Source organism: Rhinopithecus roxellana, chromosome 11 (genome assembly GCF_007565055.1).
Source record: "Rhinopithecus roxellana isolate Shanxi Qingling chromosome 11, ASM756505v1, whole genome shotgun sequence".
Lineage (NCBI taxonomy): Eukaryota > Metazoa > Chordata > Mammalia > Primates > Cercopithecidae > Rhinopithecus > Rhinopithecus roxellana.
In genome coordinates this window covers 135,741,475-136,029,206 of record NC_044559.1, presented here as the reverse complement: position 1 = coordinate 136,029,206, position 287,732 = coordinate 135,741,475, and the positions used below count along the sequence as shown (strand labels likewise).

The following is a 287,732-nucleotide window of genomic DNA, read 5'->3' as shown; positions in this document are numbered from 1 at the left end:
GCAGAACTGAAACCCTGAACCCATTCAACATTAATGCCCCCATTCCTCCTTCCCCTCCAGCCCCTGGTAACCACCATTCTGCTTTCTATCTCTGTGAATTTGGCTACTCTAGTTACCTCATATAAAAGGAATCATACAGTATTTTTCTATTTGTGGCTGGCTTATTCCACTAAGCATAATGTCCTCCAGGTTCATCCATATTTTAACATGTGTCAGAATTTCCTTCCTTTTTAAGGCTGGATAGGATTCCATTGTATGGATAGACCACATTTTGTTTATCCATTTATGTTTGTTGGGTGGTTGGGTTCCTTCCACCTTTTGGCTGCTGTGAGTAATGCTGCTATGAACATGGGTGTACACAGATCTGTTTGAGTCCCCACTTCCAATTATTTTACTTCTATAGATTCAGAAGTGGCATGGCTGGACCATATGGTAATTCGATGTTTAATTTTTTTAAGGAACCTCCATCCTGTTTTCCAAAGTGGCTGTACCATTTTATATTCCACAGGGCTTTCTTTTTTTTTAGACACAAGGTCTTGCTCTGCCACCTAGGCTGAAGTGCAGTGGTGTGATACTAGCTCACTGCAGCCTTGAACTCCTGGGCTCAAGCAATCTTCCTGCCTTGGCCTCCCAACACTGCAGTTATGTACCATCACCCCCAGCTCTGTAGGGCTTTCTCTTAAGGAGCAGCTGTGTTGTGAATGTCAGATGTCCTTGCTACCCATTGTCACACTGACTTTGAGGTAGTGTCATTATCCCCCCTTTACAGAAAAGGACACTGAGCCCCAGAGTCTAAGGCGGGCAGCTGTTGGTCTGTCTGTTCAGCCTCCATTCTCCCTACCCCTGGTTACAGCTTCTCAATTTTCCATTGGGAGCCACTCCTCTACTCACAATGTACACCGAGTCACTGGGGGCTGCCCCCACTCCTTGGCTCCAGGGGCAAACCAGACATTCCATTTTCCTTGGACATGGTGCTTGGTTCAGTAGGAGTTTCATGACACAAACCTGGCCAACCAGAGCCTATGATCACCTTCTGGAAATTTGCCAAGACTTTGGGGAAGTGGAGTTAGCTTTCAACTGGGATTGCTAAGCAGATGGAATGTGAACCTTCAGCTGCTGGTAACCACTTCTGCCACCCCTTAGGATAACTGAAACCGAGCAAGAAGCCAACCTAGAGACATGGAACCAAGTGGTGAAGAGATAGACTCCAAACAACGTCACCTGAGCACCTGGATTTACCGGTGAAGGTACTAGGTATGCTCCTGGACTTTTCAATTACACGAGCCAGTAGCTTTCCTTCTTAGCTTAAGCAACTGAGTTGAAGTTCTCTCTCTTGCAGGATTTTTTTTTTTTTTTGACAGAGTCTCACTTTATCACCCAAGCTGGAGTGCCATGGCACAATCTCAGCTTACTGCAACCTTAGCTGACTGCAACCCCCATCTCCCAGGCTCAAGCAATTCTCCTTCCTCAGCCTCCCAAATAGCTGGGATTACAGGAACCCACCACCACACATGGCTAATTTTTGTAATTTTAGTAGAGGTGGGGTTTCGCCATGTTAGCCAGGCTGGTCTCCAACTCCTGACCTCAGGTGGTCACCCACCTTGGCCTCCCAAAGTGCTGGGATTGCAGGTGTGAGCCACCCCGCCCGGCCTCTTGCAGGATTCTTGAAGGGAATCCTGCCTAGTTCAGGGAGTTTAAGAAACTTGCTCAAGATCAGCCAGGAAATGGTGGTGCCAAAAACTCAAATCCCTAACGGAGTTTCCAACTTAGATCTGGATCCCGGCTCAGGATCAAGACTAACCGTTGTTGGACTGTCCTCCAGAACTCTAGGATTGGCATCCCGAGACGGGAGCTAGATCTTGGCTGAAGCACTGTAGGAACCAGTGCACTCACAAAGCACAGAACTCATGAGCTGAACCTATTCAGAAATTGGCAGGTTACTACCCAAGGGCCAAATCCAGCCCACCTGCTGTTTTTGTACAGTCCACAAGCTAAGAATTCTTTTTACATTTTTAAATGGTTGGAAAAAATCAAAAGAAGAATATTCTGTGGCATATGCAAATTATATGAAATTCAAGTTTCAGTGTCCATAAATACTGTTTCATTGGAATGCATTCATATTCATTCATTTGCATGTTGTCTATTGCTGCTTTGTGCTTCAAGAGCAGAGTTGCGTAGTCATCGAAGAGACTGCCTATTTAGTATCTGGCCTATATAGAAAAAGTTTTCCCATTGCTGCCAAGCCCTGAGCTTCCCTCCTTAGCTTTCTGTGGCTCTTTTCCCAAGCTACTCATTTGGTCCTTTCCTGCTTCCCCTTCCTCCAGTCCTGGTTCTTAAAGAGGCAGGACCTCTGTGAAATCAGCGAATGCACGGGAAACTCCCAGCACAGAGCCTGGTGCACTGTTAGTGCTCAGTCATTGAAAGGTGTTGGGAAGGAACCTGAGTCAGCTGTGCAGCACATATGTGCAACCTCTGCATCCTGTCTCTGCTGCTCACTCCCTGTGTGACCTTGGGCTAGTTGCTTCCTGTGAAATAGGAATAAGAATAGTCCCTACCTCATAGGGCCCTGGTGAAGATCAAATTAGTCATTGCATGTAAAGTGCTTCCAAGAGTGCTGGGCACACAGTAAACATTTGATAAGATCCTAATTGTAATTGTTTTTCTCATTGGCTTAATCTCCATGGAGGATCTTGGGATCTGCCTACCATTGAACCGGGCCCATGTTTGGCCCAGGGCCCCCGAGAAAGCCAAGGCTATGCAGGGAGCAGAGAGCTGGCCTCCTGATTCAGACCTTGGCAGGTTGGGGCTTCATGACACCCCTAGCAGGAGGCAGCCAGGGGCTGAGATGGGGGCTTAAAAGCAGGAGATCCTGGGCTTGGCCCTCCCAGCAAAGGGATGTGTGTGTCTATCTGTAGCTGGATGAGACACTCATTTTAGGGAAAAAAAGGGCAAATAGGTCCACCCAAAATGGCTAAAGGCAGCCCCATCTGTGGTGGGCAGTTTCCATGGCTGAGAAGAGCACGGAGCCACTGCGGCTGCCTTGGCCTCCGCCTCGAGGGCAGGAACCAGCTGAGCCCTCATTGCACTTTGCTCTGCCCACTCCTGTCCTGGAAGCTCCTCTTCTGGTGAACCAGGGCCCGGGACAAGCAGCCCAGAGAAGCCGGAGCCCTGAGCCGGTACGGCAGGCTCTAGTGGGGGAAGTGGGCGGAAGAGTGATGGAGTTGGGTGATCAGGAAAGAGCTTCCAGTTCTCAGCTCCAGGCTGTCCCCTCTTGTCCCCGTTCACTGGGTCTCTTAGGCTCCAAGCCTGGGCTGAGTGGAAATAGGCAGAACTGAAGGGTCCTGGGGCTTCTGCCCAGGCTCAAGGCTGCTCAGACGTTCTGGAAGTCCTGTGGGAGGGGCACCTCCGTAGACCAGCTGCCTCCTGCCAGGCCTCAGCTTTGTCAAGGCCTCAGTGAGGGGTGAGCTGAGTGGCTGGGCTTGGCTGTCCTCCTATCCCTCACCTGGCCCAGCCCCGGCATAGCCCCGGCCCCCTTCCCAGCCACTCACTGCAGTATGTTCCCAGCCAGAGCCCAGTTCTGCAGCTCCCGGGTGGGTATGAGCATCCACTCCTTCACCAGGAGGGCAGTACAGGCAAGAGGTACTTCCCAGGCCATTTCAGCACCTGTCCATTTTTAGGAGACACACTTATAGACAGAGGCACTCACTCCCGACCCATGCAGAGAAGCACATGCCCCTTAGTTGCCACACACCCAGGGCCACTCGGACACACGTGCCTCCCCTCACATGCACACGTCCTGCTGACACCACCTGACCTAACTGTGTCCGAAGCTCTCGGCTCACTCCTGGGCTTGTCTGAAGGCCAGAGCAGGCTGACGTCAGCCTTCCGGAGTGACTGTGAGAAGCAGGGCCAGGGGACATCACACAGAGGCCACCAGAAGGTCAACAGATTCTTACACATCATTTGGGCCAGTGGCTCCTGCCTCTTGAGGTACGCCTTAGGGGCCTTTGTGAAAAATTCTCAGATTCAGTTCCCACCGCAGACTTGGTAAATCACAATCTCTGTGATGATGGCGACTGAGGTGGGGGACTGGGAAATAACAGACTCTCTAGGGGTTCTGACGCTGGATACACTTTGCAACCTGATCTAGTCCAACCCCCTTACTGTTCCAATTCAGGAACTGAGGCTGAGAGAGGGACAGTGGCCCGTCCAAAGTCACACAGCAGTTGCCTAGGCCAGCCAGGACTAGAACCCAGGCCTCTTCACTGCCCAACCCCAGGCTTCAGGTCTGCAGAGATCCCCATGTCCTTCCCTGCTCCCACCAGCCCTGAGTGTCCCCCTGGCCTTCCTCCCAGTAAGGTCAGCTGGCTTTCATGTTCTGCAGTGTCCAGCAGGGCCAGGGCCAGGGCTAGCCTGCAGCCAGCAATCCTCTGGAACAGAGGCTGGGTGACTGTCTTCAGCCCCCTTCCTCTGCAGAGGGCCCCTGCTCAGGAGGCCTGCTTTAGAGAAGGTGAAGGCTGGGCTCCCTGCAATCACAGATGTTTGCCCCAACATGCTGAGCCCCCCACCCTACTCCTGGGGGAGGCCGGAAAAGCAAGTCCTCACGCTGCCCAAACATCTGGACTGTGCAGAGAGCCAAGATGCGCCATGCAGATGTTTTCAAAGCTGATGCCGGGTGTCAGCGGAGAATAGACATCTGGGTGGAGGGCCGGGGCTTGTGCTGGAGGGCAAGGTAGATTGCGTCCAGTGATGCAGAGCGGTGTTGGCACAAAGCTGGGGGTGGGAGCGTGGCCCAGTGACTTCACTCCCCCACCTGGTTGGCCCCTTTAAGTGGGAGTCAGATCCCCAGGGCGGCAGCCAGGTGATGTTAACATAATAGCTACCACTTGTTGAGTACTCACCACATGCCAGGTACTGTTCTGCATTTTGCATGTATTATCTCATTTAACCCTAGAAACATCCCTGTGGGGCAGGTACCATTACTGTCCCCCTTCTCCAGGCCACTGAAGCACAGGGAGGTCATATCACTGGCCCAGGCTCACCCAGCAAGCCAGTGGCAGTGCCAGGCTCACACAGAAGCCCATGCAGGTCACCTCTGAACAGCCCTGCTCCATCCCATGAGTGACCCCCCAGTGGTTTCTGGGACCAATCCCAACGTGCCCTGCTTTCAAATGATATTACATTTGCATATGGGGGCATTTTGCATAGAGAAAATGGGTTTCTGGGGAGCGTCCCTTTTCCTGTGTTTGGAACTTGGGGAAAGGATCCCCTAGGAAGCCAAGCCAGGCCCTCCTCCCGGGCTGGTGGGCAGCTGCTGCCAAGTCTCCCAGGGCTTCTGACACCAGAGGCTGCTTCCTGAAGGAAAAGTGAGCTCCCTGTGGCTGAGGCCAGCTGTGGCCAGCAGGGCTATTTATTTTTCTGTTCCTAAGCCTTTAAGTCATCTGTTTACATAGGCAGTAGAAGGAGTTGGGCTTAGTGTCTCTGCCTGGTGCCCTCCCTCCCTCCCTCCATCCTGGGCCTTGCAGGCTGAGCCAGGGACCCCCAGAGCCAGTGGTGATAGTGGTGGGGGGTGTGGTGGGGAAGCTCCGGGGCCTGGAACTACAGGGCCATTGGGAGACTCTGCACTCAGGGCTCTGGCTAAGATGATGACCAGGCCTAGCCACTGCCTCCCCGGCTTCCCACCCTTTCTCCCCAGATCCCGTGGAAGTCCTCAGAGCCTGGGCCCTCACTTTCTGTGCCTGCTCACCCACGGCAGGCATCCAGGCTCTGAGCTCTCCATTTCCCTCAGCCCAGCTGGCTCTCCAGAGCAGCCAGACATCAGCCATCCAGCCCATGAGAACACCCACCAGCCAGCCCCCACCTTGCCAGGAATGGGAGTGGGGAACATTCCCCGGCTCTGAGTCCCCGGAGGAGCAGGCCCTGGCCCACCCCCTCCACAGGCATGTCTTGAGGCCTAGAGCAGCCATGTTCTGGGGCAGGGCCGCAGACACAGGGGAAGAAGACAAGGTTTCCATCCTGAGAGGAGCAGGGGAGAGGGACGCATGTGCGTAACCCCAGGACCCCTCACACAGGTGTCGGTAGAACCTTGATAGAAATGCCTAGAGGCCCTGAGGGAGGTGGTTTCTCTGAGCGGGTAACATTGAGTGACTCTACATGGGTGGGTGACTTCTCCGTTGGAGAAAGGGAGCTTCAGTGCATGCAGGAGGAAGGAGGCCCCCAAACTCGTGGTGCAGCTGAGGGAGAGCCAGCACAGTATGCAGGAGGCCACTGGGGTGTGTGGCCAGAGAGGTGGGCAGGGCCAGCGCACCTGGGGCCTGAATGTCCCCAGACAGAGGCCACTGGGAGCAACGGAGTGCTTGGGACAACGGAGTGACAGCATTGCAATGCTGGTTAAGAAGGAAATCCACAGCAGCAAGGGGAGGGGCAGAAAGACCCCCCAGGAGGACTGAGAGTGAGACAAAGTGAGACAGGCCAAGGCAGACAGGAGAGCAGACTGCAGAGATGTTCATGATGAGACTTCTCTCCCTCCAGAGGGGACATAGGGAAGGGATACGGACGGAGAGAGAACCAGGGCCCTCCTCTCTCTGTACCCCACCTGTGCCCGTCTGCTCATTCAGGCCATGGGCATGGTTCTGACGCTTGAGGAATCAGAGCCCAAGCCCAGGTCAGCTGGGCAGCAATGACCTTCTCATTCTGGTTAGCAACTATGAACTAAACACCTGCTCTGTGCCAGGCCTGGGGTTGGCAGGGAGAGGGCAGTGGAGGGGAGGGATAGAGGGCCTGTTGGGGTGGGGGGAATAAGGAGCTGAATGAAATTGTGTCCCCACCCACAGAAAGGCAGGACTAGGGCAGCCAGCCTTGGCCTGAGGCAGCCGTGCCAGGGTGACTGGGGACAGAGGAACTTGGGGTTTGGCCCTCAGCTATGTGCTGGATTTACAAGTAGAGATGAGGTGGGCAGCATTCCAGGGAGGAACAAGCTGAACAAAGGCCCAGAGGTAGAGTTCAGAGTGTGACAGGCACAGACAGATGCCACAGCCCCGCTCCTTCCCGAGGCTGGCCCTGGACCTCAAAGTCATCTTCTGGCCTGGGGCGGTGGTCATGGAGGATCCAGGATATCTAGATTCAAGTGCTCTCCCTGCCATCTGGGCTGCCTCCTTCCCATGGACCTGGGACCTGCCCTCCCAGACTCTCTTCCTTCTTGTTTTCTTTTGTCCCGTCCTCCTCATCCCTCCCACACTGTGGCTGGGAGCTCATTCCAAGCCTTGCCTTTCCACGATACTTGTTCCCTCAGGGACACCTGAGGGATGAGCAGGACTTAGCTAGGAGAAGAAGAACAGAGCATTTTGGCAGGAGAAACAGCATGATCAAAGCCCTGGGGTGGGCAAGAGCTTGGCGAGTTGGAGGAATTGAAAGGCAGTGTGGCTGGGGTGTAGTTGGAGACAGAGACAGATCTCCAGGCTCTGCCACAGTTCATTTCCAGAACATTCAACCTCTCCACCAACAAAATGTCAAGAAAAAGCAGCTCTGTTTCCAGAGAGGTAAACTGAGGCACTGAATGTGGTTGAGGGAAGGTGTCTCCCCTCATGCCTGGGGCTCATCTCTTCTTCTGGGCACTGTGTTTTTCGGAGGAGTGGACTCTCAACTGAGGCTCAGAGAGAATCTAATGCCTGATGATCTGAGGTAGAAGAGTTTTATCCCAAAACCATCACCACCCAACCCTCCACCCCATCTATGGAAAAATTGTCTTCCATGAAACTGATCCCTGGTGCCAAAAGGTTGGGGACCACTGCTTTAGAGCACAGTGGGTAGCAGGGGTGTGACCTTTTCTGGAAGAAAGGGTCCAGGATCCCCTGGGTGCCCTGCCCTGGGGACTGAGGTCTGGCTTCCAGGGATATCAGCTGTCCTTTCAAGGGACCTGGTCACTAGTCAGGCCTATTGGCTTTCTCAGGAAGCCTGAGGGTTATGGAACATTCCCACTCTGTGAGGTCCTGCAGGGCAGCTCTTTGCAGAGGAAACAGAGCAGCCCCCAGCTTTCTGGCCAATCCCCCTCTTCCTAGGACCCCCTAAGAAGCAGAGAGGGAGGACAGCCCCTGGGATGCCCAGGAGCAGGAGAGGGAGCTGCAGGGAGGGGCCAATGGCAACCTTTGAACCCTACCCTCTGTTGGAAACTGCCCAGTAGGGACTCCAGACATTTGGCTTCCAGGGCCAGATTTAGTTCTGACTCACTGGGCGACTTTAGACAGCTCACGTAATCTCTCTGTGCCTGAGTTTCTTCTCAAGAAAATTGCAAGAAAAAGTCTTGTTTTTCTCTTCCTTCATCTTCCCAGTCAAAGGGAAGGTGAAATAAATGATGGGTGTTCCTGTTATCCTTTGTTATTATGCAAACGATTGGGTGCTACAAAGAGTGCAGGACAGACAGATAAATCCAAAATCCTTGGATCTGCCTTTGAGACCAGATACGACTGCATGAGTGCATGCAGCACGCACACTCACACACACACGCAGGCATGCACCAACACATGCACACACACACAGAGAGGCATGCACCAACACACACACACATGCACACACAGAGGCATGCATGAACATGCACACACACACACACAGGCATGTACCAACACACACACAAGCAGACACAAAGGCATATACCAACACATGCAGACACACACAGGCATGCATGAACATGCACACACACAAAGGCATGCACCAACACATACACAGAGGCATGCATGAACATGCACACACACACACAGAGGCATGCACCAACACATGCACACACACACAGAGGCATGCACCAACACACACACACATGCACACACAGAGGCATGTATGAACATACACACAAACACAAAGGCATGCACCAACACATAAGTGCACACAGAGCATACACCAACACGTGCACACACACACACAGAGGCATGCACAAGCACACACATGCATGCACACACAGAGGCATGCATGAACATGCACATGCACACAGAGGCATGCACCAACACACACCCACACACAAGCATGCATGAACATGCACACATACACACACAGAGGCATGCATCAGCACACACACACGCAAGCTCACACAGAGGCGTGCATGAACACACGCACTCACCCAGAAGGATGCATGAACATGTGCACACGCAGAGGCATGCACAAACACACACACAGGCATTCATGAACATGCACACACAGAGAGACATGCAACAACACACGCACACACACAGATGCATGCATGAACATGTACACACACACAGGCATGCACAAACACACACGCAGGCATGCATGAACATGTACACACACAGAGGCATGCACAAACACACACGCAGGTATGCATGAACATGCACACACACAGAGGCATGCACAAGCACACACACACAGAGGCATGCATGAACATGTACACACACAGAGGCATGCACAAACACACACGCAGGCATGCATGAACATGCACACACACAGAGGCATGCACAAGCACACACACACAGAGGCATGCATGAACATGTACACACACAGAGGCATGCACAAACACACACACAGGAATGCATGAACATGTACACACAGAGGCATGCACAAACACACACACAGGAATGCATGAACATGTACACACACAGAGGCATGCACAAACACACACGCAGGCATGCATGAACATACACACACACAGAGGCATGCGCCAACACACGCACATCATGCACACACAGAGGCACGCATGAACACACACACACACACAGTCTGCTTTTCCTTCCACTCCAATTTTGCCAATTCAGTTAGATTTCGATACTGAGACCCAAGAAGAGGCTCCAGGTGCTAAGTCACAGCACTGGGTACATCTGTGCAGAGGCAGTGTATGACTGTTGCATCAGCCATGGAGGTGGCTGAATTTGTGGTAGTAATGGAGATAAAATTGAGGCTTTGTGGTTCCAGTAATCATCTCAATTTCACTTTTTTTAGACACGACTAATATCTTCTTCCAACCCACTCCTCCTAACCAAAGAAGCCCATCCATAAGTTTAGAGCCAAGGTCAAGGAGGCCTGGAGAGGTGAATTCACTTGTCCAGGGTTTCACAGTTGGTTTTAGGGAGGGGACAATGCGTCCAGGGCCCTTCCCCCACTTGGCTGCCCTGTGACACACACACACCTCTCTGTTGAGAAGCCCTGGAGGTGGCTCATTATGACTCAGGGTGTGTCTGAGACCAAGCTGGGAGCAGAAAAGAGGCCAAGACCAGGAGCTGGAAATGGCTGGAAGCAGAGTGGGACTTGAGAGTGAGCAACTGGCCCCTAACTGGGTGACTGTGCACTTGACAGCTCCTGGCAGGGCGGGGGCAAGCCAGCAGAGCAGCTGTGGCCTGAGAGCTGGCCTTAGACCCGACCTGGCCCTGGGAGGCAGACTGGCATGCCCCTGGCTTCCTCTCCAGCAGCCAGCCCTTTCCACAAAGGGCACTCTTAGCTGGACAGCTGATGACCAGGTCTTCGCAGGGTGAGAGAGCCCAGTGATTAGGCCATCCAAGTACCCTCTCATCTCCCTCTGCAGACAATCCACAGTGGCCTGTGGCCCCACACCTGTTCCCTGGTATGCCTGCAGGGGCCTGGGCAGGGCCTTCTCTCTTCCTTAGCCTCTCCTAAGGTAGGAAGAGTCCCCTCCACTAAGCACCATCATTCTCTTTCTGTCTCCCCGCCACATTGCCCCTTGATTTGAAGTAGACATTGGGAATGGAGACACTGTTCCTGATGCAGAGAAGGGCCTGAGGAAATACTCTCTGCCTGAAATACCTAAATTCATTCTTGCATTTCTATTGCTTTCAAGGATCTGCAGGGGCAGGACTCGATAACAGCAAAGCTGCCCATGGCTGTCCCTGGGACTCCCCTTTAAAACAAAGACCGGTTGCTCTGGAGACAAGCACAGGTAAGTGGCTGGGTAATGAGAAGTGGTTGGCCAGTCTGTCTCCATAATATTAACAAGGTCATCACAACAATAACTCATTCATACACCACTTACCCTTTGCAAAACACTCTTCTTAGCACCTCTCACATATTAATACATTTAATCCTCGTAACCCAATAAGGTAGGTATTATCATATTGTTCCCATTTGATGGATGAGGAAAACAAGGCACAGAGATGTTAAGAGCTTTGCCTGAAGTCACACAGCCAGGGATTTGGGTACCAGTAGGCTGGCTCCACAGCCCTTCCTCTTAAGCACTTACGCAGCCTGCCTCTGGACTCAGGAGGTTCAACAGCCTCATTGTGAACCTGTTGAATCCTTATTTGGCTCCACAAACTCTTCCTGGATGGTACAAAAGCCCATGCCAGGCTGGGCACTGTGGGTCACACCTGTAATCCCAGCACTTTGGGAGGCCAAGGAGGGAGGATCACTTGAGCCCAGTCTAGGAGTTCAAGACCAGCCTAGCTAACAGAGCAAGACCCTGTGTCCTACAAAAAAATATAAAAACTTAGCTGGACATGGTGTTGTGTGCCCATAATCCTAGCTACTAGGGAGGCAGAGGCAGGAAGATTGCTCGAGGCAGGAAGATCGCACCCGGGAGTTCCAGGCTGCAGTGAACTGACAGTGCCACTGCTCTCCAGCCTGGGTGACAGAGAAGGCCCTGTCTTAAAAATAAAAATAAATAAAAAGTTTTTAAAAGCCCATGCCAGCATCGATTCACATCAGAACTCTTTTGTAAAAGTTCTATATAGTGGCTCCTTTTAGGCTTTTGCTGGCCTCCCCTGCTGCACCCCTGCTCCCCAGCCCTCCCTCTCCCAGGCCCCAGCCCTGCGTCCCCCACTGGAGCCATGGCACCCGCAGCCAGCCTGGCTCTGTGGGGCTCACAATTATGCCCTCCCTGTGGAAAGCCACCCGCTGATTCCTCCCCCTACTCTGAGTCCTCCCCCTGCTCTGCATCCTCCCCAAACAGCTGAGCCTGTGCAATGTGAGGAGGGGAGAGGATTTGCCAGAGGTTTCTGGAAAGTCTCCAGAGGTCATTCTGGCCTGGCTCAAGTAGGCTGGGTCCTGACCACCGCTCTGAATAGCTACTGTCCTGCCCTGGGTCCACTCCCTCAGCACAGAGCAGACTAATTGGTAGGTGGGGAGCAGTGGAGGCCTAGAGGCTGGTCTGCCCCTGAAGGAGGCAACTGAGGAGTCAGGCATTTGACTCAGCAACTGCCAGGTATCCAATGCCAAAGAGATGGAGTGGAGCATGGAGACTCTCTGGCCCAACCCTCTCGCTCAACAGTTGGTCACCAGCCACACCCCCAACCTGCCAGCCTCCTATCCCTCCCATCCCACCACCAACTCACCCAGCCAATACCCAGCCCACCCAGCACTCAGTGTGCTCCCCAACCCCCAGCCTGACCCAGTACACTTACCCCACTCGTCTACAACCTCCTGGCCTACCCCGCATCAACAACCTTCCTGGCGATCTCTGGTCTGCACCCACACCCCTGTCAGCACTCTACTCCTGTCTAGCCTCCAGCCTACCCACCCACTGGCTGGCCAGCCCACTCAGCACCCAGGGACCTCCCCACCATGAGTTCAGCCCCTAACTGCCCCGGGTCCCTGACTACTCACCTGCGACATCAGCCAAGTGCCAGCCCGCCCACCCTATGCCCAGCCTGCCCACATCCCCACTTCATAAACCAGAGGCGCTCTTTTCAGATCCGACTCCATCCAAGCTCCAAGAAAGGCAGGTTTGCCAGTTCTTCCAGGACTGTCCAAGAATTATTTCAGAAGCTTCAGACTTGGATGGAGATATTTTCTCCTTAGGTCAGGGAAGAGCAGAGCAGATGGGGTGGGGGCACCTGAGAGAGCGTGCCTCTGTGCCCCTGGTGGCTCCAGAGCTGCCCCTCTGGGACAACACGAGGTAGCCTCCTGAACCTGCTAACCCCTTCTACCGCAAAACTCTTGGAAAAACAGGAAGTTTCCAAAACTAGGAGCCAGGCTGAAGGGGTCCCCAGCAGATGAAGTTCGAGATGCCCCAGCAAGATAGGCAGCACTTCCTATCACAGCTCTGAACACGCCAGAAAAAGGAAGGCAGAGGGGAGCGATGGAAAGGTGCTGGGCAAGATCAGGAGGCCTGGAGGCCTCTTCTGGGCCCGCTCTTGGGTGAGCCTGGGCCCTGGGCTGTGAAAGTCCAGGTTTCTGGGTTTAGATACTCACTGTGTGGTTTTGGGCAAGTCACCAGGCCTCTCTGAGGCTCTTAATACAAGAGTGTTGACTGAGAGGATCTCTAACCTTCCCAGGCATAGCTCTGCTGCTGGCCCTGGACTGGGGAGTCCTTGCCAGGAGCTCGGCCAGGCTCCTGGTCCTCTCTGCCTTGGGAGTTCTGGTTCCAACCACAGGGTTCCCGCTTCACCCACTGACCAAGCCCCGCCTGTACCTGGTTCCTGCATGATCCTCTGTGGCTGAGCAGGCAGGGAGGCCTCCCCGTGAACTTCCAGAGCTGAGGACGCAATCAGCAACATCACCACAGCCAGATTCTGTAGCCCAGGGAGGGCAAATAGGCTTTATTTCATGTGTCTGCATCCACTGACTGCCAGTAGCTGCCTGGGGCATAGTTCTGAGAAGATCCTGGGCTCAGTGAGAAAGTGTCAAGGTCAACTAGTGATGTCTGCATAGGCACCTGAATAGCGAAAGGGGCGTGAACGCCAGGAACTTGGGAGCCCTGAGGAAGGGCCAGGCTGGCCTCTGGGTTTCTTTCCTAGTGTTATCCCCAAGCCTACAATTCAGTCTTATTTGAATGCGTCTTCTCTCAGTTGTACTACAGGAAATTAAAGGAGAGCAGTGAGTCTACTCCTAGATCAGATGCCAGTTAGGAGACAGCGCGATCTTCTCCAAAAGATGCAAAGATGCTGTGGAATGTGGCCTTTTGTGGACCCTTTTTGTGTTTTTACACTTTAAAAAATTTATGTTTGTGTGTGTGTGTGTGTGTGTGTGAGAAAATGAAAGCTCCATGAGGGCAGTCTTGTTGTTTTCAACTGAATGAATTGCTTGCCATGGAGAACCTGGGTGTGTTACTCATCCTTCATTCACTCCTCCCTTCCTGCCTCATTCACTCACTCCAAAGTCATTCACCCATTCATTCATTCATTCATTCATTCGCTCTTTCATGCAGCAAACATTCACAGGGGCCCCATCTCACCCCCACTGCCAGGGGAGTCTCTGTTCATCCTTCTCAACAAGGCCAGGGAGGATCTTGTGCTAGGAAAGTCTGGAGATATGATGAAAGGAGCCATCTCTGTAGGGCCAAGGCCCATCAGGGACTCACTGTGTGGGTGTAGCCTTTTCGTTTCCTCACCTGCACATGGCCAGCAGACAGCATGAGAAGGAAAAGGGAGGCAATGTCAAAGCACAGGGCAAGCAGGACACTTCCTGGCCTTGATAACATGAGTGCTGCTTCCCACCCAGAACCAAGCTGGGAGCAGAGGAGTCAGGCTGAGGCTTCAAGGAAACCTGGCCAGCATCCAGGGGCTGCAGCCGAGCTGGCCCCAGCTCAAGTCTCCAGGTGAAGAATGCATCCCGAGGACTTGGCCTGGCGGGGCACCTCCCGCATTGTTGCAGTGGGGTCCATATATGTGTGAGTGAGCATGTGCAGGTGCCTATGAGGGATTTGTGTGTTTACATGTGTGTGCATGTGTGTGCTTATCTGAATGCCTATTCACACTGCATAGTATTCCCCAGCAGCATGGGCAGGCAGGGTGCGGGGGTTTCCAGCTGGCAGACCTTTCCTTAAAAGGAAACATTTGCCCTGCCCTTCCCACTGCTCCCCTACATCACAGTCTCCTCCTACACCCTGCAGTCCACCTCCATTTTTGGAGGCCCATTTAGTACAGTAGCAAGGACTGAAACTTCCTGGATTTGAGTGACTGGCCACATGGCCTCAGGCAAGTGAGTTTCCCCATAGGCAAAATGGGGGTCTTGGGTTATTCTGGGGACAAGGAAGCACAGTGCATGTAAAGCACACCACTCAGCGCCTGCCCCGTTCTTCCTGCCCTGGTGTTATGCTAAACAACAGGGTCTCCACTCGGCCAGATGGGGAGGGGAAGGGGAGGAGAAGAGACCCATTTCCCAAAAATATTGACTTCGACCTTGAACTCAAGCAGCTGGTCAGAGCTGGTGGCCTCTTTCTGGGATTGTTTATGTAGTTTTCCTTGTAAACACAAAGAATGGAAAACAAACCCCAAAATATTTAAAAATAAATAAATAAATAAGGAATCGTTTGTGGATGGCATAGACAGGACCTGGGGCAGATGGGGGCAGCCATTGAGGCATTACCCTGGGATTAAATGCTTGAGTGCCCTGGGGCCTGAGCCCAAGACTCTCTGTCCCCACCTCCTCCCTTTCCGGTTACACATCCCTGTTGTTCCCACCTTCTGGGAGAGGCCTGAATCCTGCAGCACTGTCATCTGGCCACTTCTGTGAAGAGAGCAAAGGGCCTCTGCCGGGAATCAGCCCAGCTTTGTCCACCTCTGTGTGACCTTGGGCGAGTCACTTTCCCTCCGTGGGCCTCAGTTTCCAAGGATCTGTAAGGCCCCTTTAAGCAAGCATCGACCTCCTTGATTCCCTTTGAGCTCAGAGCATGGTTATGACAGCACTTTGACTAGAGTAAAGAATCCCATCAAGAGATGCTCATTAGCACGATATTGGGGGATGGAAATAGCTCTGCCCTTGGCTGCTGGGAAGGATTCTTATTAGAAATCTTTGAACTTTCTGTTTTGGGATTGTTTGGGCCAGATCTGGGCCTGGATGCAATCTGAAATATTTGTTGGTGATCTGTGCAAGGAGAGGATCTGGCTCCTTCCTGCCTAGGGGACAGGGGTGCGTCCCAGAACTGTCTCTCCCCCTACAAATGCACCCACCTCCACGCCACACACACACCCAGGAGAATGACGTTACTTTCTCTAGTCCCTCTGAATGCTGAGCTCAGGGGCTGGGAAGGTCACTCTGAGGTCTCTGGTCTCACTCTGGCCCAGGGCAGAGCCAACATGGAATCCCAGTACCCACCCCTGAAAGGGGAGGGCACTATTACCCTCTCTCCCAGCCAGATTCTTTCATAGCCTAGGCCACCTGCATCTTTGGTTTTCAAAGGCATGTTTCAAATGAATGATAGAGGCTTTGAGTCATGGCTCTGAGATGGAAGTACAGGGGTGGGGAGAGTGTGGGCTTTGACAAGACAGCAGAGGGTGGGTAGTTAGGAGACCTGGATTCACCATGGTCCTTGGACAGGTTGCACTCCTCACTTCTAGGTCTCAGCATTCTCACTGTTCTTTGTTCTTTTATATATAATGCATAGTTACTGAGCAACTATTTTGTACCAGGTGTCATGCCAGACATCGTGGGTACATTAGTGAACAAAACTCAACCTGTGCCCTTGAAGAGGTACAGGGATAAGCACTCCATTGCACCTGTATTATCCCTCCCCACTCCTGCCTCCATTGCAGACATCACCAATCAACCACAGCATGCTTTAACACTGGAGCCCAGACATAACCTCAGGATCTCTTTGAACTAAGCACTCCAGTGTTTCCAACTACTACCAGGTGGGGACTAGCCCCTGCTATACCTTCCTCACAGGGTTGCACAGAGAATAAAAACAAGATTGTAGCTGGGTGAGGGAAACGTGCTCTAAAATCAGGTCCAAGTGCAGAGTTTTTCCCTAAGCCCTATAAGCATGGAGAGCAGCTGATAGGGCAGGAGGGTGCTTCCTTCTTCAAATATCCTTGAGAATTAAGCCAAAGGGCCAGGAGCAGTTTATATGCAAAGACCATGTCTGTCCCCATTGTCCAACACACAGACTGGCACCCACTCTCTATTCCATAAATCCTTGTTAGATAAATGAATGCATCTTCACGTCCCTGCCCAAGTGGGCAGTCACCTACCAGGGCAGGCAGCCGTGTTTGCTTGCTCCTTTCTGGAATAAGTCAGCCCAGCCTACAAACAGACAACTCTTCAGAAGGCAGATCCAAGGCCCCTGGTGCAGATAACTGCAGTCAAATACACCCCACCCCCACCCCAGGCCTCGTTCAAGCTTTTCTTCTTTCTTGGTCTTAATAAGGTGGAGCATGTGTGTTTGGCACCTTCTCCCTTCTCACTTACTTGCTAGATAACCAGGGATTCAGGCTGACTGTGGAAATCTCTGGAGTGTCTGGGACCTGAGGCTGCTCCCACAATGTGATAACACCTGTACATTAATGGAGGGAAAGGAGGCTGGGGAGGGAGGTTGCTCGCCAGCCCCGACTGGGTAGGCTCCACTGGCCTGCTTCTTTCCAAGGCAGACAGGTGAGGACAGAGGAGGTGGCTTCCCCTCAGGGGAAATGGAGTCTGGGCTTGGTGGGGCCTCTGCTCTGTGTGTTTGTGAACTGGAATCTCATATACGAATCTAGCTCTGCAGACTTTAAAGCCCTCTCCCATCCTGTAGCTGATGTGAACCATATAGGGCCCCATGAGAAAAGCCATGAGACATTGTTACTGCTGCTCTGCCTGTGGGGAAGCTGGCCCAGAGAGGGGAAGTGACTCACCTTGGGTCACACAGCCTTTCAAGACCAGCTGCACATTCATCATGTCTGCCATCTGCAGAGAAACCTGGAGATGCCATTGGCCTGAAGTCCATAGAAGGCTGCCCTATAGGAGCATTAGGGCACTCTGCACAAGTGTCTAGGCTCTGGAGGCAGGGCTGCCTGGACCCAAATCTTGCTCCTACCACCCTCAAGTTGTAGGAGCTTAGACACATGGCTTAATCCATGAGACTCATCGAGACCATCCTGGCTAACACGGTGAAACCCCGTCTCTACTAAAAAATACAAAAAACTAGCCGGGCGAGGTGGCGGGTGCCTGTAGTCCCAGCTACTCGGGAGGCTGAGGCAGGAGAATGGCATAAACCCGGGAGGCGGAGCTTCAGTGAGCTGAGATCCGGCCACTGCACTCCAGCCTGGACAAAGAGCGAGACTCCGTCACAAAAAAAAAAAAAAAAAAAAAAAAAGCAGGGAAAACATTACCCACTTCACGAGGGTTTTGGAAAATTATATCTTTCTTTATCTTTCTTTCTATAAACATGTATTGAGATTTATTGTGTGCCAGTGAGTTACAAAGATGAACTTGTCACCACCTCTGCCCTTGAGCTTAAAGTCTACATATAGATCAACAAATAATAAAATATACTGTGGCTGGGGCCGTGATTCCACACACAGATCTGGAGATACTGAGGAAAGAGAGACTAACTGGGGTTGGGCACACTTTGGTACAGAGATGACCACTCCATCGACCTGTATTATCCCTCCCCACTCCTGCCGCCATGGCAGACATCACTAATCAGCCACAGTACACTTTAACACTGAACCCAACCATAACCTCAGGATCTCAAGGGGACTGAGGTACTGAAGGGTGAGTAGGAGCTTGCCAGGTAGACACAGTGGGTTGGAAGGATATTTGGGGAAGAGGAAACAGCCTTGAAAAGACATGGAGATGTGGAGAAACATGGCATGTCTTGACAATGGGGGAAGGTTTGGTGTGGCTGGTACATAAGCTTCACCACAGAGATGAGGCTGAAGGAGTTGTCAGGCTGGAGTGCGAGGGACACAGCAGAGGCAGACAGTGGGAGGATTTCCTACAGCAGAGGGCTGGGAGGCTTCCAACCTGGCCCTCTTCTGAGGCCGAGAGTCAGGCCAGAAGCTACTACAGAGATTTCAGCATCCTTGGGACATCAAGGAAGGGAGGGGGTCAGAGGAAGGACTAAGAACTAGGGTTTGATCCAGCAGCAGACACCAGGCTACTGATGACCCTCGGTGTTAGGGTGACCTAGAAAACTCCCACTGCACAGAAGCAGCATGATGGGCTCAGGAGTAGCAGTTCACCCTGCATGATCTTGTTCCAAGGCTTCCATTTCCATACATCCGGCCAAGGGAAGGTGGCCTCCTGGGTGGTGAAGATCAGAAACCTTACTTTCCAGAGGGGAAGCCTAGAAATTGAGAAAGCTCAGTGAGCCCTCCAATGGCACAGGGCAGATCTGAGGCCGAGGGCAGACGGCATGGAGGGTTTCCAGGGCTGTCAATGCTGGAGCCTTGGCCCTCATCTTGTCAGGGAGGACTAAGAACAGGGCTAAGGAGAAAAAGCCGTTGAGGGGGCCTAATAGGCAGCAATGGGTGGCAGCACCCAAAGTAGAAGGTATTGGCCACCCAGAGAACAAGTTTTGGGGCTTTTGTTTGCAAAGCCTCGGCTCTAAATGGGTCATTGTGCTGATTGCCTTGTGGGGTGGGAAGCGGGGTGGGACTGGAGGAGAACAGAGCAAAAGGTGGGAGCAATTGTTGAGGAACAGATCTGCAGAAAGCCCCTCCTTCACCCCCAGGCTGGGAAGAGAAGGGTGTTTGTGGAAACTGAGGCTGTGAAGACCAAAGCCCACTCTCATGCAGGGCCTCTGAGAGACCCCTAAAATCTCTCAGGGGCCCTGCCTGGGAGTGTGTTTTCTTCCTCTTCCTGGGGAGGCAGGAAGAGTGCACATTAGGAACTAATGCCCCGAGAGCTGCCGCCAGCGACCCCTGGAAACAAATGAAGCAGCCACTTTCAATGGGTCATGGGAGTTGGATAATGAGGACACTTTCCAGATCCTTGTGATCCTAGAGAGACAGGAGCCCCTTAAAACATGAGCTTTGATGCCTTTTCCTCCTTCCCTGGGGAACCCAAGGTCATCTCTGGAAATAATGACTCTTTTTTAATGCCTGTCTTAGTCCATTTGAGCTGTTATAACAAAATACCACAGACTGGGTAATTTATAAACGACAGAAATGTATGGCTTACAGTTGTAGAGGGCTGGGAAGTCTGAGATCAAGCTACCAGTAGATTCAGTGTCTGGTGAGAGGTGTGCTCTCTGCTTCCAAGATGGGGTGGGGGTGCGATGCAGGGGCGGAGGAGAGCAGGTATGGGGTCAGCACACTCACATCAGTCCCTTATCTACCAGGCAGTCAAGCTGGTGTCTTCATGGGCAGAAGTAAGTTGTAAAAGTGGCTCAAAACTTCAGCGAGCATACTTTGGGTTTTAAATCAACTGCTATGTCTTGAGGCAACCTCCTGGTGGGTGAGAGTGTGGCTCTGGAGCTTCTAAGCACATGGTTAGATGAACTTGCCCTGTAGGGAGTGTCTGGTGAAGAGGAGGTAAAAGGCTGTCATTGCATTTCTAAAGGGCAGAGTAAGAAGTGGGGGAAAGGAGGAAAGAAAAAAAAGAAGAGAGACGAAAAAATAATTAAACCATCTCTTAGAAAAATGGGAGTACTTGGTTATGTTATAACTGAACACTGGGGAGGCAGCAAAACATCACAGAAAGAGAATTAAAGTTGATGTTTCATGATCTGGCTGTGAGTCTTTGCTCTGCTATTTATGTGCTCTGTGTCCTGGGCCACACCTAGAGTAAGCAGGAATCACTGCCGCAGGGCTAGGATTGGAAGACAAGTAACGTGCTGAGAAAAGAGCCTCGAAACACACACAGAAAAAGGACCAGATCCATAATAGATGTGGAATCATAAGTCAATAAGTGAAGGGCAAATGACGCAATAGAAAAGCAGGCAAATGCTCTGAGCAGACAACATGAAGAAACACAAATGATCAACATGTACACAAAAGTAAGCTCTCCCTCATTAGTAACCAGGGAAATTTAAATGCAATAGTAATTTTCATCAGACTGGCAAAAGGGCAAACTTAATTTTGGTCAAAGAAAAGTAGACATGGGTGTGGGGTAGGGACCCACACACCTGTGAGTGGAAGTATAAACAGTCACTTTCTATGGCAATTTTGCTGTAATCTATTAAACCTGAAAATGGGCATAGCCCATGACCCAACAATCACACTTCTTGGAACCTATTCTAGGTACCTACCCTGAAGAAACACTAGCACGTGTATGGGGTTTTCATTACAATATTCATAGTAAAATAAAAAAGGAAAGCAAAATATTCCCAGGAGGAAATAGCTAGCTGAAATGTGACCTATTCCACAATGGAACACAATTCACTAGTTAAAAGACGATCCCTTTGTATGTACATAGATAGATCTCAAAATCACTGTTGAGAGGGAAAAAATACAGTCATTCCCCACTTCTCTGCAGTTTTACTTTCTGCAGTTTCAGCTACTCATGGTCAATTACAGTGTGAAAATAGGTGAGTACAGTACAAAAAGATATTTTGAGAAAGAGAGGGAATACATTCACATAACTTTTACTGTAGTATGCTGTCATAATTGTTCTATTATATTACAATTTTATTGTTAGCAATCTCTTACTGTGTCTAATTTATACATTAAACTTTATCATAGGCATGTATGTATAGGAAAAAACATAGTATATCTAGGATTTGACATGGTTTCAGGCATCCACTGGGGGTCTTGGAGGGGATCCCCATGGATAAGGGGTGACTACTGTATAAACAGATATAATATAATCCCAAGTCAAGATTCCTTTGTACTTTAAGTAACCAAACAGCCAACCTACTATGGCATACACGAAGAGGCATTTATTTTTCTCAAATAACATAGAGTTCGGAAGTAGCAATGGCTAAATTTGGGTAAGCGGCTCTCTAACACATCTGTGATTCTCTAGCTTTTCTCTTTTGCTCGTTGCTACATGGTCATGAAATGGCTACTGCAACTTCAGACATCACATTTGCATTCAATGCAGGAAGAAGGGGAAAGTGAAAAAGTTTTCTCTTCTTTTTTTCTTTTTGTTTTTTTTTTAGGCGGAGTCTCGCTGTGTTGCCCAGGCTGGAGTGCAGTGGTGTGATCTCATCTCACCGTAACCTCTGCCTCCCAAGTTCAAGTGATTCTCCTGCCTCAGCATCCCGAGAAGCTGGGACTACAGGCGCACTCCACCACACCCGGCTAATTTTTTGTATTTTTAGTAGAGACGGAGTTTCACCATGTTAGACAAGATGGTCTTGATCTCCTGACCTTGTGATCCGCCTGCATTGGCCTACCAAAGTGCTGGGAATACAGGTGTGAGCCACCGCCCCCGGCACAGGATTTTCTCTTTACAAAGCTTTAGCTCTTGGGTAAGGGAAGCCCTTCCCAGATAATTCTCCTTACATCTCATTAGCAAGAGCTGGGTCATCTGCCAACCTTTGGACCATTCTGTTAAAGCAGAGAGATGATCAAAATTCATTTAGATCAGTCGTGATTCATTCTCTAGAAATTAGAAGAGGGATTTACTCTTCCCTATAGCAAGAGAGTTCTGCCCACTACTTGAATATCAGTTTCTGTTAGCACAGAAGAAAGGGCTGCCCCAGCTGTCGGGTGGGTAAGGGATGGTGTTTACTGCAGATACAATTTATGTGGAAAAGAAAACACACCCATGTGTACAACATTACCTTTTTTTTTTTTTTTTTATCAAGTACATACAGAGGTTATCACAGAAGGAGGCAGTGGCAGTAAAGCGGTGGGAGTGGGGAATGGGCTTGGGTGTGGTGCTCAAAGGGCCTTTGGTTTTATCAGAGATTCTTTCATTTTTAAAAGGGAGACTGTATTCATGTGTCACTTGGGTAACTAAAAGTCAGTTTCTAAAAGTCCTGTCAAAGACTGGCTTTGGCATCCCCAGATTTGGCCCAATCCCAACAGAGCCCAACACTACAGAAGCAAAGACTTGGTACTCCAAAAAGTTCAACTGGGGAGGGGAGCCTGGAGAGGAGGGAGGAAATTGCCTGAGTGACTCTGGGCTCTATGAAAACAAGTTGGGAGCCAATCATGTAAGGCTGAGCAGCCCTTTCAGCAGGACTGTCTTTGACAGACAGAAAGTCAGCCCACTAGTATTTCCTTGCAAATTCTCAGGCCTCCCTCCGGGCTCTTCCCTTGTCCTTCAAACAGAAACTGCAGTCTCTGATTAAACCACCTGTCAACTACCCACAAATGCAGCTGGTGTCCTTAAAACTGCTTACAAGGCACTCAGGGATGCAAGTGGTGGCCGGGATTGATGGGGCGCTGGCTGGACAGGCTCAGCGGAGCCATGAAAGAGCTCCCAGGGGCACTTGGCGTCACTGGGGCCACCTGGATGTGGGAGATCCATGCCAGACAGAGCACAGCGCAGTCTGCTCATTGCCATAATCCAGCGTTGTGCTTCCTATTACCCCATCTTACAGGTCAGGAAACAGAGGTTCAGGGAAGGAGGTTGCCCAAGTGCACACAGCACGGAGGCTCTCAGAGTAGCTGCCAGCCAATAGGGCAGCGCCTCCTGGGAAAGCTGGAAAGGGAAATGGGTGAAGAACCAGAGGGCAGTGGAGTTCTTGGGTATCAGCTCCTCCAAAGCCCACTTCTGTCACTTCCTCCTATGACCACAGCACCTCACTGCTATCCCAAGCCAAAGGTCCTGCCAGAAAGATTTAACATCTAAGAAGGTCCTTGGAAATCAATGAATCTGGTGTGGATTTCCAGGAATGGATGGCTAAAAAACAGCTTTAAAAAATGAAATTAATAAACTAGAAAATATCAGAATGTACTGCTTATAATCAGCGTCCATATTACTTTGTGAAATTTGTGTATCTATGTTTGTGCCCAGACAGTGGCAAAAGTGTTTCTCACTGTGAATTGCAGCCCCCTCCCCATCGAAAAAGGAAAGTCACTGATTTGGTCTGTGTGCGTCATTTCGCAGATGGGAAGACTGAGGCCTAGGCATGTGTATGGCTTGCACAGGGCCATGCAATCCTTTGGGGACAAAGCCCCAGGCACCTAAGGCCGGAAGTGGCTTCAAGTTGCTTCCCTGGTTATTGGGCTCCAGGCCTCACAGGTCCCCTGAAGGGTGCAGGGGTTACAGAAGCTCTTCTTGCCCCATTTCCATGTGCGAGCTGCTTATTTATCCAGCTCTGCTCCTGGATCCCCAGTTAGGTGAGTCCTGTTCATTTGCAGCTCTTGCTAAACACTCTTGCTATGGTGAGCACCTGGCTGAAGTCCTCACTGTTCTGTGAGGCCTGCAGCTCCCTCTCCTTACCCCATTCCACATACTTGGCTCACCCTGAAGCAACTCTGTTTCTTTCTTGGTCTTCTCAGAGTGGTTGGGTGTGGTCTGGCGCTGGCTGGTAAAGCCCTTGGCTAACAGGAACCGGGCCCTGTGTTTCCAGTGGGAGGGCATCTGCTGAGGCTGGCTCAGGACCCAATAACCTGAGTTCTACGCCTACTGTGCCTCCACCACACTCCATGACATTAAACAAGTCACAACATCTCTAAAGCCTCTGTTTCCCTTTCTGTAAAATAACTTAATATACCCCACCCAGCACCCCTCACTGCAAGGAGCAGATGAAATCAGCTGTGATGTAAAAGTCTACTGTCTTGAACATCAGCTGTTTTCACCTGACCAGCATCCGTTCTTTCCCCTTCTCCTTTTCTGCTCATGGTCCCCGGTTTTCCTTTGGGGAACCACTTCTCTCAAAGTCATTCCCTGAGGTGGCTGTGGCTGGCCCCCCACTCCTCCACTCCCCAGAGTCACACACTCGGCCTATGCTTGGCAAATCAGCACGCTCTACCCTTCTGACCTGAGGAGCACACGAAACAAATCAGACAGACAAGACTGAGTCACGGGACTGCTGCCAGCACTGCTGCTGGGGCTGCTGAGTTGATGAACGAGCTTGGAGCCTCAGAAGCCATCATTTGAAGAGCAGACTTGATGCAAGTGGAGTGCAGGAGACGAGGGAGTGGGAGACTCTTGACCTTGCCTGGGCCTCTCCATCTAGATGGACCTAAAGCAAATCCTACTCCCAGCCTTTTCAGCCTCTCAAAGCCAGTGAATTCTCCTTTTGGTATCAGCCAGTTGGGAATGAGTTTCTTTCATTGGCAGTTGGGAATCCTGACTCATTTAGTGGCCAAAACATAAAATGTGCTAAATAAAAAAAAAAGGAGAATTTCTCCCTTTTGGGCCTCTTTGGCCCCTCCTGGTCTGCAGACAGCCTCCCTCCCTTTCTGGTCGGGCGTCGGGGGATCAGGGGACACCCTCCATGCTGTGCACCTCCTTAGACCCTCTGCATTCACTGGTTGGAGAAGGGCCAGTGCACCTCTCCCATGAACCCATGCCAGGCAGACTGGAAGGGAAGAAGGTCATCAGCCGGCCATCATTGGTTTGGACATTGATTTCCTAAGTGTAGGACTCCAACCTACTCAGTTCTGCCCCATCCTACTGTCGGTGATCCATTCTTTCTGTAGGAAGCCCACCAGTCCTACAGTCCACTTTGACCATCTCAACCATGCGGCATCCACACGCTGCCTCAGAAATTCCTCACACTCACCAAGTTGCCCAAGTCTGTGTCTGCTCTGGTCCTGCCCCCTCCTCTCTGCTTCTTTCCCCTCCTCCCTGACCTCCTCCCACCTCCTTCTGTGGGGTCTGTCCCTCCTTGCTTTCTGCCTGGCCCCATCTAGGCAGCCTCTGCTCTGGCTTTCAAAGGCCTGTCAGTGCATTCTGCGTGGCATCCTTGCCAGTGCAGGCAAGGAGAGCTTTGTGTTCCACTCTGACTGCTGGGACTGCCTGTTGGTGGGGACACCCTCTCCCATACCCTCCTGACAGGTGATGGCAATTAGTCATCCTGATCTTTCACACTGGATTCAACTACTGTCCCTGGTGTGGACTGTGCTCCAGACTAGAGGGTGATATCCTAAACACCTCCCCTCCTGCGGGACAGGCGGACATCTTCAAGACTCCTTCTGAGATGGGCACAGGTTATGATCTCACCATCTGTGGCCAGCATCAGCTTGAGACACAGTCATGTGTAGGGTTGCCAAACTGTTGTCCATCTGAAATTAAAATTGAACTGGCGTCCTGTTATTTTTTGTTTTGACTAAATCTGGCAACCCTGGTCAGGAGGCTAAAGCTGGTGAGGTTGCAGTCAGTTGTAGAGGAGGACTCTCACCCACAAACCTTAGAATAGGTACCCATGGAGTTTTTATACCTGCAACACTTTTAAAAAGAGGATAGAAAGATGGATATTCTGGAGGACAAATTATTGTCTATTTAGAGGTGGATGAGCTTCCAGGACTCTCCCAGCCCTGAGTCCCATAGCTCCAGGCTCTCACATCTGTGTTTTGGGAATATGGCTGTGTTTAAAATACCGTGAACTCTGAGGTCTGCCGTAGGCCTTTTTTCTCTCAGGAGTCAAGCTCAGGATTTCACGGCTGTCTGCGAGAGCTACAGAAAGCAACTGGCAGTGACCCTAAATGCCAAAGGGCCTGGAGGTTGAATGAGGTGGAGGGAAGATCGCAACAGACTTTGGCAGGGAGGGAAATCAACTTTAAGATAAGTTTCTGCATATTGAATCCTAATTTTTCATTCACTTTAATTGTTAAACTAGAGACAGGTTCCTCTGGAGGGGAAATTTTGACTCCCAAAATGTAAGATGTAATGAAATGACTTAAAAAAAAAAAAAAAAAAAAAAAAAAAAAAAGCTAAATCGCGTATTTTAAGAGAATATATTTTCCAGCATGATAATGGTAATATTCAAAATATATTTCCAAGCATAAACACAAAGTGATTACAAGTGCGTTTGGCCCATAGTTCCAAAACATCCAGTGACATCTTAATTGAGCAGAACACTAAGCTCGTAAACCTCTTTTTCTCAATTTCCTACAGCAACAGACATCGCTGCGTTTCTTGGCTGTGTGGGTTGCATTTCAGAACACGCTGGGAGTGGCTGCCTCCATAGGTGTGATCCAAGATTCTCTAAGCAAAGTCAGGTGGAGGTGTCACGTTAGCAGTCAGGCAGCGGGTCCACAGGCAGCACAGGTGACAGGGCAGGGGAGCAGCTCTGCAGACAGAGCTCATAATGGGATATGTGGCTGCAGGGAGGAAGGGAGAGAGGGGCTCAAAGAATATCCTATAGAAGGTAGATCTCTAGGTTTTGTGTTCAGAACCAGTTTCTAGATGAACAATAACACAAAAGCACATTTCTGTTCATTGTGTTTCTACATTTGGGGTACATCTATAAACAGGAAGACCAGAGCAGGAAGTTGTGGGCATGGAAAAGAACTTCGCAGCACCTAGCAGTCCAGGCTCCAAGAGGAAAAGAGAACTCCTTCGTGACTTACTATCGTGTGAGGAAAATCTGTGCATAGAGTCAGCCTAGTCTAGGAGCCAAAGGAAGGCAGAGAGAGCGAAGACAGGCAGCTTTGGCCATGGTTTTGATATTTGCAAGTTTGGACCACAGTATGTCTCTCTGTTTCTCTTTCCCGCCCTCCCTGGCTCCATCACCCCCAGTCTCCCCCATCTGTTCCACTTCACCTTCCTCAGTTTCCAGCAGTCAGAGAACGGGGGTATATCCTGGGCCATACCATCCCTTGGCTCTGTCTGTGTGGTGTGTGTGGTGGGTGCATTGGGGGTGGGTTTGTGGCTCATGACGATGAAAATTGTTCTTCCCAGTTTGGAATGCTGGCCTCATGTGTGGGATGCTAAGATTTATCTGAAAACAGTATACTGTGAAGAGTTCTGGGGTTTTGACTTAGTGGGAGAGAAGGGTTCGGGTGGGGAATTGGAAGAGGTTTTTAGGCCTTTCTTCTTGCTGTGAAGAAAAGATCAATGAGCAAATGACACACCCACCTCAGCAGAAAGACAGAAATAGAAGGATCTGGTTTATGGCCAAACTCACAACTGAGTATATAGATGACGAGTGAAGGGTCAATTCGGAAGAATTCTGGGAGGGAGGAGGAGGGAGATTCTGAGAGAGCTGGAAGCTTCTGGAGAAAGGAGGGAGTCTGAGATTCTGGATGAGGAGCATGACGGAGACAAGACTGTTTCAGACAGCAGGCAAAATTTTGAAAGAGTGATTCCAGGATTCAGGGAGGATGGACACAGGCTTTGGGAGAAAGGCAGTGCCATCGGAATGGTGGGGGAGAAGTGCTGCAGAAGGCTCATGTTACCGGAAGAAGCAAAGCCTCCCTCCGATCCAGGACACAATGGCACTGCAGCCACGCAAGGCGGAGTTAGCCTGGTCTCCATGCCTTGTGGCATAGACCAGTTCTTCATTCATTCATTCTTTCCTTTACTCATCAGAGTGCTCACTGTGTGCTGAGCCTTATGCTTCCTGCCCTCAGGAAGCTCCCAGGCTGGTGGGAGAGCCCAGCTTCAGTGAAAACTTCCCACAGTACAGAGTGAGGCAGTCTAGATGAACCAATCATCGTTCGAGAGCTGGCAAGAGAACCCAGGGTAGGCCCAGCCCTTGGAAAGTGAAGGACTGCCCAGTTAGTCTGTGGACTCCTTCCAGGCTTGGGTGAGCTGGCCTGGACTCTTAACTTACCCTGTATGGCCCACCTAAAGATTCAAGGTGGGTCTTCTTGCCCACTCCAGGGGTCCCATCCTAGACACCAGGGCCCTTTTGTCCCTAGTTACCCAGGACTCCCCATCCCAGCGTTGTTTGTTCACAGTAGCATGTGCGCTCTGGGACTTCCCCTCTTCAGATCTTCCCTCACTCTGCACAGTCCTTCAGGTTTTTTCTGATTCACTAGAAACTCACCTGAAACACTCACTCCTCTTGAAGGCCGATAGTGGATGAAACCTTCACACCTGACCACTCTCAATCATCTTTGTTGTCATTGTCATCATCATCATGATGTGTTTTGCTTTATAAAACTTCTTGGCCAGGAGCAATGGCTCACACCTGTAATCCCAGCACTTTGGGAGGCCGAGAAGGGTGAATCATTTGAGGCCAGGAGTTCGAGACCAACCTGGCCAACATGGCGAAATCCCATCTCTACTAAAAACACGAAAATTAGCTGGGCGTGGTGGTGCGCACCCATAATCTCGGTTACTAGGGAGGCTGAGGCAGGAGAAACCAGGAGGCAGAGGTTGCAGTGAGCCGAGATCATGCCACTGCATTCCAGCTTGGGCGGCAGAGCAAGATTCTGTCTCAAAAAAACAAAAACAAAAACAAAAAAACTTAATAACTTTAGTTTCAAACAACCCAGTGAAGCAGATAAGCAGAGAATGTTGCTTCTATCTACAGGAGGGAAAAACTGAGGCTCAGAGAGGTTAAAAGACGTGCCAACAGTCACACAACTGGAGTGGAAAAGGCAGAGTTTGAACCTGCATCCAAAGCCCTTTCTGATTCAAGATACAGGTGGTATGGCAGAACAGTGGGGAAAGTATAACGTTTTCTCTAAATGGTGCAGGAATAACTAAGATCCATGAGTAAAATGTAATTTCTGCCTTACACAGTAAACAAAACTACTCTAAGTGGCTTAAAAAGTTAAATGTCAAAAATAAAAATTTGCGTTTTTCAATAAAAATATAAGTGAATATCTTTCTGATCTTGAAGAGTATGGAAGGATTTTTAAAAATAAGGCCTTAAAAGTACTAATATTAAGATAAAAGAAAGATTAAGTCAAGCACATTAAAACTAACACTGTTCATCAAAAGACAGGCAACTGGATATCTACATGCAAAAAAATAATGTTGAACCCCAAACTCACACCAGATGCAGAAATTGACTCAATGAATCCAAAACCTAAAGAACCAAAACTATAAGCTCCTAGAGGAAAACATAGGTGTTAATCTTTGTGACCTTGGATTAGACAATGGTGTCTTAGATGTGACTCCAAAAGCGTAAGCAATAAGAGAAAGAAACCAGATACATTGGACTGCATCAAAGTTAAAAAATTTGTGCTTCACAGAACATCGTCAAGAAAATTAAAAGACAACCCATAGTATGGAAGAAATTATTTGTAAATCATACATCTGATAAAGATAAATGACTGTATTGTATAATATAATATATATAGATATTGTATAGTCTAGATTGTATCTAGACTATAAAATAACCATTACAACTCAAAAATTAAAAAAAAACCCAAAAAGATCTGAGCACTTCTCAAAAAAAAAAAAGCTACACAAACAGCCAACAAGTACATAAAAAGATTCTCAACATTGTTAGCCCTCAAGGAAATGCAAATCAAAATCACAATAAGTTACCCCTTCATACCCACCAGGATGGCTATCATCAAAAAGACAGAAAATAATGAGTATTAGCCAGGATGTGGAGAAATTGGAACCCACCCATACACTTCTGGTGGTTATGTGAAATGATGAGGCCATTTTTGAAAACAGTTTGGAAAACACTCAAATTGTTAAACACAGAGTTAATACATGATCCTGCAATTCCACTCTTGGGGATATACCAAAGAGAAATGAAAACATAGGTTCACACAAAACTTGTACAAAAATATATAAAGCAACATTATTTATCACAGCCCAAAAGTGGAAACAACCCAAATACCTATCAATTGATGAATGGATAAACAAAATGTGGCATACTATACAATACATTATTTGGCAATGGAGAAGAATGAAGCGTTAATATCTGCTACAACACAGATGAACTTTGAAGACATCATGCTATGTGAAAGAAGCCAGTTGTGAAAGACCACATACTGTATAATGTGATGTATATAAAAGATCCAGAATTGGCAAATGTATAGAAACACAAAGTAGGTTAGGGACTGCCAGGACTAGGAAGCAAGGACAGGTGGGTAGTGGGTTGGGGGCAATAGGGTATAGAGTTTCTTTTTGGGGTGATGAAAATATTTTAAAGTTAATCATGGTGATGGTTTCATAACTCTGTGAATATACTAAATACTGTTGAATTATACACTTTAAATTAGTGAATGGTGTGATATGTAAATTATAGCTCAATTTTAACTTTTTAGTTTCAAAAAACAACTAAAAAAAGTAAGAAGACAGATTATAAACCAGAGGGAACCCTTTCCAGTGGGGGGAAACATCAGATCCCATGACGTTGAGTGGGGATGTGTCTTTCAGCAGATGACTTTAGAGGACTTCTGAACCACACCATTGGGTGGTACCTAGGCCTGGCCTTCTCCTCTTAGGCCATTGGCAAGCTGCACCATGTTGAAAAAGTTTGGGGTTCATGGTATGCCCAACACCTTGGACTCATTTGTCCTCTCTTAGCAAAGGAGAGTCATTTCTAGGAAAGTGGAAAACCTTGATCAAATCAGCACAGAACAGGCCACTTCAGGTAGAGGTGAGAATCCAGCCGAAGGAGGCATTCAACTATAGGCAGAGTAATACTAATGGCTTGTTGGGTTGGCTTAGCTGATGCTTCAGAATCCTTCTCCTGAGCTTGGGTCCTAAGAATACGATTACATGTTGCTCTGAGGCATGTCTTGCTGACACTGGACTGATTCCACTCTCAACACCCAATAACCTGCCCACATACACATACTCCATCCTACCCCGAGAGAGAAGAGCTGGGTCATATGATGGGGCTTGGAAGTCAAAAGCAGGATGACAAGGGAGAGCAAACCCCTCACCAGGCTCTTCCGGGTCTAGCTGTGCCTTCCAAAACCTGTTGTGGTAACGTGTAACCCCTGTATCCAGCAGTGGACAGGTTAAGTCAGCCCTGCAAATACATCCAACAGGCTAGCAGCCAGAGACCAGGGCACCAGCTCACACTGTCCTAGGAGCCCTGGAGAGTAAAGATGGGCATTCTTCCCCCAGAGGAGAAAGGCTGGGCAAAGGGCATTGCTGTCCCTCTCCCAGACTCATGCCCACTGTGTCCCTCTTCTCTGCCTCTCTCATCCTAGTTACCCTGACATAGGCCTGTCTGGAGCAAAAGCCCACACCCTAGCTTGCAACTGCTGGGCCAAGCAGGCAACTTGGGCATTCTGTGACCAACTCTCTGGATGCTTTCTAAAGGTATGCCCTCTATCTATCTGTCTGTCTGTCTATCTGTCTATCTATCTATCTATCTATCTATCTATCTATCTATCTATCTATCTTCATCTATCTTCATCTATCTATTATGTATCTATCATCTGTATTTCTATTACCTATCATTTATCTATCAACAATCTATCTATAATCTATCATCTATTTTTCTATTATTTATCACTAGTATCTACTAATATCTACCTATCTATCTTATAAAGCTGGCCCAAGCAGGGGGAAAGATTCACCATGACAAAATAACATAAAGTAAAACCTGAGTATTCCTTCTCTGTTGAATTGGGCTTATTTCCTTCTAGGCTGTTCACTTAGTATATGCAGACACATCTAATATCTATCTATACATCTACTTTCTTTTAAAGATGGTGTCACTTTTTCAGAGAGTCATTTGTTCTTTGCTTGCATTCACTGAATGGTCAGTAGCCACTGCTCTGTGGGATGGTGAAACCCAGGCCTGCAGACTTAACCTGGGGAGTGAGGGAGAAGAGGCAGTCCTGGGGAACAGGCCCAGACTTTACACATTCTGTTGCTCACAAGGTTTGCTTCGCTTCCCCTGTCTGGTCTCAAGGATACTCACCTCAGGGTGAGGGGAATACCAAGTTAATTTCCAGAATCTCTTCCAGCTTTGGCTTCTCTGAAGTAGCTACTATTATACAATTTATACATTAGAGTAAACTTACTGTAAATTAGCCATTTAACTCCCACATGCCTATGAGTGGGTGCTGGTCCACTCCCATTTTGAAGATAGGAAACTCAGGCACAGTGAATTGGTTGACTTCAAAGTCATACAGCAGTGCAAGACACCATCAGGACTGGAACTTGGGTCACAGTGGCCCATGCATGTAGCCACCACACCGCCATCAGCTCCTGATCACCAGAGCACAAGTCAGTGGCCCTGGGTAGGCACAGGCCAGGATGCAGAAGACAGGCTGTGCTTGGGCTGGTAAGAACCTCAGCCAGGGTCACCAGCTCCTAGTCTACACAGTAAAGCAAGCCAGACAGGTCCTCCCAGAGAGAGCCGGGCCTGACCCCGAGGGTCTGTGTAGCTAGTGGGCAGCCCAACAGCTACACTCCCTGTGCTGAGAAGAGGGCAGGCACAGGGCTCAGGCTCAGCTGCCCTCTAGAGCAGCATCAGTGATTTTAATTCATTCAATACAGCGTCTGAGCCTCCTGGAGTTTCCCAGTGGGAGTGGAGGTCTGCCTGAGCCAGGCTGCCCAGCCTCTAGAAAGAGACCCAAAGACAACCCTCCTGTGGCTCAGAGGCTCAGACGAGGGTTCATTCCAGGAAGGAGTCTGTCTACCCAGGAGACTCCAGGTCAGGACCCAGCTGCCTCTGCTGAAAAAGCACCCCTCCCCGGAGACAGCCATCCCACACAGACCAGCGTGGCCTAGTGAACTCACCGTGGATCCATGTCCTCAATTATTTACTTACACCCCCGCCACCCCAGTTATCCATATCATCTGGCTGGCCTGAGACCAAGTCGCTTTCCTCCTGGTCTTGTCTGCGGTGACAGGACAGGGAGAGGACATGCCGTAGCTCCAGGCACATCCACAGTGGGACTGGAAAGCCTCAGCCCGGGCTTTCTGTCTTCATCTTGCTTCTCCACCACCACCAGCATCCCTGTCTGCCTGCAATTGAACCCAGATGCCAGGAAATATCTTGGTTGTATGGCTGAAGTGAAAACACATGGGTAGGGTGAAAACCCTTCTCTGTTACAGCTTCATTACTGTCATCCCCGGAAACTTGCAGATGCAGAGCGAGACTTCTGAGCCCAGTGTCTGGCACTGTGTGTGCAGGAAGTACAGCCTGGACCCGCCATGGGCAGTATGCACATGGCCTGCTCGCTGCTGGCACACAGCCGAGTTCAACTAGATTGCGGGAGAGCAGGGGAGGGACAGAAACTCCTCCAGCCTCTGATCCCTATTTTTCATGGCCATTCAAAAAAACTCAGGATCCCAGATCCCAGTCCTGGCCCTGACACTCACTGGCTGTGTGACTTCAGGTAAGTCACATCACTTCTCTGAGCCTCATCTGTAAAGTGGCAATAAAATGCCTTCTTCTCGGAGTTGCTGCAGTGTAGCAAAGGTACTTTTGGGAGGTGAAAACCAGTCTGAGGGTATACAGGAGTTACAAAGCAGAGCCACAGTCCCTAGACCACAATGCCAAAACCCCAAAACCTCCGAGAACCAAAGATTTTGGAGCTCATTTGGCAGCAAAACCTGAGCTGAACTGACATGAAGCTATTTATTGCATGTATTTATCCCCCTTGGTGTAAATATTCATGTTTTGCTGCAAAAATATTACAATGTTTGATGAGACCTTGGTAGGGGAGGGATGTGTTTCTCTATAGCACATCTCAGTTTCTAAAGTTCTGAAAGCTGAAACACATCCAGCCACAGAACAGGGTTTAAATAGGGAGCTGATAACCTGTTCTTAGAAATGAAGGGGAAATTTATTTGTTGTTTTAGGAGGTTAAAAAAAAAGTAGAACGAATAGAGTTGGGCCGGATTTGAGGCCTTTTTTAGAAGCCACCACCCTGTCCTGCTCACATGTCAGCTGGGATCAACTCAGGAATAATTAATAGTGACATTTATCAAGCACTGACTGTGCATCAGATGTTGTGATGACGTTTCATAATTGTTGTCTGTTGTAAGCTCACAACAGCCCTGGGAGGTGTTTCTGTGATTTTTATTTTGAGACAGAGTCTTACTCTGTCATTCAGGCTGGAGTGCACTGGCACGATCTCGGCCCATTGCAACCTCCACCTCCCAGGTTCAAGGGATTCTCGTGCCTCAGCCTCCTGAGTAGCTGGGATTACAGGCATGCCCCATTACGCCTGGCTAATTTTTGTACATTTTTTATAGAAACAGGGTTTCCCCATGTTGCCCAGGCTGGTCTTGGACTCCTGAGCTTGAGCGATCCACCCACCTCAGCCTCCCAAAGTGCTGGGATTACAGGCATGAGCCACTGTGTCTGGCCTCTATGATCTTCTTGTTCTACGGATGGGGAAATGGAAGCTCAGGAAGGAAAGTGACTTGCTTATGCCTGCGAAGCTGCTAAGAGGCAGATTCAAACCTTGTCTGACTCCGGGGGACTCCAAGCTTGTAAAACAGTGGAGCAAGAAAGGTGATCTCTTTGGGACAGGGGGAGGACACCCCATCCAGGTCACAGTGGAGGGTTCCCCTGTTAAGCCCAGACTTCCACCACCTTCCGTCATGTCTGCCCCTCTCTCTCCTCCTACAGGGACCACCACCCTCAATTGTGCCTGAGACCTACCTCGTTTTCCCCTCTGTGGGATTATATGCGCCCAGATTCCCCTTGGTCCCACCCTGTTGGCTACAATTTTGAACGAGCTCATCCACAAAACAGGCCTCTTAACTTCGCAGGACTCTTGCACAGACCACACAAGGTCATGGATATCAGTGGGCCTGTTAGGCATGGGGTGCCACGGACCACTGCAGGGGGATTAGGCAGCTGCCCTGGGGAAGCAACCTCCACCTCCCAGGCACCAGAGGGGTCTCCCAAGGGCTCAGGCTGACCCCCGGACCATTTCCTCCGCTAAATCCATGCTTGTGACCTCCTGCCTCCTCTCCACTGACAGCCACCTGAACCCAGGTTGGCTTTGTTTTTTAATTACACAAGTGAATCATGAACACATTCTCATTAGAAAAAAAATACACAAGTACACAGAGTGAACAGTGAAAATTCAACTTTACCTCTGCCCTTTCAAGCCTATTCTCTCCCTGGGGTAACTACTATTTACAACTGAGTGTGTATCATCGCAGTCCATTTTCTTGGCGTTTATTTACGCACATATATCATTTGGATTTGTTTTGGGCGTTTTATATACACACCTCACATAGTGTTCTGCAGCTGGCTGTTTTCTGCTTACCATATGTCTTGGAGATCTTCCCTCATCAGTTCATATAAGTCTGCCTCATTCATTTTAATGGCTGCCTCCTAGCCTCCTGCAGATGCATGGGGGCTTATATCACCATTTCCCTACTGGTGAACACACAGCTCATCCATAAGTGAACATTTGGGTGTGCCTGTCATCATGGCCATAGGTTGTCTGCAATGAACATCCCTTATGTGGACTGAGTGCCCACTGTTGATTACTTTCTGGAAGAGGAACGGCTGCATCAAAGAGTGTGACATTTTTCAATTGTGGCTAGCTTTGCCAAATTGCTCTTTAAAAGGCTGAATTAACTTAGGTCTCACTAATTGCACATCAGAGTTTGGGGCAGCAGTTCTGCCAGTTGACTGGGTCCAGAGCTTCCTGGCAGGTGACTGAGATGGCTGGGACCCACTCTCCCTTGGAGAAGTCAGCTGGGGCTCTGGAATGAGCAGGCCCCTCTGCAGCAGTGTGTTGGGTGGGGGTGAGTGTTGCTTGTGTATGGATCATAGAAGTGGCAATCAATACAGTGATTAGACAGAGTGGGTAAAAGCAGAGGATTTGGAGCCAAACAGATTTGTGTTTGCATCCTGGCTGCATCACCCATGAACGATCTCCAACAAATGTGACTTCTGTGGATCATTTTATCTAAAAAAGTGGAGCAGCAATGACCACATCAGATTTATTGTAAGGCACAGAGCTATTGTAAGGCTTAACCGTGATAATATACGAAGAGCACTTAGTATAGTCCCTGCATATAGTAAATGGGAGTAAATGGAAACTGATGTTTTTATTATGACTATCATTGTAACTATTGTGACTACAACGGTGATGACTGTTAATATCCTGATTTTTAATATCCTGATGATTGTTAATTCCAGAAACACAAGCCCCTTTCCTCTTGGTGGGGGGTCCTCTCATCCCCCACCCATGTGAGTCCCTGAGCCCTGTGCAAGCCTGGGCACCCTGTCAGTTGGTTAGTGGCTGTCTCAGTGCCTGCTGTGTGCAGAGGTCAGAGCCCACAGGGCATGGGTGATGGTACCCAGGAGGCAGGACGAGCTGTTCTGGCTTCCAGGCTAGAAGGGTAGATAGGACACAACCAGATAAACACCACTAAACAGAGGTGGGGAGTCTTACAAACAGAGGCTCGTGCCAATGCAGCTTCTCTGAGATAAACACATCAGAGCCAGCTCACTAGGTGGGAATGGAGGGAGTGGGTGGGTGCAGAGTGAGTGGGCTGAAGGTGGAGGCAGGAGAGAGTGAAGCCAGACAGGAAGGCAAAATGAAGGGCGTAAGTGAGGTGGGGTTGGGGGGCAGCTTAGAAGGTGGCCTGTGCTCTTGGCAGCAACTGTGGAGGAGAGGAAGGGGCCCTGGACCAGCTGGCCATCAGAGTCCTCCGTTCAATTCCCAGCTCTGCCTCTTGCCAGCTGTTGGGGAAATCCTGCTTCTTTTCTGGGTCTTGGTTTGAGCATCTGTAAAACAGGCCATGCAGGGGCTGGTTCAACTTGAGTGCTCGATTCAGAGTCCCTTTCTGCTCTGAGCACTCTCATGTTGAATTTGAGTCACTGTGGCCATCACCCTCACCCCTCCCAAGTACCAGCACTTAACAGTCTACACACTATATTCCTGTCTGTTTCCTCATGCAGTCTGCCCGACAGCCTTGTGTGCAGGTGGAGTTGAGATTCGAGTCTCGTTTTACAGATGAGAGACCTGGAGCTCATAGAGGTCACAGGAAGTCAGAGATGACTTCCTGGAGGCTGGAACTGAGCAGAGGGGTAGCATCTTGCCCTGCCAGGTGCTGTCCCAGCAACTACCAAGCTGAGGACCAAGTTGCAGACAGTGAGATAGACTGAACCACATATACCACCCATGGTTGCTGCTGAGCCTTGGCCACACGCTCCATGCCAGGCTCTTTGCCCACGTGGTCTTCTCTAGTCCTCACAGCAACTCTGAGGCAGGTATGGTTGTAAGGTCCACTGTACAGATGAGGCGGTAAGGCTCAGAGAGGCTGAGTAATTGCCCCAAATCACCAAGCCAGTGAGCAGCACAGCTGCCTTCCGAAGAGTCCCAAAGATTTACCCTTCCTTTACTCCCGCCTGGAGGGGGAGCTCATGCCCTCACTAACCCCTGAGAGACCCACTCATCATCTATTTCATTCCAACTCATCTTCAAGGCCCAGCTCCCTTGCCACCTCCAAGAAGCCCTCCCTGACCACTCTGGCGACTCCCAGGCATTCACCCTTCTCTTTTCCCTACACTCACTTATAGGACCTTCCTGTTTGGATCTCCCTGGTGATCTTAATCACAAGGCATTCGGGAGGAAGGGAATTCTCCTCTGTGGCCGGGGCTTGTCTTTCCAATGTGGGTTTACCTCTTTCTAAATAACTATTTTTCAATGCAATGGCAAAAGAAAAGTGTGTTTATTATAAAAATAAAAAGTGGGCCAGCTGCGGTGGCTCACGCCTGTAATCACAACACTTTGGGAGGCTGAGGTGGGCAGATCACCTGAGATTAGGAGTTCAAGACCATCCTGGCCAACATGGTGAAACCCCATCTCTACTAAAAATACAAAAATTAGCTGGGCGTAGTGGTGCATGCCTGTAATCCCAGCTACTCAGGAGGCTGAGGCAGGAGAATCGCTTGAACCCGGCAGGTGGAGTTTGTAGTGAACCGAGATTGAGCCACTGCACTCCAGTCTGGGCCACAGAACAAGACTCCATCTCAAAAATAAATAAATAAATAAAAAATATAAAGTGTACAGAACCACTAGGCTAATGGTTTTCCTTTCTTTAACTCCACCATGTAAGGTAGGACCAGTCATTCCGCAAACCTGAAGTGCTGTCTTAGAGTGGGCTCCCCAAGAAGCCGACTATGAGATGATAATTTGAGTGCAAGTCATGTATTCGTGAGGTTTATTTGGAATTGTTCACTGATAGTTGAGTGGGGAAGTGAGACGGGGAATGGAAGTTGCCCAAAAAAGAGTGTGTTTCCAACAGGTGACCACTGTAGGCAACCGGGGCTCAGTCTTACTGGGAGTTCTGGGAGGCAGCACAGAACACATACGTATGAGGAAAACAGTTTTTCCTTCTATATTCTCAGCACCTGCAATGCCAAATATCTGGAGTTTTTTTCCCATACCAACCAGTTCTCCAACTTTCGGTATACCAACTGAGTCTCACAATTCGATTATGGCACTAGCTACCCAGAGTTAGTGCAGAGCCCATGGGTTAAGGGTTCAGTCCCACAAGATTTCCCCCCACTTCAGATGCCAACTGCAAGGTGGTCCTCAGGTAACCCATACTTCTGTCCCACTTGGCTCCAAATCGGATTCCTGTGATCCACTCGTTGGGTTCCGTAATTTGCTATCGTGGCTCCCAGAGCCATCGTGGCTCACAGAAAGTGGTCAGGGAAACGTATTTACAGTTTATTATAAAGGATATAATAACAGCTACAGATGAACAGCCAAATAAAGGGATCCGTAGGGTGAGTTCCGAAAGAGTCCTGAGCACAGGAGCTTCTGTGCCCATGGATTTGGGGAGCACCACCCCCCGGCACATGGATGTGTTCAGTGTCCTGGAAGCTCTCCAAACCCTGTACTTTAGGGATTTTTATGTAGGCTTTATCACATAGGCATGATATTTGAACTCAATCTCCAGCCTCTCTCCCCTCCCAGGAGGAGGGAAGGTGGGGATGAAAGTTCCAAGATTCTAATCATAGCGGCGTCTTTCTGGTGACCACCCCCGATCCTGAAGTTATGCAGGAGCCCATCAAGAATGGCCTCATTGGAACAAAAATGCTTCTAGCCCCAGGAAATTCTGAAGGATTTAGGAGCTCTGAATCAGGAACTGACACAGATTACAACATTAGAATAAAACATTTTATTAGAATATTAGAATAAATACAGAATAAATACTAGAATATTATTAGAATAAAAGATGCTCCTAGATTATTAGAATAAACAATGTTCCTAGCACCCCATCATTTAAGAAATTACAAAGGTTTTAGGAGCTCTGTCCAGAAGCTGGAATGAAGCCCAAAATATATATTTCTTATTATTTCACAATTTCATAGCATGCCTCATGGTTACCTTCCCCAAGGGACAACAGACCTGGAGTGTTTATCCGCCAATTCCCAACAGTCATGGGTTGAGGGCTACTTCCATGGGGGAACTGATTCCCTGGCACTTCTGGGCTGCCACATGGGCAGGGCAGGCTCCAGCAGTCACAGAGAACCCTGAGGCAAAGAGACAAGGTGCTGGAAGTTCTGGGGAGCTGGACACCAGCAGCATCTGCCACAGGTACCTGTGTGTACCAGGCTCATGGAGACACAGCAGTGAGAAAAGTCGACCAGGTGTCCATACACAGGGATCTTGTAGCCTAATGGGGCAAACAGATATTTATGAAACATGATGCAAGCATATAATAACAGATATCATTATAAATGAGCTGAAGGAAACGTTTGTGGGTCTGGCGACAGATGGCCAGGATTGGACTCCCAAGTCTACCACCAGTTTAGAACAAGTTACTTAGGCTCTCTAGGGCTCAGTTTCCTCAACTGTAAAGTGGGAATTATAAATGTAGCAACACCTTAGGGTTGTTTTGAGTTCATTTAAATTAATACACATAAAACTCTCAGCACAAAGGGTCACAGAGGACACTCAATGATTGCTAGCTGGTGTTATGATGGTCATCATTGATGTCATTAGACTTCAAAGAGCAGTTTGGCCAAGTCTCGGGCTGCAGGGGCTTCTATCAGCTTCTCATGGGGCCCCAGTGCCACAGAGCAAAAAGAGAGTGCTGGTCGGGCACGGTGGCTCATGCCTGTAACCCCAGCATGTTGGGAGGCTAAGGCTGGTGGATCAGCTGAGGTCAGAAGTTCGAGACCAGCCTGACCAACATGGTGAAACCCAATCTCTACTAAAAATACAAAATTAGCCAAACGTGGCAGTGCACACCTGTAATCCCAGCTACTTGGGAGACTGAGGCAGGAGAATCACTTGAACCTGGAAGGTGGAAGTTGCAGTGAGCTGAGATCACACCATTGCATCCCAGCCTGGGCAACAAGAGCGAAACTCCATCTCAAAAAAAAAAAAAAAAAAAAGGAGACTACTGAGGCCAGTAGGAGAATGGCTCTGTCATGGCACCCTGATGGCCCTCCACATATCCACACAGGCAAAGGCTTCGACTTCAGTTAACCTAAGATCAACAAGAGCCATCATTTATCTGGTACGTTGTGCTGGGATTTGATTGAGGCTTTACTTATTTAATTGTCACAATAACCCTATGAGGTAGGTGTTTGTTTCAGAGGTTAAGTAACGTGCACAGAGAGGTTAAGTAAGTTGCTTAAGGTCTCACAGTTCATAAAGGCAGAGCTTGGAGGGAGCACCTAGGACTAAATGCTCAGCTGCTGATGGGAGGAAAGGGTGGGGAGAGGCATTCTCAGACAGGAGTCCGGTTCGTTGTGGCCTGGGCTGGTCCTGCGTGGGTCTCGAGGTCTGCCTGGTGTGGGTGGAGAGAAGTATGCTCCGTGTCCTGGCCCTAAGCTGGGCCCTTTCTATCGCTCACAGGAAGGGAGGAAGAGCCAGGGCCTAAGCCCGCTTGGCCACCCAGCCCTGCTCCTTGCTAACCCGGCTGACCCTAGAACCCAAGCCGAGAAAACAAGGAGCTGCCCTCCCCTGGCCTCATCTGCCGGCAGTCCCTGCTTGTGGTCACTGGTGGTCTCTGGTGGCTGGGCTTGCTGCCGGCAGGCAGCTCACACAGCTGCTGTGCACAGCAGCCAGACTCCCCCAGCAGCTCCCCAGGGCTAAGAGAACGTTCCAGGACAGCTTGGAGTCATTAGGCACTCTGCTTACTGCTCGTGGTGAAAGGCCGGCTTCAGATCCAGGGCCTCTTCTGCTGCCCACCTTTCTCTCAATCCCTGGAATAGCTGGCGAGCCCCCACAGCCCTGTGGGGAAGGGAGCAGGGATGATGATGATGTTCAGCTGTCCAACATTGCTCCCATCCCTAGCTTTGTTCCACTCTGCTCCCCCATGGCTTCTGCTCCCACTGTCCAGCTTAAGCCACTTTGGCCCTTGGAAGACAATGAAAGGAAAGCTGGGCTCCAGTGTTGAGTCTGCTGTGTGACTTTGGGCAGGTCACATAACCTCTCTGGGTGTCTGTCTATTTTGCTTAGCGGGAACTTCTGGTCCCTGCTTTCCCTCCTCCTTTGTGGAGATGAGGAAAGCGTGTGAAAAACATTGACATGGGAAAACAGATGCTTGCAGAGGCTGGAACACATGTTATCTGAGGGTTCAGGCCTTGGTCACCTCAGAGAACGCTGAAGCACACGGATGAATGGGTGTTCAGGAGCATCCACCTTATTTTAAAAGGGGGAAACTGAGGCCCAGTCAGTAACTGAGAAATCTGGGGTTGGAAGCTGGCCTTCTTTCCACTGCCCCATCTTGTCATTTGATTAAAGTGATGAGGAGCATTTGCTTAGAAGGCATTGTGTGCTGGACAGTGTCTGCGAGCTTGCCATGGACTACGTCCACTAATTTTTATAATAAGAGGAGGGGATTAGTGGCATCCAGGCAGGAGTAGGACTGCAATGGTGGGCTGTGTTTACCTAAGTAGCAGTGTTTTCTAGGCCCAGGAAACCTAAGAGAAATCTGTCTGCTTTGCAGATATAGATGGAAAAGATTATCTTTCAGGACGTTGCTGTCCAGTTGGATGAGAGACAATATAGGGATGCTTTCTGGGACCCAAGGAGCACGTATGCCGTCTGGGCCCAGTGTGGCTGTGATGGGGCATGAAGGAGTGGGTGCTTCTTCCACACTCTCTTCTCAGCTTGTGCTGGGAGAGAGGGTAGCACAGGGCAAGGTGGCAAAGTCTCCAGTTAGTGCCAGGCACAAACTTTCCCAGGGGAGGAGGCATTGATAGAAAGCAGGGAGAATAAACCCAGGGAAATCACCAACTCCATTTTCAATCCCAGCTCCACCATTCACTAGCTGTGCAACTCTGGACACATGACATAACATCTCTAAGCCTCAGTTTCCCTACCTGTAAAACAACCCCTCGCTAGGATTTGCAATAACTCGTGGGAAGCGTTGGACACTCAGCGAGCTGGGAGCTACCATGGAGCCACTGAGGCAAGGACATTGAAGTGGGTGTGGTCAGCTCAGTCTGGGGAAGGAAAAGTGAGCTATGCTGAGGACGGCTGGGAAGGGGCAGGTAGCAGGTAGCAGGGCTCTTCCAGTCTCTCCCACACCCTCGTGGTGGGAGCTGGCCACTGCTCAGACACCTCTTGGCCAGGGGCTCCTGAGCCTAGTTCAGCCAGACAAGCTCTGGCAGAGACCCCACTTTCTCCTCCAAACAATGTCATTCTCCCAGCCAAGGGCAGCAAGTGGTGGGCCAGGAAACTGACAGCACCAGGTAGGCTTCCTGGCTCCCTTGCCCTGTCCAGCCCAGCAGCCCTTCATGTTAGGGTACATCCCCAAGTCTGGTCTGGCTGCCAAAAGTCTGTCAAGCAGAAACAGAGTTACACCACCACCGCCTCTCACGTCCTCAGCCTCTGGCTGGTCAGACTCTCAGGAGGGGCCTGGCAGCTCAGGTGGCTCTGCACCTTCTGTCATTGAGCTAACGGACCCTAAGGAAGGCAGAACTGAGTCACTCTCCTCTTCTTCAGGCAAAGGCCGGGGGCTGAGGGCTCTGGCCTAGGGATGCCTAGCTCATCTCTGAGGCTCTGAGACATAGATCCCCTCTCAGCATGGTCCTGTGAGCGTGTGCATGGGCGTGTGCACGTGGACATGTATGTGTGTGCATGTGAATGTGTGTGCGAGTGCGCACATGCGTGTGTGTGAATGTGCATGTGTGTGCGTGTGAATGTGTGCGCGAGTGCGCACAAGCGTGTGTGTGAATGCACATGTGTGTGCGTGTGAATGTGTGTGCGAGTGCGCACATGCGTGTGTGTGAATGTGCATGTGTGTGCATGTGAATGTGTGTGCGAGTGCGCACATGCGTGTGTGTGAATGTGCATGTGTGTGCGTGTGAATGTGCACACAAGGATGTGGGTGTGTACACGTGAGTGCATATGGTGCAAGTGTGGGCAGGGAATCTGGAGACTGGAGCTTCCAGGGCTGCTGGTGACTGCAGCAGCCGAGTGTGGTGAGTAAGTTAACCTCCTCTCACTCTCCTGGCATCCACTGAGTCCCAGAGCTGGGCACTGCCATGGGTGCCTCGGCAACCATGTGCATGAGAAAGCCCCTATCTCTCCCTCTTGGGGTCACGTTCTGGTGAGGGGAGGCAGGAAAACACAAATAAACAAACAACACGGTGTCAGAGAATAATGCAGACTGAGAAGAAAATGGAATGGGGGCTGTGGTGGGCATCCTGTCCTTTTTTTCTTCCTCCTCTTCTCTGGTTTTGGGAGTGCAGGAGGGAATGAAAAGTGAGGTGTGACAGCAAGGAGGTGACGAAATGCTTAGGCATGGTGGGTGAGGGCTGTGTGAAGACCCACATGCTGACATTCCTGGGCTTGTCAGCTTGTCCTCCGAGACGCCCCCCTGGGATGAAGGACAGGAAGCCCAGGTCTTGCCCCTGGGGTCTGGTGGCCCTCGCTCCCACCAGGCAGAGCTGCCATCCTTGGCTCGTCCGGAAGCCAAAGGCATCCCCACTCTTCCATTTCCAAGTCTGGTAGTTTGCTGCTGGGGAGAAAAATGAAGAAGAAAAAAGGGGGAAAATCCCATTTCAATTCTTTAGTCAAAGCACAAGTTTCTCTTCTCCCTTTCTTCCCTTCCTCTCTCCGTCCCTTTTTTTTTTTCTTTTATTTTCTTTCTTTCCCTCAAGAGTAGAAAGAACCAGGGAATATAAACAAAAAGGCTCTTAGAATGAATCAGGCCATCTTGTTCCGAAACCCCAGGAAACCCCTAGAAGCTGGGATCTGAGCAAAGGGACGAATGGAGCTGCAAGGCCAGTGGAGGTGGGAACTGGGCTGAGTCAGGGAAGGTCTGTGGGTTCCGCGGAGCCCCCGAAACAGCTACCTCTTGGGGTCCAGATGTACTACCAGAAGGAGGGTCCAAGAGAGGCCAGAGGGGAGGACCAAGGCCGCCTGGAGCTCACTGCGTTCCTGCCAGGGTGAGTCACTGCCAGGACGCCCTGCTGTGCCAATTTGCGGCAATAGCCTTGGTGTCCCAGGACTCTTGGGCCCCCTCCAGATAGGTCCCTCCAACCCACAAAGAGCTCTCCTTTGCACATCGATGCCCAAAGGACTGTCATAATCACTCAGCCCATTTATGGCTTTGTTTTCTTCCAAAATGTAGCCCCCTGCAAGGAAAAAGCCCCAGCCATATCGGTCACTTACTCTTTGATATAAATGAGTCATCCAGCCCTTTTCCAGTGGCAGGTTTGGATGAGAAGAAGAAACAGAGCATGAGGACGCTGCATTTCACAGAGCCAGGGTCTCACTTTCATGGAGGTTGGGGGTTGTGTGAGGGGGACGATCCAGAAAAGGCAGAGGAGGAGCTGGACACAGCATCCTCAGACTCAGGTTGGGCCAACACCACCCTAATGAAACCAAGGCTTTGCAAGACCAACATAAACCAGAGCTCAGCAAGCTTATTTTTTCATGAAGAGTGAATTCTGTGAAAGACAGAGCTAAGTCTTATCAAGCACTGACTATAGGTACCAGGTACCTCCCAAGTGCTGTTCCTGCAGTAACGGAATTCTCACAACACCCAGAGAGAGAATGGACACTCAGAACCAGCTGGAGCAAGAGGCAGCACTGGGAGAGGGACCCGCAACTGCCGCTTCCAGAGAGCTTGCCTTTCCCACCACACTCCGCAGCCTCTGGAGCCAGGTTGTTTGCAGCACAGGTGGGCTGATTCCAGGGCCTTATGACCCTGCAAGGCTGGAGGTTGTAAGGCTTAGAGATGGGAAATGACCTGACCAAGATCGCACAGCAAAATACCATGTGGGCACCCCACAGCCTCACTGCTGCCCAGATTGGTATAGCAAGCGTGCCCTTGTCTGGGTCACCAATGACTTGCTATTGAATGAATGAATGAACCAACGAACAAAGAAATGGGAACAGAGGCTCAGGGAGGCTCCATGTCTTACCCAAGGGTATATGTTCGGGATTCTCAGGGCAAGCCTCCTCAGAACCGGCTGTCCCAGTCCTGCCCAGCCTCTACACAGCACTTGGCTTCTTCTCCTAGCAATTCTTCTATTTTGTCCCATTTGAATTCACAGCCTCCAGAGTGACAGCGGCCTTGACTTCCTGTTCCTGATGGGCAGGAAAGGTCATGCACCTCATTAGCGGTGGTGAGGTTGATACTGTGTCTCCATCTCTAGCCAATCATACCAAACAGTGATTGGTCTCTGTGACCCTGTCCCTGCCATGCCTGGACCGTGAAATCAAAGGGGTTTTCTTGACCCTAAAAGACAGCCAAGCCCGATTCAGGAAGAGTGGCTTGAACATCCACCCATTTCTCCATGCCATGCCTCCCCTTTCCAAGCTGCATTTTAGCGTTGTGCACCCAGACCTTCGGACTTCATGGTCAGCTCATTAAGGGATCATGGGTGCAAACGGCCTGTTGACCTCAAGGGAGAAAGTAGAGGGTTTTCGAGGAAAGGGGTGCTGGTGAGAAGATCTCCTCCCACACTTGTGCCTCATCTTCAGTGAGTTGGATGCCCAGAGGCACTTCCTCTCCAGGGTGTCAGGCGCCTCCCTGTTTCCTGAGCTATGGCAGCTCAGAGGTGCAAAGCAAAGGTTTCCAGCCTAGAGAGCGCAACACTGCACCTTTGCCAGCCATAGCCCGTAGCTGCTTATTCCCTCTCATCAAAGTGCAATCAACAAGCACTCACTGGACACCTACTGCATGTCAGGCACTGTGCTGGGCCCCCTAGATCCAAAGCTGGGTAAGGCACCAGACTGCCCTGGGTCAGTCTTAGGTTCCCAGCCAGGCTGTCAGCATGTCATCCTGATGGCAGGGACCACCTTCCATCTCTCCTAGCATCATGCACTGGGGCTGGACTGGCCTCTTGTGGGAGGCCAGTATAGAGAGGATGATGGGTTAGATTGCATTTATCTCCATTGTTGAAGGGATTTCTTTCAGACATCTTGAGTTCTTCCAGCCTAAAGCCTGGAGGTTTTTTTTGATTGTGGAAGTGTACAGGGAGTGGAGTCTTGGAAGGAGCATGGGATCTTGGAAGGAAGAGACCAGAGAAAGAGCTTTCTCACTAGAGGCACAACAGAGAGGTTAGGAGGGCAGGCTGTGGAGTCAGACAGCCTTATCTGAAACCGTGGCTTCTCATCAAGTTGTGTGGCCATAAGTGAGTTACTGAGCCTTGCTGAGGCTTAGTCTTCTCATTTGTAAAATGTGGATAATAAGAATACCTCCCTTATAGAATTGCTGTGAGCCTGAACAGAGCTGATATGTGCAAGGGCTTAGTTCAGTACCTGGCACATATTGAGGGCTGGATAAATAGGAGCTATTATTTTCCCACTGGAATGGAGGAAATATTCCAGCTCCAATACCATCACTGGATATCAGACCTTGAGGCACCCTCTAAAGCAGTTATTCCATTATGGCCATTCTACAAAATGGAAGACTGATGCCAAGATATGGGAAGCAGTCTGCCAATGGTCACATGGGTTGGTAATGAAATGCAACATCAGGGCCAAAATCCCAGTCTGCTGACTCCCCAATTGGTGGCTTTTTCACTCTCTTTTGCCCAGAGTTTCTGGTAGAGTGGACTCAAAGAACCCCTTAAATCCACATCCCAGGCCCCTCTTCTTCTCCAGCTCCCAGCAGACTGGGGAGATTGATGGGCTGTGCCCCCCAGCCATAACAGTCTCAGAAGTTGATTACACTCGGAGCCAAGGAAGTCTGGAATGTGCAGAGGTGTCTCTCCAGGCCCTGCAGCCGGGAGTGACATCAGCAAGGCACAAACATCAAGGAGCAGCAGCTGCCTGCCTGGAGCTCTAGTCCTGTCCTCTCCCAGCCTCCCTCTGGTCCATCCCCATGGCTGTCTGTGCTGGGATCCTGGGAGATGGGGGGAAGCCAGACATTGATGGTAACAGGTGAGGCAGTCATTGTGCCTCCGGCACCTGAGCACAAGCTTCCCTCCTAAGATGAGACTGCGGAAGCTGGCCCGAAGCCTGGGCTCTGGACTGGGGGTCCCATCACGGGGCATTTGGCACCCAAGGGAAATGTGGGTACAGACAAAACATCCCCTCTTACATCTGGAGTCTTGTCTCTGGCTGAACATTTTTCCTGCTCCTTCTCCCTTGCCACCACCTCACATTTGTCAAAATTCCAGCTTAATGACATGAAATTCACACATATGGCCAAGGAGGAAGCAGAGGGAGACATGGTTATCATCAGCCTGGCCCATAGGATGTGGAGAGTCAGCTTACTGTCTTGAGGAGCCACTAGCCCTGAGTGCTGGTGTAGGCTCTGCACAGATCCCCCATGTGGCCTGGGACAAGTCAAAGCTCCACTCTGGGACTGTCTCTGCAGCCAACATTCCTTTAGTGGCTCTTCCAGGGCTGATACTCTAGTATTCTTTAATGACGCCTGCCAGGAAGCCTCAACTGATAACTAAATACTAAGTCTTCAACCCATACTGTGTACCTACTAACTGCTTTACCCTGGTCTTCTGGCAAGATAGGTATATCAGCTAGCTAGTGCCTCAATAATACTGCATAACAAATGATCCCAAACTCAGTGGCTTAACACAACAATCAGTTATTCTCAAGTAGGTTGGCTGTGGCTCTGCTAATCCAAGCTGGGCTTGGCAAAGGGGCTATGCCTCAGGCTGCTTCTTGTTGCAGGTCTCTGGGTCAGCTGGGGATGTTTTGCTCCCAGAGACACTGTACTTCTCATCCTCCCAGGACAAGGAGATAGCTAGGACATGCTCCTCTCATGGCAGCTATAGAAGCAGAAGAGAAAAGCAGGAACATAGGAAGCTTCCCAAGGAGCCAGTAAATTTTCACTTCTGCCCAGAGTCAAGAAGCAGACACACAGGCTCCACCATGATGATGCCGTGGCGAGGCCTGGCTAGTGAGGCCAGTGAAGATCAGTGCCAATCATCTAACCTACTGCATGAAAATGATTCAGCCTCTTTGATAATGGAAGTTAGATTGTCCTTTCCTTTTTTCTTTCTTTGTCGCACTGGAAGAGATGTAATACAAATACTGTCCCCTCACTTCCTCATCTGAGGATTCGAGAGTTGAGTATTAGATCCTCCCTATCCTCAAGCAAAAGAAATGTGTTTTTCAATTTCTGGGAAGGTCGTCAGGTGAAAGAAGTGAAGAGAGGGTTTAAGATAGGGAGGGATTTCCCCAGAGTCTAAGATCAGAGGTTGGGGAAAGTTTGGAACCCAACTGTGGGAAAGTTGCCCGAGAAGAGTCAAGTGAGCTGACTTGGCAGGAGGCTTCATTGAGAAATAATGTTTGAGGGTCCAGGAGCCACATGGGCTCTGAGACACCACCTGACAACCTCAGAGCAAGAAATTCCCGTCACTCGGGCGCAGGCCAACAATGGTTGACACATGACTTTGCTTGAGTTCCTTATGAACTGATCATCAGTCCAGAGAGAAACAACCCCAGGCCACTGGGCTTTGCTGAGCTCACGGCTGATGAAAATTCCATCACCTATCCTCTAAGGTACCCAGGAGCAGGCCTGCCCCATCACCGGTGGGGTTAGGATCAGCGTACAAATGGTGTCCCATATACCATATGCTAGAAGTTTTCTCCTCACCATCTGATTCAAGCTGGGAAACATCTGTCCCCAAGGAGTCTCCCAGTCCCCCACCTACAGGGGCAATCCAAGAAGGCTAAGGCACGGCCCTTGCCTGCTCAGAGTCCTCCGCCCAGATGGGAAACCTAGCCTATGTTCAGGAAGTGTCAAAAAGCCACATCAGAAGAAATGTCTCCTTAGAGCTACCGAAGACCTTCACAAGGCATAAGTGATCACCAGGGCACTGGAGAACCAGCATTGACGGAAGCATAGGAATGTGAGGATGGAGAAACGGCTGCGCATGGAGCTCCTTCAGGTTATTTGTTCAACACCTACCACAGGCCAGGCTCTGTAACAGCATCTGGAGCCAGTGCTGAATGAGATTTGGTTTCTGCTTCCCAGATACCCACCATCTTAAAAGAGAGATCCAGGGAGGCTTCACGGGAGGAAAGGGATTTCACCTACATTTGAAAGAACAGGAAAAATTAGGGTAGACAGAGGGAGAGGTGGATGCTTTCCAAGCAGAGGAAAGCAATCCCTGGAAGGAGAGAGGGACTTCCTTCCACAGGAAATTCGGCTTGCAAGAGTTCCACAGGAAAGAGTGATGGGTGGTTAAAAGGAGTGCTCCTCTAATGGTGATGTTTTGATAAGTATGGCAACTAGAGGAGAAGGGCCTATCAGATACCAACCATGCCGCCCACATCCATAGTCACCCCCTTGCGTGGTTCTGGTCCCTGCTGATGGTCATGGCCTGGACACATGTTTCAGCGGCTTCTCAGGTCCATGTCATGTTCTTTTCACATTTTTTCCTCCTAAAGCCACGGTTTCTGCTTCTGGAAATATAATTCCCCTTCTGAGAGAAGTGCTATGGAAACCTCACCACAAATATACTCCCTTCCCTGATGGTACTAATTGAAGGAAAGGGCTGGTGGAAAAATGATTTTACGGAAACACAGTTTTTGTTATTTTAAAGTTAATCCACTTACTCGAGTGAACTAGCCACGAGGCCCTCCACAGCAATGGTCTGTAGGGGACCTGCTAGAAGAGATTGATTGCGGATTCATTCAGTCATTCAACATTTTACTGGGCAGCCACTATGGGCCGGAGGCTGGGGGTACAAGGTTAAGTCAGTCTCAGTGTCTGCCCTTAAGAAGCTCAGTCTGAGGGGGCGAGAGACACATTCCCATGAGTATCAAGCAGAGTGGTCACTACAGCAAGAGCCTTGTGCATGGAGTATTACCAGAGCACAAAAGAGGAGAACTGAACAAGGTTGGAGGGTGGGATCACCAGGGAAGGCTTCCAGGAGGAGGAAAAGGGGAATTCATGCTTTTGGAGGAATAATAGATGCTTGCAGGAAAAAAGCTGGGGGATAGGATGGAGCCGGCAGAGAGGTAACTTGTGCAAAAGTCATAATACGCAGAAAGGCCCAAAGGGGAGAAAAAGCAGGATGAATCAAGAAAACACTCCCAAATTGGAGTTGCTGGGATGTAACATGAAGACAGGTAGTGGCAAATGTTGGGTCTGGAACAGTCAGCAGAAGCCAGACCCTGGAGGCCTGCAAGCCTTGGTAAGAGTTTGGACTTCATCATGTAAACATGAAAGGTTCTAAGCAGAGGAGCGATATAGATGATTTTGTGTTTTAGAAAGGGTACTGGTGCAGAAGTGGCATGAAGTATGCATGGAAGCTGGGAGATCAGCTGGGAATAGGAGGGAGAAATATCAGGAGCCTGTCCTAGGGAAGTGGTCTGGGGAATGGAGAGAAAGAAATGTATGTAAGAAACACTTAGGGAGCTAAAATAGTAGGTCTTGGTGGTTTTCGGATACAAGGAGAGGAGAAAGAGGGAGAATTTTAGGATGACAGCCAGACTTACAGCATGAGTGGAAGGTGCTACCCTTGACTGAGATGAAGAATTCTGGATGAAGGAAGTTTAGGAGGGGAAAACTAGGATCCTTTTTGGGTGTGGGGTTGGAGGAACTGTGGGTGGGACTTCCAGTGGCAATGACCAGCCAGCAGGTGAATATCTGAACTCACCCCTGTGGAGGAAGATGCAGGCTGGAGTTAAGACCTGAGAGGCATGAGCTTTAGGAAGCACAGAAGGGGATGGACCCACCTATGTGTTCATCAAGGTGCTGTAGGCTGCAAGGAACAGAACACACTCAAAAGTTGCTCAAACAATACGAGCATTTATTTATTTATTTCATTTGAATACATTTGGAAGTAATGTTTAATCCACTAATTTTTATCCATTTGGAAGTAGCTTCTTCATCATCTCAATATGATATTGGAGACCCAGATCTTTACCTATTTCAGCTCTGCCATCTCAGTTCATCCATAAGCATATGGCTTGTGATAACATAGAAGGCAGATGACATACCCAAAGGATGTGTAGCCCCAGGGGAAGAGGTTAGGAAACAATTTGTTCACAGATGAAATGCCTGTCTTTGGCTGTGTTTAGCAGGATACAAGAAAGGAATAGGCTCAGAAAAGAAATGGCTGGTTAAGAAGCAGAATTGAAAAGGGAATTAAATGTCCACTAGTTAGTGCTTGTGGGGTTGGAAGAGGCAACTGCTTCTTAGCACTAAGGCTGATTTAAATTTATCCTGTGTGGACTTCTGCTGTGGACAATGATGGAATAACAGATACTGGGACTAGCAGTCACCCACCATAAACAAGTAGAACACTGGATAAAATATATGAAACAGCTGTTTCCAGACATTGACTAACCCTCAGAATGGGGCTGTGTTCCCTGGGAGAAAGTAAACAAATAAGATGAACTCCGAGATCAACCTGACTTTTTGCCTAGGGGCACTTAGCAGACCATGGCTCTAGGACGAGGAAGGAGAGCAGAGCACAGAAGCCTCACTGTTTTGAGGAGACAGAGATCACAATTCCAAGAATTGTGCAGCGGGAATTTGCAGAGCAGAATACTGAAGAGACATATGCAGAGAAAGAGCTTCAGAAACTGCACAGGAGGCACTTTGAGTCTTTGGCTAAAAATTAGGTGTGCATGCATAGGATGAGATTCCATGAGGTTGGATAAAGAACAAATATTGGAGAAAGAGTACTTATTTGGGAGTTGTAAGCTGAACAATGTTCTGTGCTCAGAGTTGGGAGATGTTCAAGTTCAGGCCAATCAGAGTGGAGAGACCTCAGAATATTTCATGGAAAACTCAGAAAGACTGCACTGTAGGAGTAAAGCTAAACTAACAAGCCTCCATCCTAGAGTGAAGGCTATCCTAGACCCATCCTATGTTTAAAGATAAGTCTTGAAAGGACTAAACCAATCTTCAAATAAGTTGTGGAATAAAACTCAACACTCTTTAAAGAAAGATAACAGGCCAGGCGTGGTGGCTCAAGCCTGTAATCCAAGCACTTTGGGAGGCCAAGGTGGGCAGATCACTTGAAGTCAGGAGTTCAAGACCAGCCTGGCCAACATGGAAAACCCTGTCTCTACTAAAAACACAAAACGTATCCGGGCTTGGTGGCACATGCCTGTAATCCCAGCTACTCAGGAGGCTGAGGCAGGAGAATCGCTTGAACCTAGGAGGCAGAGGTTCCAGTGAGTCAAGATCACGCCACTGCACTCCAGCTTAGGTGACAGACCAAGACCCTCTCTCAAAAAAATATATCTTTGAAAAAATAATGGCCATTTTCCAAATTTGATGAAAATTATAAACTCATAGATCCAAGACACTCAATGAATTTTAATCAGGATAAACACAAAGAAAACTATACCAAGGCACATCAAATCAAAATGTTAAAAACAAATGATGGAGCACAATGCTTGAAATGCAGCCAGAGAAAAATCTTAGCCTGGTGGCAAGGATCAGATTGATGATATCATTGTCATATCCATTATTGAAAATTGTGAATGGACCAAGAGATGAATCTTTTTTTTAGACATGCTGACTCAGGCAAAGAGAATGGAGGAAATGTGCTCACACTTAAGTCTGATAGGTTTAAGTTATTTACAATAAAGTACCCCAAAACTTATTGGCTTAAAGAAAGCAGAGTTCCCAGCACTTTGGGAGGCCAAGGTGGGCGGATCACCAGGTCAGGAGATCGAGATCATCCTGGCTAACACAGTGAAACCCCGTCTCTACTAAAAATACAAAAAATTAGCCAGGCGTGGTGGCAGGTGTCTGTAGTCCCAGCTGCTCAGGATGCTTGAGGCAGGAGAATGGCGTGAACCCGGGAGGCGGAGCTTGCAGTGAGCCAAGATCACACCACTATGCTCCAACCTGGGCAACAGAGCAAGATTCTGTCTCAAAAAAAAAAAAAAAAGAAAGAAAGAAAGAAAGAAAGAAAGAAAGAAAGAAAGGAAAAAAGAAACTAGAGGTCAATGCGTACAAGAGAGAGGTTCAGAAAAATTTAAAATGTATGTTTAAAATTAAAACTATGGATGAGGCTACTGGTATATGCATTTGTCCAGAATCAGATAAGAAGACTGTTACATTTTAAAGTTAGTTATGTTGCACCTCCCCCTCCCCTCAAAAAATCAGGCTCTTAGACTTAAACTTTGTTCAAGATTTAACTCTTGGGCTTGCAAACTTCTACAGTTTGAGAAAACTACTCAGCCCCCAAGAAGGGCATATTTTCCATGCTTACCTTATCCTAGGAGGATAATGGGGGGAAAATGTACTCTCCAGAATAGCAAATTGTGTAGCTCCAAAATCACACCTGCATGATAACACTCAAAAGCTGGAAGGCAGAAGGAGAGTCTTTCACTCATCTCCCTCTTTTTATCAGAGAGAGAAACCTTTTTCAAAACACCCAGGCGCGCTGCTGGGCCTGCAGGTCTCTGTCGAGCCTCTGTTCCACAGGATGGGGTTTGTTAAAGTTGTTAAGAATAAGGCCTACTTTAAGAGGTACCAAGTGAAATTTAGAAGATGATGACAGGGTAAAACTGATTACTATGCTCAGAAACACTGGTGATACAGGATAAAAATAAACATGACCCACCCAAATACAGGATGATAGTCTGTGTAACAAACAGAGATATCATTTGTCAGATTGCTTACTCCCATCTAGAAGGGGATATGATAGCCTGCACAGCATATACACATGAACTGCCAAAATATGGCGCGAAGATTGGCCTGACAAATGATGCTGCAACGTATTGTACTGGCCTGCTGCTGGCCCACAGTCTTCTCAGTCAGTTTGGCATGGGTAAGATCTGTGAACGCCAAGTGGAGGTGACTGCAGATGAATACAATGTGGAAGGCATTGATGGTCAGCCAGGTGCCTTTACCTGCTATTTGGATGCAGGCCTTGCTAGAAGTACCACTGGCAATGAAGTTTTGGGGGCCCTGAAGAGAGGTGTGGATGGAGGCTTGTCTGTCGCTCACAGTACCAAATGATTCCCTGGTTATGATTCTGAAAGCAAGGAATTTAATGCAGAAGTACACCAGAAGCATATCATGGGCCAGAATGTTGGAGATTACTCTTGCTACTTAATGGAGGAAGATGAAGATGCTCACAAGGAATAGTTCTCTCAATACATAAAGAACAGCGTAACCCCAGACATCATGGAGGAGATGTATAAGAAAGTTCATGCTGCTATGTATAAGAAAGTTCATACGAGAGAATCCAGCCTAGGAGAAGAAGCCCAAGAAAGAAGTTAAAAAGAAGAGGTGGTACTACGCCAACATATCCCTTGCTCAGAAGAAAGATCAGGTAGCTCAAAAGAAGACAAGCTTTTTCAGAGTTCACGAGTAGACTGCTGAGAGCTAACCCAATTTTCTATGAGAATTTTTCAGATAAAGACAATAAACTTGTTGACAGCAACAACAACAATAACAACAACAAATCAATAACACCTGGCAGGCTACTCCTCAGGTCCCATTGGCGGAAATTAGATCGTGTAACAACATTTCACCAACATTCATGGAACTTCATGTATAGGGTCAAGAAAAGGCAGTCTTACTAGCTCCTAGTAACAAGTTGCCCCAAAACGTTAGTAGTTTAAAGCAACAAGCATTTATTTTGTCACCATTTCTGAGGTTTAGGTATCTGGGCACAGCTTAGCTGGATGATTCTGACTCAAGCTCTCTTGTGAGGCTGCTGTCAAGCTGATGGACAGGGCTGCAGTCATCTCAACTGGGGGAGACTCCACTTCCAAGAGGGCTCACTCATATGGCTGCTAATTGGAGTCCTTCATTCCTCACTGGCTATTGGCTAGAAGACTCAGTTCCATGCCAAGTGGGCCTCTCGAGACACTTGAAAGTCTGAGTGTTCTCAATATACAGCAGCTGACTTCTCCCAGAGTAAGTGATCCATGAGACAGAACGAGAGAAAGACCAAGTGGAAACTGCACTGTCTTTTATAAGCTAATCTTGGACATGACATACCATCACTTCAGTCAGATTCTATTGGTCACATTGTCCAACTGGTACAATGGGGGAGGTGACTATGTAAGGTGAACTCCATGAGGTGGGCATCTTTGGGGACCATCTTGGAAGTTGGCTACCACAGAGCTCTTGAAGGAGACAGAGAAGACAGCGAGAGACCTCAGGTGAGCCTAAAGAGCCTGCTATCACAGGCCATGGAGAGGAGAGTTCCAGAAGAGAAGCATTTTTAAAATTAACAGTGAGAACCAGCAGCTAAGCATTGAGAAATACTCATTGGATTTGTCAATCAGGGTCATTACATTCAGAGCAGTTATGAGCAACTCCAGTTGACCATTTTGCTGTGGACTGAGGTTTGAGTAAATGCTGGGCAAGTGGAGAACTGCAGGTGTAGACTACAGGCAACCATTGAACAACATGGGTTTGAACTGCATGAGTCCACTTATAAGCAGATTTTCTTCCACCTCTGCCACCCTTTAGAAAGCAAGACCCATGCTTTTCCTTCCTCCTCCACCCACTCCTCCCCAGCCTACTCATAGTGAAGATGGTAAGGATGAAGACGTTTATGATGATCCTCTTCCACTTAATGAATAGTAAATATGTTTTCTCATTTTTATGATTTTCTTAACATTTTCTTCTCTCTAGCTTACTTTGTTGTAAAGATACAGTATATAATAAATATGACATACAAAATATGTGTTCATCAACAATTTATGTTTTAGGTAGAGCTTCTGGGCAATAGTAGCCTATTAGTGGTTAAATTTAGGGGAAGTCAAAAGTTATACGCATATTTTTGACTGCACAGCAGGTAAGCACTCCTAGGCACCACATGGTTCAAGGGTCAACAATACTTTTTAAAGAGGGCTGGATGAGAAGGGGAGAAGGGATATTTGGATAAAAACTAGAGGAAGACAGGGGAAGATTTCATTTTTTGGATGTGAGAGCTTGAGTATATTTTTAGGTAGAGGGGAAGCAGCCAGTGGACTGGGAGAGTCCAGTCTTGAAAGATCCAGGAGAGGGAAGGATGACTGATTAGGTAGCCTCTTGGAGGAGGCAGGAGAATTGGAGGTCAAAGACACAGGTGGGCTGGTTGGCTTTGAACAGAGAGACACCTCATCCTCTGAGGCTGCAGGGAAGGAGGCAGGATGAGTCTGGTTGGGGCAAGACCTGATGGTGAGGATGCCTAGGAATTGAGAATTCATACCTGATGACCTCAATTTTCTTGGAAAGAGGAGGAGGTAAGGTTGTAGTGAGTTGAGAGTGAACAATGATGTCAATTACCATGGTGATTGCTTACATATGAAGGAAGGTTCAGAAACAGTCTGTTCTCATAAGCAGGGCAAGCCCTTCCCTTGTGATCTCATGTATACTTTCTATCTCTCAGCAAACTCATTTTTCACAACCAGTGATGTCTTTAGACAGCACCTGTCTGAGTTATCACAGGTATGGGTTAGCGGAATGGAAATGAATGAGGTGGAGGTATCAGAACTCAGTGGGTGTGAAGAATCATGACATCTTAGCAAGGCAGAGACCTCTGAGTTCTCATGAGATGTTCCATCCAAGGGTCTGTCTCACCATCAGTAGTTCATCCATCCTCTGCATCATCATCCCCCGACAGTGAACTTGCTACCTTTAAGGAAGTCTTTCCATTTCCAAACATTTTCAAATCCTTAAGCTTTTCCTTCAGTAGTGAAGTCTCACTCTCTGATTTCCTAAGGTCCTACAAGGAATTCCTAGAGCAAGTCCTACCTGGAAGCCCTTCAGAGATCTTAGTCTCTTCTCTATAATAAATGTTCCATTTTTCCCACCCTCCCTTATCTCACAGGATTTCCTGACCCCTCACCAGACTGCCTTCTCCCCCAGATTTCCTCCAGGGCAATATTGGTCCCCAAGATTTAGCCATGACCTGGCTTACCTGCCTTCCTCCGAGCTCCCCAAAGTGCTTGCCTGGCAATTCGCAGCCACCCAGTGTTCATGTATAATTGATGGAAACTTATTTGAAATTCTTCCTGTCCTAGGATGGTTTGATCAGACTGGTGGTCTTGAAGGTCTTCTCATCATTCTCTGTCCAGACGTCAGGTTCCCTTGGCATCTTTGCTGTCAACAGCCTACCCAAGTGAGGGGTTCATTTCAGACCATGTGCTCAAATGCATTTCTGTGCCCAGACCCCTTCCTAAGTGTAAGTCAAATAGGTGATCAAAGACTGTATTTGGGCGTGCAGAAAGAGGCTCCAGATTCTCATTTTGGATCTGTCTGTGACTGGTAGCAGGACTTCACAGGTCTTGTCTGAGTTTCAGGGGAAACTTGACAGAAGTTAGTGCTTGAAAATATTAACCAATGTTTTTCCCCTCTGGTATTTCTCCTTTACACACTTTGCCCCTTTCCTTCTCATCATCACCCAAATTCTGTCCTGTGCTCATTGTCTCAGAGAAGAGGTGTGACCCCAGAAAGCAGAGCAAGGAGTCTCTTGACTTTGAGTTGGAAAGTCTTGGGCCAGTGAGGCAGAAGAAAATCCCCATACCAGCAAAATTTGGAAGAAAACATGAGCGAGGCAATGCTTCCATCTCTCAGATTTGTAAAGGAGCCCCCATCTTGGGGGTGGAGTGGGAAGTTGAGAGAGGTCAGGAGCCACAAGAGTATAGATAATAGTGGTTTCCAGAAGAGGGTCCCAGAGAGAACTGGAGGACCTGAGAGGAGACGAGACCTGGGTCCCATTATCCAGAGAGCACAGGGAGGTGGTAAGACCCCAGGCAAGAGAAATAGTTTCATGGACTGTTCCAGCAGCAAAGTCCTAGTCAGCCTGCAGAGCTTTCCCAAACACTAGCATGGACCTGAAGAACAGAATGACCCCATTGCTCATAAGAGCAGTGTGGGACTAGACAAGAAGAGCAGATCAGCAAGGGCCCGCAAAGGGACAACCTGCAAAGGGACAACCTGCAGGGACCAATGAACAAGGACAGACACAGTGATGGGCATCACAAATGACATTGAAGACCAGGTGCCTGGATGCCACTTGAGCCTCCAGAAAGTTAGATGCCACCATGGAAAAGGAGAGAGACTCCATATTGACAGTGACTATGTTCCTACCATGGTGGCAGAATAAGGCCTTGAAATCTAAATTGAGTGGCAAGAATAGAGACAGTCCTGCTTCTTCACTCGTGAGTTGGTGAACTGGAATTCATAACTGCACTATGTTGTTCCCATCATTCCACCCCCCTCACCCTTGCACAATGAGCACCTTGGCTGGCGGGAAAGCAGGTAGAGACCTCACAAATTTAGAGGGTATGTGGGTCACAGCCAAGGAATGAGAAGAGAAACAGAAGCCAGGAGTCAGCCTTGGCAGAGTGGGTTGGAGGACAGAGGCTAGTGAGAGTGCCTGGCCTTCCACAGTGGTGGAAGTTCTGTTCACACTGTCTCCAGAAACTGAGGGTAAGAGGCTTAGGCTGGGGCCATCTGAGCAGGGAGGAGAGAAAGCTCAGAGGTCAGGGGTGCTGGGATGGAAAGACAGGGGACACGTGGGAGTCAAGCCTCTTTATCCTCTGGATAAAGGAATTGACTTTATCTAGGACTTGAAATAAAGAGTTAATTGAAAATTGATTTGGAGACACAAAGTAGATCTTTCTGTATTTCAGTGATGACTGAGTTGAGAGGCTCTGGGAATGTCTGAAGTACCCCATTTTTCAGTCCCTCAAGCTCCCTTCTCCCTGGCCACGTTGAGATGCCTCACCTCTCAGACTCATACATGGAGAGTGAACTCTCTGCCCTATCACGCTATGCTGCATATAATCCCCTATCCTTTGCTTCCCACTCCACCCTATTCCAGATCCCTCCTGGCTCCCCAGTACCTTTCACCATCAAATGAATTGTTTTTGCAGAATTGCCCCTGAGCAGCCTTATCCATACCTGGACCTGCTGTAGATGATGAGATTGTGGACTTTGAGTTGATGCTATAATGGGATGGGGCTTTTGAGGAGCTTAGGAAGGGGTGAGTGTATTTTGCACGTAGGAGGATCTTGCATCATTGCAGCTAGAGGGAGCACTGTGGTAGTTAGCCTCCAGTGATCTTCATGTTCTGATATTCATGCCTTTGGTAGTCCCCTCCCACATTAAATCAGGACTGACCTCTGTGACCAATGGAACGCAGCAGAAGTGAGAGTGTGTGGTATCCAAGGGCAGACCATAAAAGATATTGCAGCCTCCATCTTGGTCTCTTGGATACCTTGCATTGGGGGTAGACAGCAGCCATGTCTTGAGGATACTCAAGAAGCCTTAGAGCCCACATGGAGAGGAACTGAGTCCTGCCGTGAAACACCATTGAGCCACCTTAGAAGTGGATCCTCAAGCCCCAGTCAAGCCTTTAGATACATATAGCCTGGACTGACATCTGACTGCAGCCTCACATGAGACCCAAGCTAGAACTTCAGCCAAGTCACAAATAATTTCTGATGCATAGAAACTGTAAAAGATCATGAATGATTATTTTTTGTTTTAAATCACAAAGTGTTGGGGGATTTGTTACACAGTATTTGATCACTAATTCATCACCATTCACTATCAGAGCTTCCAATGTTTTTATCCTTCCTAAATAAAGAACAGAGAAGTTGTGTGGTGGTCCCAGGTCACACAGCAGAGCTACCAGCTTCAATACAATATTCAACTTCTATGTTCTTATATAGAGTTCCTATATCTGCTTCACCTCTTTACCTACCTCTCTCCTTTTTAGACCATACCTTCACTTAGCCCATGCCCCTATGTCCCCACCATCATCACCTCTTTTGGAAACAGGTTTATTTCACCCCTCTTCTCAAATCCTTTGTGCTCAAAACCTAACCACCTACAATGTGGAGATGGCAACGATCACAGCTTGTGTCTAATGTCATCCAACATGGCCAATTTGTGACAGGTAGACTTAGTAGCTGCAATATTTGCCAGCAGGTTTTCACATACCAGGCTGGTTCAGAAACCACCATGATGCTTCAAGATACATAATTCTTTTTTTAATAGACTTTATTTTTTATTTATTTATTTTTTAATTGTATTGCTGTACTTTAAGTTCTAGGGTACATGTGCACAACGTGCAGGCTTGTTACACATGTATACATGTGCCATGTTGGTGTGCTACACCCATTAACTCGTCATTTATGTTAGGTATTCCTCCTAATGCTATCCCTCCCCCCACCCCCCACCCCACGACAGGCCCCAGTGTGTGATGTTCCCTACCCTGTGTCCAAGTGTTCTCATTGCTCAGTTCCCACCTGTGAGTGAGAATATGCGGTGTTTGGTTTCCTGTCCTTGCAATATTTTGCTCAGAATGATGGTTTCCAGCTTCATCCATGTCCCTACAAAGGACATGAACTCATCCTCTTTTATGGCTGCATAGTATTCCATGGTATATACGTGCCACATTTTCTTAATCCAGTCTATCATTGATGGACATTTGGGTTGGTTCCAAGTCTTTGCTATTGTGAATAGTGCCGCAATAAACATACATGTGCATGTATCTTTATAGTAGAGGGAATCTTCCCTAACTCATTTTATGAGGCCAGCATCATCCTGATACCAAAGCCTGGCAGAGACACAACAACAAAAAAAGAATTTTAGACCAATATCCCTGATGAACATCGATGCAAAAATCCTCAATAAAATACTGGCAAACCGAATCCAGCAGCACATCAAAAAGCTTATCCACCACGATCAAGTTGACTTCACCCCTGGGATGCAAGGCTGGTTCAACATATGCAAATCAATAAATGTAATCCATCATATAAACAGAATCAAAGACGAAAACCACATGATTATCTCAATAGATGCAGAAAAGGCCTTTGACAAAATTCAACAGCCCTTCATACTAAAAACTCTCAATAAACTAGGTATTGATCTCAAATATAATAAGAGCTATTTATGACAAACCCACAGCCAATATCATACTGAATGGGCAAAACTGGAAGCATTCCCTTTGAAAACTGGCACAAGACAGGGATGTCCTCTCTCACCACTTCTATTCAACATAGTGTTGGAAGTTCTGGCCAGGGCAATCAGGCAGGAGAAAGAAATAGAGTATTCAATCAGGAAAAGAGGAAGTCAAATTGTCCCTGTTTGCAGATGACATGATTATATACTTAGAAAACCCCATCATCTCAGCCAAAAATCTCCTTAAGCTGATAGGCAACTTCAGCAAAGTCTCAGGATACAAAATCAATGTGCAAAAATCACAAGCATTCCTATACACCAATAACAGACAAGCAGAGATCCAAATCATGAGTGAACTCCCATTCACAATTGCTTCAAAGAGAACAAAATACCTAGGAATCCAACTTACAATGGATGTGAAGGACCTCTTCAAGGAGAACTACAAACCACTGATCAATGAAATAAAAGAGGACACAAGCAAATGGAAGAACATTCCATGCTCATGGATAGCAAGAATCAATATCATTAAAATGGCCATACTGCCCAAGGCCATTTCTAGATTTAATGCCATTCTCATCAAGCTACCAATGAGTTTCTTCACAGAATTGGAAAAAAACTACTTTAAAGTTCACATGGAACCAAAAAAGAACCCGTATTGCCAAGACAATCCTAAGCCAAAAGAACAAAGCTGGAGACATCACGCTACCTGACTTCAAACTATACTACAAGGCTACAGTAATCAAAACAGCATGGTACTGGTATCAGAACAGAGATATAGACCAATGGAACAGAACAGAGCCCTCAGAAATAATACCACACATCGACAACCATCTGATCTTTGACAAACCTGACAAAAACAAGAAATGGGGAAAGGATTCCCTGTTTAATAAATGGTGCTGGGAAAACTGGCTAGCCATATGTAGAAAGCTGAAACTGGATCCCTTCCTTACATCTTATATAAAAATTAATTCGAGATGGATTAAAGACTTAAATTTTAGACCTAAAATCATAAAAACCCCAGAAGAAAACCTAGGCAATACCTTTCAGGACATAGGCATGGGCAAGGACTTCATGACTAACACACCAAAAGCAAAGGTAACAAAAGCCAAAATAGACTAATGGGATCTAATTAAACTAAAGAGCTTCTGCACAGCAAAAGAAACTACCATCAGAGTGAATAAGCAACCTACAGAATGGGAGAAAATTTTCGCAATCTATCCCTCTGACAAAGGGATAATATCCAGAATCTACAAAGAACTTAAACAAATTTACAAGAAAAAATCAAACAACCCCATCAACAAGTGGGCAAAGGATATGAACAGATACTTCTCAAAAGAAGACATTTATGCAGCCAACAGGCACATGAAAAAATGCTCATCATCACTGGCCATCAGAGAAATGCAAATCAAAACCATAATGAGATGCTATCTCACACCAGTTAAAATGGTGATCATTAAAAAGTCAGGAAACAACAGGTGCTGGAGAGGATGTGGAGAAATAAGAACACTTTTACACTGTTGGTGGGAGTGTAAACTAGTTCAACCATTGTGGAAAATAGTGTGGCGATTCCTCAAGGATCTAGAACTAGAAATACCATTTGACCCAGCAATCCCATTACTGGGTATATACCCAGAGGATTGTAAATCATGCTACTATAAAGATATGTAATTCTTGGCTTCACTTTGAGCTTGTCAGATTGGCTCAAAGAAAGAAGAGTCCTAACCAAAAACACAAGAACTTAATTAGAGAGAAGGGCCATAATGTGACCCACGAAGGCTCAGTTTCAACCCTTCACCCCCTGAGTATGATGTTTTCACAGTCCCCTTTGAGTTTTAGAGGCAGAAACCCAGTGGTGGAAACATGGCCAGAGGAAGACGGAAGAAGGGATAAACATGTGGCCTTGGATCATTCTGTGTCTCAGCTCCCATTGCCCCTCAGCCCAGAAATCTCGCATCCTCTCCCCAGAGTGAAACTCTCACCCTTGAAGGGTAAGCCCCAAAGCCACCCCTCACCATGAATCCTGCCAACCCTACCTCCCCACATACCCCCTTCCCCAAAATTCTGAAAACACAGGGCTCCAACCCCAATTCCCACTTGTCCTTACTTCTCTCCACCTTGTGTAATAGTTCATTTCTTTCACATCCTACCTCCCCCGACTCTGAGCTCCTTGAGAAACAGGAGCTGCATCTAATTCACACCATTGCTCACGGAGGGCCTGATCAAACCTGGGCCTGACTGAAGATGTTCAGAAGTATCTGCTGAATTGGGCACAAAGCTACACAGTGGAACAGTTGACATGTGGTCCTTGAGTTATGGGATTAATTTGAATTCTGTAGGAAGAACTTCTCTGTTGGGTTAAACTTGGCTGGCTGGGGCAGCCAGCAAATTGGGGCAGGCAGGCAGGCAGAGCAAATAGTATGTGGAATGAAAAATACGTAGCAAAGCCCTTTGGTTTATTTAGCCATTTGAGGAAGGACCTGAGTGGGAATGTGCAGCAGAGCCGTGCCTTCTCCTGGGAAACATTCCCAACAGCCAGGCCCAGTTTCCCCAGGGAGTAACCCATGCATAGCTCCCTGCTGATGCTCTCATAAGCGGGGACCTTGCCTGCCATTCTCTTCTGCCTCCCTTTGGAGCACCTCCTTCTCCAGCATTTCACAGTAATGACCATGTTCCTACCTAGGTGGAAGAGATCACCTGACCGTATGACTTTGACCCATTATGGACAACTGGTTTTTTCTTCTTAACAGTCCCCATGTTTCAGCACCCCCAAGCAGAAGCATTTGGCAGGGAAACAGCTTTCTTGCTGAAAGCCTGAGCTTGGCACAAAACACATCAGGAGTTTTTAGGTCAGGCAAGGTGGGGGTGGAGGTAAGTCAACTGCCCATCCTATTGTTAGGACTCTCTGGGTTGCCAGTGGCTGAAAACCCAACTCATCAGGCTTGAGCCAAAAGAGAATTCATTGAACCATACTCCCAAAAAGCCCAACATAGCTCTAGCTTGAGGTGCAACTTGTTCCAGGATTTCAAATTGTCACTAGGGAGCAGTCTTGGTCCATTTCTCAGCCCTACTGTCTTCCAGTTGTCTTCATTTTCAGGCTTCAAGTTGGGGTAAGATGGCTGTCAGCAGCTCCAGGCAATACCTCCCAAGGTCAAATTCAGCAAGCCAGGCTGAAGTCCTAGGTGGTACAGGCATATAGTTTCAGATACTTGAGAGAGTTATGTGGGAGAATCACTTGAACCTAGGAGTTTGTCAAACCTGGGCAACACAGTGAGACCCCATCTCTAAAAACAAAATAAAACAAAAAATCCAATTCAGCAACTAGTTTGGGGCAGGCTTTCTATTACTTGCAACCCAAAGCATTCTAACTGATTCACTCAGTATACTAGTGAGCTGCTTCCAAATCTAGGCAGCCCGTGAAAATAGCTGTATAGAGAGATGCCTGCCCCAGGTGTGACAGATAGAAGGTGGAGGGCTACTCCCCACAGAGTTCCTGGGAGGAGCCACAGGTGTGGAGAGGCAGACTTTCCTTTTGAGATCCAGTGCTCCTGAGCATTTGAGAAGATGCTCAACATACAGCACTCTTTTAAGGTCCTGTGGCAAGAGGGTTAGACTTCCTCAGGTGGGCAGCTGTGTGCCTGCATCCCCAGGTGCCCTGTGGATGAAGTGTCTGGGCTCTGATGGGGAAAGTGGGAAAGGGAAGAGCTTAGATGCAGCTGGTAAAATGCCTCATTTCTAAGTTTCCTGGTTTCTGTGGCCACCTATGTGATGGCAAGTAGTCAGGTGTGTGCACGTGGGTCTGAGAGCCCAGGCAGGGACAGGCGCCTTTTTGTCAAGAGTCAGCTTCTGCTCCTGCTGCCTCCTGCAGGGCCAGCTTGAATCTCAGTATAGTGGGTGCTGGAATGTACCACCCAGAGTCCCTCTGGGGTAGGGTGACAGCTGCTGATGGTTCATACATAGTTTAAGGGATCAGCTGACAAGACCACGCTCCCCCCTGGGTTAGCCTGCACCTTAGGACTCGTGCTGGGGTGTAGACACAGATAGCCAGTGTTTACACAGAGAGCCAGAGTTGGGCTCAATCCAGGCCAACTCTGAAGGGCATCCCAGCTACAAGCTCCCCTCAGGGTTGGCTGAGACCTCTCTTGCTACCGCACTACAATTAACCTTCATCCTCTGCCCAGGCCTTCCCATGTTCCCCAGTATATCCCCTGCATGCAAATCTCTGTCCCAGGGTCCACCTCCTCAAGAGCCCAAGCCATGGCACCAGGTGAGGCAGGTGGTGTGTGTGAAGCCTGATATGACAGACTGGATCCCAATCACTTCTTTTCCTGCACTGATGGGAATAGTGCTAAAGAAGGAGTTGAGAAGCATAGACCCTCTTGTTTAAGTTTTTTGGGATTTGTTTTGTTTTGTTTTTTTGTTTTTGAGACGGAGTCTCACTCTGTTGCCCAGAGTGCAATGGCATGACCTCGGCTCACTGCAACCTCCGCCTCCCTGGTTCAAGCAATTCTCCTGCCTCAGCTTCCTGAGTAGCTGGGACTACAGATGCCTGCCACCACACCCAGCTAATTTTTGTATTTTTAATAGAGACGGGGTTTCACCATGCTGGCCAGGCTGGTCTCGAACTCCCGACCTCAGACGATCCGCCTGCCTTGTCCTCCCACAGTGCTGGGATTACAGGTGCGAGCCCCCATGCTGGGCTTGTTTATGTTTTTATTAAAATTAAAAGAACTTTCTATTATTAGAGAAACAATGTATGCTCACTGAAAAAAAAAAAAAAAAAAAACTGGAAAATTCCAAAAAGCCAAGTAAATTAATCATGTAATTAAAAGACCCACATCCTTCCATGCAACACAATGATGACTTTGTGCATTTGAATTTAAAACTATGTATGGAGTCCTTCCTACATTCTAGGCCATTCAGGCTCCCAACAACCCCACGAGGTAGACCTCATTATTCCCATTTTGCCAATGAGACTTGAGACACTCAGACCCGTGGAGTTACAAGAGGGCAAACAGCAAGCGGACAGAGCTTCCGACTGCAAGTTCAGAGCTTTCCCCATCGCACCCCAGACCACCAAGTTGATGTCAGTGTTTCTGAGCGTGTTCTTCAATGGGGAAGAGGGTGGCAGATATGGAAGAAAGTTCCTAGGCCAAAAAATGGGACCCTCCCTCTCGTCCCGGTTCTGCCATTTACTTGCTGGTTGATCTTAAACAGGTATTTTCTCCTGAATGGGGCCTCTTTGTAGGGAGGCTGTGGAGTCTATGCACAATGTGTTGGGCACTACGGAAATGGATAGGGTTAGCAAGTGCAGTGGCTCTGGTTGCCTGAAGAGGGCACCACTGAAAAGAAAAAGCCCTAAAATCGGGGAGTTGGGACACCCCCCCTCCAACAGAAGACAATATTCCCATAGTGGATCCCCCATGGGCCTCCCAGGGGCACTGGGGAAGGGATCTCCAGGGGCTGCAGGAGCCTCCAACAAAGCCAGAACCGTGACAGGGTGGAGCCCCAGACCTGGAACCGGGTGCGTCTGTGTAAAAGGCTTAATTTATCTTTTGTAATTCTCTTTGGCCAAGGGAGACGACAGGGCAATGTTTTACTTTCTTTCCTTTTTTTTTTTAAAGAAAACTTTCCATTGTGGAAATGGCATGTGTTTATTTTTAAAAATCCAGCCACAGGGATATATAACCTCTGGGGAGGGAGACGGCTCAAGGGCCAAGACTGACACCTCCTGCTGTGAAAGTTGGGTCTGGGTTTCTTTTACCATTTGATGCTTCCCTCCTAGGCCTCTTTCCTTTAAGCAGAACAGAAATCTTGCTCGTGGATGTGAAGGAGAATGATCAAGAGGAGAGGTGAATTCTGGATAATTAAAATATTACTACAATAATGGTGACTGACATTTATCAGGCACTTACCCTCCACCAGGCACTGGGCTAGGAGCTTTGCAAATTGAATATTGTGCGAAGTATTCATAATAGCCCAAGGAAATAGCTTTCATTGTCTCTATTTTACAGGTGAGAAAATCCAGTCTCAGAGAAGTAGTTACCAGTCCATGCTGGTAAAGCAAGAATTACGCACAGGCTTGACTGACTGCAAAGTCACAACTATAATCTTCTATTGTGGCAGAATCTTGGACCTCTGTGGTCACTACTGTCAGCACGAGCCCACTGTGTGGGAGGACAGACCAAACCCCAAGGAAGAGGCAGAGGCCTTTCTTCTCTCCACACGGGGGATGCTAGGACCAGTCCGCCCCCTAGCTTCTTTGGTGGGATGCACAGAAGTTTACTTCCTCCCTCTTGGCCGCAGGCCTTCCTATGGTAAATGCTCTCTTGGGTAGCAGGGGATAAAAGGAGGCCCCTGAGCAAGGGGTTGGATCAAAAGCCTTGCTGTGAGGGTGGGGGAGGCAGTTTCCCCTAACTGTGGTGACTTGGAGGTGGGATCCAGGGCCCAGGCCACTTTGCTTCCCACCTTCCCTTCCTAACAGTGTAACCTTGGGTGAGTTACATAACTTCTCTGTATCTGGGTTTTCTCATCTGTTAAATGGAGAAATAGAAATACCTACTCTTGTGGAGATTTCATCTTGCGAGATGATGTGTATAATAAAGCACTTAGAACAGTCCACAGTAATGCTTAACAAAAATTAGTTATTATTATTCTCCAAAATGACTCATTTTCACCAAGTAGACCATGGTGAACAAATGTTCACAGATATACACAGCTGAAGTATAAATGGTCAGACATAAGACACAGTGCTTTTTTATGGTCGTTCTTCTACTGACCAAAAATGCAGCCCCTATCCCCAAGTTCATCTTGCTTGTTGTTTGAACCTGGCTACTCCTCTTGACTAGAGGCACTTGGAATTCTCAAAAGGACCCGATGGGGTTAGGGACCCCAAGTCTCTCTGTTCCAGAAGGTTTCAGTATAATTCTGAAGCTCTATGGGAGACCACCTGTGGTCCTTCTACCCCTCCAGGTCCAGGTTTAGCTAGGAGCTACCCAGCTTAAAAAAGAATGGCACCTGCCATTTTGGAAGACTTTGTTCTCTCTCTCTGCACCCCCAACACCCTGCCCTTTCTAGATGGTCCTTTCTTGGGTTGTTTGGGCCTGTGTTTCTAGGCTGGCAAGGCCTTGGCATCTTCATGATCCTCACTACCAATCACACCACCAACGTGACATCATCACCAATGTCATCCATCAATGCCGCCATCTAATCTAAACCATGATTACCATCACTTCTTTTAGCAGCAACACCATCCCATCCCACAACCACCTCCATCACTGATATTGTCTTCACCATTTTCATCTTCCTTTCAGCCATTGTCACTGTCAGGATCTCTCTCACATGATCATCTTTGCACTTTCAAGATCACCTATGCTCAGGGCCAGACAGAACCCTTTGGTAGTAAGTGACAGAAATTCAAGTTGACTGACTTAAGAAAAGAGATGGAAAGGATTGTGGTTCACATATCTAAACTAGAAAGGGTGAGACTGTATGAGGGATGTGTGCCCAAGGGACTCAAATACCAACAGAAAGCTTTCATTTTCTCCATCTCTCAACTACACTTCTCTCCAGAGTCCATATTATTCTCTTCTGCAGACAAACTCCTGTCTACGTGAGCTTCATGGATTTATACGCAGCTGCATAGTGACTCAAAAGCAAATGAATTTCTATCTCCCAAGCTCTGATTGAAAAATCCTAATGGAAGCCCCTGATTGGTTTCACTTAGTCATCCTTTGGGCCAATCATAGTGGCTAGAAATGTGTGGTTCTGTGATTGACCCTGCTTGGTCGTGTGCCTAGTAAAAACATGGTAACTGGGGGAAACTTGGTGAACAGGTGAGTACTCTACTTTATGTTAACATACATCCCATTCATCACCATCACCAGCACCACCAGTACCACCTCCATTACCACCATCACCACCCTCACTGCCACTGCCATCACCACCATCACTATTATCACCACTATCACCATCACCACCACCACCACCAGCACCATTATCTCCACTATTGCCATCACTGCTATCAACACCATCACCACTACCACCATTACCATCATCATCACTATCACCACCACCACTACTGTCACCACCATCTCCACCACCATCACCACCACTACCACCATCACCACCACCATTATCTCCACTACTGCCATCACCACCACCATTACCACTGCTATCATTACTATCATCACTATCACCACCACCACCACCATCACTGGCATCACTGCCGCCACCACCCTCCATCACTGCCACTGCCATCACCATCACCACCACCCGCCATCGCCACCACCCGCCATCACCACCACCACTGCATCACCACCACTACCACCACCACCATTATCACCACTACTGCCATCACCATCACCACCACTATCACCACCATCATCACCACCACTATCACCACCACCACCGCCACCATCGCCACCATCATCACTCTTTTTCTGGGAACTATAATGTGTCCAGCCTTGAGCTTCACATGTGAACTACATCAAATTTGAGTTTGATGAAATCTCCAGCTCTGCAGGAATTTGCTGTCTCTGGAAACAATAAAGTTGACTGGTTCAAGGAGCTAGACTTCTAGTCCTTGGCCACAGGATGGGAGCAAAGAGAGAAGCTGTAGGGACAGCATCTGACACCTCTTCAGCACTGGCCCTAAGCCCTGAACAGACCCAGAGTCCTTGGAAGCTAACAAGGCTGTGCTGTGATGGCCAGGCCACTTGGCAAATAGCTGCCTGTGCCCAGCCAGGAGCTGGAGTCATTCCTTCATACTCACAAAGTTCCCACCCCAGCCCACTGCCTTGTGCTCTACCAGAGCCCTCAGCACATCTGCCCTGTTCCCTCGGGGGCTGGGACTTGCTTTTGGCTCTATGCCCCCTACTCCTGCTCCACCTCTGAGCAAACATCTGTTTCCAGACATTGTCCTAGAGCCTAATAAAGTCTCGGAAAGGCCCAAGTTAATATATCCACAGACCTGCCTATCAGCGGCTAGCTAATGTCAGGAACGGAGCACTCGAGGAAAGCAAGACCCTTCATTTCCTGATGGGGGTGAAGTGTGCAGGAAAGATAAACAGGGTTTCCCTCCCCATTTCAGAAATGACCTTAACAAAGCAACAGTTTTTAAGAAAAAGAGAAAAGAGAAAAACGGCCTTTGTAATGAGGTTTACAGGAACAAATGTTTCAGGTGGTTCTGCCTTCACAGCTACTGTGGGGGAAAGAGCACGACCAAGCAGCTCTTTCAACTCAAGAGCTCAGTCATGAGTGCAAAGCCTCCTGTGGATTCATTGGCCATTGGCCACAGTCCAGACACTGGGCTGAGCCCGAACCTGGGGGCTATGGGTTGCCTGGCAGGGAAAAGACCTGCCCTGAGTGGCAGGTTTGGCTCTGCCACTAGTATGCTGGGTGACCTTGGATCACATTCTGCCTCTCTGTATTCAGTTTCTGCAGATGCCACATACTAGTGGAGCCTTGGAGGATTGACAAGGGTCCTTCTGGGCGAGGGGTGGGGGTACCCCACACTTCAAACCAGAAGAGTAGCCCCTAAGATGAGATCTGACTACTGAGTTCCGTGGTCAAGACCAAGAGTTCCACAGTGGTGGGGGTGGGCAGAGGGTTGGGGGACAGGAAAGAGAGCAGAGACACAATGCTATAACTTGCATACTTCACCACCACCACTACCGTCACCGCCATCTCCACCACCATCACCACCACCATTACCACTACTATCATTACTATCATCACTATCACCACCACCACCACCACCATCATCAGTACCATCACCGCCACCACCACCCGCCATCACTGTCACTGCCATCACCATCACCACCACCCAAATAATCCTCTAGACAGATAGGAGGTAAGTGAGGATCTGGATCAGTAAACTAATTGGGCTCTCAATTATCCATCGGTCATCAACCAGAAACATCTGTCTCTTAAACCACAGTTGCCCACCGTTCCGACAGCTCTTCCTGCCTGTCAAGGAGAGCTCAAGTCCTGGGTTCCTTCTCTGAGCACATAATTGGGGCGCCCTTCCACTAACTCTGAGGCCAGATTTTGAGCCCTTGTTTCCATGGACTGACAGCCCTGAGGGTCTGTGTTTTACTCTCACTCCTTAACTGATTGTTCTTTCTCCAAAAAGCTGCAAATGGGGCCCTAATGGCTGCATTTGCATGTGGTTTCTGATGCCTGGTTGCAGCACCACCATCACCATCATCTCTTCTGTATTCTGCACTTGGTTAGGGTCTTGCACACATGATCTCATTTGAGTCTTCCAGCATTCCCCTAAGTAAGAATTCATCTTCCCCTGCCTGGGCAGGAGGCTGACTTCCAGAGAGGTTAAGACATTTACCAAAAGGCACGCAATTTGTAGATAAAGAAGCAAAGCTTCTGGTGCTTTGTTTCAACTGAACCTGAGTCAGCAAAATGGTTTCATCTCAAGTACTAATCTCAATAGATTGATAATAGCTTTCTGCTTTGAGGAGCATAAGGGATTGTGTGTGTGTGTGTATGTGTGTGTGTGTGTGTGTGTGTATGGTGGGAGTGGTGTTCTGTAGTTGATTAGTGATGTCTGCCAGTGGTGTGGGAATGGAAGTATTGGCATGTGTGTGAAACACAACTAGACCATACCACTTAAGAAGAATGGAAGGGCAGGTGTTTGGGGCTATTGGGGTTCAGGAGGTCACATGATACATCCCAGGCAAAGATGGACCACATAACCTTGGAACTTCTGCTCTATTCTCCCAGTCCCTTTCTCTATCTGGATGCTGCCATGCTCCAAGGACTGGCTCAGAATTCACCTCTTTCAGGAAGCCTTCCTGAACCTTCACTCCAAATCTAAGTCTCCACCTGCTTCCCTTCTCTGAGTCCCAAGGCACTAATCATCTGCCTGCTTGCTTGGCCTTCAGCTCATGGTGCCTGGCACTGCAGTTCTTTCTTCTGCACACATAAGTCCCCACAGATGCCCCTCAGGACTGAGTTCTGTGAGTACCTAACTCTGGGTTTTGCTCCCACTAGGAGGCTCAATAATAAATGCAGACTAATTTATATAAATGACCTAGACCGTGCAAATGGGCAAGCAGTAACCTTCCTCTGCACTGCCAGAACACAGGGCTTGAGAGGAGGCAAGAACCCCTTTTTGGTTTTTGTTGTACATGCCCAGTCTCTACAGTTATTATTATTATTATTATTATTATTTTTTTTTTTTTTTTTTTTTTTTTTTTTTTTTTTTTGAGACGGAGTCTCGCTCTGTCGCCCGGGCTGGAGTGCAGTGGCCGGATCTCAGCTCACTGCAAGCAAGCTCCGCCTCCCGGGTTTACGCCATTCTCCTGCCTCAGCCTCCCGAGTAGCTGGGACTACAGGCGCCCGCCACCTCACCCGGCTAGTTTTTTGTATTTTTTAGTAGAGACGGGGTTTCACCATGTTAGCCAGGATGGTCTCGATCTTCTGACCTCGTGATCCGCCCGTCTCGGCCTCCCAAAGCGCTGGGATTACAGGCTTGAGCCACCGCACCCGGCCTCTACAGTTATTATAATGGCAAGGTTGGCTCCCATGAACCTAGTCCTGACTCAGCACTTTGCATCCACTATTGCATCCAATCCTCACAATGACTCTAGGAGATAGGAATTCTTCTTCTTATAGTTCATACTTTAAAAAACAGACGCGGCCGGGCGCGGTGGCTCAAGCCTGTAATCCCAGCACTTTGGGAGGCTGAGACGGGCGGATCACAAGGTCAGGAGATCGAGACCATCCTGGCTAACATGGTGAAACCCCGTCTCTACTAAAAAATACAAAAAAACTAGCCGGGCGAGGTGGCGGGCGCCTGTAGTCCCAGCTACTCGGGAGGCTGAGGCAGGAGAATGGCGTGAACCCGGGAGGCGGAGCTTGCAGTGAGCCAGGATCCGGCCACTACACTCCAGCCTGGGTGACAGAGCGAGACTCCGTCTCAAAAAAAAAAAAATAAAAATAAAAATAAAAAAATAAAAAAATAAAAAAATAAAAAACAGACGCATAGAGGTTACATAATTTGCAAGGTCACATAGGTAGTACACAGTGGAGCCAGAACCTGAAACTACCTGAAATAGCCTTCAAGTGAATAGAAAATTAGTTTCAGAGTCATGTACACCTGACCTTGGAATAAGGCCAGGTAGGTGCCAGGTAGGAGACTTCTGCTGAATTATTTTCAAACCATCTAGGTCCAGAGGGATATGGGCTGCTTAGTACCTCCAGCTGCTCCTGGAAGAAGTCAACAAAAGACAGTGGGTCCGGGCAGCATCTGGGCACTAGGGTTGACAGCTGGGCATGGGGTTTGCTAACCACAGCATTCCCCAAATCCTACTTTTCAGAGTCAAATAATCCTCTAGACAGATCCAGTAGCCCACCCCACCAGGCATTCATTCTTGCTCAGGTAAACACTTACATCTGTGGACCTTACATCCTGGTATTCATGACATTGATTAGTTTCTTCCCACATGACTCTGGGCTTGGCCAGGTGACTTGTTTTGGCCAATGAGACATTAGCAATTGTCACACAAGCAGAGGCATGATAAGCGGTCTTGGAACTCTCCTCATGAAAGCCAGCCCTCATGCTGGCTCAGGATAGACTATAGCCATACTGCCTAGAGCAGAACCTTTTAGCTGAGCCCTGTCAATACACATAATCATAAGAAATAATAAATCATTGTTTAAGCCACTAAGTTTTGGAGCAGTTCATTATGCAGCTATAGATGACTGACATACTGTTGCTAGTTATGGCTACCATCATTCTTAGACATGGTTGGAGTCCTGACCATGCTGGCTCAGGATAGACTATAGCTGTACTACCTAAAGCAGAAGAACCTTTTAGCTGAGCCCTGTCAATACACAGAATCATAAGAAATAATAAATCATTGTTTAAACCATTAAGTTTTGGAGCAGTTTGTTATGCAGCTGTAGATGGCTGACATACTGTCCCTACTTATGGCTATCATCATTCCTAGACATGGTTGGAGTGCTGACCATTCAGAAGCACCTACTTGCTCTTGTATATACATCTCGACCAAAGCAGATTACACACATAGAGCTCAGCACACATCCCTTTCGGCCAACGCACACAAACACTCATACACACACACAGGGAATGGCTTGGAGCTAACTCATGTGTACCTTGAGGCAGCCCTGGTCACCCACAGTATTTGCACTCCCCTACACATGCCTGCTTGCCTGTGCGTGCAGAAATGTGCACTATCTTCTGTGTCACAAAATACAACAGCAGAAATGGCATGCACCACAAAATCTTACATTGATGGCAGATGGGGGTCACACACACATACACATGTGCACATGGTCTTTCACGGCCTGAAACCATAAGCACCCAAAGGTGCAGAATACAGGAGAGTGAAGAGGCCCTCAGTCCTTTCCCTCTGCACTCCACATTTCAGCCTTGGCGAACGACTTGGCTTCCCCAAAGCACTATGCACTTTTTCACCTCCAGGCCTTTGCACAGGCAGGTCCCCCTGTTTGGCATGCCTTCCCTACACCCCATTCACCTGGCCACTCTACTCACCCTTCAGGTATTATGTCCCAAGCCTAGTAGGGGATACTTTTCTACGCTCCCACTATTTCCTGCATGGTAGTGCTTATCAGGGTTGGCCTTCACCACCAGCCTTGTTTCATTTATGACTATGTCTCCAACACCAGCACAAAGCCTGGCACCAGACAGCACTCCATAAATATTTGTTGAATGAATGGATTTTTGAGCTGGGAAGGCCCTTAGCCATTCCACTTCTTCTTTCCTCCCTCATCCATCAATCTCTACATGTTATATAAGAAGAAGTAGATGCACAGCTTAGGTAACAGAGCTAGGAGAGAGCCAGAGCTAGAATCCATCCATTCATTCCATCCTTTGCTCACTCTTTCCTTCACTCCACCATTCCTTGGGCATCTACCCTGTGCTGAGTGCTGAAGATATGGGGATGAGTACAGTCATCCCTGCCCTCTGGGAACTCACAGTTCAGGAGGAGACAGATGCAAGCCACAGTTAGAAGTGGCTCAAGCTACAGAAGACAGACTCAGAATAACAGCGGCTCAAATGAACTCAGCTATTTCTCATTTATGTGAAAGTCTAGGCTTGTTTGGCAACTTGACTCCATGAAGCCACCAGGGGCCCAGGTACCCTTCTATCTTGTTGCTTGATGCAGGAGTCAGAAGCAGAGCTAGAAAACTGAGTGTCATGCCAGGGATCATAAATCCTGGGAGAGAAGTAAGAAACAGAAAGTCTGGAGCTCCTTGGGGAGGCTCTGGCAGGTCCCCATCCACACCTCCATGGTTTTGCCTGTTCTGACTACAGTATGGGAAAGTTGGGCTTGTTTTAAGACCTAGGCTTGGGCTGGGCACAGTGGCTTACGCCTGTAATCCCAACACTTTGGGAGGCCGAGGTAGGTGGATCAAAAGCTCAAGACCAGCCTGACCAACAGGGTGAAACCCCATCTCTACTAAAAATGCAAAAATTAGCCGGGCATGGTCGCACATGCTTGTAATTCCAGCTACTCGGGAGGCTGAGGAAGGAGAATCGCTTGAATCCAGGAGGTAGAGGCTTCAGTGAGCCGAGACTGTACCACTGCACTCCAGCCTGGGTGACAGAGCAAGACTCATCTCAAAACAAACAAACAAAAAACAAAAACAAAAAAACCTTAGGCTTGGGGCAGACAACAGAAGCAGAGAGGTCAGAGAGGACGAACAGATTCGAAAAAAAGGGAAGGAGGTGGAATCTCCAGGACTAGTCCCAACTCAAGTGAGTGAGGGAAGAGAGAGTGGGGAGAAAGCAAACATCCCGACTGAGCACAGGGTGATGCCATACATGGCACGGAGGGAACAAAGGGTAGGGAGGGTGTGGGGAAGCTGAGTGTGAGGTGGAAGGGAGGGGCACTCCAAGAGCCATCATGAGCAAGCTGTGCGTGGGACATGAACTGTGTGTTTGAGTGGGAGAGTTGTCCGCAGAGAGATAGAAACTGGAGCCTAAGATGGACAAGTTCTCCCAGGGTGAGCGCTTGGTCCAGGTTCTTCCCTAGATGGACCTCCCAATCCCTCGGGAAGCTTTTAGAAGCAGACAGGAACCTGGACTTCTTTGCCATCTCCTCCTAACAACCACAAAGAGATTCTGACTCAGAAAGGTAGCCTGAGGCCCTATATGTAACTGGGCTCTTATACATGCAAGAAAAGAAACCCAACTCAAACTGGCTGAAGCAGAAAGGACTCTTGTCACCAGGCTTCTGGCACAATTTGATTGAAGGGATTCGATGATGTCTTCAGGACTCAGTCGCTCTCCACCTCTGTTTGCCTCTGTGTTGGCTTCATCCTCATTTATCAACAGCTGCAGCAGCTCCAGCTCATCCCTTTAGAAAGCCCTTCCAAGGAAATAGCTGTCGTTCCCAGTCACTCCAGTCCAACTCTCACTGGCCTGAACTGGGCCACATGTCCTCTCTAACCTAATCACAGTAGCCAGGGGAGATGAGAGAGGCTAACTGGTGAGGTTAGTTCCTATTCATATGCCAGGTATGGAGTTAACCCCACCAGAGCCATATGTCCTGGGGAGAAGGTTCCCCAAAGGAAACTGAGGCACAGTTACTAGGAAAAGGGGGACTAGGCTCAGGGCAAATAAAATGATGAGTGTTGGCTCCCCTGTGGCCTCTACAGGGGACCTGGGGCAGGTCTGGCCATGGAAGCTTTCCATGGGGAAGAAATGGGAGAGGCAGGTCAACAGCCATGGGCAGAACAGTCAAGCAGAGGACAGAGGCCTGCGGCCTTCTGGAGGAGGGCTGACCTTCGCTTTTGCCATGGGGAGCAGAAGAGGAATCTTTGGGGAAGCCTGAAAAGCTGGCGGGAGAGGCAGTGGGAGACAGCACAGCTGGGCCTCAGAGATGCCACGGTGGCAGTTTTGGTTTCAGGAAGGAGTTTGATGCTGTCAAAGCCACAGTGGAGGAAAAGAAATGGGGTTTGCTCAATAAAAATGGGCTGGGAGCAAATGGTAGGATTTTAAGGTGTAGAAAACAGAAGAGAGAAGGGTGGCCTTCTTGGCAGAGGGTCTAGCAGGAACAAAAAAGTGGAAAAAGACAGAAAAGACTTGAAGAACACTGCAGGTTGTATGCCTGGGGCATTTTTTCTCCATTTTTGTCTAGGCATGTGACCAAAACCACAGTTCAAAATCAAAGTCTTTGGGTTAGCATTGGAGGCCCTCTCTCTTCTGACTGCAAACAAGAAAATCTATTTCCTGGGTGTTTTTCCTGAGGCACCTGAATCCCCGCCTTTCTCCTGGGAGCCCTGAAGCACCGTTTATGGTCTTTACATGTTTTGTGGATTTTTGCTATTTTGCCTTTTGTGGCGGTTTTATGTGAACATGACTTGTCTTCCTTAACCAACTGTTTTTAAAGCTCCTGGAAGGCACTCTTTTCACCTCAGTGTCCCCAGGTCCTGGCTCCCACCTGTGAAGAAAGAAGGGTTCAAGATAAGCCACATGAGGCTGTAACTTGTGCCTGGGGTAGACAATGCTCTACCTGAAGGAAAAATATCCCAGGGTAAGAATTCTAAGCAGTGTAGGAAGAAGAAAAGAAGAAGAGGGATACCTGGGGATCAGGCCCCTCAACACAGGCTAACTCCTGCTGCTCACAAGCTGCTACTCTCAGCTATCAGTTGGGGAAAAAATGGAGGTTAACCGTGATCCATTTGCTTTCTCTGGGATGGAAACTTCTTCCTGTTTCACAACTGGGAGCCCAGAGCTAGCTGTGTCTGAGATGGCCCTAGCAGCCACGAGTTCCAAAGAAGGAGGCTGATGCCCCTTATTGAGTGCCTGCAGTGTGCTGGCACAGTGTTCACTGCTTTACATGCATTACCTCATTCAGTCCTTCCAGACGGGTAGATACTTTTATTAACAGCCCATCTAATAAATGAGAAAACTGAGCCTCAGAGATGTTCAGCAACTTCCACATTGACAAAAGGGAGATTTACACCCGGGTTTCTCTGACTCCAGAGTCCCCCTGGAAGCTCCAGGGTTTGCAATGCTGGGGTCAGGTCAGGCTAGCGCGGCACCCTCCTCCTTCAGTTCCCAATCGCAAGGATGCTCCAGCTCCAAACTGTTTAGGTTTCACTGCCTGAGCATTCCTGAGGGCCTCCAAAGTCCTGAAAGGGAAATGATCAGTTTGCAGGATATGGAGGGAATGAAACTAACTCCTAACCTCAGTTCCTCCATTCAGACTAGCCTGGGAGGGAAGCGGGGGAAGTCCAAAGTCCCTGAATTTCCGGGCCTGTACCTCCCAGTGCAGAAACTCTCCAGCGCCCCCTGGTGTTCCTCAATACCATCGAGTTCTCCCAAGGATTCCTCTGTAGAGTGGACTGGGACATGCCCATCACAGGGACGGAGAAAACAGAGTGCCGTTGCTCCCTGAAGCCGTCAGGGAAATCCTAGCACTGGAACTGGAACCCAGAGCTTCTGGCCACCGGCTCTTTCAGCAGCATCACCTTCTACTCCTGTTGTCCTCCATAGTGGCTGACTGGCCCAGCAGTCAATGTTACCTTTATTATATATGATCTAAGTACTTACTATATTATAAGTCCAATACACACTATTAAGTGTGCCACACTCTATTAGAAGCGCAGTGATACTGTATTATATATCAAGTTCCATCAGATCAATATAGAAATGGGAAGTTTCTACTGGCATGCCTTGTTATTTTGAAATGGAATCCCAGCACTACTGCTGCCCCCATCTCCACTGCATATTTGAAAGCCCAGTCCTCTCTCCTCTGCCCGCTGTTCCGGCAAGATAGGCTTTCTCCCAAAAACTCAGCCCCACCACGTCATTCACAGGAATGTCAACAGGCACAACGAGATAAAGTCTCTTGGGATACAAATGCTACTTAATGTGGGGGGTGGAGGAGGTGACAAGAGAAGAGAGAAAACTACCAAATGCCCTTCAGGCCACCAGTTTTTCTCTAATGGAGTATAGGAAATGACAGCAGGAGAGAGCCTGGTTAGCCCTAAGCCTCCCGCAGGGATGGAGCCAGAGTTTATGTAGGAATTGCTCACCTTTGATGACTGCGATGATTGGGGCAGGCTGGTCTCACCACAAAGTGATAGACGGCAGGGGTCTCAGATTAATGGCAGGCAAGAAGGGGAGATGTCAGGACTGGTAGGCAGCCCCACTGAGCCACCTCTTAGATACCTGGAATAAGCTCTTCTGCTCAGTTTTCAGTTTCTCATACTACCTCAGGTCTTGGTCCTGAAAGAAAGAAAGGGGTGTCGGCTCTGCTTCCCCCTGGAGGGCTGACTTTTCACCCCAGAGTAAAGATGTGGTTGGCCGCCAGGCACTGGAGGAGCTGCAGATCTCAGGAGGTACAGAGCCCCCAGGGAGTTGGTTGTGGGGGAGAAGGAAGGGGTAAGAGGTTGGGGGCTTGGGGGTAGAGGAGCGGTGGCTGAAGGGATCGGGTAGTCCTGATCAGGACTTGGAGATCCACCCACAAGCTCTGACAATAACTCAGCCAGGTTCCTGGAGGGTCTCAAGGGCTGGGAAAGGTGGAGTGGTGCCTGCCCCACTGCCTCCGTGGAAGGCCAAACGAGCCCTCGGTGTGAATCCGGAGAATGAGAGAGAAGTGCAGCCCCAGCTCCACTCCACACCCCCTTCCTGCCTATAAATAACCCCAAGTGTCACTTCAAAGAGGACTGGGAGCGCGGAAGAGGGGCTCCCGGGCCGGCGGGCTGGGGCCGCCGGACCTGCTCACCACGCCCCCCACCCCGGGCGAGTTTGCATAAATAAACAAATTCAAGCCGTCGGCCCCGCGGGAGGTGGAGGAGGAGTGAGGAGGAGGAGGAAGGAGGGGGGCGGGAGAGATTAGTTTGGGAAGTAGCACGGATTGCTCATCCGATCCGTGCAGCCGCAGGGAGTGTGTCAAGTTACAGAGGCGCCGGAATCGGCCCCAGCGCTCCTCGCCAGCCGCCACTACCCACCTCTGCCCATGGGGCCCTCCATGTGCGCCCCTTCGCCCGGGGACTGAAACTGGCTGGCCCGGGAGGCACGAGGCGCCCAGGAGGACTGACAGCGCGGCACCAACTGCTCTGCAGACTCTTGAAGGGAAAGACTGGGCGGAGAGAAGGAGAGCCGGTCAGATTGCCCTAACTTTCCTGGACTTCGAACGTTCTTCGAAATAACTTTTTTTCTCACCTAGGTGTACCCCAATTACCGCTGGTTGTGCTTTTTCGGCCCTTCTCCTCCTACTGCTAATTTTTCCGTCCTCTTTGCCGGGAACAACAGAAAGGGACGTTTTCCAGCGATACAAGCCCTTTCCCCCTTGCCCCGCAGTTTGGATACAGCCTTTTGGCAGCAGCTGTCGCCTTTATTTATTCTATTTATTTATTTATTGGTTCTCAAGACGTGAGAGGATGGTAGCGGAGAGCACCCACAAAGCGGCAGCCACCGGTGCCTGCGGCCCTGGGGAGTTGGGCGCGCCCGGGACGGTGGCTCTGGCGGCGGCGCGGGCGGAGCGCGGCGCACGGCTGCCGAGTCCGGGGTCGTGCGGGCTGCTGGCGCTGGCCCTCTGCTCGCTGGCGCTCAGCCTGCTCGCCCACTTTCGGACGGCCGAGCTGCAGGCCCGGGTGCTGCGCCTGGAAGCGGAGCGCGGGGAGCAGCAAATGGAGACGGCTATTTTGGGACGAGTCAACCAACTGCTGGACGAGGTCTGTGCTCTTTGTTGCTGGCTTTTATCCCTCCCCGCGGCGCCCCCTCGCGCAGCCTCCAGACGGTTCAGCCGGTGTCCGCGGGCGCTCGCTGTCTGCTAGCCCCGGGTTCGTGCGAGTTGCTTGCGGGAGGGGTCAGGGACACGGACAGACGCTGCCCTGCCAGGGATTCGGAGGACCTGGTGGGCAAGAGCATGACCCCGCGACTCCCGCCCCCGGCAAGCTCTCCCGGCGTCCAGCGCTGGGAGCGTCCTGGGCGCGCCGCGCCGGGCAGGTGGAGGAAGGCTGGGAGCGCGGAGGCGCGCGGAGGCTGGCAAGCTCCACTCCTCCCTTTCGGGACCTGGCGAGGTGGTGTGACAGCCGCCCCTCGCCCACGCAGCGGGAAGCGCGCCCAGAGGCCCAGGCTGAGGCTTACTGAGCCCCATGGCCCTCCCCCTCCACCCCTTAAGGACCCGGGGGCGCGGGAAAAGGGGACAGTTCTTGCAGGGGGTGGTGCCCTGGTCTCTGCTCACTGGCCCAGGTCGCTACAATCCAAGTGTGGGTCGCCTGACTCTGCTGTCCTTGGCCGCAAATTAGTCCACACCTTCTTGTTCCTAAATCAGGTTTCTTATTTTTCTGGAAAAAGGATGCTTTCTCCCATTCTCCAAATTTTCTTGATTCAAGTAGATTAAACGCTACTAGTATGTCAGGTAGCTATGGCAATTTTGGGAATACAGAAAAGGGCTGTCCCTTCCCCAGGAAGGAGGGACATGCAGCCTCTTCGTGCCACCAGAGGGAAGGCTGGGCCTTGACAGGGTGAGGCCTGATGATCTGTGGGAATCTGGACAGCACAGGGGATCCAGGGCCCAGATGGAGAGGAGGACAGGCAGGTGGGGGCCGCAGCAGTCTGGGAAGAGGTCCTGGAACAGGTCCTGGCCGTGGAAGGTCCTGACCGTGGAAGGTTTCCATGGGGAAGAAATGGGAGAGGATCTCTTACTTAGCTGGAGTGTGCAGCAGTAAAGACCACGGTGGTAGAGTCCAGCAACCCTGGGTTTTTATCTCCACTCTGCCACTTGGAAGCTTGGGACAAACGCTCCACCTCCTCTGAACATGCAAAACAGTGCTGATGTAGCAAACACTGGAGCACAGCTCTACCTGTGGTGGGTGGGGTGCTGTGAGCATTTTGGCAAGAGGTACCTATTCCCTAAAGCCAGGCTCCTCTCAGCTGCCTCTGCCAGGCTCTCCCCTGCTGGAGCAGTTCTCCAGGGTGGCCAAGGGGAAGGAGATTGCAGAGCCGGAGCAGAGAGGGCGGTCACAGGGCAAGCTTACTGGTGCTAGTGGTACACCCATGACTGCTGCTGTCAGCTCATTCCCACGCCCTGCCAGTGGCTCCAGGGAATCCGGAGAGCTCTATCGGGCCGCCCATGGTCCCCTGGGCCTGGGGTGGAGGTGGGGTATCTCTGGGCTCAGGCAGTGTGAGCCCATACTGGCTGGGTGGTGAAGAGGGTGTCAGGGCAGTGAGAGTTCCTCCAGGTATCTTGGGGGTCCTGGCTGCTGAGGGATAAAGTGTGTGATTTTCAGGGTTTAGCGCAGCCCCTCTGTCCATGCTTTCCCCTTCCCAGACCTTCCTGCTGGCCTGACCATGCCCTGGCCTTTCCCAGCTCCTTGCTTCAGCTGCTTCAGACTTAGCCATGCCAAGTCGTATACTCTAGGGGCCTTGGGGCTATATGTTGGATACTATTGAATCCAACATGCTTACTCCTTTCCTCCAAGCTGCAGCTCTGTATTTACCCTACTGAATGTAATCTTTTCAACTACTAGATATCAAAGTTATCCCAGAGAACATCTGAACTGAACCTCATTTTTCAGATGGGGAAATTCAGCCCAGAGTCACATGGTGAGGTCCAGGACTAGAACCTCAGCCTCCTGGCCCTGTATACAATGTTCTTTGCACTGTATCCTGCCATCTTTTTTTTTTTTTTGGTCTATTCTCATTCATTCATTCAGAAAATGTTTATTGAGAGCCTGCTGTGGATCAGGTATTGTGGGAGACACTTTTGCCCTCTTAAACGTACAGGGAAGTAGTGCACAAAGAAGAAAGTGGGTAGTGACCATGTTGTGTACAAAGAAAAAAAAAGCTACAATAGTGAAAGAAAAGAGGGGCCTGGGGAATGCATTACATACAGCATTGTCTGATGGTGGTGGCAGTCATGGCAGCCTTCCTTAGGGAAGTGATTTTCAAATGAAGAACTGAAGGATGAATAGGAGTTTGCCAGGCAAAAGCGGGTGAGTGTGAAGCCTTGTTCTAAGGGGACAAAGGGAACAGTCTTTGAGGCTGGAGGCCAGAGGGAATTGGGAGAAGTGTGGGAAGTCCAGGACCCCGGAGGACTGGGAGGGTGAGGAAGTAGGAGATGTGGCTGGAGAGAGACGGGCAGCTCAGGTCAAGAGGGGCCTTAGAGAAAGTTAGATCTAAATAAGAGTAACAGGGAGACATTGAAGGGTTTTGAGGAAGGCAGTTATGCCCCTAGAGTGAGTGCTTACGGCTGACAAACCAGTAAGGCTAAACAGGAGGCTGCTGCAGGCCAGAGGGGACAATGAATGGGGGTGAAAGTAGGATCAGAGAGGGGTGACTGGAAATGGTGGCTGAGGTCAATAGGGGAAGATGCTGGAGCTAGGGGAAGGGAACTGTGCCACAGGTGGATGGTGTGAGTGGCCTTGTCTGTGGGTGCCTTCTCTGTGCTCCTGGAGGGACGTCTAGTGTTGGCTGTCAATACAGAGACTGCTATTCATATGCAACTCATTATATTTAAACAAACTAAAATTAAATAAAATGTAAACTTTAGCTTGTCTGTTGCAACAGCCTGGTTTCAAGTGTTCAGTGGACACTGCAGCTAGAGACTATGGAGCTGGACAGTAGAGAGAAAGAATATGCACATCCTCGCAGAAAGTTCTATTGGCCAGCGCTGTGCTATGAGCAGCTTCCAGGCCTGCAAAGCAACTTGAGGGGACCGTCCTGGGCCTTTCCCTGTGTAGGTGTGTTCTCCCAGGTCTGAGCAAAGGGCAGAGGAGAGGAATGGGTAAGGCAGAGAATTGGGACAGGTAGAAACCTGCCACGGGAGAGGAAAATTCAGAGACAAGAGAGGGGAAATGATTTTCTTACAAAATAATTCTCCAAAATGGAGGTGCAGAAGGTGCCTGTCCTCATGGGGCACACAGGCATCTGGTGAGTTTGGGGGCCAAGACCAGGATTCTAGCTGGGCTTTGCCAGTCGTGTGGCCTTAGGCAAACCATGCTACACTCCTGCACTTCGGGTTCATCTTCCATAAAATCTGGGCCCTGCCTCCCTCCTGGGATTGGGGACAGATCGGAGACTTCACTGAAAGGTGCCATCACCAAAGGCCATGCACAAGACCAGATGAGTGCTCAGGGAGGGCTCTTAGGGACCTGGGGCAGGCAAGCCTTGGAGCAGGCAGGACTGGGCCACTTCCTAAAGAATGGGAGAAGGACACTGGGGAGGGCAAACCTGGTGAGGCACACGGCCTGTGCAATGAACTGGGGATGGGACGCCAGGGCACACGCATGTCACCCATGCCAATGGGAAAAGCAGGTGATGTGGCAAAGACTGTGTCTATGAGGCAGAAGGAAGAGGGAGCTGCAGGGAGGGCCAGCCAAGGGGACCCAGGAGGACAGGAGGCCTAAGAGGGGAGCCAGAGGCAGATCCGAGGGGACCAGCCCACGACGGGGGTTGTGCAGAGCCGGGATTGGAGGATGGCGGGAGCCGGCTCTGTGGGGAACCAAGAGTGTGCTTTCCAGAGCTCAGGCCCCAACTCTTCCCCCATCAGTGCCTCTCTCCTGGTCTGGGACCGTTAATGAGCAGTCCAGCTGCCTGTTATTTGATTTGCTTGCTGTGAGAAAGAAGCTGGAATGTCCCAAATGGACAAAATCAGATGACACCTAGGACTGGGCAGCCGTGTGCAGTGAATGAGAAAGGAGTGGAATTTAAAAGAGCCAAGTGCTGGGCTGGGTGCGGTGGCTCATGTCTGTAATTCTAGCACTTTGGGAGGCCAAAGTGAGTGGATCACCTGAGGTCAGGAGTTCGAGACCAGACTGCCAACATGGTGAAACCCCATCTCTACTAAAAAATACAAAAATTAGCTGGACATGATGGTGGGCACCTATAATCCCAGTTACTCAGGAGGCTGAGGCAGGAGAATCGCTTGAACTGGGAGGCGGAGGTTGCAGTCAGCCGAGATAGCACCACTGCACTCCAGCCTGAGCAACAGAGCAAGACTCCATCTCAAAAAAAAAAAAAAAAGAGCCAAATCCATTTTCTAGGCCCAAGGGGAAGCAGAGGAGGGTCTCAGCAGCCACTTGTAAGGTGAGTTTTGAGAGATGCCAGTTAGACTCTCCACCCCCAATGATAACATCATAAACTGTACTAGAAATGTCTCATAGTTACAGGGTACATACAGGGGCCAATGCTATGCGTGTTACCATTATATCTCTTTCAATCCTCGCAACTTCCCTAAGGGACTGACATTCACAGCACCCCGTTTTACAGATGAGAAGACTGATGTCACTGTACCTCCCTCCCACTATCTGTGATTCATTCCTTTGAATGTTAAGGAATCTCCTGGGAGAGGAAGTGGTTAAAACTTCCAGGCTAAAATGTTGAGGAACCCCAGGCAGACTCCTTCATCCCTAAAAATAACAACAATTATAATAATGTGTTTCACGTTTATATGGTGTATGATTTTGGTGCAAAAGTAATTTCAGTTTTTGCCGTTGAAAGTAATGGCAAAAAGATATAGGGGACAGATATAGGGGAGAGATCAAAGCAGCAGCTGAAAGATTAGGGCTCTGGATGGGTTCCTTTAGGACTAAAATGCTGGGATGAGAATGGGAAGAAACTCTTAAAGGGGAAGTGCTTGTGTGCTAGGGTGGGTAACCTGTGCAGTGTCCTGTGCTGACCACAGCTGCCTGGACCTCAGTATATGGACAGACTCTGGATCCAGGTTTCCTCAAATGCAGCCAGCACAAGATGGTACCATAGGAGTCAGGGGTGGGATCCAGCGCCCAGCAGGCGTCTCTCCTCCACCACACCTTCCCCTTTCCAGACAATTAACTAGGTCAGCAGTGGCCCATACATGGCTTGAGTGTGCACTTCTCCCCATCCCAGGGCTCTCAGCAGACATTATTAATCAATTGCTGCACACTTTCCCATGGAGCTTACATGCAACCTCAGAATCCTTTTCAACAGTGTTCCAGGAAGCTGCTACTTACTAGTGAGGTTAGTGTTCAAGATGAAGAAGCTATTTCGTAAGTCTAGATTTTGTTTTTTTAATAACAGGTGCTTGCTATAAAGGCAGGGAGAGTTATTAGAGCTCTGCATTGTGTCTCCAAAGGCCTTCGAACTAGCAGATAACTCTGAACAGACTGAGGACCTCAGGAGGCAGCCAACCCTCATAGGAAGGTGGTGGGGAAAACCAAAAGCATCTCAAACACCATTCCATCTGCCCTAAGCACAGTTTTACGGTTTGGTAACTCCCAGAAAGATGCCTTTTCCCCTTCTTCTTAATCACTCTAGACTTGCCCCACTGCCCTCTGGAAAGCCTCCTCGAACCACTCTAACCCAACATGTGCTCTCTCCTTGCTCCCACTTCCTGTGGCTCTTCCTTGGTTGTGCCAGACATTTAGCTCAGAGAAGGAAAACAGACATAGCATGTGATGTTGGCTTTCCTTATCCCAAACCATAGAAGGTGCTACTCATCACTCAACACCCTCTTTCCCCTTCAGCCTAGGTAGGCCTCAGAATCCTTCTCAGCACAGTCCTCCAGTGGCACAGGGAACGGCAACTCAGGCTGCCACTCCCGTCCATTAGAGTCAATGCACAAGAGGAAATCCATTTGCCATTCATGGCTCAACCCAACCACATTGTACAACGGTCTCTCCACGTGACCACACAGGACCGGACGACAGCAATAGAGGCATGCAGTCTTGAGTCCCTTATTAAGTCTAGCCCAGGACTTTGCACATAGTAGGCAGCTCTCACAAATTAGCTGTTGACGTCAGGTCCCCCTGCTAGAGGCTGGGGAAGGTTTCTTAGTCAGCTTTCCTCGCAATGTCTCCGGCCCTGGACCCAGCTGTAGGCTCAGCATTTGCTCCAGGGGTGTTTCTCAGCAACCAGCAGAGGATGAGATGATTGACTTCTGTGTGTCCAGGCTGCAAGATGCATCCTGGCTGGGAGAGCAGAAAAGGCTCAGTGATATGTTCCCCACTGGGCAGAGAAGCTGGGAGCACCTACCCCCTCCCATCCTCTACTCTCAAGGTCAGGAGCTTCATTTTCACCTGCCCCAGCTGCCTGCCAAGGTTTTTCTTTACAGAGTCGGGGGGTGGCAAAATGGTGAAGCAGACAACACCATGGCATTTGAACCCCTGCCACTAACTGTGTGACCTGAACCTCAGTACCCTGATCTGAAAAATGGAGATGATGACATCCTCCTTCCAGGGTTGTTGTAGGATTAAATGAAATCATTTGGCTAATGGCAACTGTAACCATTGCCACCTCTCTCATCATTGGAGGAGATAATATGGGGCTGCATGCACCTTGTCCACAACTTTTATTAGTGGTTGATATTTATTGAGTTTACACTGTGTATTGAGCTTACACTTACACTGTGTACCAGGGACTATTCAAAAACCTTTACATCTATTGATTCACTAAATCCTCACAATAATCCTATGAAGTGGTTACTATTGTTACTATTCCCTTCTTACAGAAGAAAGAATGGAGGTACAGAGAAGTTAAGCAACTTTCCTGTGGTCACACAGTACGTGAGTAGCAGAGCTAGGCCTTGAAATCCGGCAGTGTGGCCCAGAGCTGGCATCCTCAGCCACTAGGATATACTTGTCTGTATGAGGTGTCATACCTCTCTAACTCTGCTGAGGCCAGTCAAAGCAGCCAGGGGCTGGGAATCTGTTCAGTTTGGTTTGGCTCCCAGAGGCAGTGTTTACTGAACTGCCTTGGCGTCAGGGCTGCACCACCATCTTTGTTGTAGGAAAGACATTGTGAGTGTTGCTAATTACATCAGGCCTTGGTGATGAGCACCCTGAGGGAAGCCCTTGTCCAGCATTGGCCTCTGGAATACTTGGGTTTCTCAGGATGGATGGGTTTGTTCTTGTCTCTCAGACTCTGAACTGGCCACTAGGAAGTTTAGCAGCAAATCTGGGGTTCAACCAGTGGCAAAGGCTTTTGTATGAGCCTTGATCCCAGATCCTATTTGATCACTCTGCCTTTGCTTTTCTTCTCCCTTACTGTACAGTGTCTGTCTGTCTGTTTGTATCAGCTGCCTGAAGTCTCCCTTTTAGAGCCAGAGAGGGGTAAAAGTTCTGAAGTAACTAAACATTTTGAAGTTACTCTCCCCTGCTTCTCCTCTGATCTAGATGTCCTCAAAGGCTTGCACTTGTACCGGTGATGCTGGTTGCATTAGAATCGCCTGGGGAGCTTTCAAAACACGCCAGGCCAATTGTTCCCAATACCTGCTACAGATGTCCGTGGATAGGGCCTGGCCGTAAGTGTCTAACGAGCCCCATGGGTGATCGTGTTCTGCGGCTGGGCCTGGCAGGCCCTGAGAATGAGAGAGAGAGAGAGAGATGGTCTATGTGGCCCAGTGCTTGGAGCTCCCTGTGCAGTGAAACCCAGATCCCCTTACCTGGGTCCCAAGCAGTGCTCGAGGGGCTGAGGGGCAGTGATGAGGCTCACGGTGAGATGTCAACAAAAGTCTCCTTGTGCACTGGGAGGTTTGAAGAAGGGCAAGCAGCAGGCTTTTCACTGTTGTTTTCCAAAAACAAAATCAACTGAGGTTTGCCCTCCAGGAAGCCTCAGAAATCCTTCTTCCACCTCTTTGGGTTGGGTTCTGCCCCTCCCAGAAACAGTCTATTGAGCCCTCAGTCAGAGGAAGTCAGCAGGCTTCTCCAAGGGAAACTGAGGCCTGGGTCTGGGGAGGCTAGGGTGGATGGGGTCACCAGCTGTGCTGGGTGTTGTCTGGGCTACTGGGAGGCCCCAGCAGCAGCCCCTGCTGACACTCCCGCTCTCCCATCCACCGCCCTGCGTGTGGGGCCTCCTTGCAGAGATGCTGCCTGTGGCAGAAGGGGTGGGCCTGCTGGCAGAGGATGCTCCCCTGGTCCTTCAAAGAGCAAGGGCCAGTCGAACACAAAGGGGCGGAACTGCCTGCCAGAGAGCCTGGGCACGGCCTTTGAGGGGACACTGGGCCCCTGTCTCCCTGCCTGGCAGCTATTGTGGGTTTGCCTGAAACACCACATGGCTGCGGTCCATGTAGGCTGGGCCTCTGCCTCCTTGGCCCTTTCCCATCCTCACTCCCACCCCAGCCTTGCCTGCCTCCTCAAGTCTTGGTCATTCTCCTTTGAGCATTTGTCCAGGCATTTCCCTCTGCCCACACTCTCCTTCCTCCTGCCCACCCTACCCTCCCTTCAGGCACTTTGGTTTTTTATCTGTTCTTTGGGTTGCAGCAGAAGAACCTTGCTGCCCCTAAAGGCTGTTGTGGGGCCTGAGCTTCTGCCATAGAGGGACTTTGCACCTGTGGCCCTCTGTCAGGCTGCAGGTGCTCTGTGAAGGCACCTCTTTAGCACCAGGTCGTGCTCTGATAAGGTAGCCTGTAGGGCAGGTCAGAAAGGTTGACCTCTTGGGACAAGGATGCAGAAAGGGGGCTGGGTTAAAGGGGTATTTGCCAGGGCTCTTCCAGGAATAGCTTCATCCACCTCCCCCTGAACTGGCATTTGAGGTTTCCTGGAGTTGGGGGAAGCTCTGTGACATGGGAGGTCAGAGGGTGCTCCTGACACCTCCAGGCCTCAGCCAACTCCATAGAATCAGGAAGGGCCTTCATAAGTCAGGTGCTGCTCTAGGAATTTCCTACAGCAGCCTTGGTCCTCAAGCTTACACCTCAGTGATGGGGAGCTCACTAACTTATGTGGCTGACTGTTCCATGGTAGGAGATCTCTGCCTCTTAATATCATCAGAGCCCCAGCCAATCTCTACACCCACCAACTTGCAACTCCAGCATGTCTTAAAAGCACCTCAAACTCTACGTGTCTAAACTGAGCAGGAAATCCACCCCTCACTAGCATCCCTTCATATGTGAGCACACTGGCCTCCAGCCACACCCACCCCAGCCCTCCTGTCCACACCTTCTCAGCTTCTGCAGTCCTGTTCGCTCCTCTCCATCCCTGCCTGCCCTCCCCAGCCCGACCCCCTAACTCATCTGCTCACCCATGCTGTCCTGACTCTCTTATCCACACAGCAGCCAGAGGGGACCTTTTAGAAAACTAAATGCAATCATGCCATCTCCCTGATTGAACTCTTCAGTAACTCCCTGTTGCTCTCAGGCTGGAGAACACATTGCTAAATGCGACCCATGCAGCCTTCAGGTATAGCCCTTATTACCCTCTCCAGCCTCATGGCTCACCTGCCCTTGCTTCTGGAGTCCAGCTACATGGTGGAGCACAGGAACCAGGTTGCTGGGTTCAAGATCAGCTCTGCCAATTACTGACTATGCGACCTTGGGCAAGTTATTCAAGCTCTCTGTGCCTTAGGTTACACCTCTGTAAAATAAGGGTTATGATAATAAGAGTACTTTTATGAGGGTTGTTTTTAGGATTAAAAAAAGTTAAGACATAAAGTGCTTTGAGTAGTGACTGGTACTCCAGTAATAGATCATCCTATCTCCTTGAAAGAGCCAAGTTTCACCTCTCACAGGCCTAGAGTCAAGGTATGGGCTCTGAGCCAGGCTTCTGGGTTCAAATTCTGCCTCTGTCCTTTCAGGCTGCGTGCTGTCTTGCAGGTTACTTGGCCCCTCTCTGTCTTAGTTTCCTTGCTCATGAAATGGGTTGCAATGAGTGTTGGGTGAATAACATTAAGCTGGTGCAAAAGTAATTGCTTTTAATTGCTATTAAAAGTAATGGCAAAAACTGCGATTACTTTTGCACCTACCTAATACATGCAAGATGCTTGCCTGGCTCCTAAGAAGTGCATTACTGGGTTAGCTTTCAGCCACTCCCATGTGCCTGGGCCCCTCACCTGGTGAGTTACTGCTCAGCTTCAGATCTTGGCTCATGTCTCACTTTTCTGCCATGAGCCAAACTAGTCCATGCTCCAGCTGGCTCTCAGCTCCTTGCCCCTTTTGGCCACAGGTCTCATGACAGCGGCTGCTCCACATTGATGTGTGTGGTTTGTAGGCTCTTCTGTTCCCCTCCCTAGAGGATAAATTTCATGGGAGCAGCCTCAGTGTCTGCTTTGCATAGCAAGGTTCCCAACATTAACCCCTAGCACATTGTGGATAGTCAATACCCACTTGTGAAAGGCAGGAAAGGAAGAAAGAGGTCCCCAACATTCATCCCAGGACTCTTACTCTCTGCCCTTTCCTTCTTTATGGTTGGGGGCCCCTGCCTCATCCTGCACCAGGCCCAGAGATGACCCCTGGACCCCTGAGATCCTTGAGGTCCTGGGCCCCTTGCCATTCTGCCCCCCACGCACACCATCAGTTCCGGGGCCCGGCTCCTTGACTCCCTGTGGCAGCAGCAGGGTCTTGGGTTAGCTAGAAGGAAGGACTTCCTCATATGAAGGCTGCAAAGCTCACATGGGGTATGTGCCTCCCATCCCTGACTTTTTTTCTGAACCGTAGAACCTGGGGCCACTTCTGTCTGTGGTTCTGGTGAGACAGGGAGGCAGAGGGAGGCAGAGGCAGCATGTGCTATCCGGAGGACCTGCAGGCCCCTGTTTCATGACCCGAGTCTGTGATCAGGCGCCAAGTCTGCTGCATGAAGAGAACTGTTGAGGTAGGGACAAGACAGCTCCTAAGGCACCCCTGTGGCACCCCCTCGCTGTCCCCAGCACACAGGCCCCTGCCACAGCCCTGGCAAGTTCAGTTTTGGTGGTTGTGGGTTGGATGTCTTGATTTCCTCCGCTTTGATTTCACCCTGCCAAGCTGCCTGTGCCCTGGGGCACGTGGCTACATGTGGGCCTGTCCCTTTAACCCCTTCTGTGGAGACATCCCTCTCCTGCAGTCCCTGGGATGTAGCCCATGGAGCCAGCACTGAGCAGCCAGGTCCTGCCTCTATACCTCCTCACGGGAATGCCCTCGCTACCCCATGCCCATTTATCCCAATTCTGCCAAAGCCCACTTCCTCCTGGGACCACAAGGATGAGTCCTAGAGGGCTGACCTAAAAGTAAGTAATTTGATTCGAGTGTGGATCGAGACATCTGACCTGGGCCCCTGACATCCGAGGGCCAGCTCAGTCTGCAACGGGGCAGCCAGCCCAGCAGCAGTTATGCTGCAGGATGATCAAAAGGCCTCTAGCAGATGGGATCAAGCCCCCGCCCTGTGCCAGGCATTATAATCAGAGTGCTGGCACAGGGGCCAGAGCTTTGCCTGCTGTGGTCATTTCAGTGGGCACCTCCTCTTCCTTCAACTCCTAGTTCTCAGGGTCAAAAAGGCAGGGCTGCAGGTCAGACCCTCCTCACTCACCATTCCTTTCCGGAAGAGGGGCTCTGAGTTTCCCAGGAGGAGGAGGGATGTGGCAAGTGCAGGAAACTTGACCAGTTGTCACAGTGGTGCACGCCATGGGGCCAGGGCAGCAGAGATCAGGCCAGCCTCATTACAGCAGGTGGGAGGAGGCAGGCCCGGCACTGGCTCAAGAGAGAAGTGGCCTTCACCTGGCCACCAAGCAAAACAAGCTAGTAAAACAGGTGCTCCCCCTCCTCACATCTGGATACTTCTGCTTGTTTTCTAGCCTCATCCCATTTTATCCTGCCAGCTGTCTTGTGTAGTCTAGCAGATCACTTAGATTATCCCCATTTTATGGATGAGAAAATCAAGGTCCAGAGGGGTTATAGATTTTGCCTGATACACAGTTAGTAAGAGAATTGGGACTAGGCCCCAAGGCTCTGGCACTCCCAAGCATAGTCAAGCTGATATGATAAGAGTTCAACACCGCCAAGCTCTGCCTACAATAGATGCGTCACTGGAGTTTGGGCACCATCTGTGCCAACCCAAAAGAGAGTCCCACTCCAGCCTCCAAGGGAATAGGGGGCATGCACTAATAATATCAAAAATCAATCATTAAATGATATTTTCCTCCTAAAGTGCTTAGCACAGTGGCTGATACATGGAGTTCAATGTGCATAGCTGTTATAATTAATATTAACTCTTGTTTAATAATTCAACCCAAAATTGATCAACGCTCCATGGTTTCCAGGCACTTGCCTCTGCGTTGTCTCATTCAGTCTCCATATCAGCACTCAGGAGGCTGGCAGGGGGTGGTGGGTCATATCCCTATTTTGTAGATTCCCCTGAAGGGAGGTGCCAGGCTCAAGGTCACAGCTGCAGGTCTCACCTGGCTTCTCCCTCTGGGCTGTGTCTATGCCACAGCTTGGACCACCCCACATATTGCAGAGGCCCAGGTTGGGCAGGGACCCTTTAAGATCCCTGAGGCTGAGATGCAGGGAGGGAGTGTCCCCTAAACCCAAGGCCAGGCTGGAGCCACATTCTCTGGGGGGAGTGAGTAGGCGCCTGACATTTTCCCTTTGATACTGATACAGGCATTTTAATAGCTGCAACCGATCAGGCGGGTGATGTTTCAGCTCTGGCCACATAGGGCATTCCAGGAGGCCCTAGCTGCCAACAGGGGCAAAGCAGGAAGGTTTCTCTACCCAGTGTAGCTAGGGGTCCACCCTAGGCCCTCATCTTGGGGGCGTCTCACCATGGGTCTCAAAGTCAGATGTCAATGGGGGCCAGGCTGGTGGCCTAAGTAGGTGAAGCTGGCTTCGGAGAGAGAGTACTTTGGTGGCCTAGATGGCACATATCCATCTGAAAGGGGCAACCACCACGCAGCACCACCTGATTGTACATGCTCAGTGTTGCCAGGCCTCCCATCGTGCAAGAGAGACCAGAGATCAGAACTGGATGTGAAATCTCCTGATGTGTGAACAACCAATATTTATTGAGCACCTACTATGTGCCAAGCCCTGTTTTAGGTGCAGTGAATAGAACAGAACAAAGTATCCAGGTCCTTGTTGAACTTACATTCTAGTGGTACAAAGAGATAATAAGTAAGATAAATAAGCAAAAACAAAAAACAAAAAACAAATCCTAAGGAGGAAATAAAACAAGGGGGTGTGCTGGGGAAGGAAGAATTTTTGGGGATGGGGTGCAGGAGGCAAGGAAGGCCTAACAGCATGCCAGGTAGGTAGCTGGGAAGAGAGGTAGCTGGGAAGAGAATACCCAGGCAGAGAGCCCAGTAAGTGTGAAGGCCCTAAGGTAGAAGAAAGCCCAGCATGTTTGAGAGCTTCAGAGGCCTGTGAGATCACCCTGGCTGCCGTGTTGAGAAAGGTCTGCAGGGGCACTGGCAGAAGTCGAGCATTCGTTAGAATGCTATCACAGTAATTAGGCCAGAGATGAAGAGCTTTGCACTAGGTGGTAGTCATGGAGTTGGTGAGAAGGGGTCAGATCTCACATGTGTCTGGCAGGTAAAGAACTGGAATTGCTAACAGAATGGGTGTAGGGTGAGAGAAATAGACATCAATGATAATTGTGAGGTTTTGAGCAACTGGTGGGATGGGGAAGTTGATGGTAGGGGCAGGTCCAGGGAGGAGTTGGGAGAGTCTATGAGAAGCTCAGTTTTGCCAGGCTAATTCTGAGATGCCTATGAATGGCCATATCAAGCCGGCAGCCAGATAGATGCATCTGAAGCTTTGGAGAAAGGAATAAGTTGGAGGGCATCATCCTGCATAGATGACTTTGAAGCCATCAGACTGGATGAGGTACCCTAGGGAGCCAGTGTCTAGAGAAAGAAGTGAGACCCTGGATGTGGACCCTGTGATCTCCAACATTTAGACATCAAGTAGGTAAGAAGGAATCAGCACGAGACTGAGAGGGCACAGCCAGGGTGGTAGAAGGGAAATGGGGAGAGTGCATGTCTTGGGAGCCAAGGGCAGGAGGTGCCCTAAGGAGGAGGAGGGGTGAGCAAAGGCTGCCGCCTGACTGAGAGGAGGCAAGAGGACTGTCCACCAGATTTGGCAACCCGGAGGTCATTGGCAACCTGCAGGAGAGTTCTTAAGGGACGGTAGAGGAAGAGCCAGGTAGGAGTTGTCCAGGAGAGATGTAGGAGGCAACAAAGGTTGTCATCCAGGAGTTTGTCTAGGGAAAGAGCTAACCAGAGTCAAAAGAGGATTATTCTTCTCTTTTCCTTTTTTATGCTGGGAAGAACAGCAGCATATTTGCATAACGATTCCGTGAGAATGGGCTAACTACAGCTAAATCCAGCTTGCAACTTGTTTTTATAAATATATATTTTTTATGGGAGCACAGCCACACTGATTTGTTTCCAAACTGTGGCTGCTTTGGCCTGCGATGGAAGAATGGAGTAGGTGTGGCAGAGATCATGTGGCTCACACAGCCTCAAATATTTACATTTGCCAGTCCCTGATGTAAAGGATCCAATCTAGAGGAAGGGATTGATGAAGCAGGAAGGCAGGGAACTTGCTGGTGACAGGAGGGGTTGGCCCTTGTGGAAGCACAGATGGGGAACTCAGGAGGAGAGAAGGGTGCTGGCAGGCGCAGATGCAGATGGATGGCACGTGTAGTGGTGGCTGCCTCTGGAAGTCCTCTGCTGCTTGCTTTTCTTCTCAAGGTCTTCAGTTGACAATGAAGTTGGGGGAGGGGGCGTTGGTGGTCTGGGGAGAGGAAGTTTGAAAATTCCTAGGACAGTGCAATGGTGAAGCATTGAGGGAACCACAGAATGATTGCTGGGCTTCCTTTGAGATCTAGATCACAAATTTAAAGTAAGATCAGTCAGTGAGGTTGTGTGTTTCTCCCGCTTTACCCTGCTGCCTGTGTGCAGGGGTGGGGTAGGAGGAGACGTTGGATCTAGCCAGGCTTGTGGCTTAGTGAAGGGGGAGGGTGTCGAGGCAGTGGAGGGTGCAGACAGGGAGTGGTGATAATCACTGTCCGCAGAATTTGAGCCGGGCGCGGAGGGAAGTGACACATGGTGGTGATGGACAGTAAAAAGCTGGTAGGACGCACAGGTTGAAGGCCCTGTGGGATTCGAGGGTCCCTGGGACTACGGTGTTAGGTCCTTGGAAAATGGAGATCTGTGGGCAGAGTGTTGAAGCCTAGACTGTGGCTGGGTCGTAATACTATTGAGATTTAATACTCTTTCAAAATAAACTCTGGGCAGGCCAAGGAAACACACCCCGAACTGACCTGGTTTTCTAGCTGTGCCTGTGGTAGCTTTGCCTGCTCAGATGTCTCCATCTCTCCAATCAAGGCTCCTGACTTCTGGGTCCACCCTTCCCACCTGCCTTCTCTCCCAAACTCCAGAGCTGCCTGTGCCTACCCCCGCTGGGCTCCACAAACTCGCCATCTTCCCACAACCTGCTCTTGCTGCTGTTATGTCCCAGGGGTGGCATGTTGGCTGCCCAAGGCAGGGCCTGGCTCCCACCACCACTCCAAGTCCATCCTGTGCCTAGTTCCTTCTTCCTCCCACGTCTCTTCATTGGGTGATGACCACGACATCCTCCAGAGAGGACCTCAGCCCCAGTGGTCTCACTGGTCTATACTCAACAGGCTGCTGGAGTGACCTTTATATCACCCAAATTTGACCACATGACCTCCTTGCTTAAAACCTTCGAATGGTTCCTCCATGCTAGAATCCTTACCTGAGCACATGAGACCTGGTTATTAGTCAGGGTTCTCCAGAGAAACAGAAGCAATAGGCTATATATAGATGCACAGAAAATGAGTTATCAGAAGAGACTGGCTCACATGATTATGGAGATGAGAAGTCCCTCAATCTGCCATCTGCAAGAAAGAGGCCCAGGAAAGCCAGTGGTGTAGCTCCACTTAAACCTGAAGGCCTGAGAGCCAGGAGAGCCAATGGTGTAAATTCCAGTCCAAGCCTCAAGGGCCAAGAACCAGTTGTGGTGCAGGGGGAGTCGATGTTCAAGGGCAGGAGAAGATGGACGGTCCAGCTCAAGCAGAGAGAACAGTCTTCCTCCCTCTACCTTGTTCTATTCAGGCCCTCAACAGATTAGATAATGCCCACCCACTATGGTGAGGACACTCTTCTTTCCTGAGTCTACTAATTCCAGTGCTAATCAACATACCTAGAAAGAATGTTTTCCCAGCTATCTGGGCATCCTTAGCCCAGGCAAGTTAACAGGTAAAATTAACCCTCACAGCCCCCACTCCCTACTCAACACCCAGGCCCTCCAAAGTCTACAGTCACCTGGACACATCTGAGCATGCTTCTCCCACACCAAGCTCAGCTGTTTGCTGATGGACTGTGTCTCATTCTGTATTTTACTCAGTCTCACCATTAGTAGGCACTCAATAAATATAGGAGCTATTGAACAAAAGCATTGAACTTGAAGTTAGAGGACCCGGAATTTAAGCCCTCTGTGGTTTACTTGTTCAAGGCAATTGCACTTCCCTTTCTGGGTCTTAGTTTCCTGGATTATACAATGGGGCTGACTTCTGGCCTGCCTGTTGCACGGGTAGTGATGAGGGTCAGGTGAAGTCTCAGGAAATGTGAAAGTCACATAGAGGTCTGCCTTAGGTTGGGTTCCCAAGGGAACAGTCTCCAAAGTGGAGGTCTATGAGTAGATGACTTACTTATTTGACTTATTGGTGTCAACATAGGAGGGGGAGTGAGGGAAGCAGAGTTGGGCAGAGGAGGGGCTGAACTGTGATACAGTCATGACAGAAGCCCCAGCTGGTCCTGTGGGAGCTCCATAGCTGGGGTGGCCCTAGAGTCAGTCCACATTGAGGTGGAGGGGCCAGGTCTGCGTTCCTTCCATTTATCAGTAATTAAATATGGATTGCCTTTAGGGGATGGTATGACCCTGATCAAGGCTGCTTCCTTGAGCTAAGAGCAGCTCCCAGAAAGAGGCTCAGCCATCAGCAGCCGACACTCCCAGCACTGGTCTAATCCTGGGAGACTGGACGGCCCACTGCAGCACCCACAAGCTGTGGTGCTTTATGGCTGTCAACAAGCCCAGAACCAGTGGCAGGGATCCGTGTTACACATTCAAAATCTCTGCCCCTGCCTTAATGACCTGCCTTCCTACCCCCCACATTCCTATCCCCTGTCCTCACTCAGATCACTCCAGCCACACTTCCCCCCTTCCTGTTCCTCAGATGCTCCATGCACAATCCTGTCTCTGGGCCTTCGCCTCTGCTGTTCCCTCTGCCTGGAACACACTTCCTCCAGATACCAAAGGATTCATTTTCTTACTTCCTCCAGATACCGCATGACTCATTTTCTTACTTTCCTCTGGGTCTCTGCTCAAAGTCCCCTCGAAGAGAGACCTTCCCTGATCCCCTGGTATGAAAAGACCACCTTCCATCACTCTCTGTCCCCTTGCCTTACTTTGTTTTTCTCCCAGCATTTATCACTGCCTGATACATATTTTATGTTTCTCTATTGATTTTTTCTTCCACGAGAAGTTATGCCTCTCTAGGGGTTTGCCCCATGGGGATGGAGCAGGGGTGCCACCCACTCATGCCACAAGCTCTATCTCCAGCCCAACCCTGTGATGGCAGCTTGCTCAGTGCTGCTGCTGAGTGGGTGACAACTCTGATGGTTACAACCTTTAGCCAAAATGCTGCCGACTCCTCTGGTCTTGGCTTGTCAGTGATTGACTGGTTTTGTCCTTGAGCAGACCTGTGTCATGCACCTTCTGGATGCCAGGCCCCCAGGTGATTAGTGGGGAGGGATGTGGAGGCGGATTCATACAGTCCCTTACAGGAAAGCAGCATTCATGAGCCAGGCTCAGAGCTGGGCACCAGAGGGGCTATGAGCAGGCTTTGTCCTGGGGGCTCATTTGTTGGCCCCGCGGCTGCTCTTTGCCCACCTATAGCTTGGCTTCAACATCCATCCACCTAATTGTTACTCGGCCTCCCCTTTCTAAGTGAGGGTCCCCACTTTGGGGTGTTTCCCTTCTTCTGGTTGCCTTGATCTTGACCTCCTTCTGCTCTCAGAGCCCCCCCCCCCCCTCCATCTGTCACTGTGTTCCCTGCCCAGGCATTTGCACTCACCTTCCTCCAGCAGGTGGAGCGGGCTTTGTGCCAGGAGGCCAGAGTTCACACCTCAGATCCACTACATCCTGACTGTGTGACCCTCAGCAAATCACTCCGCTTGCTCTGAATCCTTGTGAAACTTTCTGACCTTCCCTCTCCACCCCCAAACCAGAGGTAATATCACCCTTATGACACATCTCATATTACTTTCTTCACCTCTCTTGTGGGCCACACTGAGTGGCAAAATTGCACAGTAGTGAGGAAGCAAATAGCTCTGGCTGTCATCCTAACTGGTCAACATTGTCAGGGTGGGGACTACAGCACATCACGTGCAGTCAGTCCTGGCCAGCCAGAGTACAGGCTTCATGTGGCCAGATCTCTCAGTTAGTTTTTCAAGAGAAATTACAAATGCAGATTTGCACATGAAACCACTCACTTCAAAATATTGGCAACAAATTCAATAATAATAATGATTTAAAGCTCACTGTGGGAACCAAACAAAATACACTGAAAGTCCTATTTGACCCTAGGGCTACCAGCTTCCGATGGCTTCATGAGCATCAGAGTGTGGGTTTGAACCTCAGCTCTGTTCCTTACTTCAACCTTGACCTTGGCCAGGTGCAGTCTCCTTTCTGTGCTTCAAGTCCCTCACCTGTGAAATGAATATGGTAATAGCTAACATTCATTGAGAACTTCCTGGGTATCAGGTGCCATTCTTTCTATGCATTAATCTTTCTAACTTTACTGTAATCCAATGAAGTGAGGACTCTTATTAGCCCAGAGTCTGAGAACTGTGGTTAGTCCAGTCAGCCTGGCTCTAGAGGTGTCCCTGTTAACTGCTAGTCTGGCCAACTTTGTTGCAAGGATCAAGTAACAGTCCTTACGAGACCCTTGTTACATTGCCCTGTGCAGCATAAGACTGCAGAGTTGACACACAGGGGCATCCTGCATGCATGGTCATTACGCATGCTCCTCTCCATTTGCCACCATGAACATGGCAACTCCTTGAGGGTTGGGATATTCTACCTCTTTGATGCTCCCACCTCTTTGGAGCCTTCCAGGTTGCCTCAGTAATTTGAAGGGAAGTGAGGAAGATATTTGGCGGAGGGGTGCAGAGAGCCTTGCCATCCCACTACTCCTGTACCCCTGCCCAGCCTGCAAATGTTAGCTTTGTAAGGGACACCAGAAGAACAGAAGGCACTGTCCCTGCCCAGGGGTCCATCAGGAGCCCAGTCCAAGGCAGGAAACTATTAGCAGAGAGCTGAGAAAAGCATGTCATTGTACACATGAGCGTGAGGTGCAGGAAGATGCAACTGGTTTATAGGGTCCTGTGTTTGGGGTTAATTTCTTTAAGAGTGCTCCAAAGACATCAGACATTGTGATTACCAGGATGGGCTTTCTTGTCTCCTTCTTATTACCCAGATGCCTGGTGGCCAGTGGAAGGCCATTAACTGCCTGTCTTTGATCCAGGAAGAGTTCTGCCAGCTCCCCTTCCCCACTTCCTGCCCTCCTTGTCAGCCCACAGCCGCTTTCCAGGGCTTGGTGTCTACGAGCTCCTGGTGACTCCTCTTGTCTGTCTCCTTGTACAGAAATGGAAGCTCCACTCAAGGAGGCGCCGGGAGGCCCCAAAGACATCTCCAGGATGTAACTGCCCGCCAGGTAAGCAGCCCTGCAAACAGGTGACAGTGGGTGTTCCTAGGACTGAGACCAGAGGTTCTTCCTGGTGGCCATGCTCTAGCCACACCTCACTCAGGCCATCACTTTTCATTTGAAAGACAGGAGTGACAATATCTGTGGCTGCCTTCCATCTACTCACTGATTGGCCTGCCTGCCCCACATCCATCAGTCCACCCACCATTCATTTGTTCATAGAGTCTTTTATGGGCCTGATACTCTTTGAACCAGGTTGTGGGGAAGTCAGATAAGATGATGGGCATGGCTGTTTTGAAAGTTATGAAGTGCTATGCACGTCAAAGGGACCATCAGCCCCCCAAGGGGAGGCACCTTGCTTGCTGTATTCATCATTGTGTCCCCAGCTTCCCAAGTATACAAAAATGTTTGTTACCTGAATGAATGACCCCATAATTGTAAGATCTTATTTTCTATAGCTAGCTGGATTAGGGCAATGCATGTTCACTATATGGCCTTTAGGCTACGTGCAACACACACGTGCTTACATGCAAGGAATGAAGGCACAAGCCAAAGGTTGCAAGGCAAGGCTGTGTAATACAGTGAACTGGTCTAATCTAGAACAAAAATCTGCTTTTGCCACTTACTAGCTCTGTGTGGACAGACCCCTGACCTGCCTATTCTAGCGCTTTCCTCTGTATCCTTGGGCCTGCTCCTCAACTGTGTCTATTCATCTGTGTAACAGCTATGTACTAAGGACCTGCTGGGCACCATGCAGTGTGTTGGGTTCAAGTGCATTGTCCACCGTGAATGCAAATGATAAGTTACAGCTTATGAGAACTTTTCTAGGTGCCTGTTACTTTTCTAGGTGCCTGTTATTGTTAAGCCATGAGAATGACAGATGAGGAAGTTTGACTGTTTCCTTGAGGAACTAGAATGGGCTGTACCTCTTTGGGGGTGGGGAAGGAAGGCCTAAAGAAGAGTTGGGGAAGACAAGGTATCACATTTAAGTAATGGCAGAGAGTTTTGGTCTGCTACCGGCCTCTCCCAGCTCAGCGTGTGGCCTCCTGGATACCCATGGTGGCAGGTGGCATTTGCAGGGTGCTCACTAGGCTCTCTGGCAGGCCTTCCTCTGGCCCCAGAAGCCGAGGGGCTCAAGTAACCCTCATCAAGGTCCCCAAGCCAGGGAAGAGAGGCCGACAGATGTTAAGTATATGGGAAACGAGGGACTGCATTTGCTGGAGAGTGAATGGGCTGTGGTGGGAGTCACAGTTACAGGATGCTGCCCTGGGAGACAAGGAGACTGTGAAAAGATTCAGCTGGACCCGGTGAGAAGAGGGTCATCTGGGTTAATTAAAAGGGTGTCCAGAAGCCCTGGGAAGCTGCCTCCCTCCCTCTGGGCCCTGAAGATTGGGCCCGGGGGTCTGGGAAAGTTTTCCGGAGAGGAATGCCAAGATTAATGAGATGGGGTGGAGGTGAGGGTTGGGTGATGGGGCCTGGGCAGAGAGACCATTTGCATCAGGGCTGTGGGGCAGCCCATGTTTCCAAGGATCGTGTCTGTTGCTCTTATAACTCTTGGGCAATGACAACCGATTTTTGCTCAGCATACAGAATGCTGGTTAAGGGCAGGATATTTGGAGTCACAGAAGATGTAGGTTTGAATTCCATTTCCATCATGGACCAACCTTATGACCTTCAGAGAGTTATTTAACCTCCTTGTGCCTCAGTTGCCTTGTCTGAAAACAGGGACAATGGACACCGGCGAGGTAGAGATTCTTCGAGATAATCCTGGAAACTGCTTAGCATCTTCTCTGATTCCTAGTAAGCACGATTATTGTTATTTTCTCAACTGCCTCTCACACTTCAAAGATGCAGAGAAATCCTTATCAAATGCCATGTCCTAGTGTTGGGGGCACATTTGTGACTAGGCAGAGGCTTGCCTTTCTCCCTTCCCTGCCTCACTGGGGAAAGCACATCAGTTATCTGGTGACCTTCAAGTGTCCTGTCCATCATCAGAGTGGGTGGCTCTCAACAGGTTTCAATATTGTGCTTCAGAAAGTCGGGCTCAGGTAGTCCTGGGAGGCTGGGAGCTGGGGAGGAATGTGGCAGGAGGGGGAAGGTCTTGGAAGAGCGCTTCTCTTCTCCCTGCCTGCTGGGAGTCTGTGCGGAACCCATGGGTCCTGGGCAGTGAGGAGAAGACCATGAAGCAGCTCAGAGGGTTGGGGGAGGAGGAAACGCCATGGGGAGAAGAAAGGGCTTGACACTGGTCCTCAGCAGGGACTGAGTTGGCCAGGCATGGAGGGAGAGTGAGCAGGGGCTCCTGGGAGGGATACCTCTGCATGTAGAGAATTTCTCAGAAGGCAGTTTGACCCAAAGCATACATCAGAGCCAGTGGGCAACACCTGAAGAATTGAAAGAGAAGGCCCCAAACTCAGGCAAAATCAGAGGGAACTAAGATGCTCTTCCAGCCTTTTGTAACTGAGGAAGGGAAGGACTGGAATGGCCACACGGAAGCATCTCACGTCATGGAATCACAGCGAAATCTCCCAGGATGGGCTGGGTCCTGCTGGGTCCCCTGCCCTGCCTCTCTCTGACCTGAGGCTTCTCATGCCTTGGTATGGTAACCTTCTCAACACTAAACCCAACCTATTATAAATAACAGCAGTTACTGCCGCTGTGTCCCACTTGAGCACCTACTATGTGCCAGGCACAGGACTGAGCACTTCATGTGCATCGGTAACCCTCCTCAAAATACTAAAAATAGGTAGAAGGTAGTTCAGTTCTGACACTGGAATGTTTGAACATCCTCAAATTTGCAAAGAGAACATCACTGTCGTTCTTGCCCTTACATCATGCATTTCTGATTATTTCCTGATGGTCGGAGTTTATAAACCACTTTAAGGCTCCTGATCCTCGCAGAAGGACTCATACAATTGTCAGGTGCCACATACAAATTCAAAGCTTGATTCACCTGTGTTTTGCCAGCACCTAATACTGTACCCCTTACATAATAGATGCTCTGTGAATGTTCAATAAATGAGCATCAGTAGTCATTGCTGTTGACTGGCTGCTTCCTGGTGTTCTCCCTCTGCCATCAGATTGGTTTCAGATACCTTATCCCCCACCCCACCCCAAATCTTGCCTGATGCTGAATTCACTGCTATCGGGACAAAACAAACACACTCTTCCTGGCCACTGTGGTTGCTGAGATGGAAGCCTGGGTCCTCAAACCGGTGCCTGCCCTCTGTGGCCAGCTAGGCCAAGCCAGAGTCCTGCGGTGGGTGTGTTCTTCCTTGTGGCAGCCTTGGGCCCCTGGGCGGCACCCAGAAGGCCTGGGACACATAATCATGGGCAGAAAACCTGCCTCTTTCCCTTTCTATCTGACCTTGCCAGCATCCTCCTGGGATCCTCCCTGTCCCAAAATAACCATCTACTGGCTAAGATCTGGCTGCATCCTGCTTCTGGGCTGCATGCGCTCTTTGCCAAGGGAGTGATGGGCTTGCAGGCCTGAGAGGGATGCCAAAGGTCAACCCTCAGTTAGGAGGGTCATGGCTGCTAGAAGTTCAGAGGAATAGGTGTGGGCCATTTGCAAAGCATATGACCTGGTGGGACAGAAGAAGGGTCTTGGGAATAGATATACATACCGTGAGACTTCCTAGGCCACTTGAGAAAAATACAAAGACCAAGGAAACTTTCCCATTCTCTGTCCCTTTTCTTATTAACAAACGAGGAGCAGGACATTATAGGTCTAGCCAGCAAGGAAGCAGCTACTTCAGGCCCGCCGCGCTGGGGCTGGGTGGGGCTGGCCTATGTCAAGTCCAGGGTGGGGCAGGCAGTGTGAAGGATGACAGGTTTTTGCACCCAGAGGGAAGAATGGCTGGCTCAGCTGCTAAAGGAAATCACTTCGCTGTCTGAGCCTCATCTCCAAGGGAAAGGCTAGGCCAGAGTCATACCCTGAATGCCAGGCCAAAGGGCTTGGACTGCAGCAGTGGTGGCATGGGGGTGACGTGGTCAGGCTTGTGCACTAGCACCATGACCAGCACTGCAGAGAGGATGGATGAAAGCAGAGAAGTCGCCTTCAGCCAGCCTAATGGGAGAGGCCACAGCTGCCTTCCAGGTCAGTGTGCTGGTGAGGGGTGCATGAAGTGCCCAGGAGCCAAAGGAGCTGGGGGCTCTGGGAAAACTTCACTGAGGGGTGGCCTTGGAGGTTGTTCATAAGGATCAAATAAGCAAGTGGGAAGGCATATCGTTAGGGCATCATAGACTCCCTATGGCGTCTGCATAGACATCATAACAAGAGACCCCCAAATACAAGGACTTAGACAAGGCGGAAGTGGAGGTCTTCCTTCCCTAGCAGGCCAGGGCTGAGAGTTGGCTCTGCTGTGTTGATCTTGTGGCATCCTCCTCTGGCAGATGCTTCGGTTCTCGCCACCCCATGACCAGCACGAAAGGGAAAGAGGACAAGTGGAGTATGTGCTCAAACCCTCAAGAGCCAAACTTGAAAAAGAGACACAGATCACTTCTGCTTCCATCCCATTGGCCAGAACTTAGTCATGTGGTTACCCCTGGGTTCAAGGGAGGCCAGGCACTATTTTTTGTGGGTGGCAATATGCCCAGATAGAACTTTATTATGATGGTGGGTGGGAGAACAGATATCGAAGAACAACTAGCATACTGCGCAGAGGACATTCCAGACTGGCTGAGGGATTGTCATGGACAAAAACTCTGAGGAGCGAGAAAAAGGCAGTAAGTTTGGGGATGACAGGCAGTTGAAGAAATCTGGAGCACAGAGCAGTAAGGAGAAATGAGGGTGGGAGGAGATGTCAAGACTGCAAAGGGCCAGGCTGAGGCTGCCCAGTTCCCTCTGTCCAGTAGGAGGCAAATGATTTTATCCAGAGGGTGATTGATTGGTAATGACTGCCTGATTGATTGGGGGGCTGTGCTGAGTCAACTTCTGAGGCTGTATCCAGGTTCAGCAGAAAATGTGGTAATCGCTTATTGATGTCTGCTCTGTATGCCAGAGTGGTGGGGAGCAGTGCCTCTGCCCTGGCTGTGCTGTCTTCACAGGAGATGATGTGGATGATGTGGCATCAGAGAAGGTTTGGGAAGCAGGGGTGTCACCTGATCCAATTTGTATTCTAGAACAATAACTAGCAATGATGTGGAGGCTGGCCTGGAGGGGAGAGCAGCCCCTTCCAGCAAGGAAAGTCTGCAATGCTATGCATAGGACTTTATTTTCTCACGAGCTGCTATTTACATTCAGGCTGTAATGGCCTCTCCAGCCTCGGTTGTTTTTCCATAGCTGGTGAGAGCTGATGCCCACACATCCTGAACCCTACTCTCTGGCTAGCCTTGCCCTATTTTCCCTGGCACCAGACTTTGCCCCCAACAGCCTCATGACATTTACATGGGCAGGACCTGTAGCCAGAGCTTTGGTCACAAACCAGGCTCCTCTTACCTCCCCTGTGCTGCAGCAGAGCAGACCCATAGCCCCCCTTCTTTGTCGTCCTTCTTATTTCAGACTTGGCTTATTTCAGATCTCAGGGATCTGCAGACCAAAGTGGCCTTTGTTTCCATCAATGAAGAAAAGATTCAAGAGTTGATGGTTATTTTAGGGAGAATATTTAAACTAAAGATATATTGTTTCAGGTAGCTCTAAAATCCTACTTTACATGCAAATAATTGATGGACTACTTTGGGGTCATTCTTGCTATTTCTTAAAGCAGATCCCCTGGGGCTAGCCTCCTAAGAGCCCCTACTGTTTGATTGCTGTTATCGTCAATATTCAGACTCCCCCTTGTTCTGCTGCAGCCAGAGGGGTGTGCTTTCCCCTGCGATGTTAGCCTCAGTCCTCCCCACCCCCATCTCTTCCTCCTGATTTTGCAGCCCCACCGCATGTCCCATCTGGCCTCCCAGACACCCAGGTGCAAACCCACAATAGCAACATCAGTGCCCCCTTCACCTTCATCCACTGCACTCCATCAGCCAGGTTCTGTCAACTCCACTACTTTGCTCAAAAACCATCCATGGCTCCCCAGTGCTCATACCCTCCATCCCAAAGATAAGCCCACTTTGGCTCTCTAGCCTGATCTCTAACCAGTCTTCCGCTGTCCTCCTTTTCTTTCAGTAAAACTGGGCTGCTCCCCTGCCGGACCCTACAGTGTCCCACTTGCACACATCAACTCATGCTATTCTGGTATCTTTGTTCTCAGTTTCTACCTGGTGAACTCTTGACTCCTCCATGTAAGCTACATCATCCCTGCAGCTCCTTCCATCCTCTCCTCCCCACTTGGCCTTGGCCACGAGTTCTGCTATTTGATGGGCATGTTAACATAATGCCTGGTGTACGCTCGACGTACAATCCAGGCAAAACCGCCTACTGGGACAAGTAATTTGTCCTAAAATGAGAAGTGCAAACAGACCAAGATGTATACACCTGCAGAGGTTTCTCCCTGGCTGCTAGCATTAACCATTTGCTTTAGACGGTGTAGGTGCTGGAGAGCAGCCTGCAATATGAGTCTCTTACACAGTGAGAGTGGCTTTTGTGGGTTTCCAGCCAGGGAGAGTCTTCCCACCTACAAATCACACTGGGCAGCTTCCTTGCATCTCTTCCTGGATCCTCAAAGGGCCCACAATGAAAGCCAGCACTTTGCCCCCACCTGGCCCTTTCCAACATTCCCGACCTCTCCCAGCATCTAAGCCATGACCTGGGCATCAGGCTGAACACCACCGTTTCCCTCACACCCTGTCAATCACCAAGTCTCACTCATCCCACTCTGTCAATTTCCTCCATCTCCACCGTCATCACCCTGTTCAGGCTGCTGCCACCTCTCACCTTATTTGTCGCTCTGGCCCCCAACTGACCTCCTCCAAATGCTTCTTTACACAGAAGCCAGAATGGTATTTTTAACATTGATACATAACTCCAGTTAACCAAAGCACTTCAATACTTGCCATCACTCTTAGGATAAAGCCATAAATCTCTAACACAGCTTATTACCCACCCTGACCCCCCTCACCGTGATCCCTTCTGCATTCCCAGCAGGCCCCCTGGCAGCACTGGTGCTGCTGGTTGTCTGACCACATTTGGAGTGACAGACTATGGCTGAAGGGAGCCATGGCCAAGCCAGACAGAACGTTATGCTTTAGAAATCAGCTAATCCATAAAGCTTAGACTCTTGGCTCCAAGTGAAGGCCCTTCCTTCGCCGTTGTAGCCCTGTTTCAGGCAACTGGCCTGCTCCACAAGGAAGGTTGGCTGTCTCCTTGGAGAGAGCTCTGGGTTTAAGAAGCACCCCCCACCCTCCACAGCCATAGCTCTCTATGCCCCTCATGGGGTAGAGGGTCAGGTAACTGGCATGGGTGAGGCCAAAATGACCACAGCTGCTGGGAGGCCAGGTGCTGCGCGGCTGCTAAAATGCTCCACCATCTGCCCCTGGAAGAGCCTTTTCTCTCAAGGCCCTCTGGCTCTGCGTTTCAGAAATGCCTGGGGAATTCTCCGAAGTTCATTTCTTCCCCATTTCCTCCCAAAAGCACTTCCAGATCCCCAGCCCTCCTGGACGCTGCTGATAATGTGTTTCTCCTAGATCCGCTCTGATAATGCCTGGGGTGGTCGGCTGAGATTTGTAGGGAAATAAAAATAAGGAAATGGAGGGTTCCGGAAAGGCCAGAAGAGCCCTGGACTGGGAATCAGTCCCAGACCTTGAGGGACTCTGAGAAGATTGCTCTCCTCTCTCTGGGCTTTGGTTTCCTCGCTGACAGGAAAAGGTGAATGACTGAAAAATCATTTGGCAGTATCTGGTAAAGATTCGCGTCCAATAAAGCAGCTCCCTTCCTAGGCACTTCTGAGAGACACGCTCATCTGTGCATAAAAGAAGAAGAGATGCTCGCTGCAACACTATTTGTAGTAAGAAAAAAGGAAAAGAGAAGAAAACCCTAAATATTTGTCAGCAGGAGTGTGCAGAGATATGTTGTGTAGTATTAAATTGCAGTACTTTCATCAATGAAAATTCACACACAGTAAACAGGATACACGAGACCTTGAGATCCAGCAATTCCATGGCTGGATCTCTTCCTCTGAAGGGAAAAAAAAGCAAATGACAAGAGAGTATTTACAATATAAGTCATTTATCTAAAGTTAAAAACATAAAGACAACACAATACAATCTTCAATCACTACATGCATATATAGTGCACATAGTAAACATGTAAAGAAATGCATGGAAATGGTAAACATCAAATTCAGCAGGGAGGAGGGATTGGGTAGAGATTGGGGGGCTTAGGGAGGTTCAGCTACATGGGTAGCTATTAGGCTGGGTGGTGGGTGCACCAGGTTCAGTATACATTTTTTGTAATAACTTTATTGAGATGTAATTCACATATACAATTGGTCGATTTAAAGTGTACATTATGAAGGTTTTTCGTACATTCACAGAGTTGTGCAACCATCGCCACAATCAGTTCTAGGACATTTTATCGTCCCCAAAAAGAAACCCCATTCCTTTTAGCAGCCATCCTTCATTTTTGCCCGCCCTCCCACCCCCAGCCCCATGCAAGCATTAATCTACTTTCCATCTTTATGGATTTTGCATAATGTTTTCAAGGTTTATCCATTTTGTAGCATGTATCAGTACTTCATTCCTTTTTATTGCCAAATAATACATTATATTGCTTTTAAACCTCTCTCAATGTCTGAAATATTTCAAGATAAAACATCTTTAAATCGTAGAGTTAATGAACGGATATTGTTGAATTAGGGGATGTTGAAGGAATCCTTCATTCCTGCCTCTGTACCTAATTGGCAGTCTTCACCAGCAAGGATGTATCATTGCTTTGCTGCCTAAATCCCATGTGTGTGCGCCCTTGGCCACCTGTGGGTTGGCAGCAATGGTTCCAACCCTGCCAGGACCCAGATTCAGGGGGTCAAGCCCTGCTCAGCTGGATTCCAACACCTGACCCCCTCTGTGGTGCTCTGAAACACCCTTGTTCTTCCTCTGCCTGTGGTCAGTGTCAGTTCCTCTGAGATGTCTCCCTTGAATCTCCCAGATACAGCTGGGGGCCCTTTTTCTCAGTTCCTAGAGCTAGAAAACTAACTCACCATGGTGGCTATTTGGTCCCCTGGTGAGAGAGCAGCAGCCAGGCTTACAGCCCTGCAAGCTCCTTAAGTTTCTGAGCATCAGGCCTCACCCCAGTAAAATGAAGATGTTGGTGCTTGCCTGATAGACTGGAGGTGGTAGGGAGATAAGTTATGTATGAAATTTTTCAGGGATGGTGAAGGATTTGCTTTTATGCCTCTGACCTGCTCATTGGACAGGAAGATTGTCCTGGGCACGAGCTGTGCTGTCTGCAGGAAGGAACAATGGACTGGCTTCAGGAGTTGCAATACCCACTGCCCTGGGAGAGGCAGGCTAACCCGGCAGTTACAGGTGTGGGCTCTGAACTCCAAGTAAATCCCAGTAGTCCCAGTTCCACTCCTTATTAGTCATGGTACTGTGGATGGGTTACTCTTTTGACCTCATGTAAAATGGGAATGACAGCACCTACCTTATTGGGCTGATGGGCTCAATGTGGGGCCCGACACACACTTGGCTGGAAATGATTGCTAGTTGCCATGATGATGGTGATGATGACATGAGTGGAAAAGGGCTTTGGGTGACATGGAGCTGTAAGGAGAGATCATAGCCTTTGCCCAGTTGCATTCAGTCACGTGAGGTCCCGAAGGCAATGCTATGCTTGCCACTGAATGCAAGGAGGTAATGTGGCATGGTTGCTCAAAGCGTTGGCTTACTCCTACTTCCCTGTCTGCCCTGTGGAAGGCTAGGCCCTTCCAACACTACGAAAAATGCTGGATGTCCCATTTATGAGACACTGTGCTAAGGCACAGCAAGAGATGGGTGAAAGGTATACCCGCCCTTAAGGATGTGATGTGGGATTTGTCGCAAGGTTAGAGGCCTTAGTTGGAATCCCAGCTCTGTCTAGCTCTCCAACACTGCAAAAGCCACCTACCCTCTTGGAGTTTTCACTTGTTCAACTCTTACATGTAAATAAGGATCTTACAGGGTTATTGTGAAAGTTCTTTGTCAACCATGGAGATGCAAATAGAGGATATTGGGCCAACCTTGTGGCACAATGGTAGTACGTCTGACTCCAGAGGGAGGATATTGTGGGAGGGGAGTTGGACTGGTAAACAATCCAGTTATTTTGTGGAAGGTAGACCTTGTTGAGTGCTGCGGGATATAAACAAAGGGCTGTGGACAGTGCAAGGGAAGGGTGAATTACAAGTGCAGGTGACCATTGATTCTTTGGAGAGGACACTGGAACTTGCTGGTGATACTTAGTGTTGGAGGGCCTTGGAACCCACAGTTTATGAAGAAGGAGTCGCCCTCCTTCGCCCCACTCCATCCAACCACCATGTGGAGCAGGAGCTTCTGGAGAGCAGAACATGCCTTAAAGGCTGTGTTTGTGCTCCCTCTCCAGACAGAGTTGGGCATCCTCTCTCCGCATCGTGAGAGGGAATGGGCTACATTTGTAGCAGCTGTAGTTGGGGTGGAAGTGATTCTGGATTTTGCAGGAACTCTATTGTCCAAGGAACTCTCCAGGGAGAGTCAATAGGAGAACATGGGGCAACGGCAAGTGCCTCGAAGGTAGACCACAGCACGCACTGCCTGGTCACCTCTCCCTGTCTGTCAGGCTGCCTGTCTCAGAGAGGCCAGCAGAGGAGACCTGGGGAAGAAAGACACCATCCCATTCCAGCTCCCGGGGGCGTCACTCACTCCTGCGATGATTCCACGTGTTTGTATCACATCCTCACCCATCAGAAGCCTTTCCCTTAGCACCTGCCCTGTGCGGGTGGAAACTGAGGCCAGAGGAGTTAAGTGAAGAAGGACTGCCCTTCTGGGCAGTTACAATAACTGGAAGTTACAATAACTAGATTGTGCACCCCCATGTCCCTGCTCCTCACCTCAGCCCAGGCCAGGAATCAGCAAACCAGACTTCTGGACTGGCTCTGTGCTCTTTACGGCTCCAGGATAAACATGGGCTACATCAACAAGCAGCCCGGCTCCACCTGTGGGTAGATGACTACTCCAGGCCCTGTGTTCAGTGCCGTGGGTTGCAAGATGATCAGGCACAGTTCCTCAGTCCAGGGCTGGGCAAGTGCTAAACGGAAGCATAGGCATCTCATTTGGAAAATGCAAGACAAGAAGTGACTACTCCTGAAGGGAGGAATCAGAAAAGGCTGCATGGAAGAAGTGGCATTTGAAGGAATCCCTGAATGGCAAGTAAGGTTTCAGTAAATGAGAATGTACATAAGGACATTTTAAAACAATGAAACAGCACAATAAAGAATAGAGACCTGAACAACTGTGTGTTTTGCACACACACCTCCGCACCCCACACCCCACTCTGGGAAATGAGGAATCATCTGGAGTAGTTGTAGTAAGCTCACGTGGAGGGATGGAGTAGGAGATATGGCTGGAAAGAAAAGTTGGGGTTGGGGAGGCAGACTGTGGAGGGAGTTGGACACCACCCCTCCACAATAGAAGGCCAGCTTCTATTTGGTGGGTAGCAGGAAACCACGGAAGGTTTCTCAGAGGGATGTGATGATGTATCCAGCTGTGTATAGCTCAGTGTAGAGGGTGAATTGGGGCAGGAGAGAAGCTGGGAATGGGCAACAATGGTCTCTCTAAGGCAGCAGTCCCCTGTCTTTTTGGCACCAGGGGCCAGTTTTTCCGTGTACAGGGATGGGGAGATGACTTCAGGATGAAATTGACCTCAGATCAGCAGGCATTAGCTCGATTCTCACAAGGAACATGCAACCTAGATCCCTCGCATGCACAGTCTGCAATAGGGTTTGTGCTCCCATGAAAATGTATTGCCACTGCTGATCTCCTGCTGTGAGGCCCGGTTCTTAACAGGTCACAGTCCAGTCCTGATCTATGGCCCAGCGCTTGGGGACCCCGCCCTAAGAGAAGACACAGAGCAGCAGAGGAAGCAGGTGGGGGGTGACGAGAGGGAGGTTGCAGAGGTAACATTAGCAAGTTCTAGCTACCTACTAGGTGTGGGCCAAGGAGGGATTGAGGCAATTATGAGCCTCTGAGCCCAGGTAACCAATAATAACCATGGCATATATTCAACAGATGACCTTGGACCTTGTGCTTTAAATATAGTATTACTTACATTCTGATCAAGCAGCCTGTGATGTAAGGCTATGGCTATCCGCGTTTCAAAAATGAAGAAACTGAGGCTCAGAGATGTTCAGGGGTTGCCTGAGGTCCGCGGCTAAGGGACAGAGGCAGGACTTGAACCCAGGACTTTGAATGCCAGCGCCTTTGCCTTCCGGACAAGGCAGAGCAGAAGAGGGGTGGGTTGGAGAGGAAGGATCAAAGTTCTGTTTGGGACAAGCTGGAGGTTGGGAGGCGGGGGATGCAGGATGCCTCGTGGAAGTGCTGAGGGCCCTGGAATGGCTCGTCCGGAGGGAGAGAGGAGAGAAGCCCATTCAGATCTTGTGGACTTAGAGAAGAAAGACCTTACCTGTAGCCATTGTCTGGGGACAGTGCTCAGGGAAGATGCTTTACCGGTAGCCATGTGACACTGCTCACGGAAGAGAGAGAACAGGGTTGTATCTTGCTGGAGAGCTGGCCAGAAGCACCGAGGTGGGAGACTTTCTGCCCCAGGACATGCCCAGAGCCCAGGGCCCCCTACCCCTTCACCCAGGACTCACGATCCTGCCCACAGCACCCATGGGTGCTGTGCAGCTTGTCCCAGGCTGCGGGGGGCAAAGGAGCTCCCTGCCTTAGACCCAGTGGAGGGTCCCTTGATCTTGCCACCACCAGCTCTGCCCTGAAGGAGAAGGTTCTGCCATAGTGATGCTAAAGGAATGCCAGATGTTCCTTTGGAGGAAAGGGGCAGCAAGCAGGAAGAGCTCATGACCTCTGCTTGGGCAGTTATAAGGGACTAGAAGGTGGGATATGCCAGACCCACGGATGCAGTCCCTGGCTCTTCCTCCTGGACCCACCCAGGCTGCCCACTCTCTCGATGTCTACCCCCACTCTTGTCATAACCCAGTCAGCCTCTCCCCTGTTACTCCCTGGCAAGTTCCTGTTCAGCCACGGAGGCAACTTGGGTGGCCCCTGCTGGCAGTGGCACTCTTGTCCCCACACACCTGGCCCTCTTCACTGCACCCTCCTACCAGCTGTCCAGGTTACGACTCACACTGCCCCATTCTCCTGATGAGGACCCTGAAGCTCAGAATTCTTTGCTTGAGGATATCTGGTTAGGCAGTGGCACGGCTGGGACTGGAAATAAGCTCTGAAACATCAGAAAGCAAATGCCCCCCAGGGACCTGAGTGCTACCCTGAAGCACAGTAGGAAACCGAGGACTCGGCAGTGGCCGTGATGCTTGTCCAGGGAGCATGGAGTCAGATAAGGCTGGAGGACGTTAATTAGTAATGAAAACAACAACATCTATTAAGGGCTTACTGTGTGCCACACACTGTGATAAGCACTTTATTGCATTGTCTCATTTGATCCTCATAATTACTTTATGTGGCAGGTACTATTATTATCTCCATTTCACAGAAGACTGGGGCCCAAAGAGGTTCTGTAACGGGGCCAAGCCCACAGAGCTAGTGTATGTTGAAGCCAGAATTTAAGTAGTCTGAGTCTGGGCAAACCAGAGCAGCGTCAGAAGGTCCCCCCGCCAACCCCTTGCCATCTCTCTCACTCCCTCACTCGCCACCAAACAGTTCTTGAGCACTGGCTCTGTGCCGTGCCTGATCCTCAGGAGACAGAGAAGAGCTCACAGTCTAGGGAGGGGAACACACAGGTAATGCAGTGGCTGCTGCAGAGACCCAGGGCTCCGGTGGGGCCAGGCGGTGCCCAGTGTGGGCTACAGTCCTAGGGTCGCATCCTCTAGGATTCCAGCCCTGTGAGTCTGGCCCCAAGCAAGGCAGAGCCAAGGCAGGACACAGGTCTAGAACCTGTGTGATGTGACGGTGGTTTGTGCAGCTGGCATTTGGCCCTGAGACATCAGATCTGGGGCTCAGAAGGAACTCCACAGCTCAGCTGACTCGGCTTCCTGGTGAGAGGCACCCCCGCCATGCAAAGGGGAGCTGGCTGTGCACATGTAGGCAGGGAAGGGAGGGAAGGGTCAGAGCTCCAGTTGCTCGTTCTCTTTCCAGCTCACTTCACAAACTTACTTCCTCCCACCCCTCCAGCCTTTGCCACCTGTCTGTGTGGCAGGTACGCCAGGCAGGGCACTGTTGGAATGTCTCCAGTGGACAAGGTGTGCGGCTGATGGAGCTGGAGATGGGCAAATCTGAGCACACCGAGCTACCTCCTTGGCAGGCTGGCTCCCCAGCCTCGTGGAGACCTAGGGAGCCTCCTGGAACCTAGAACGAGGACCAAGCATGGGCAAAGTCTCCCTCAGTGCCTGCCTGCCTCTTTAAACCCCAACTGGGGAGGAAATGCCAGCCACAGAAAGATGCTCAGCAGGCGGTGGGGGTATAAGTGGATGCCAGCTCCCCACATAGTTATGTGAGCTGTCACGGGGTGACCTAGCATACCACGACAGGCCGGAGGGCGGGTGGGGCAGGTCCCAACTTCCCAGGGGCAGCATGTACTGGGCAGCTGTGCTGTGTGTTTCCGAGACCTGCCTGTGTGTGGGCATGGAGGGGTCTCCATGCCAGGGCTCTGGCTCCAAGGCGCCCAGGGCGCAAGATCTTTGACAGCCTGAATGTCCTCTTTGTTGTCCTGTAGGCTTAGAACCTGGATGTGAGTCCTTCTCAATGAAGAACTTACTTTCCCTCAGGGTGTTCGGGAATCTGGACAATGAGGCCCCATCTGCATCCCGTGGGTGACCTTACCAATGATTCTGGCTGGTGTCAGTTCTGATTGGTGGGTCTCTGTACAGTTCTAGTTCCAAATGCTTGACCACATCAACTCTGGCTGCATCATTCTTTGCTCATTGGCACTCAGAGGCACTGGTACGTCAGCCAACGCCACAAGCTCCTGATGCCTTCTGAGGCTAAGAGCTTCAGCCAAGCTGGGCACCTGGTTCCGGATTCATCTGTCCATTAGACAGCCTGTCCTTCCTGACAGGTGACACCACTGCTGTTCATTAAAAGAGAGCAAAAGATGCTGCCACATCCCTGAAACTAACTGATTGGACCCTGAAGCCACCACCCACCACGCAACTATTTCTAGGGATGAAGTCAGATCCAGTCTCTTCTGCGCTTACCCTGGGGCATTTTCCCCTTGCCTCTTCTCCTCACTTCTGTGGAGGATGGCAGAATCCCTGGGGAGCTGGAAGTGGGCCTTGACCCGTCCTCTTCGTCATCTTCCATGCTGTCCCCCTTGTGGAGTGGCCCCTAAGGCAGTGGGATCATGTTCCTGTGGAACGGCAAATCCTGCCAAATAAATAAATAAACGCAGAGAGGAAGCCAGATTTCATTATCCAAAGGAAGCTGAAGCTGGGGCCAATTTCTGATGTTCATTTTAGTGGCACTGTAGTGGGGCTGGATGTTCCTCAGAGAATTTGCCCACTTTAAAAGCCCCCTGTGACGTGACGAGCCACTTTCTCAATCTTGGGAAGCTCCAAGATCTCCCAGACCTTCTCCATTGCCGTGGCCATCCTGGTCTTGTCACCCAGTGAGCACAGGAGGCCGGGGCCCTGTGGGTTGGTCGCCCCTGGACATTCCACCCGCAGTGCCTTGTGCAGGGCAAGGTCTGCCCCTGCTCCAAGGCATCCAGGCAGCCCCTCCTCATGTGGCAAGGGGCATGTGGCAAGGGGCCACAGGAGACAGCAGCAGCCACAGCCTGGTGCCTTCCCAGTCCCACTTGTGTCCAAGCTGTACAGGCCTAGACAGGATCTGGTAGGAGCCTGGGCTTTAGAGACAGAACCTGAGGCTGAGAGAAGGCAAGGGGTTTTTGTAGGGTCACCCAGCCATTACTGGAAACACCTAGACTAACAAAGTGGCAGGATTATCTGCTGTCTGAGTTCTGGGATCCAACTATATTACAATGGGCAAGTGACTTGACCTCTCGGAGCCCCAGCTTTCTTCGGATGGGGATAATGACAACCTCTACCTCCATGCACCATCCTGAGATGAAGGAGATGTATGTAAAGCACATGGTACAGTACCTGGCATGGGGAGGAGTTTAATCAGTGGTATTGAACTGCTGGTAGTCAGCTCTCCTGAACCCCAGGCCAGGACTCTCTTGACCACACACCTTGCCCTTCCTCCTGAGCCTCTGAAACACCGCTGCCCTGGGGACTGGCCCTTTCCAGAGGAATTTGTTCAGACAGGCGCTCCTCTAAGCTGCTTTTTGAATGCAGCAAATGCTGCTACCTCCGCTAAGCCCCTGCTGTATACAGAGCATCAGGCACTCGGGTATATACAAGCCTTTGTACAAGGGTTCAGATCCACCTTGGGAAATGAGGTGAGGCGTGGCTTCTGTGCACACTGTGTGGCCCTGAGTCTCTGGGCCTCAGCTCCCATTTCTGTAAAATGGGGCTGAGACAGCCTCACTGAGTAGCTCAGCGAAGCCAGTGAGTTCCTGTGTACAAAGCTCCACTGAAAGCTTGAGTGGACTGCTACCTGCTACACATGTGCCAACTGTTACTTTTGCATTTACACGATAATGGACAAGACCCGACCCTGTCTCTAGAAACCCATCCCCTGATTGGGCCTCTGAGCAGTGTCCACAGGAAATATTTCACCAGTTATATCCTGCAATCTGGATGTGTCAGCTGTGGTGTTTGGAGAATGCAATGGTCTTCGAAGCCTCCAGGGAAAAGGTGACCCATCATTCATTCATTCATTCATTCAACAAATACTTGTGGAGTGCTTGCCATATGCAGTGGCACCGAGCTCTAGTGATATGAGGACCAGCTTGACAGAAGTCTTGACCTCTTCATGCTTCCAGTGTAATGAGAGAAATCAACAAAATAAGCACATAAAGAAATAAACAAGAAAATATCCACCGATTATTATGAAGAAAATAAAGATAATTTTAAAGGATTTCCGCTCCCCACCCCCAGCTTTACTGAGGTACAATTTACAATTAAAAACTGCATATATTTAAGGCTGACCATGTGATCTGGGGGATATTTTCGGTAGGGCATGATGGGGGTCAGTGTTATCTGTGAGAAGGTGACATCTGAATGACAAGGGGAGCCTACCACGCAGAGCCAACAGATGATTCTGAGCATGAGAAGTGCTGTGCCTGAACTTGTCATAGCATAAAGCACTAGAAGAGTGTCCATGAGATAAATGGATTAGAGAATTAAATCAGAGGATGGGGAATGAGCATGCTGGTTAGGAGGAACAGCCGGTGCAAAATTCCTGAGGTCAGATGAGTTTGGCGTGTCTGAAGAAGAGAAAGGTCAGAGTGGCCAGGTGAAATGAGTGACAGGGAGAGAGCAGGGAGAGAGCAGAGAGAGAGCTCAGGGACGGCACGAGTCAGTCCTGTGGCGCCTTGTGTGACTCTGGCCTGTGGCATTTGTACATTTCACCCTCAATGAGCCAGGAAGCCATGGGAAGGTTTTAGGAGGGGGAGCCACAGGCTCTGGGCTACATTTTCCAGTCCTCTTGGCACTGGTAGAGAATGGATTACAGAGGCAGAGTGGAGAGGAGCCAATAGGTGTCCTGGACAATTGTGGTGTCCAGGTGAGAGGCGGCGGTGACACATGAAATGGGGAGAGTGTGCAGACTTGGGGTATGTGCTAGAGGTGACTCTGGCAGGCCTTGCTGATGGGCTGGCTGTCGGGTGAAAGACGGAGAGAAGCCAGCCAGAGCTGAAGGCTTCTTGACTTGAGCTGTTGACTGGGTTGGGCTGTGAAGCCACTGGAGCTGGAGAATGCTTATCCCAGGTGCTGGGGGTCAGGGTCAGGTTTCCTGGAGAGATGGGGACAGGGCTGGAGGGACAGACAGCGGCATTGAAGGAGCCTGGTGACTCAGGGACTCGAGGTCCTGTAAGTTGTGCATCCCCCAGCGTGGAGTCCACTTGCTAGAGTTAACGTTTTGTTGAATTGCTGGTTCCCCTTCCACTTCACCAGCTCCTGCCCAGCTTAGGAGCGAGAGGGGCTGGATGGAGGAGGCAGAGCCTGTGGCCTGTCTGCCTGGCTGAGGGGGGCCCTCTGGAGTCAGATGTCCTGAGTTCCCCTCCCCACCTCAGCAGCTTCACAGTACATTTCCTTGCTCACTAAATCCTGAAATACTAGGATGGGGCCCCCTTTGAAACTTGAGTGAGGTAAGTTTAGGACAAATTAAAGGAAGTCCTGCTTCTTACAGCAACTTAGGATCTCAGGGGACTCATTACCCTGAGAGGTGGTCGAGGCTGGGAATGTCATGGGATTCCTGAGGGATCTGGGTAAAAGAACAAAATGAGGGGCCCTCAAAAGCCCCTGAGAGGAAACCTGGGATCTGTGTGACCTTTAGGTTGACGTCAGGGAGGGAAACTGCTCTCTTGAGGCTTTTGCTGGCAACAGAGTCGGGAACCATCCTAATCCAATCCAGCGTTCCCCTGCCCCTTGGCTCTCAAACCCTGGGCGCCAGAGCTGGAAGCAGCCCCAGGCTCTGCCCCATCCAGTCCTTTTCCGTCACTCAGGAGAACACTCCTCTGTCTCCCCTCCGCCTGAAGCCCTGCAGTGGCGCCAGTGGCTTCACGACCACATCCAGCACGCCCCATCGGGCCCCATCCCTCCCCACTGCCCCCCTGCCCCACCTCCCTGGACTCCCTGCAGCACAGCCAGCCTGGGGCTTAGGAGCAGAGCTCTCATCACTGGGCCTTCGCCCCTGCTCTTCCCTCTGCCAGGAATACTCCATCTCCGCCTTTGCCTGTTAACTCTCCCCTACCCTTCCGATTTGGCCTTAGTTGTAAACTCCTAGATAGCCATCCCTGATTCCCACCCCTGCCCCCACCTTCCCAATTTCAGGTCACCTGCCACCGCCGAAAGCTTCCTTAGAGCCAGCCTGGCCTCCAAGCATAAACCCATCCTGCTGTGTCATCAGGGACTAGTTTCACATCTGTCTCCCCTCTGTACAGTTAGCTCTGTGTCTTCCCAGCACCTGGCATGGAATAAATGCTCTTCAATAATCATTTAAGGTGTCAGGCTCAGAAAATGGAATTGCCATGCACAAAAACACAGCATTATTCATGTATCATTCAACACATATTATTGAGCACTCACTCCATGCCATGCCTTTGCTAGGTGCTGGCAACCCAAGAGTGAGCAAGACATGCCCCCTGCCCTCATGGAACTTATGGTTCAGTCAGGGAGGCAGCCTCCACCAATTGCCCCAGCAAATGTAAAATTGCAATAGCGATCAGCACCACCAAAAGGCAATGCAAGGTTTTATGAGAAACTAGAAAAAAATCCTCAGTCAGGGAGGCCTAGGGAGGTCTCTCTAAGGAAGCATCCTTGAGCAGAGAGATCTGGCAAGGCAGTAGCAATTGACCAGGTAAAGGGCAGGGAAAGTGTTCCAGGCAGAGGGAACAGCAAGGGCAGAGACCCTATAGTGGGAAGAGAGGATGAGGAACTGAGGCAGGAGCAGTGTGGCCCGGCAGGGAGCTTCGGGGCAGAGGCTGGTATGAGATAAGATTCAGTTGGAATATGCAGGGCTTTGCGGACCACGTTAAGGCTTTTGTCTATCCTAAGAGCAGTGGGGAACCACCAAAGAGTATTGAGCAGGGCCATGACCTAACTAGACTGGTATTAGGAAAGCTCAAACCAGTTGATATGGTTTTGCTGTGTCCCCACTCAAATCTCATCTTGAATTGTAGCTCCCATAATTTCCACGTGTTATGGGAGGGACCTGGTGGGAGATGATTGACTTATGGGGGTGGTTTCCCCCATACTGCTCTTTTGGTAGTGAATACGTCTCATGAGATCTGATGCTTTTGTAAGGGGAAACCCGTTTCACTTGATTCTCATTTCCCTCTTGCCTGCCGCCACATTAAGACGTGCCTTTCGCCTTCTGTCAGGGTTGTGAGGCCTCCCCAGCCATGTAGAACTGTGAGTCCATTAAACCTCTTTTTTTTATAAATTATTCAGTCTCAGGTATGTCTTTATCAGCAGTGTAAAAATGGACTAATACACTGGCTTCTGTACAGAGCAGGAACAAGAACCAGGGGCCCTGACACTAAGCCCTTATAGGATGTCCATATTCTGTAGCCTCTGTAGCCCTATTCCCTACCCCAGGTCACTACATCTCCAAGGACCTTCTCTGCTCCAAAGCATTGATCTGCCCATGCTCATTCTGGCACTGACATCATCCCCACCCAAAGGCAAGGGCTGGGCTTCAGTGCAAGCTTTCCTGGGCATTTGGTACAACTGTGCTCCATGAGGCTGTAGTGTACACTACACACTTGTCTCCAGTAGCCAGGACAGGATGTGCATGCCCAAATGCTGGCCTCAGTGTGCTGCCAGGGACCAGAGTCAGCACCAGCACCCACTGGATGAGGACTTTTTCACCCAGAGTTTGCTCCGTTGAAGAGCAGAGAGCCCAGCTCCCTGCCAAGCCTGCTGGGTTCCACTGTATGAGAGTTTCCGACAGGGTCCCAGCAGTGGCCCAGCAGCAGCATTTATGCCAGAGCAGCAGCCTTTACATGCCTCCAGTCTACACTCGTGGAAGTTGGTGTCAGGACCCAGTTAGGTTAATCCTTCAGGTTGCCTGGGCTGCAGAAACACAGTGAGAGTAAACTGTTTATGTTCTCCGGCTGCTGAGCCTGGGACTTAAGGCCTTCTGCAAAGAAATCATGGCTCTTAGGCTGTCAGTGCTGAAGCGGGGGTTATCTCTTCCGGCACCCACTGTCACAGCAGGAGAGGGGGCCCAGAGAGGTCAGATTCTCACCACGTCATGTTGCTCAAGTGGTCAGAAAATTCAGCTTCCACGTGGAGGCCATCGGCCTACATGATAGCTGGTGTGATGATGTTAAACTCTTCCCCCTCTACCCACAGCCTTGGAGCGAGAAGAGGAGGAAGAGTTAAAGGGTGAGAGTGCAAAATCTGGATTTCAGATCCCAGCAACCCTGGGTTCAAATCCTGCCTTTGTTACTTGTCAGCTGTGGCCTCTTGGGCAAATTTTTCAACCTCTAGGGTCTTTTTTCATCTACACTGCAGTGTTCATTATGACTGCCACTAACCACACGTGACTCTATATTTAAATTAATTCAAATTAAACAAAATTTAAAATGCAATTCATCAGGTACCCCAGCCATATTTCAAGTGTTACTGTGGCTAGTGGCTACTATATTGGACAGCACACACATAGAACGTTTCCATTATTGCAAAAGGTTCTATCCAACAGCTTTGAGCTATAAAATGAGGATAATGAGAACGTTTGTTCTATGGACTGTGGTGAAGATTAAATGAGATAATGTACATAAAGCAACCTGGCATAGCACCCAACATATATTAAGTGCTCAGCTAATGTTTACTATGATGGTGATGGTGGTGATGGGGTTGGTGAAGTCCATTTGCTTCCATGTACATTTTCAGTGTCCTGCTGTGTCCACGACGAGAGGTGCTACAGTCCAGTAAAAAGGTGCTAGAGTTAGGCAGCCGTGCACCTGGATTTATGTATCAATAAGAAGGTGTTGATCATCTGCTGTGGGCCAGGCACTGTGATCACACACTGTGGGCCAGGTGCTGTGGTAGGTTTGTGATATGTCACAAAGTCAAACAAGACATAGTCTTTATCCTCCAGGAGACATGCCCACAAATAAAGTATAGAATGCAGAAAACACCCAAGGAGAGTCTGAAGAAAAAGGAAAGGAATAGCAAGCCCTGAGGGCTTCCCAGATGGCATTCCCAGCAAATTCCCAGGTGGCATTTGCTCTAGGTCTTGAAAGAGGTGTAGGATTTGAGTTGGAGAGGGCAGGAGGATATTCCAAACAAAGGGAACAGCATGGGCTGTCAGGAGGGGCCTGAAAAGTTCTCTGTGCTTGGAAATGATGGCCAGTTCAGTGTGGCTGTCCAGGGAGGATGGGCCATAGGCCCAGTGCTCAGCAAATGCCAGACACTCCCTAAGTATTTGTGGGATCAGCGAGTAGAATGAAGCTCATAACTGTAACTCTGGGCAAGTTATCTGACCTCCCTATGCCTCCTGCCTGCTCACACTTCACCAGCTTCTCACCCCAGCCCCAGCAAGCCTGTGGAGATACAGAGAGATGAGACGAGAACATGCTTCCATCACAAACATAAGGTGGTCTAACTTTGTGCCTCAGTTTCCCACCTGTAAAATAGGATAATAATAGTAGTCACTTCCTTGGACCATTGTAAGGATTAAAAGAGTTAAGAGTGGCATGTTTAGAACAGTAGCAAGTACCAAGTGACCCTAAAGAAGGATTAACTAGCAATGTTGGCGTGGCGACGACAGATAGCCTTGCTTTTGTCATGGAGAAGGGAAGTGTGGGCTGACCCGTTTGAGGTGGACTTAAAAGTTCCTAAAATCATGTTGGCCCATCGTACCTTGCTTGCCTTAAAGGATTTTTGAGACCATAAAGTATATATGCCGGGTGAATGCAAACTGGAGAGGGTGGTGCCCCAGACTGTCAATTACAGCAGCAATGGGGGCTGCAGATGCGATTGAGCTTTGCTCCTGAGCTGATTTACTGTCTGCAGTGGTTTTGCTCTGGAGAGCCTGGGCTCTGTTTTGGGAAATCCAGGAGGTGACTTTTCCTCAGGATCTTGAGAGATAAGTAGGAGCTGCTGGAAAGGCCAGCAAGGGAACCATACTATGTTAAGGTCCTGTACCTAACTAGTTACAGGATTCTCTATCCAATAGAGACAAAACCCATCCAGACCTGCCCTGCTTGACATCTGACACCCTCAAGATGCCTCCAAGACTTCACTGTGCTTTCTTGCTGAGCCTTGTCCTCTTTTCTTTTCTTTTATTTGTTTTATTTTATTTTTTGAGACAGAGACTTACTCTGTCACCCAGGCTGGAGTGAAGTGGCATGATCTCCACTCACTGCAACCTCCGCCTCTCAGGTTCAAGTGATTCTCCTGCCTCAGCCTTCCAAGTAGCTGGAATTACAGGCACCCACCACCATGCCCGGCTAATTTTTGTATTTTTCGTAAAGACAGGGATTCACCATGTTGGCCAGGCTGGTCTTGAACTCTTGACCTCAGGTGATCACCCACCTCAGCCTGCCAAAGTGCTGGGATTACAGGCGTGAGCCACCACACCGGCCCTCGTCCTCTTTTCTTATACCTCCTGAGTACCCCCACCCCTGCAGCTGCATCAAAGTAGGCATCCCCAACCCACTAGCCTGCATCACTACTTCCCTTCCCTCAGCCTGCAGCCCCTCCCCAGTGGGAACCAGCTTCAGGTGCCTCCCTGGGAAGTGTTTCTTGCCTCCTACAAGGCCCCTGCATCACCTCTTAGCAGTAACCCTGCTCCCTGATTTGGAAAAAGACATTTCAGCCTTTTTCCAAACCAATTCTGACCTCACCTGCAGCGGAATCACCTGCTCAGCTAAAAATGCAGATGCCCAGGTCAGACTGACAACATCAGAATCTCCAATCCTGTGGTCTGCAAATCTGCATTTAGATAGCAACTCAGGTAATCCTTTTGCTCAATGAGTTCAGAAAGTCACTGAACTGCTAAATTTCACTGTAGCATATCTTTTTGTTTGCATCTTTTTCCCTCCATTAGACAGGGGTTTCCTGGGGGCAGGGACAGGGATAGTGCCTTGCTGTCTGTTTCCCCAAGGCCTGGCGCAAGGCCAGTGCCCAGGCAGTTCTGAATGAACCATTCCTGGACATGACACGGTTCCCGTGCCCTCCCTCCTTCCAGCCCGTGCCGGAAATAAACTTTTATGAAGGCTTTTGTGAGTAGTCTGTGATCTCTCTGGGAGGCCATGCATGTCTTTCTTAACCAAGAGAGGAACCTAGAGGAAGAGCAGCCCAGCCGTTGGTAACAAGGGACTGGGGGTGGCCCCAGGACAGGGTCCTGGATGAAGAAGGGTCTGGTGGCACTGGAGGGGCTGGGGGAGAGTGTCCTGGTTCTTAATCAACAGGAAGGGCCTCTGCCTCCAGGATCACTTTTCAGCCCAGCTGCTTGGACATAACCCGAGCTGGGGTTGGGGTTGGGGGGAGGGGCGGTGACAGACAGACAGGCTGATGGGGAGGCCAGCACTGGGACAGACGACCAGCCCAGCATGCCTGCCCGCCCAACTCCTGCACGCCCCCACTGCCCCGGGAAGGTGCATCCAGGGAGAAGGCTCAGCTGGTGAGCTCAGAACACCCTTCTACTCCCCTCCCCCATCCTGCCCTCCCCTTCTTCTGCTCTCTCCAAGCTCAGGGACATTCAATCCTTCCTTTGATGGACAGCCAAGAAAAGACTTCTTCCACATCCTAAATTTGTTAGCACCAGCTAATCGTCTTAACCTTCCTCCCTCTTGTGCTCCCAATAGGCGCCTCCTTAAAGACACAGGGTGCTTTCTGATTCTCAGAGGGGAGCACCAGGAGGGACCAAATCCCCACGGGGCAGAGGAAGTTTCCCTGGAGCTCCCTCCTCTGCCGTGGCTGCTGGTGAGCCCGGGTGCGCAGGCACATGGGGCCGGAACAGTGATGGCAGCTGCAGCTGAACCTGAGGCTTGGCAGCTTAGAACCCCCTGATTCAAGTGGGGGTGCTTCCCAGCGGGAGCCACTGCCCTCATTAGGGGCTCACCCCAGGGTGCTGCTAGAAAACTGAAGTTAGCCAAATCCCAGGTAAAGCCCAGCAGAGGGACACTCTTTCTTGACGCTCACCTGCTTCTTCATCTTCTCTGTTGTGTCTCTCTTTAGCCTCTTCCTTCTCTTCCTCCTCATTATAGCTTCCATCTACTTTACAGGGTGCCAGACGGCATGCTTAAGGCCTGACCCCAGCTCCTTCAGAACCCTAACAGCTAGAAATTCTTATACTCATTTTGCCGATGAGAAAATTGAGGCTCAGAGAAGCGAAATGATGTGTCTGTGTATATAAGGTAATCCCATATGAGTCAGGGCTGGGGTGTGGACCACCGTCCAAACTGTTGCTGTTGACTACCATGCCATTCTGTCTCCAAATCACACATTTCTGAACTGCTCACACATGCACGCACATTAGATAAACGTGACCTACTGCGATCTATTAAATTAGGTCACCCCGTAAACATCTCCTACAGGACCAGGCACATAGTAGGCCCTCAGCACGAGTGCCCCTTCCTCCCTCCCATCCCCTCATCTCTTTCCCCATTCTGTCTCTCTCCTCCTGCTTTTTCTCCTTGCCTCCAGGCTTATGACACAGGTGAGAAGAGCCAGGACAGAAGGGAATGTGGCTGTGGCCTGCAGACCTTGTCCTGGCCCTAAGCCTCCCAATAAATAACGAGGTCTGTATATAAGCCTCCGGCTCTGCAGCATCTCAGCTTGGGAGGAATGGCGTTTGCTGGCGGAGGGATTAGGAGTCCTAGGAGGAAGGGACAAGGGCCTCCCTCCGAAGCAGCAGGGGAGAGGCTCTGATTCACTCTCTTTCTCCTTTCCATCTGTGGCCTCACAGAAACAGCAAAGAAACCTAAAGAAAACTTAACTTTGCCGTCAAGGTCCTCAGTGGGTGTGGGGCTGGTCTGGGAGGGAGGAGTTCCCCTTCCTCCAAAGGGCTGGCCCCTGACCTGAAGGCATAAGACCCTTATGAGACCCAGCATGCTCGGAACACAGGCAGGAAACTGCACTTCTTGCCCCCTGGCCCACCTCCTTCCTCTTCCCAGCTTGTCTGGGTCCCTAGAATGGGGGTTGTCTGGCCAGATAGAGTCTCCAGTCATTTGCTCAAGACCTCTGAGTCACGGAGGTGAAGAAGCCTCTGGGACCAGCTGAGGCTGAGGGGCTCTGGGGGAGGGGTCAGGACAATTGCAGAGGCTGCCGGGAAGATGGATCAGATGGCCACATCTGATCTGAGTGTCACAAAGCAGCCCAGCTGAGGTTGCTGGCGAAGTGTGAGCAAGCTGTCGGCCTGAGCTGAATTAAAATCATCCTATACCCGCAGGGTGGCTTAGTAATAAGAAGCAAAGCTGCCATTTCCCAAGCACTTATTAAGTGCAAGACCCTTACATATGTGTATATGTTTCCAACAACCTTGCAAGCTGGTACTATTAGTTCCACTTTATAAAGAGCCAGAGGCTCAGAGAAATTAAAAGAAACTTACCTGGGGCTCTGGAGCTATTAAGAGTTGCTGGGATCTGAACCTAGGTCTGTTTGGCTCCAAAGCTCATCCCCGAGGATACCCCTAAGAAAACCTCCGATACAGAGGATCACTCAGTGTGTAAGAAAAACACTACTGAGTGAGAGCAAGAGCAGCCAACAGGTGTGGACCCACGCACCATCCTCTCACCTGTCGCCTGAGTCACCTGCCTTCCCCATGCCACACTTCTGCTGTGTCTTTCTGGAGGCAAAGGGACAAGGATGTTTCTTGGACCAGAAAGGGATGCCCTCCCCTTATGAAAACAAATGGAAGCATTCCCCACAGAAGAGCCAGCTGGTACCAAGGGGGTCACTTAAGGAAAAGTGAGGGCCTAAGAGTCCCCTCCACAACTCACCTTCTCCTTGTGGCTCAGGTGCTACCTAGCATGGATATTTGCATAGCCAAGGGCTGCAGCCTGCAGCCTGCCTTTGCTTCTGTGGTGCTGTTCCCATGGGATTTCCTGCCGCTGCCTCTGTACTCAGACACCCAGGGTGCCTTGATATCCCCCTGCTCCACCTGACCCATGTGGGCAATTCATCTCCACCTCCCCTCCTCCCCTCTGGCTCAGACAGGCTGGAATTCTCTTAACAATTTTACCAAACCCAAAGAGAAGTGTTTAAACCATTTTTTAAAATGTCTTAGAATTTTCAAAGGTTCTGACATCACAGTGCTTTCAGAGAACAGGTTTCTGACCCTAAACCGGTAGAAGGTCACTTCCAGGTCTCAACTCCATTATTCCGTCCCATCAGGGACAGAAGCGGCTGTCTTCGCCTTCAATCCCTTTCTTGCTTCCTCCAGGAGGGTCCTGGGGCTGTCATAGAGGCCCAGCTGCCTAGCCTGGTGCAGGGGACAGGGAGTGGGGGTGGGGGGCGCTTTGGCAGCAGTGCCCCCTGATCATTTCCCACTGCCCCATCATGGAGGCCCATGGTCCACAGTCGCCAACCGGCTCGGCAGCCTCTCTGCTCTGTCTTTGGAGAGAGTGGTCGTATCATGGCCGCACAATGGCACGTTTTTATTTTTATTTACTTTTAAGAAAAAGAGAGGATATTTTTTCCTTCTTTCTCACATCTCCTTTTGATCTTAGCCCTGGCCCCAATTCTGTGGGACTCCCTGACCCTCGCAACATGTGGGGCCAACTGTGTGTAGCCTACTGTTGTGTTCGGGGGCTAGAGACAAGGATGGCAGCTCCTGCTGTCTTGCCAGGCTGCCTCGACCTGTCCCAGGGTAGACCTCTGCTGCGATTCCCTTAGTGACTCCTTTACAGGTGTTTTTTCTCATCTGCAGAAGTCACAATGTCCCTGGCCTTTTTCCAGTCCTCCCCACCCGGTGTGGGCTGCCCAGGTGATTCCAACTTCCCTGAACCCAGTGCCTTCTGGGATGGGGCTGAAACGGGGCCCCATGGCCAGCTCCCGAGTAAGGTCAGAGGTCAGGAGAGTAGGACGAGTTGGTCATCCTGGGCTCCTCTTAATGATTTATTAGCCACTGTTCCCATTAGGAGCTGTTAGCACATCAAAGCAGGATTTGCAGATCCTGGATGCATAGTGACTGTGACAGACATTAGCTGGTGGCTGCCCTGGAGCCATAAAACTCCCACTGGGTGAGCTGGAGGTGGAGGGAGGCGCTGATCACTTTGGTTCTCGGCTACAGGAAAGGCAGATCCAAATGTCCACGGCTGAGATCTAAATGTCCACGTTTCTAAAATGAATTTGTATATTAACTCATGAAATCACTGAGTTTGGAACTCTAGGTAAGTTTAGACTGTGTGACACAGTACAATACAGGGCAAAAGGCAGATTCTGGAATCCATGAGATCTGGGTTCAAATCCCAGCTCTGGCATCAAGAAATTGCAGGAAGTTGGGTTCTCTCAAAGCCTCGGCCCTGTCTCTAGTGGCATGAGGATAACAATCCTCTTAAGAGACATCAGGAGAGGACCTGGAGCCACATGTTAAACTGCCTGGCATGAGGTGACACTCGAGAAACAGGGTTTCTTACTCCATGGCGCATGTCTAATGCAGGGGCCTTCCAACGGCCTCCTGCATCTGAAGGAAGCCACCTACTGAGAGGTCTCTGCCAGCCTGCTCAGGTACTGCTCTTCTTAGTGCTATCTTTTACCAATGGGCAAACGGTGGGCTGTTCTCCTTGTGATGCTGAGGGGGGAGCTGAGGCAGACCAGGTTCCCTGGGAAGCTGACTGTCAGCTAGTAGACTCTACATACACACCATCGAAAGGGGAGGGGAAGAGAGAGAAGTGAAAGGCAGCAGACATGGGCAATGGAAGACAATGAGCTGTGCCAAGTCTCAGTGATGGCCTCAGCCCACCCAGGTAACTCTGGAACTGGGATGGCCCCTCAGAGTTGCCCCAAGGGGGCCAGGCCATGAAGGGGGTTCTTGGACAAGGTGGCTCTTTAGCCAAGGCACTCCTGCAGAGGACTGACGCCCGAGAGCTATCTGCAGGCAGCACCCTAGCACATAAAGGGACAAGTCCTTCATTCCCTAAACGGGAATCTGGATGGCACGGCACAGCAGGCACTGCAGGGGCCTTTCTACAGGGACCAGCACATGGGCCAGGGATCCTGAGAGCAGGGCTCCATCTCCGCCTTCACTAAGGGGAGCCATGCACCCCTCAGGAGAATCCAGGTCCTGGGAGTTTCTGTAGCATTCCTGCATATGCTTCACAACTGTAGGTTTGAGAAAATGGGAGTGTTGGGCTCAATGAATACATCTGTTCAGCTTTGGCTCTGATTTCTGAAGACTTCTCAGGTTCAGAGAAGTGGGAGAATCAGGGACATCAGGAAGGGAGCTCCCCCTCCACCCCTGAACCAAAATAATTTTGCCAAAGTCTGGACACCCCAAAGGTTTCCCAGTGCTGTTGGGAAAAATGCCAAGCTCCTCCCTGCCCTGGCCTTCAAGATCCCTTGAGGTCTGGCCCCTGCCTGCCTTTCCTGCTTCATTTCATGTCCATTTCTTTTCTTCTCCTGAAACTCCAGGGCGGAGCTGTTTAATAGAGCGTTCTGCGAGGATGAAATATTTTCTACCTGCGCTGTCTAATACAGTAGCCGCAGCTACGTGTGGCTACTCAGCACTTGAAATGTGGTTAGTGAGGCTCAGGAACTGAACTGAATTTTTTATTTTATTTTAATTTTATTGTGGTTTTGTTTTTGGTTTTGTTTTGAGACAGAATCTCACTCTGTTGTCCAGTCTGGAGTACAGCAGTGCAATCTCAGCTCACTGCAACCTCCGCCTCCCTGGTTCAAGCGATTCTCCTGTCTCAGCCTCCCAGGTAGATGGGATTACAGGCTTGCACCACCATCCCCACCTAATTTTTGTATTTTTAGTAGAGGTGGGGTTTTGCCACATTGGCCAGGCTGGTCTTGAACTTCTGACCTCAAGTGATCCACCCACCTGGGCCTCCCAAAGTGCTGGGATTATAGGTGTGAACCACCATTCCTGGCCTACTTCAATTTTATTTTAAGGGCCACAGGTGGCTGGCAGATACTGTAATAGACATCACAGGTCCAACCGCAGAGGATTTTTTTCGGTTTCCCACCCCAGGGCCTTTGCACTTGCCGTGCTGGTGTGCAGTGACCATCCCTTGGACTCTCTTATGCCACCTCCTCATTATCTAGGTTTCAACTCCAACACCACCTCCTCAGAAAGGCCTTCTTCAGTCAACCAGGCTAAAGCATTTTCCCAAATTCCAGCCCCCTCCACTCTATAGCAGTCATCAGTGTGTACATTTTCCCATTTATTTATTTCTGTTTATTGTCTATTACCTACAGCTAGAAATGATAATAATATATAAGCCAGTATTTGTATGGCGCTTATTATGTGTCAGGTACTGGTTTATCGCTTCACATATATTATCTCCTTTAACTCTTCTGTGAGACAGGAGAGTTGCTGCTTTGTCCCCATTTTGCAGATGGGGACACTAAAGCTCAGAGGTGGGCTTGCCCAAGGCCACCTGCTAGAAGATGTCTTTTCTACCTCTGTAGTCCCAGCACCAACATGGAGCAGTGCCAGACATATCGAGCAACGGCTCTCAGTACGTGGCCCTTGACTGCCGATCTGGCTAAGACTCAGCAGAGTGGGGTGGCTGGGCTGGTGTGGACCCAGGAAACCCTCTGATCTTGGGCATGGGCATCATCCTTGCAGCCCCATGGAACCCCTGATTGGGATGGTAGGCTGGGGGCAAGGACAAGGGTGGTGCCGTGTGTGGCCTGCAAGTCACTTGTCCCATTTTGGGAGACCCCACTGGGCTGGGAGGGGAGAGGAATGGACCTCGCTGGGCAAAACTGGCAAACCCTGCTCCTAGGCAGTGAATGCTGCTAGTGGCCAAGGTGGACTCGGCCCATTGCTGGGGCTGGGGCTGCGGCTTTCCCGGTGCCTTGACAGAAAGGGACTAGAGCTGTGGAGACCACCCAGACTTTTCGTCTACAGAGAGTTCTGACATCCGCCCGGCCTCCCCAGCAGAGCCCTTGTCTGGGGCTGTCCAGCTGCAGGGGGGCGTGGAGGGAGTTCTGTGCAGCCCAGCAGTAGGGAGATATCTTCCTAGCGATCAGCATCTGATAACACAGTCTGGTCTCCCCAGGGTGCCCCTGCCTCCTCTAAAAAGCATCTTCTCTTAATTAAAAAGTCTGACAGGGCCTTGTGTCTGGAAGGGACATTCCATGAGGAGGGGAAGCCACCAGAGAGGTCTCACCCTCCTCTTGGTCCTGCTGTTTCCATTTCCTATGGATACTGCACCCCCCATGTCCCATCCCCCACCCGGCACCCTAGGGCTTCTAGGTGTGAGAGAGCTTTGCACAAGGAGCCTGAAACACAACTGCCATTTCCAATGAGGCCCCTTATCTGCTGGGTGACCCAAACTCAGCTTCTTAACTTTCTAGCCTCCAATTCCTCCTTCCTGTGAGGGAACACATGTGCCCCTCTATGATTGCCACAGGATCTAGGGAAGTACGATGCTCTCAACTTTCAAGACTTTATACATGTGAGGTCAATGCAAGTATAAAAAACCATAACGATGTTTATACAAAAGTTTCATATAGGCTCACTCCCTTACACTTAGAAAACAATTTATCAAAGGAAAACTGCTAGATGCACAAAGATATTCACTGCAGCATAGAATATAAAAAACACAGAAACTTCATGATCTAGTAAGCAACTCAAAGGTAAATTATGGTATATGATCTTTAAACGCAGCCATGTTAAAGATGTTATTTCCAAGGCTGCCCTGATGCAGGAACGTGTCTGCCTTGTCATGGTAAATGAAGGAAGCAGCGGACCGTATTCCGTGCACACCGATTTCTGCTCTGAGAACATAGGTATGCGTGTGGATGAGGATCAGAGCGGGGAAGAGAAAATGGAAACAGTTGTGTGAGAGTGGAGGTGGGGGATTAGGGATGATGGCTTTTCTTTCACAAAATGTCCTTTAATGTTCTTACAGAGCCGTTTGAACAATAAATATATGTCAGAAAAACAAACCAAAAAAATTTTTAAAGCAAAGCCAAATGTAAAATCCAAAATGTTTCCACTCTTCTCAGCTCAGATGGATCCAGTTCCTGGACTTCTCGGCCTCCCGAGCACCCCACATCCCCGGCAGGTACACAGGAGGCCATGCAGCTCACTGTGTGGCCCGGGCCTCAGTCTTCAGCCTACAGAGTCTGGTGTGTGAGACATCAGAACTTGGCTTCATCCTTTCGTTTTCCCTTTGCCCCTTCTTGTGCCACATGCTTAAGGCCCTTTCTGTTCAAAAGACAGTGGTTTCAGCTGGGTGCTGTGACTCGCGCTTGTAATCCCAACACTCTGGGAAGTTGAGCCTGGTAGATCGCTAGAGTTCAGGAGTTCAAGACCAGCCTAGGCAACATGGCGAAACCCCATCTCTACAAAAAATTTTAAAACAGTCAATTAGCCAGGCATGGCGGTGTGCGCCAGCAGTCCCAGCTACTCGGGAGGCTGAGGTGGGAGGGTCGCTTGAGCCTGGGAGGTTGAGGCTGCAGGGAAACGAGATCATGCCACTGCCCTCCAGTCTTTTGAAACCCTGTCTCAAAAAAAAAAAAAAAAAAAGTCACCAGACTCTGGTTAGAGGTTCTACATCCTCAGTTATGAAAATTCTTTCATTTGCAGTTGTACTGAGACCTGCTGAGGATACCAACTACGTTTCCTCACAGGGACCACCTGTGATTGGTTGTGGTTGCCAAGAAGTACAAGAAACAGCGCTGAAATAGATCAGTTATGTCCACCATGGGCCCTAGATAAAGGAATGGTATACGTCCCGTGGTATTTGCCATACCAGAATAGACAAGTACTCAACGCAGGGCTCAGACTTCTGGGCTTTCATCTCAACCCTGCCAGTGCTTTCCTGGAGAACCTTGGGTACTATACAGCTTTGTCATGTGTGTAAGGAAAAGCAGAGGCTCCCCGTTCTCCAGGCCGTGTGCTGGTCTGGAAAGAGGATGGACTTTGCAGTCTCATAGACCCAGGCAAGAATCGCAGCTCCACCGTTTACTCGCGATTTGACCTTGGGCAATCTGTGTAACCGATGGAGCCTGGGTGTTTACCATGATAGGCTGAGTTATAAAGATTAGAAATAGTAAATAGACACAGTGCCCAGTCTACTGCTGGCACACAGTAGGTGTTAGGATAGCTGTTATCCTGGCCACTTGTGACATTCAGAGGGGTTGGTGGTGCTGTTCAGCCAGGTGGCATGAAGCAGGCCATGGGGCTGCCAGGCTGCCACCCATGAGGCTGTGTGTTTCTTTATTTCTTCCTGGCCCACAGTCACACATGCACGCCTTCACCATGCCCTCCCGGACTAATGACATAGCTGTCTGAGACAGAATTCATTGAGAGACAGGGACAAAAATGATGTTTCACTTGATTGTGCTATTGTAAGTTAAACACTCCATATTATAATGAACTTATAACATTTGCTAATTCCTAATTGCTGTGTATGTTTTTAATTGTGTGCAATTTAAAGTAAGATTTAAGAAAAATAGATATCCAGGGGTGATTAAGTACCTTACTAATTGTTCATTATGCCCTGTCCCTGCTTCACGGAGTCCTGCTTTACCTCCGGGCCTGAGGAAAGCAGCCTCCGAACTCACCTGGCATCCTGGGGCGGGGGACTTGTGTGGGGCTTGTCTTCAGTTCTGGGCCCCATGCCCAGTAGAAGGAGGGAGGCAAGAGGGAGGGATGCAAGCACACTTGAAGGTGGTGTACCCAAACAATTCCACTCTTGGTCAAACTAACTCTCACGTACTAGTTCAATGTCCCAACACTGTTATGACATTGCTCCTTCACAGATCTGTAATCAGATGATAGCCAGTGGGCCCACCCATCTGTTCATTTAATTACTCATTCATGCATTCAGCAAGGATTGACTGAGCCCACCCTCTGGGCCAGAAGTTCTGGGCTGTGGAATTGGAGCAATTCAGGCCTGGAAGGTCCCCAGAGATTGTGTATTGCAAATTAGCAGCTTGAGGACCAAATGCAGCTCTTTCACAGGTTTTGTTTGGCCTGCAGAGTGGTTTTTAAATGTTCTTAAATTAGTATCAGCATTTAGAAATAAGATTTTGCAGAAAATATCTGATTCTCAGCTTTTCTTGAATAGTTTCAAGATCTGCCAATAGTAGGTCTGCAACCTCAACTGGCAATACTTGGTTGCAGCTGAAGGGTATCCAATCCATTTTAGGCACACAGGCAAGCCCTTAGCACTTTGCCAGTCTCCACCATGTCCTATCGCATGACACCTGGCCTACTTCATTCATTTATGTGACCTGCCTGGCTCCTTGTAGGCATTGGAGTTTGTGGCACCTAATCTCCCTCAACTCTTCTTAGAGTAGTGACTAAAAAATTAAGGACTGTGCCCATCATAAATCTTACAGTCTAACAACAGACAGGGTAGAAAAACATGGACATGGAACTTGGAACTGAGATCTACACATAGAAATGAGAATAATTCACTGAATATTTTGATGTCATGGGGTTGTGGTAAATCAAAGCCAGCTGAGTGAAGAAGAGGATGTTGAGCCATGATGTGCATACTGCAACCTCTGCTGGAGAACTGTCAATGCCTTTTGGATGTGGAAAAGGGAGCAAGGCTTGCACAAACACTGATTTCCTGGGAAGGGCCTGAGGTGAGAGGCTGGGGGTGGAGCAGGAAGTCCCTCCCCTTGAGAAGATATCTCTAGGTCCTGTGGGAGGATCTCACTGTTTCTGGGAGACTCAGTCAAGGGTGACAAGTTCAAGTATGGAGACTCCAGATGGTTATCAAAATAGAGTTGAGGGGTCAGAGCCAGCAGAGTGCAATGGGCAAGGCCCGCCCCGATTGATTTCCACCTCGCCCACACAAGGGCTGACTTGAGAGAGAACCTTTCCACCTTCCCTGGGCCCACCGTCCCTATCTGTGTGTGGCAGCCCAGCCCCTCTGCCCTGTGCTGGAGGCCTGGCCAGGAAACTGTTCAGCCTGAGAACAATGCCTGCCCTTGGCCTGAATCTGTAAAATTGGGACTGCAGTCTCTACCAGCAAGACCTACCCCTAAGGTTTCCTCACTCAGGACTTAATGATTCTGACCGCAACCTGGAAGCAACAGGGGCCCAAGGAAGTAAGAAAATTTGTCCCAACAGTTCAAAGCTGGTGGTTTAAATCTGTACTATTTCACTCAAATGGTCACCCAGCCCCGTCCAGCCTGCTCTGCTTTGCTCAGCACACCCTGAGCCCTGCCTGTGTTCTTTGCGGGTTCCAGGATTTTAAGGGCTCATCTGAGAGGCAGGGCAACAGGGTGATTAAAGGCCTGGTAGGAACCGGGTCACACAGCAGGAGGTGAGCGGCGGACAAGCAAGCGAAGCTTCCTCTGAATTGACAGCTGCTCCCACATTGTTCACATTATGACCTGAGCTCTGCTCCCGGTTGGATCAGCGGAGGCGTTAGATCCTCACAGGAGTGAGAACACTATTGTGAACTGTGTATATGAGCGAACTAGGTTGCGCACTCCTTATGGGCCAAGGTGGAACAGTTTCATCCTGAACCCATCCCTCCCACCCCAAAAAATTGTCTTCTAGGAAACCAGTCCCTGGTGCCAAAAAGGTTAGGGACTGCTGCCCTAGAGTCAGCCTGCCCCTCACCAGCTTGGGATGCAAGGCAGGAGGTGCTGCCTCTCTCTGTCTCAGCCTCCTGATGTTCACCTTAAAAGGCTTATAAGCATTACATATGGTAATACCTGTGAAGCATTAAGATTGACGCCTGGTTGACTGGGCGCAGTGGCTCACGCCTATAATCCCAGCACTTTGGGAGGCCAAGGTAGATAGATCATGAGGTCAGGAGTTCCAGACCCGCCTGGCCAATATGGTGAAAGTCTGTCTCTACTAAAAATACAAAATATAGCCAGGCATGTTGGTGCATGCCTGTAGTCCCAGCTACTCAAGAGGCTGAGACAGAAGAATTGCTTGAACCCGGGAGGCAGAGGTTGCAGTGAGCCGAGATCGTGCCACTGCACTCCAGCCCGTCTCTACTAAAAATACAAAATATAGCCAGGCATGGTGGTACATGCCTGTAGTCCCAGCTACTCAAGAGGCTGAGACAGAAGAATTGCTTGAACCTGGGAGGCAAAGTTTGCAGTGAGCCGAGATCGTGCCGCTGCACTCCAGCCTGGGCGACAAAGCAAGACTCTGTCTCAAAAAAAAAAAAAAAATTGGTGCCTGGCACATGAGAAGAGCTCTTATTAGCCATTCTTCTGGTTAGAACACAGAGGGCAGTATCATATGCTTCTGGGATTGGATGCCATTATTTCTGACTTCATAACCATAACAATTGTCATAGTTATATTTATTAAGTGCTTACTCTAAGCCAGGGACGGTGCTAAATATCTTACTTGTATTCTTTCATTTACCACCCAAATCCAGTGAGGTAGATACTCTTATTACCCCCATTTTACAGAGGATACTGGGCTCAGAGAGGTTAAGCAGCTTTCCCAAGGTAACACAGCTAGTAAGTAGTAAAGTAGAAATTCGAACCTATGGCTGTTTGGCTGCAAAACCTATGTTCTTGTCCAGGATTCTGGGGCAGTTCCCCATTCCTTCTAAGTAAAAGGAAGAACAGTGAAACTATGAGACTGTGTGCATGTGTCTGGTTGAAGTTCCTCCTAAGATGGGCAGTGTCTGGATGGGGTTCGTGATCAGTCCTCAATGGGGGACTCTGGGAGCCAACTTCAGGCAAGAGACGAGCATGGTCTGAACTTAGCCCAGGAATGAGGCCACATGGTCCTCAAAGGAACTTGAAAGGACTCATTGCAGGTTTTCCTTCTCAGCAGTCTAACCATCTCCCCCCCACCACTAAGTCTTGTTGACTCTTAATTTGCTTTTGCAGCTGAAGCAATAAATGTAAAGGTTAAGAAAGAAAACTTTAGGGTGTAGCTGATTCCAAATGCGGCTCTGCCAATTTACTAGCTGTGTGACCTTGGACAAATTACTTAACTTCTCTGCGCAGCCATAAGAGCCCCATCTGCAAAACGGCGCATAATAGTACTGAACCTGCCTGTCAGGGCAGTGAGATGATGCATGTCTTTGGGGCTAAGGGCATGCCTGGATTTCAGTTATATGACTATAGGCCAGAACTTTGACCTCTCTGTGGCTCAGTTTCCTCCTCTGTTAGGTGTGGACAATAGCACACCTTGTATAGTTACCTTATAGGGCTACTGGGAAGAGGAAATTATATGATGTGTAAGTAGTGTGGCGCTGGTTAGAGGTTAGCATGATGCCAAACCAAAATGGGTTATTAATATTAGGTTGATGCAAAAGTAATTGCTGGTTTTGCCATTCCTTTTAATGGCAACATAATAAATGTAACTTTAAAATCAAAAAGCTCGTCCTTCAGAGATACAGGCCTGGTTGTCAAAGCAAGACCAATGAAGCCTGCAGCACCCCCCCAGGCCTCTGAGGGGTGGCGTTCGGCATGAGTCTGACCTGAGCTGTGACCTTTCGCCAGCCCCTCCTCTCTGCTCCTCCGGCAGTCGCCTGGCAGGGCCTGGCCAGCAAAGCCATGATATGACGTTTGAGCTTCCCCAGTCAGGTCCTTGCACAGGAACACTGGCGAGATCCGGTGTCAGGAAGAAGGTCCCGGGTCAGAGGTGTGATGCCCGGAGACTTGTCTTCCCTTCAGGGACCTGAGTGACACCTCAGTGGAAGAAAGCAGCCCTGACTTGGGACTCAAGGGCTGGGGCTGGCGGTTAAGGGTCTTGTCAGGACCACTTGCCCCTCCCAGTCCAGTCGCTGGTCACAAGGCCCAGAGCCACAGGCAGGGGAGCTGCCCAGAGGGCTGCAGCCAGAGGAGACTGGAGTTTGGGAATTCTGTGCGAGCTTCTAGACAGCACATTTCCTTTCTGCATCTCAGTCCCTTACTCAGAAAATGGGGCTGCTGACTCCTGCCCCAGCCTTTCAGGGCTGTTTTGTGACTCAAATGAGAAAAGGTACAACAAAGCCCTGAGAAGGAAGAAGGACTGACTGTCAGCCACAGAGTGCCCCCAGGCAGGAGCTTGCTTGGGAGTGGAGACCAACATGGGGCCAGCCTCACCCCAGAACCAGCTGCACTCCCGGCTCTAAGCTGGATGGAAGGCAGAGTCAGGGGGCCTGCACCTGGTGGGCAACTTGGGGGCTGCAGTCTCACTCTGGGGTGACTGGCCTCAGTCTGCAGGAAGCAGTAGGCGTGGTGACCAGCAGATGAGCCATGCTCCGGGGAAAAGCTGCCACAGTCCCCCAGGATGACGTGTCAGGGGACTCAGATGGGGCGGTCTCCTGAGCTAGAAAAGAAGCCCCCAAGGTCAGGGACAACAGGTGACCTTTACAGCCTCCTGCACAGCAGCCATGCATAGCTGGTGTTGAGCAGGTGTTGAGAGCGGGCAGGAGGGAGACACAGTTCCAGTGTGCCAGGACACAATCTTCTTTACCCCTTCATACTGCACTGAGCCATGCTTCCAAGAGCCTGCCTTCTGCTGAAGAATGAGAAAAATAATTCTGGGGAACTCAGCCACTTCCTGCTCAACCCTTAGCCTTTCAGGTTCTCATCAGCTGTTGAGACACCATTCCCCTCTCCCTTTTATTCACCCAGAATTGCAGCTGGGTGGGGGAGGGGACCAGCTCAGGAGGGGCACGGGGGTGGCCTGGCGCCATCTTCTGTCTGGGTTGTCCTTCCTCTTGCCAGGAGCTGGGCATCACCCTCCATCCTCCTGGGCAGAACCCTGCAGCCAGGTCCCCCATGCCCTCCTTGCCTGTGGCCTTCTGCGGCCATTTTCCTGAGCCCCAGGACTGCTAGCCCCCATTCCAAGGGATGTGGGACTCTGGCATCAAGGGAGCTGCAGGGGTGGTAAGGGGACCTCCTGTCCCTCTGCCTGCTCAAACCATCTCTCACCAGAGCCATCTCCATGAGGGCTCCTGGCCCCAGGCATGTACCCTCAGCCATTGCTAGCTAGACTGGGGAACAGCTTCCCTGGAAACACAGGACTGCATCAGGAAGGAGAGGAGGCCGGAGGGACTTTTAAGGTTCTATTGGGAGGAGAAAGGGAGAATGGATGCAGAGGAGGTAACCAAGAAAGTCTGCTACCCAGGCACACCCTCCTGTGTCCACAGAGAGGAGTCGTCCCAGGTGTTGGGCATCTGAGCCTCCCCGGTCCCACCGGCCTTCAGGCACTTGCCAAACAATGCAAGGAGCAAGGACGTGAAGGGGGCACCTCCAGATTGAAAGCAGGGGTTAGCCAAGGAAAGAGTGTCCAGAAGACCCTGGAGCCAGACCAGAAGACCATGGAGCCGGACCAAGTGCCCCACCAGGTTGCCAGGCGTGAAGTCCACTTCCATGGAGTTTACAGGAAGGTGGCCACTCAGGTTGCCCTCAGGTGGCTCCAGGGGTGGCAGTGGCACAGCTAGTAGTGTGGGGTCCTCTGAGGACCTCCTGGGGCCAGGGCATGAACTAAGCTGGAGGGGATCTTACTGGCTCCTGTCTCTTCCTTGCTCGTACCTTCCAGTCTCTCTGCCAACCTTAGCAGCTGAACAGGGATGGGAGAGAGGGCTGCAATCAATGCTAGTCCCCACGCCTGGTATGAGATGTGTCTGGAGAGTCCAGGACACCCAGCCTCTCCACCTCTGTCTCTGCCACTCCCCAAGGCTAGACCCAGTCCTGCCTGGTTAGTTAAAAAGGGTCCTCCTGCTTCATCTGCTTCCTGAGTCTCACCTCCAGATGGCTCTAGTTTCCAGGATGACTAATAGGTTCCATATCATGTGCCAATTTCTGCTGATTGATAGTGGCTGTGTTGCAAAGAATTGTGAAACCTTGTCTCGGCTCATTAAGGAGCTGTGATTGATTATCAATGTCAGCCATGAGTGCCGGAAGAGAGACTGTAGGTGTGTGTGATTTAAACTGCTGCCTACTTCTCCCAGAACCTGTTACACCCCATCAACCTGGGCTGGAAAGGTCTGGGAGTGTCTTGTGGCTGAGAGACGTCATTACAGGACAGATGTGAGCTGTGGCGTGCTGGCAAACATTTAATAAGTGGCTCTCGGGGTAAGGTGGGGCTGCTGTGTAGCTTTTGCCAATTTCTGTAGTGTGAATACTCCCACCACGGCCAATTTCCAGCGCCAGTGTGAAGTCACTGGGCGCCAAGTTAGGAAGAGATGCATACAGTTGGCTTTTGCAAGACTGCACAAACTGGCTCTGTCTGAATAGTCAGATGCTTTTCCTAAGAAATGTAAAGCTTCTCAAAGCTTTGCTAATGGTGGACTCTTCTGGGAAAAGCACTAGACCAGGATTCAGGATCATTTACCAGCCATGAATAATAGGCAAGTTACATCCTTCTCAGAGCCTCAGTTTTCTCATCTATAAAATGGGAGTTGGGTTGTGGTGACCTGTGATATAAGGAAGTGCTTTATCAGTCACAAAGCATGATTTGTCAGCCGTGCTCCCAGAACATCAAATAAACTCAGATGGTCTACCCTAGAAATCTGCCTCAGGCCTCCCTAGAAAGTCAGGGTTTGTGCCATGGGGCTGTACGAGACAGGGTTTGGGTGTTCTCTTTGAGGTTAACCCCAGAAGACAGAGGCTGCCTTAAAGGTCACCAGTGTCCCTTCACAGGCCATCATGCCTGCCCCTGACAAATTGCTTTTTATGGTTTTTAAAGCTACTCGTGTTTCCCTTCTTCACTGCTCTTTCAGGCAGAGGCTGTTCCATTTATTTCTCCATGTGCCTCCTTCAAGCTTCAGGGGCCCGTGGCCCTGGGAGGCAGGCAGACCTGGGGCCAAGTACCAGCCCAGTAGTGCATGTGTTCTGCAGCCTTGAACACACCATAAACTCTCTGGGCCTCCGCTTTTTCATCTGTAGAGTGGGAACAATAACCATCGATACTTCACTGGGTTGTTGGGCAGACCGAGTGAAATAAGGGTGTTAGCATAGTGTCAGGCACAGAGTACACGCTCAATAGATGAATAACAGACAAATTACTATTTGTCCCGATGAGGTCTTGGGTGGAGGTGGAACAGGCCAAACTGTAGAAGAATGGGATCCCAAGAGTTGGCAAACCACAGGTCGGTGAGGGCTGGGCCATGGGTGAGGGTGTGCGTTGTGGGGCCTGAGGCACAGGGAGAGCCCCAAGGCAGGTCTGGTGCCATTAGTCCAGCATGGGGTTTCTCATCCTCAGCACTATTCACATGTGGGACTAGATGAGTCTTTGTGGCAGGAGGCTCTGTGCACTGTCTTTTTAGCAACATCCCTGGCCAGTACCTACTACAGACCAGTAGAAGCTTCCCAGTTGTGAAATCAAAATGTCTCCAGACATTGTCAACTATCCCCTGGGGAGCCAAATCCCCCCCGAGCTGTGAACCCCTGATCCAGCAGGCAGAGTGTAACCAATATCATTAGTCACCCAAGGTCTGAGGGGAACCCATGATGCAGAGCACCTGTCCTGGCAGAGATGGGTGGGTCGGGCATGTGGCAGAGCTGGTGGCAGGTGGTCGGCTGCAGGCACCAGGAGGCATAGGTGGGGGCTAGGACCCCAGCTTCTGGGAGCCCAGCAGTCAAGCAGGGTCAGAAGATGGCTCAGATGACACTGAACTTGGGAGCACCCTGCCACTCTTGATGCCCCCTGTCCAGGACCAGGACTGGATCCAGAGACTGGGTGGGACTAAGTCCAGGGTCGAGGGGAAGGGGACTTACCTGCCCACTTTAGAAGGGGCTGAGGGCCCCTTCCACCCCTGAGAACTTCATGACCTCCAACCAGGAGAACACAGGCTTTGCAGGAAGAGAGACCAGGTTCAAATCCAGACCCTACTATATGGAAATAAAAGCTAAACAATAAAATTAGGCCAGGCGTGGTGACTCATGCATATAATCCCAGCACTCTGGGAGCCTGAGGCAGGCATATAGCTTGAGCTCAGGAGTTTGAGACCAGCCTGGGCAACATAGTGAAACTCCGTCCTTACAAAAAATACAGAAATTAGCCAGGTGCGGTGTGTGGTCTCAGCTAGTCAGGAGGCTGAGGTGGGAAGATTGCCTGAGCCCAGGGAGGTTGAGGCTGCAGTGAGCCATGACTGCACCACTGTACTCCAGCGTGGGCAATGGAGTGAGATCCTATCTCAAAAAATAATAATAATTAAATTAAATTAAATTTTTAAAACTTTAAGAATCAGATGCCATCATCTAAGAACAAAGTGACCACCTTAGGCAGGTTGCTTAACCTCTAAGCCTCAGGTTCCAAGTCCATGGAAGGGGTGACAATGCCAACCTCACAAGGTTGTCGTAAAGACCAAGTGCGGGGTTATAGTCCCCATGCTTAGCACTGTGTCTATGTCTGCCACGTAATGAGCACTCAGGACATGTTGATTGAATGAATGAAGGAATGAAAAAGTGAATCTTCCTATAGCAAACCTTTCTCGCTTAAACCCTCATGTTTGTTTTAGTTCTCATCTCTGGAATTTCTCCAGCTTTCTAACATAGGAAACTGTTGACTTCTCAGCAGGAGGAAATGAGTTACTCATCTCTGTTTCATCAGAGCTTTGCATCAGGCCTGGTAGATAATAAGTGCTTAAAAAATGAAGTTTTCCTTCCTCAGAGGACAATGAGTATACTTTATTCGTCTTTAGACAGCCATAGCCCAGCACAGTGACTCACACACAGTAGGCATTGTTAAGTGTTTGTTGAATGAATGAACATAAAAAAAGCGGCTGGAAAAAAAGGCACGACCCAGAATGCTACCCCAGAATTCTTCATGGGTTCCATCCCTGTGTGTCCATTTTGGGGGAGCATGGCCGCCTTGCTCAGAGGAGGTGGGTCAAACCCCGGGGGAGAACGGTAGTGGCCTTAGCAGGAAGCTGAGGCGATGGGTGGCAGACATCAGCAGGGAGGTCTCAGGCAGAATGTCCCCACTTTGGATGGCTGCTGTGCGGGCCTCCCTGACAGCCCTGCTTGCGGGCTGCTCAGCCCACCTGAGGGGGCAGGGACAATCTTCATAGTTCTCCCTGCTGCAAGAAACAGGTGTCCTCCTGAGGAAGCAGCAGGTGCATGGGTGGAGTCCAGGTGTCTTCCTCCTCTCTCAAGATGTGGTAGTATGGGCCATAGCTCAGCAGGATCAGCATGAGATATGGTGTGCTCTGTTAGGAAGACCCCAGGATGGGGAGTCAGGAGACTGAACGTCCCACCGCCATTACCCGCCCACAACGTGGCCCTGGATGGTCACAAATCTCCCTGGGCCTCTCTTTCTCCATCTGTACTGCGGGGATTTGGTAATGCCTTGGAGTGACTCCATCCTTTGGTGCCCAGCCAGGGTAATGGGCACAGCCAAGTGGCCCACATGGGAGAGCAACTAGTGACATCCAGGCACTGCTATATTTTGCAAAGCCATCAGCTCCATAGCATCTTAAAGCTGCCAGGCATTGAACACAGCATCAGGGGAAGCATCTGCTTGGAAACCCGGGGCTGTCCCAGTGCAGGCCTGTTTGATGAAGGTTGGCAGGGGCAGGATGGCAGTTGGGTTTTCCAAGGCACCTGAAGATTTTCCAGGGGGACACATGAAGACCATCCTTAACACGGGAAAAAATGGTTTGTGAGAGAGAAAGCCTTAAATTATAGCACCCGTATATCTCTTCCCCTTCCTATGGCACAGCATTAGCTCACAAAGAGGATTTTCCTGTTTCTGAAGTTCCTGTAAGGGATAGGTATGGGGAGTGGCAGCCTGGCTAAGCTTGGCAGAGCCAAATTCCCTTGCATAGGACAAAGGTGCCTGTGAAAGACAGAAGAGAGGGTTGAGTCTGGAGAAGGGGGCTGGAGGCTGACCATGACAGGCATCCCAGGGGGAGGCCTGGAGAGGACTTGGTCTGCAGGCAATAGGGGGGTCGGGGGTAGGTTGCTTTCTGAGTGACGGACAGAGAGAGAGGCACTGTAGAGAAGGTTCTGGAGCTCTACCATTTACTAGCTGCATGGGCCTGGGGAGTCACTCAACCTTCCCGTGCCTCAGTTTCTTCATCTGTAAGGTGGGAATGATAGAACCTACTGCATAATGGAAAACCCCTTGAATTGTGCCTGGCACCTGATAAGGACCATAGAGGACTATGCAGTGACGATGGTGGTGGCAGTGGTGGTGATGTAAAAACCCTCAAAATCTTCAGTAGAATTTATATCTCCCAGGGGCAGACCCAGCAGACTGCTCCTCCTGCCATCCGGCTGAGTGTCGAGTCTTGTCCCAGCTACCTGGCTGCATCTGGTGATAGCTATGCAGCTGAGACTGCTAAAAACAGGCAGGGCTGCCCTCAGAGTTCCAGCCTGTGTCACTGGGGGCCTCACCAGAGCCTGCCACAGTGGGAGCCAGGGCCCCATCGGGCCTGGCAGGCGCAAGGCATCTGCCCTCCATGTGGCTGAAGCATCCCCAAATTGCCACAGGCTGAATTTTGTCACCAGCCTGCTTCTCATGCAGAGGACATCTCCCCCAGCCAGGAGGAACAGATTTCCCAGCTGAGCTGGTCCCTCTGGCTGGCTGGGCTCAGGGGATATTTTCAGATTCTGGGTGACATTCCTCTGCCACTCAGCCTAATGGCTCCCAGATGCTCCCCCTGCCCCGTGCTCCCTCCCGCTTGTTCTGGGCCCTGCATGCAAGGCCCAGGCCTGGAGCTTGCTCACCCAGGCTCTACACCTCTTGACTTTTTCTGTTGCTTTTAATCTAAAACATTTTGTCCCGCTTAACATGATGGCTTGACAGAGGCCAGCATGAAAGAGGCTGTTTCTTCCTGGATGGTGACCAGGGCAGAGAAGCGGACAGATGAAGGAGGAAAGAAGGAAGCCGGCTCTGGGAACGGGAGGAGCACGGGGAAACATAGGAGCCTTTATTGGCCGAGCATAAAAGAAGCAACAGGAGTCGCAGCTGAGTTAACGTGGCCAGGGCACTAGGGGCCGAGCAGACACACCAGGCCCAGCTGGGAATTGCCGGGAGGGCGGGGTTTCGTGGCTCATGTTCGCAGAAGTGCCTTTCCTTCCCTATCCTTCTGGGGCTGCTTTTCTAAACCTTCCCTCCTGCTCCCCACCCCTACTCCTTTTTTCTCCCTCTCGGAACACTTGAATTTGTCATTCTTGGCTGTTGCCAGTAATGAGATAGGGCTGCTGCTGCGGCCGTGGGAGGGAGGTGGAGAGTGGACACCAGAAAGAGAAAGGAACAGAGAGAGGCATGGAGGAGGTGGGGCCGGAGCCCGAGAGGGGACTTTGAGAAATAGGCTGTGGGTGGCAGACCCTGGAGGGGTGAAGTGCCTAACTCACTCTTAAACAGAAACCAGGATGGGCCAATGGGCCTCAGGCAGGGTGCACAGTGGCCATCCACGCCCACGCCTGCCTGCCTGCTGGCCCTCCCTGCCATGGCCCAGTGAGGACACCGGCATGCTAACAATCCTCATCTCTGCAGGATCTGTTATTTCCACCTTTCTCAGTGTGCCCACTGTCCCGTGTTCTGCAAAGCAGCCTGGTACACAAGTTCAGGCAGGTCACGGAAAGCCCATCTTGTGGGGTGGGAAGCTGAGGCAGAAGGGCCACCAGCAGGTCGCCAGCAGGGCTGAGCCTGGGGCCCAGACCTCTGGATTTCTCATCCAGTTATGAAAATATGGAGATGAAATAAAGGGGGAAGAGATTATATTGGTGAAAATGGGCCAGGAAAAGACAAACTTCGAAGACCAGATGGAAACCCCTCCGCTGAAGAATCCCCGGACGCTGCTTCCAAGGCAGCCTCCCCACCGCCCCCTACAGCAATGACACTGACCCAGGCATTTTCTCTCTCTCTTTCAGGACCTCCTGTAAGTACTCAAGCCGAGGGTCTCATGCATCTGAAAGGCCTGTGTCACTTGCCGGTAATGGAGTTCTGGGTGGGGACACTGCAAGCTGGGCCCCTGCTGTCTTGGGGAGGGCCTAAGGCAGGCTCCTGAGCGGTCCCTCCAGAAGGCTTCTTGTGGGGAGGAGGCTACCATTGTGCTTTTCACCCACCTCTGCACTCCTCCAGGGCAAGACAATGGCTGCCCCCAGGGCAAAGCAGGCCCCAAATTTCAATCTAGAAGAATGGCTTTCCCTCTAATTAGCTCAGTTCTTTTGTCCCCCAAAGAAGCTATTGGAGTCAAAAAAAAAAGCACCAGACATTAGAAAGAAGAAAAGAGATCATCTCTCCTCAGTTCTCCTTGAAAAGTCTCAGAAAACAGGTCATCGAGCTGGCTCCAAGCGTGGTCTGCTCCAGAGGACTCAGGTCCACACCCCTGAGTGGGCAGCTCTATTCTGGCCAAGTCACTTTGGGCAGGTGGTGGTGGTGGTGGTGGTGGCAGTGGTTATGTAAGAGAGAGCGGTGTCAGCCGGTCAGACTGGGAGACAGCACGTAAGTTATAGGCAGCACGCCGCACTCCTTCCTGGCCTTGCTAGGAAGCCCAGGGTGGGGCGGGGAGTGGAGCCACTTCCAGAGAACCTGAGAAGAGCCCAAGGAGACTGCCTCCCTGAAGTAATGGATCCAGAGAACAGGAGCACCAGTCTTTGATATCCCAACAAAAGACCAGAGGGCGCTAGGGGAGCTGGAGATAGGAGTTGAAAGGGCCCAGCCCTCACATCAGATCTTTCTCAAGGTTGCTGAAATCAACCCTATCATCATCCCTTCCTTGGAGAAGTCATTTCCATAGTTGTTTTCCTCTTAATGTGTACCTGTGGGAGCTGCCTGCTTAATTTTTAGTAAAGGCCATTACTGAAGACTCCATTTGCGCCCTGAAAGGCCCTTGCACCCATGCTGAGGATCCCATGCCCCCTGACACATCACAGTGAGGCAGGATCTGTCATGTCATTGCTCGAAAGGAAGGATAATTTATTATGGCATGTTTGGTGTGTCAGATCTTAATTCCCTTCATCCATCTTCCAAAATAAACTCTGCCATAGAGAGCTTTCACCTGTTGGAAATGTGCTACTTTTCCCTGTCTTATTCCGAGGAAGCCACAAGAGCCCTCAACTGCTCCCACCCTGCCTTGGGGCCTCCTGCACACACCTCACCACCAGGGCCAGGATGCCAGGACAGCTCTGAGTCCCTGCCTGACTTGAGGGTCCTTCCCTCAATAGTAATGTTGCATTCTGAGAGCTGGTGCTGGCCCAACCCAGGGACTGTTTCCTGAAGGAGCCCATGAGGTGGAAGGGGTGAGTCTCCATTCAGTCTCTGCCCACAGAGTGAAGGAGAAAGGCCCAGGTAGCTTTCCCCACATTCGTTCAGGGCTCCTCTTCTGCGCTGGGCTCACTTTGCCCAGTGCTGGCTGAAACCACAAGGCAAGAGGAGGAGGAAATGGGAAGCTGACCAGGACAGGAATCATCTCCTCAGCCCTGTTATCTCTGCTTCCTGCAAAAGAAGAACGCTGGTGGCCAGAGAGAAGGGCTCTGAGATGCCCGTCTGCTGCCCTCTGGGTGTATCCTGGGGGCTGGCTCTGTCCTCCAACAGGAAGATCCAGGTTCCTGTGGGCACAAGGTCAGCCAGTGCCTGAGAACACAACCATGCAGGATGGATTAAAGCTGCAGCAGGAACCATTTAGGTGGAAGCAAATTGGCAGCCACCACTGCCCCACCCATCATGCCCTTGGCAGACATTGCTAATCAATTAGGAAGCTTTTTAACATAACCCATTCGTCCCTTACTCCCAATCCATTGGTGTCAGTGCTCAAGCTGACATCTATTGGCCATCCCTGGATTCGATTTAAGGGATAATTTCTTAATACTGAGAACTGTGAGACTGAAAACAGATGACCAAGGGAAGTAGGGATGTATCTTTCTCTGAAGGAATACAGGGAAATATTTGCCAGCAGCTGCCAGGCCTTGCTGAATATGATCCTTGCTGAAATAGTAGCTAACACTTATTGTGTGTTAGACACTGTTATGTTTTTATGGAGGCAGTGTAACATAGTGATTATGAGCATGGGCTCTGGGGCCGGACCAACTGCAGTCAAATCCTGGCACTGCCACTTTTTGCTTTGTGACCTTAGCAAGTTACTTAACCTCTCTCTGCCTCAGTCCCCTCATCTGTAAAATTAGAACAGTAATGATATCTGCTTCATATGGGTATTGGAAGGAATATGTGTGTGTGTACTATATATATATACACACACACATATATATATACTATATATATACACACACATATATATACTATATATATATATATATTTTTTTTTTTTTTTTTTTACTTAGGATATATTAATTCATTTAATCCTAAAAGCATAAGGCTTCCCTAGATGATGCCCAAAGGATTTTTGCAAACCTTTAATTTTTTTTTTCTTTCTTAGAGGCAGGGTCTCACTCTCACCCAGGCTGGGGTGCAGTGGTGTGATCATAGCTCACTGAAGCCTCAATCTCATGGGCTCAAGTGACCCTCCTGCCTCATCCTCCCAAGTAGCTAGGTCTACAGGCGTGCGCCCCCACACCTGGCTAATTTTTTTAATTTTGTTTTTAGAGACGGGGTTTTGCTATGTTGCCCAGGCTGGTCATGAACTCCTGACTTCAAGCCATCCTCCTGCCTCAGCCTCCCAAGTGGCTGGGTAAACCTTACATTTTAAGGCAGAAATTATGATTTTGTGAATTTTTATTAATGAGTTTATTATTTTATTTATTTCTACCCCATCTCATTCCAAGAAACATTTTAGGAGGATTTACAAGCCATCTAAGGAAACAGGAGGTAAGGGGTGGAGAACAGAGGCAGGAAAGCAAGGGGAATCCAGAGCCATGGTACTGCAGCATCCTGTGCAGATGAGCCACACATGCGGCTCTGAGCTTCTCAGTGGTCAGAGCAAAGAGGAAAGCAGAGCTTTGGCAAGTGTTGGATTGCAGTAAGGTAGGAGAGCGCCTGATGCTTGGGCAAAGCACAGCTTTTCCTGAGAATGGGGCCTGAAATAAGTTTCCCTCATGTGTCCTCGTAAGGGTGGCACGATATGGATGGTGTCGGTTGTAAGGACACAGCAAGCAAATTGCCCCTTCTGTTCCTATTCAGAGTAGACCCACTGCATGAGGTTGGACCCTCCTCACCTGGGCCCATTCCCTTCCCTGGGATGGGAGGTCACTGCCCCACTTCTCAGCCCACTCTGTGACATTAGGGGACAGGCAGTTTAGAAGCACGAGGAAGAGGGCATTGGTTCAGCACTAAAGCTCTGGTTTAAGGGACGCAGTGCCTGGTCTGTCCTTGTGGGGGCCTGCGAAAGCAGGGGTATTGTCAGGTTCCTGGTATCCACAGGCAGATTCATTCATTTGTAAATGTGTCTTAAGGACTACTGAGAGCTCCACATTGCTGAGGCACTGAGGACACATTCGTGAATGAAACAGGAAAGTCCCTACCTCAGGAGCTCACATTTTAGTGCTATGGGGCAAAACCAGCAACATGACGGGATGGCGACAAGTCCTGTCCCCATGAAGTCTGTAGCCCCACGTTCCCCAAGGACCCCCCTCCCCCACGACTGGCGGGTGTCACTGCACCACCACGGAGGGGATGTCCTCAGGAACACAGGTTAGAAGGGGTGACTTACTCCTGGTGCTGCCTGAACTTTTCTCAGCACCCTACGGGGACTTATCTCCCAGGGAACACCCCAAGACCCACTCCTGGTTCTGCCTTCAGTTTATGGGAAGAGCAGGACATCTGGAAGGAGAGGAACTGTATGTGACAGCAGGGTCTCTGGAGGGAAAAACCAAGGCCAGCCCCATGGCCGTCTCTGGCCTGTCCTCTTCTCTTCTAATAATCATGGTAGTAGCTGCATTTATTTAGGACTTGCTATATGCCAGCCGCTGTGCTCAGTGCTTTACATACATTCTCTCATTTGATCCTAACAGATAGGTAATGATTATTCTTCCATTTTCAAGATGAGAACATTGAGGCACAGGGAGACCAAGACACTTGCTGAAGGTTACCCAAGTAGTAAGTGGCAGAGCCAAGAGGTGAACACAGGTGGGCTGTCTTCAGAGCCAGGACTGGAAGGAAGCTTCATGAGCCTTAGTGATCAAGCCTCCCCCTTCATTTTGTTCATGCAATAACAAAGGCCCACCCAAGTGGCTTGCCAGGGTCACACAGCTGGTTGGGACAGTGCTCAACAGTTAGGTGTTGCAATACCCTGCCTGACCTATGGAAACTTCACTCTTCATTTAGGGTCCCACTGGAAGACCTGGACTCCCAGTAAGTAACTTTTGTCTCTTCTTTCCTTTGCATCTCTTTTACATGCTGTTTCTCAGTCTGAAGACTGGCTAGGTTGGGTGGCTGGTTTTTCTCCATGTGTATCTGGGTGACAGGCCACTCTCCAGAATCCCCGGTCTATAGCTTAGGGTGAAGTCACCTCAGCTCCCTCCTCCTTTGAGATCCAGAGAGGACCCTGCTGGGGCATCTTTAGCTGCAGCCCTTGGTGCCCCTTTGCCCGAGGCAGACAAATTACAGCATGCAGATCCTTCAAAACTGTGGCTGACTTCCAGACTGATGACCCTACAATGGGCAGCTGCAAGGATGGGCAGCCCACTGGCACACTGACTATCCCCTTGCATACCAGCTGACATCAAACCACTGTTTTCCTATGCCTGCTGGTAAGAGAGCAGACTCAGAAACTTTGTTTTCCCTCAATTACCATGTCCCAATTCTAGAGAGTTACTGTGCCAAGTAACCACGGGGACTTTGGGACAAAAAAGATAGCCATCTCTTATTGAAACCATAAGAGGAACCAGGTACTGCATTTATCACCTTTCACACTTTCAGCTTGTTCAACACCTCAGTGAAATGGGGATGATTATAAACCTGTTTATACATGAGAGTCAGGAAGGTAAAATAGTTTGTCCATCTGTCCAAGCTTCAGGTGGGGACCTGTTAGAGGTCTGTATCATCACACACCATTCCGTACTGCTGTTGCTTGTGGTCTGTGCTCCACCTTCAAAACCCATCTTTAAAGTATTCTAAGACATTGCTCTGTGGAGTCTAGCCCGGGGCATGGATGAGTGGAATACTAGGTATGTGTTCCATGGACCCTCAGATGGGGAGTGACCCAGGCAAGATGCTGCAACCTGTCAAGGGGCCGGAATCAGGTATGGAGAGCACCCTGGCCTGGGGCTGGCACCAGTCTGCCCTGTCTCCCTGTACCAAAGGTCACATCCATGAGATTCCAGACCCTTATGTGCCTCCCTCTTACCTAATGACTCCCCTTTTAGACATGGATTATACTGTAACCTTTGGACTAATCCAACAGCTTCTAAAATTCATGCCTAGCAGTGGCTTTCTTAATGAAATGCATGTGGGAGAATGTTCAGACTTGCAAATGGAAACTCTCCCAGTAAGAGCCTCAGCGCAAAGGAAGACGGTGAATCGGTCCCATGAAATCCAAGGAGGGGAAACATCAGATGACCGAGGGGAATGTGGGCAGACTTTGTTTTTTTCTTACAACATCCACCTTTAAAAAGCATTTAGGGGGCAATTGACAGAGCAGGGGCTGCTGCACATAGTTTCCAGTCCCTGGCCATTCCACACCCATCCCTAACCCAAGCATTTTATGGCCAGAACTGCAAAGAGCATTAGTTTTAAAAAAGAAATGAAAAAGAAACCAAAACACACATCCTGAAATATCATTCAAAAGCCCAAGAGTGAGTGGACCATAGAGCTGCCACCGCCGACGACCAGCCCTGGCCTGGGGTCCTTTGCAGGCAGAGCCAATTTCAGATCCACGGGTCGTGGTCCTGTTGACGCTTCCATGTGAAGAGACCTAGGAGTAACCCTCAAAAAGACTATGGATGTGAGCCCCTGGTGTACAAAGCAAAAGGTGTGGAGTACAAACATGCTGATGAAATTCACCTGCCTGCGGCTGTGCTAGGCTTTACACGAGCAGATGCCATTTATGCAACACCAAAGGCCAGGCACTGGCCACGTGCTTCTCAGAGACAGCATCACGTGGCATCCTCCCAGCAACCTCATGAGAAAGAAGCTCTTATCACCTCTACTCCACAGAACTGATGCTCAGGGAGGTTAAAGGAAGAGTCAGTGCTTCTAATCTGCACTACTACCCTGCCATTCTTTAGCAAAAGTGGAACATTTTACTCAAAGTCACCATTGGTCTTGACCTTATGTGTTAATTTTAAGAGCCTAATTTCAGAAATAGTTGCTTCTCTCAGGTGTGCCCCACATACATTGTGGATGCGCATTGTTCCTCAAGGCATTGTGCCTCAGTGGGGTTAGCAGATGCAGTCACCCCAGAAATGCCCATGCAGTCGCCTCCTGTCCAGCAGGCTGGAAAAACCACCTGATTCTCCGCACCCTATTACTTTCCATCCTTCCAGGCTCCTAGCAAACTTCAGGCCCCACCCCAGGTTTTATGATGTCTGCATGCGTATGATGGCAAAAAAATATTTTCTACCAAAAGGGGGAGGAACAAAACTTAATAAGCAGATTTCCAGAGTGAGAAGATGTAACCCCTGGCTACAAAACAAAGCATTTCCCTTGGAGCATCTGCAACTCGTGATTCGGCTGAATCCACATGGCTCATGGTCCTTCCTGTCAGTACTGGAGGTGGCTGAGAGGAGGGAGGAGTGGAGAAAGACTCCAGAGATTGCTTTCTCAAACCAGGGGCTAGGGTGGAGCACTGCTCTCCAGCCCTGGCAGAGACAGACTGAGGAAAGTGATTCACCCATCTGTCACACGGGAGCTGCCAGGCACCCTGCTCTGTGTCTTGAAGTTGTGCATGATAAAGATGAGGCACATCCTGGCCATTGCTGGAATCGATGCAACAGTGAAGTCTAAGGGAGCAAAGGCCTTGGAAAGGCATAGGGAAACTGAGGCCCAGGCTGGGACCAGACTCTTTCTTCAGTGCTCTTTCCATAACACTCATGCCTAAGTACACATAGCCATAGCAGTGGCTGCTTGCTGAATAGTCCTAGGGAGGTGCATAGGGAGTGCACCTACATGATGCTTGGGCATCATACGGGAAGGTGTCCCTGCTGCAAACCAGGTTAGCTGTGCCCTAAATCAGGTGCAGAGCTTGCCTATAGGGTCCTTCACATGCTAGCCTGGTTCCAACCACATCTGTTTCTGCCTCCTTCATTATCAGGGGGACAAAGGTGCCATTGGGATGCCTGGACGTGTGGTGAGTTGGCCCATTTGCACCTGCTCAGGTGGCCACTGCTTGCTTCTCCGTGCTGGCCTGTCCTCTAAACCATGGCAATGTGCTGTCTACCCCAGGCCCAAGGAGAGGGTCAGCTCTTTCCCTTCCCCAGGCCCCAGTATGCTTCAGGGAGGGACAAGGAAGGAGAAGGGAAGTTGTATTCCAGTCCTTCAGACCTCACAATACGGCTTTACTCTCCAGAGATCTGCCACAGCAAAGGAAAAACTCAACAAAGTTGCATGAACAAAGCCCTTTGCCAGTTACCTGCTGGGAATGGGAGGAACAAACTGAGCCTCAACATCAGAAGGACTCCCACTCCACCCCCCAAAGCTGGCAGCTCACCCTCAGATTCACAGCTGCTCCTGCAGCACCCCTCGGGGGAGCCAGGGTTCCCAGAGGCCTTCTCTGTAGACAGAGATGCACTAAGAGATGGTGAAGACAGGGCTTGGCCCCGGGTGGTGCCTCCAAGTCCTCACAAGGAGGCTGAGAGTTAAAACATTCCCTATTTCCTGCTGGAAAATGAAGATGGAGAAGCGGAGATGAGAATGTTTGATGGAGAGGGTATTTCCCAGAAATGGGAAGGCCAGCAGCAGCCCTTGAGTGTCTACAAAGGGCTGGAAAGGCAGTAGCCTAAGGCAGTGATGGCCATGCCCCACCCTCACCACTCCCCAGCCTGGGCTGGGACAGGGCCTCAGCCGCTCTCCCCATGTGACTCCTAACTTGCCATCAGCCTCTGCCTCACCTGGCTCCCCAAGACCCCTGACCACCCCCATGTCATTCTCAGCTTTGCCTCAGAATCTCATGGGATTGGCTGTAGGAGTGGGCCACGCATCCCTGTGTGAATTTGCATGCCTGGTGTGAGCCTGCCAGTGCTCAGAGGCTGAGAAAAGGCATCCAAATGAAAGCTGACCCTTGCTAGTTCTAACTGCTTGCTGGCATTGTGCTAAGAGCCTTATATTAGCTTACTCAGACTTCACAAGAACTGCATGAGGTAAGCAAAAGTTTCTACCCCTACTTTTCCGATGAGAAAACTGAGGCTCAGAAGCTAAATGTCCTTCCCAAGCTCACACAGTCAGGAAGTGGCTGAGCAGAAATCTGAACTCAGACAGCCCAACTCCAAACCTGCACTCTTGATCCTGACATTATTACTACTCCCCGCTCACCACCCACCCCCGCTGGCCTTGCAGATCTGAGGAGAGTCTGATCCTTAGAATGAAGCCCCAGAGGCCTGGGATATTTCAGAGTTCAGTGAAAGTTCCATGTCACGGAGCTTTGCTCTCTCCAGGGCCCACCCAAGGCCTGTCTATCGAGGCATGGAGGCTGGGAGCCCTGGGCCGCCCCACGTGAATCTCCCACCACTTCCCAGAGCAGAGCATGGTGGAATTGCTGCCTGGCTCTGTCTCTTTTCTTCCATTCTCTAACTCCAGATCCTGAGTCCACCCAAGCCATCACAGGTTCTGAACAGAGCAGGGAAACATGATTCAGCCATCCTTTGCCGAGGGCCTGAGCATGTGGACCTGAGCCCGTCACCTGCGTTACCATAGCCCTCTGAGCCCTGTCTTCCAAATGAAGATGTTAAGACTCACTGCACGTGAGATAGTGTGGAATTGGGTTTTGTACCCAAGCCAACTGTGGGACCCCAAAGTCCCTGCTCCCAGGGAAGCTTCAGGAGCCTCTCCCATGTGCAGAGACCGGCCACAGGGAAGGCTGCAAAATGCAAAGTGGCAGCTCTGGGCCTCCCCGTCCTGTCCGTCCTGTCCTCCTTCTTGGACCCTGTGGACACCTTCCCCCAGGAAGTGTCCACACTTCTCCCCCATAGCAGTGGGGGAGGTCTCCCCACTTCCTTCTTAGGAAGGAAGCCACTCCGGCTGCTGGTGCTATTTTAAATGTGACAATGCGCCCATTTGGTTGCCCAGTAGGGGTCCTGGCAGGAGCCACCTGATAAGCAGTGAGGTGGCCAGTAGGTGTGACATGCCTGGGTCATCCCTGGGGTTTACCAGAGGTGGCCCCACTGGCTTGTCCAGAGCAGGGTGGATTGGGACTGCCCATCTACTGGTCACTGTGGTTGCAAGGGACCCTTGGCCACCTAACCAGCCTCCTCTGCATCACTGACCCGTGCTCCATCCTTCCAGAGGTGTGTGTCCTGCCTTCTGGCCTCCTGTGGTTCTCCACGCCCCCTCCTTCCACCTTACCCGGCCAGGCCCAAGGACTCCAGGCTTGTCTAGCTTGCCAAAGCTTTGTTCTTGGTGTTCAGCTGGACCTGCAAACCTCCTAGACACCAGCATCACAACACAGTCCTGGGGCAATTCCCCCCCATCCCCACCCCAACCTCAGAGTGTCCTGGCCAGCTGGGGCCATGGTTTCTGGGGAAGACTTCCTGACTTAGGTGGGATCTTGTTATCTTTTCTCTCTCTCTGTCTCTCTCCAATTATCTGGCTTTCTTTCTCTCTCTCTCTCTGGCTTTCTCTCTCTCTCTCTCTCACACACACACACACACACGCACATGTCTCAAGAGGGCCTCTCACAGCCCCAGCCTCTGTTCCTCAGTTATCTGGAGCAGCTGCACATTGCAGCCGCTGCCTTCCACATGCCACATGCTGTGCTTGTTGGACGTGGACCTGTCATGTGTCAGCATCTGTGTTTTGCTTTGTTTCTTATTTCACAGTGATTTCTTCTGTTTGGTTGTTGTGCCATGAACACGGATTCTCGTGTGGGTGCCTCTTTCTCATCCCCTCTTTTTTCTCTCCCTCCCTTTCCCTTCTTGCACCCTGTGTTGCTTGTGGCTGCCCCAGGGAGTAAAGGGTCAACCAGGCGAGAAGGTGAGTCCACGCTTTCCCCTTCTGCCCTGCACCCAGCCTCCTCCTCCAGGTGGACTCTTGACAGGGAGACTCTTAGCCCTCCTCCCCCGATGAAAACCTCAGCAGAGGGTGCTGGCTGGGCTTGCTGCCCTCAAAGCCTCTCACGGCCCAGTTTCCTAACAGCTTCCATACCATCGGGCAGCAGTCTTGGGATTCCTGGGCGGCGGTCCCAGCTTTCCCAGCTGGGCAGGTCTCCCCTGCCCTGCCCTGCCCTGACAGCATGAGGCCTCATCGCTCTGGCCAATTGCTCTTTTGTGTAGTTGGAACTGCCCAGGGGGACCCCCGAGGTTATGGAATAGATCCTGGGAAGTCAGAAACCCAGAAGCCATCCTGGAACATCAGCCCTGTTTTTTTTTTTTTTTTTTTTTTGAGATGGAGGCTCCCTCTGTCACCCAGGCTGGAGTGCAGTGGCGAGATCTTGGCTCACTGCAACCTCTGTCTCTGAATTCAAGCAATTCTCCTACCTCAGCCTCCCAAATAACTGGGATTACAGGTGCACGCCACTACACCCAGCTAATTTTTGCAGTTTCAGTAGAGACGGGGTTTCACCATGTTGGCCAGGCTGGTCTTGAATTCCTGACCTCAGGCGATCCGCCCACCTTGTCCTCCCAAAGTGCTGGGATTACAGGCGTGAGCCACCACGCCTGGCCAAGCACAACACTTCTAAGGAGCTCACTCTGCAGATGAGGAAACTCATCTGATGCCCAAGGAAGGAGCAGGGCTGGCCAAAGATCGCATAGCAATAGTGATGAGCAGGGGTTCCAAGCCAGACCTCGCAGTGCCCGGCTCTGTACTTCCCTGTCTGTAATGCAGTATTTCTGCAATAGTTTTCTGTCTCCCAAATAACAATCTCAACAATTGCAATACAGCTGCCATGTATTAAACACAAACTGTGTCAGGTGCAGTTTTAAATATTTTGTCTGTTTTCCCAACTAGCACCGACATAAGCTTTTCAGGGAAGCTTTAATATTCTCATTTACATGAGGCATAGAGAGGCCAAGTCACATGCCCCGCGTCACACAGCTAGAATGTGGCAGAGCTGGAGAGACGCCCCAGTGGTCTGACTCCAAGGCTGGAGCCCTAGCTACCATGCTATTCTGTCCCCAAAATGGAACCAGACTGTCAGCTCCACATTGGCATGAGGCTAAACTGCCTAGGAGAAAGACACATGACCCTTTCCATGGACCAGGCATTGTTTTAAGTACTTTACATTGTCACGTGACATCTTCGCATCCACCCTACGAGACAGGCGCTATCTATCCTTACAGATGAGAAAACAGGCATGGGGACATTAAGTCGCTTGCCCAAGGTCACACAGCTAGTGGGTAGCAGAGCTGGGCTTCAAACCCAAGCATTCTGGCTCTCAACCATGACACTACACCTCCTTGTATAAAAATTATTGTATCATTGCCATGACAAAAACAGTTACTAATTTGAAATCACCCCTCGCCTGCCTGTGAAGTATGACATTTTCCAAAATGCGTTTCCCATAAGGGCAGCAGAGCCACTCTCAGAATCCCTGTTCACAGAGGAGCTATGTGGGCTCAGAGAGGTTTTGTGACTTTTCCTGGCAGAGTAAGACCTTGAACTTGGGGACACACACACACACACACACACACACAGCGCTTGTCTAACTAGCTTAGCCACCCTTGACAGCACTTTGAGCTCCTCATTCAGCAGCAACTGCCTTCCCTTCAGAGCTGACAATTCTGCCCCAGCCTTCACCCCTCCGTGTCGTTCTGAAACCGGGAACTAGGGAATTTGAGGCAGCTCAGCCTTTCAGGGTCAGGGATGCTGAGTCCACACAGCACACATGTTGCTCGTGTCCCCACCCTCTGTTTGCACAGCCCCGTTCTCGGGCAGGTTCAGCAGTTGCAGGGTGTGCGGCCAGATGGGTATTTGCAGGGGGGCTGGAAAGCACCCTGGGCTGGGCGGGGGAGACACTCGGGCCTGGGCAGCCTTGCTAAGTCTCCCCCCTCTCCCTGTGTCTCCCTGTTTCCTGCCACTCCAATGGATCTGGTTCTTCTTGCTTCCCCGGCCTGGGGTCCCACCACCTTGTCTCCCCGGAACCCCATGTCCTGTGTTCTCGCTGACACCTCTTCTCCTTTCCCTCCTGGTGCTTCCCCCTACTACCTGCCCTTCCCAACCCGTCCCAAATGCTCCCTCCTTGTCCCTGTGCCCTCTCTGTTGCCTCTGCTGATCCCTTCATGGCCCTCCACGTCCCCGGCCTCCCTCTCCTGTCCCATGGGGCCGGCGTCCTGCTCCCGGCCCCTGCCAGCTCCTTCCCTTTGGCTCCTCTCTTTCCGGCTCCTCTTCTCCATACCTCCCTGCCCCTCGCTCCCTCTTCCCCTTCCTCTCTCCCTGCAGGGGTCCCCCGGAGATGCTGGGCTGTCCATCATTGGCCCCCGCGGGCCCCCTGTAAGTTGTTTTTGCTATTCCTTGGGGTGTGGGGGGTATGGGTGAGTTGATGAAAGGGCTTTCAGGCTAGGGATGAGGGGACAGCGAGGGCAGCTGTGCCCCTGGGCGGGGAGGCCACTGCATGTGATGTGGCCAGCCCAACCAGGCCTCGGGCGCCAATGTTGATGTTAAGGAAAGTGGCCTGGCTAAATATACCTAAATTACAGCCCCTTGGGAGGGTTCTGAGGGACCTGCCCTCTAGCCACGAAACTACAGCAGCTGCGAGGCGGCCCTGCTGTTTACAGACAGAAGGGAGAAAGAGTTTGCTCTCCTCCAAATGGGGTGATCTGGCTTTCCCGGGAACCAGCCTTTGTTTCTGGAAGCCCATGGAGCAGATACGAGTCTGGGTTCACTGACCCAGGCATGCAGTACTGGTCTTGCCAGAAGCCCAGCCCACACTCACCCTCACAGATGCCTCTGTGTGCAGTGCTGGGTCCTGTGTGTTCCCTAGCACCCTCCAACCCGTGGCTGGGAGCTTGAGAAAACCAGCGAGGTTCCCCTCACATGTGCTTCCTTAGGGACCAAAATGGGAGTGCGGGTGATGAAGCCAGCAAGATATCGAGGCTGTGGGAGGAAGGGCTTGCTATTTTCCCAGAGCCCTGAACCACGGGGCTTTAATAAAATCACCACATGTCAGGGTGGAAAGGATCCCAGGGATGGTCTCACACAGCCCTCTCAGAAGGGAAAACTGAGGCTCAGAGAGGGGGAGGGGCCTCCCATGTAGAGGCTTGGCAGGATTAGAACCGAGGAGCCCCGGCCTCACCACAGCAGCAGGCTGCCAGCTCCACCTTCTGCACTTTTCCTGACCCACATGTGCTCAGTGAGGGATGGGAGCAGAGGGCTAGCCTCTGGGAGACTGAGACCCACATCGGAGGGAGAGGGGCTGGAGAACAAATGGCTAAGTTACATCCAAGGGAGGGGGCCCGCAGTGAGCTGAACAGCCAAGCGAGGGGTTGTGGCAAGTGTGGGGAACTGAGAGGTGGAGCCAGTTTGGGAAGGAGAGCAGAGAGCAGGGGCAGGAGAGCTAGGCTGGCAGACAGGTCAGGGGCCAGTTTGGAGGCAGCACTTGAGCAGCCCTGGACTGAGTAGACATGGCCTTTCTTCTGGGCGCAGACCATAATGACCACGCTTAACACTTCCTCTATGGTGGTCTTATCTTAAGACTTTTACATGTATTCACTCACTTAATCCTCACAAGAACCCCATGATGTAGGGACTGTGATCACCTCCATTTTACAGATGAGGAAACTGAGGCACTGAGAGACCGAGTGACTTGCCCAAAGCCATAGGGCTGGCACATGGCTACACTGGTAATAGATCATTCAGCCAGGCCATCTGGCTCCAGTCTGCTTCTGATTCCTGCTGCTGTCATGGACAGGACAGGCCTGATGTCACTGTCACATGTGCTCCTGGGCTTACATGGTGGCTGCCCCGATGGGCTTCAGGCCTCCTGTGTACTGGAGGAGGTGCAGCACCAATGCCCTGGCCAAATTGGTCCTGATGAAGGTGGTGATGGGAAGGTCATAGAAACAGAAGACAGTCCTCCAGGTTCTAACATCAAGGACCGAGACTCGTGTGTTAGGAGGACAGGGGAGTAACACAGCATACAGGCCCCACCCTAGGCTGCCATCTCTGTCTGCCTTCTGGTCTGGCTACAGATGTTCTATTGTGTGGATCCTGCTGGTCCTCTAACACTCTTTCAGCAAATTCTGTCAACAGGCTACCAAAAAGTTATTGAAAATCTCCACTGCTGGAGATGTGTTCAGGGCAGTAGAGCCTCTGCCCCTCCTGGCCTCAGCCCAGCACAGATAACCTAATCAGAAACATACCTACTGCACCGGATTTGACTCCAATAGTGAAAAACAGCTTCTGTTCAGGTGACAATGAGAGCCTTTGTCTCCCAGGCACCCGTCACAAAATAGGTCTCCTTCACAGCTGTGAGGCAGGCTCCACCAGCCCATTTTACAGAGGAGAAAACAGTTTCCTAACTCGCCTGTGGTTGCCCAGCTAGTAAGTTCTGGAGCTTGGGTTTGGCCAGGTCAGCCTCATCCCAAAGCCTGCATTCTTGCTTCAACACCCTGTTCCATGTTTGAAATGCTACTATTTAAAACGATATTTACGGCCCAGCGTGGTGGCTCAAGCCTGTAATCCCAGCACTTTGGGAGGCTGAGACAGGCGGATCACGAGGTCAGGAGATCGAGACCATCCTGGCTAGCACGGTGAAACCCCGTCTCTACTAAAAAATACAAAAAAAACTAGCTGGGCGAGGTGGCGGGCGCCTGTAGTCCCAGCTACTCGGGAGGCTGAGCCAGGAGAATGGCGTAAACCCGGGAGGCGGAGCTTATAGTGAGCTGAGATCCGGCCACTGCACTCCAGCCTGGGCGACAGAGCGAGACTCCGTCTCAAAAAAAAAAAAAAAAAAAAAAAAAAAAAAAAAAAAAACGATATTTACTTCAGGAGAAAAAAATCCTCCAGGTGGGTGCCTACATTGGCACCAGGAAAGGTTTTATTGTACCAGGAGTCTTAACCAGGCCAGCATCCTCCAACTTTGGCCCCAACCACCCAGTGGCTCAAGCCATCCCTGCTGAGTCCCCACTGGACAGCAGGGGCAGCCCACTCAGCTCCTTCCAGGAAGCTGCCCTGAGCTAATGGGAGCAGGGATGGGGGAAGACAAATGGTCCATTTGTCATTAAGGGGTAGAGGTCAAGTGGGCACCCTTGGTGGCAGCCGGGGATGATGGAGAACATGTGACTTACCACTCAGCCAGGAAGGGTCCAGCAGAGATGCCGCTAATAAGAACCAGCCTTGCCACTCTCAGGGGCTACCTGCCTCCCCTCTTGGAGCTTGATAAATGGTCCAAGCAAAGAGGGACCCCCTCCAAACACTTTGGAGGAGGGTTCACTTTCTAATGAAGCAAGCTGGAATACAGTGTTGGGGCACTTTGACTTTAAGGGAGCCTCATTAAATCCAGGGGGAGGCTGGATCCCCAAGATGCTGGCTGGCCCAGCAGGCCCTGGGCAGCGGATCTGCCAGTCCTAGGAAATGCCCCATCTCAAAGTGTGCCCATTCCCTCTCTGAGCTCCCCAGCTTCTCTTCTGGGGCCAGGAGATATCTGAACTTCCAGTCCTCATCCACTAGGAGCCACCCCACACCAGGTAGACACACCTACTGAGCGTGTCTCAATTCACTCCATTCATATTTGTTAAGATCCCAGTGCCTGCTAGGTGCTGAGTAGCAACCCGACCTCTGTCAGCTTGCCCTCTGGGCACATGATCTAGTGGAAGAGACCAGCGATCACATAATCCATGACAATGCAGACAGCAAGTGCTAAACCAGGGGATGGTTAGAGAGCTGTGGGACAAGGAGGAGGCACCAGCCTTGGGGAGGGAGAGCAGGCAGGGAAGGTTTCCTGGAGGAGGGGATAATAACTGCAATCAAGGACCCGTGAGAAGCCCTTACATTATGGTCAGGGCTTGGGCTTTGTCCTGAGGGTGTGAAGAGCTTGTAGGCTGTGTTAGGCTGATGTGGGACATGACCAGATTTGCAGTTTGAAAGGTTTTAGAAGGTCCAGCATGCAGCATGTTTAGAAGAGGCTGCAGTGGGAGGCTGGCTGGAAGGCACTTGCAACAACCAAGGCCTGGACTGGAGCAGAATCGGTAGGGCTGGCCGGGAGGGCTGGACTTGCAAGCTATTTTAGAGGTGGAATTGAAGGATTTAGTGATGGTAAAAAATGAGGATTGAGGGAGAAGCAGGAGCTCAAGATGACACCACACTTCTGACTTGAGTAACACAGTACCCTTTCCCAGAAGGAAGAGCAGATTTTGCCGGGGGAGATGAGTTGAATTTGAGCGTGATGAATTAGAGATGCCGTAATGTCCAACGGGAACTGTGATCCACTGCTGGAGGTCAGAGCATGTGGTCGGCTGGAGCCGGCTTGGATGGCTGGCAAGAGTGGACCATGCACACCTCGCCTCCTCCCAGCTGCATTCAGTGACCTCATGTTGGTAGCCTGAAGTTGGCTATGGTGGGTGTATTTATACCACAGATATTGGCAGATGCTGTACAAGGCAGGGTTCTCCTCTCCACCCTCTCCCACTCAGCTAATGGCTAAACATTTGCCAGCATGGAGTCTTGTTGGTGAGGGAGGCAGAATGAGGCAGCCCCTGGGCAGAGACACAGCTGACCATCTCTTGACGGTCAAATAAGAGAAGGGAGACTTCCTGGTAGGCTTTTTCCAGCAAGAACCTTCTGTCTATATATTTGCAAGTAGGAGAAAGACAGGGAGGAGTAGACACTGGGGTCTGCTTTCAGAAGTGGGGACCTCCTTCAGCTCTCTTTTCACTCTGACCTTGAATTAAGGGAGAAGGTTTCAGAGATCAATGTAAAGCTTACTTCCCTTGTTCTGGTTCAGAAGGATGTAATATTAATCCACGAATTAATGTACAAATACATCTATTTTTTATACATTTAATGTGGTCCTAATCCCTGTGCATTTTTTATGAGGTTGGGAATCTAACAAAATTCTACTAGATATAAAAATGTATTATAAAAACAGGACAATCTAAGAAACATATGAACAGAACAGAATGGGGAGGCCAGGAATAAAGCCAAATGCATGTGTCAATTTGGTACATGATCAAGGCTTCTTTTCACAATAGCAAGAGAAAGATCAATTGTTCAAGAAATGATGCTGGGGCAACCGATAAGCCACTTAGTAAAAGGTAAAATGAAAGACGGTTGTTTGGTTTTTTATTATTAAAACCAATTTATTCATTATATCGGAATAAATTCCAAATGAACAAAATGCTTAGATACAAAACCTGAAACCATAAAATACAAGGACAAAGCATCAGTGAACATTTTATAATTCTGAAACTGGGGAAGGCCCTTTTAAACATCACACAAAATCCAACAGCCATAGGAGAAGATTAAGTTTGTCTATATAAATATAAAACATACCAGAAACAAAATAAATGACAAATGCCAAATTAGAAAGAAGAGTCATCACTATTCATGACTATTGAATATTCAGATATCTCCTGGCCCCAGAAGAGAAGCTGAGGAGCTCAGAGAGGGAATGGGCACACTTTGAGATGGGGCATTTCCTAGGACTGGCAGATCCGCTGCCCAGGGCCTGCTGGGCCAGCCAGCATCTTGGGGATCCAGCCTCCCCCTGGATTTAATGAGGCTCCCTTAAAGTCAAAGTGCCCCAACTCTTTGATACATGACTACCAAAGAGTTATTTTTCTTGACAAAGTGCTTCATTCAAATCAGCAGGGAAAAAACAAACAACCTACTAGAAAACATTGGTAAAGAGAAACAGGCAGAGAAATATTGGAAGAGATGTCTAACCTCAGGATATAATTGAAGAGATATAAATTAAAGTCCAGTTCCAAGTCTCCCCACATGCCTTCCCCAGGCCCAGCCTCTCCACAAAGTGGCATCCCAGTTTCCACTTGGTCCATGACAACATTCTTCCCCAGATCTCTGAAAAAGCCTTGGTTAGCCCCGGATTTGGTCCTGGTTGGAGAGATGCATCCTGCTACCAGGGCAGGCTCTGTAATTAACAAACTGTATGATTATCCCTACCACGTAAACATTGTCCCTAGCGAGATTGAAGATGTTTCTTGGAATCCTCTCCTCCTTCAGTCCTCTTGGTGTGCAGAGTAGTTTACAGAAAGTTTACACTGGGAGGTTTCAGAGATGACATTGGATGGTTTCCGGGTTTTCTCCTTGGTTTATTCTTAGCATCACTTATCCTTGAGAGGAGAAAAGCCAGGGGCCCTTCCGATAGATGAGTGGAATCTCCTCCCTCATGCCCTTTTGGATGGCTGCCACAAGCCCATCCTAAGCCTGCGGCAGACTTCAACTCACTCGCTGTTGAACCAGCGCACCCACCCTGATGGTAAGGTGCCCATCCTACCCAGCTGACGTGTTCCCTGAGCACAGGCTACTGGGCACTTATGTTCGCGGCTTCAAGGAGGACCCTGGCAGCCTGAAGATGCTTTAGGGTCATAGCATATGAATCCTCACACCAGTGCTTGGAGCAAGGTATGAGCCAGACGCCCGCTGAACAGGGACAGGGGGAGCCTGCTGCGTTGTATAACAAAGAGAAATCTTCTGGAGAGGTCTGATTCTAAAATTGCTTTTTGACAAGGACAAACTTTCATTGATCACAAGACATATTTGGCTCAAAAGTCACCTTGCTCTATTCTGGAGCTTCCCTGTTCAGTTCAATTCAACAAGTGTCTAATGATGGCAGCTACCACTTCAATCGGCTTTACAAACATAATTAAATGTAATTTGATGATCCTATGAGGTTACACTGTTATCTCGATTCTATAGATGAGGAAACTGAGGCTCTGGGAGGTTAGACAACTTGCTCAGGGTCACACAGCCATAGTTGGAGGCAGGATTTGAATTTAGTTTGCCAGTCTAGAAAGCCCATGCTTGGGAAGAGATTCTGGCTGTGTCAGCCAAAGGAGACCCCAAACAGAACTGGGCTCACGGCGAGTGAGCCAGTGTGTCTCAGCATAGAATAGATGGAAAGATGTGGCGGGAAAGGAAACTAACGTGGTTGATGGGGATGGGACTGAGGGATGGCCTTGAACATGGTAGAAAGGAGCCCTTGCTGGTTCTTGAGAAGGAGAGTGACAAGACTCATGTTTCTTAGCTCTCCATCACCCTTGACCACCTGGCCATCCCTCCTCAGCCCTGCATCATCACAGCCTTGTGCTTCTTCTAATCTCATCACATCCCCTTTGTCCTGAATCTTGATCATAAACCACTGGATCATAAATCACTGTGGCCAGTGAACCTGCTTTTAGTCTCCACCCTAAATATTTATTTGTGTTGCACTCTGCACCTCCAGGAAAATAGGCATAGATTGCTCTGCATCCCACAAAGATTAGGGAATGCTCAGAGATTGCCCAACTGCTAGGAGAAGCCTGCTGGCCAGGGTGAGAGGAACAGGAGCAACCTGACCTAGTCTAGCCTGAAAATACACATTTTGAAGGTCAGGTTCTGATAGCCACATCCTTAGACAAGTGGCCATGAGCAATGACTGTGTAAATTAAAAAGGGCTTAGAGGATCGCAGTCCAGGAGTTCCGTGTGCTGCGGGCTGAGTCTCCACTGGCCCCACTGTCCCATGCGTCTGTTTACAAGCCATGCATACACAGTGGTGAGGAGCTCTCCAGGGGCTGCTTCCCAGAAGTAGACCCAAAGGACGCTGGCCCCTTTCTGTTCCTTTCCCACCCCCAGCCCCCGCAGGAGATTTCCTATGATGTTCCATTTCATCTTTCTCTACCCTCCCTCCCAGCCCACTAACCACAGTGAGTGTCCCCCAAGGACGATCACAGAGTGAGAGTCATGGAAGCAAAAATGAACCAGAGGGCTAGGGATTGGCTGCATCTCCTCCTTGCTCTATCTCACTTGTCTCTTGTTATTTTTTTTTCAGGGTCAACCAGGCACTCGAGGTTTTCCTGGATTTCCGGTAAGCAGAGAAGGCTGAAGTTAGCTGTGTCCCAGGTGGTCTGTAGGCCTGATTGGGTTAAACTTCATCTGAGGTCAGCCCTGGTTCCACTCTTTCTCTCCCAAACTCTGGTCATTAAGGACTTGCTTCTACAGCCATTCATGGACACCAACTCAGGACAGTAGCTTGGCAGTCAGGTCACAGTGCAAGGAATAAACACAGGGAAGCAAATCCACAAAGTAAGGGGCAGCAGGACAGGCCCCAGGTGAGTGAAGTCACAGGCTGATAAACCCCAGCATGACCTGGGAATACGGAATGGACGATGCCCTGTGGGAGAACACCTGCAGCTCAGCCTGTGCCCGGGCTTTGAGAGGAGATCCAGTGTGGGGAAGGCAGGGGGGTGGCCACCTGGGTGTCCTTGACCTCTGCCTATGGGGCCTAAGACAGGTTCTGACAGACAGAGCAGAGGGAGAAGTTCCCTTTTCTCCCAGCCTCAATGCAGGCCAGCCCCTGATTTCCAGGAACACACCACCCACTCTGCACTCAGGGCAAGGGTGAAGTCTTTGACATTAATGGGGAGGCCACCCATTGGGTTTTCTCTTGTGCTGTGTACCTGGCATCCAACATTCTATTATTCTCAACCCCATTTCAAGATGGGAAGTTGAGGCCTAGGCTTACCCATAGTCACATTAACAAGTACGTGGTCAAGCAGGGCCTTGAGCTCCAACTTACCAGAATCCAGAATCTATGCTTTTCCCCACTGCCCAGGCAGCCTCTTTGGCAGGAGGCTTGTGATGCTCAGTCTTTACATCTGGCCTTTCTGGTTTCAGGGTCCCATTGGGCTGGACGGCAAACCGGTAAGTGGACCCGCTCTCAGGGGAGGGCTCCTCCCCCTCACTGCAGGTCAGTGATCCTGGATCTCTTGGTCCTTCTGCGAGACCCTGACTCTGTGGAAAATGCTTTACTTTGAAGGAAAAGTCCTGGGGCTGAAGGTTGTCACTACTGGGAAGTGGAGGGGGCCATTTGAGTCACCCCTGACCCCAGTGGCCTTCCCCAGGGCACAGGTCCCCAGCTGCCCAGCTTGGCTTTCAGAATCCAAGCAAGACGCATCCCTGGGTGATTCTGGGTGGGGTGGGGGTGAGGTCAGTAGGCAGTGTGGAGAGTGGAGGGTATGGAGGTCAAATAGCTTGTCTGAAGAGCCTGGCCATTTGTGCACACGATTGCCCCTGCTCCTCAGCACCTGTGTCTCCCATGGCCCTGTCCTCGAGGTCAGGGTCTCCCTCCCCGATTGAGACCCCACACGTGTGCTCAAGTCGACGTGGAGACTACTTCCTACCATAGCGCCTCTCTTCGTTCATTTCAATCCTTTGGACTTAGTTCCTTGACACAAATGTTCTTGGGGGAAAGAAGTCCCCTCCCCAGTCCTAGGAACAAGTCAGCTGGAAGGGAGCATGCCCCACCCAAAGGCCTCAGGGTGGATGGAATGCAGCCCCACTCACAGCCACGCCCGGTCCCACCACTCGCCTCTCTCAGTTGAGGGACCCTAGCACCACCCAGTCACTCCCCAGCTGCAGGCCACCGAGCTAAGTGCAGCTCAGGGGCGCCAGCAATCATTTCCACTCATGTCATGGGACCAGGCATCTCCTGAAGCTACCCTGGACATGTGAATGAGGTGAGAGTCGGGGTCTAGGGAGACTACCCCCACCCCTGCTCTCTGAAGGGCAGGCAGCTACTAGTGAGGCCCAGTGAGGGGCAGTGAGCAAATGACCTTGCCTTAGGGACTGGGTGAAGGAGTGCACAAGCCAGAAGGTGCAGACGGAGCACAGGGGACAGGGAGGAGCACGGGGGGCAGGGAGGAGCACGGGGGGCAGGGAGGAGCACGGGGGCAGGGGGTGGAACTTCTGGGCTGCAAACAGTGCACCTGGTACTCACCCTCTTCTCCTTCCAGGGCCACCCAGGACCAAAGGGCGACATGGTAAGAGCCCAGCTTTCCTGCCTTCCCAAGATGGGTGGGGGTTGGCCTAGCCTCACAGACACAGCCAAGCACTGCAAAGTGGGTCCCGCAGGGACAACAGGAGTGGCTGCCCGTGCTGGTCACTCCCCAGCTATGTAAACCAAATGCCCTGGATCCTCACATCAATATGCAGGGAGGAGAAATGGGCAGGGGCTTCTCCATCTGAAGCATAAGGATGGGAGACCCAGAGAGAGCGCGCACCTGGTCGGCAGCACACAAAAGTCGGTGTCCAGCTTAATGCTCTCAAACCACACTCGCATGGGCCTTGGGAGACAAGGTTTCATCTGCACTCACAGGGGACCCTTTCTATAGGAGACACCGTTTCTACTGAGCCTGAGGTCCCTCAAGGCCTCATAACCCCTTCCCAGTGCTGGCTGTGCCCTGAGCCACCCCAGGACTCCAGGGGTTCCTGCCCCACTGGGGCTAGTGGTGCCCAGTGGATCATCTCAGCTGGCGGTGCCACATGCACCATCCCAAAGACCCCTTCTCCTCTCCCCATGCCTTCCTGGGAGTTTCCATTGGATGTTGGGCCACTTGGCAAGTCGAGAGCAGGAGCAAGGTCTTCTCTTCCATGTCACAGCATCCCGTGGCCGCCACCCAGATGGATCTGCCCAGGGGAATTGGAGTGCCTCAGGCCCCGAAAAGGTGGAGAGACACCTTTGCCCCACCTTTCTCCTGGCCCCTACCTTCTGCAGAGCTTTGGAAATAAATTTGCTGTCTCCACAGACCATCCCTTCCAGAAGGCAATGAAGGGCTGCCCACTCTCACAGTGGGCCAGGTCTCAGCAGGAACTGATGGGCCATTAAGAGCAAATGGGCCCCTGCTCCCACACTGTGGCGTGTACTTTGGTTTTCAATAAATCCCTGCTTTAAAAAACAAACAAACAAAAAAAAAAAAAACAGCCCTGAGCTGGGATGCAATTTCTGCCTCCTAAGTCCCAGGTCACACCTACACTGTGAGGGACCACCTCCGGCTCCACAGGTCAGTGGGCCAGGAATTTGTGCAGGGTGGTGAAAGCAATGCAGCAGGCTCCCCCTGTCCCTGTTCAGCAGGGGTCTGGCTCATGCCTTGCTCCAAGCGCTGGTGTGAAGACAACCCTTGACCCATGACTGGGGCACTGCCAGGGCACCGAGGGAGGCAGGCAATCTCGTGGATGGAAAGGGGGATGGCGGAGTGTTGGCTGCAAGCCCTGGGCTCCAGCCTAGCTCTTCCTAACTTGCCAGCTCCCTCTGGGCCCCAACCTGTCCTCTTGACTCAGATCCAACTAACATTTATTGAGGGTTTGCCATGTGGTTGGCACTGGGCTAAGCACTTTGCATGACTGTCTCAATCCTCAGTGTAACTCTGTGCTCCAGGTCTTACTAGAATCCCTTTTGGCAGGTGTGGAAGCCAAGTCTCAGAGAGTCTAGGTAACTTGCCTGAAGTCACACAGCTGAGTGTCCAAAACAAGCTCAGAACACAGTTCTCAAATTCCTTCCCTCCACGTTTTATTACCTTCCTCCCTTTCTGTTTCCCTCACTCTTTGTCAGCCTTCCTGCCACCTTCCTTCTTTTAATGCATTTTTTATGGAGTATCTAAAATGTGCTGCACACTACTTCAGGTGCTAGGGATACAGACGGGAGCAAGAGAGACTGTCTTTGCCATCTGTAGCTCACAGTCTACTAGGGAGATATCCTTTTAAATAATCACTCATGTAACTAACAAGTTGCTTTGCAATGAGTGCTATAAAAAGATAATCCTTAGTACCCTGGAAACCTTGGTATAACAAAAACCTCACCCAGGCCAAGGGTCGGAGATGGCTTTTCTGAGAAAGAGACTTTTGAACTAGTGCCTGAAGAACGAGGATTCAACCAAGAGAAAATAGAAAGAGGGATGAGAATGTGCTTTCTGGACATGGGAGAACAGCATGTGCAAACGTCCTGAGGTAGGAAAATCCTTGACATGTCTGCAGAACTGGAGGAAGGGCACTGGAGGCAGAAGGCCCCTGAGGCAGTGGCAGAAGAGCTGGCGCTGGAATCCAGGTCCCCCAGCAAGGTTTCCTCTCCATCACAGCTGTCTCTGCTGCAAATGCATTTCCTCCCGCCTCTACCCCATTCCTAGGCATGTTGTGAACGTACGTGTATGGAATAGTGGAGACGGAGACAGGAATAAACTGCCATGCTGCATTGTTAGAGAGGCATAAAGGGTTTGGGGTGCTCATCCCTTCAGTCCCAGCTTCTTTTCCTCTCTGGCAGCCTTATGCTACCATAAGGTAGCCCATGGCCCCCCAGAAGTAATAATAATGGTCATCTTCTAGGCAGCACTCTGGCATCCTCATAACAGCTTATCATCCCCACTTCATGAGAGGGGAAATTGAGGCACAGAGTGGCTAAGTACATTGCCTGAGGCCACAAAGCTCCTAAATACCAGAGCTGAGATTCAGACCCATGCTGTGGGGTCTACCCCCGGATCACACCTCCTCTCAGCTGCCAGCACTTTGTCCTGGAGGAAAGGGACCCTTCCATGGGACCCCTCTTCCTGCCCTCACTCTGCCCACACCATCCCTCTGTCCCACGCACTTGACCGTCTGTCTGTTCAGGGATCAGAGCTAATTCAACAGAAAAAGCAGGCCCACCCCCTCTCTCCTGAGCCCACATCAGTAGGATAGATCACCTATCTGCCTCATCAAATCTGGCAGGCCACAGAGCCATCCGATTCCTGTTTGGCTTGGCATGGGTACCCGAGCTGTTAGTTGCCCACGGCTGTCCGGCATCATTACCTTGGCCCGCTCTTCATCTGTCTGTCTCCCGCCCCAGATGCTCTCCCCTCTGCTGGCGTCCTACTGGGGCACTGGCACTCACCCTCATTGTTTAACCTGCATCCTTACCTGTCAAAAGGGGGTCACCTTTGCCCCACCCACTTCACATTATTCCCAATAACCTGAAATAAGGTGTTGAAGTGTTGGGAGGACACAGTTGTACAATAGTGCAGGTGGGGGGTGGACAAGATTGGGGGTTCTGAGACTCAGGAATGACATAAGGGCTGTAAAGCAAGACCTGGACTGAGTCCAAATCTCACCCACCACCCACAGGGCTGTCGGAAGAGTGAGGAGCGCCAGGCACTCACAACACGCCTAGCACACAAGAAGCAGACAGGTGCCTTAGCTATGCTTCAGTAGTGGTTAGCAGAGGGCTGGTGGCAAGTGCTGAGCACGTCACCCGGGGCCATGGCCCTTAAAGGGGCAGGCGCTGCCCGGCTGGAGAGAACTGGTACCATGTGTTGTTGGGCCTCGACATAATTAAGAGAAACTTGAAATCCAAGTTTTTATTTGCACTCTGCTTGCTCTTAAGTGTTGGCAACTAGTTGAAATAAAACCATGTGGGACAAATGAAATCCCTATGAAGGCCACGATTGTCCCCTGGGCCACCATTTGGGATGTCTGGTCTCAATTGTCCAAGCCTCTGCAGTCCTGAAACTCCACCTGCCCCTCCCCCATCACACTTATATCTCTGTCCTGACAGAGGGTGACCTGGTCACCTGTGGGCTGGGCCCGGGTTCCCTGCTGGGTGAATCATGTGCTGCTGAACTTCATTCTAAACACTCTGCCAGGCCAAGCGTGGTGGCTCACACTTGTAATCCCAGCACTTTGGGAGGCCAACGCGGGCAGGTTGCTTGAGTCCGGGAGTTTGAGAGCTGCCTGGGCAACATAACAAAACCCTGTCTCTACAGAAAAAAAATAGAAAAATTAGCCAAGCATGGTAGTGAGTGCCTGTAGACCCAGCTAATTGTGAGGCAGAGGTGGGAGGATCACCTGAACCCAGGAGGCTGAGGCTGCAGTGAGCTGAGATCACACCATTGCACTCCAGCCTGGGCAACAGAGCGAGATCCTGTCTCAATAAAACAATAAAAGATAAATAAACACTTGGCCAGCCACATGGGCTGGGAGGGCCACATGGATGGTCCCAAAGGCCACTTCTCCCTTCCAGTGATGCTCTTGGGAGTTTCCCAGTTTGGAGGTGGCCCTCTTGGCAAGTCGGGAGCAGGAGCAAGGCTCTTGCACATCATGGCATGCTGCAGCCACCTCCCAGATGGACCCACCCATGGGGATCCATGATGCTTCAGGCCCCAAAGAGACTGGTAACTCAAAGGGACCTGCTTATGGCTCTAGCCAAGTCTAGAAGCCCTGACTCCCAAGGTCTGGCCCAGTTCCCAGCATTCGGCAGAGTGGAAACAGCTGGACCTTGGCTGTCAGACAAACCTGGGCTCCTGTCCCAGTGCCACCATTCACTGAGCCACAAGGCCTTGTCTCTGTCACCTCGCTCAGGAGCTGGAGTGGATACGAGCATGTCCCTCACAGGCACATACCTGAAGAGCCAGCCTCAGGGTGGATCCTCAGCTCATAAGGCATTTTTTTTTCCTCTTCCCTCCACCAGCCTTGGTTCAGCCTCCTAAGAGAGCCAGAGCATGCTGGGCCCTCCTCAGACAGCAAGGGTCCCTCCCGACCCCAGCTCCTTTCCTAGCCCTGCATGGACAAGACAACCTTGAAGGAAACCTCAAGACCCCTCACATTCCTTAGAGAAGTCCAGAACATGACTTCAGTTGCCAACTTCCTGCTCTCTCTCTTTTGCTGAAGGTTTCTCCAAGGCCCCCATTGTCTGAGGCACCGGCCCAGCCCCCCAGGCCAGAAGCTCTTCTGGTTCAGTGGGCTTCACTGCAGCCTGGGAGCAGGAGGTGGAATGTGCTAGTGTCTCCTAGAGGCTTGGTGCATGTGAGGCAGGTGGTCCCATGGAGCAGAAAACTCCCTGACCTCTAGGTGCAGCCCCTCCATAGCTGGCCCATGACATGCTGGTGGTTGGAGGAATGGATGAAAGATGCCATCTGTTCTTCATCACAACCCTAGTCCGGCCCACTGGGGGGTGAAGAAGCTGAGACTGTGGATGAGACCACACCACCTTGAATGTGGTGGGCATGGGAAGACCTGGCCATGGCTGGCCCAGCCTTCGGGATTCAGCCCCAATCCCCACCCAGGCAGGTGTCCCTGACTGCCCGTCTTCTGTCTGCCCACTGATCTGTGTATGTTTGCTTCCCACAGGGTCTGACGGGTCCCCCAGGACAGCCGGTTGGTACCTCATCCTTCTATTTCCCAGCAGAGAAGCTTCAGGTGGTTGTGACCTCAGCTTCGGTTTCTAACTCTCTCATCTCCGTCTCTTTGTAGGGACCTCAGGGACAAAAAGGAGAAAAGGTAAGAGCAGTGGAGGTTTCCTAGAGTCTCCATCTCAGGAAACGGTCTCCCAGTCAGTAGAAAGGGGTCAATAGTGGTTATTTTCAAACTTCAGTTTTAATTGACAAAGCCAGGAAAGCCCCCGAGGTGCCGCATAATAGATTCGGTTGACACCGCTCCAGGTGACATCCTTTTTTTGGAGTGAGGGGTCCTCCTGGAGCCTAGCCCGGGTGACATCCTTTTCCAGGGGTCTCCTGGAGCCTGGCCCTCTTCAGCCTCTTTCTGGGCCCCTCCCAGCTGTCACCCCATGGTGTTCCCTGATACTTCTGTGAGCCTCTGGGATTCTGAGGCATCAATCTGTCAACCACTGGCCTGGCCTCCTGCCCTCTCTGTCTTGTTGAATTTCTTATAGAGACTCTGCTGTGCTTGCCCTTGGGCCACTGGTACAGGGGCCTGGTGCTCCCAGCTCAGAGAAGGTGGCTTGGGGGCCCCCATGGTGCCAGCTGCTCCCATCCAGTGGCTCTGTTGAGGGCTGTCTGGTGGGCCTGCCTAGAAGGTCAACCTTTAGCCAGGCATGGGGCATAACTCCCGACTCTGCCATTATGGCAAGTGGTATAAGACGAAGCTCCGCCCCTAGGCTCCATGGGGCCACTTCCAGAGAGGCCCTGGAAGTTTCTTCCCTGCTGCTAGCCAGGGGCAAGGGTGGGACTTAGTTCTCCTGACTCAGAGGGCTCAAACGAAAGCTAGAGCAGGAGGGCTGGTGAGTGGTGAGATGTGTGGCATGTCCTGAAGTTTTGGGGGTGCCCTGAGAGACCGGTACCCCCAACAAGTGCCTAACACCCCCTTTCCCTTCTCTCTCCTTCCCAGGGTCAGTGTGGAGAGTACCCACACCGGGTAAGTGAACCCCTAAGATTGAGCAAGGCCCTTTGATCCATCCCTGGGGCACAGCCCCCAGCTCAGCCTCATCTCCCTGGGGTCTCCAGTTCCTAACGGATCGTGGGGGAACAGGAGCTCCCAGTGCCCTCTGCACTCAGCAGTCAGAAAGAGGGGTTTGGGGTGGCAGTGCATCTGGTGGGAGCAGTTGATGTGTCTCTCTGGCCATGGGCTATATGGAGCTGTTCATCATCCGTGCGTGTCTGTACATCTGCCCCTTTGTACGTATGGCCAGCTCGGTATGTTGGAGTCTCTTGCTGTGTGTGGAGCTCTGTGGCTCCTCTGCACATGGCCCTCTGTGGCAGCGTGACTTGTGTGAGTCCGACTCCCCACCCATCCAGCATGTGTGTGCAAGTGTGTGTGTGTGTGTGTGTGTGGCGGTGGGGGGTGATGTCCGGCAGCCTAGCCATGGCCAAAAAAGTGGGACTTTTCGATTAGTCATTGTATCAGATGATGGTGTTTCACATCCAAACTTCGATGATGGGAGATAATCGGGGACTGACTGTAGCAATTCAAGGATAAAGTCTCTCCTTGGCCTCTTTAAGAACAGAGGAAGCCCTTCTCCAAGCAGGGTGGGGATTTCAGGCTGAGATGGTTCCTCTGCCCACCCCTGCCTCCTCCTTCCTTTTCCTTGCTCCACCCCAAGACACAGAACCCAAAAGACTGCTGCTGTCCTGTTAGGAATCTTCAAACTTGTGTTCTAGCAGCAGGGTCGATCTTGGGACAGGGGAGAGCAAGATACGCACAGCTTCCTCCAGCAGGAGCCCCAGTGAGCTAGGCCCAGAAAAAAAAATGCCCCTCATTTTGTGGATTGGCCTCGTTGCTCCCAGACCTGGACAGCAGGGATGGAGGATGAGCATCTTTAGGCGTCTCTCCCCTCTGTCATGTGCCCCATGGTGCTCAGCTTCCCTGGCTGCCCAGCCCTGCCAGGCAGGTCCGGCTGATGGGATTTTGGGAGTGGAGACAGACATAAGCCGGAGCTCAGCATCAGCTTGACTCTAGAAGGCCATCAGGAGGGCCATGCTAGCAGGGCCCAGCCTCTGCCCAGACCCTCAGGAGGCTGGAAGGCAGACCTGAGGTCTGGGTTCCTGGGCCAGGAAACCACTGTGAGTCTGGTACGTGAGAGGCTGGGATGGGTTTAAGGCTGCGGTGGTGCTAGGCCGGGGCTGAGGAAGGCAGGCCAGCAGCAGCGCAGTCAGAGCCAGCCCGTCAGCGGCATGTGCTCCGGGGATGCAGGGGCCCTTGTGTTCCGGCCAGCTTGATCCTGATACAATAATAGAAGGTCAGCTGTGTTTATTTGAAACGATAGGCTCACAGGATTGTTATGTTACCCGAAAGAAAGACAACATCCCCCAGCACAAAAGACAACACAACTGCAGACGCTTTGGTAGTGTGTCACCCGTCCTCAGTGAGCGCTTGGGGTGGGGTGGGAGCAGGGCTCCCTGCTCCTCAGCCCAACACAAGGAAAGGGAAGGGCACAGTGACAGAAGGCTGCAGAAGACCCCTGGCCACAGGGTGCAGTGAAGCCTGGCCTCATGACGGTGGCATTCTGGGGAACATGTCAGGCATGGGGTGGGGGAGTAGATTTGGGGTCCCAGCTGAGGGGGAGAGCAAGTTTATTTAGAAGAGGGTAGAAAATCAGGGGGCTTCTAGAGATCTGTTGGCTTTCCAGGAGGTCTGCAGGCAGGGTTGGGGTGGCAGGTCTTGACGCCTGGAAGACACCAAGAGATCCAGGTGGCCCCTCCTCCACTCCAGCCTGTGGCTTCCCCAGGGAGGGAGAGGAGCGGGGTGGGGAGGCGGGGAGCTGGTGTCTGTGGGCTCTCCCATCACGGTCCCTGTTGCCCTGTCTCTGCCACCTCCATCCCCTCCCAAACTAGGAGTGCCTAAGCAGCATGCCAGCAGGTCTGCGCTCCAGCCAGATAATTGCCCTGAAGGTTTGTAGGTTCTGGAAGGTCTCCGGGCCCCTCTCCACTGAGAGGCTTCCTGAACATACAGCCCAACATTGCACATCCCCAGGCCCCGGCAGCGGGAGTGGGTGGAGGTCTGTGTGTAACTACTGTCCAAGAAGGCAGCAGCTGTGACCTGGAAAGGCCACACTTGGGCTCCCGATCCCCAGCTGGGCGCATTCACAGCCCAAACAGCTCCTGGTTCTTAACACTCATCCCAGGAGTCTCGTGTGATTTAAGTACTTTCAAAAACAAGCAGCTAATGACAGTATATGCCATCTTTGTTTTCACATGGGCTCTAAGGGCCTCCTAAAACCATGGGTTGCTCAGCTTCAATGGGTAGAGGGACTAGAAGCTGCAAGAATTTCCAGAAATGAAAATCACATTACATAATATGACTGCAAGTTGCCTCCCGCAAAAACGTGGTTGAGCGTTCTGGAGATATCTTTGCCCAGCCTCTATTTTCCAGGCCCTGCAGCCCCAGGGTGAGCCCTCAGCAGCACTTAGCATGTGCCCACACTGGCCGCACCCTCAGCCAGCTCAACTCCCGGGGAGCTGGGCTTGGCACTGTCCTTGACCACCCTCCCCAGATGCGCTGACACCAGCCTTTCTTGCTCAACCAAAAAAAGAACCCACCAGCCGCACACCAGCCCAACTTCAAGTACCAATTTCACCGGCCCAGTGGTTCCCTGGCCAGACTCTCTGAGTTGGCTCCCTTCTGTCCACTAAGCAGGGATGGGTGGGGCTGGCAGTGCAATTTTGGGCTGCATGTCCAGCAGCCTCTGCAGCCCAGCATGGCCACGGAGGGCAAGCCTGGCCATGGGGGGCCATTGTCCCATTCCGGGGGCTGCTGGTCAACACCCCAAACTCCGACTTGGAGGCTGAGGCCGGGTGTGGACTGAGGGCCACAACTCCTCCCAAGGGACGGCTGTGCCATCCAAGGGCAAGCTCCGCTCTGCACCCTCAAGCCATGAGAGTGCCCTGTCCACTCCTTCCCTCCCACTCCTCATGTGCACGCTAATCTCTCTTCTTTCTTCCTCTGCTCCGGTCCCTCTTGGCCGCCCTGCCCTCCTGGTGACTTTTGGCATCGATCTGAATACCTGTGATCTTTGGCCTTTGCCCTCTGGCCCTCCAACTCATCTTTCTCCTCAGCTGCTGCCTCTCCTCAATTCAGTGCGACTGGCTCCACCCCCGGTCATAAAAAGGCGGACGTTCCAGGTAGACACCTCCCGTTTGTCCAGACCATGTGTAGCTTTCCCAAGGGGCCTGGCAAGCCTGCTGGGGCTGCAGACAAAGCCAGAACCTCACTCTAATTCAGCAAAATTAAATTAGACAAAAATAGGCCCATGTATACCATAGACATGGAAATACACAACACACAGGCCCCAGAAGACCCACAACTATCACCACACAATGATTACTCACCACAGCCACCAACAAAAGCTGTCAGTGTGTGCCAGGCACCCTGTTACCCAGTTCGCAGGCCTGCTTATATTTCATTCACCAACAGCTTTATGAATTAGGCATGATCATCCTTATTTCACAGATGAGGAAATCAAGGTTCAGAGAGGTTAACCAAGTTGCCAAGGTCACACAGCCAGTACATTGCAGAGCAGGGATTTGTACCCAGTCTCTCTGCCTGTTTCTAGCAGTGTGATCTGGGGAAAGTCACTTGACCTCTCTGTGTCTCAGCTTTCTCATCTATAAAATAAGGATAATAACAGTGTCTATTTCACAGGGCTGTTGTTGATATGTAAAGCACTTGGAATAGTTCCTGGCACAGTTTAAGAGATATAATTGTTAGCTGTTATTATTACTATTATTCATATTTTGGAGATAAGGATGAGGCTCGGAGAAGTGAATTGATTTGCCCAAGGTTATACTAACAGTAAGAGGCGGAGTTGAAACTGGCCTTGAAGCAGAATTGAAATTGAAGTCAGGTCTTCAGACCCCACATCCAGGGCTCTCTCAGCTGGACCTACCTCCTCTCTGCTTAGAAATGCAGACTCCTTAGCATCTGATCCCTGGTAACCTGAGTTTGGGGAGCAAGGGAATTTGTGGAGGGAATGTAGTCCACAACCCACATGGTGAGCAAGTGCTTCCTTCTTCCTGCCTTCCTAACCCAAGGAGGCTGGGATAGGAGCAGATCACAAAGAACAAAGCCATCTGGCCTCTGCTCTTCAAAAGATCACAGCTTGATTCCAGGCCAGGTGGCCCGTGGCTGCCCCCGTGCTCCTCACCTTTCTCATGCTGCACTGGGTCCCCCGCCCGGCACAGGGAAGCTAGCAGTGGAGGGCTCTGAGCCGCTTTCTATAAGCCTGACTGTAGAGCCTTGAGCAACCATCCAGCCTGACTCAGGAGTCAGGAGCCCAAGGGCCTGGATGTTCAGGCACCTGATTGAACAAGGCTGAAAAATCCCTCCAATTAACGGCTAAAAATACAGAGGGACACATGACTCCAGTGCCACCCAAGCCTACAGGCCACATATTACATTACGTCTGGCCAAATCCTTGAGAGCCTCCATGTGCCCGAGCACTCACCAGAGCCTGGCTACTCAGGAGGCCCACTAGCAGCTCAGAAGCACCAGGCCCACCTCTGTCACCCACCCCAGCCTGTGCCAGACCCCATTCCAGGAGAGCTGAGTCCACACTCTCAGAATAGCCATTCTCCTGGACCCCAACAGCGACCTCCCTCCTGGCCTTAGTTGTATCAGCTGTTCTTTGTTGAGCCCTCGCTGGGTTCCAGGCATTGTTGTGAGAATTCTATGCAAATTATCTCGTGCATTCGCCACAAGAGCCACCTCATTATCCCCCGCTTTGCAAAGGAAGAAATCGAGAGGGGTGCAGGATCCCATCCAGGCCACTGCATGTTACTGCCTCCTTTTCAAGAGCAAGAGGTGGTTAAGCCAGAACTTTTTGTGCTACCCTGACCTGGTTGCCAAAGTAGAGAAAGAAGAGGAGGCACCTCTGAGCTGCCTGCTGCAGATTCTGCCTTCAGAATCAGGTTTTTGTATGCTCTCAGCCACTATGGGACATAAAAATGCTTGTCCATTTTCTATCAATAAGCCAGTATTGATTTTACAGACTCTGTAAGCCGCGTAAACATCGGGACTAAGATTCATTGAAAAAGGAAGCTTTATATGAGATACGATGTGCTTGGCAGATGGTGCTGGAGGTCATTTCCAACATGCAGAAAGAGTAGACAGTGAGCCCTTTTTGCTGGGGGCTTACTTGGAAAGAATAGGAAGAGTCTGCAGTTCCAACTTTGGGTCCTGGCGCCACCCTGAATTCCCATGTGACTTTGATCAGGGAATTCAACTTCTCGGAGTCTCAGTTTTCTCTTCTGTAACATAAGACTTGTGACGTTGTGAAGATTCTAGAATTTCACAGTCAGAAAGGACCTCAGGAGTTTTCTTGAGACTAAGCTTCCCCCATCTCGTGAATGTAGAAAACCCATGAAAAATATAAACACACAAAGTACAGGATTCTGAGGAGGTTCCGGGACCCAAGCAGTGGAACCAGATTTAATGTGGTTGAAAAGGAGGCTGCACTGGTCCCCTCTTAAGGCCTGAGGCTTAGTGAAGCCTTTCTCGGTTCAGAAGAAACACTGACACCTGAGACTTATCAACAACCAACATGCAGCCGGGTGGGAGACCTGCAGTCATGGCAGCCGCCAAAGTGATTTCAGCACCTGCCTCCTCTGCATGGACACCCTGAGCCCTAAAGTGGCTTCTCAGAGGGTGTGGCAGGATAGGGCCCAGGACCCAGAGTGACACTGCGAGATGCCATCCGCCCACAGGTTTTCCAGTCAGAAGATGGTGCAAGCAGGTCTTGCTGAAAGCTTACATTTCTCATTCCCAGATTGTGCTCTCCTATTTATCACCACCACTTCCCTCTAGAGTTTGCAGCAAGCGTCATCAGCTGCCTTCCTCACATGGGGAAGCAGGAGTCCCGGTGTGTCATAGGTGCTTGCTGAGATCCTCTGAGAAAAGTGGGCCGGCCTGGAACTCTGGCCGCCTGCATCCCCCAGCCTCTACCCTGGAGCTCCCACACCTGCCAGGAGGTTCTGCTTCAGCCCATCTGCAGGGATGGACCCATCCTCACAAGAGCTAAGCCCAGATTGATCCCAGAGAGGTCATTTAGAAAATAACAAACCAAAGCCGGGCGCGGTGGCTCAAGCCTGTAATCCCAGCACTTTGGGAGGCCGAGACGGGCGGATCACGAGGTCAGGAGATCGAGACCATCCTGGCTAACACGGTGACACCCCGTCTCTACTAAAAACTACAAAAAACTAGCCGGGCGAGGTGGCGGCGCCTGTAGTCCCAGCTACCCGGGAGGCTGAGGCAGGAGAATGGCGTGAACCTGGGAGGCGGAGCTTGCAGTGAGCTGAGATCCAGCCACAGCACTCCAGCCTGGGTGACAAAGCGAGACTCCGTCTCAAAAAAAAAAAAAAAAAAAGAAAAGAAAATAACAAACCAAGGAGCCAGGGTTGGTTTAGATCTAAGATGACTTTGTGTTGCCCCAGCCCTGAGATCTGGGTCACGTGCACTAGGCCGTCTCCTCCTCCTGGGGGAGCATGATGCTATCCCTACCTCCCTGGGCTCACAGTCCATCCCGGGGACAGGTATGGTGGGAAGGCTGGGCTCAGAACAGCCTTCCCACACAGCATAAAACATTTCCACACAACTTCCAAACTCTTTCAGTGAAACCAAAGATTGCAGGCTCAACTGCCCTCTGAGGCCAGGCAGATCACCTAAGTAACAGAAGCAGGCTGTGTGTGAGAAGGGCTAGGAGGGAGAGGACAAAAGCAGCCAGAGAACTCAGGCCCCACTTAACAGGCAGCCACTCCTTGGACGTAGGAATGTGGGCCCAGCACAGCCAGGGTTCCCAGTGTTTCATCAGAAGCCACCAATTCAAATTTTGTACGTAAAGTCTCTTGCTCCGTTGTTTAGTGAGCCAAACAAAATTCCATGGGCTTTGACCTAAGGATTCCATCTGATCCTCTGGGTCAGACAGTCAAAGACAGCAAAAAGCTGAGACAGGAAACGGGGGCTATTGTTTCCATTCTACGGCTGAGAGGCTGGGGCTTAGGGAGACCTGTGCCTCGCCACACAGGGAGGGTGACACAGGCAGGCCCAGGCTGAAGATTCAGGCTATCTGGCCAGGCTGGGAGCAGGCCTTTGGTTGGGCCAGGGGCTGTCTCCCACCCGCTCCTCTGCCTCTGCCCCCACAGAATGTCTCTCTGCAGCCAGACCTCTTTGGAAGCCCCACCTTCAGGGATCTAACATCTTGGCATTCTTCTCACTGCCACCAGCCGCTGCAGCCACTGCATGTCATCACCACTACCACAGCATCATCACCATCATGCCACCCTCTCCTCCCCCCACCACCACTGCCTTCCCAGCAGAAATCACAGCAGGCCTTCACCGGGTGCATGGCCTGAGGGTGGGGGCCGCTCTGCAGCTCTGGGGGCCTTCCCTCTAACATTCGTTTCCATGAACCTCAGGGTGAACAGAGCCAAGCCAGCATCCAAGGTCCACCAGGGCCCCCAGGCCCCCCTGGACCAAGTGGACCTCTGGGGCACCCAGGACTGCCAGGACCCATGGGGCCACCCGTAAGTATTCCCTTCCTCTCTCCTTCAAGACTTGTCCCAAGAACTCTCTGGAAACCTCCAAACCTTGAATAGGCAGTGGGTCCCCTACAAAAAGCAGAAATGCCTTGGCAGGGCCATTGGATGTGGGTGAACCACGCAAGGGGCAATTCATCCCCAGCACACTCACCACCCGTTGCACTCTGGCTCTGAAACACAGCCTGGGCCACGTCCCCTGCCTTCCAGGGAGGAGACCGCCAATGACCTGCCCCGTTCCCAGCCCCAGCAGAGAGGAATTTGGAAAGAGAATTCCCAAGGGCACCTCTGATGGCTATCCCTGAGCCCCTTAGGAAAACCTGGATCAGGGGCAGTGGGTTTTGAAGGAGGTAGTGAGGGGTCATCCGACTACCTGGCACCCCAATGAACAAGACTTCCAGGGGTGTGTGCAGGTTTCACACTGCTGGGCCACCTGCCAGTGAGCTGAAGGCCCAGTCAGCCAAGAGCCCTGCGCCAAGCCTGAGGATGCATCAAGGCTGCAGGGCCACTGCCTGGAGGACTCCAGAGAGGCCAGGCTGGACCACATTCAAGTGACAGGTCAAGCCCAGTGATCACCAAGTCACCCATGTTCAACCCCTGGCTAAGACTCCACTCTTTCTCAGCCCAATATATATAACAAAGCCCCAGGACAGAATAATTCAGTGGGTACCTGGACTTCAGAGAAAACGGGTCTTCCTCCCACCCATAAGACTAATGTTATTGGAGAGGCAGGTAAAGGGCAAAATGCTTTTTAAATAATGTTTTTCCCATGTGATAGAAAAACCAAAACAAAACCTGTTTTTCCTTCTTCTGACAAAAGCACCATAAATTCATTGTGAAAAGAATGGAACACAGACAAAGAAACATAATGTTTGAGCGCATCTCTGATAGTTTTGCTGGAATAGAGTCCCAGAGGTGGAATCCCAGAGGCCAGGATGTCCCCAACAAATAGCACTCTGTGTGTACAGCCACATTCTAGATGGCCTGGTTGCATGTCTGGGCCCCTTGGCTGCCCAGCTTTCAATCTTGAAGCTTGTAATAGGGTCTCCCTGGGCTGGGCCATAGCTATGGCCGAACAGGGCACCCACCTTGGCTGGGAAGGCCAGCACAATGACCCCTGCAACGCTTCACCCCTACAATGAATTTTTAATTTTTCCACAATTTCTCCCCAGCACCCCACAGAGGGGGATTAGTCTTATTTCCACCAGTTTTTAGATGGGAAAACCTGAAAGGAAGGGAAACTTAGGAAACAGAACCAAACTAAGGCAAGAAAACCAAAAAGTGCTCAGAATTCACTTTTTGCTGACCACTGCCCTTTCCACCCACCCCCCTCCCAACACTTCGGGCTCTCACTCACTGAACCCAAGCCAGGTGGTTTTCTTTGTTAGATTGTTTATAACAACAACAAAAAAAAAAAAAAAAAAAAAAAAAAAGAAAACCAGAGAGCATGTTTCTTAAACCAATTGCAACAGACCAGACTCAGGCATCACGGCTTTCTCCAGCCCACGTTTGCTGTCCACACCTACACCCAAGGCTGCGGTGGAGCCAGCCTTCCCTGGCTTCTCCCTCTACTCACACCACCTCACTGTGGCCAGCTGCCATGCCCACAGCACCCTAGGCAGAAGGAGACAGAGGGCTCCTCTGCCGGCAGGCAGGACCAAGGGCAAAACCAAGGCTCTGCTGGGCAAGGCCGGCTTTCTAGGGAGGGGTTCCAATTAGGAGGTGGGTGAATGAGGATCTGGACCAAACCACACTGTCAATTTAGCATGATGCCGCTGACCTACTTTCCATGGGCGAGCACAGCAGAGTTGCCCACGGCGCCCACATGGCTGCAAAGAGGGACATAAGCCTGTTATCCCCACGTGCCCTCAGCAGGTTTCAGATCACCTTCTGGATCCGCTACAGCTGTTGGCTAGCATGCCTATTCTCTTGCCATAGCTACTGGGGGCTACTCTGCCCTAGGGTCTACTGTAAGTATGGCTAGCCCCAACCATTTACCAGTGGAAACCAGCTCTACTCACCATTTTTTTTTTTTTTTTTTGCTTTCACAGGGCTTACCTGGGCCTCCTGGACCAAAGGTGAGTGTCTTTCTGGGTGATGTGTTGAACAGGTGGGAGAATTCCCTGCAGGAGGGAGGGGGAGGCAGCACAGAAGGTGACTGAGGCAGGAGCACAGAAGGATCTCAGCTGAGAGATGGATCAAGCTTGACCCACTTCCAAAACACCACCCTCCTCTTAGGAACTAATTTGGTTCCAACAAGAATTTCACTTCTTGTGTGCCCAGGCCAATGAAGCAAGTGCTACGGGCCTGCATTGAAGGCACAGTCCATCCTCTGAGGAGCATAGTGTCTAGCTGGAAACTCTAAGCTCATGCCCAGAACACCGTCACAATATTCAAATAAAATAGTGTTTTATAAGGTGTCAGAATGGGAAGAGACCTCTAGGGTCATCCAGTCTCCAGAGAACCCTCACCCAGAAGCCCACAATGTCAAACAGGCTCTCCCTTTGAAGCTGGGGACCCTGGGGCTCTGGGGACAAGAAGATGCCAAGCACTGATTGTGCCCAACTATTTTATACATGCAGAAGCTGAGAGCCCTGGGGGAAAGTGGCTTGTCCATGTTCAGTGGAATCAGGTCTCCTAGGTCCCTACCCAAGTGACTCTTCCCACCATTCCTCAGCCTCTGCAAAGTGGAGCTGGTTCTCAAGAGTAGAACAATCTGTATTGGCCTCAGAGGAAGCTAAGAGCTATTGCTCCTAGGAAACCTGGAGATGAGTGTTGAAGGGGCAGGGGGGCTTGGAGTCATTGAGAGGAAGAGGGATGGTATTGCGTGGGGAATAGCACAAGTCAAAGTTTGGCAGTGGGAAAACCTCTTTAATGGCCTTCTCTTTGTTCCCCAGGGAGACCCAGGGATCCAGGGCTACCACGGCCGGAAGGTAAGATGGAGGGGAAGGATCCAAGTGGGGCAGGACTTTAGACAAATCAGTGGCCTACTGGACCTCAGACCCAAGAGGGTCTCTCCCTTCCAACCAATTTGGCTGTGCCTGTACAGAGGCAGGCAAGGTTCTCACTGGCCCCCCGAGGGCCTGATAAGTGGGAGCCAGATTACTGGGATCCAGCTAGGCAGAGTTCTTTCTGTGCTGAGCAAGGATGTAGGACATGGAGGGGTCCAGCTCTCATGGGCCAGAGAGTCAGAAGCACTCCTGCACAAATAACCCCAGTGAAGGCAGACTTTATTAAGTGCTACTGTCACAAGGCACGGCATGATAAAAGGAGGTGGAGAGACAAATTTCAGATTGAGAGAAGTTTGGGAAATATCCTGGGAGAAGACAGCCTGAGAACTCAACCTTGATGAATGGGTGGATGTATCAGTTATCTATTGCTGCGTAACAAACCATTCCAAGTTTGCTGACTCTCTGTCACAATTCTGTGGATTGACAGTCTGGGAATTCTGCTATTCTCACCTGGGCTCACTCATGCAGTCACACCAAAATGACAGATAGAAGGGTGGGAGGGGACGAGATGGCCCCATTCACATGTCTGGTGCTCAGTGCTGGCTGTGGGCTGGGGGCCCCTGTTCTCCACATGGCCTCTTATCCTCCAGGAAGCTAGACAGACTTCCTTACAGCACAGCAGATCCAGGGCAGCATTCAAAATGGGCAGGTCCCAGTGCATAAAGACTTGTCACATATCTGCTTGTATCACATTTTCTAATGTCTTATTGGTGTGGGAAGAGTCTTAGGCTCTACTTCTTCATTGGAGGAGTAGAAAGCATTTGTGGCCTTGTTTTTTGGTTTTTTTTTTTTTTTTTTTTTTTTTTGAGACAGAGTCTCACTCTGTCACCAGGTTGGAGTGCAGTGGCGTGATCTCAGCTCACTGCAAAACCCGCCTCCCAGGTTCAAGTGAGTCTCCTGCCTCAGCCTCCTGAGTAGCTGGGACTACATGTGCGTACCACCACGCCCAGTTAAATTTTGTATTTTTGGTAGAGACGGGGTTTCACCATGTTGGCCAGGATGGTCTCAATCTCTTGACCTCGTGATCCTCCCACCTCAGCCTCCCAAAATGCTGGGATTACAGGCGTGAGCCACTGCACTCGGTTGTGGCCATTTTTAATCTACCACTGTGGGCCTTCAACCAGAAAATATGAATGGAAACAATATTTTAGATAGGTAAACAATTTGGGCAAAGACCCAGAAGCAGTCATTACAATAACTATAATAGCAATAATAATTTTATGGCAGTCACTACTTACTGAACACATACTATGGTCCAGGCACTGTCTTTCAACACAAACTGCATTATTTCTAGCCCTAAAAGCACTCTGTGAGGTTGGTATGACTATTCTCCTATTTTAAAAATAAGAAAACTGTGTGTCTTAGTCCATTTCATGTTGCTATAACAGAACACCACAGACTGGGTAATTTATAAAGACAAGAAACATTGTGGAAGCTGGGAAGCCCACGGTCAAGGGGCGCATATCTGGTGAGGACCTTCTTGTTGTGTCATCCCGTGGTGGACAGTGGAAGGGCAGGAGAGGGTGAGAGAACACGAGCAAGAGAAGGCTGGGCTTGCTTTTACAACAAGCCCACTCTCGCAATCACATACCCACTCCCACAATAACTAACCCACTTCCACGATAACTAACCCACTCCCACAATAACTAACCCAATTCCATGATAACCAACCCACTCCCACAATAACTAACCCAGTTCCATGATAACGAACCCACTCACACAATAACTAACCCACTTCCATGATAACCAACCCACTCCCACAATAACTAACCCACTCCCACAATAACTAACCCACTCCCATGATAACTAGCCCACTCCTGCAATGACAAACCCACTCCCACGATAACTAATCCACTCCCACAATAACCCACTCTTACAATAACTAATTCACTCCCACAATAACTAACCCGTGACAACTCCCACTCCCATGACAGCAACATTAATTTATTCACGAGGACAGAGCTGTCATAATCTAATCACCTCCTAAAGGTCCCACCTCTCAACACTGTTGCACTGGGGATTAAGTTTCCAACACAAGAGCTATAGGGGACACATTCAAACTACAGCACTGGAGCTTGTCCAAAGTCTCCTGGCTCATAAGTGGCAGAGCAGGAGTTCAGTTCCAGGTCTGGGTCCTTCCCATGGTACCACCTGCTGTAAAGAGCGCAACCCTGCCCTCCAGACCCTGCCTGGGAAGCTGCTAGAGCCTTCCAAGAGGAGAAAAGAGGCAGGAAGGAAAGGCAGCAGCAGGAGAGGGGCAGAAATGTTGGAAGGGGAAGAATCACTCCCTGCAAAGCACATTCCTCGCACGCTGCAGTCAGGAGGTTGCCATAACCACATGGCTTTATGGGTGCCTGGTGAATGAAATGGCAAGACCTGAGAGATCTTTAATTAGTTCTACATAAACTAAGACATTTGTATTGTATCAGGAAGTGGAAATCAGCCCCCGCAGTTGCCTCTATCCACTCACACAGACTCATAAAATTTACTGCCTCCTGGTGCAACGCGGGGTCGGTTTTTCATTAGCAGCCGGGCCAGCTCTTTCAGGCTGTGAAGGAGTTGCGGGGCAGCAGAGGGTCTCCAGGCATCACGGCGATGCCTTTGGCTGGCATTATACCATGACAGGTGTCTGCATTCTGCTGCAAACTGCAAGACTGATTCATCCAGAAAGGGGCATGGGGTCTGCTGTCCTGAATATGGAGAATCCTCTGCTTGGGGTTAGGGTGTCCTGATGCTAGAGGGCCCGTCCTGGGAGAGTGGGAAGAAACATTTAACCCAGGCTACATTGAATTTGCAGAGAAGACCAGTGTAGCCCTGCTGATGGGGGAGCACTTCCTGTCCCCAGGACGCGGGAGATTTGCTCAGAGCCTCCCTGCTCTAGTGCGGAAGAAGGATCATACTTCTTTTGCATGACTAGAAGTAGAGCAAGTGCCAATGAATAAACTCTACGAGAAGAGCAATTCCAGCTCCAGAAGAGGGAGCTTCCTAATCGCCAGATGCCTTGGGAAGGTGGGAGGGAGTTCTGGTCACCAGAGGTGTTCAGTTAGAGGCTAGATAATGACTGGTCCAGGATGTGTTTAGAGAAGTCTCTATATCAGCTGGAAGACTGGATTAAAATCCCTTCCAGCTCAGGGAAGTCATAGCTTCATGGGGACAGAGTTGGCTCCATACCCTTAAGAGAGGAGCAGCTCTGAGCCTTGAGCCCTGACCTTGAGAGGAGGCTGTATCTCCTTGAACCTTTGTCCACGTCTTTTCTCCATCCACATCCAGGGCTTGTCAGAAGCATCCCCACTCCTAGGTCTCACGAGGCACTGAGGAGAAGACCCTTCCCCTTCGTGCTGGACTCTTGCCTCCCAACCCTTCTCTCTGCCAAACCACCCTCTCTGCTCTTCTCCAGTGGCCTCTTCTCATGGAATCTGGAGGGGCTGTGAGGCCATCATGCCCCATCACCGCCTCTCTGGGTCACTGGAAGGTTCCCATTGCCTCCACCACTCCCAACCGATCACTGAGTCTTTTCAGTAGGTGCCACTGGAGCCACTAGCCTTGCAAAGCCAACAGCCCATGGCTGATCTGGGCACCCTTTCCTCTGTGCTGGCCTTTATCTTCTGGGACCCTTATCTTGCCACCAACTCTCCACCGCCTCCAAGTCCACCAAAGGCCAGAGGGCTGGCACTGGGAACTATGACCAGCAGCAGATGGCCTGTCACCAAGGACTTGAGGTCATTCCTTGGGAGGCTACAAGTGCCTCTCCCATTGCCCCAGCCTCCTTGGGAATGCAGATGTCTTGACGCCAGTGATCACCATGGTCAGGCAGAAGTTTGTTCCCCTCTGAATCTTGAGATGAAGTGACTTTTCATCTTTGGGCAGTGCAGCAATATTTCACATCTCCACTTTAGAAAGTTCATTTTTTCAAACTTATTCAGTTCTTACTTGGCTCAGTGGTTAGAGCTCATTATCCTGATTGTATAAATGAGAGAGGTTAATGCTTTGCCCAAGGTTGCACAGCTGGTAAACAGCCATGCTGGAATTAGAAACCAGGCCTCATCAGTCCAAGCCCTGTGGCCAGTCTGTCTTTGCACCCTGGTGCAGAAGTTGAATGTCTGCTCAGGGGACTCACCCCAGGCTAAGCTAACTGCACAGACCAACCCTCCCAACCTCTGCCTACTAATGGTTTCTCTGGGATGTGGAGGGCTGTTCCCCCACCTCCCTTCTTTTGCCCATTAGTCCTCTCTTTTTTTTTTTTTTTTTTTTTTTTTTTGAGACGGAGTCTCGCTCTGTCGCCCGGGCTGGAGTGCAGTGACTGGATCTCAGCTCACTGCAAGCTCCGTCTCCCAGGTTTACGCCATTCTCCTGCCTCAGCCTCCCGAGTAGCTGGGACTACAGGCGCCCGCCACCTCGCCCGGCTAGTTTTTTTTTGTATTTTTTAGTAGAGACGGGGTTTCACAGTGTTAGCCAGGATGGTCTCGATCTCCTGACCTCGTGATCCGCCCGTCTCGGCCTCCCAAAGTGCTGGGATTACAGGCTTGAGCCACCGCGCCCGGCCTAGTCCTCTCTTTAATCCTTTCCTCCATGCTGTGCTCTCTGCTTGGAGTAAGGCCCAGGGAGGAGGCACTAACATGAAGGGTGGCTTGGTCTCAGGGACTGGGAAGATGATTTTGCCCTCCCCCGCCACCCTGGGGAGGAACAGTGCCAGCAGCTGGGGATGCCAAGCTGAGACAGGGGCCATGTGACTGCCTCTTGAGGTCAGGATGTGAGCGGGACCTGTGGGGTAGCTGATGGGCCCCCAACATGAGCTTCCTTGCTTCACCCCAGAGATCTGACCCACTTGGAGGGACAGACACCTTTCTGACACCGCAGGCTCTCAGCCTATGCAGTTTGCTAATGTCCACCACCACCCCCAGCAGCTGGACTGGGCCTGGCATCCTCTCAAAGGCCAGCCAGACCCACAAGGCAGGCTTCTTCACCAGTTCCTTGAGATAAAAGCCCAGTGTGGTCAGTGGCCCCTGTGCTGCCCCCATGCCCCAGTCGGGGCCAGCCCTCCCGCCTAGACACTGCAAGTATTGTTGTGCACCCATGTGGTATCTATTTGATCCAAATTTATGACACTGATCTACTTTAAATATGTTGCAAGATGCAAAGCGTGTTTAAAACATTACAACCTTGGCTCTCTGTCAAGAGGATTGACGAGTATTGTCAGATTTTATGTGGATCACAAAACCTGGTGAGAGCTTATCTCTAAGTACATCAGAGCTGGGCTGTCTGTCTCACTTTGGGGGCGCGTTTGATGTCTGTGGTGGTCTGGATGTTAAGCCTCAGGGTTTGCATGAAGGACCATGGCTGAAACACACATTCCCCTCTTTCAGGCTGTGGGTTTCAGACCAGAGGAGGAACATGAGGGCTTCAGGCTAGAGGTGCTTGCAACTGCCGCTATCCCTCCTGGAGGCCAGTGGGGCTCTCCAGAAACAGGGATGCCCTGGGGAGGAGATGGGATGGGCCCTATGATGAGATGGCTAGAGGGCTGGGGAAGGGCACGGGGACAGAATTCCACCCACCCGGCCATCGCAGCCTTCACTCTGTGGCCGTGCTGGCCCTTCTCCTTGCTCCTTCTCAATCCTTCAGCCAAAGGGCATGAGGATTCTGATCTGCCAGCCAGAGCAAGGGCCCGTGTGGTGGGCACATTTCTGTAGAATAACTCGTGCAATTGTAACTACCTTACTGGCCTCTTCAACAAGCCAGGCTATGTACTAGGCACTTTGCATGCATGAACTTATTGAATCCTTGTAATGACCCTATGAGGTAGGTTTCACTCAATTCCCTACTTATGGACGAGCATACTGAGGTTCACAGAGACCATTTTCCCCAAGGTCCACAGCTAGGAAATAGAGAAGCCAGGTCTGTGTGATCCCAAAGCCTTGCTCTGAATGACTTTACTATCTGCCTCTTAGCAGCCCTTAGGGACGCCATGATGATTTCCAGTAGACCTTCCCCCAGACCCCTCCATGAATGGAAGGAAAGGATGTGGCACTTGAGCTGTTTTCGTTCTTGTAAGAGAAAGCTGGATTCAGGTCTTTCTCTGAGCCTCCAGGCTCTCTGGGAGCAGTGTCTGCAGAGTCCGCGGCAGAGAACGGGGTGTACTTGGTGTGTTGCTCTTTTCAAAGAATTAAGGAAGTGGAGTGCTTTGCCCATTGGCACTGACTCCACCCAAATGAGTCCCCCAGGGAGCTGGAATGGTTTCAGTACTCCCAGTAAAGCCTGGAGGAGGCAGCTTGCCCCAACCTTCCACGACAGCTATTCCTGAAACCTTCCTGCACCCCTCCTGCTCTTGCAGGACCTAAGTAGCCCATGCCGTTCCCACTCCCACTGAGTGCTCCGTGCAGATGGAAGCCATAGATGCAGGAGCCTGCTAGTGTGGGGACAGTATCTTCTTTGAAAGCTATGAAATCCTAGTGGGGACATCCAGACTATTTGCATAAAAGATAAGAAAACTAAGATCTGGGCCTCTGATCTGAGACCTTGTGGAGACTAAAGCGACCCCAGCCCCCACCCTGAGCACTCTGGGCTCTGTTTTTCATGCACTCCAAAGTCCAAGATTAATTAGAGCTGACTTTTCTTTTTGGAACTAACTACAAAATCAACCGATCTCAAATTGAGATTACAAGCCAGCCGCCCTTCCAAAGCCCTGGCCTTCAATGGGGCACCCAACCCCGGTAATTCCCCGGATCATTTCCTGCCGGTCCTAATTACCAGAGGACCTGGAATTTCCGCAGTTCTGGTCCTCTCTGGTGTGGAAGCTGGCTGGAGCAGGGAAGCAGGAACTGAGCTGCCTTTTTCCCGGAAGGAAGACCTGAGAACTCTTTATAGGGAGAAACCCATTAGCCCTCCACACCTGGCTTTTCTGGCCTAGGGAAAAGACCCTGGTCGAGGCTTCAGGCTTGAGCCATCCGCCGACCACCATCCCTCCACCCCCTCCCTGCAAACTCCCCACACTATCAGGCAGGCCTTCCTCCTCCGTTACAGAGAACAAAGAGCCTGTGCCATCAGATGCATTTGCTTAGGGCCTTCCAACCCAGACCTGGCTGCAGCAGAACCCAGGCCTAATCTCAGAGAACTTCATTTACTTCCCCGTGCTTCCCTGGCCTGACTTTGGCTGGGAGCTGACCTTAAAGACCCCTTCCTTCCTCTAGACTGTGCTTTCTTGCCAAGTCCCTGCCCAGCTTGTTCAACAAACAGTAAATCGCCAATTAAGAGGCTACTCCCACAGGAGCAGAGCATGGCTGGTTTATGCTCCAAGGAGCTCACTTCCATTCCATCATCTCTGTAAAGGATGCATCCTCCCACCTGGAATCTGGGACTAGAACAGAGGACCTATCAATGCTGTGTGGTGCTCAGGTGCAGGGCCCAGCTGGGGAGTCTGAGTGGCAGCCTCAAAATCAGGGATGGGACAGGCCTTCAAGGTCATTCAAAGCAAATGCCTCTCTACCCACTTGTGCTCCCCTAGAGCCTTCTCAGGCACAGTGACTACAATCTACCCCTTCCTGCATTGGTTCTTGGCACTGAGGTTAAAAAGCCAGCCTTGCAGTGGGGTGGCTGGATGTTGGCCCAGGAGTCACAGCTTCTGCCATCACACCATGCACATGGCCGAGACCTTTTGTAAGGCTCAGAGCACCCACTTCTCCAGCCCAAGTAAGGCGGCTGAGAGCCCCCAGAGGAACCTCTGAGTCCCTTCTGGGGAGACAAGAGGAGGCAGAGGTAGAGGAGGTGAATCGAGGCCTGTGGGCTTTGCTGGACTGAGTGAGCCAGGCCCTCCAAAAACCAAGACAGTGATGAGTAAGTGGATGGAAACTGAGCACAGTTACTAAGACACTTTTTAAACAGAAAAACCTAGGAGGGGAATTAGAAAAGAAGGAGCCCCTAGACAGGCTCACACAAAGACGTGCCCCAAGGAACAGCCCTCTGAACAGAGGTGAGCCACCGTCCTCCTCAGGCAATAACCACCCCCACTCCCTACCCCCGCCTCCTGCCTCCTGCACATGGGCCCCAGCCACAGCGACGCTGGAGTCCTTGATAATGACTCTCACCTCACCATCATCCAGGAACCAATGTTTTTGGCTTTAGGAGAAGCCCCGTTCCCCAGTTCAGAGGTCAGGCAGGGGCAGGTCCCTAGAGACAAGCCCTGGGGAGTGAGCCTAATGAGAGTGGAGTGAGCAGCAGAGCGAGGTCAGCTGGGGGAGGCCAGTGGGGGCGCCCCTGCTTCCTGCCAAGCAAGGGGGTGGGAGGGACGGAGGCCCTGCGATGGGGATCAAGGAAGCCTGGGTCATTTGCGGAATTAAGAGAATTGACCCAGAGAGGAGGGAAGGGGCGAAGGTCAGCCACCCTAACAAGGAGGGCTGCCTCCCGAGGAGGCTCCCGGGGCTCTGATTTCCCATGAGTGCCTGATTGTGTCTTTACACACTCACATCAACAGGGGCTGAGGACAACCCCAATTAGCCTGGAGACTCTCACGCTCCGGGGTTTTGCTCTGCACAGTTTCTTCTGGGATTGGAGACAGAAGCCCAGAGACAAGCTTGAAGCAGACGCCACCTCCTCCCTGCAGGAGCAACCCTGTGGGTAGGAGGAGGGGAGAGCAGAGACCCACTGAGACCCCTCCTAGAGCTGCATTTTTAACCAAAGCTAAGAGTCCCTTCCTACCCCACAGATCCTTTTTCTGGAGCTACCAACCAAGCCAAATGGCACCTCTCCAGCTTTGGCCTCTCTCCTTCCAAAGGGCCGTGCAGGGGAGCAGAGACAGGGCTGGGGTGTGTGGGAAGAGAGAGGAGCGCCAGTGGATGGGAGGTATCTGGTCTAACCTCACTTTGCAACCAAGAACCCTGGACCAGTGGGAGAAAGTGGCTTATCTGTGGTCACTTGCACTCCCAGCCCAGCTCCCCGAATTGGAGGTGGGAAGAAGAGGGCAGGGGCATTGGGGGAAAGCAAGAGAAAAGATAGAGAAAGTGGAAGAGAGGGATGACGGGGGCCTCGGAATAGTCAAGGACTCCTAAGCTGACCTCCACACCAGAGGACTGTGGAGGCCTCTGTACTGAGTCAAACCGGTTTGGTCATTCAGAATGTTAGCAGGGGGCCCTCCAAAAGAAAGAATGACAGGAGCCCTCAGCTGGTACTACTGAGAGGGCTTGGAGACCGCTCTGGCCAGAGTAGCCAGACTTCAGATGAGGTACTGTCGCGCCCTCTGCCGGCCACAGAGCGGCTGTGCACACAGGCAGTGAGCTTTTCTGGGCATCCTGCGCTGAGCTGCCCCCGCACACCGACCTCTGCGCTCCGATGGGCCACAGACCTAAGGACCCCCCTTCCCCAAGCAAAGAGGGGCTCTGCTCTGCTTTAAGGCTGCTTGATGGAAGCAGACAGAACATCAGTCCATCTGATATTTGGGTTGGCCAAGAGAAGTGAGCACCTTGGCATACGGACAACAAACTATCCAAAGCCCTAGGCTGCACGACCTTGGCAATCATACCTGGCCTCTGTGAGCTGCGGTTAGCTTACCTGTGAAACGAGAATAACGTCCACTCCCACATTGGAAGGGATTGTTGGAGGTGGAATAGGGGAAGGTTGTAAAGCTTTTCAGTCCAGGGCAGACACATGGCAGCTGCAGTAAGTGGCTGTGCCCTTCTCTCTCAGTCCCACAAGAAGGAAGTTAATGTCTAGGGCAAGCCTTGGGCTCTGGATTTTCAGCTGTGGTAACTTCCTGAGTTTAGCTCTGCCATCCCACCTGTGGTTCAGGGGTCACTGGTGGGGTCATGCTGAGAGAGGGCTCTGGCATTGGGAACTAAAGATTCTAAGCCTTTTGTAGAATTTAGAGACTCGGCCCAAAGAGGATAAAAGTGAAGCCATCTCAGGCAGACGTAAATTTGTGTGTGCAGATTACAAATGCTAAGTGGTCCCTGCCGCATTGAGGATGCAGTGCTGGGTAATAGGGGATAGCGAAAAGCTTCATAGAAGAGATAAAAGGGCCCCACTCCCATCAAACAGCCTCTTCAGGCTGAAAACAGGGCAGAGCCTCTCTCTACTCAGAGGCCCTCGGGTCTGTGGCCCCTAGGGATGAAGGAGTCAGTGTGCGAGGGCAGCGCAGCCTAGGGTGCTCAAGCACTGGCTGCTCTATCAACCAAGAATCCAAACGATGCAGGGGTTTTCAGTTGAAGAAATGGCAGAAAGACACAACTGTGGAAACGGGTGGTGTTTTCAGGGACACAGAAACTAGTTGATGCACCCCATGGTATCAGGTGATGAGGCTAGGAAGGAAGCGGGGGTCAAAACGTCATGCTCAGGAACCTGGTCCTTTTCCTACTGTCAACAGCAGGCCAGGGATGTTTTAAGGCAGGGGTCTCGCTATCCAGCCTGTGTGTTAGGGAGCTTAACTGGACACTTGCATGGAAGACCCATCACGGAGGAAGAGGGTGGAAGTACTCTAGCCTTGGTAAGGAGAAGGAGGGACCAGGACCTCCTGTAAGATGGCAGGAAAGGGAGAGTGTAGACAGCTGAGAAGGAGGCCAGGGAACACCAGATCCCCTCTGCCTTTAAGCCTATGGGAACTGCAGCCTGGCCTGGCAGCCACAGCAGTCACACCCAATGGGGCAGCTGGGCCGGGAGCAGGATTGTCACACTCTCTGTTGCCCGTCCACAGTGCTGGCCTTCAGATGGAGGAAGTGGCAGCAGGCTGGCCACAGTCACCTGTTGCTGGACACCATCCCGGGCCCCAGCTGGGGCTTCGTGCTCAGGCACTACATAGGATTCAACTCCTGGAGCCAGGCACTGCCCTCCCCCCATCCCCTGATGTAGCCAATGATAGTCCTGACTTACCTGCTCTTGGCCTCCCATTTGTCCCTGGCTGTCATCTCCAACTCCACCGCCTTGTGGTGTGTCCTTCATCCTGATCTCACCCTACTCTCACAGATTTGGCATTTTCCTGGGGAAGTAAAAATGTTGAACATAAAGGTAGGGTAGCGTCAAGATGGTAGAGCAACCCTTTGCTCTCCCAGAGAAGCAACAATGGACAGGTGACCCTACCTGTGCCTCCAGACGGGTGGGGTCAGAAATGGGGTGGAGATAAATGGGCAGGGACACATGCCCTTGGGAAGAGTTAGACCCAGAGGACTTGGAAGGGAAAGGAACCCCAGATAAAAAGAGAAGAGAGCTCCTGTCTGGCTCAGCCAGAAGGTACCATCCTAGCAAAGCTGCTGAAATGAAAACGAGGCAAGAAGTCCAGGCAGGGACCGGAGGGAAGGTGTGCAGTAGGTAAGCGGCCAATGGGTGGCTCCTGCCCCTGGTCCCATCCCACAGCCCAAGTTCCAGGTACAGCTCAACCACGGAGTGGTAGCTAGATCTTGGGCCAGTCGCTTCCCTTGCTGAACTTGCATTCCACTAAGTGAGCCTCTCTCTCTGGGGGCCTTTCCTGCTCTGTGACCTGTAACTTGGGCCCTCCTGCAAGTTCACATAGCTGAGGGCAGGGGCCCACACAGCTGCCACCAGCAGGGTCCTCAGCTCAACATGAACGGGACATCCATCCCAGCCTCCAGACAAGCCATTCTCACCAATGTCTTTGCAGGCTGACAGGCCCCGAATCTGGTCCTCTCCTCATGCTTTCTCATTTCTTCCTCCAGGGAGAACGGGGCATGCCAGGGATGCCCGGCAAGCATGGAGCCAAGGTACCTCCCCCTTCCCCACATCCCAGGCAGCCCCAAGGCCCCTCCCCCAGCACCCATCCCTCTCTCCCCAGCTCCGGGGACACTCTGGAGTCCCAGTTCTTTGGGCCTCCTTCTGCCTGTCCTGGCTCTCCCAGCTGCAGCACTGTGGTCTCCCATCGGTGCCCCCTGATGTGGGCGGCCTCCTCCTGGGCATCTCTGGGTCATAAAAAGCCATTTCAGGTACCCCTAGCTCCACTGCAGTCCTAAGACCCAAGTGGAGAGTAGGGACCCCCAAAAATCACCTCCACTTGAGATTTGCTAAGGGGCACTTTGGGCATCATATATCTCTCAAAGTAGGTGGCCTTGGGCTGATACGAAAACAGAGTTCACTCCAGCCACTCCCCAGTCTGTGAGGGCAGAGATGCGCAGAGCTGACTGTGAGGGTCATGTCAATCAGACACTGGAGACGACTGTCCTGGTGAAATCAGCCCCTTTACTTTGTCATCTACCCTGCCCCCCTCTCCCGTGGCTTTCCAGCCTCCTGCCCTCACCCCTCCCATCTCCTCCTCCTTTCATATTCCAATGAAGCTCCCCCTTCCACCCCAGGGACCCTCTCCCAGCCCCATCTAGTGCCCCACAGTCCCCACTGTGCCTCCCAGGAGAGGCCAGGAGCCACGCATGTGGTTGGGAAGCCCAGGGAGCCCTGCAGACTAAGTTGTACAAAGCCCTTTCCTCAGGGTCCATTCTCATGGCGTCAGCTCAGCACCCCAATCTCCCAGGCAGAGTTGGTGGTTGCGGGGTTGGGAGGAGTGGGCGGTCCTCCTTCCTGTCACATCATGGGGTGGCTGTCCACTGCACCGTGGCCCCCTCCCCCCCTCCCGCCCTCCCCCGCTGCTGCCCCCTCGCTGCAGAACCTTTTTTTGTCTCAGACCTTTTTTTGTGTCTCTCTACCAGGGGACTCCCGGAATTGCCGTAGCTGGGATGAAGGTCAGTGGACTTTTGCAACCAACACATCAGGGACAGGGTGGGAGAGATGTGAGCGGGCAGAGCTGGGAAACTTAGGCTCAGTGGGGTGGCTGGCAGACCAACGAGGGGGCATACAGGATTTGGAAACATTTTTCTCAAAGTAACATTTGTGCCAGGTGCATAACCTTGAGCCACAGATGTGTAACTAAGCCTTGCAAGTAAATAGCGAAGGTTTCCTGCCTCAACTCACTAGCCTGCCAAGGCACCAAGGCAGCAGGAAGGCAGCCCAGATCTTTCCTTTATTCTCTGTAATTCAGTAGCTATATGCTTCCAAAGCTTCAGAGAGAGCAGGAGTTCATCTCCAGAACCCCCACCCTAACTGCCCATTTGGTTGGCAGGCAGATGCGAGGATAGCCTGGAAAAACAAGTGTTCAAATTCAATCTTCACAGCAGGTGCACTTACAGGGGGCACCATGTCCAAACCAAATGCCTATTCCTTCCTCTCCTTCCTCCTGGGCTGCCTCACTTATGCTCCCACCTGCCACGCCCCTCACCTGGGAAGAATAGAACCTTCTAAGGGTCAGTAGCCTGATAGGCCTCCTTTGGCCTGGGACCTGATGCCTGAACAGAGAAGAGCCGGGGCTGGCCCGATGTTTCACTAATCCCACCCTGACTGCCCCCCACCCCACCTCCACCAACAGGTGCCTTGCTCATTTGCTTCTGCTTTTTCTGTGTCTCACATTTGTTTCTCTTTTTCCACACAGGGTGAGCCAGGGATCCCAGGAACCAAGGTACTGATACAGAGAGAATGTTCTGGGCTGCACAGAGCATTGGTCATGGGCGGAGGTGGGAGGGGCTGCTGCTGTTTTGCTCTTGGTCCCCCTGAGGCTGGCCTGGGGCTGGGGACCTGGCTGAGCAGAGGAGGGCCCACTGGTCAGGAGCACACTGCAAATGCCTCCCCCTCCCTGGGTCCTGGCCTGCAGGCATGCCAGCTGCAGCAGACAGTGACTATTGTCCCCTGCACCTACAGGGTTCTCTTTCCCTCTTGTATGACAATAAGAGATGTGACAAGAAAAAAAGGTTGAGAAATACTAGGTTAGAAATATTACACAGGTTTCTTTGCTGCAGACCTTCTCAGAACCTTTAATTTGCTAAATGTGCATTGAGGAGCTCTCAAAAAGAAATATCTTATGTGGCATTTTCAAAACTTTTTTGACCAGAACACCCTTTTATAAAGAGGAAGAGCTTAAGGGACAAGTATTCTGGAAATGCTGGTCAATGATCACTGCCCATCCTACCCCTCACTCCCTGCCCCATCTTCTTATCAGTGACTTTCTCTTCTTACCCCAAAGGGAGATCCAGGAGCAGAAGGGAAGCCGGGGCCCCCAGGTTTGCTGGGAAAGAGGGGGCAGAGGGTAGGATATCGTGTATTTGAGTGTGTGCCCCCTCATCCTGGCCTCACCAGTCCCCTACTCCCTGGCCTTCCTCCGTGGCTGGTGTGTCGCCTGCAGCGTGCTGTTGGTGCATGTGTCCCAAGATGAGGGGAGTGGCAGGATGGCCTGGCCAAGCTTCAGAAACTCACCTCAAGAGCATACCCATTCTCCTGGGCAGCCTTGATTACCCAGCAGAAAGCCTAGCAGAAGGAGGAACCTGCCTCCCTCCACCTCTGCTCCCCAAGGATCTCCATAGGTCAGGACCCACAGCCTTTCCTTTTCCACCTGGCCTGCTTCTGAAGGATGCCCAGACTAAGCACATCTGCAGGAGCAGCCCAGGCAAGACAGGACAGCGGGGACTCCCTCCCACTGCCAGGGCCTCTGCCTGGCCCTCCACAACCCCTCTTGGCCAACCTCAGGCCATTTTACCGTTCAGCTGCTACACCGGGGCAGGTGCCAAGGAGAAGACGCCCAAAGACTTGGTGTGGCACCTTTTGTGGCTCCAGCTGGAATGAATGTTCATTGAGACATCTGACCAAATTATAAGCCCAGAGCCCTCAGCTCACATTATTACACATGAGAACTGCCTCTCCCTAGGGCCATGGGTAGCAAACCTTCTTGTGCTGACCTGATACCCCAGCCCCGCTGGTGGGGTGCTCTTGGAAGCTCACCTGAATTGGACACTGCTATGCACTGAATATGTCCCTCCCAGACTCATACGTTGAAGCCCTCACCTCCAGTGTGGCTGTATTTAGATAGGGCCTTGGCCTTGGGGAGGTCAGTAAGGTTAAATAAGATCATAAGGTTGAGGCCCTAATCCAATAGGATTGGTGACCCTAGAAGAAAGGGAAGAGAGAGAGAGAGCTTTGAGAGACCTTTCTCCCTCACTGCCTTGTGAGAACACGGCAAGAAGGCCATCATCTTCAAGGCAGGAAGAGGGCTCTCACCAGAACCTGGCCATACTGGCACCTTGATCTCAGACTTCCAGCTTCCAGAACTATAAAAAAAATACATTTCTGCTGTCAAAGCCACCCAGACTTTGTTATAGCCGCTGAGCTCACCAAGACAGCTGCTCTGTGAAGCCTTTGTGTCCCGGAAGGCAGAGCAACTGGGAGACAGGGGCTCAACCGGCCTCTGCCACTGACTCAGTAAGGGGTTGGCCACCAGTCACGTAACCTCCTGGGGCTTCCCCCGCCAAATCTGTGAAATGAGAATGGGGTTCAGTATCTCTAAGGGGCTCTATGATTCATGTCATGGGGGAAAAATGAGTTCTTCTGTACTGGAAGAAGCTGAGTAGGTAAGTGTATTATTTTGCTAGGGCTGTGGTAACAAAGTACTACAGGCTGGGTGGCTTGAGCAGAAGAAATTCATTGTCCCACAGTTCTGGAAGCTGGAAGTCCAAAAGCAAGGTGTTAGCAGGGCAGGTTCCATCTGAGGGCCAAGAGAGAGAATCTGCTCCAGGCCTGTCTCCCGGCTTCTGGTGCTTGCTGGAAATCTTTGGCATTCCTTGGCTTATAGACGCATCACCCCAATCTCTGCCTCCATCTCCACGTGGCATTTCCCTATGTGCATGTCTGTGCCCAAATTTCTCCCTTTTATAAGGACATCAGCACATTGGATAGGGGCTCACCCTACTCCAGTGGGACCTCATCCTAACTCATTACATTTGCAATGACCCTATGTCCACATAAGATGAGCTGGTTATAGCTAGAGGCAGAGAGCGGGGAGCCAGAAAAGACTGGGGGCCCTTAGCTGCTAAGCATGAAGAATCTGAAGAAGAGCAGAGTGGTGAAAAGGAATTGCTTGCCCAACCACTGGCGTTCTGAACTGCTCACCTCTCCCAGGAGACCCCCAGGATAGACTAGATGCTTCTGGCCTGTTATGATCTGTGGCCCGTGTGACTTCTCCCCAGCATGAATGACAAGGGCCCGGGTCACATGGGAATAAGGAAAGCAGTCATGCAGGTGTCACCAATGCGAAGTGGCCCATGGAAGTAGCCAGCCGGGATGGGGGCCAGGAGGAAGTGGAGCCCTTCAGAAAGCCAGCCGGGGGCAGAAGCAGGGAGGCAGGAGCAAGGGAAGGCAAGGCCCTAAGCTGTGGGGCTGGTGGCTTCCCAAACCTGCTGCAGAGACAGTTCCTAACCCCCACACTGTCTGCATCTCCCTGCAGGGTGAGAAGGGGGCTGAAGGCTCCCCTGGGCTTCCTGGCCTCCTGGGGCAGAAGGTAGGTGTTACTCTGAATGAGGGTTCAGGTCCTTCGTCACCCACATCCCATACCCGGCCCTGCACATCCACACGGGCCCCAGCATTGGATGTGTCTGCCTCCCAGACTGCAGGAAAGGCAGCTGGAACACAGACAGATTCTGTTTGTTCGGGGAGAGGTGCCATAGGCAGGCCCTGATTGGCAAAAATAAAATGTCTAAATGTAAAGAATTCGGTAGCAATGACCTGGTCAGATTTCTTTGTACCAGCTCTGCAAATGCATCCCACAGTTCATGAGCTCTGTAAGATATTTAATTTAAAAATTAAGACAAACAAAAAAAAAAGATGAGGCCAAAATAAGTTAGGGGAGGTGTGCATAATCAGATGGGCTCCTGGAAAGTCACAGTGCTCCTCAGCCTGTTAGAGGCTGGAGCACCCTACAGTGACGGGGTCTGCAAAGCCTTATTTAATGCTGCATTGCTTAACATAGTTTGGCCACCAATAACAATGTTATTCCACATTTTGAATATTCTCAACCCACTGAGCAGTGTTCCGTGGAATACGCTTTGAGAAACACTGCTCCAGACCCAGTTTCGAAGGGTCCCTTGTGTCAGCTCTTAATCTGTTGCCCTTCAGTACACACTTCCAATCTCTCTTCAAATCCCATGGCTGGATCAGACCAGTCTGGGGTTCTGAAGTCCTCTGGTCGGTCCCCAGACATCCTGGGGCCCACACTCCATAGTGTCCCTCCAGTGCTCAGCCTAGACCTTCCTCCACACCAGGGACGCTAACTCCACCTTCCACCCTCAGGGAGAGAAAGGCGATGCTGGCAACTCCATTGGAGGAGGCAGAGGGGAACCTGGCCCTCCAGGGCTCCCTGGACCCCCAGGGCCAAAGGTGAGTGTTCCCTGGAATCAGTGTCGGGGAGGCATTTACCTGGGGACTTTGTCTTCAGCCTGTTCTCGGGGACTCTACATCCCGGACATCCCGCCTTCTCTAGCCTTCCCCTGCTCCAGATGTGTGGTTTTCCCCATGGATTCCAAAAAGGTCATTTGGACCCAGCTCCTGCTTCCAAGCAGATAACAGTTGGACCTTTCAGAGGAGATGTCTTCCCTGGGGCAGATGGATAGTCCCAGTGACTCAGATGACTCTGATGTAACTGAGTCAGGGCTCAGTGGCTGCAGGACCTCGATGGCTATGCTGTAACTGAGCGAGAGACCGATGGCTTCAGGGCCTTAGGACAGCCAAGAGACCCCCCCACCTTGGCTCTGAGTAGGTTGCAGGTCAACTATTTCAGCTGGGCCCCACCTGGTACCAGCACATCTGGTAGGTGGCAGCAGTGGAGGCAGCTGCAAATGGAAACTGCCTTCACTTTCCTTTTGCTGCTTGAAAAGTGCAATGGTAAGATTTGGGTTTCCCAAAGCAGATGCCTCCTGTGTTGCTTGGTTTACTTTAGCAGCACTGAGAAATGAAGGGGGTCTCTTTCTTAGCTCAGAAGGAAAGCATGAGTTACTCTACATGACCTGGGGCAATACACTCATTCATTCCGCCCACATCCACCTGCCATGGGCTGGGCTTTGCGTGGGCCTAGGAGGGCCTGGCAGGGCAGAGTGGACACCAGTAAAGGGTACAGAATGCAGGGGAGGAAAGCAGGGGTGGGCTTCCAGAGGAAGCAAGACCCGGGCTGGGCCCAAGCGTGGGTAGGAGTCAGGGAGGTGGAACAGTGGGAGGTGCCAAAGCCATTGGGGAAAGAGGCCCAAAGCCAGCACCCAGGGCATGGGCAGCAAGACCATCTTTTCCCCCATAAGCAGCTGTCCAGGAGCCCAGCATGCCCTCATCCCAACTCTCTCCTCTTCCCCAGGGAGAAGCGGGTGTTGATGGCCAGGTCGGCCCCCCAGGGCACCAAGGAGACAAGGTACAGAGACCCTCACATCCCAGAGCTACAAGATGAGGGTCAGCTTGGGAGGTCAAGAATCATCCCAGCCGGCCCTCAGGGTATCCCTCAGGGCACAAGGCTGACTGGCCATGACCCCTGGCTTCCCTATTTCCTGGTCGGCTTTGGCTTTAGAGAGCCATCCACTGAGACAGCAGTCATGCAAAAGCCAGTCTAGGGATGGGACGCTTGACCAGGGAGTGACACAGAGCTTCCCAAGCCACTGGTAAATGAGGGGCTCTCGCTTCTCTCCAGCTACTCCCTATGAAAGGCTGCTGCGTCCCTCATGAGTTCACAGTGGCTAAAGTGCTGTGGCAGTGGAGGAGAAAGACAGCGGGTTACCCAGAGGCAGCAGTGGCTCCACGTCCCATGAGCAGGGTCATCAGGAGTCACACCAAAGGGTTCTTGTTTTCTTTATTTTTACTTTCTATCTTGGTTTTTTCGATTGTCTTTCATTATCCCAGAAAAATTGAAACTGTGCTTGGTTTTTCACAAGTTACACCGCTTTATCATCTATTCCCCATGGCTCTGTCCTGTTTGCAACAGGAACAAATCCTTCCACCCGCCCACTCTGGGAGGTGGGTGCTCATACACCCATGTCCTCCTGAGACCCTCCTGGCCCTCCACGTTTCACTCGGCATTCTGGGTCTTTCACAAGTAGAGTGGGCAGCAAAAGAACCGTTTGGGCTCTCGATGGCAACTGACACCCAGATAATTGGCAAAAAGTTGCTGAGCCCTGGATACCTGAGCAGAATAGAATTAAAGAGAAGCAAATGTCCCTGTTCCCATGGAGGCAACTGACTCAGGGGACTGGGGAAAAGGTGCGAGAGAGACAAAGGGGGGTCACTAACAATGAACACAGAGCAGAAAGAATGCCACCGAGTCTGAAGTTGGAGGAACTCAGACCCAGAACTCAGAACCGAGTCCCAGAGGGACTCAGAGGGAGAGAGGAGTGTGGGTGGGTGTTCCCTGGATGCTTCCTGAAGGGGCGGAACCTGCACTTCTATGAACTAGGAACTAAGAGGAGCCTCCTGGCCCTTATTACATGGCCCATCTAGGGACATCAGGCTCTCTGTACCAACTTCATCCCCACTTCGCTCCAATTTTGTCATGCAACAGGGGGAGCCTGGAGCAGCTGGAGAACAGGGACCAGCTGGCCCCAAGGTACGTGCCTCTCTCCCCTGGAGTCACAGTGTGAAGCAGCTGGTAAATCAAAAAGCATCTGAGACAGGTCTCAATTAATATTTATAAGTTTATTTTGCCAAGGTTAAGGGCACATGCCCAAGAGACAGGTCTGTGCCTTTTGCCAAGGATGATTTTGAGGGCTTCAATATTTAAAGGGGAAAAGCAGGCTGGAGGGGAAAGAGGAATGGTATGGTAATCTGCACATTGCAAGGAAAAAGGAGCAAGTAGCAGAATAGTTGATTATGTATTAGTCTCATGCTCAGTAAATCGGCACTTTACGTAAGCTAAGGTGAACATGGAGCAGCTACCTGTGGGGATATTGAACCTTTTATCTGTAGCTCTCTGCTTAGGAATAAAAGGAAAGGCAGCTTCTTGGATGACTCAGCTTTCAGCTTAACTTTTTTTTCTTTTGGCCGAGTGAACTGGGGTCCCGAGTTTCTATCTTCCTTTCACAGGCTTGACCTTGGGGTCTTGACAGGGAAGGAGGGGAAGAGCATTCTGGCCCTCAGCTGGGAGGTCTGACTGGCAGGACAGGTGGACCCAGCCTTCCCAGTTCGGCCTAGCCCAGACTTCTCACATGGAGTCCTCCATTTGTTCTGCAATCCCCGAGCATCCTCTGAGAGTGTTCGGAATCCCCAGGGCCCCGCTGGCTGTTCTGGGTCCACGTGTGTGCAGCCAGGTGCAACCAGTGTGGGCGGATAGAGAGCAGGCCACAGTTGCTCTCCAGGCCCTCCTGGACCAGGCCCTGGGTTGAGATCTCATTTGCCTTCTAGGGCTCCAAGGGAGAACCAGGGAAAGGAGAGATGGTGGATTACAATGGAAACATCAATGAGGCTCTCCAGGTGAGCAGGGTCCAGCCCAGAGGCCAGGATCCTCATGGACCTCAGGGCTCTGCACCATGCCCTGATCAGGGGGCCCTTCCACACAGCTGAGTAGGGGCCCTGCCCTCAGGCCCTCAGGTAGCCCTTCCAGAAGAGCTGCTTCCTCATTTTCTCTCCTTCGACCTCCCGCTGTGTAGCTTCCTGGCAAATGGCCCCATTACTGGCATCCAGGTGGCCGGGTTGTCTGTCTGGGCCCAGCTGGCCACTTATCCTGCCTCTGGGCCCCTGAGTGCCACAGTGGAATTATCCTGGCACCCCACAAGGTATGGCCCATCCAGGGTACTGGGGCCCCATTTCTTTAACGCATGCATAACCCCACTTCACACAGCAGAAAATCTTCCTGGAACGCATCTCCTTTCATGTCAGTTTAATCCTGTTTCAAGTTCATGAGCTCCCGCTCCCCACCCTTTAAAGCAGGGTTTCTCAGCCTTGGCACTGTTGACATTTGGGGCTGGAGAATCTTTGTGGTGGGGGGAGAGGCGGTCCTGTGCGTTGTAGGATGTGCAGCAGCGTCCCCAGTCTCTACCTGCTAGATGCCAGTAGCACCCCAGCCTCAGCTGTGATAACCAAACTATGTCTCCAGACATGACCAATTATCCCTTGGGGGAAGAAATTCCCCTGCTCAAGAACCACTTCTTCAAAGGAGTCTGTGTCCATGTGTGACTCCATTTACAAGGTGTAAAATCCTCTTTTAAAGCCAAAAGTCATCTCTCTGATCTGTTTTTTGAGTGGTTCCATATTTTGCTATACTGTGTCTATTTAAAGGGAGGTGCGTGGCAACTTTGAAATCTGGGTCCTGGGAGAAGAGGAAAGAACAAGGGAGGGTCCTCAGATGGTGACTAGAAAGAATAAGAGGTGGTGCTTCCTTCCCTTTCAGTAAAGTGAAGTAGAGGTTGCAGTCCATTTAGGGTGTGCCTGAGTCCATTGTAGGGCAGCCTTAGAGTATAATCATGCTTAGGAGATGCTGCATATTCTCTGTCCAGTGATTACAAACCTCATCGAGAGCTGGGGGTGGGGGTGGTGTGAGTCTGGGGACCATGGAGCCCACCTGCGAGGGTCCCCCTCCACCCATGCTCCTTTGAGGGGCCCAGCTCCCCTGTTTCCATGACTGCGCAGTGAGAACCTTCCAGTTGGCTCTTGGTTTGCTCTTCAACTGATTGCCTGGTGTTGGTTTTTTAGGAGATCCGGACACTGGCCTTGATGGTAAGTCTTGCTCCTCCTGGCTTTCCTTGGGCACTGGACTGGGGGCTGGGGACGGCAGCCTGGAAGCAAGGACTTGATTTCTCCCCTCCAGAAAGCAGGCCCTAGGCTGCAGATTAGGGTTGACCCGACAGGGCTGGGGCAGATGATGATCTGAACTGGAGGTGATGGGTCAGAACTGGTAGGTGGGCCTCGAGAGTTGCCCGTGCCCTGGGTCATGGCTGTCCTCTATGTAAAGGCTCTTCTCCAATACAGCTGTGCTCTCTGGTGACAATACAAATGCTGGATTCTATTTATAGCTATGTCAAGGAAATAGCAGTACTGAGGAGGATGTTTCTAATGTTTCTTTTTTTTCCCAATTTTTAGCTAATTAAATCCATTACCCTGAAAAACTAGTAGCAACCTCCCACATATCCCCCTTTCCTAGAAATCAGTTTCATTATCTGCACTTGGAAAACCAGGGAATTTCAAGCCTGGGTTTTGTACAGGTGCCTACTGGTGACAGGCTGTTGGTAAATATTTGTAGTTAAAACGACTACCACCAAGTTTAACTTCTAAGGTAGAGAACGGGAGGAGAGACCATGTGGTTCTCTGATTAATGAAATTTCAATTCACCTAATATTTTTTCATGGCTATGAGCCACAGAACACGCTTAGGGATGGCACAAACTCAAAATCAAACACCACTTCTGTGACGTCCCAATCCCAGAAATTGCTATCAATGACGTGGTTCTGGAATCAATGAATTTCATTTGGAGACATTAACAGATATTACTCGGCAGGGCACAGTGGCTTATGCCTGTAATCCCAGCACTTTGGGATGCTGAGGTGGGCAGATCACTTGAGGTCAGGAGTTCAAGACCAGCCTGGCCAAGATGGTGAAACCCTGTCTTTACTAAAAATACAAAAATTAGCCAGGCATGGTGGCAGGTGCCTATAATCCCAGCTACTCAGTAGGCTGAGGCACAAGAATCCCATGAACCCAGAAGGTGGAGGTTGCAATGAGTCGAGATGGCACCACTGCACTCCAGCCTGGGGGACAGAGTGAGACTCTGTCATAATAATCATAATCATAATCATAATCATAATAATGTGAAATAGCTATTGGAAATAAAATTTTTCCAGAAACATTTTTTTTCTTTTAAAATCAACCTTGAAGTGTAACTTAACACATAATAAAAGGTACTCATTTTAGGTGTAGAGTTTGATGAGTTTTGATAAGTACATATACCCAGGTATCCACCACCCAATCACTCTAGAAAATTTCTTCATGTACCTTGGGAGTCACTCCCAGCCCCAGGCCGCCACTGCTCTGCTGTCACTTCTGTCACTGTAGATTAGATGTGTCTTTTGCCTCTTCTAGAGTTTCATGTAAATGGAATCACACAGCATCTGTGTCTGGCTGCTTTTGCTCAGCAGAATGTGTTTGAGATGCACCCTCACCATCAGCACTTGGTTCTTTTTCTCTGCTGAGTAGTATTTCATTGTATGGACGTACCATGCATTCCCCTGTTGATGGGCATTTGGGTTGTTTCCTGGAGACGTTTTTAAGTCATTACTGGGGAAGGTCAGACTTAGCTTCTTGGAACCCAAAGGGTCGCCAGAGGTGCCCTAGAGAGAAGGAGGAGAGGGTATTGAACGTGGCTCTCCAAACCCCACCTCCACTTCAACCCAGTCACACTTGGTGCTTATATGTTTTGCATTTTGGGTTCCCCATGTTATTGTCTTTGCAAAAAAAAAAATGTGCTTCTATCACTGGAGAAAGGTTTGAAAACAACTTATCTCTACAAGCCAGGCTTCACATACAGCCCTCGAGAGACAGGCTACCCCCTCAGTGGGACAGTTCTTCCATGTGTCCTTCCTTTCTTTCCTAGGGGCCTCCTGGTCTTCCTGGGCAAATTGGCCCACCTGGAGCTCCAGGGATTCCAGGCCAGAAGGTAAATCTTGTCTTGACAAAGGGGATGAAGACCTTGCAAGAGCAGCGACCCCAGGGCTTCCCCTCCTCCTGGGACCCTCTCATCTTCCCAGCACCACCGCCATACCCTCCTGCTGCTCCAGGGCACCAAGGGCCCCACCCACCCACCTCCCAGCCGCCGTCACTCTTCTGTCCTCCCCTTGCCATCTGCTTGGGCTCCTGTAATTCACAGAGCTTTCTGATGCGGTGGGGTCTGGGTCTAGACACACCCCTGCCCTTGCCCCACCCAGACCCACAGCAGGAATGAGGACCCCATCAGGGACCTCGGCATTCGAGCCCCTCCCCAGTCCTCCCACCTCACTCCCTGCCCTTGCTTTCCTTTTACACTCCACCCACCTGTGTTTTTCTCAGAAGGTCTGCCCCTCTGTCTCCCACTCATGACGTCCTCTCCCCTGCAAGTCTCTGTCCCTCTTCCCTTTCTTTCAAAGCCCTTCTCATCTTTCAAGCCCAATTCAAAGATCACCTCCTCTTTGACGCCTCCCCTGATCTGTCAGGCAGAATTCCCTGCCCTTTCCTCTGGGTAGGACCTACATCTTTTTGCCACCTCCCTTAACTCCCTACCTGACCCAAAGAAGGGGCTTGATTTGTGTGAAGATGAAGGGAGCACCCTGTGGAGCAGCCAGGGCGGGGGTTCTGCATTCAGGGGAGACAGGAAGGCAAGAACCCTTCTGCTAAGGGCACCTAGGGCTCTCAGAGGCAGCAGTGGGAGGTTGTGGCTAAAACAGGGACATGGAGCCAGAGTGTCCAGACTGGGATCCTGGCTCCCCAGTTCACTGACTGTGGGCCTTAGGCACACAACTCTGTGCTTTGGAGTCTTGTCTATAGAAGAGAGGCTGCAAATGCATACCTCCCAGCAACACAGTGAGAATTAAATGAGCAAACTTTATGAGAAAGTGCGGAGAGGGATGCCAGGTGCACGAAGCAATGAGTAACTGATGACTGCTATGGTCTCTGCCCTGAGAGTGACCTTTAGTTGTTCTGGCTACAGGGGGAGATTGGACTGCCAGGCCCTCCAGGACACGATGGGGAGAAGGTATGAACAGACATCCTCCAATCAAACCTCTGAAGACAGTCTTGGCCCTGGGGGCAGGAGGCGGGGCAGGATGGCGCTAGAACTGGCCCTAGTGTGAGCCCAGTGGGCAAGGGGAGATGCGGAGGGGCAGGGAGAGGGACCCACCCTGCAAACCCCAGGAGGAACCAGGCAGACCCAAACTGGGCTCTCTCTGCCTGCCCCAGTCAAGCACCAACGAGTCAAGGCCTTTGGACTTTTCTGTTCTCTCTCCCTCTCTTCTCTTTTCTCCATTAATGTGTCTAAGAAGCATTGTTGCTATTTTCTAAAGGGACCTCGCGGTAAACCAGGAGACATGGGCCCTCCTGGTCCCCAAGGCCCCCCAGGAAAGGATGGACCTCCAGGAATGAAAGGAGAAAACGGGCACCCAGGGAGCCCAGCAGAAAAGGGAGAGAAAGGGGAGACAGGACAAGCAGGCTCGGTGGTGAGTGGCAGGGCTGGTTGCCCTTCCGTGCATACACCACACCCAAGCATGATGCGAGCTTCTTTGCACTTTGCATGGTGCCAGCTGCTGCCTGGGCTAGAAACCTGGGGCCAGGACTTAGGGGTGGGGGATTCACTCAGCTTCCCCTCAAGTCACTCACTTTATGAAGGCCAGTTTCCCGACTCAGGAGACCTGAGTCCTGCTCTGTCAGCTATATCCTTGGGAAAGCCACTGAGCCTTGCAGAGCCTCCGTCTCCTCATCTCTAAAATGGCAATAATAATGTCTTCCCTGGATACCTCACTGGATTTCTGGGAAGGAGATGAAGTCATGGTTTAGAGTTGCCTCTTTGGAAAGTGTACAGAAGCCCTATACCCAGGAGAGGCTGCATGTACAGAAATGGGGCCTTCGCCCAGTCCACTAGGCTGCCAACTTGACTTGGGAGCCTTCTCTGGGTCTCAGGGGTTTCCATCTGTGAAATGGGTGCCATCCTAGGCACCTACCCTTGAAGCAAGGGAGCCACATCCTGTGCATGCCACAGTTGGTCACACTCAGCAAGACCACCTTGAGCTCCACTAACAGAAATCGTTGTCATTTTGTAGGGTCTAGACAGCCCAAATGGGGAGAGAAGGAGAACCTGGTGGCCAGAGCAGACCTGGAGTGGCAGGATTGCCTAATCCAGCCGAGCTTCTGAGGTTTACAGTGAGGCCAGAGGGCTGGGTGTCGAGGTTGTCTGCAGGCAGCCACAGACGAGGGTCCTCCCTGGGGCCACCAGCCTAGCGGGTGCCTGGCACTGTGATGAGGCTGCCCTAACCCCAAGCCTGCCTACCCAGCCTGGGAGCAGGTGGAGGGGGTCCTCTTAACAAGCAGCTACTGCATTTGAGTGTAAACAGGAGTTGCAACTTCCTCGGCTCACAGTATCATGGCCTCTAGAAGCACCAACCTAGTTCGAATGTGCTAGAATCTTGGTCTCAGAATTCTCCTCTAGGAAGTGGAAAGAGCCTCAGAGGTTAACCAGTCCCAAATCTGATCCAGTGCAGGACTCCTCACTCAGCTGGCACAGGCAGGCAGCTCACTGCCTCCAGACCTGTCCACTGTGCCATGGGGTAGCCCCAGGATGGAGGGAGCACTCCTGGATATGGTGTGGAAGCTCCCTTGTCAGCCTCCCCCAGGTGACCCCTCAGAGCCTCTGGAGCCATATTTATTATCTATTGCTGCATAACTGATCACTGCAAAGGTAGCGGCCTAAGACAATACACATGTATTGGCACATAGTTTCTGTGGGTCAGGAGTTCAGGCACATCCTAGTTGGGTCCCCTGCCCGTGGTCTCATGCGGCTGTAATTAATGTGTCAGCCAACTGCATTCTCATCTGGAGCTAGGGATCCCCTTCCAAGCTCACTGGTATTGGCAGAATCCAGTTCCTTGCTGGAACAGAACTCAGCTCCTAGAGGCTACCTACAGTTCCTGCCACCTGCGCCCTCGCCCTCCCCACCCCCTGCACAGTAGACAGTTCACATTATAGCCACTGGCATCTTCAAGGCCAAGGCCAGCAGTAGGGTCTCCCTAGTGTCTAGTGCTAGCAAGACAGAGCTGTGTGCATGTGTGTTTGTGTGTTCATGTAACATATTTGTAACATAATCTTAACATATGTTGTATGTCACCATCTGTATGACATGTATGTTATAATCTGCAACATAATCAGAGAAGTGAAGTTCCATCACCTTTGCCATGTGCCTTACTCCATGGCTAAGAAAAAAGTCACGGGTCACCCTAAGGCCTGTCCGCTGCAGAGTGCATAGAGAGTATCAGCCTCTCCTCCCCTGTACTAGAGCCTCAGATTCTTCAAGACAGTGATGACAGTCCCTGCCTAGTCTTCTGTCCTACAGGCTGACACCTCCACATCCTCCACAGTGTTCCTTGCTGACCCCTAGACCAGTCGCGTCCTAGTCTAGTTTGTCACGGATGTGAGGGTGGGTCTGTCCCAGGCTTTCCCAAGGGCCGGCATTCACGCAGTGGTGTTCTGTGCCCACAGGGAGAGAAAGGAGAAGCCGGGGAGAAGGGCGATCCAGGAGCAGAGGTACATGAGAGATAATCTGATAGAGACCCACAAACGACAGTCTCTGCAGAATGCACAGTGTTTCTATGCTTTAGAATGAAGCTTGCGACTGCCTGACGTTTACGTTTACTGAGCACCACCGTGGGTCAGGCACTGAGCCTCTGGACTGCTCCAGTCTTCTCAAACCACATCTCTCAGCAACCTTCACAGAGCACCTCCCGTGCTTCCATCCTGGTGCTAGAGTCTGGAGATACAAAAGTAAACAGAACTTGCCAGGCACAGTGGCTCATGCCTGTAATCCCAGCAATTTGGGAGGCCGAGACGGGCGAATCACTTAAGGTCAGGAGACTAGCCTGGACAACATGGTGAAACCCTGTCTCTACTAAAAATACAAAATTAGCCAGGAGTGGTGGCAGGAGCTTGTAATCCCAGCTATTTGGGAGGCTGAGGCAGGAGAATCACTTGAACCCAGGAGGCAGAGGTTGCAGCGAGCCAGGATTGCACCACTGCACTCCAGCCTGGGCAACAGAGTGAGACTCTGCCTCAAAACAAAACAAAAACAAACAAAAAAGAAAGAAAGAAAATAAACAGAACCGTCCCTTCACAGTTCACAGTACCCCATAATGGGCACTAGCATGGGAGCAACTTAGGGATTCAGGCAAGCATCCCGAAAGACGTGCTATTTGGGCAGAGTCTTGATGGCTTTGCAGGATTTTGCCACAAAGTTTCAGAGGTAGGCTTTCCAGATAGAGGCATTATTTTTTTGAGAAGTGAGGTGGTGAAAGGAGAAGACAGAACAACCAAGTGAGAAGTAGTCAGGATGGAGGCCAGGTTTTCAAAAGACAGCAGAAAATCAGGCATATTTGTAGACTCAGGGGCAAGAACCAGGAAAGAAACAGAGATCAAGGATGTGTGAGAGACAGGATGTTTGGTGGCAGGGTCTGGGCAACCCAAACAGCACCTCAGACCCATGGGAGAGACCACCAAGCCTTCTCAGTCCCCATCAGGGTGGGTTCACCTTGCCAAGCCCCGTCTGAATGTAGTGAAACAGACCTGATTGTACAATGTGTATGGTACTTGTTTCGAAATGGAGAGCCTCCTAAAGAAATGATCCTAATTCAAAAATTTTTTCCTAATTCAGGAAAAAATTATACGCCCATTGTCCCTCCCGGAAGTATTTAAAATAAACATTGGAAACAGCCTAAATTTCTATCAAGAAGGAAAGGATTAAATAACTTATGGTAATAATACTAATAGTAATAATAGTCACCACGCCTGAGTGCTTCCCTCGTGCCAAGCACTGCACTAAGCCCTGAGTATGTTGACAACTCATTTTCACTACGCCCAATGAATAGCACAGCACTATTACCAGGAAGCTGGTGGGGAACATATAAAAAATGGAAAAATCAGTTTCACATTAAATGAAAAAGAGTAGAAAACCAAATTTTATATATATATGAAATAAGCATATACATATATGTATATACAATTATATGCATATTATATATAAATATCAATATAAATATACATATATTCAAGCACATCTGATATATCAAGAAAGTGTTTAAATTTTTGAAGCCTTTTTATTATTTTTAAAATTACCACACAGGTAAAATTTACTTCAGGAATATGTCTAGTTCTGTGAATGTTAATACATGTAGAGATTTGTATAATCAATACCATGATTAGGATACATAAACCACTTATTTATAATAAGAATTGAAATGGTAAACTTTTATTAAAAATGAGGAACTTTTTTTAAGAAGGCAGAGTTTCGGCCGGGCGCGGTGGCTCAAGCCTGTAATCCCAGCACTTTGGGAGGCCGAGGTGGGTGGATCACGAGGTCAGGAGATTGAGACCATCCTGGCTAACACAGTGAAACCCCATCTCTACTAAAATATACAAAAAACTAGCCGGGCGAGGTGGCGGGCGCCTGTAGTCCCAGCTACTCGGGAGGCTGAGGCAGGAGAATGGCGTAAGCCCGGGAAGCGGAGCTTGCAGTGAGCTGAGATCCGGCCACTGCACTCCAGCCTGGGCGACAGAGCGAGACTCCGTCTCAAAAAAAAAAAAAAAAAAAAAAAAAAAGAAGGCAGAGTTTCCAAAGATTGTGTTCCCTGCAAGGAGACTGTGATGGAGTGACAAAGTCCACAGGTCCAGGAAACAATAGGGACCTCCTTTCTGCCCTGTGTAGGGGTGCCCTCTGTCGTGGCCTGGCACAGGAGTCACTCCCCTGGCCATGCTCCAAGGAATTCTACCCATGGGAAGACAAGGCACCTGAGGAGAGCCCCGAAGCTGAGGCAGGGTGAGCAGTTCAGAAAGACCCAGCAATGGCTGCCTGTGGACAAAAGGATATCTGTGTTCATCAGAGACAGAAGCTGCAATGGGCACCACCCTCCATAGAGGAGTTAGCCCTGAGCTCCTCCATCTTCACTGTCCAGTCAGAATCTCCTCTACCACAATCTGCATCTACTCTCAAGGGAAACAGAGACCAGCAGTCCCCATCCTGTCTGTAACAAACCTTGGGGACTTGAGGAGCAATCTTCAGGAACAGCTCAGTCTCCCCACATTCCAGATAACCAATCTCTGCTCCTCTAAGTCAAGGGTCTCAAACTCAAATGTCTACAAGGGCCAGGCATGCAAAAAATGACTGCAAGAGCTCTGGGTCAAAGACAATAGGGAGTGGTGGGGACTGGAGTAAACTGAAGATGTCATGCCCCACCTAGAGGGGAAAAGTCTTATTCCACTCCAGGCAATTGTTGCCATGCATGAACAAGAACCTAGTGCTGCTAGATCTTCTGGTGTTTTTCTTTCTTTTTCTCTTCCAAGAAAAATCAAGAAGAACAGATCTTTAGGGACATTACCTGCAAATTTTTTTTCAACATTGAGCAGGCCACTGGGTTGCTGTGAGTTTTTGACCTGTTCTGAGCCTTTTTCGGGGGATACTGTGCTGGGCAGTCACTAGCTGACCTCCAGTGGGCAACCATGTCCTCCTTTGGCCTTGCAGCCTCCAGCTGGGCCCTAGGCCCTGTCAGGAGGGAGGGCCACTTCAAGTGTAACAGGGCTCCCCTTTGGCTTTTAGGTTCCTGGGCCGCCGGGGCCAGAGGGGCCTCCCGGACCTCCGGTAAGTTTAGAGGGCTTGTCAGTGGCCAGTTCACTAATGTCCCTTCTCCATGGCAGTACTGGGCTCAACCTGGTCCTTAGTCACTATCATCTCTTCCTCCCAGGGAGGGATTTCCTAGTCTACAAACTCCCTTCCCCCCTCCTTTTCCCTCCCATGTCAAACAGCACCATCCTGGGGGCACCACATTGCTTGGTTTCCTGGAAATAGCTGACTGGTAGGGCAGCCCCAGGGTCCCTTGTCTATAAGCTCTGCCCAACATTAACCTCACCCTTTGCCACCAAACGTCTGCTTCTCTCAATCCTCATTTGAAAGTGACCCATCGGTGGCCGGGCGCGGTGGCTCAAGCCTGTAATCCCAGCACTTTGGGAGGCCGAGACGGGTGGATCACGAGGTCAGGAGATCGAGACTATCCTGGCTAACACGGTGAAACCCCGTCTCTACTAAAAAATACAAAAAACTAGCCGGGCGTGGTGGCGGGCGCCTGTAGTCCCAGCTACTCGGGAGGCTGAGGCAGGAGAATGGCGTGAACCCGGGAGGTGGAGTTTGCAGTGAGCTAAAGTGAGCTGAGATCCGGCCACTGCACTCCAGCCCGGGCGGCAGAGCGAGACTCTATCTCAAAAAAAAAAAAAAAGAAAAAAAAAAAGAAAGTGACCCAGCGGTCTGGCACAGTGGCTCACGCCCGTGATACCAATCTGGCACTCTGGGAGGCTGAGGCAGGTGGATTACTTGAGTCCAGAAATTTGAGACCAGCCTGGGCAATATAGTGAAATGCTGTCTCTACTAAAGATACAAAAAATTAGCTGGGCGTGGTGGCACGCATCTGTAATCCCAGCTACTCAGGAGGCTAAGGTGGGAGAATCACCTGGGCCCCGGAGGTCGAGGCTGCAGTGAGCCAAGTTCGCACCAGTGCACTCCAACCTGGGCAACCAGAGTGAGACCCTGTCTAAGAAAAAAGAAAGAGAGGAAGGAGGGAAGGAGAGAGGGAGGGAGGGAAGAAAGGAAGAAAGGAAGAAGGAAGGAAGGAAGGAAGGAAGGAAGGAAGGAAGGAAGGAAGGAAGGAAGGAAGGAAGGAAGGAAGGAAGGAAGGAAGGAAGGAAAGAGACCCAGCCCCACTGGATTGACTTTCCTTGGCTACAGAAATATAACCACTGGACCCCTGTGCATTGCCCTTAGAGGGTCCCCAAGATGCTGGTACATGCCTCTGTGTGGTTCGTGGTCCCCAAGGCACTGGTGTCCTCTGTTGTGGATGGTAGAAGTAGCAGTAGGAATAATGATAGTAGCCAATGTTTATTGAAACTTACTGGATGCCAGACACTGTTCCAAGCACTTTGCATGTATTAATTTAATGTTTGCTGTGTTACTTCTGCATCTTTCTTTCATGAGACTCTGGGTCAACCATGAGGACCACAGAGAGATTTTCTGTGAGCACTGGCTGGAAAAGACTGGCTCAGACTATTCCCTAGGAAGCCCCAAGCATGACTTCCACTTAGCATTTCCTTCTACCTCTCATGGGCAGGGACCCCAAACCACACTCTGCACCCAAAACCCTTGCTCTTCTGTGTTCCATTTGTGGACAAGGCAGTTGTGTTAACTAGAGATGCAGTTCTAATGCACCTTGTTTCATTCCAAATGCAGGGGCTCCAAGGTGTTCCTGGACCAAAGGTAAGGAGAAGTCACATGACAGGCGCTATGTCAGTGCCAGTAGAAAAGAGGGAAAATGCATCTGAGACCAGCTGACCCTTTTTCCTAGAAGGCATTATGTGACACTCCAGCCAAGGGGGTCCAGTCAGGGCAGGGGGAAGTCCTAGGTTCCCTTTAGCATCCATCATTGACACCTGGCATACTTTGGCTTCAGAAGCTTCCCATCCATCACCCCACAAAGTGACAGGTTAGATTCTTAGCCAATGGTTAAAATCCTTTTCCTATCAAACCTGCCCCAGCCCCTTCACTCATGCTGAGTAGAGGGAGGAGAGAGACAGCAACATAGGGTGGGACCCCTCCCTGGGTCAAGCTTGGGGAGACTGCACTGGGCTCTCCTGGCCTCCCCTCAAGCATTTCAAATGGATGAGGGGGCTGGAGGCTGTTGGCGTGACAATGGCCCTTTCCTCGTGCCCCAGTATTCAAGAGACTTTGGGGCAGTTTGTTCTCCCGACTAGGCTGTGGGCCTCAGGGCTCTGGGGGCAGCATCTCAGGCAACTGAGCAAATCTGTGTAAGGTTCCCGCTTTCCTGCCATGCAGTTGGGCACCTGTGCCAAGGCCTGACCTGTGGGTTTATCCCCACACCACCTAGTCCTTTTCTCTGTGGGGCTCTCAAAGCTCCCACAGGATACATGGGTTACTCACTGAGGCAGGAGTAGGCTAAGAATTCAGGGATTCTTGGTATCCTCAGCCCGCCACCCCTGACTCCTCCCTCCTCTACAAATGCCACCCCAGTCTCCAGGACCCCAGAATGCAAGAATGAATTGTCTGGGACATGTCCTTGTGTGATCTCATCCCCTCTCCCTTTCCTCCAGGGGGAAGCAGGACTAGATGGAGCAAAAGGAGAGAAAGGCGTCCAGGGAGAAAAAGGAGACCGTGGTCCCCTGGGACTACCCGTAAGTACCTTGGACCCAGCAAGACTGGTGGGTTTGATGGGCCAGGGGTGTGGGCTGGAACCGGGAGACAGCCACTGGAAAGCTAAGTTTCTAGAGTCTGAGCATGCAGAGCTCCACATGGTTTGGCTTTCCCACCTGGGCAAGACCGCAGGCTCTGATTCTCTTCCTCCTCTGGGCCCAGTCCCCACCTTGGTGCTGGGGAAAGGTGATGCTGAAGAAGACAGGCTCCCCCACCCCAAGGGGCACTGAGCTGGTAGGGCAGCTTCAGGCCCTGCTTGAGCCTGGTTCAGAAGCAATCAAAGCCTGCTGCCTTTATGGAAACCAAGCTTGGAGGGTTTGGAAGTAGTGGAACAAGGAGATAGTCTCCATTACAGTCCACTTTCCCAGAGGGACCCCAAGAGAACTCCTGCTCTCCCCTCTTAAGCACTGGTCATGGCAGAAAGGCACAGACAAAGTCAGACTTTGTGGTCCCAGCAGGCCAAGGCCATTCATCTCCTGGGTTCCTGGAGATCTCTGATATCAGCCTGCCCAGAGCCAGAGGCCCCAGGTCAGAGGTGGGGAGCTGCTCGGAAGGTGTTCACATGTCATGATATGGGGCTGGGCTGGTTAGGGCTGATGGCCTCTTCACGCCTCACCTGTGTACAGGTGAGTGCATCCCACCACCCTCCCTGGAGCTGGGGCTCCATGCCCCCTAACCCTCCCCTGAGGCTGGCATTCTTCTGGCATTCTTCCAAGAGCTGGAAGGGATGTTAGCGATCCATCTCATCATTTCACTGATGGTCCCAGAGAAGAAAGTGGGTCACTGGGGGTCACATACAAAGTTGGTGGCCAAGCCAGAGGCTGCTCTGAGGCCATGGCCTTGCAAAGCAACTCCTTCCAACCACTCAGGCTTCCTCTGTCCTGGGCTCACAGCCAGTTCCCACCCCAGGTAGCCATAAAGAGCAGAGAAACAATGGAAAGCCCAGTTACCCCCACTTGGCAGAGCTTGAAGGCCTGGTTAATACAATCACAGCAACCAAACAGCAAATGCAAGAGGTATAATTATACCCTCATGAATGCATTCGAGGTAGGAATATTTAAGAAGCCAATTTGCTTGACAGACTACAGAAAACTGATGACTTTAGCAGGCGTTTTCCCATGTCTTACGCTGTGTCTGGAATGATTAAGTGCTCTTTACTATTGAAGAGCCTTCCTGCCCCACTCAACCACACCTCTCCTCATCCACATTCATGGCCCCGACGCCCTTGATGAACACTGGAGAATTCAGTCAGGGGTTGAAATGCAAAAGGCACAGAGACCAAGCAAGTAATATTAATATAAACAAGGAAAGTGCCGGATGAAAGACAAAGTACCTACTCTATCATTAATTTTCTCACTTTTGATAGAGGCATGGGTACAGAGAAGTATTTTTTTTTTTAGTTTAAGTAAACAACGGAACAAGCATATTCACACAAGACAACTGACACAAACCTGAGGGAAACACTAGGGAATGGAGGGGATTGTGGTACACTAGAGACCGTTTAGCCCTTCTTAAGGGGAACCGTCCCTTCTCAGCTCAGCTGACTGTTGCCTTGGAGGAAGGCGGAGTTGGTATTTCTGGATCTTCCTATTTTTCAAAGGAAGCTAAACATCTGGTGTTTTATGTGAAATCTTTCCATTTTCTAGCATTAGATCAAAATTATTTGCAACACTGCAGACCATACAAAATATGTCAGTGGCCCACATATGCCCTGAAAGCCTCCAATTTGTGCCTTCTGCTCCAGACCTACAAGACAACTGAGTTTTAATGCTGCATTTTTAAAAAAGTACATGGATATTCAGCTACCATTCTGTTTCCAGGTTTCACCTGAATGTTTTATTCCACGTAGTAGCAGCCTGCTTCTCCAGGCATATCCTGGAGTGTTCCCCCATTTGCCCTACAGAAGCAGTTCTCAATGCTGGCTGCACACTGGAATCCTCTGAGAGCTTTTCAAACTTACCATCACCCCGGGCTTCGCTCTTGGAGATTTTGAATTGGATCGGGCTGGGATGGGGTGGGACCCAGGCATGTTTTACTTAACATTGCCCCCAAGAGATTCTAATGTGCTGCCAGGGCTGAGAACCACAGCTCTCTAGCCCAGTGAGTCAAGGTCGGTCCCAGAATCGTGTGGTCCTAAATGTGAGAAGAGTCCCTGCAGAGTCCTTCTACCCAACACCTTTTCCGTGAAGAAGCAGCTGGCTGCCTCCCTCTTCTAGGGACTTCCTTTTCATTTGAATTCTGAGGCTGAGGCTCAGTTGGAGCAGTTTTCAAGCACTCAGCCCTTACTGGGCCAGAGTATTGCCGCTGCCTTCTCCCTGACTTGTCACATTGGAATCATGAGAAAAGGGTCCCTGGGTTTTCCTGGGTGGATTTCAGAGGTAGCTTCATAACCCAGGGTTGGAACAGGAGCACCCCCCGCCCCCTGCTGCCACCACCAACCATGTGTTTCACCGGACAAGAGCGAGCGAGGGTGCTGATAGCAGGTTGGTCTCACAGCTTTCCACCTGCTGCCCATTTGCTCCGGGAAATACATGGCCTTAGACCTCTGTCCCAGTCCGCTGCTCCAAAGCCTTTGCCTACACAAGAGCCCTTGTCTGGGAGCATATGAATGGATCAAGTTCGGGTTGAGCATCTCAGATTGTAAAGTGCCAGCGAAATGTCAAGTGTCATTTGTAATATCATCTAAGAGCCAACTCACTTCCCCAGGCTGAAGGATAAGCAGACTAACTCCTACCCAGATTTCACAACTGGGTGCTGTCACCCAAGGTTGAGACCCTCAGGGGCACCACAGCATGGCCTGATCCGAACAGGAATGCAAAGAGGATGGGAGAGCCATCCTCACCTGGGGCCCCTCCCCAGTGAAACCTGTCCTGGGAAGGGTGCACAGCTCTGATTCCAAGACATCTCTCCAAGCATTCCTTTCTGTATCCCTTTCCCCATAACACTGAAGGGAGAGGGGTTCCTGAGAGGGAAGAAAGGGAGAAAGGAGAGGCGGGAGTGGGAGGAGCAGGTGGCCATCCACGCCGACCTCCACCCAGCCTGCTCAGCAGCCGGCCACTACATTCAGTGTCTCCATGTTTTCGTTGGTTTCCATGTGAATACCATCCCCTGTCCTCCCAAGCTTATTTCTCCAGTTGTGTTTGATTACCAGCATTTATGTCTGTCCAGAGTCACTGCTTTACTCACCTCTTCCCTCCCCATTGTTCCCTTTTTCTCCCTCCCAATCCTCTCTTCCCCTTCTTTTGGTCAAACTGTGCCCTTCGTCCAGGGAGCTTCAGGTTTGGACGGCAGGCCTGGGCCACCGGTGAGTGTCACTTCTCCATCACCCCTCACCCCACCCCACTCCACACCTGGCCTGTGATCCCTTTTGTCTATCCCACTGTGGCCTCATTTTCCCAGTGAATCGTACTTTGTCCCACCTCCGACACCAGAAAGGTGCCATCGATGCTCTGAAGGGCCTTTTCCGGCCTCTTGACCAAATATGGCTGGCCTTCATCTGAATGCCCTAGTCCACAGAATACACCCAGGGACCTCAAACCTGCCAGGTGTGGGGTGGAAGGCCACTCCAGCAGCACCGCTCCTGATTCCAAAGGATGCTGAGTCCAGCCTGGGTGCCCAGCCCTGGAGGTTTGAGCCATGGCCTCTCCCCACCAAACACACCAGTGTCTGCGTCTGCCCGTCATGCTGTGTTGTCTTCATGCTGTGAGCTCTGTCCATCTCCTGTCTTCCCACGAGGGCCTCCTAGTTTTGTGCAGCCACCAGTCTGGTATTTGTGGGGTAGGACAGCATTGAAGGCTGAGGACAGAAGTAGCCTGTAGGAGCACAGAAGCCAGGCCCAGCTCTGTGTCTTATGCACATTCTGACCACTCTTGCACTGCCTATGACACCACAGCCGCCCTGCACCCCAACAAGGTGGTTCATTACAGAGCAAGTGAGGCACACTTGGGTCCTTTCTTCCTCCATTCTTTCTGATTCCAGAAAACAGGCATCATTTACTCTTGACTAGAAAGCACCTGGCCCTTCTGCTTATGACTAACAACTGAAGGATCAGAGGAAACATCCCTCCTGTCCACCTTCGGGTCCCTCCCCTGAGCGCCCTCTGAAGTCAACCTTCGCAGGGTGTTGAGCTCACTCGCCCTCAAGTCTCGAGTCCCTGCTCGGGCACCATCACGAGAGTTCTCTGTACCCAGCCGCTTCCAGCCAGGGAGATCTTGCCCTGTCCTACAGAGGGCTTTCAAGGCCATGTCTGCCCATGCCCTGCATGGAGTTGTAGTTAGCTGGCTAGAGCCATCCTCAGGGGAGGCGAGACCTTGCCAGGGTTCGTGTATAGAGCGTAGGGGACGCGCTGAAGCACAGGCTCACAGGTCTTCCCAGGGGGCCGGGGGCACTTGCAATTGGCACCAAGAGAAGCCCAGAGCTTTTAGAGGTAGGGGGGTCAAGAGTGACCCCTGTGAGAGCCCCGTCCTACTGAATGCCTATTCTGTGCCCTCATAAATAGGAGGTAGCATGGCTTGCCTAAGATGACAGACTTCTTCAGAGCCCCCCACCTCCCTGCACTGATGGAGTTCACACCCTGAACCCTTACATGCAGAGAGCATGCCCCGGCTTCCAGGCGTTATTATGGCTTTGCTCCTTCGCCACAGTCCCTTCGTCTCCATCCTTCCCCCACCTAGCACACCTGTCTCAGGTGTGGGGCAGGGCTCGGGGATGATCTGTGGTTGCAGTCAGAGAAACCAAGACTTTCCTCTCAATGGCTTCTCCCATTTACGTTAGACCGAGGGAAGAAGTACAAATTCACACACTCCATCCCTTTGGAACTGAGGCTTTATTTTCCTCATAAAATCAGTATCCTAACTTTAAGGGAAAATGTGGGGGAAAAATAAGCCTTCCCTGCCAATATTAACATTTACTGGGCACTTCCTACACGTCAGGCTCAGCACCAAATGCTTGCTATGCATTCATGCATGGAAACCTGGCATGGTCGAGGAGGCAGACACACGTGGTACAGACAGGGAAACTGACACTCGGCAAGGCTAAGGAGCTTCTCCAATACCCAGGAATTTGTAGGCCTCTGAGGCAAGGCCAGCCAGGTGACTCCGTGGTGCTGCACTGAACCGCTGGCCTGAGCTGACTCCTTATTGTTTTTGAGAGAGAGTCTCGCTCTGTTACCCAGGCTAGAGCACAGTGGTGCAGTCTCAGCTCACTGCAACCTCCACCTCCAGGGTTCAAGCAATTCTCCTGCCTCAGCTTCCCAAGTAGCTGGGATTACAGGCGCCCACCACCATGCCTGGCTAATTTTTGTATTTTTAGTAGAGTCGGGGTTTCGCCATGTTGGCCAGACTGGTCTTGAACTCCTGACCTCAGGTGATCCGCCCATCTCAGCCTCCCAAAGTGCTGGGATTACAGGCATGAGCCACCGCGCCCGGCCTCCTTTTACTTTCTGCTGTGCTATTATGGATACCTACAGCCTTCCTTCCTCCCTTGTGGTTGGAAAGGGGGCCCTGAGGTCATCTTACTCCCCTCTTTGTCTCCTGTGAAGTAAGTCATGCCCCACCATTCGCAGATGCATTCAGAGCACCAGAAACTGCCCACAGCCCAACCCACTCCTCCTGTCCTCATCTGAGGCCAACAATAGGAGATGCTGAACTAGAGACTTGGTCTGGCCAGGCTGTGAATTGGGAACCTGAGAAGATGTTGGATGAGGCCAGAGCAAGCCCTGATGCTCCATGTCTAAGCCATGTGCTCCAATGGCTCCAGCGTCCCCAGCCCCCAGCTGGCAGAGCTCATGACACACCTCCCTGCCAGGCCAGTGTCAGTGCAGACATTGAGGCATCCTAATTCACCCCCAATCCAGCCAGTTCCGCAGGCCTGCGAGTGGGGCGAGAAGGCCCCGGCCAGAGGCTGAGGCCAGGGCTGTGGGTCTGCGGTGGGCGGGTGGGGTGGGCGTTGGCTGAACCACCCTCTATCGTCTGCCCCTGTGTGTGCGTCCGCATCCGTCTCTGTGGCATGAAGACCCTCCCGCTGCATGTGGAGCTGCAACAGCAAAGAGGGTGCCAGCCCCCGGCCCCTGCCCCGGGATGGGTCCACTCCCTCCCAAGTGCTTCTGGGAGCAAAACTAAGCAACCATTCTCCCACCGTTTTCAGCCTTGGCAAGCTTGGTTGTGAAGCAAAAGGGTTTCAGTCCACGAATCCGGCTCTGAGGCATGGGGAGGTGCTCTCTCCCCACAGCCCCTGAACCTAAAGAGGATCACGGCCCAGTCGAATGACTGCCGTGAACGAGCCTGGCCTCGCCAACCCTGAAAACTGGGCCTTTGGACCTTGTTCATCTCCAGGCATCGGGTGGGGCACCCAGGGTTCCCCAGCATGTGGGGACCCTCACCTCTGCTTTCTTTCCCCTCCCCAGGGTACTCCAGGACCAATTGGAGTTCCAGGCCCAGCAGGACCAAAGGGCGAGAGGGTGAGTGTTAGTGAACCACAGGGGCCCAGGCGGCCAGGAGGGAGGGACAGTGAGCCAGGGGCCCAGGCGGCCAGGAGGGAGGGGCAGGTCTGGGACCCAACACCAGGGGTCTCAGCCCTCATGCCTTCCTTCTTGCATCTCTTCTTCTGTCATCCTCACAGTAGCCTGGGACGGGGGGCTGGTTGTGTAGTTATGAGTTGACTAAACTTGGAGGGATAAAGGAGGTGGAGAGGCCGGGCACATTGGCTCACACCAGTGATCCCAACACTCTGGGAAGCCAGGGTGGGAGGATCACTTGAGCTCAGAAGTCTGAAAGCAGCCTGGACAACATAGTGAGACCCCGACTCTATAATTTTTTTTTTTTTTAATTAGCCAGGCATGATGGTGTGCACCTCTAGTCCTAGCTACTTGGGAGGCTGAGGCAAGAGGATCAGTTGAGCCCAGGAAGTGGAGGCTGCAGTGAACCATTATTGTATTACTGCACTCCAGCCTAGGAGACAGAGCAAGGTCCTATCTCTATTTAAAAAAAAAAAAAGAAGAAGAAAAAGAAAAAGAAAAAAGAGGAAAAGAAAAAAAGGAATTGAAGAACTTCCTCCACTTTGACTTCTAGCCACCTTGTGTCCATCTCAGGTTCAGTCTGGCAAGGCCCTGGGTGCCATTGTCACTGGACATGCCTCAACTTTGTAATGATTTAGGGAAACAGCATGGAACAGAGGGCCAGGTGGTGTTTAGATCATTCCTGGAGGACAGCAAGAAGTCAGAAGGCTAGAGCCATAGGCCAGGCTCCCATGGTCACTGTCGAGGGACATTGGCCATGTCATAGGACTTGCAGTTCCAGGCCTGTCCTGCTGAAATGGGCATGCCCGAGGGTGAGGGTGGAAGGCGTCAGCTGAGTGGAGGCAGGGGAGTTGTGTGTCTTTCTATATCAGCTCTTCCCAGCCAGCCCCTGGGTTCTATACACTCAAGGCTCAGAGGTCCCTGCGTGGACATCCGTCGAGTTCTCTGCCTGCATGGGCAGTTCCCTGCACTCCCCATCTGCCCATCTTGCTGGCTGTGTCTCAGGTGGGGAGGGCAGGAGCTTCTGCAGAGGATGCAAGCTTCTCTGTGACCACCAGCTTGGGGAAATCAGGAGGCTGCTCTGAGGAGTGACCCTTGAGGCTCCGGAGAAGAAGCAAAGCTCTCTTTCTCTTCCCCTGCCTTCCTGCTCTGCCTTCTTCTCCCCTGCTTCTGCCTCAGGCCAGCCAGGCCCAGGACCCCACTGGTCATTCTGGGGGGGCCTTGGGGGATAGGCTGTGCTGAGGGAGAGTGAGGGGGGCTTCTGAGCCCCCTCCCCAAGGCAGTGTTCGCATCAGCAGCGCCCCACCTTTCCCACAGCCCTTGCTTCCCAGAGGGCTCTTGAGGGGACTGGAGAGGTTTCTTGTGTTTCATACCAAAGTAGAAAATGGCAAGAAAGATTGTTACCACGTCTGGGAGGATTCATGCATTTCTTTCTCCCATTTCAGGGCAGCAAAGGAGACCCTGGGATGACAGGACCAACGGGAGCAGCTGGGCTTCCTGTGAGTCTCTTGGGATCAGAGGTTCCTCTCCTCCCCACCCCTACCCCCATTAGAAACAGCCAGGGGCAGTTGGGCACGGTGGCTCATGCCTGTAATCCCAGCTCTTTGGGAGGCTGAGGCAGGCAGATCACGAGGTCAGGAGATAGAGATTATCCTGGTCAACACGGTGAAACCCCATCTCTACTAAAAATACAAAAATTAGCCAGGTGTGGGGGTGCACGCCTGTAATCCCAGCTACTCGGAAGGCTGAGGCAGGAGAATCACTTGAACCCAGGAGCTGGAGGTTGCAGTGAGCCGAGGTCGCACCACTGCGCTCCAGCCTGGGTGAACGACCAAGACTCCATCTTAATAAAGCAAACACACAAACCAAAAAAACCACCCAGGGCCTGGAGCAGCACACATCCAGGGCCAAGGGAGAACTCTCATTTCCATGACAGAGGAAGCTGCCAAGAGGCAACTGGTGATGGGCTAGCATGCCCTGCTGGTCACTGTGCTGTGAGAGGACCAGGGCCTCTGCCACGTGGACCCTGTAATAGGATGTAAGCCCCTCCCACTGTGTTAAGTGCAGCCTGGCCTCAGTAATGAGCGTGCCACGGCCCCTGCCCTCAGGAGGGGCAGAATCAAATCCAGATCCCTGTGATAGGAGAGGCTTCATGAGCGGAGCAGCTTCCTAGGGGAGCTGGGCCTTGCAGGGGACACCTGGCTTTCCATCGCAGCATGCTTTCCTACCACTTTGTTACAGAAGTTGGGTGTCTGCCTGCAAGAGCCCATACCTTAGTTTCCCATCCACTGCAGGCTTTGTGTGTTGGCCAGGTACGCACATCTGGGCCAGGCTTGCCTCGTGCTAAATTCCCCTAGCTATTGAATGAAGAGCATTTTGCACCTTGAAAAGAGGGTCTAGCAAGAGCCTGGCAGGAAAGCCTTGGGAACTCCCCCCTGCCAAGAGCATTCCTGGCGCCCCGCAAGTGCATCCTCAGAACTGACCCCTCACCTGAGGAGAACCAGTCACAGTCCAGGACCTGGGCTGGAGAGGCGAGAAAACCAGAACTGTGTTCTTTTTTTTGAGATGGAGTCTCACTCTGTCGCCAGGCTGGAGTGCAGGGGCATGATCTCGGTTCACTGCAACCTCCGCCTCCCAGGTTCAAGCGATTCTCCTGCCTCAGCCTCCAGAGTAGCTCAGACTACAGGTGCCCACTACCAAGCCCAGCCAATTTTTTTTGTATTTTTCATAGAGACAGGCTTTCACCTTGTTGGTCAGAATGGTTTCAATCTCTTGACCTCGTGATCCGCCTGCCTCAGCCTCCCAAAGTGCTGGGATTATAGGCGTGAGCCACGGCGCCTGGCCTGAAGTGTGTTCTTGGCTTTGCCCAGGACTCATCATTTGCCTCTAGGTCAAGTTTTCTGAGCGATTTGCTTCTCTGTCCCCTTTCTGTATAATGGGAATAATTAAACCTGTCTCCGGTGAGTGAGGCATCGGGAGTTTGGTGAGCCCGGAAGAAAGCACTGTACAGCCGGCCTGTGTGTCCTCATTAACATGCCTTTGTTCCTCTGATCTCTTGCAGGGTTTACATGGACCACCTGGGGACAAGGGAAACCGGGTGAGTCTGAGCGCCCGCACTCGCACTCTGGTTACTAATGTCTTCATGCTGGGGTGGAATGATCAATCGGTGATTCCTGACCAACATAGCAAACAGTTTTTCCTGATAAGTCATGCTAAATTGAAAGGCTTTACAAGCAGGGCCTTAACTCGTGGCATGTATGGAGCCCAGGGCCTGATCCTCACATGGAAGCATGTATTTTTCCACAAAGCAAGGAGAGACTGAATCCCATGGCAGCCACCAGCTTAGCATTGCTATCCAGCAACAAGAGCCATGTGTCCAGCTCTTTCTAGGTTGCCCTGACCGTGGGCCCCTATATGATCAGTTTAGATCCATTACTACCTTGTCCTCGCCTTCTGAAACATGGTTTTGCCAGGCATTCTGGGCCACTGGTGAGAGAGAAAATAAATTCCAGCTCCAAGAACAAGCAGACAGCTGTTGGAAGCAGCCACCTTTTAAAAAATATTACAGGCACTATTTCTCTTGGAAAGAGTCGGCAGGGCTCTGAAAGGACATGTGCCTTCTCAGACTCCTGCTGTCCCTTTGGTTTCTGCCATCGTCGCCAGGACACACTTACCAAATGCCCACGGCACCCACAGCCACATAACGGGCTGTGGCACCTGCCACGACCTTCAGCATTTGGGCCCAGCAGGGAGAATTTCACTACATTTGACCAAGAGCTGGCCTTTGGGTTCCCCTCTGGAGGGTCTCATCTGCTGCCGCATTGTGGGGCTCCTGGAGTGGGGGGCATACCCCCCTAGAAGCCAAGTATGTCTTCTAGCGAGTCCTAAAATCCCAGGCGCTTAGAGGAGAAGGAATAGATGGAGAAACAAGGCCCAGACGATGATTATGTGTTCTGGGTTCCCATGGAGAGTTGGAGGCAGAGCACACAGTCTCCAGAACCCAGGTCTTTTGGCTGATCTTTGCACACTGACGCCATGTTCATGCACAGAAAGTGCGCAGATGCCTATGCTCCTATCTGGCAAGAGTGAATTCCATTCTCTTCAGTTCAAGATCTATTTACTGAGCACTCCCATTTTCCCAAGTGCTCTTCACTGGCAGCTGGTCAAAAGCAACTCAGTTTGTCCCTCATCTTCTATAAACAAGAGGGAGCAGCAACGCCACCCCTGCCCATGGCAAGACCAGGTCTGGAAACTGCCAGAATAAACAGACCTGCTTCCAGATGCTCTAAGGCACACTGGGAAGGACTTTCCTCAGTGTGACATCAAAGGATTTAGGCTCCTAAAATCTTTGATCATTCCACCACTTCATTGGCGTCCTAACTTCCTTTCAAATGTCTTTCTGACGTGTCTAGTTTTCTTTATTAAATTCAATTAGTGTTTTCTAAACCTCCTTCTTCAGACTTTTTCAGTTGGCTGGAGACACTGAACCGTCTGAAGGGTGCAAAATCGGTCCTTCGAGGGATGGTGACCATGTTACTCTACAGGTGGAGGCAGGACAAGTACCCTTGTCACACACAGAGGGAGGGAGGGGGCTGGCGGCTCTGATGCTGCAGCAGCTGAGGTTATCGAGTCATCCATGGAGGCCCCAGGAATCAGTGGGAAAGTATGTCTATTCCTCCTCCCCTTCCTGATGTTTGACACACTTTCCTCCATCCCCTTTACAAATTAGGAATGTGTCACTTAGTAAAAGTCAAGTTCAGAAAACAATGAGGTGGCACGCACCTTGCTTTCGCGCACACCGTGAAAAGCCAGTTAACTTATTCCCAAAGAGCAGGTTTCCAACTCCAGGGCAGCTTGTTCTCTTCATTCCAGGGATTTGACTCTCAGGATGCCCAAATGTCCTGAAAGAGCCCCTCTCAATCTTGCCTCCCCATTCTGACCTTTTTTTCTTTTTCTTCGAGATGAAGTCTTGCTCTTTCAGCAGGCTGGAGAGCAGTGGCGCCATCTCGGCTCGCTGCAACCTCCGCCCCCCAGGTTCGAGCGATTCCCCTGCCTTAGCCTCCTGAGTAGCTGGGACTACAGGTGCGCACCACCACACCTGGCTAATTTTTTTTTTTTTTTTTTTTTTTTTGTATTTTAGTAGAGACAGGGTTTCACCATGTTGACCAGGCTGGTTTCGAACTCCTGACCTCAAGTGATCCACCTGCCTCGGCCTCCCAAAGTGCTGGAATTACAGACATGAACCACTGCGCCTGGCCCTGAGATTTGTTTTACCTTACAGTGAACCAAGATACAACCTTAAAAGTATGCTTCTCCATGTCCCACCAAAGGATGGTCTCAGAACCTCTTTCCTGTTCATGGAAGGAAAGTCCTTGTCATGATGGGCAAAGGCCCAGAGCCCCAGACCAGGAGCTTTCTAAGGACACACACGCCAGTGGAAAGAATATCCTGACCTTGTCACTAAGGGTGCTTCCCCTTTCCCCTAAGTAGCTCTGTGAATTTGGCCCAGGAGCCACCTTTAGGCTAAGAAGTCAGTCAAAGGATAAAGGGTGGCATGAATCTGGCAATAAAATCATTCAGGAAAATTGGGTGTTACTGTGGAGCTGCCTGCAAACCAGCCAGCTGAAAAGGTCTGTGTGCATGCAGTGAGGCTGCTTCTGCTCTCTGAGATGCCCAACTTTGGGGGGTGAGGGGTGCATGCATGTTTGTATGTGTGTGTGCATGTGTGTGTGCGTGCGTGTGTGTGTGTGCATGTGTGTGTGTATGTCTCACTTCCTAAGTCTGTCTTGTCTCCTCACCTCTTCCTCCTCCACTATCTCTTTTGGCCTCTTCCTTTACTCCTTCACCCCCCCAGATATGTTCATTCCATTATAATAATCCCACGTCCTTCATCCTTTCCCCTCCCCCTCACCAGCTTTCAGTTTATCTTCTCCAAAGTCCACTGTTAGACATTTACTCATGTTTTTAAGAAGCCTTTGCCCCTTGACTTTATTTGCCCCTTTATTCCTTACCAGCTAGGGTTCCCTCTTTGCAATGGGTCTCTTTTGTGTCATTGTCTGGGGGTGAGAGGCAGGGAGAATGCAGGTGACGTTACTACTCTAATAGCCTCAAAGGACACTGGCTTTGGCGCAATTGGGCAGATTCTTAGAATACAATGTCCCGTAGTGTCCGTTACCTGTTGTGAAAGTCTGGAACACGCCAACCCTCTGTTACCCCCGGGGTATCCTGGACCTGGGATCCCCCACTCTGGCAGATTTGCCAGCCTTCTTCATTAGGAAATTGCTCATGACCCAGAGAATGAGGGGCCACACTCCTGAGAGAGTTTACCAGGGGGCTTCCACACCCACATAGCTAGTGGTTTTGCTGGTCTACCATTTGGGGATGATTTGTGCCATGATGTTCTTGCTGGCAGACAAAACTTCAGGCCGATGGGAATATACCCAATATGTGCATACATATTTAAACACATGTCATTTTCTAAGTAAGGATTTGCATTTTCAGAAAATTCATTTAGACTAATGCACTGGCAATTGCAGACAACCTCCAAAATAGAGGAATTTGAATAATTTCTGAAGATCTGGAGAAACATCAAAAATATTATTTTGTTTGTTTGCTTGAGACAGAGTCTTGCTCTGTCACCCAGGCTGGAGTGCAGTGGCACAATCTCGGCTCACTGCAACCTCTGCCTCCCGGGTTCGAGCAATTCTCCTGCCTCAGCCTCCCAAGTAGCTGGAATTACAGACATGCACCACAATACCCAGCTAATTTTTGTATTTTCAGTAGAGACAGGGTTTCGCCATGTTGGCCAGGCTAGTCTTGAACTCCTGACCTCTGGTGATCTGCCTGCCTCGGCCTCCCAAAGTGCTGGTATTACAGACATGAGCCACCTTGCCCAGCCAAAAATATTCTTATCCTCTGCCTTCCTCTAATGAACATCTACCCTGCAGCCTTCCACTGCAGGAGCACTGCACATGACAACCTCTGACCCCAACCTTTGGCTCCTATACTGGCTAAAAAGAAATCATAACCATTATTATCATTATGAAGCAGCTGTCATTTACTTTGCACATACTATATGCCATTATAAAGCATTCAGTGTGCACAAAGACCTCACAACATTTTTTTTCAGACAGAGTCTCGCTCTGTTGCCCAGGCTGGAGTATAGTAGTGCAATCATGGTTTACTGCTGCCTCAAACTCCTGTCCTTGGCTCAAGTGATCTTCCTGCCTCAGACTCCTGAGTAGCTAGGCCTACAAGGACATGCCACCACACCCGACTAATTTTTTTATTCTTTGCAAAAATGAAGTCTTGCTTTGTTGTCCAGGCTGGCCTCAAACTCCTGGCCTCAAGTGATCCTCCTGCCTTGGCCTCCCAAAGTGCTGGGATTACAGACACGAGCCACAATGCCCAGCCTCACAACAAATTTTTGAGGCAGGTATTATTGCACCCATTTTACAGGTAAACAAACTAAGGCTCAAAGAAGTAGCTTCACAGAGTCACACAGCTAACTGTCAGAGCCAACTCTGACTTCAAGCCTTTGTTCTAACATGCTGCCCAGCCTTCAATGTCACCCTGGAGCAACACCGTTGAAGTCCCCAAGCATTAGATAATCCCCCTTCCATACAGGAGGGGAGCTCCCAGGAAGACTCCCTAGGGGCATACTGGGCCCCCTTTTTAGGAAACACACATATAAAAATGCAAATGCAAATTCATTACAGAGGTGATGCTTCCCTTTTAAAAAGAATTCCCTACAGCCCTTCTTTAAATAGACTCTGACACATACAATACAGGATTCAATTTAGAAAAATGATGTTTACTGAAGCTTTTCAGAAACAAATGAATTCCTTAAACCAACATATTCATATACAAATAACTGTCTGACTTCAGACCAGGATGAAGCAGAGACACACATAGAACGGGAGAACCCAGCTGAGACCCAGGGGCCATCCGTGAGCTCTGGACACACACATACCTATGTGCACATGGACACACATGCGTACAGGCACACACATGTGTTCATGTGCCCAAGCACATACCCAGACACACTCAAACGTGTGCACACACACATATACACAAGCACATACCCGTTCACTCATACATACACACACACGTGCACAAGCACATACCCACACACACTCAAACGTGCACACACACATATACACAAGCACATACCTGTATACTCATACATACATATACACACACGTGCACAAGCACATACCCACACACACTCAAACGTGCACACACACATATATACAAGCACATACATATATACTCATACATACATATACACACACGTGCACAAGCACATACCCAGACACACTCAAACGTGCACACACACACATATACACAAGCACATATATACTCATACATACATATACACACACGTGCACAAGCACATACCCAGACACACTCAAACGTGCACACAAACATATACACAAGCACATACCCGTATACTCATACATACATATACACACACGTGCACAAGCACATACCCACACACTCAAACGTGCATACACACACCATATACACAAACACATACCCGTATACTCATACATACATATACACACATGTGCACAAGCACATACACACACTCAAACGTGCACACACACACACATATACACAAGCACATACCTATATGCTCATACATATATATACACACACATGCCCAAGTACATATGTGCATACACTCATACACGCTATGTTGACACACATCCCATGGCTCCAAGCAAAATCACCTTGCCTCCTAATATGTTGTCAAAGGGATAAACAATAATTGGGGGGAAAAAAGTTGTCACCCCAAAGCCTTTCAAAAATAGACCCTCAGAGAGAAGGAAGTTGGTCCCTAGCCACTGTGTTCAGCACAGACCCACCCTGGGCTTAGTATTAGCAAAACTGACCACAAAAATCTTCAATCTATGGTTCCCTCCACCTGCAGCTCTGAGCCCTCTGCCTGTCCTCCCTTCCCCTCCCACCCACCTTAGCCAAATTCTCAGGTTCCTGTGGGGTGGGGAGGAGGTGGGTATTCACTCCAAATCCTATGGGGGAGAATATCCTAATTTAGAGCCTCTTTTTACCTTTTTAACTTTATTTATCTTTTTCTGTCTTTAACCTTACACATGAATGATCCTAAAGTTTTGATGTTGTTTTTTTTCCCGGACTAAACCATTATTTACAGGGGGATAGGGGGAAGAAAGGCTCTAGAGGGCCTAAAGGGGATAAGGGAGACCAAGGAGCGCCTGGATTAGATGCCCCCTGCCCGTTGGTATGTTTTTGTTTATCACTTGCATTGTTCTGGTTTTTGTCCTTGAGGTTTGCAAGTTGGAAACAAAGAAGGCAAATAAACTAAGATGAGAACCAAATGTCTACGCTGATGCTACCAAAATCTGTTCATTTGACCGGTGAAATTCTACCCACTGTTGGAGTTGCTTTATAACCACAGCTGCAAGTAATTCTGGCTAAATCCCTTGCCTTTGAATCCTTTTCCTTTGAAGATGCAGAGCAATTCATGTGTGGAAGTGAAGAAACCACTAGGAAAGGGATTTTCAGGGAAGGCCTCAGCTCTTAGTTCCAGGATGGCTTTGGAAGCCAGTGTAGCATTTGTGAGCCACGGATTTGCCTTCTTCGTTTCATGGCCATCTCTGTGGGCCGGTAGTTCAAGCTGTCTGAATCCTCACTTGGTCAGGATGCAGGACACCAGAGTTAGCGTCTCCTCAGGGCCACTGATGTCAAAACTGGGCAGAACAAAGTCAGATGAGGGGCTTCTAACGCACAAGCTACCAACACTCACCAGCCATCCAGCTAAAACCTTTAAAGCTGCAGACCGGAATCGGTAGTCAGACACCCCATGGGAAACCTTCTCAAAAGAGCCAACAATTAATGATGAGGCACATCTGCTGGGTTTCTCGAGTGCCTTTCAATCCATTTGAAGGTTCTAAAAAATTATGATGCACTAAAGTTGAAGTTTGTCTGTGTTTACACTGAGTGAGTCTATAAAGAGAATGGGATCAATGGAGAGGAGGCAGGTTGTACGTGTGCAAAGCTGAACTCTCCAGAGCACAAAGAGAGCACAAAAGCTGGATTTGGGAGGTGGGGGATCACCTGGGATTTAGCCCCTGTTTGTAGATGCCTCAAGGGTCCTGCATCCTGGCCAGGGTAGGACTGGGCCTCTCCACTCCATGGTTGGAGCGGGCCAGCCTCGACCTGAATAATCATCGTGGTTGGTTTTGTGAACAGGGACACCGAGGTTTTAAAGGAGAGAAAGGGGAGCCGGGGTTACCAGGGCTGGACGGACTGGATGCCCCATGCCCATTGGTATGGCATTGCCCTTGCTTGCCTGCATGGCCGATTTGGGCTTCCCCACATGTGTGATTCATACTGCGTGCCTCCCCAGCCACCCTCCACACTCCTCCTCCATCCCCCCCAGTATCCGCTTCTCGCTTCTTCACTCTGTAAATGCCCAGGGTCACCCCGCCTTGGCTAGTACTCTGGGGGCTCCCAGCCATGCCACCCTTTTGCATGCAAAGTTTACCAGGATGTTGCCTGGCTTCCTGCTGCAGCTACTTCTAAAGCACATCCACCTGATACGAGCCAGACCTCCCACCCTGAAGTTGGCTTTGCTGGCTCTGATACTCATCTCCAAGCTGATTCTAGACAAAGCTGCCACCAGAGACCAGCTAGGAAAGTGGATTCTCTGGGACTGGTTCTCAGAACCATGACTTACTTCTTTTCCTTCAGGCAGTGCAGTTAGTTCAGAACACACGGGCTGAACACCTAGCAAAACATGTGAATGAGATGCCTGAGTCAGCCCTGTGTCCCCTGCCCCCTCCATCGCATGATTTGGGGGACAGAATGGTATGATTACAGCGTAGACTGAGAAGCGCTAGAAGTGAGGTGGAGGAGGGGCCACCTGCCTATCCTTCCAGGTTGGGTCATGTGTCACTGCCCAGGTGACATCATCAGAACTAGGGGATGGTCCAGGATTAGGTTTTTGGATCCTAAAGGGTTTGTCCTTTTTGCTTAAATCTCCAAAGACATTACCAGACCCTTCCTTGTCCCTTTCTTTCATGGTCGGATGGCTTCTTACTGAAGAGTCTGGGAGAGATGGAAAGGTCGAGAGTGCAGTTAAGGAGGAGGCAGGGAGACAGCTAAGGGCCCTCTTCCAAGCACGTCCCAGGCGAAGTGGTAACAGTTTATTCCTGCCTGCCCGGTCCCTCTCTAGGCATGGACAGGCTAGGCCTCCATGCTGATCCTCTTACTGCAAAAGAAGCTGAAGGGAACACTTCACTCCAAGGCTCAAGGGGTTACTGCTCTCCCCAAATTTCCCCAATAGGTTTGGAGTTCACGAGCTATTTTATCATACCAGCAATAGGAGAATTTGGGGCCTCGCATCCCCGCCCTGGGGTCACGCAGGAATTCTCTTTGAACAAAAGAGGAAAAGATATAAGAAATTATGCTGTGTGACCCTGACAGGGGGCCATAGAGCCCCTTGAAGGGCAGTAGGGACTTTTTCAGAGGAGCATAGGCAACAGAAGGAGAGTGCAGAGCAAGCAGGCGGGTAGCATGCTTCCTCTCCCTGCTGGTCCTGCCAAACCCCGCACTTGCAGCCTGCACAGCCACCTTTATCAACCGGGACTTCCCACCATCCACACACCAATGGGAATGCCGCTCTGGCCCACAGAGGCTCCCTTGAGCACCAGCCAGGTCTTCCCTCGGCCACAATCCCCTCTCCTGCAATCTAGGCACCTTTAGTTCTGCCAGCAGCTGCCTTGGCCTCTCTGTTTCTCACCATACATTACTTTTCATTCTCTGCCTGCCCTGCCCTCCATACCCCGCTGCCACCATCCACACACCAATGGGAATGCCGCTCTGGCCCGCAGAGGCTCCTCTCCCTCCCAGCATCCACGTGATGTGTGTCATACCGCACCGTGGCAGGCTGGGGAAGGGCACAGGGTCACCCTGAAACTGTGGAATGCACCACCTCCCCTTGCAATCCCCTCCCCAACCCAGAGGGGAAAATGAAGGTCACCCTAATTTGACTCTCTATGTAAAATGGCATTTTCTTCCATAGCATCCCATATCAATGTGTCATTTTTCTATTAAGTTTACTGGGGGAAGTGTCTTCCCCTTGTTGTTTCTCACTCTGCCTCCTCCTCTGTGTTATTATGGACTAGGGGGGCGGGGGTAGCTACTACTCATGACTTTTACTACAAGATAACCAGACTTACTAGGCCCTCCATATTGGGACCAATCCCTGCCCAATGCCAGGTGATGAGAGGTTTCAGTCCCTGGCGTGAGTGGATGTCGTTAGACCGGGACAGCAGAGGACTCTCATTCCAGAAGTGGCCTCAAGACTGAGCACTTGCTCTGGTCTCCTGAAGCCCCGTGTCCATCTCCTTGTCTACCCTACCTGTCTAGCAGACTTGGGCTGAAAACTAGATCTTTGCCCTTGGCCCAGCCTCGCCTTCCCCACCTGGTCTCTAGATTTCTAGATTCCCTACAGGGTATGCCAGCAAGGAGAGGATATGAGGGCCCAAGAAAATTCAGGAAGGTTTGTATCACCGAGGGCAGAACACGAACATCTTGAGGCTAAAGGGGCTGCATGGTTGCTACCAACAAAGGAGACCGACAGTGTGCAGTCGATTCCCATGTTGCTACTGCACTTCACCCCCAAATTCCCAGCAAGGTCTAAGGCTTCGCCAGGAACACTTGTCTTCTTGCCAAAGACATCTCAGGGCCGTGCTGCAATACTCAGGAGGTTGCCTGTCCCTTCATGCTCCTCACCCCACCCCAGGATTGATCATCAAAGAAGGACTGTCCACATGTCCTCCTCCCTCTGCTTAGGAAGAGAGACAAATAAGAGAATAAGAAGGCTGGGAAGGCCCTTAGAGGTCACTTCAAGCAACTGCCCTTGCCAAGGTTTTATGGAGGAGGAAACTGAGGCCCTCTTGTGCTGAGTGGCTTGCCTGTGAGCAGCCAGCACTCCATAGGGCCCCAGCAGAGACTGTTCCTTCATGGCACACAAGGACATCTCTGCTTGCTCATCCCACAGGCTAGGACAGCCCCTATTGGCCTTGCACTGTAGCTGCATGTGACCTTAGCCAATAGGAAAATAGACGGATTTGTTTCCACCTCCTTCTGGGGTTCTGACCTGGAGTAGAGCAAAGAAATAGGTAAGAGTGGGTGGACCACATCCTGATCAGCTGCCAAAATGTGTGTGGCCCTCGTTACCCCAGTCCTGCCCGCTTGGTGGACCACTGCAGGGAGTCTGAGCCCTCTGCCTTCCTTTCTTCTTGCAGGGCGAAGATGGCTTGCCAGTCCAAGGCTGCTGGAACAAGGTAAGGCTTCCCATCAGTTTGCATCGGGGCTCCATTCTCAACAGTGCCATAAAGCTTCCACAATTTCCATTCTGCCTTGCTACAGATGAGGCAGAAAGACACAGGTCAAAAAGTCACTGTCTCAAAGGCAGGGTGCCCATTAAACATCCCATACACTGCATGCTGTTAAAGAACATTTAAAAATGCTTCTTAGAACATCAGCAAACCGTACGCGGAATGTCCATGCAGCCACACAGGTGACATCTTTATGCTTTGTGTGTTCAATGTACTTAGTGTCTTTCCCCCAAGGAAATTCCCCAAGGAGTTCCAGATCATCACTCATAGAGTCCCTCTGAGGTCGTTTATGCCACATGATGACATGTCTTAGATGTAGGACATCTCAGTTGCTTACACTCTGAATTCACATGCCACTGTGATCTTCCCATTGGCTAAGGCCATACTGTGAGCTTCCCATTGGCTACGGTCACATGCAGCTACAGTGTAAGTTCATAGGGGCTGTGCTACTCACCACTTTACCACTCCTCTTGCATTTAAGCTGGCAGAGTTTCATGCCACAACACTGTGACCTGCAGCTCAATCTCTCCTGGGCTCCCAGAGTTCCTACCGACAATGATTCACACTGGCCTTGGCATTTGCCATCATTAGAGCAGTCTGACATCACAGGACTGTGTCCTTGCCTGTGATCACCCCAATCAACTATGGCTCCCCAGATCACAGGGCTGCCCAGGCTGACAGGGGCCATCTGCTTGCTAACTAATCCAGAAGCCCCGCCTTGGTCCCCAGCAATGGTGGCAGTCGCTATGCTGCCCCTTACCGTCTCCCTTCACCCTGCCTCTCACTCCAAGTCTTCTCACCAACCCCCACCATCATTGTCTCAAGGTTCATCCTCATAAAGGGTTGGAGACTCCAACCTGTTCAAGAATCTGTGCTCAACGAATCCAGTCCTATTCCAGTGACAGCAGAGTCATACTTACAATGAGATGAACAAACTCCCCTGTACTAAGATGCCAGAATCTCATTAGTGCACTGGGTTGGGTAAAAGTGGTGAAATCACCAAGACCCCAGGCCAACGCTGACCACCTACTTGCCCGGATATCTGAAGCGCCCCCTAACCCAAGAAGGAAGAGCTCAACACGCAAGAGAGATGCCTCCCCAGAATCCGTCCCTGGAGCCTGGCCTCGTCCTCCTGCCAAGCTCCACCTAGACCTAGTTAAAGCACCACAAAGGCAGGTCACAGGTGTCATAAGACCTCTGGACCCTTGCCCCCTAAAAAAAATTTCCTCTTAAGGTTGCTGCCAATGGTTAGGAGATAGAAATGGTTGAGATTAGCAGGGGAAGAACAGCCACTACCAAGAGCTGCAATGTCTTGGAGAAGCAACCAGAGAGCTTCAAGACTACTCATTTACACCTTAAGTCCAATCTGGGACAAGGCAGGGGTTACAACAATCAGGCCTCCAAAGGCAGCAGAGAAGGAGAGTGCCCTCTAGTGACCACAAAGGGGATTCACAGAGAGGTGAACTTGGTTTCCTCCCTTCAGGGAGCTAAGGTAGCCACCAGCTTCTTCCACCTAGGGGCTCAGGGTTCCCACAGTTCCCCTGTCCAGAAGTCCCACCCAACCTAGGACAAGATTTATCTCCCTTCCTGCAAAGAAAATAAACCTCTGCAGACCCACTGAAACTAACAGAACATTGTTTTGTTTTTGTTTTGCAGTGATGCCTCTAACCTTGGATTGGCCTGTGTGTGTGTTTGTACATAGAATATTTATTTTTATACAGTTTTCACTTTTTAAAAATGCCAGAAGGATGATGCATCTTACAGATTATTAAAAAAGAAAGAAACACCTGCATATTTTGTACAGAAAATATCAACCTCTTCCCTTTTCCCTTTTGTTTACAAGATGTTTTGTATAAACCTGTGTCTCTAATACACTTTTTGTTTGTGAGTATGGTCGTAATGTCTGCATGACATTTGTGCACACTTATTAAGTATTGAAGCTTAATAAATTATTGTGTCCTGGTGCCAAAGGGGGCCAGCCAGAACTGAGGTGCTGGCTAGCTCATGTGTGAATTCACATAAATGCAAAGGTCCATGATATTTGCTAAGCTAGGTGTGTCTAAGAGTATTTTAAACCCTTATGCATTTTCATTATTAAAAAAATGAAACATGGCAATTCATGATCCTGATTAATCATTATATGAAATACATTCTCTCCTGTGAAAGCAGGAATTCCCAGAAGTAGGGGTTCTCAGAAGTATGGAGTAAGGTTTTGAAATGTGAAGTTCAACAAAGGGAGGGAGGGGGACTTTATTGAGCAATGTATGTTGTTACAGATCCCAAGTTTATCACAGTGCTTGCTGTGTGAGCATTTAGGTTCAGTTGTGCTAAGGGCCCCCAGAGTTTCAAAGGAGCCATTTGCTCTTGCTGTTGGGTTATGGTAGGTTTTTCCTTGTTTGTTTTGCTTTGTTTTGTTTTGAGCGACAGTCCCTAGTACCAGCTATTGCTAATCATGGCTGTTGACTTGATATGAGTTTGTGGGTTCACTCACAACTAGCATTTGAAGGATCTTTGCCTCATCTGCTGTTCCACTCCAGCAAAGGGCATTCAGAAAACATGCCTAGATCGGGGCTTGGGCTGGGCCAATCTGAAGTTGTTTTTATTTTTTTAAGAAATAATGTTGTATTGCTTTCCATATTTAGTGCATTGCTTAGAAAAGGTCTCAGGAAACTAGTTTTAGTGACTAGTTAAGTCTTACCTACGGTGTAGCATACAGGTTTGTTGTTAACTGTTTGACAACATAAATTCATGCTTCTAAAAGCTTGAAAACAACAAATTCCTCCAGTAGTTTACATACATCCCCATCTGGTTTACATTTTGCATTTTCTTTATACATCCTTTCTTCCTAGACAATGCAAGGGGAAATTTAACCTCAGACTCTGTCCACATGTCGTCACACAAAACTCTAAATTAGTGGGCTTCACAGTCATTAGACAGCCCCTGCCATGTGTGGGGATGAGGTCACACTCACAAGCGCTCATGGTAATGAAATCACATGCAGCTCAGACCCAAAACACCTATACCGACATTCTTACTCTAAACGTCACTAGGTTAGCTTAAAACTTGGACAACTTCCTCCTCTAAGTCTTGGCCAAGTTCCTCATTTGAAAAGTGAAGCGAGTCTGGGCAACACAGTGAGACCCTCATCTCTACAAAAACATTTTTCAAAATTTAGCTAAGTGTGGTGGCACTCGCCTGTAGTCCCAGCCACTCCGGAGGCTGAGGTGGGAAGTTTGCTTGAGCCCAGGAGTCTGAGGCTGCAGTGAGCTATGATTGCACCCCTGCACTCCAGCCTGGGCAACAGAGTGAGACCCTGCCTTAAAAGAAAAAAAAAAAGAAGAAGAAGAAGAAGGAAAGAAAAAAGAAAAGTGAAGCCATGCAGTAGTGAACAAGAGTTGAGTTGACCTCTGTGGACACAAAGAGGGCTCATCTGAACCCAGGGATGCTTCTTGCCTTGGGCCAGATTCTCATGGCCCTGTAGCCCAGGGACAACTTCTCCAGCAGCCACGGAGTACACAAAAATATTTTAATTCTTAACCTTTTCAAATTTAGGGGGAAAAAAAGTGAATATATAACAATGAATCCAGCCAGGATTGTTTTTTGTCTTTCTACCAGCATAATTGTAAAATATAATTTTTTATATTTTTTTTAATGGAGGAAGGTAAAACTGCCAGGGCCCCCAAAAGTCATAATGCAGCCCAGCCCACATCCTCTGCCCCTTAGAATTCACAGTCACCCTCGGGTGTCTCCATCTCCAGGCCACACTCCTCCCCTCCCAGGCGAGGTCCCGAGCAATCAGGGTGTGACCCCATTCTTCTAACCCCCTCCCTGATTCCCTTTCAGGCTCTGGCCAGGGAAATCACAGCTCACTGATGATCTCAGAATAGAGCAGAACATTCACTGGAACCCGGAAAGGGGAGATCCGGTGTTAGCTGAATATCCTGGGTAAATGGGCAAAGAAACCTCTTTTGTTACAGTCCTGGGGTTATTCATTTACTTATGACACTTCAGCTACTGCCACAAAGGATTCAAAGTCACAAGAATCTATGTAATAAAATAGAAATGTGTGTAAAGAGAAGTTTAAAAGTCAGAGTCAAGGAAAACTACGTAGAGAGGAGACAGCAGTGGCTGGGAAGCCCAGGAGATGGGGAAGGTCCTGGCCATAACTGAGGCAGGGTCACACACATCACTTCAGGCCACCTAGTGGTCACAGAAAAAAAAAAAAAAAAAAAGGCTCGGCCTGATTTCAGAGCCCACACCGCCCTGCCCAGTGGGTTGCAGCCCCCCGAGGTTTAGCCCTGTGTGTGTAAACACATTGTCTCCCCACACGGTTGTTGCTGCCATAGTACTCAGCCAGGACCCCACCCTGTCACTGGACTGCACCCCGGGCTCCTGACTTCAGGCCTCTGCCCCCAAGCCTCTCCACTTAAATCTTGGCTGTGTGTCAAATGCAGTACAGGGAGATGAGAAGTAAAAAGACACGTGGTCAAAGGGTTTGCACATAGCTGGGAGTCCATACTAACGCCCAGCAGACCAGGACAACTAGGCAAGAAGGAACAATCCAGTGATGGAATGGGAGATGCAGGTACGTTGCAGGAGGGACCAGGGAAAGGCCAGCCCTATGGACAGGGGCCACAGAGGGCTCGCAGAGGAGAAAGACATGCTCTCTGTTTTGGGGGACTTGCGGCACCTCCTGGTGAAAACTGCCTGCCCAGGGAGCCAGAGGTGCACCCAGCCCTGCCCACTGAGCATGTTGGTGAAAGTTCTTTGTAAATTGTAAGGCGCTGGGTCTTAAGGCCATTTGTGTCCTGTGGTTCCTCTCTCGTTCCAGTGCCTGTGGCTCTGTGCTCTGGCACAGCAGGACACATGCCCAGCATTGTCCACCTGGATACCTGCAAAGAATGAGCCAGTACCCCATGGGTGACAGTGTGACCGGGTCATCTGGGCCCAAATGGTGCCTCTCCCCAAGGCTGAGATTTATGTAGTTGTGGTTATGTGGGCCAAGGGAAGCCACAGCTTGCTGAGGGAAGAGGAGGCTCCTTCCACACATGCCCCATCTCAGCCCCACCCAGTGCTGGCCTCCCTTCCCCGGCCCTGCCTTCACCTGGCAGAATGGGATAGGATGGAGCTGGGAAGGGTTGCCGTTAGCCCACAAGAGGAGGAGGGTACTGGCCAACAAGTTCAGAGGCTCAGCTTCTAGTTCTTTCTCTACCATTACCTTGCTGTGCTGCCTTGGGCACCTTACTCCAGGTCTCAGTTTCCCCAAGCGTCAAGTGAAGAAGTTGGACATGGGTGACCTCCATAAAACTCTCCAGCTCCGACACCCTGAGGCCCTCTGGCCCCACAGGCAGGTCACCTCCTGGAAGGATTGTGGAGGCTGGAGTACTCCGTGCCCCGCACCACCTAGAGTTATTTGGCTGTGACAGTATTATGCATGGCATTGGTTTTGCAAAACTGTGTGTGGCATGTGTGTGCTTTGTAACCCCAAATAACAAAACTCGGAGTAGGCCTGTGCCATCCAGGAGTAGGGTGAGTGGGGTCAGCTTGCCTTGGGGCAAGAACAGCTGTAGGGGTTGTTTCTCACATTGGTCTCAACGCTGAGGATGTATCAGAGAGAAAGCAATACAGCACTGGCCACCTGACACATGCGGGAATCCCCAAGCCCCTACAAACGTTCAGGGACACTGCACTGGCATGGGGAGGCCCACCCACCTCCCTCCTTTCAGGCCCTCTGTGTCCCTCCCATACACCACCCCACACACTCCCCCAGCATGTCTCTCCTCTTGCCCTGGATTTGGACACATTGTCAGCCAGCTTGAGACGTCGAGCACCCAAGACTCCACATCATTTCAAAAAAAAAAAGAGCAGGCTCCCTGTGAGTGTTCAGAAAAGAGGACACCACACCAAGATGTGGAGCAGAGAAGGAAAGCAAGGGCAGGAACAGCTGTTCACCTCTCAAAGGAGCAGAACTCCCAAGGGGTCGCTGAAGCAGGATGCCCCTCACTGCGGTGAAGGAAGCGGGAGGATGGTGCAGGGAGGGGAGCCATGTTTTAGCCACTCAGGCAGAATTCAGTGCAGTTCACATGCAAAGTGACCACTCTGTCTGCTAGAAAAGTTCATCTCTGAGAATAGCCAAGCACCTGTGGAAGGAGAGTCAGAAGAAGGTAGAGGGCCACGGCCCCCTGCACCCCCAGGGCCTTCCCCAGCGGGCCCACCTCCTTTCCAAGGCCTGCCACTCACCCTGCGCATGCACTCTGCTGTCCCTCCACACGCTTGCCCGAGCCAGGCCCTTACCTGCAGATGCCATTGCTTCTTATCTGCCTCCTTTCAAGGCCCAGCTCAGATCCCATGACCCTGGAAAGACAGTTCTGGGCTCCTCAGTTGGTGGAGTCTCTCCTCCCTGCAACTGTCTAGAACTCAGTGTTCTTTTCTTCCTCCACTTTATATGAGAGTGTGCAAAGGGGCTCTTCCATTTTTGATAGTGAACTCTTAAAGGACAGGAACTTTCTTACTCCCAGGCTCAGGAGGGACCTAGCTCAGTGTTTCCCCTACAATCCAGTCATTGATGGGGGCTCATACACATCTACCACCTGCTGAGTTATCAGCCAGCTTCGTTAAGCAGCTGCTGTGTGCAGACACTGTGCTTCCTGCCAGGCTGGGAAGGAGAGGGAAGAGCCCCTAGGACTGTAAGACCCAGCTCCTCCAGGAGTCTCACCAGAGCACACCAAAGAGCACACTCATCCACCCTCCAGGAGCTTCACCAGAACCACCAGGAGCACACCCATCAGGGACAAGTGTGCTAAGTGCTAAGTGAGGGGTGCAGCCAGCTAGGGCAGGATTGCTGAGGACAGAAGCTCCTACAGTGGCCAGTGTGGACAGAATGAGCAGAGGACCGAGCCAGCTGGGAGGGGTGTTACAAAGCAGAGAAGGAGGAGCTGGTCCTGCATGCAGGCAGTCCCCACCCTGGGCTCAAGCTCCTTTCCTCGATAGAACCTCCCAGTGAGCTCGAGCCTGGGCCACGTTCACTTCTCAGGTAGGGGAGGACAAGTGGGATGGTGATGGAAGGAAGAAGGTAAAGATAGCACCCCCCAACTCTGAGGGGCTGGGAGTCTGGCAGCCAGTGGCTGGGGGCAGGGGATGTCCTGGTCAGGGAGGCACCCCCGGACGCGCCGATCACCAGAGAGCTTCCTTCTCAAATGCCCCTTCTCTATACCTCCTCAAGGGCCAGAGTCCTTGGTTAGTCGCCAAGAAGTGAAGCCAGCAAGCCCAGAGCCTTGGGGAAAGCACCTTGTCTTGGAGGAGGGAGGTGGAGAAGCTGCCCCGGACGGAGGGTTGCCGGCCGAATCCTTCCAGGGGATACCTGGTTTGAGGGAATGATCAGAGTGTGTTGTGCCTCAGGAGTGCATGGATGGGCCTCTGTCCTCTCCAAGGGCTAGAGCTCAGCCAGGAAAGCCAAGGCCCCCGCATCCACACACCTCCAGCTCTCATGGCCTGCTGAGGTGTCTGCTGCAGCCCCAGCCAGGGCCCTCTGCTGTTGCTGCAATTTTGAGCACTCTCGGACTCCTCTTGCTCATGAAGAATTGTGGTTCTGTGAGCAACCTCTCTGCAGAAGGGGATGTCAGCACCATCCTGCTCTGACTTGGAAAGCCTCCTCCCAAGGCAGGCTAGGCAGCTGTCACCTCTCCCACGTCTTCTCAACAGAGTTCCTTCAATTTCCTTCGGTGCTGCCACCATCAACCCTGTTACTTCCTGGGCTCTTTCCACTGTCATAAGCGGACGAATGTACCAAGCTGGAAAAGCAAGGAGTGTTTGTCTTAGAAAGGACGGAACTGCAACATAGTGGAGGAGAGAAGCCCGGGAGCAAGACCAGGTGGCCATGCTGGGCTCCTGGGCTGGTCCTCAGAACCAGGAGCCTCACACATCTAGTCTGGTGCCCAGAGGTGCCCCAGCCAGTACCAAACTGACACGGATGGAGGCAGCAGTCTATGTAGTTTCAGGAGGGTCTAAAGTAAGCCCTCTTCCTTTAGGAAAATTGTTGAAGGGACAGTGGCTGGAAATTAACCACCTTACATCTCGCTTTGTCATGACACTCAAACCACCTTGCTGCCTGCTTCTTCAATGAACAAAATGACCATATTTTCTTGTTCTATCCAGGACACTTTGCAAGTAAGAAGGGCCCTGGTAGTCATTAGGTTGTGACAGCAGATGTCAACCTGGCAAAACAGCAGGTGGTCACAGTAACAATGACCCAATACCCACGTCATCCTCCAGCCCTTCCAGGCCAAGCTCTGGCAACAACTCAATCCCTCCTGGTGCCTTGTAGCTGCATCCATTCACCGATGACCTCAGGTGTCCACAGGGCCAGATGGACATTGTGTGGAGAACAAAGGTGAACAGCCCCTGTTCTCATCTCCATGTACCTCAGGGAGTGGGATATGATCAGAACACAAATGACAACTCTCACCGAAGGCAGGACAGACAGGCCAGCGGAAGGCAGAAATGAAGGGCAGGGGACATTCAAAGGAAAGAAAGATCTTCAATAAACAAACATTTGGAGGGAAATTTTCCCCGAGACTATTTTAAGATGGAGAGGCTGGGTCGCCAGGGTTACCAAGCCATTCTGGTGATTCGACTTTAAATTTTGGGATTCTGACTTTAAATTCATAACAGCATCTTTCCTCGGCCCTGGTGGGGTAAAGAAAATACTTTAGAGCAAATTTAGTATTTTCTCCCATTCATAGTATCTGGCCCACAAGGCTTGTGGGTTAAAGTACACTCCTGATCCTCACTTGATAACCTCATCTCTCTCCTCCCTTGGTGCTTATTGTAAAGTAGGAACAGCAGCCTCATTACATGGGGAGGAGCAGTATGTCCAGGGCTGCAAACAAATTGCACAGATCCATCGCGGCCCCATTAGGGTCAAGGGCACATGTGCATGACTGGATGTGGCAAAAGTCATAACTAATGCACCCAGATGGTGATCCAGATGTGATGTGAGGCTCAGTGGGTACTTAGAGATTTTTCACAGCCAGGTTAACCAGTCGCCCAACCCTCCTGCCCTTCCCAGGGCATGGCAGAAATAAAAGGCATCCCTATTTAAAACGACACACATGTGAATGGGTTTGAGGACTCCAGATGATTCACAGGATCCTGTACATTTGTATATAGTCAAATGGTCTTCATCTCCTGCCAGCAAACCACCCCACTCTAAACCTACAACAGTCGAGGAAGACAAACCCATCGCGACCACCTGCTAAGAAGACACAGCCCGGTCCAAGGGCTCACTGCAAGATCACAAATGCAGTGAAACTGCTTTTGCTAAGAGACATTTTTCTTGCGCTCCACTCATTCCAAAGACGAAGCATTTTATTGCAAAGTCTGCCAAAATAAATGTGCCTGCAACTCCCCCAGCCAGTGGGAAAGCACTCTGGTTGGGATGGGAGTAAGGAGATCGGGTGCTTGCTCCGGCCGCAGCATGCTAGCAGAGTGACCACAGGCAAGTGCCTCCCACGCTCTGAGCCTCCAGTCCCTCATGTGTGACCTGGGGCAGGCACTACCTACCTCCCAGGTGATGTGAGGGCTATCTCCGTGGAAGCACTTGGAACATGGTAAAGAGCCGTGCAAAGGCTAGACAATGTGATTGCTAGTGTTTGTTGTTCAGAAAAAAAAAAAAAAAAAAAAAAAAAAAAAAAAACTTGCTTTTCATAGACAAACCTCAATTAAATGAAATCACTTGAGGAATGGTTCATTAAAATTTCTGGTACAATTAGGTTCAAAGAAAGAGGCCCTCCTTGGAGGCATGAAGAAGGCCTGACTGACAAACATTGTGGACACTGAGTAATGAAGATGTGGAAATGGTGGCCACCTTGGGTAAAGATATGAGGATGGATCTAGGAAGTTGCTTTTTCAAACTAAAGTCCATAAATGTTCATAAGGCATTTTTTTCCCTTTCTCCTAGAAAAGTCAGCAACTTAAAACAAATTATTTTTGCTTTAAAATTCCAGTTCCCCATATTGTTGGTTAAATGAGGTTTTTTCTCTTCAGAGGGCTCTAGCCTGTGATGTTTCCTCCATCCTGGTCCTGCCCCCCACCTCCCTCCTTCTTTCTCCTGCCGCCCTGTGCCCTTGGAGACATGCTGGGCAGACTCCCCATGTGATCAATCTGACGTCTTAAGTTTAAACGTCATTACCTCAGTATATCAGTAGAAAAAGTTCTACTTCATTGTGTCTTGTGGCAAACTTCAGTCCGGTTAATGGAGGATTTCGTATACTTTTAAAAGTAAGTCAGGCTGGGCGCAGTGGCTCATGCCTATAATCCCAGCACTTTGGGAGGCCAAGACCGGTGGATCACTTGAGGTCAGGAGTTTGAAACCAGCCTGGCCAACATGGTGAAACCCTGTCTCTACTAAAAGTACAAAAAATTAGCCAAGTGTGGTGGCATGCACCTGGAGTCCCAGCTACTCGGGAGGCTGAGGCAGGAGAATCCCTTGAACACAGGAGGCGGAGGTTGCAGTGAGCCAAGATTGCACCACTGCACTGTAGCCTGGGCAATAGAGTGAGACTCTGTCTCAAAAAAAAAATACATATATATATATATGAAAGTAAGGCAGAACCTAATTTTCAGAATTGCATAATGACGGTCACAGCTGATCCAACTGGTTCCACAGATTAGGCACTAGGAAAAAAAGATTTTCCAGAGTAATCCCTAGATGATGAAAGCACGAACTCATTACTTTTTTTCTTGTGGTAGTTATTTTTGCTAAGGACCTGCCCATACTGCAGGCAGTGGGTCTTTTGTATGGAAGAAGAAAGCATTTATCTGCATATAGTTTGCTGGAGTTTTTTTTTTATCATTTCTGTTTCAATGTAAAGGCAAGGTATCTTCATTTTGCTAACTGTTGTACATTTCCTATTACTTTTAAAAAGTTGTTTCCCCTGAACTCTCCTTTGGGACCGAAGTGCCCGTGGTGAGGCCATCTGGTGCTAAACCCCCAATGTGAGGCCTTCCCAGTTCCTCACCTAAGGTTTCCCAACCACATACATGCCCAACCTGACCCCTGCATAGCCCCCTGTCCACCCTCGTACCTCTTATCAAAAAGAAGTCATTTCCCAACTCCCAGGCACTTTCCTGGGCTGATGGGCCAGTCACCGTCTCTGTGTGTGCCATGTTCACATCCTTAGGGAGCCCCTGGCTCGCGTCTCCTTGTGGTACCAAGCAGATGGTGGGAGAGCTTCAGAGTCTTCTGCCTTCTTGCTGCTCTTTGGCACGTTACCAAATGGCCTCCAAAGCTCCAGAGCAAACTCGGACCCCTCACAGAATCTGACCCCAGCCCTTCAGCTCTGATGGTTCCTTGGTCATAGCTCTCCCTAGCACAGTCCCGTTTCCTTTCAGTGTCCCCTGATGATTCCTCACGCCTTTCTCTTGCATCTCCCCTTGTTCTGTTTTATTTATTTTTGAATATTCTCTTATCAGCTCCTCACCCTTAGACCCCGTTGGCTCCCTCCCCTGTTCCTGTCTCCATCTCTTTTCGTCTCCATTCCTATCCCCCTGCCCGTTCCCTCTGCCCCCAAGGCCTCCTGACACTTCTTTCAGCATCGCCCACTGATCGCTACCAGTAGCTCACCTCTGCAAAACCACAACCAGGGAGAAAACATCGACACTGTTGTCAACCTGTGTGACAGTTTTGTTTTCCTGTCAAACACTCCTGGTGTCTTTCATTTAAATAGATTCTTTGACAGATATATCTTAGTAGGTTCCCTTTCAGAGGAAAAATGCACATTTTTAAAATTTTTAGTTTTAGTTTATGTTTTAAGTCTGATAAAACACTGTTATTAGGTCCTACGGGTAAAGAAATGTTTGGGGTTTTTTTGTTTTTTGGCTTCATGGTCATAAGCAAAGTGTCTAGGGTTTCCTGTTGGTTTCAGGTCCGACATGTCACAGCAGACTCCTCGGCACACTCAGCCTGTGACACACTCAGCTCAGGAGAGGGCAGCAGCCAACTACAATGCAAAGGGATGGACTCCGCTTCCCGGTCTTTAAAATTAAAGGGGAAGACCAGGTGTCCTACTTTGTGCTTCTATCATTCAGTAACTTTTCTGTTGATTTCAGTAAGTCATACACACTTTTCCTTATGCCTATTGGATTTTGTTGATTTAAAGAGATGTTCTGGCTCAGGCTTGAGTTGATACCCACCCTTTCCCCACTAAACCCAGGCAGAAAGTTACAGTGAACAAAGAAGGGCTACAGTTCCCCATGCTGAGAAGACCAGCAAGTGCTTCCAAAAATATTCTTTCCTTTCAGGGAGGGAATCCATTTGGCTTCCCTTCAGTGCGTGGCTTGTTGGAATCTGGGATTAGATCCGCAATAAGCGATGAGACATCCAGAGAAACGGAGTGCCTGGTATTTATGGCAGAATATAGAAGAACTCATCTTTTCTTAAGCAATTCTTTAGTTTATGGTTTAGCCAAAAGTAAGCAAGCTGGTTCCATGGCCAACCAAGACCCTGAGAGAAGATTCCCCACCAATATTTCCCATGAATGATGAGGAGTCTACAGAGTTTCCATCATCGAAGCCATTTGAGTTCAGTGTATACGCTCTGGAATGATCAGTGTAAAAATGTCAATCTCTAAGTGGTTCTGTTGCCAAAAGAGTTTATAGATTGTGTTGAAGAGAAAATCGGCACCTGTGTTTTCTGTGGTGTTACTGCAGGATTCAAGTGGAATGGAGTGATGATGTCTCTGGGAATATGGTTATGCAGGGACCATGTTAAAAGAGGTGTCACATGAGCCGTCACCCAGCAGGGGTAGAGACAGAACAGAGCAATGTCCTACTATATTAATTGGCAAAAAAAAAATATGCTGTTAACTGACACACAAACTCACAGGAACTGGCCGCTTCTATACCAAGACACAGCCTCCAGGCTGCTTCTATACTGGGACACAGCCTCCAGTCTCCCTATTAAAACATTAAATTAATATCAACCAAAGAAGTCCTTCCCCACTTGGAGAGGAGCCCTCAAGGAAGTCTGGTTTCTCCAGCTGTTTTCTGAAATAGCCCCTTGTGTGGGTGTCCTTCCAGGTCCTGAAGTACTCACACAGGCTTCTTCAAATACGCGCGGTGTTGAACGTCAGTGCTCATGGCCCTCAGCCTGTCCACACCAGGCTGCTGACCATAGGAGGGAGAAGCCCTCTGCGGAACCTGGCGACCCCAGAGTGGCATTCCACTGGGTGGTAGTAATCCCAGAGCATAGTGGTCTCTGTGGGCCTCCCATGGCCCTGGCCTCACATGCAGCCTCTTGGTACTGACCAAAGGGACCCCTCCTGTGCAGAATACCTGTGCCTTCAACCACAGTTTTTCTCCAACAATCCAGAACTACTTTAGTCTGTTACGCCAGACTCCACCAAGCACAAAATCATCCCGTGGCCTCTTTGGTTGATAATCCAAAAAGGGGGCTCCAAGGAATTTGAATTAGTCTATAATTTTGGGAGCTTTCTTTATAAGAAAGAGTACAGAATCTCATATCATATTTCAGCAATTTAGTAAAAATAGCATTTTGCTGGGAAAAGAATACTAAGGGAAGGTACCTGGTTCCCTTCTTCTTAATACTTCCTTTCTGCCCAACTGAACATTGCAAACTTCCACAACAGCCCAGGATGATCTTGCCTGTTTATTAAAGCAATTGGATTTTATACATTTGATACTTTAGCTCTTTTGTTTAAACTTTTTTCCTTGTTATTTGGTGTACAATATTTAAATGTACAATATTTATCTCCATAATTAGCTTAATTATAGAACAGAGTTTCTCTTCCTTCTCATAGTCTTCAGATAATTCAGAAATGTTTAAATCTTCGCACTCACTTTATATATGTTGTGCTGTTTCTAACTTCCTATATGTAAATACTTTTTAACATACTTTGGTGTTTCAAGTTCTGTCTCTACTTTTATTGTGATCATTATCACCATGATTCTGTTATCATTCTTAATGTTGGATTTTTTTTCTGGTACACTCTATTTTTTTATTCTCCTTGGGTATTTTGAAAGTATTTTAGTTATTTGTGTATGTAGACATAGGAAAGTGCTTTGCTTAAATTAAGCTGTAAGCTCTCTGATGGACAGATATTGACCTTAAAATTTGGTCCTCTTAAATGCTACCGATACGGTTTTCTTCCAATTAACAGGTGCTATTTCAACAAAACTTGTTTCTCTGCTGAACTACTCTGTCCTTTCCACTTCGGACTTTAATTTTTAATTGCCTGTGATTCGGTTTGCCAATGCCTGAATATACCAAGCCAAAGGTAGATATTTCCCTTGATGGTGGCATCTTCTCTCCATTTTGCTAACTTCCAGGCTGAGAATGAATAGCAAGAAAAACAGTCCAAGTGGCCAGGGTTTGCTAAGAACCTACTGAGCAGACAGCTTCACAAACGGCTCCTCAAGTGTTTTGGCAGTGGGGGACAGACTATCCAGCTAGCCCATAGCCACATCTGTTTGAAATTTCTTGCTTTCCACTTCTCCACCTCCAGGTAGACTTCAACCTGGAATTCTAGAAATACTTTTTGACCCAGGCCCTGCTCACCAGTGAGACAGCACACACAGAGACAGGCAGTGTGGTCTCAGTTCAGAAGAGACCTTTCTCCCTGACCTGAACACATCCATCCTGGGCAGTGTGACACCAGGGTGAGGTCCCTGCATGGGGAGACAGATGACCTAGTTTCTGGTTCCAGTTCTGTCACTGGTGCAATGACGGCCTTTCTGGGCCTTGGTCCTATAAATACAGGGCTAGACTCACAATGCAACGCAAATATTCTATATGGAAAGACTTAGCCGAACAAATCAGCCTGTTCTTTGAAATGTAGCTTTGCTACTGCCCAGATGTGGAGGATTTTAGCAAATAAACACAACTGCTCTTTTAAGTAAGAGGTCCTACCCACTGGGAACCACAGGGGCCAATGACTTAAACCACAGTAATGTAATAGGTATCCTAAAGATCAAAGGTGAACCCAAACGAGTGATGTAGGAAGATCAATTATCAATTGCACTAAATAAAGGCTCTTTTGAAAAAGCCATCAAATGAAAAAGATGAAGCAGGAACTGGCTAAATTTGCAAAATGGTTAGACAACAGCCTGACACACTTCAACTTACAAGGAAAAAAAAGGACAGATAATTTTTTGCTGAAATTGTAGTCCTTGTTGTTTGTGTTGTCCTAGAGTTTTATGTGCCATTTTGTACTTCTTCTCTATGATGTAAATACTTTTCATTGTAAAAAATGTAAATATTAACTATATTTTTTGTTTCTGTCTTTTCTAAAATGGAAGTTGATCCAACTAATAAATTACAAATCATCTATATCTTGTTTTTTGTTTGTTTGATTTTTAGAAATTATATACCTTTACTGTCCTTCAGAAGGGAAAGAGTTTCATGATTAAAGAGAAACTTCATTCCTAACTAATGGAAGTAAGATGGTGCCATATAAGAGGAAAAGATGAAGGGTCAGGAGAGTGAGTTTTAGCTCTGACTTTTTCATTAACAGATGTGGGGCCCTGACTAAGTCAGTTAACCTCTTAGAGCTTCATCTAAAACTGAAAATAGCTGCCATTGTTGTTTTAAAAATCAATAAGGTAATAGATGCAAAATGCTTTGGAAGTAAAAAGCTGTACTCAAAGGCATGGAATTACTAAGTCTTAACTGTCATTATGTCTATTGGTTGAGGGATGAAAATTTTATATATAGGAAATTTGTTTAATTATTTTATTTTGCTTGAATTCTGTTTTGGGACAAAACCAAACAGAAATTGAATGTCAAGTTAACTTCTCCTACTGGTACTTCTAAAGGTCCATGATTAATCATCATAATGATCTTATGACCTTTAAGAGCATTGGGGAAGAAATAAGTTTCAACAAATTTTAACGAAATTCTTAAGTCTGAATATGTTCTTGGTTTGACCAAAATTTCTTCATCAGTGCCTAACATTCCATGATGAAGGCTTTTCTGCAGGCAGAAATGTAATCAAATGATGTGGAATTGGCAATCCATCCAAAAGGGGAAGGAATCCCAAGGAATGTCCCAGGCAAACTCTACTTTGGACCCAAGGAACTCACATACACAAATACATCAAACTGAGAAGTGCCTTCTTTTCCTTTGTAAATGACCAAACTGAACCAATTCAACTCAAAGGAAAGCCACAATAACTAGAAATTTACTTCACGCTTCCACAGACCAAAATGCTTAACCTTGGAGTCTTGCCATGTCAGAGTAGAAAGAAGCCTTAAAGATCATCTGCACCCCTCACATCTTATAGATGAGAGACTGGGAATTTATGTGACTCATCCAGGGTCATTCAAAATCATGGGCCCTCCAGCTCATGAGAAAAACAGCTAGGGATAAAGAGACAATATAGCCCTTCTCAGCAGCTGTGTTTCCACCCCCTCCACCTGCAGCTCAGGATGAGGGACATGGAGGGCAGGTGGAGGGGAACTCGTGCTTTCATCTCTCAGCCACGTACAGGCCCTCCATCTTCCCCTGAGACCCTCAGAAATACAGGCATTGCACTGTAGAGTTTGGGGATCTCGGCTGTGGATGAGGACAATTGTGTCATAAAAGTAAAAGCTTCCATCTCTCCTCCTTTTCTGAGAAGCAGGATGGGACTGGGAAGTCCCTGAAGAAGTGGGTTCCAAGTCTGAGTCTTCCATTAAGCATGATCATGAGCCCTTCCTTCTGTGAAATGCTAGCACTGAGCCTTTAAAAGCACCTTCTCCACTTTCTCTTTCCTGGCTTTTACTGCCTCACTGCCAGCCCTGAACTTCTATCAGATCCTTGATGCAGAATTGGTAAAACAGGAAGGTATCTTAGATACACAGTCCTGTGATTTCCAATTAATTAACCCAACAATTCAGAAAATAGCATTAGAAAGAATTTCAGCTGTGTTTTGTTTTAAATGATTGATGTTTAAAAGTTCTAGTTTAAAAGTCTCTAGAAAATTGATCTGGGTAACCAAATCTTGGAAAGACAGGAAAAACAAGTGGCCGAATCTTTCCACAAACAATCAGGATTTGGAAGGATTTTTGCTAAAAGATAATGTTCAGGAAAAGGTAAAACTATACTCTTACACTGATATAAAAATGAACACATGTTAAAGATTTTATTTGACTCATATGATGACGGAACCAGACAGATGTTTTTACCGGTCTAAAGGAAAAATCAAACAAGCACAAATTATATGCAGTAAAGAAGGTTGAGATGAACTGCAAATGGAAACAAAGTCAATTATCGCTATCAGACAGTATATAATTTATATAACTATCAGTTACCTACATGTTAGAAAGGGTTGTAAAATAGCTCAGACAATGAACAGTATAGAACCTGATACCCCAGGATAAGCTATAGATGTGGCATCATTTTCCATTAAAGCATAGAACTTTTTCCTACAATTGTAAAGCAATACTCTGCCATATTTAATACCTAGACTTATTTCACAGACATTAAAACACATTATTCTTTTCCACTCATATATTAGGCTGGTAAACGTGTAATCAGAAAAACCCCTGGGCAGATATTGATGGAGCCCTGTATTTGAGTGTTAACCTTCTGACCTCTGAACTCTCTGAGCCCTTTTCCTCTGTCTATTCACTATCTCCACCCCCTACCCCACCCCCACTTAGCGTGGGGCTAAGAACTCTTGATGTAAATACTAACTCTGCAGAGCTGATCAAAAGCAGATGTAGTGAAGGATGTTGACCCTGTATTTCATAGCACTCATCACTGGGTGAGTAATAAATCTCTATGTTTATATGACTAGAGTCTTTCCTCTGAATTAAAGACCCCTAATCCTTCATATTTGTGGCTGCTGACTGGGAAGAACATCTTTGCTACTGGCCTCTTAATTCAATGTGCCAACAGCTAAGATGCTCTTAGAATAATAAATTGCAGTCTCTCTTGTGACCTCATATAGCCCCATACAGTCGCCCTCCTGACCTCACAGAGGCCCATCCAATGATACTTCATGCATATCATCCACCCACTCTTTTTAACTGGGCTGGCAGAATCATAGTATCCTAGTCCTGGAGAGGTGAACTACGTCTCCCTCCCTACTTTTTCAGTATTAATTTAATTAATGTGGTCATTATACTCTTGCCATTGCTAAGGATACAGTGATTTCCTTAGCATTGCTGGATCATTTCACATTAAAATAATAAATCAGAATATTAATTCAAGATGTGGCTGTGACCCTAAGAAGTTATGTGGCTGTGGCACTAACAAGTTATGTGCCTTCACCAGCCCTTCATCTCCCAAGGCCTCTTCTTCTTCATAAACGTGAAGACACTGAATTCTAAATCTTTTTTGATTCTATCCTGGTTTACAGTGATAGCTGGTGATATATTGTGACCATTGGTGTCTTTAATATGTTGTGACTATAGTAGCTGTTGACAGCCTGTATGTGTGATTGGAAAACGGCAGTGTACCCTCTCAGAAGTAAGATTTTAATGTGGAAATGGAGAGAGATTGGTTTGGATAACTCCAGTCACATAGAGATCTCTTTCCTAACTCATGCCTCATTTGAGAAAGCAGTAAATTCCCCCAAAAAAGCTGTTAAATGGCATCTCCAAGGATTCTGAGCTTGAACAGGCCTTCAGGAGTTTAGGTACTGGATATTCCAAAAGTAGATTGTTTATCTCCCTGGCTTTTGAAGAGTGAGGATGGGTTATGCCGACTTAAATACATTCTTGTTCAGCTCCTCTACCTCCTCATTCTCACTGGCAACAATGGATATGAAAATACAATGTAATGGAGAGAGATTCAGCAAAAACATTGGCCTGTACTTTTCAAAAATATCAGTGTCATGAAAGACAAAGAACAATGAGGAACTGATCCAGAATAACAAAGAGTAAAGATTAAAGAGACATGGAAAATACATTCAGGGCCAGAAAAAAAAAGGGACAAAAAGTTCATTGTAGGGCAATTGACAACATTTGAATATGGTGTGATGTTATATAAGTGAATATTCTTGTGCTTAGAAAATACACACTGAACCTAAATTTTGAACCTAAATTCTATATGCTATCAACTAAGTATTATAACAAAATAAAAACATGTTCAGACTGCAGGACTTAGCATATTTCTTTGGCCATAAACTCTCACTGAAATTAATGCTAGAAAATGTACTTGAGCAAATAAGAAGACATGGGATACAAGAAACTATTATATCCATAGAAATTGGTAAAATGTGCAGCTAAGCCTAAATAATTGTTGTTTTATTGATAGAATCTAGAAGAAACAAAAATCCCAAGTAGTTTCAGCAAGGAAAGTAGCAGAGACCTGGGGAAGGAGAAAGTAAAATTATACCTAGTTTATTCCTTATTCTGAATAAGAGGAAGAGAGAAATACTGATTAATTGTGGTCATACAGAGAAGATACCATGTGCTAAAATTTAAAGGTATTCAGGGTGACTTCAGCACAAATGGAGGAGTAAGGAGTTCTGAACATTCTCTCCTCCATAAAATCAACAAAAACAATGGCAAAAATTGTCAGAATCGACTTTTTCAGAACTCTAGAATTAATGAAAGGTTTACAGCAATCCAGGGAACATTTATTCAAGAAAACTGGCTGAAACTTGGTAAGAACAGAGAGTTTTGTGGAGTTTTAACTTGCCTATTTCCATGCACCCTCCTCAGCTGAGCCGTAGCCTTGAAACTATGAAACCAGCAGCCTGGCAGCCAGACGCCCTTGGGTTGAGCAGGAAGTGGGGTGCAGGAGGGAAGGTGGTTATGTGGGAGGCAGAACCAGGTTGGAGCTCATTCAAGGCCATGCTTCCAGAGAATTATCATTACTTAACCTGTCTGGTCATTCCCTGGAAGACCCCATTCACAAGACTTATCTTATTTGACCCGGATCAGGGTTAGCCCAGTGTAAACAGCCTCTTCTCCAGGAGAATTTGTCAGAAACAGACAGCAGTGACTATTTAACATTGTGGCTGCCTGGATGGTGGCTAACAGCTGGGACAAAGAATATTCCAACCAAAATGTTTAAAGGGAAAATCTGAGACATGAGATATCCATGGGGATTTTTTTAAAACTCCAACATACTCACAGTAGTCTAGAAAAACATATGCATGTACAGGGCTGTGGGCATGCTCAGGAAAGATCTGAGAAAGCCCTAGCTATTACTTCTGGCTGACCTTGAGGCCATACACAAACAGTAAGTGAGTACTAAGCAAGAGTTGTCATCCCTGGCTGAGTGTTAAAGGCATGCCTCAATATGCATACAGAGCCTCTTGGTACAGAATGAGAGACTTATTTGTTCTAGCCATTTGAGGAAATCTCTGTGTAATCATTAGCTAATGTCTAAGTTAACTGAGCAGAGACATCAGTGACCGTACATAATGAAAAAGACATTCTAGAATTACCTCAAAAAAGTCACTATCAAAAGAAAACAATAATAACAACAAACAGCAAGGACAGCAAGTCATGGAGTGGGGAGGGGGAAGAAAGAATCTGATTCCCAGAGATGACACCTAATATTATATGGTGTTCTGTTTCAATTAAAATTTTAAAATATGCAAAAAGAAAGCCTACATACAAGAAAAAAGCAGGTAATAGGAACTACCTTTGTGGAAGCCAGATGTTGGACTTACTAGACAAAGATATTAAAATCACTATTTTAGATATGTTCCAAAAAAAAAAGTAATCCATGGGTAAAAACTGAAGGAAAATAAGAGAATAATATCTCACTGTATAGACAATATGAATAAATTGATAGAAATTATAAAATGGAACAACTAGAAATTCTAAGATTAAGAAAATACAACTGGACCAAGTGCGGTGGCTCACACCTGTAATCGCAGCACTTTGGGAGGCCAAGGCAGGCAGATCACTTGAGGCTAGTTCACGACCAGCCTGGCCAACATGGTGAAACCCCATCTCTACTAAAAATACAAAAATTAGCTGACAGTGGTGGCAGGTGCCTGTAGTACCAGCTGCTTGGATGACTGAGGCAGGAGAATCACTTGAACCTGGGAGGCAGAGGTTACAGTGAGCCAAGATCACACCACTGCACTCCAACCTGGGTGACAGAGCAAGACTCCGTCTCAAGAAAAAAAAAGAAATAAAAAACAACTGAATTGAAAATTTCACTAAAGGGGTTAAACAGCACATATGAGCATACAGAAGATGGAATCAGCAAACTTGAAGATAATTCAACTGAGGTTATTCAGTCTAAGGAACAGAAAGAAAAGACAATGAATAAAACTAAACAAGCCTCAGGGACATATGGGAAATTAAGCATACCAACATATGCATACTGGGAATCTGAGAAGAAGGAAGAGAAACAGACAGAAAGAATATACAAAGAAATAATGGCCAAGACCAGTCTGGCCAACATGGTGAAACCCTGCTGAAAAATATAAAAATTAGCTGGGCATGATGGCAGGTCCGTGTAATCCCAGGTACTCGGGAGGCTGAGAGAGGAGAATTACTTGAACCTTGGAGGCGGAGGTCACAGTGAGCCGAGATTTTGCCATTGTACTCCAGACTGGGTGACAGAGTGAGACTCTGTCACAAAAAAAAAGAAAGAAAGAAAGAAAGAAAGAAAGAAAGAAAGAAAGAAAGAAAGAAAGAAAGAAAGAAAGCAAGCAGTAATGACAAAGAGGCAGATGTAAATAGTGTTTTATCAATTACATTAGATGTAAATGGATTAAACATGCCAATCAAAACACAGAGATCATCAGAATGGATAAAAATATGATCTATCTATATGTAATTTACAAGGGACATATTTTGAATTCAGAGACACAAATAGAACAAATGATAATCTAAAGAAAACTAGAGTGGCTATACTCATTACACAAAACAAACTTTAAGACAAAAATTGTTACTAGGGGCAAAGAAGGACATTTTAAAATAATAAAAGAGTCAATCCATCAAGAAGATATGGTAATTATATCACTGATGTCAACAAGATGGTTGGCCAGAGTTGCCTGGCACTTTTTCTCCCTGACAAAAAGGGACCAAAACAATGAATAAACAACTGGAATGACTAAGGAAGTATGCTGGAGAGCACCTAAGGGCAGGAAAATCCCATGGAACATGGAAGCCCAGGATAGCATCATAGAGAGAGGAGGGGCACACCCTGCATCTGCAGCACTGTCTTCCCGACCAGGATTGGCTAGGAGTCAGGGGGTACTTTTTCTTACAGGGAGAAGGTAAGTTGGAAATCCCTAGTGGTCCTCATAGCCACTACAGACACCAGCAGTTCTTGCTAGAAAAGAGTCTCTCAGTCCTCACAGGCCCTGAATCCAGTTTGGGGAGTTCTGGAAGTTTCTGTGGCTGCATTGCCCTGGAGTAAGAGCCCAAGTTGTGTACTACCTATCCCTACAACCTGAGCTGCTATGACACGGTGGACACACTGCTAGAGTGCATCCTGCCGTAGGAGCTGGTGGCCACTGCCTTTCTCCATCCATGAGACCCTGTTATCATTCCAGCATGTTCACATATGTGACTGTGACACTGTAACCCCAGCTGCATGGAGCCTAGAACCAATGGAATGATGGAGACTCTGGTGGTCAAACCCGCAGAGCACTCCTTGCCACCCCAATCCCAGGGAACGGGTGAACCTATATAGTAAGAATGCCACTGATCAGGCAGCCAGCCTGTCACACCTACAAAGAGTTGTGCTGCACAGCTGGCAAACCTGCTGTGCCTGGACACACTGATGCGAAGCCTGACAGCCAGCAAAGCAGCAGCCCAGCCTCACAGAGACGAATCAGTCTGCCACACTAGCATGCACTCATGCCCAGCTATACAGCCAGTATAGCAGTGGTCCTACACTCCCAGAGAGCCCACTGCATAGCTGGTTAGACTGCTATACCTATATGTGCCTGGCTTGACAGCAAGGCTGGCAGCATGAAAAGCCCCCCCTAGAAAGCCCACCACACAGTCTGCTGGCCCACCATGCCCAAACATGCCTGACCTAAAATCCGCCCAGACTCCCCACCCTCCAGCAAAACCATGCCACTGCCATCACAAACATCTGCAGTTTAGGCCACTGAGACAATCAGAGACAATACTGGTGAGATTACAACTGGAAAACAAAACCACACAGAGACCACAGTACTGAATCTACCCAAAGCCAAAGCTAACACAATGCCCAATCAACACGCTAGAACCCATCTACAGGAAAGCCTCTCCCTATAAAAGTCTAGAGAATTAGGAAAAGGAACTGTTCCACTAGATGCACAGATATCAACATAGGAACACAAGAAACATAAAAAACCCAAAAGAACAATATAAGTTTCCAGTAACAGACCTTGAAGAAATGGATATTTACAAAATACCCAAAAAGGAATTCAAAATAATGATCTTAAGGAATATCAGTGAGATACAATAGTATACAGACAACTCAGTAAAATCAGGAAAGCAATTCATGATCTGTGTAAGAAATTCAACAAAGGGAGAGTTATCATTTAAAAAAAACAAAAAACAAAAAACAGAAATCTTGGACCTGAAGAACTCAACAAATGAAATAAAAAATACAATTGAGAGCTTCAACAACAGGCTAGATCAAGCAGAAAATAAGAATTTCTGAACTTGAAAACATGTCTGTTAAAACAACCCAGTGAGAGAGAGGGAAAAAAAGAACTAATAAAAATAATAAGAAAGCCTATGGGAGTTATAGGACACCATTAAGCATATAAATACTCACATTATACAGGTGTCAGAAGGAGAAAAGATTAAGGCACAGAAAACCTATTTAGCAAAACAATAGCTACACACTTCCCAAATCTTGGAAGAGATATGGATATCCAAAGCCAGGAAGCTCAAAGACACCAGTTAGATTCAGCCCAAAAAGTCCTCTCCAAAGCACATTATAATCAAACTATGTAAAGCCACAAAGAGGGGCCTTTTCCTCTCAGAAGCCCCACCTTCTCACTAGAGAGAGAGTTGTTCTCCTTTCTCTTTCTTCTTCCTGTTAAACCTCTGCTCCTAAACTCCTTATGTATGTCTGTGTCCTAAATTTCTTTGGCATGAGAAGATGAGCCCTGGGTATTTACCGCAGATGACAAAGCTGCTTCATAATGGGGGATTATCCAGGATCCTAAGGTACAACATTCATCAAAACGGGGAGAAGAGGACAGAACTCCAACTCTGTCCTTTCATTTTAGGGCTCTTGGCCTCCATTTTAAACCAATCAAATCAACAACGGGCATCCTTTAGCCATTTAAGAATACAATTAGCATGGTTGCCATTCTTAAAGACTTGGATGTGAGGCTTGCTGGGGAGAACATGGAGAATCCCACAGTACCCACAAGTTGCTGGGCATATTGGCCATGTTTGAGCCAGCTTCATTTCATGAAGGACATAGCCGTCACATGGGGCTGGAAGAGGTCCTGGAGCAACTGAGGATTTCTGGCTGGGGCTACCAGCTGGTGTTATCCAAAGGCTTCTGGACTGACCCCAGCCTCCAACCAACCAATGGTGTGTCAGCAACAGGATCTCCAACTTTCCTATCATAATTTCCTCCTTTCCTGTAAGCAACCACCATGTCTCCTATCCTCCTTGTGTATGCAATGTGCAGGAAGTTCTACAGTTCAGGGAATTAATCTGTGGGCCCTACATAAATCAGACACTGCCCCTTCAAGCCTACCTATGAAATCCAGCAAATTCTGCCACTGGCCAGCCTTTTCTTCTTGGAAGCTCCTCTCTCTCAGTAGAGAGAAAGCTGTTCTCCTTTCTCTTTCTTCTGCCTATTAAACCTCTGCTTCTAAACTCAAAAAAAAAAAAAGTCATAAAGAGGAAATTCTAAAAGCTATGAGAGAAAAACATCTCATTAAACTATCAGCAGACTTCTCAGCAGAAACCTTGCAGGCCAGGAGACAATGTTTCAAAGTGCTCAAATTAAAAAAAACTGTCGGCCAGGCGCAGTAGCTCACACCTATAATCCCAGCACTTTGGAAGGCTGAGGCAGGCTGAGTGCAGGAATTTGAGACTAGCTTGGGCAACATGATAAAACCCTCATCTTTACAAAAAATACAAAAATTAGCCAAGTGTGGTGGTGCATAGCTGTAGTCTCAGCTACTTGGGAGGCTGAGGTGGGAGAATCACTTAAACCTAGGAGGCAGAGGTTGTGGTGAGCTGAGATTGCGCCACTGCACTCCAGCCTGGTGACAGAGTGAGACTCTAAGAAAAAAGAAAAAGAAAAAAAAAGCCCACCAACCAAGATTACTATATACAGCAAAACTATCCTTCTGAAATGAAGGAAAAACTAAATATTTCCCAGACAAGCAAAAGCAGAGGGAATTCACAACAGGCAGAATGAACTTAAATGCTTAAGAAAGTGCTACAACTGGAAACAAAGGATGACAATTACAATTATGAAAACACATGAAAATATAAAATTCACCAGTAGAGGTAAATTCATAATCAAACTCAGAATGCCCTAATGCTATAATGGTGCTATGAAAATCTTTCAATTCTCTGGTATGAAAGTTTGAATTCAAAATGGTCAAAAAGAACAACAACTACAATTAATGACTAAAGAGCACACAATAGCTGAAGATATAAATTAAGGCAACACATGTAAGGGGAAGAGGGGATGTCTAGAGTATTTGTAAGCAACCAAAGTTAGGTTGTTATCAGCTTAAAATAGTCTATTATAACTACAAGACTCTTTATATTACCCCATGGTAACCACAAAGAAAGAAATTACAGCAGATACAAAAATGAGAAAGAAAAAGGAAACATAGCTCAACACCACAGGGAAAAAAACAACAAAGCACAGAGGTAAACAACAAGAAAGGAAGAAAAACGAAGGATCTAGAAAACAACTGGAAAACAATTAACAAAATGGCAAGAATAAGTCCTTACCAATCAAAAATAACCTTGAATTTAGACAATAGCTCACACCTGTGATCCTAACACTTTAGAAGGCTGAAGCAGGAGGATTGCTTGAGGTCAGGAGCTCAAGAGCAGCCTATGCAACATGGCAAGACACCATCTCAAAAAAAAAAGAAGGAGGAGGAAGAAGAAGAAGAAGTAGAAGGAGGAGGAGGAGAAAGAAAAGAAAGAAAGAGAGAGAGACAGAGAAAGAAAGAAAGAAAGAAAGAAAGAAAGAAAGAAAGAAAGAAAGAAAGAAAGAAAGAAAGAAAGAAAGAAAGAGAAAGAAAGAAAGAAAGAACAAATCCTTCTTAGCTTATTCTATGAGGTTAGTAGTATCCTAGTACCAAAACCAAAGACATTACTGAAGAATAAAACTGTAGATCAAAATCTCTTATGAATATAGATGTAAAACTCCTCAATATGATACTAGCAAATTGAATTCAGCAACATATAAAAAGAATTGTATGATATGACCAAATGAGATTTATCATAGGAATGTAAGATTGGATTAACATATGAAAATCAATTACATTTACAATAGCTTTAAAAATAATACAATCGGCTAGGTGCAGTGGCTCATGCCTGTAATCCCAGTACTTTGGGAGGCTAAGGTGGGCAGATCACCTGAGATCAGGAGTTCAAGACCAGCCTGACCAACATGGTGAAACCCTGTCTCTACTAAAAATACAAAATTAGCTGGGTGTGGGGGTGCATGTCTGTAATTCCAGCTACTCGGGAGGCTGAGGCAGGAGAATTGCTTGAACTCAGGAGGCGGAGGCTGCAGTGAGCCGAAATCACACCATTGCACTCCAGCCTGGCAACAGAGCAAGACTATGACTCAAAAAAAAAGAAGAAGAAGAAGAATACGATCTTAGAAATAAATTAAACAAAAAGAGCAAGACTCATACACTGAAAACAGCAAAACATTATTGAAAAAAGTTAAAGAAGACCTAAATAATGGAAAGACAGTTTGTGTTCACAGATTAGAATACTTAATCTTGTTATGATGGCATTATTCCCTAACTTGATTAGTATATTCAGTGCAATTCTTGTCTAAATCCCAGCTATAGAACTTGTAGAAATTGACAGGCTGATACTAAAATGCATATGGAAATGCAAGGGACACAGAATAGCTAAAACAATACTGAAAAAAAGAACTTAAAGAACTCTCCTAAAAAACAAATAACTGAATTGAAAAACTGGTAAAGAATTTTAATAGACATTTCTCCAATGATGATATACTAATGGTCAATAAGCACATTAAAAGATGTTCAATATCATTAATCATTATGAAAATGCAAATCCAAACCACAATAAGATACCACTCCACACCCACTAGAGTGCTATAATAAAAAATCTGGAAAAACATGACAACAAAAAAATGAAAATCAAGGACATGAAAACATCTGGAACCCTAATAAACTACTAATGAGAATATGAAAAGGTTGCACCCACTTTAAAAAACAGTTTAGCAGTTCCTCAAAAAGTTAAGCATATACTTTGGGAGACCAAGGCAGGAGGATCACTTGAGCCCAGGAGTCTGAGACCAGCCTGGGCAGCATGGTGAGACTACATCTCGACAGAAAAGTTTTTAAAAATTAGCTAAGCATGGTTGTGCATGCCTGTAGTCCCACCTTCTCAGGAGGCTGAGGTGGGAGAACACTTGAGCACAGGAGGTCGAGGCTGCAATGAGTCATGTTTATCCCACTGCACTCCAGCCTAGGTGACAAAGTGAGATCTTGTCTCAAAAAAAAAAAAAAAGGTTAGGCATGGAGTTATCAGATAGCCCAGAAATTCCACCCCTGGGTATATGTGAAATGGAAATGAAAACATGTTCACACAAAAACTTGTACACTAATGTTCGCAGCAGCATTGCTCATAGTAGTTAAAAAGTATAAACAGGCTGTGCGCCATGGCTCACACCTATAATCCCAGCAACTTGGGAGGCTGAGGCAGGCAGATCACCTGAGGTCAGGAGTTTGAGACCAGCCTGGCCAGCATGGCGAAACCCCGTCTCCACTAAAAAACAAAAAATAAATTAGCCAGGTGTGGTGGTGGGCGCCTGTAGTCCCAGCTACTCAGGAGGCTGAGGCGGAGAATTGCTTGAATCCAGGAGGCAGAGGTTGCAGTGAGCTGAGATTGCGCCATTGCACTCCAGCCTGGGTGACAGAGTGAGATTTTGTCTCAAAAAAAAAAAAAAAAAAAAAAAGTATAAACAACCCAGATGCCTATCAACTAATGAATGGATAAACAAAATACAGTATGTCTACACAGTAGAATATTATTTACCCCCGCCAAAAAAAAGGAATGAAGTCCTGATCCATGCTACAACATCAATTTTTTTTTTTTTTTTTTTTGAGACAGGATCTTGCTAAATCACCCAGTCTGTAACTACAGCCTCAACCTCCCTAGCTCAGGTAATTCTCCCACCTCAGCCTCCAGAGTAGCTGGGACCACAGGTGTGAGCCACCACGCCTGGCCAATTTTGTTTAAATTTTTGCAGAGACAGATCTCACTATGTTGCCCAGGCTAGTCTTGAACCCCTAGGCTCAAGCGATTCTCCTGCCTTGGCCTCCCAAAGTGCTAAGATTACAGGTGTGTGTCACCACACTGTGCTATAACAGGATAGTTTTCATCTACTTCTCTCAGACTAAGTAAACAAAAAGATAACAATATAGATTAAAATTAGTCAATAAGTTTTATTGATTAGTTATAGGCATCACACTGCCAAAACAGAAGATTACTTTCTTTTAAAACCTTATTCAAACCATTATAAAAAGCAGAAATCATGAAGGTTTCATTCACTCTGTCCAAAATGCAATCGATTTAAAAATGAATAACAAGGGCCGGGCGCGGTGGCTCAAGCCTGTAATCCCAGCACTTTGGGAGGCCAAGGCGGGCGGATCACGAGGTCAGGAGATCGAGACCATCCTGGCTAACATGGTGAAACCCCGTCTCTACTAAAAAAATACAAAAAACTAGCCGGGCGAGGTGGCGGGCACCTGTAGTCCCAGCTACTCGGGAGGCTGAGGCAGGAGAATGGCATAAACCCAGGAGGTGGAGCTTGCAGTGAGCTGAGATCCGGCCACTGCACTTCAGCCTGGGCGACAGAGCGAGACTCTGTCTCAAAAAAAAGATTAAATTAAATTAAATTTTAAAAAATGAATAACAAGGATATTTAAAGAATACACGTATTTTTATTCATGTGTACATTTTTAAGCACTATTTTTAGTAACTAAAGAAGCAATCAAAACAAATTATAAATTTAAAATATGTAACACTAAGAACACACAAAATTTATACATGAAAACAAAATAGTACAGGAGAATTTAAAACATTAATTTATTAATAAAAAACAAGAAAGGATGAAAATAACCCAAAAGCTACAAAAAAGAATAATCAAAATATCCAATGAAAATAGAAGAAAAGAATTATTAAAGATAAAAACAGAAATTAATTTAATAATAAACAAATGAAAGAAAAAGAGTAGTTATTTAGGTTATGTAGTAATATCCAAATCTGGTTCTTTGTAATGACCAATAAAATAGACAAAACTCTGATAAGTTTATATAATAGAAAAAAAGAGAAAAACAAAACAAAAATAAGAAATATTAGAAATGAGAAAGTATATTACAAATTTGGGGGAGAATTTTTAATTTATGAGATATTACTATATATACTTTTTTTCTTTTAGATGGAGTCTCATTCTTTTGCCCAGGCTGAAGTGAAGTAGCATGATCTCAGCTCACTGCAACCTCCACCCTTCCAGGTTCAAGCAATTCTCTCGCCTTGGGCTTCCAAGTAGCTGGGATTACAGGCATCCACCACAATGCCTGGCTAATTTTTGTATTTTTGGTAGAGACAGGGTTTTGCCATGTTGGCCAGGCTGGTCAAGAACTCCTGACCTCAGGTGATCCACCCACCTCAGCCTCCCAAAGTGGCTAGGATTACAGGCATGAGCCACCGTGCCCAGCTGAAATATTATTATATATAATTTTATACCAATAAATTTGATGATGAAATTGATGATGATTTTCAAGGAAAATAAAGTATACTAGAATTAGCACAATTAAGGGGTAGATAACCTGAATAAACAAACAACTGTAAGAAACATCAAAGATTTATTAATAAAAACAACTCCAGGCTCAAATGGTTTTACAGGCAACTTCTACCAAATTTTCAAGAAACAGATAATTGCCATGGCACATCAACTATAAAAGTATATAAAAATAGATGAAAATTTTTTGAACTTAAACTATGAAGTTAACATAACCCTGTACTTGACTAGACAAGAACAGCCCCCAAATTAGACTGTGGTTCCACTCTATCCATGAATATAGAAACAAAAATCCCAAATAATACATTGTGAAATGAAATTCAACAATGCATTTCATGATTAATCCATGAGAATCAAGTGAGGTTTATGCCAGGAATGCAACAACTGTATTAATAGATTAACGAGGAAAAAATGAAAATTGTAATAGATGAAGGAAAAGTATTTGATACATTTCAATCCTCATAAATCAAAACTAATATAATCTTAACTAATTATAAATTTAAAAATGAAAGCTTAATTCAAGAATGAATATCCATAAGATTTTACACAAACATCCTTCTTAATGGTGAAGTATTAGAGGCAACATTGTATTAGAAGTCCTAGTCAATGGAATAACAAATTAAAAAATTAAAACTATAAATAATGGAAAGAACAAGACAAACACCTTCAGTTGTAAATATTATGACACTTTTCTAGAAAAATCCCAAGAGCATAGATTAATGAATCATTAAAATTAATAAAAGGGTTTAGTACAGTAGCCAGACACAACATCATCAATAAAATTTAATACTTTTTCTATACCAGTAAAAACCAGTGGGAAAACATCGTATGGGGGGAAATTCCCTTCAGAAGGTTATCAAACCTGAAAGAAAGGAAGGAAGGAAGGAAGGAAAGAAGGAAGGAAGGAAGGAAGGAAGGAAGGAAGGAAGGAAGGAAGGAAGGAAGGCAGGCAGGCAGGCTGGCTAGCAATTAACCAAACAAGAAATATGGAAATCCAGCTTCTTCTGATAATGACCAAGTAAGCTCTAAATGAACCAACCCTTCCACAGATAAAACAATAACCTTTGGACAAAACATGAAAAAAACAAATACTTGAGGGCACTGGGAAAAGACCAAAAGCAGGTAGACTTTGGAGCAGAGTTGACAGTTAAAATATAGGAATGACACTGGGTGAGTTTCACATTTTCATGGTTTCAATCCTGACAGCAGGCTTCAGTCTATGCCATTTAGGGTGACTAAAACATCAAAATTGCAGTCTTTCTGACTTGAAAACCTAGAAGACAGAGTTCAGGACAACTACAGCCACTATAAAATGAGGCAGTAATACCAGAAAAGAGAGAGTCACAGAGGTAGTGCCTTAACTTTCGTGTATAAACTCTACTTAAATCCCTGCCTAACCCCTGGACCACACATACATGGACAGACTTCAGCAGCCAGCTAAGGCTTAAAGAACTAAACTGAAATTTAATCTGTCACCAAAGACACAAGGACACGATGTTTATAATTTGAGTCAAACCAAATACATTGCATGCTAAAGCAGTAACATCAAGGTTCTTCACAGGATTATAACAAAATCTAGATCTCCATAGCATAATATTTATAATGCCCAACAGACAATAAAAAATTACTTGATACCCAAATAAACAGAAAATGTGGCTCATTCTCATGAAAAAAATTGATAAATACAAAACCCCAAGATGATCCAGATGTTTAAATTAGCAGAGAAGCATTTTAAAATGCTATTGTAACTATGCTTAAGGGTATAAAGGAAAATGTGCTCACAATAAATGATAAGATAGAAAATCTCAGCAGATAAATAAAAACTACAGAAAAAAATGGAAATACTAAAACTGAATAATACAATATCTGGAAACAATTACAGCAAATTGAGGAAGATGGACAAAAGCAAAAATGAGGTTAAAAATAGATCAATAGAATTATACAATCTGAAGAGCACAGAGAAAAACATTTTTTAACAAACAGAGATTTAGTGACATGTGGGACTGTATCAAAAGGTTTAACATCCATGTAATTGGAGTTGCACAAAAGAAGGAGAGAGAATGGAGCAGAAAAATGTTTTAAGAAATTATGAACAAAATTTTCTTAATATGATAAAATAAGCAAATTTATATATTCAAGAAGCTCAATGCATCCCAAAAAGAATTAAAAAATCCACACCTAGGAAGATCATAATCAACCTTCTGCAACCAAAAAATATATAAAATTTTTAAAGTGACCAGATACAAATGACACATATACACATTAAACAATTATTTGAATGACTACTGACTTCATAAATCATAAAGGCCAAAAGATAATGCAACAATATCTTTAAAATGTTTCAGAAAAACCTATCAACCAAGAATTCTATAATATTCATCATGTCAAGATTGAAAGCAAAAAACAGATATTTTCAGACAGAAGAAAACTAAGACTTGGACATGGTAGCTCACACCTGTAACCCCAGCACTTTGGGATGCCGAGGCAAAAGGATGGCTTGAGCCCAGAAGTTCAAGACCAGCCTAGGCAACACAGAGAGACCCTGTCTCTACAAAAAATTAAAAAAAAAAAAAAATAGCTGGGCATGGTGGCACACACCTGTGGCCCCAGCTGCTCAGCAGGAGGATTGCCTGAACCCGGAAGTTCAAGACTCCAGTGAGCTGTGATTGCATCACTGCACTCCAGCCTGGCCAACAGAGCAAGACCTTGTCTCAAAAAAAAAAAAAAAAAAAAGAAAAGAAAAAGAAAGGAAAAGAACAAAAGAAAGAAAGAAACTAAGAACCAACAGAATCATATTATAAGAAATGCTAAAGGAAAAAAAATGATTCCAAATGTAATGAAAATTTAGATCTTCAGGAATTAGTAACAAACATTGGAAACGGCAAATATATAGGTAAATATAACATTATATTTTTCTCTTACTTTTTTCAACTACAAAAAAAGTTTTAAAAATCATGACATGTGATCCATAACATATGTAAAGGCAACACATATGACAACTATATAGCATAATGGATGAGAAGGCATAATTGGAGCTATACAGGTGCAAGATTTTAGGGTTTACATAAAGTAGTACGATACTAACTCCCATTAGTTGTAGTAGTACAATACTCCAACTGTGAAGATTTGAAGATGTATGTTGTAAGCCCTAGAGGAACTATTTAAAAAGTAATACAAAGAGTAATATAAAAAGTAACACAAAGAGGAATAGCTAAAAAGTTAATAGATAAATTAAAATGGAAGTCCAAACAGTTTTAATACAATCCAAAAGAAAGCAGGAGAAATGGAAGAACACAGAGGAGGCAAACACAAGTAAATGTAACTTGCCTATGAAAAAGAACTCTAACTCTTTACTGAAGCCATGAAAGAAGACCTAGATAAATGGAGAGACATTATGTTTCTGAATGAATTGAATCAATACTGTAAAGCTGTCAATACTGTAAAACTCCCACAAATTAAGTTATAAATTTAATATAATTCAAAGCAAAATTTCTACAGAACTTGTTATGAAATTTGACAGAGTGATTGGAAATAATTTTCTGGCACAGAAAATAATATGCGAGAAGAGCAAAGAAACAAAGAGACGGGCTTTCACCGTGTTAGCCAGGATGGTCTCAATCTCCTGACCTTGTGATCCACCCGTCTCGGCCTCTCAAAGTGCTGAGATTACATTTTAACAATGAAGAAATTTCCAAAATATTTGAAGAATACCCATTAAAATATGGAAAAAGCAAAACCTAACTGAAAAACAAGCAAATGGTTTGAACAAGCAAGTCACAGAAGAAAAAGTGTAAATGTCCAATACATTTGAAAAACTGCATGTATAATTTAGTACCGAATGTAAGCTGCTATAATAAAAAGATCTCACACAGGGACTCAATAAAAATAGACGTTTATTGAGCTGGGCATGGTGGCACACACCTGTAGTCCCAGCTATTTGGAAGACTGAGGTAGGAGAATCGCTTTAGGCCAGGAGTTTAAGGCCAGCCTGGACAACACAGCAAGACTCCTCTTAGGCAAAAAAAAAAAAAGATATTTATTGCTCTCTCATGTAATAGATGGGCTCTGTGACACAAAACAGTCAGTTGGGCTGGTAGGGAAGGCATTCTTACTATATGGCCTTCAACAATGTTCTGGTCAGCACTTTTCCAGCTGCCGGAAAGAGGAAAAGGGGAAGACGGAGGCAAGCCCATACGTCACTTTGCTTTCATCCCATTGGCCTGAACTAAGTCACATGACCACAGCAAGCTGCAAAGACAGCTAGGAAATGTAGTCTTTAACCACTAAAAGGAAGAAGGTCCATACTAGAGGATAATTAGAGATATCTACCATAATGCAAAGGAAAGTAAATTAAAACAATAAAAAGGAATTTCCAGTCAGATTGTCAAACATGACTAAGTTTTATAGTATGAAAACTGACAAGAATAAAAGGAAACAAATATCCCAATATACTATTAACAGAGGGTATAGCTCAAGACAGTTTGGCAACATTGCTCAAACTTAACACATCTATCATGTGAACCTGAAATTCTATTTAAAGAGACTTACCACGTAGGAATCCTTACACTTGTTCTAAAAAAGAATGCACAAGCGTATTCATCGCAGCATTGTCTGTTATAGGAAAAAAAAAGAAATAAACTTAAATGTCCATCAATAGAGGAAATAATCTTAAATTCTGACATAATTCCTTCTATAGATTACTAAGTGGCTGTAAAAGAGAATAATGTAGTACTAACAGGAAACTAGCTCTAGGATATACTGCAAACTGGAAGAGCAAGATACACAATAATATACAAATGATCCTGTTCGTAGGACAATAAATAATAAGTAATAATAAATAAATACAAATATAAAAAATAATAAATAATGTCCTACAAATATACTAGCATATATGAAACTGCATGGAAATAAAATGGGAATTATGCTCACCAAACAGCAGTAACTTATCCCCAGAGCGGAGAGATGAGTGTGCTAGAAAGAAGGGGAACTTTACTGTTTCCTATCCACTTAATAATTTTTTTAATATTTTACAGTAAGAATGTTTTCATATATTCAGAACCACTTTTTTAAAAAACAAAAGACAAGGAATGAAAAGAAACCAAATTGGGGAAGGGGGGTGTACTAATAAAAAAAAGTGAAAAGAAATTATACAATGGTAGTATGAATGGTGAAATTAAAACTGATTTTTCTCTCCAAATTTTCTGCGATAGTTTATTTGTTTTTGGAATAAATTTGTTTTTAAATTTGTCTCTGAGCTAGACAGTAAACTGACTCAGTGCCTGGTATTCCTTCAAGTCACTTCCTGAAAAGTAACCTCGCTCTTCTGAATAGAAACCAACAGACCTATGTACCTTTGGGGAAAAGGATGAGGACCTTTCTACTGCATTTTAGGATGGTTTCCACAAAGTGGCTAAGTAAATTTGCTCTTTCATCTTTTCAGATTATCATTTAATCTTAAAACCATGTGGTGATTATAAAGATGATGATGACAGACTTTGCAGCTACATGAGGAAATGTTCTTGACAGCTTTAAGTAGAATAAAAAAAGCAAGAAACAAAACTGTAGACTCTAATTACACATGGACAAAGTTAACAAATGTAGCTCAAAAAAAATGTAGCTCCCTGAATGTTTCTGAGGTAGAGCAATGGGATTGTGAATGATTTTTTGGTCAATATATCCTTTAAGATTGCTCTAAGAATAGATAAAAATCAATGACGGAGTGGGGGAAACAGGCAGAAAATAAGTGAGAAACAATTTCCCTGGAATACAGAGGTATTGTCTGTTACAATAAAAAAGACAAATGCTGATCAATGGTTCAGAATTTTTTTTGCTGTTTTTTGTTTGAGACAGGGTCTCTCTGTCATCCAGGCTGGAGTGAGGTGGCACGATCATGGCTTACTGCAGCCTCAAATTCCTGGACTCAAGCAATTTTCCTGTCTCAGCCCTGCAAATAGCTGGTACTTCAGGTGCATAGTCACCACACGCAGCTATGTTTGTATTTTTTGTAGAAACGGGGTTTCACCATGTTGCTCAGGCTGGTCTCAAACTCCTGGCCTCAAGTGATCCACCCACTTCAGTTTCCCAAAGTGCTGGGATTACAGGTGTGAGCCATTGCACCTGGCCTGAAATTGTGTTGCTTTTAATCATTGAAAATAACATCAATACAACAAGCAAACAATACCGAAAGTTATTCAAGAAAATAAATGGAATAATTTACATAAAGTAACCCATAAGGATTTGGAATACAGACAACCCTATTTTACAGGAAAACCTTTCTAAATCCCTAAAACACACAGAGTAGGAAGCCATCAGCCACCACAAAGAGAATTAAATGCTACAGAGCATCTTTTAGGGCCAGGCTGGTTGCCACAGCTGAACATAAAATGTCTGTCTTCATAAAGCACTGTCCATTCCCACCACTTTGTTAAGAAGTCAGCTCTTAGCACTTTGAGATTCCCCAGAGGACAGAAATTATTTTGTTTTCTTACAAAAAAACTTGCTTAGAAACTCCTGAAATTCCCAGACATTTTTTATTAAGAATTAGAGATGCCAGCGATAATTTTCAGACTCTACAACCTCTGTTAAGGTTCTCAGCCAACTACTAAACAATACCATTTGCAATTTGCAGTCTTTTAAGCAGATTGCAAACCATGTGACTGTTTCTAATTCCAAGCCATCTTAAATTTCACTAGTAAAATTTCCAAACACTGTTTGAAATGTGTTGCTAACATTTACGCATATAACATCTACTGCATTTCCTCTAATTTAAAAACTATCAAAATAAGCTGCAAAATGTTGCCCAATATAACTTTTTTTTCCTGCTAAACACTCTCTGCTTGAAACTCACAGCTTCATTATCTTACTGGTCATCAGCCAGTTCTCTCCATTCCCTTACCATTCATTCAAAAACATCAATGTTAATTTCACATATGAATATTCTCAAGATAACATGCATCTTTATAATATATCTTCTCCTTAACTTCCTGTGCTATCTTCCATGATAGCAAATGAAACACAGGTTTCAACAGGTAAGGAGTAGGAGATGGGACTCGACTCAGAAAGCAGGGCTCCAACACCAGACCAAACTGAGGACTAGCTAAAACAGAGAAGGGACAGAAGCACCTCTCCAGCAGACATACGTCAGTTTGCTATTGTTTATGGCAACACCCAGAAGTTACCACCCCTTTCGGTGGCAATGACCTGATGACACAGAAGTTATCACCCTTTTTCCAGAAATGTTTGCATAATCTGTCCCTTAATTTGCATATAATTAAAATGGGTATAAACGTGACTGCAGAGCTGCCTCTGAGCTGCTGCTCTGGGCACACTACTTATGGGGTAGCCTTGCTCCATAAGGAATGGTACCTCGGCTGCTGCTGCATACTGCTGTTTCAATAAATGCTGCTGTCTAACACCACCAGTTCACCCTTGGATTCTTTCCTGGGCAAAGCCAAGAACCCTCCCAGGCTAAGCCCCAATTTTAGAGCTCACCTGCTCTGCATCAGCTAGATGGCTATTCTCCTCCAACCCCAGCTCATCACACGTGGACCAGGAATAGAACTTAGGGATGGCCAACATAGTGTAATCAAGGGTCACAGCCCAATAGAGTAAAAAACTGGGAGAGAAGAACAAGGTCAACATTCTGAAAGGGGAAAGTCTTGAGCCTAAGCCAGACAGAATAGTTAACAAAGTCAATCCCTTTGAGAATAAGAATTGAGAGGTGGATTCAAAGAGTAAGGCCAAAACTGAATTAACTGAATTAAAGCTCCAACGATGTCAGAACAAGTGAATAGTTACTAGAATCACCTTAATGGGGGCTTTGGAATTATCTTTATGAACCAACTGACATCTGGTGCATGACTTAAAGGCACATGCTTTAAAAGATGAGTAGATCCAAACTTTAGTATGAAGTAGATCTTCCACAACTGATGACACCTGCTTCACAAACTTTACACATTTTCTCTTTCACTTTTCAAAATTAATTATACAAAGAACCACTTGCCCAATTAGAAGTAGTCCAACATATCCCTCTTGAGATATCCTCTCTCTACCTCCTCCACTTCCACTACCCAAGGACTTCTTGGAAGCTTACCCAGGTTAAAGTGCTGCAGGCTCTTTCTCATGCCAAGCTGAGAGAAGGCTACAACAGCTCCCATGGCACTGGCAAGGACTCAGGGAAATGGGCATTCTCATACATGGCTAAGGAAAGTTTGACATTCTACAGCATTTTTAAAAAGTTACCTGACAATAGCGTTTGACTTTCAGAATGCACATACATTTCACACAAGTCCAACTTATAGGACTCTACCTTATAAGAACTAAAAGAATTAGCCCATAAGAACATATGTACAAGAATGTGGCCAGGCGCAGTGGCTCACACCTGAATCCCAGCACTTCGGGAGGCTGAGGCGGGTGGATCACTTGAGGTCAGGATTTCAAGACTGGCCTGACCAACATGGTGAAACCCATCTCTACTAAAAATACAAAAATTAGCCAGGTGTGGTGGTGGGCACCTGTAATCCCAGCTACTTGGGAGGTTGAGGCATGAGAATTGCTTGAACCCAGGAGTCAGAGGTTGCAGTGAGCCAAAGTTGCACCACTGCACTCCAGCCTGGGGAACAGAGCAAAACCCTGTCTCCAAAAAAAAAAAAAAAAGTTTAAGGAGATTTATTTCTTGCTGCGCACAGTGGCTCATGCCTGAATCCCAGCACCTTGGGAGGCTGAGGCAAGTGGATCACTTGAGGTCAGGAGTTCGAGACCTGCCTGACCAATATGGTGAAACCCACCTCTACTAAAAATACAAAAATTAGCTGGGTGTGGTGGTGGGCACCTGTAATCCCAGTAACTTGGGAGGCTGAGGCAGGAGAATTGCTTGAACTCAGGAGGCGGAAGTTGCAGTAAGTCGAGATCAAGCCACTGCACTCAAACCTGGGTGACAGAGCGACTCCGTCTCAAAAAATAAAAAAATTTAAAAAGAGAGAGGTTTTTTTTTTACTGTAGAAACTGTACAAAGTGGACAAGACACTATGAAAAAGAAAAGATTGGGCTTTTTTTTTTTTAAGGAAACAATTTTTGTTTTGTTGTTTTGTTTTGTTTTGTTTTTTTGAGACAGAGTCTTGCTCAGTCGCCCAGGCTGGAGTGCAGCGGTGGGATCTCGACTCATTGCAAGCTCCGCCTCCCGGGTGCACGCCATTCTCCTGCCTCAGCCTCTGAAGTACCTGGGACTACAGGCGCCCGCCACCACGCCCAGCTAAATTTTTTTGTATTTTTAGTAGAGAGGAGTTTGCACAATGTTAGCCAGGATGGTCTCGATCTCCTGACCTCGTGATCCACCCGCCTTGGCCTCGCAAAGTGCTAGGATTACAGGCGTGAGCCACTGCGCCCGGCCTTAAGGAAACAATTTTAAACCTGGCAAAAGAAAAAGCTAGGTGTAGTGGTGTGCGTACAGTTCTGGCTACTCAGAAGGCTGAGATGGGAGGATTGCTTGAGCCCAGGAGGTCGGGGTGCAGTAAGCTGTTATTGCACCAGTGCACTCCAGCCTGGGGAACAGGGCAAAATTCTGTCTAAAGAAAGAAAGATGGCCGGGCGCGGTGGCTCACGCCTGTAATCCCAGCACTTTGGGAGGCCGAGGCGGGCGGATCACGAGGTCAGAAGATCGAGACCATCCTGGCTAACACGTTGAAACCCCGTCTCCACTGAAAATACAAAAAAATTAGCCGGGCGTGGTGGCGGACGCCTGTGGTTCCAGCTACTCGGGAGGCTGAGCCAGGAGAATGGCATGAACCCAGGAGGCAGAGCTTGCAGTGAGCGGAGATCGTGCCACTGCACTCCAGCCTGGGCTACAGAGCAAGATTCCATCAAAAAAAAAAAGAAGGAAGGGAGGGAGGGAGGGAGGGAAGGAGGAAAAACTTCTGGAAAATATTTGAATATTCATTAAAATTAAAACTCAGTGATGAAATAAGGAGGTTGGCTGGTTTTGTTCTACTGAGAACAGCTATAAAAGCTAAACTAAATATTTTCAACCTATTTGAAGGCATTGGAGAGCTATTAAAATAGGATTTATAGAACAAAAGACCCAAAATAAAGGAAATCCCATATATAAGGGAAACCAAAATAAAGGTTTCCCTTATAACATGTTACAAGGGAAATCCTTATAACATAGGGAATCCCTTATGTTATAAGGGAAATACTTCCTCCCTTAAAGTATTTGCCAATTTGAAAACAATAACTGAGGAGCTGAACAATCTTTCAGTTCACTTACTGACTTCAAGTTGATTGGGAGCCTAAAAATTGGAGTTTAGGCTCACCAAGGAGGTAAGACATTTCAAATGAGACGCTGAAGGGTTATACCCTAAAAGAAAGAGTGAGCCAAAACAGACCAACCCTTATAAGGATTGAAGCCTACTGTATTAGTGTTCTCCAGAGAAGCAGAACTAAGGCTGGGCATGGTGGCTTACACTTATAATCTTAGCACTTTGGGAAGTCGAGGTGGGAGGGTTACTTGAGGCCAGGAGTTCAAGACCAAGCTGGGCAACATGGTGAGACTCTGCCTCTACAAAAAAAAACTTTTTAAATTAGCGAGGCTTGAGGGTGTACATCTGTGGTCCCAGCTACTAGGGAGGTTGAGGCAGGCGGATCACTTGAGCCCAGGAGGTCAAGGCTGCAGTGAACTGTGTTCACACCACTACATTCCAGCCTGAGTATAAGATCAAGACCCTGTCTCAAAAAAAAAAAATAAAATAACCACAGAACTAATAGGAGATAAATAGATAAATAGATGGACAGATACATGGAGATTTATTATAGGAATTGACTCGCATAATTATAGAGGCTAAAAATTCCCATAATCTGTCATCCACAAGACAAAGAACTAGGAGATCTAATGGCGTAATTCAGGACAAGTCCAAAGGCCTGAGAAACAGGGAGGTCAATGGTGCAAGTTGCAGTTTGAATCTGGAAACATCCTCACAAACATACCTAGAAATAATGTTTTGCCAGTTACGTGGTCATCCCTTAGCCCAGTCAAGTTAACACATGCAATTAATCATCACAACTACCTTTATATCATATCAATCTCTAACTTTTTTATTTTTTAAATTAGTTTATTTATTTATTTATTTATTTTGAGGCAGAGTCTTACTCTGTTGCCCAGGCTAGAGTGCTGTGGTGCGATCTCCACTCACTGCAATCTCTGTCTCCCAGGTTCAAGCGATTCTCCTTCCTCAGCCTCCCCAGTAGGTGGGATTACAGGCGCCTATCACCACACCTGGCTAATTTTTGTATTTTCAATAGAGACAGAGTTTCACCATGTTGGCCTGGCTGGTCTTGAACACCTGACCTCAAATGATCCGCCCACCTCAGCCTCCCAAAATGCTAAGATTACAGAAGTGAGCCACGATGCCTGGCCTTCAATCTCTAACTGAACTAAGGTTATCTGCCACTAGTCTGCTTGCCAGAAGCAAAAGTAAATTCTCTTTGGAAGGAAATTAAATCATCTAGAGACACAATTTATCTCTAAAATTTTTGTGTGTGATGTTTGGCATTTCATCAAAGGTAACCAAGCAGATAAAAGTATAAATATTGACTAAAAATCAAGACAAAAGCAAAAACAACAGAAACAAACAAACAGGAAATTCAAATATTTTAGTTATTAGACACAAACTTTAACTCAAACTAGTGATTCCACTTCTAGATGGAAATGGCATAGTGAGGAGCTTCGCAGACTTGCCCCACAGTGAAACCACCACAGAATTTTTTATAATTGGTGAAAATTATAAGAAAAAAAACAACCATTTAAATTATCTGGAAATGTTCTTAATGGAATACAGCAAGTAAAGAGATCTTTATTCAAGAAATTCTACTAAATCATAGAAGAAATAGCAAGTCTGTGGCACATCAGCCAGGACCCACCCTCTGTCCACCCTTCCCCCACGGCTCAGGGTAATGGAAGCTCCACTATGAGTGGGTGTGGCCTAGAAGACAGGCTTCCCCTTCCCTCAACTCCCACTCAAGGGCCACAGTATATACCTAGGGAAGGCAAGTGGACAACATTTTCCATCCCCACGGCTCCATGTTGCAAAGGCTAAATTCTGGGCAAGTACAGCTGACAAGCTAGAGGCTCCCTTCCTTCATCCAGCCCCTAAATGTAAAGAAGAGGTTCGACACCAGGAACAGCAGGCTGAGAACACCAGGCTCCAGATCATTCAGAGGGTCCATGCCAGGAAAGGCATCATTCAGAGGGTCCATGCCAGGAAAGGGAAGCCAAGAAGACCAGAGGCTACCACTGCCCTGGCCCAGTACCCTACTCTTCAACCAAACTGTCACTGCAAGAGAAGTAGGCTACTGTCACTGCTTCTAGCTCCAGAATAGTGGCTCAGAGATTCTGCCCAGCAGACAAGGCAGATTATAAGAACAGAGAGCACCAAAGCACTTTCCAAAGAACTGACTTTTTGGAATAGAATGTAGGGAAGTTCAACCTAAGGGCTCTCTCAAAAACAATGAAGGTTTTGGTAGCTAGCAATTAAGGAAAGGTTGGCAGCTCCATGAGAACAGCAAGCTAAACTATAGTCCAGCTAATTTATCAGAAAGTGTCATGAATGGAGACAGCTAAGAGTCCTCCTGAGATCAGAGCAAACCTCAGAGATTAGCCTCAAAAACTACTCCTGCAAAGAAGTTTAATTTTTTTTTTTCTCTTTTGGAGGCAGAGTCTCGCTCTGTCACCCAGGCTGGAGCCCAGTGGCACCATCTCAGCTCACTGTAACCTCCACCTCACAGGTTCAAGTGATTCTCCTGTCTCAACTTCCAAGTAGCTGGGATTACAGGCCCACGCCACCATGCCCGGCTAATTTCTATATTTTTAATAGAGACAGGGTTTCACCATGTTGGAAGGGCTGGTCTGAAACTACTGACCTCAAGTGATCTGCCCGCCTTGGCCTCCCAAAGTGTTAGGATTACAGGCATAAGCCACCGCACCAGGCCAAGGAGTTTAAATTTAATTAAATAAAACTGTGAAGCAATTTATGCCCTAGGACATTGTCAAAAACTAAATAGAGGAATTAGCTAACAGTGGAGTTCAACATCTGGGTGTGATACCAACAGAGACAGACAGTGTAACAAAGAAATGAGGAAAAGAGACAGAGCTAGCCCTACTAAAACTACTTATTCCAAGGTGACCATGTGCATGGCTAAGCCTGCACCCTCTGAGGAGAGACATCAAAGACTTCAGCTGTGGGAAAACAGACTTTGCTAAAGTAGTCCAGCCAAATGAGTAACAAATAACAAGAAAAATACAACAAGAAACTCAAGAAGAAGGATCTGTATGCAGAATTACTACAAAATAAAATATAAAATGTCCAGCTTTTAACAAGAAATTATGAGACAGGCAAAGAAACTGGAAGTTGTGACTCGTACCTGAGGGGAAAAATCAAGCAACAGAAACTGCCTGTGGGAGGGCCCCCAGGCTATACTTAACACACAAAGACTGAAATGTAGCCATTAGAAATATGTGTAGAGAACTAAAGAAAGCATGCTAAAGAAGTAAATGAAAGTATGATGACAATGTCTCATCAAATAGAGAATACCAATGAAGAGATACAAAGTACACAAAAGAACCAAGGGAAATTTTTGAGTTGAAAAGTACAATCACTGAAATTTAAAATTCACAGAAAAAGCATAACAGTAGATTTCACCTAGCAGAATAAAAAATCAGAGAACATTAAGTAGATAAATAGAGCTTGTGCAATCTCAAGAACAGAGAAAACTTATGAAGAAAAATGAACAAAGCCTCAAAGAATTTGGGACTCCTTTAATTGCATCAACATATGATAAATAAGAGTACCAAGAGAAGAGAGAGAAAATGGTATTAAAAAATTATTTTTAAAATGGCAAAAACTTCCCAAATTTGATGAAAGCCAATATTAATCCATATTTCCAAGAAGTTCAAAGAATTCCAAATAGAATAAATGCAGTGATCCACACCCAGACATCTCATAGCACAATTGGCTATCATAAAATAATGCTGCTATGGAAACTTGCGTACAAATTTTTGTGTGGATTCTATTTCATTTCTCTTAGGTATACCTAGTGGGGGAGTTACTAGGTATATGGTAACTTTATGTTTATCCCCTTGAGAAATTATCAGATTGTTTTCTAAAGTGGTTGTACCACTTTACATTCCAATCAGCAATGTGTGAAGGTTCCAATTTTTCCTTATCTCATGAGCTCTTGTATTAATAATTATCCATTTTTTAAAGTATAGCCATTCTAGTGGTATGAAACAGAGTCTCATTGTGGCTTTCATTTGCATTTCCCTGATGGCTAATGATGTTGAGCATTTTGTCATGCACTTATTGGCATTTATATGTGTTTTTTGAAAAAATGTGTATTGAGATCATTTGACCTCCTTTTAATTTGTTTATGTGTCTTTTTTTAAATCATTGAGTTGTAAGAGTTCTTCATATATTCTAGATAAAAGTCTCTGATTAGACATACAGTTTGCAAATATTTTCTTTCACTCTCTGGTTGGTCTTTTTCACTTTCTTGATGGTATCCTTTGAAGCATAAAAGTATTTAAATTTACAAAAAAGACAGCAAATTCAAATTCATATGCTAATTCAAAGAATCTAGAATAGCCAAAATTATCTTTAAAAAGAAAAACAAAGTTGGAAGACTCACATTTCCCAATTTCAAAACTTACTACAGTAATTAAAATACTTTGGTACTAGCACAAGGATCAGACTATAGATCAGTGAAATAGAATTGAGAGTCCAAAAATAAAACCTCACACCAATTGATTTTAGACAACAGTGCAAAGACAGTTCAAGGGGGAAAGAACAATCTTCAGAAACCGGTGCTCCAACAACCACATATCCACATGCAAAAGGATAAATGTGGACTCCTCCCACACACCATATACACACAAAAAAACATGCAAAATCAACCATAAAACTATATGTGATAACTAAAGCTATAAAATCTTATAAGAAAATATAGGGAAAAGTATTCATGACCTTCATTTAGGCAAAGCCTTCTCACATATAACATTAAAAGCACAAGCAACAAAAGAAGAATAAATTGAATTTTATCACAATTTAAAACTTTCATGCTTCAAAGGATACCAAACTCTGTGCTTCAAAAGATACCATCAAGAAAGTGAAAAAAGATAGCTGGAAATGGTGGTTCACACCTGTAATCTCAGCACTTGGGAAGCCGAGGCAGGCAGATCACTTGAGGTCAGGAGTTTGAGACCAGCCTGGCCAACATGGTGAAACCCCAACTTTACTAAAAATACAAAAATTATCTGGGTGTGATCTGGGATTACACATCTGTAATCCCAGCTACTTGGGAGGCTGAGGCAGGAGAATTCCTTGAACCCAGGAGGTGGAGGTTGCAGTGAGCTGAGATCGTACCACTGCACTCCAGCCTGGGCAACAGAGTAAGACAGGAAGGAAGGGAAGGGAAGGGGTGGGGAGGGGAGGGGAGAGGAAGGAAGGAGAAAGAGAAAGGAAGGAAGGAAGGAAGAAAGGAAGGAAGGAAGGAAGAGAGGGAGGGAGGGAGGAAGGAAGGAAGGGAGGAAAAAGAAAGAAAGAAAAAAGAAAGAAAGAAAGGAAAAGGAAAGGAAAGGAAAGGGAGGAAAGGAAGGGAGAAAGAGAGAGAAAGAAAAGAGAGAGAGAGACAGAGAGGAAGGGAAGGAAGGAAGGAAGGAAGGAAGGAAGGAAGGAAGGAAGGAAGGAAGACAAGCCAGAGAGTGAAAGAAAATATTTGCAAATTGTATGTCTAATCAGAGACTTTTATCTAGTATATATGAAGAACTCTTACATCTCAATGATTAAAAAAAGACATATAAACCAAATAGAAAGTAGTGAAAGGATCTCAATACACATTTTTCCAAAAAAGGCATGCAAATGCCAGTAAGTGCATGACAAGATGCCCAACATCACTAGCCATCAGGGAAACGCAAATGAAAGCCACAATGAGACTCTGTTTCATACCACTAGAATGGCTCTAATTTAAAAGATCGATAATTATAAGGGTTGGCATGATGAGGAGAAACTGGAACCTTCATATCCTGCTGATTGGAATGTAAAGTAGTGCCACCAGTTTAGAAAACAGTCAGATAGTTTCTCAAAAGGATAAAGTTACCATATACCTAGTAATTCCACTCCTAGGTATATACCCAAGAGAGATGAAATATACATTCCTACAAAAATGTGTACACAAATGTTCATAGCAGCATTATTTAACAGCTCAAAAGTGAGGGGGTGGGGGGAAAAATGTCCATCAACTGATGAATGGATAAATAAAATGTGGTATATGTTTACAATGGAATATTATTCAGTCAAGTAAAGGAATGTAGTGCTAATACATGCCATAACATGGATGAGTTTTTAAAACATTATGCTAAGTGAAAGAAGCCGGACATAGAAGGCCACATATTGTGTGATTCCATTTACATGAAATGTCCACATTAGGCAAATCCATAGAGACAGAAAGCAGATTAGTGCTTGCCAGGGGCTGGGGGGCAATAGGGAGTATGGGGTTTCTCTGTGGGATGACAGAAATGCTCTGGATTTAAATAGTTGTAATGATTGCACAAATTTGTGAATATACTAATAACCACAGAATTACACACTTTTAAATGGTTAACATGGTGAATTTTGCTATGTGAATTTTATCTCTATTAAAAAAATGTGGACAATATTTACCTCAAAATTAGGTGACAGGGTGAGTGCACACATTGCCAAAACTCACCCAACATAACACTTAAGATTTGTGCATTTTGTTGTTTGTAGATTATACCTCAATTGGAAAAAAAATGTTGGGTATTAAGCTAGCCCCACAACATCAACGTACACTTGGGGACAAAACTTTAGTAGCCACAAGACCTGTACTAGCATTGGTGCAGAGAAGAGCAAAGAAAAACAATGGGACACATAATAAACCTGAAAACAGGAGACTCCCAAAATATCCAGTTGGAAAGTATATGGGTCAATTTTAATTTAGCACCTGAAAGAGAGTGCTTTAGGCAATCCAATGGCTAGTGAGTGCAAGAGGTCCCCAGTAAGATATGAAGGACCAGAGGCAGTCAACTCTTCATGAATTCTCAAAATTGACCTGCCTGGCCTCCCTCTAAGGATGGGGTCCTACCTAGGAGGACAATAGAGGTGAAGAAAAGAGAAGATCCACATGAAAATAGAGGAGATGAACAGAGCCACAAAATCTCAGCAAGGACATTACTATATATATATATGTATTTTTTTTTTTTTTTTTTTTTTTTTTGAGACAGAGTCTCGCTCTGTCGCCCAGGCTGGAGTGCAGTGGCCAGATCTCAGTTCACTGCAAGCTCCGCCTCCTGGATTTACGCCATTCTCCTGCCTCAGTCTCCCGAGTAGCTGGGACTACAGGTGCCCACCACCTCGCCCGGCTAGATTTTTGTATTTTTTAGTAGAGACGGGGTTTCACCGTGTTAGCCAGGATGGTCTTGATCTCCTGACCTCGTGATCCGCCCGTCTCGGCCTCCCAAAGTGCTGGGATTACAGGCGTGAGCCACTGTGCCCGGCATCACTATATTTTTTAACACTTCACAAAACAACAGAAGAGCTCTAGCAAGTTAGCAAAGCCACTCTCCATCATACCTCCTTCCAAAAGTTTAGGAAATTAATTTTGCATGAAATTGAATAACAGAAAAGCATGCACATCAAAGGCTATATAAAGTTATTATAAGAAAAAAGATCAGGAACAAAATAACATTCCTACAGATCATGAAAATAAGCCACTAAAATAGGTCCCAAAATTGATCAATATGTAATCTTCCATTTCAAAATGAGCTAAGTGGCATTTTTAAATGATGTAACACATGCAATAACATAAGTAAGAACTACAGCAACTCAGAAATGCAGTGACAGCTCATCACTCAAAACCACATACTGGTGACAGGTGTTTGGAAAACTGTTTGGCTGAGTCTGCTGCAAAGCCGTGTAGTCCATAAGGCCGCTGGGAATTTTTCTTTGGTCTCCTGTTCTTTGTTCCCAATGGCAGACCCAGGTTGTTGAACAGAGGGACCTGAGCTGAGCAGCAGGTATTATCTCACTCATCTTTACAGACAGCAGCGGTGGGGTCCAAGGTGAGGGTGGGTTGCAGGGGTGACTGTAGTTCCAAAGCAGGCTGGGATCTTCTGAAAAATGACAGCGTCTTAAGTTTACAGAGCTGCCTCTAGCAAAAGGTTTGTGTGAGCCAGTGTATGCTGGGCTTTTTGTTGTTTTTTAGATAAGAAACAGAAGAAAATCATCCCAGATTCTGTCATTCCCTGGAAAGAGAAGGGAAATTCCAAGTTTCTCAGAGGCTCTTTGGGGTCACTAGCCAACCACCCACAGGTAGGAGTTAACACCTGCCATCACTGATGGTTTCAAAGACCTGGCTTGGAGAACATGCAGTGTGAAGTGCAGCAGGATGTGCCCATGCAGAGTCCCCTTGGTGTCACCATGGGCACGTCACAGCCCGTCAGGCTCTAGATTCTACACCGTGTCTAGCATAGAGAAGTAACTTCTTGTTGTCATTCATTAATACCTTAAAGAACTGGAGGAATCATCTCCTAGGAAATGGTTCCATGTTTGTGCCCAGCAAACAGTGCCCAGGTGCCATCTGGGAAGGGGAAGTTTTATTGAAAGATGTCTTACTGCTTATTCTGGAGTTTTCAGCAACTCCCCTTCTTGCCTCCACCCCCCAGACCTTACTTTTTACCAGCTTGTCTTTTTTTCTTCTTCTTTATCCCAAAGATTTTAACCTCCAGTCCCTTCTTGAAGGGCGGCCCACTTGATGGAATTCTCTAGCACTCATCTGCCCCTGTTCACTCATCTGCTTTTCATTCTTTTCTCCCTGCAAGCACTTGATCACCATCCTATGATGACTTCTCTCTACTCCCACCCTGCCTCCATGGTCAAGTTATTCCTGGATGAGTGTGGGTCTGCTAAAGCCACACACATTCATCTCTGCCTATATACTTTAGACATACAGTCAGACCCCCACTCACACTTAATTTGGGTGCACATTATCTGTCAATAGAAAAAAAAAAGAGTTTTCTCATTTTGAAATTTAACAGAACAGTCCTGGATACTACTATAAAGTCAAGATGTACCCTTTGGGTGAACCTGCTGTCAGAATGACAGTACTTCCTGTTTGAGAAAAAAACAAAAACAAAAGGATTTTTAAAAATGAAGTGACACAATTCAGCGAAGAATTCAAATTTTAAAATACATTATTCAAGAATAAATATTATAAGGAACACAAGAGCAAGTAATTACAATGTATAATGCCTTGAGAGAAAATTAGAAAAGCCTTTGAAATAAAAAGAAGTTTGCCCCATCTAGCACATAAGGACTTTAGGAGTCATCACTCTGTCCTAACAAGTTAAAACTTGATAAAACAACAATCAGCAACTCTTCTTAGATTTGTTAGAAAATTAAATTCGCAGAGCAAATCAGTAGTCCCAGACAGGAGGATACAGAGAATCAACTTACAGGAGCAGAAACTCATCAAAAAAAATCTGTGCAGGAACAAATACCAGGCTAGAAAAACCTGAACTGTAGTTGATGAATTCCTGGAGGCTCCGTGTGGACAAGTCTGGGAGTTAAAGCTCCGGGAGGACCGACTTGCAAGGGGGATGCCTACACTTTACCTCCAGGAGTTCCTCCAAGTTCCCACAGTGAACATCAGAGAAAAATCTCCTTGGGCTTCCAGCAGGGAGAGGGAAAAGTAATGGTAGGAGGGAGAGGAAAAGTAAAGTAATGGTGGAATTTTGAAATACTCCAGAACATTCTGTTCTTCTTAACAAGGCCTGGCCTCAAGAGAAACTATTTTACCAAAGCCTAACCCTACTAGGATTTTATCAGAGCCTAATAAGCCTGAGGGAAGGCAAATACCCA

The 287,732-nt window shown here is 49.2% G+C and overlaps 1 protein-coding gene and 1 long non-coding RNA gene across 4 annotated transcripts; one reads left to right on the top strand and one right to left on the bottom strand.

Moving 5' to 3' along the window:
- Window positions 1–78,422: 78,422 nt before the first annotated feature.
- On the bottom strand, window positions 78,423–80,141 carry LOC115900278. Its single transcript, XR_004059929.1, has 3 exons — window positions 80,005–80,141; window positions 79,573–79,765; window positions 78,423–78,666 (listed from the first exon to the last, which is right to left on the bottom strand). It is a non-coding gene; the product is annotated as an uncharacterized LOC115900278 (long non-coding RNA).
- A 261-nt stretch (window positions 80,142–80,402) lies between these two features.
- COL13A1 (collagen type XIII alpha 1 chain) lies at window positions 80,403–245,152 on the top strand. 3 transcript variants are annotated; one of them, XM_030940756.1, is made up of 40 exons: window positions 80,423–81,216; window positions 100,878–100,947; window positions 146,414–146,421; window positions 150,762–150,788; window positions 153,688–153,723; window positions 156,534–156,560; window positions 158,967–159,017; window positions 166,514–166,549; window positions 167,359–167,385; window positions 168,477–168,503; window positions 173,614–173,640; window positions 173,737–173,763; window positions 174,610–174,636; window positions 177,774–177,839; window positions 182,127–182,234; window positions 184,298–184,324; window positions 185,144–185,179; window positions 196,909–196,953; window positions 197,887–197,919; window positions 198,663–198,689; window positions 201,501–201,554; window positions 202,343–202,429; window positions 203,394–203,447; window positions 204,585–204,629; window positions 205,424–205,492; window positions 206,711–206,734; window positions 208,605–208,667; window positions 209,694–209,738; window positions 210,046–210,198; window positions 212,231–212,275; window positions 215,334–215,375; window positions 217,011–217,037; window positions 217,889–217,969; window positions 221,257–221,292; window positions 224,392–224,445; window positions 225,948–226,001; window positions 227,564–227,599; window positions 233,678–233,764; window positions 237,798–237,836; window positions 245,113–245,152. In XM_030940756.1, exons 1-40 carry the CDS (start codon window positions 80,923–80,925, stop codon window positions 245,143–245,145), a joined length of 2,154 nt encoding a protein of 717 aa, XP_030796616.1. In that variant the 5' UTR covers window positions 80,423–80,922; the 3' UTR covers window positions 245,146–245,152. The 3 variants fall into 3 exon arrangements, with proteins under 3 accessions (XP_030796615.1, XP_030796616.1, XP_030796614.1); XM_030940754.1 differs by lacking the exons at window positions 177,774–177,839; window positions 212,231–212,275; window positions 215,334–215,375; window positions 245,113–245,152 and adding exons at window positions 176,553–176,609; window positions 239,547–240,006; XM_030940755.1 differs by lacking the exons at window positions 212,231–212,275; window positions 215,334–215,375; window positions 221,257–221,292; window positions 245,113–245,152 and adding an exon at window positions 239,547–240,006 and having other exon boundaries at window positions 80,403–81,216.
- Window positions 245,153–287,732: the final 42,580 nt, after the last annotated feature.

What these genes read in the sequence shown, in the direction of transcription:
- COL13A1 (XM_030940756.1), top strand. Translation starts at nt 80,923, where the DNA reads ATGGTAGCGGAGAGCACCCACAAAGCGGCAGCCACCGGTGCCTGCGGC. An exon ending in CTGGACCCCCAGGGCCAAAG is followed by an intron (nt 202,430 to 203,393) that starts GTGAGTGTTCCC and finishes CCTCTTCCCCAG; the next exon opens with GGAGAAGCGGGTGTTGATGG. An exon ending in CAGGACAAGCAGGCTCGGTG is followed by an intron (nt 210,199 to 212,230) that starts GTGAGTGGCAGG and finishes CTGTGCCCACAG; the next exon opens with GGAGAGAAAGGAGAAGCCGG.